General features: G+C 37.7%; 2 protein-coding genes across 9 annotated transcripts in view; both read right to left on the bottom strand.

The window, feature by feature from the left end:
* CTSC (cathepsin C) overlaps positions 1–6,093 on the bottom strand; it is a 15,760-nt gene extending 9,667 nt beyond the window's left edge. Inside the window, exons 1-2 of the mRNA XM_072338213.1 lie at positions 5,821–6,093; positions 4,025–4,170 (exon numbers count right to left, since the gene is read on the bottom strand). Coding sequence (XP_072194314.1) covers positions 4,025–4,170; positions 5,821–5,983 — 309 coding nt within the window. The 5' untranslated portion in view covers positions 5,984–6,093. The remainder of the gene's footprint in view (positions 1–4,024; positions 4,171–5,820) is intronic.
* A 50,070-nt stretch (positions 6,094–56,163) lies between these two features.
* Positions 56,164–282,119, bottom strand: GRM5 (glutamate metabotropic receptor 5). 8 transcript variants are annotated; one of them, XM_072326845.1, is made up of 12 exons: positions 282,055–282,119; positions 281,034–281,250; positions 280,531–280,691; positions 272,031–272,905; positions 175,683–175,932; positions 113,344–113,579; positions 99,112–99,358; positions 93,328–93,496; positions 90,037–90,163; positions 80,953–81,892; positions 66,766–66,861; positions 56,164–58,272 (listed from the first exon to the last, which is right to left on the bottom strand). In XM_072326845.1, the coding sequence occupies exons 4-12, from the start codon at positions 272,707–272,709 to the stop codon at positions 57,450–57,452; spliced, it is 3,567 nt and encodes a 1,188-aa protein (XP_072182946.1). In that variant the 5' UTR covers positions 272,710–272,905; positions 280,531–280,691; positions 281,034–281,250; positions 282,055–282,119; the 3' UTR covers positions 56,164–57,449. The 8 variants fall into 8 exon arrangements, with proteins under 8 accessions (XP_072182946.1, XP_072182947.1, XP_072182945.1 ...); XM_072326841.1 differs by lacking the exon at positions 282,055–282,119 and adding an exon at positions 65,048–65,209 and having other exon boundaries at positions 56,170–58,272; XM_072326843.1 differs by lacking the exons at positions 280,531–280,691; positions 282,055–282,119 and adding an exon at positions 65,048–65,209 and having other exon boundaries at positions 56,170–58,272; positions 281,034–281,217.
* Between the last annotated feature and the right edge of the window lie 6,239 nt (positions 282,120–288,358).

The following is a 288,358-nucleotide window of genomic DNA, read 5'->3' as shown; positions in this document are numbered from 1 at the left end:
ATTTCAGGGAGAAATAAGCAATTTCATGAAGTAGTAAAAGCAACAGGCAATTACAGAACTAATGTTTTAATACAGAGTATCCTCTTGCTACAAAGCAAGTGTGTCAGCAAGCACAATACTTCTTCCTTTCCCTGAATTCCAAAGGCACTTTACCTATTATCATTTACCACTTCCTAAACAGCCATCAAAACCAAGCAATACCGCAAGAGATTGCCTTCCACAATTTCCTCTTGCTCCATTTCCAGGCAGTCCTTTCCCATTAACACTCTACTTCAGCCCATTTTACTAGATTATGACCAATTCTAAGCAAATGAATTCCTCTATGATTAAATAACTTTCAGATGCAAATGGTATGAGTATTTTAAACAATAAGCAGCCATTCCTCAAACAAACTCTCAAGTGTGCACTGCACCAAGTATATTATTTTCCCCTTGAAGCTTTACAGTAAAATCATAGAATTACCCAGGTTGGAAAAGACCTTGAAGATCATCTTCAGCTGCCTAACCAGTACCCTAACTCTAAAAACCCTCCACTAAATCACATCCCTGAGTACCACATCCAAACGGATCTTATATACATCCAGGGATGGCAATTCAATCACCTCCCTGGGGAGCCCATTCCAGTACCTAACTACCCTTTCTGTAAAGAAATTCTTCCTAATATCCAACCTGAACTTGCCCTGGCGCAACTTGAGGCCATTTCCCCTTGTCCTGTCACTTGTCACCAGTGAGAACAGACCTGCCCCACTCTCACTGTAAGAACCTTTCAGGTACTGGAAGACGGCGATAAGGTCTCCCCTCAGCCTCCTTTTCCCCAGACTAAACAGCCCCAGCTTCCTTAGCCTCTCCTCATAGGGCTGATTCTCCAAGTCCTTCACGAGGCTCATTGCCCTTCTCTGGACCTGCTCCAGTACCTCCATGTCTTTCCTGTGCTGAGGTGTCCAAAACTGGACACAGTACTTGAGGTGAGGCCTTGAGTAGATAGCAATGGAATTGGTTGTAGAAGAATGCAAACTGCATTTGATGGTAACAAACACATTTTCAGTTTCTATCTGGACTAAATATTTTTTATTCCTTAGGTACTCGAATAATTAATGGATTAAAACAGACATACACCACAGGAGTTAAAGTTCTTCCTTAAAAAAAACAGCCTGACCAAGTTTCCACAGACAATTGTGAAATAATAGTTTCACGATGGACAGCATTTCAAATTCTTGCCCAACAAAGTCAATGAGTTGTTAGCAAAAAAAAAAAAAAAAACAATCCAAGAGAAAAAGTTATTTACTAAGCACTGCAATACTTCCTCATGCTTCTCAGTAATATGCGGGTTTTTTTTACAGCAACAACATGATTGAAATATTATACAGAAGGTAACCAACTTGGATTCTTATTCTAATTTTTAAGGAAATAAGACTTTAATTTAAGCACATCTTGTTGATGGAATCCTTACTACTACACAACGGTCCAAACTAGCTCACTATGAATACCAAAAGCAACTACAAAACTATTAATGAATCCATTTATTTACAAATGGATTTCATGGTTGTGAAATACAAGCTACTGCTGCCTTGCTACTGCTCAGGCACACTTGAGTCACACTGTTTTTGAGCAGCATATTGAATCAGATGACCTCCTCAAGTTCCCCATAAGCAAGTTTTTTCAATAACATCTTTATCATACAATATCCCGAGCTGACAAGGACCCACAGAAATGACTGAGTCCAACTCCTGGCTCCCACGTGGTGATCTGAAAGATGGATCATATCAAGGAGTGCTGTTCAAACACTTGTTGAACAATGAGAGACCTGGGACCATGACCACGCTCCTCATAAGCCTGTGCCAGGACTCAACCACCACCTCAGTAAAGAACTTTTTCTAATATCCAGCCTGAATATTGCCTGACACACAGGTTCATACCATTCCCTACAGCATTCTATGACTGGCCGCCAGAAATAAAACATCAGCATCTCCCTGCTTCCTCTCATAAGGAACTCACTGACAGCAGTGAGGTCACCTAGCAGTTTGTTCTAAGCTCAACAAACCAATCAGCCACTCCTAAGTCATGATTTCTAGCATTTTCAGGACCTTTGTTGTTCTCCTTTGGGCACATTCTAGTATTTTTGTTATAACGTTTAACAATACTCCTGCATATCAAAGCACTTACACTTCCATAAGCAGAGAGAAAAATACCAGATCTGTACTTAGCTTTTACTTGATGTGTCTCTCATCTTCCAGAAGAATATTTCACAACTGAAAGCCTTCACAGACTTAAGGCTGCCTTCAAGTTGGTGGCAGACAGCTCTATATTCTGGATCAGATTGTTGTTTCTGTGATTAAGTTCCTCAAATTATTTTGCTAATCAATATCTGACTCAACTTCTCACTATAGTGACTTGTTAAACATGTCTGCATTTCAATGTTAAGTATGAAACTAAGGATTCCCAGCCTGTTAGCTCAAATATCCTTCTATGATGTCCATGGTGTACTTTCTATGTCTGCTGAATTCCACCTGCTAGAGATGACACAAAGCCTTAGTTCAGTTACAATACTACAACATACAGCATTCCACTACCCTCACAGAAGCAGTAATCCCATTTTTTGAGGTGAGCACTCCCACTGCAGTGAATCTTGCAGTAATATCCCTACCCAAGATATTTCAGAGGGCTTTTTGCCCCCTTCTACTCTTCACAGTCAGCAGTTTTTATTGCATCACCTACCAAACCTGTAAGACATATGCACTGTGGTAATTTAGTGCCCCTGTTTTGAGATGATGAGAGCATGTCAATAAGCTATTTCTCTCAAATTTTGCTCTTGCTCATGTATAAAATCCTGATTTAGGCAGAAACATTCCTATCGTAAAAAGTTCATTTAAAAAAAAAACAAACAAACAAAAAACATGTTAACAATATCACTGTCAATCTTTTAAAACCTCCTTTTAACTTAAGTGGACTCCTGTAGACATGGAGGATGTTACAGCTCAGCCAGAGCCTCATGTATCACTTCAGTTTGGACTAGGGTCCTCCAGGAAGAGGAGATTGCTCACTTTCTTTAATAGGTAACACCACCAGCTTCAGAATAGCTGCTCCCAGGAAGCTGATTTGAAACAAAAGTCATTTAATTATCATCCTTACTGGCATCCCACGTTCAGAGGTTCTATGCTAGGACAAGGCCTGAGCATTTATTATTGACTCATCTGCATTCACACCTCCTGCTGAGGACTGCACTCAGTGTCTGAGCAGTCCTGCTGCACAGAACCTCCATCTCCCAGACAAGTCATTCCACAGACTGTTTCAAGCCACCCTTCAGATTCATAATGCCACTCATCAGCTAAGCAGCAGAGTGCCCCTCAGCAACTGGGTCTTCTGCCTGCCCTTAATGACAATACTGTTTTTAACTTGATCTGAAGCCATTAAGAGGGACTGGAGAATTAAAAACAAACAAACAAACAACAACAACAACAAAAAACCCAACAGAAATCAAACAAACAAAGAAAAAGAACCCAGGGAACCCAAGAAGGTTCTTTACAGATTTAAGATTTGCTTTTGTATTAAAGCTCCTAAAAGTTTTTCAGCTGGGAGAACAGATGACCTTTCTAAAGTGAACTGGCTATATTTCACACATCTGAGAAGATCTTTAAAGAAAGATAAAAGCAATTACATCTGATATTTCATTTGAGTGCAAGATGTCAGAAAGAGAACTGAAACAACTCTTTCCCCAAGCTGCTGGAAGAGTCAGTTTTATGAAGGTTTTTAACTGCTGTAAGTACACCCAGAAGCAAAAGCAGCAGCACTGTTAAGAGAATTTTCAAACAATATTACTTTTGCTCTCTTCTCCCCATCCAGCTAATAACAACCATTTTCTGTTTTGCTTTTAATGCAAGTACTCAGCCATTTGCCTGGTTACCCAGGCAAAAGTTAGAGGTGAAGAAAGCCAAGTGCTCCCTACTGTGGCACTCAACAAGTGAGGAGAAGCTCAAGTACAGGCCATTTCAACAACACCCAGTGATGCAGAACACAAGTTAACTCACCTTAAAAAATGCAAACCACTTGTAGTTGTTTAGTACAATTTCAAAGCCTTGATTGTAAATCAAAGTGAAGAAACCAAAATTGCCCAGGCTGTCCTGGGCCATGTCTAATTTCTGAAGATTCACAAGCACTGTTTTTTCCACAGGCCCTGCAAGAACAATTGTAAAGAAGACACTGAAGTTTAAAAATGAGTAGAAAGCATATCGTTTATTTTACTACAAAAGAACGTTCACTGAATGAAGCCTCCTGCAAATGAAGACATTGAACAAATACACCGCAGGGACCTTACTTACCTGACTGTGCATCTACGTGCTCATTTTTCCAACATTAGACATATTAGCACTTTTAATTAACCACAACAGCATTACCAAAAATCTGCTGCAGGAAAACACCAGCTTATTTAAACACAACTTGTTACACAACTCAGACACTGTGTTTAGTGACAAATCTTCCCCTTTAGCACCTCATTTCAGGTGATGGCCACCACTCCACCTCACAGCAATTACAGGATCATGAAGGTTGGAAAAGACCACTAACATCAGCTAGTCCAACCTCAACCCATCCCCACCATGCCTACACACCATGTCCCTCAGTGCCACATCTCCATGTTTCTTGAATGCCTCCAAAGACAGTGACTCTACCACCTCCTTGGGCAGCCTGTGCCAATGCCTCACCAGTCTTTCTGAGAATAATTTTTTCCTAATATCCAACCTGAACCTCCCTGGCAGAACTTAAGACTTTTATCTCTCATCCTATCATTGTTATCTAGGAGAAGAGGCCTACCCTCACCTTGCCGTAGTCTCCTTTCAGGGAGTTGTAGAGACTGATATCTCCCCTGACTGATAAGATTTCCTCCACACTAAACAATCCCAGCTCCCTCAGCTACTCCTCATAGGACTTGTACTCCAGACTCCTCACCAGTTCCACTGCCCTTCTCCAGACATGTTCCAGGGCCTCAATGTCTTTCTTGTACTGAGGGGCCCAAAACTGAACACAACACTCAAGGTGTAGCCATACTAGTGCCAAGTACAGGAGGTTGATCATATCCCTGCTCCTGCTGGCTGCACTATTTCTGACACAAGCCAGGATGCCAATGGCCATCTTGACCACACTGCTAGTTCACATTCAGCCAGCCAAATATGAACACCTCCAATGCTCTGAACCCCACCAGTACCAACTTCACCTCCCATGCTCCTACCTGCCTGATCTTATCAATCAAACACAGACTGCTTAAATGCTATGAATTAACTATTCCTCAAATAACAGTCAAGCAATAATCAAGTAATAACTTGTAATAGCAAGCTATTACCAACCCCTCCAGAAAAATGCCTCCCAAGGTTACCAGGCAAACTCCCAGCTCTCAGCCAGGTACAACCCCATAGAGCAACACCACATTTTGCTGCTGCAAAGAGCTGCTTTCAGGACAGGCTGAGCTCAGAAGGGCAACTGAAACTACAAAGGAAGAAGCAAGCTGGCATGAGACACTGGTTCTAACAAAAAGCCCCAGCTGAACCCAAATCAAAACTACACTAACGAAGAGAAAGCACCTGACGAGCAGTAACAGGGCTGCCCACTACGGTCACCAAGAGAGCTGTAACACACAAAAAGCCAATAGGCCGGCTGCTAAACAAGCATAGTACACAGCCACATGCTTCCTGCCCACTGGTTTCAGTTCCCCAGCCCCCAGCAGCTGCACCCTGCACCCTCCAACCTTCTCCCTGCAGCTCACAGGGTCCCCCCGCACCACCCCGAGGCCGGACCGCCCGGGGAAGGGGAGCAGGACGGGATCGGCTCTCACCCGCCTGCGAGCAGTTGCCGTGGCGGCCGCCAGCCCGCCAGACTCGGAACTCCCATGCGCCCAGGAGATCGGTGTAGGAGCAGTTTGCCGGCGTGTCGGCCCGCAGCCCCCCGGGCAGCACGGCCAGCACCGCCACCACGACCCACAGCACAGAACCTGCCATAGCACCAACCACCCCCCGCTAATGCCGCCCTTGAAATAAGCCCTCCGGCCCCGCCGCTTCCACGCCCCCGGGCCTAGGCCTGGACCCGCCCCGGAGCGACGGCGCTGTGCCGGGAGGGGCCGGGTTTCTGCGCCTGCCCTCCTGTCGGGTTCTGGGCCACGCTGGGTTGTGGGTGCGGTTTGCCCTGCAAAGCGTTTCCTTATCTGAAAGCATCTCCCGCCCTAAAAGCCGGCATTCTCTCTAGAGGGAGTTCTCCTTCACAAAGAGCGACCTTCCTAAAGGACAGGCTGCCCTGCAAGTGGCACCTCCCTCACCAAAGGGTATCACTCAACCAGATATTACAGAATCATAAAGGTTTGGAAAAGACCACTGAGATCATCCTATTCAACTATCAGCCCACCACCACTAAGCCGCGTCCCTCAGTGCTGCATCTCCACAGTTCTTGAGCACTTCCACGTTCTATTATCCAGCCTGAACCTCCTCTGAGCACCTGAAGTTCCTAATGTTCTCTTCAGAAAGGAGTTCACCTACCCAAAAGGGCAGCCAATTTCAAGGTGGATATTAGGAAAAAAAATATATTCTCAGAAAGAGTGGTGAGGCATTAGCACAGGCTGTCCTAGGGAGATGGTGCAGTCAACATCCCTGGAGGTGTTCAGGAACTGTGGAGATGTGGCACTGAGGGATGTGGTTAGTGGGCATGGTGGGGATGGGTTGAGGTTGGACCAGATGATCTTGGTGGTCTTTTCCAACCGTAATGCTTGGAAAATGGTTGGATTGGTTGGAATTCTATGAATTCCCCAAAGTGACTCCTGTTCCCCAACATCCATCTAGCTCCCCAGGCAGTATCCTTCTTCCAGAGGGCATCCTCCTCTGTAAGGGGCAGTGTTGTTTCCCAGCCCCCTGCCTCAAAACTCAAGCCAAGATCTCTGCATTCAGAGAAGTCCCCTGCCAAGAAGGTCTGGTTCCTGGTTTACTTAACCAAGTGCCATTTAGCTGTGGAGGACGAGGTTTGTCCAGCATATGTTTTAGCTGCACAAAGTGACTCAGATTTTCCACAACAGCTGCACCCCACTTCCAGGAAACCACATGTTGCCAGTGCTACACGGGGCGTGGAACCCAAAAAACCTGTGACAGTAAACCTCAGCCCATAGCCTGCAAAAGTGTAGGAAATTCCCCCAGAAAGTGGAAGCCTTACTGAGGTACAGGTTCTGCAACCAGACTGTTTGCACAGGATGAGTGCTGTTGAGATGTTTCCCTGAGCTGTGAGCGTAGCGGAGTACAGCACAGTGCATGACTAAGTGTGCATTGGAAAGGGTGCTTGTTTTGCTGTCTCTCCAGATTCAAAAAGTGCATGCTTTTACATCCTGGAAGTTATGTATGTAGTTAAAAAAGGCTAAAATACTCACTGATGGGTAAATATACCTTTGTTATATTCAGTTTCCCTTTGAGGGGAAAAATAAATGCCTAAATTTGCTGTGAAAATGCTGTACTAGCTTAAATGCGGATATAAATTTGAAATAGTTTTATTAAATTGATGTAGCTGGTATAAATCTTTATGTGGATCCTCTTATTACTGATTTTGACAATTTAATTTTATCTAAATTCCAAGCTAAACTATGTTTAAAATATATCATCTTTAAGACTTTTGACACAGTACCCCATAACATCGTTCTCTCCAAATTGGAAAGACATGGATTTGATGGGTGGACTGTCTGGTGGACGAGAAACTGGTTGAGAGACTGTATCCAGTAAGTGGAGATCAATATTGCATTGACTTAGTAGGAAAAGAAGAATTTCTTCTATGTTGCAGGCAAGAAAACAGATGTTGTTTCACTTCATTTACACTTCACTGGCTAATGATGTTGTTACAGATCTTAAAAAAGTAGCTCTCTTGAATTTGCTTTTTAAATTATTCTGCACTTGCTGTATGAACACGTGCCATGCCATTCCTAATAAAGTCTAAATAAGGAGAGGTGACTGTACAGTGTCTTTCTTGTCTTCACCAAAAGGATTTTTTTTAGCTCTATATACTTTATGAGAAAACCAGTAGTCCCCAGTAACCTTAGGAAAACTCCTGTGCTACTGTTCTTCACATTTCCTATGCAGGAGCAGAAAATGTGCACGGTATTCTCACATTATCACTGCAATGCTAACTGAATGATCCTGCCCCTTTGCATTCGTACTGTGCTTTGGGCCTGAGTTTTCAGTTTCAATTTGTAACAACTGCGGGTTTCCATTGTGCAAATGCTAGTTTCACTTTAAGTGCTTTGTAGTCCAAATAGATTGTTGCATGAATAAGTATATTTTATATAATGTCACTGAAACCAGGCAAAAGTGGTTTATGTTCAGCCTGGCCCATTGAGTTCAACCTGATTCTGCTCTTCAGCTGTAGTTTATTTTTCCTTTTTGGACAAGATAGAAACTCAATGTGCTTTGCCTCTGCTGGTAATTGAGAGTTAATTATTTCAGTGGAAAAACCCCTGCTCACAAGAACAGACGTACCTCTGGTTTTGACAGTGAAATACAGCCCTGAAATAGTACCATTGCAAATACTGGACACACAAGATGTTTTCTGTGTTTGGTAACAGGCTTGTTCTTTTTATTACCCTCCAGTAAGCTGTTACCTGCTCTCTTGAAAGAGAAATGTTATCAAGTATATTGGAAGGTGCTTCTATTCTAGCAATGTTATAAAACTGAGTTTGAGGACAAAGTCAAGAAAGGCCAGGCCGATGGAGGAAGGAAAAAGGGAAAAAGTAAAATTAAAAAATAAAATTAAACTAACAAACGATCAAAATCCTGCAGAAAAATAAATAAATAAATAAATAAATAGTCGGTATCTCTCTGCTTGCTAGTGAACTGAATCAGCTCATCTAAGGATCAGCACTCACCAGAGCTAGCCCAGGAGAGCTGCACTGCCAGCAGCAATTGTATGGGAAAAAAGGGCGATTTTCGTTCAGTGACAACAAATGTGAAGTTTAACTCGCTGCATATTGAACGCTTGTAGTCAGAATTTTGGCAATAATGCCAATAAAAGATTTATTTCTAGCCAGTCCCAGTGCTGGCCACTCTGACCTGTCACTGACTGTACAAGTGGAAGATTTGTGTGATCATATGGTAAAGTGATGCAAGGAAGCCATCTTTCTGACAATAATCTTGGAAGCACAAGCCCCAGGTGTGGTTGTTATTCAGTCAGGTCAGTTCCCCAGTCTGGGTGCTAACCATGACCTGAGTGGTAATGAGCCATCCACAACTTTAAAGGAGAGAACACAAAGATTATGTGCGTGGAGTGCTTCACAAAAAGCTGCTGTTAGGCAAAACTGAACTGAAAAGGGATCTATGTTCAACAAAAGCCTATCCACTTATTTCAACTGTACCTATCTAATTAAAAGATGATATCTTCTTGCCAGCCCTGCTGCACTTTTCTTAGTGTATCATCACCTCCACTGCTGCTGAAGATGGTAGCACAGCATAATAGAACTAGTTGTAAAAAATACAAAACCAAAGCATAACACAAGAATGGGAGATGCCTGTTCTTCCAGTTTTGGAAAGATGTAAGAATTAAAGCATTTCTGTGGTCTTGTACAGGCTTTGATATTAACTCCTTACCAAGTCAGGTGTTGCTGTATGCTTTTATGCATGATTAAACTCATCCTGTTTACAGTGATACTACAAAGTCTTGCTTCTGGAAATTTTTTTCGATGGGGTAGCTAATGGATAATCATTTGTTGCACCTTCAAACCTGCTTTGTTTGGAGGGCAGATATGTACTAACTGGAGAAACTCAGTTGCTAGCAATTATGGAAATTAGATTTATGAACAGAGTTAACAGAGCTGTGTATGTGAGGGTCATAGAGAAGACTCAGCACGTTCTGTGTGCGCTAGCAATGTTTGCAGACTGCAAACTCCACTTTGTTGTGCTAGCTACTTAACTTACATGCTCTATGTAATTATCTAAATGATGCACACTTAGAAGCTATCTGTCTTCCATCTTGATGGACAGCACTGTACCTAGGAGGTCTAAAGTCATGGCTGAAACTTGTAGCTGGTAGGGAGAGAAAAGCATTTTTTTCATAAATTTTGCTTCTTCTTTGAGATCATGACTTGTTTTGATATAGGAATTAATACTAAAACAAAAACAGCGTGGAAGGAATCTATTTAAATAATTCCTGTTAGAGACATCCACTATGCTTCCTCCAACCCATTTTACTTTCTTTATTAGCTCTGCTGGAAAAAAAGGTAGCTTACTAATGTGTCACTGCTATAAATAAATAATACTAATCATGTAAATAGTAATGTTAGGGTAGGAACATAACAGTATGTGGGTCTGCGGTTTTGTGTTTGGGTGGGTTATCTTGGTACATCATTCCTTCCTCCACACTGTAGCGCGCCATCTTCACAAGTACAGCAATGTATCTGGTTGCAGTGCAGAGGAAAATGATACAGCTAATTAAAAACTAAACTAAACTAAAATAAAATAAAATAAAATTAACCTGTAAAAAGGAGGGGAGGAGAAGGGGAACAGGAAAATATCTCTTGGATTGGTTCACTGAGTTGATCCTTAAGGTAACAGCAGAGTGACTGTGTTTGGTCCACCTGAAAGGCCATCTTGCTGAAGCTGAATGACAGGAGCTGAGGGAAAGGAACTGTTTACCAGGATTGCTACTGAAACATTTGAAGGATGTCAGTGCATGACTTTTTTTCCTACAGTACACTGCAAGGGTGGAAATCATAGTGGAATCTGATCCCATAAGTCATATATAAGTATCACCTCTCCGTTTGTTTGGCTTTCGTCCACTCTTGGCTTCTTTTTTTTTTCTGCCAGTTTTTTTTTCTGAAAGATGATACACAGAATACTTGACTGTGTAGCCTGTGTGTGTGCGTGCACACATGCATGTGTGTGTATAAATAAATATCTCATATTCCTGGGAAATCATGTCCTGATTTAAGAGTTGTTGGATTAGCTCTACCATTTAGGAAGTTCGGAATGTACAAGCTTACCCGGATTGTATTGCTTTGGTTATTGCAATGATTAATAAAATAACAGCTCAAATTCTGTGTTGAGTAAAACACCATTAAAATATCCAACTTATATTCCAATTAAGGCAGAATAGCAGGAAATATTACTATAATTAAAAGTGATGTGAAAATCTCATTATCTTCAAAACTGCCGGGAGCTCAGTAAGTTTTAATGTAAAGAACCCCGTGTTAAAAGACTTCTTTCTTTTAGGTATTTAAATCTGTAGACTATTACAGCATATCAAAACATCAAGGAGGTGTCAGATGGGTGATTGAGTCCAGATTGGGGCTGCCACTCCCAACACATAAAGCCAAGTAGCTGTGAGCCCTGAAACATCTCCTCAAGGTATGGCAAGCAAACAGTGGAAGGTGTAATCTGGTACTGAGTGGATGATGGCTGGAAAGCCCTTCAGACCTGTGAATCAATGAAAAAAAAAGGTGAAAATATCATAAAATTAAAGTGACCTTCTCAGAGTTGCCCTCTCTGAAGAGAAATGACATTTTTCAGAACCATCACTTATCAGATTTAAACAGCTTTTCTGCCAGAATGCCAGATGCATATGAACTCATCAATCTTCAAAGGATTTAACAAACATGAAATAATTAATTATCTACGCATCTCTGTAGGTGAACGGTATTATTTTCAATGTGTAGAACTGGAGAAAGAGAGAGAAATTAAATTAATCTAGAGTGTCCTGCATTGTTATTCTAGATGTCATATTGTATGGGTCGGGTGGGAAGATGGATGGCCATGAAATGTAGAGATCCTGACAGCAATGTGGCTGTGTCATCTTGTGTTGGAATAAGGCAATAATAAACCTCAAAGGAAATCCGTGATATTTAGGCTTGCCAGTCAGCTTTCGAACCAGTAAACACTTAAAATGCTCACACATTTCACTTTCCCAATGTTTGCTTGCAGTTTGATGTTTTAAGCTTTAGCTGGTGTAAATGCAGGCTGCCGATGCAATGCACAGCTGCGGCTGTGGCTTTCCAGGAATCAGAGACTGAGAAGCCACAGGTGGGCAAGGTGATCAGACAGTAAAAAACTTAACACGTTTTCCCCTAAAGGAGTATTTTTTTTTCCATTACATCAATTCAATAGATTGCGCTAACCTGTGGCCTGATGGATGGTTGCCGGTTCTGGTAGGAGTCAGGAACTGGAAGAGAGGAATGGCAGCATGTTAGCACTGCAGTCAAAGCAGTGCATTTGTTGCAGTTCTCAACTGTACTCCGCAATAGTACTAATTAATTTGTGACCTAGCTCACTTCTCTCAGGCTTCTTTTCTTATCCTCAGATGTGAGTCAGCAGTTTGCTAGAAGTACCGGTTTGAGCCAAGCTCTCTCTACTTCAGACAAAAAAGAAAACTCATTAATTCACTGCTGTCTTGAGTTTATACCCTGGCTGTGAAGGGAAAAGTTCAGTTGTTCAGTAAGTAAATAAATAAATCCAATTCTCTATCAAGTGTGTACCTATCTGAGAAAGAATGAAAAACAAAAAGACTTTTGCAATTAAAAGTGCAAAGCAGATATCCTTTCTATTACTACTGCCTGCATCCTGACCAACCCTGCTGAGTTTTAAAAGTAGGTTCCATAGTGTGAATACACATTTAAAACTGCGTGGTGTGGCCTCAAAGCCAAATGTCAGTTAAACACAGTGTGTACCAAAGAGCCATGTGCATATGCCAAATATCCATTATTGCTTTTCTACCCTGAGTTTTGAAAACAAATTCTGGGTATAAATATATATATATTCCTCTATTCTTCCTTCCCCTTTTTTACTCCTATCTGCCTTGTACATTCCACAACTGATGCATTTTAAATGTGTCAGCAGCTCGTCAGTTGATAGCACTTTTCCTGAAATGCTGCCAGCCCTAAACATTCCATTTTTCCATCAAACCTGAAGGGTGATCGGAAAAAAAAAGTATGTCTTCTCCAAAAGAACTCTTTAATTGCCTTCCTGTTTATCGCCGACTTCAGCCTCTAATTGGTTTTCACTCTTTTGACATCACAGCCATGAAAAAGCGATCTGTCCTGAACTCTTTCTCTTTCACCTTGTTTTATGTATGGAATTAAAAAGCTTTTTATCTGAGGCTGTTTCTCGGCTCATTTGAGACACAGATGCAATCAGACTTCAATCTAAATTGCAGGTTTTGCAAATGGGGGTTGGTTGTCTCCCTTTGAAGAAGATAAAGAAGTTTGTTATCAAATCTGACATTTAGCCTTGCATTGAGGCTATTGCGAAATAGAGGGCATGCCACTGCTTGTATTAATGCATGGGGCAGAGGACAGGAGGAATGAAGAAGCGGTAACCTGAAGCCAAATGGCTGCAGGCAGGGCAGGAGATGGGCACATACTGGCCAGATGAACAGTTACTTTGGACATCCAAAAGAGGATCTATCCTGGCCTGGAAGCAGCTGGGTTATCCCAAAGAAGCAGGGTAGTTCTAGAGTAAAGCATAGTAACGGATTACATGATACTGTGTTCACATGGCCCATACTGAGCTCTGGCCCAAGGGAACATCTTCAGTGCTATAGTTCTTAATATGAAATGTTAAGAGTAAGGAGTGTAATTTAGGCTCCTGTTTTCAACTGCCTTTGAAGGAGCCTCTTTTTTTCTCTTGCCACTGTTTCCAACAGTGGGAGCCTAAGGAAAGCATCATAGTCTGGCATGCTTTAAATTACTTATTTTCTGAGTGATGTTAAACTAGGAAAATAACAGCACTGGGCTATTTTCTTTCATGAAATACTCTGATCTTTCTTTAAAGAGCCCAAAGCTTCTCTTCAGGGAAAATCTTCACTGTTAGTGTTGGCTTTAATAAATGAATGAAGTGTCAGAAGCTGCTGTTCCTCTTATATTCTATAAAGCCATTGAGTTTTCTGTTTTGAGTCTATCTCATCTTTATACATTAGTTTTCTAGGTGTGAATGTATTTGAGAAACTTGTAGCCAGACACAGCCACTCAGTTCTTATTCATTCAAGAGAAGAAAAATAAATAAATAAATAAATAAATCAAACATAATTTCTAAAATACAGCTAATGAAAGCATTATATTCAAAATGCTAAAAGGAATCTGCACCTATTTTGAGATGCTCCAAACCACGCTGGTTCTCTGAGACTGTGTCACAGATGCCTTCGAAGCATCAGTGCAGGAATACGTAAATTTTCTGTCCATCATCCACATGCTTCAACATCTTCCAAAAGCAAAATTACCAGAATGAGCTGTCTTGTGATGCTATAAGTTGGAACACCGGCGTTGTGCAGTGTGAGATAACTAACAGGAAAAGAAGGTGTTCCACTCTGGGTGATGTTGTCGTAAATACAAAATATAGCAGCAAAGCACAAAAAGCCTGTTTTTTTTTGGAGGGGTGTGATGGGCAGAGGGGAGGCTCAGGGGCTGCAGATCTGAGGTTTTTTTGCAACTCACATCAAGTAAGTGACTAGTTCATGCAGGTGGATATTCAATGCCTGTTGCAAGATTGGTGCGATAAAACACTGTGTATATATTTATATATCTATATATATATCACAGCATTTATGTCTTAATCACCACAAAGCAGATGTACTGCCCACACTGAACTAGACCTCTCCATTTCTTTTTACATTTGCTTTTTTTAAGAAACAGAGGCAAAAAAATTATGTAGTTTTTTAAAAGTAATTTTGTCAGTAGTTGAAGTCACATGTCACAGCACCATCTGGGCTTTCAGCTACCATATCCATTTCTTCTTCCTCTTCTGTACAGTACATTTTGATTTCTGGTTGATTAGTTTTTTACTTCTCTCTCTCTCTTATTTTTTTTTTTTTTTTCACTTGCTGTTCTCAGTTTTTCCCTTTTCATTTCCGCTTTGACTCTCCTTTGCTTGTTCCCTCTTGCAAGCAATTTTTACTTTATTGAAAACAACATCAGACCTATTACAGAGCTGCAGGGCTCTCTTGCATTAACCTTAGGGTTGCCTCACACCACTTTGGGTAACAATCTGGGGGCTGGTTCCTCATTATATTTCTTTGCAATCTCTTATTGCCTCTAGTAATTGTCTTGTCTGGTGCCAGGATAACAAGATGGGGACTTGATGCAAGGTGGTTGAAACTATTTATTTCATTTCATTTTTGTATTCAGCTTACCCTAGTAAGTGTCCTAAAACTCGTAGGTATTGTTCTAATATAAACAATCCATTATTTTTAAAAAGGGGGAAAAAGAAAAAGTCTCGAGTTTGTTGCTTAACTTCATGAAAGACTGCAAATGGCAAAGCAGGAAAAAGAAGATTCTCTAATGCTGAAAAAAACACATTTTCTTGACCTTTTATCCCTTCAGACCGAATTATGTTTGTAGTGACAATGCTCCTGTGCTGATCCACAATCATTTATAGGATCATAGAATGGCTTTGGTTGGAAGGGATCACAAGGATCATCAAGTTCCAACCCCATTGCCACAGGCAGGTTGCCAGCCACTAGATCAAGTTGCCCTGGGTCTCATCCAACCTGGCCTTAAACACCTCCAGGGAAAGGGCATCCACAGCCTCTTCAGGAAGCTTGTGTATTCCAGCACATGATCATTTTCTCAGTAAAAACTTCCCTGGACATCCAATCTAAATCTCCCTTTCTTTAGTTTAAAACCATTCCCTCCTGTCCCATAACTATCTACCCATGTAAAAAGTTGATTTATTTCATGTTTATAAACTCCCTTTAAATGCTGGAAGGCTGCGCTGGGGTCTCCCCACAGTGTTCTCTTTCACAGACTGAATAAGGCCAGTTCCTTCAGCCTATCTTCATATGAGAGGTGTTGTAGCCCTTGGATTGTCTTTGTGGCCCTCCTCTGGACCCTTTCAAAAAGCTCCATGTCTTTCCTGTGCTGGGGATCCCATACTTGGACAAAGTACTACAGCTGGGACCTAACAACGCAGAATAGAGGGTACAATCACCGCCTTCGCCCTGCTGGCCATCCCTTTTCTGATAAACGTTCAATAGAGAAAGACTGCATGGCATCACGTAGTAGAAACTGTTTAGTGTCATAAAGTGATTGAATGGCTTAGGTTGGAAGGGACCTTAAAGATGAGCCAGTTCCAAGCCCTTGCCAATGGGCTGGTTGCTTCCCAACAGATCAAGCTGCTCAGGGCCCCGTCCAACATGGCTTTGATGACCTCCAGGGATGGGGCACCTGCAACTTCTCTGAGCAGCCTCTGCCAGGGAGTATTTTAGAATCTGTCTTTTGAAGCTTTATTTGGGTTTTCCTCACGTTTGCCTATAAGGCTGCGCTGATTTGACACCACACTTCATGGACCAGATAATTTAAAGAACATTCAGTCTCTGCTCACAAATTGTGTATGTGCAAGGAAGCACCAGTTTGTTCAACATATTGTTCACTACCTCAGAACATTATTATAAGGATACGTGTACTTTTTTTCAGCAGTGGTCTTAAGACCCTGCCATTTGTGGGAAATCTCTAGGGACACACAAGAAAACAAGGAGAGTTTATGCTCCTATTATGCTGGATGGGGACCCAGGCAGCCTGATCTAGTGCTGATTTAGTGCTTGGCAACCCTGCTTGTGGCTGTGAGGTTGGAACTAGATGATTTTTGAAGTCTTTTCCAACCCAAGACATTCTATGATTCTATAATTGTTCAGATGGAAAGGCAAATCTCTGACAGCAGGTCCCTGCAGGAGCTCATCTTCCTAAGCAAGGACGCATTGGGTTTTACTGAATAGCACTTGGGGATTTCTAACCCTGGCAAAAGAAATCCAAAGACTGTAGGATCATGGCATGATTCAGATTGGGAAGCAGTTCAGACATTTCTACTCCAACCTTCTAGCCAAAGCAGACCAGCTATGAATGAGGTCAGGTTGCTCTGAAGTTCATGTAGCTGGATCTTGAAAACATATAAGGACACCCAATCCCACTCATGGTGAGCTAAACTTTCCTTATATGCGTTTCTGGTTTAACCCAACAGATAGGTCAGCAGGACACAATCACAGGGAAAGAGTGAGTGCCAGATGAAACCATAAGATTTAGCTACAAACAAGCACATGGAGCAAATAATGCTTGCTTCATTTAGAACTGCAGTTACCTCTTCAGCCTATAACCATGGTACAGGCACAGGATGGTTGCAAAAACAGACTGTGAGAGTTCTTGTGAGCTTTAAACTGTCCCAAAGTGGTCTAAGGACACGGAAAGGCAATCAGCCCTCCTTCCACAGAGCACTGCAAGCATGTACATCCTGCATGCAGATCTCAATGTGATGTAGGAATAGTTGTGAGGACACTTCACATCCCTGCCATACCCCTGCCAGCTGGTGCTTTCTGAGCAATGCTGACTCCTGCTCTCAAGGTTTGTCTGAAATATTGTGGATGTCAAGAGAGCAGATACTTGCATGGTTGATACAAAACCTCTCACTTCTTGGTATCTGGTGTCAGCCTGGTGGGATTGGTGTATGTGTGATGCCTTGCTCCATGGGTGGAGGGAGCGTTGCAGGGTCCACACTCCCATCATTTTCTGCATGACAGTGAGTGCTGTCACCTTTGTGTGTTGGAGAAAGGAAAGGCCAAACCTTCATGTAACACAGCCACAAGAGGAACCTTGGCTGGGAGGTTTGGGCAGAGATTATCAGCCGCAGGGAATGTGCAACAGTTTTGCAAGCAGCAGTTTTGCAAGCAGCAGTTTTGCAAGCAAGACCCAGCTCTCCTTCAGGTCTGGAGCACGTCTTTTCTTTCTGTGAGGCTTCTGTATGGGGGAAGAAACAAAGTTGCAGAATCACAGAATCGCATGGGTTGGTAGGGACCTCAAGAGATCATCAAGTTCAAACTCCAAGCCAAAGCAGTTCCCAACAATAGGCTGCAAAAATAGGTGTCCAGATGAGTCTTGAATATCTCCATAGAAGGGGAATCCACAACCTCTCTGGGCAATCTGTTCTAGTACTCCATCACCCCTATTGTAGGAAAGTTCTTCTGCATGTTAGTGTGGAACTTCTTACATTCAAGTTTTAGCCCATTACTCCTTGTCCTATTGCTATCCATTACCAAGAAGAACCTGGATTATCCATTTGCCACTCACCTTTCACTTGATATTAAGGTGTTCTTAAGTCCCTGCCCTGTTCTCTCCAAAAGCTTATCGACGTGAGTAGAAGTACTCACATACTGCTGTGTGCTCCATTTTACAAAAACGTACGACACTCTGTCCAAAGAGATGTCAAGTAAATGTCAAGTGATCATAACATTTCTTTACTAACCTTCAGAAGGAGCCAGGAGAGTTTACCCTCTGCTTTCCCATTGTGAAGTACCCATTCATTCATTTCCTTGCTAAACTTCACAAGGAGCCAGAGGAATTTACTTTCTGCATTCTCAGTGTGAAGTACCTATCCATTCATTGCTCTTCAGGCTATTTCTTTGCTATTTGTTTCTCTGCCTCCTGAGTTTGCAACCTCTCCCACTTACATCCTGTCCTCTTCAGGGCAATTACCTCCCTGCCCATGGAAGAACTCAGTGCAGCTGGAACACTGCAGCAATGAGTGTCTGTTTCAGTGTGTAAGGATCAAATCATCTTTTAAACTGGAGGATAACTGAGATTCCCACAAATCCAGTATGTATGAAATATTAGAAGATTTAAGCAGCCACGATTGCTTTACAACTCTGTTTGCTTCTTACCTCGTAGGAAGGATTTGTTAATCACTAGCATTAAAAGCTAAAATCCATGAAAAATGGCTACCCCAGCACTTGCCTTCAATTTCATTTTGATCTACTGAACACAAGAGAACAAGTAATTTGTTAACCAGCTGGACATATGTTGGTTAAGCAAGAGCCTGCCTGGAAAAACAAAGAGCTTCCTAAGAAGAAGTTTTGCAATATATTCAATGTATGTTATCAAGGAGGACGATAAATTTAGTTTTCACTTGTCAGTTTCCCAGCTAATGGCTTTGTTCTGAGTTTTGTTTCCAAGGAAGGATGAAAAAGTGCAACCAGAAGAAGCAGAAATTTATTGTGAATTAACTCCTTTACTGATCATCTGTAATTCTGCTGACTGATAGCTTATTGTGGGGTTGCACATCCTGCTTAACTTGCAGGAGCTCAGTATATTTCTCCAGAGGAGAGCTAAGAGTCAAGGTCTGTGTGATTTTGCAAGGCACCAATTGAGGAAAAACAGGAAATTCCATAAAAGTAAAGCAAGAAAGACCAATACTTTGCTCTTAAAATTAATCTTCAAAGAAATCTGAAGCCTATTTGTATCTTGACAGAATCTAGAGGTTGCAGGCAAACTTGTGTCTGGATGCCTTCTCACCTAAAAGAGAAGGCATATAGGTCATGGTTCTGACAAGTGTCACTGGCTTTGGTGTGTTTGTACTGTAGCTAAATGAATGGGGCAGAGAGTGCATTATACATATTATGGATGGCAAGGTGGGCATAAGCCAGCAGTGTGCCCTCACAGCCCAGAAAGACAACTGTATCCTGGGCTGCATCAAAAGCAGTGTGGCCATCAGGACAAGAGAGGTGATCCTTCTCCTCTGCTCTGTGCTGTGAGATGTCATCTGGAGTACTGTGTCCAGATGTGGAGTCCACAGTACAGGAGAGACATGGAGCTGTTGGAGAGCATCCAGAGGAGGGCCATAAAACTGATTCAAGGGATAGAACACTTCTTTTATGAAGGGAGGTTGAGAGAGCTGGGGCTGTTCAGCCTGGAGAAGAAAAGGCTGCAGGAAGATCTGAGAGTGGCCTTTCAGTATCTAAAGGGGAGCAACAAGAAAGAAGGAATCAAACTCTGTAGCAAGTCTGTTGTGATAGGACAAGGGGAAATGGTTTCATACTAGAACAGGGGAGATTTGTACTGGCTTCAAGGAAGAAGTTTTTTATGGCAGGGAAGGTGAGGCACTGGAGTAGTTTGCCCAGAGAGATTGTGGATGTCCCATCCCTGGAGACATTCAAGGTGAAACTGGATAGGGCTCTGAGCTGTGGATGCCTCTGTTCATTGCAGTGAGGTTGGACTAGATGGCCTTTAAGGGTCCCTTCCAATTCAAATGAGTCTCTGAGTTCATGAACACAAATCATGTTGATCAAGACAATCCAACTGCACAATAAATGTGCAGCTCGTCAGCCTTAAATCTTCCAGATATATGGGAACCCAAGCATGTTTCTGTGGATTTAATGTTTAACACATCACTCTTCAAATAAGGAGTGTCTATAAGAGCTGTGTTCTGTCCTGAGGCAGTCAATAACAATTCTGGGCATTTTTCTCTTAATTAAAAGTTGTTTTCCAATAACGGAAATGTTTAACTAATGCAGGATGATACTTGAATCCTGAACTCCTGAGTGTTTTAAATAAACTGCAGAGCAGCCCTTTGAATAGCACAGTATATTATCCATGAAGGACCTTCCATCTGAATTATTCTAGCTTAGTCTAGTCTGGTCTATCCTATGCTATTCTATGAACTGAGAGTTCCCAATGGTTTTTGGTTCTTGAGGAAGTGATGTTCCCCTGTCTGACATCAGCTGTCCTGTTGCTCTCCACTTCACAAGAAAAGCCTGGCACGTGCAGCTGAAACAGAGTGCAGTGCTAAGCACTGTTCAAAGGACTCAGGCAAATCAGAGTTCATGGGGTTTAAAACACCATCTTCTGAGTGTGGAGAGAGCTGCTGATTAAAGGGACTAAGCAACAATTCATGCCATAACACCCACTTGCTTTGTGTTCTCAGCTTGTGCAAAGCAGCTCTCATTACCCAGCAGCTAGGCTGGACAAAGTCTGTAGGTTAACATTAAGTTAACATTTGTGAGGTGTGTGGGTTGGAAGCACAGGAGCTTGGAATTGCTTATTACCACAGAGTAAAAGGTCTCACTGGGAAGACTCATTCTGAAAGCCTTTTCTGTTTCTTTTAAAACACACAAAAAATAATAGTAATTCCAAAACAATATTAATTTTGTGAATTTCTGAAGTTATTTCGTGCAATTTTGACAGAAGGTTTTATGCTCAGATTGAATTTTGACAGGATGTTTTATCAAAAAGGAACATAGAGAAAAGGCACACAAGGAAAAGAATCATGGCTATTTATAGTAGACCATCTCAACTCTTTCTAGTGGTACATGAAAGCATGTAATTAACCTCTTCATTGGATTTTTATTTCTCTTTTGAGTGATTCCTCTGACATGAAGGTTAACAGTGGTTGTTTGTTTTGGTAGACTGTTATTTTATTTTAAAGGGAAAATTAGAGAATGCTTTTTGGTCTGGTTGCTCTGAGATTTTACAGCTCTCAGATATATGATCTCATTTTTGGGTGGTCCTGTATAGAGACAGGAGATGGAACCAATGATCCTAATGGGTCCCTTCCAACTCAGGATGTTCTATGATTCTGATTCTAATGCTCAAAAACAGAGGCAAAAGATGACAAAGGTTTGGGGTACGATGTGCAAGGGATTATTTGTGAAATTTCCTGTTTCTGTCCTGATGTTTTACGTCCATTCCACATGTGTGGCTGTATCATGCAGTTAAGTTGTGCCAGGGGAGGTTCAAGTTGGATATTTGGAAAAATTTCTTCTCAGAGAGAGTGGTAATGCTTTGGAACAGCTGCCCAGGGAACTGCTAGAGTCACCATCTCTGGAAATCATCAAGAAAAGCATTGATGTCACACTGAGTGACACGGTTCTGTAATGGTATTATGAGTGGTTGATGGTTGGGCTAGATCGCCTCAGTGAACTTTCCAACCTTAATGATTCTATGATTCTATGACTTTGCTGAGAAGGTCTCAGTGCTCTATTTGCTGCTTAATCTTTGTCTTATGGAGCTTGGGGAGGTAACCAGTTCTGGGTCTTGATACTCTCAGAGATGCTTAAAACGTGTACCAGTTGCTGGTTCCACAGTACAGAAGCAAAGGTTGCTATATTTTTAAATATCTCTCACTAATTTTATTTCCAGGAAAGAAAATGTGCATGTATTTTTCTAAAGAATGAGTTGCCAGCCAAGACTTCAATGGCAATGATCCGGTTTTCAGATTAAACATGCCATAATCAAAAAAAGAGACAATCACTTGGATTTTGGAAAATAAGTTGGAGATAAAACCTCAGTGTATTTCTTTCTTCTTTGAAGCATTCATGCAGTTCCCATTCACAAGTGAAAGCTACACAAATCTGGCAAAGAGATGCAGACTCGGCAGAGCACAGCTTCCATGGCAACTTCATATGCTGAATCTGAGTGCTCCCCTTCTGGTGACATGCTGGTAACAGTGTTATGCAGGTGACAAAGCTCCTTGAACACAATATTTTCTGTCAGGGCTGTGGTTCTCCTTCTACAGCAGTACCCACAGCTCAGCAGAGGAGTCCTGGGTGTTCTCTGCATCTCAGAGCCCCTGCTATGACCCCAAATTGATTATTACTAGGGATTTGCATGTAGCAAAATAAAGTATTTTCATGTTTAGAGTGATATTATATCCTTATTCAAACCATGGGTGCCTGTGGAAGTACTATTTTTTAATGGAGTCACTCAATCTGGACAAATGGGGAAGTGATTAGTGGAAGAAAGAAGTATGAGCTGGTGGCTAAGTCACAGATTTCTCATATGACTACAGACAACTTGCACATAAACAGCCAAGTTTGCCATCTGTGGAGCTGGGTGGTACTTAATCATTTTGATTCACCAGGGGAGCAATGAGAGTACAGATCAAGTGACATTGGAGAGGTTCGTACAGGTGATCTCTAAAAGAGAAACGAGGGAATGTGATCTCTTCGGGTTGTTTGAAAGTCAAAAATTTCACAAAAAAATTAACTTATCCAGAGCATAATCACCCCACTCTAGTCCAGCCTATATGTCCCAGAGACAAAGCCCAGCATTTAGACTGAAAGCTGAAGAGCCAAGCTGCAAACAGCCATGGCACCTCCAGTTGTCAGCTCTGTTTAAATACTGTGCTTACATTTTCTTGAGCTGTTACCTATTTATTTTCCAAGTAACATTCAAATGTTTTCTAACTGTTGTAACGTAAAAGATAATGAAATCTACTCATTCGCCAGTGCTTTGTGTATATACAAGAGGCTAATTGCATGTAAAATATTTCTTGGATCCTGACAACAGCCTTCCTACAATATGATGAGCATTATGATGTAATAATAGAGACTGGAAAAAGGAGCAAGGAGCAAGTCTTAAGCAAGAGGTAAAGAGCAGAGGCTGATTAAAGTAGCTTTGCAAAGTCAGTGTTCAGTAATGATTTGAGAAGCAGGGTAATTACAAACATAGAGCAAATATAATAAATAGGTTAGTGTTTCTTTTTCAGATAAATCTGACAGGTTTTGTTCAAAAAGGAAAAAAAAAGAAAAAGTTACATATGCATCCTACAAACTCGTCATTTAAGATCAGTAAATTTAATTACACCAAATATTACTCCTCAAGTCAAGTGACTTTGAAATAGGAAAAGCGGTTATCTAGCCAGCAGACAGGATTCAGAAGAGATCTCTGAGCTGAGGCACTCAAACCACATGCCTTGTGACTTCAGGAGGGTGATTAACTCTTTACTCACTGTTCTGAGAACAGCAGGCAGCAACCACTTCCTCTTGAAGGGTGCTGATATTGCAGAGCATTGCCTTCAGGCGAAAAGGCATGTATTTTAGATGCTTTCTCAGGGATTTTGTGAGTGTTCTATACTGTATCTTGCATCAGCTCTGCTCATATACTGGTACTTACAAACAGTTTTCTTAACTTTATCATCAGATGCAGAACTTGAAATACTGTATGTCCACTCTAGGGAATGTGCTGCCTGAGATTTTGATGAGGAGGAACCGTTAATGAAATAGGGAAATAAACACCTTTCTTTGCCAGTGTATTACTAACCACATGGTGAATGCCACATTGTACAAAGCTTCAAGTCTGTGGGCTTAAATGAGATACACAGTTTTGTAAAGTCCGTGGAGAGGAAACCATCAGACTCAGATCCTAGAGTTTGGAGGCTCTTGTTGACTATAGATAACCTAACAGTTGGCCATGTACCTATCTTCAGTACATAAATTGAGTACTGCTAAATCAGTCGTGAGCTGTTCTCTCATGTTCACTCTGGGCATGCTTCATAGGCCTTCTCTATAGGGGTCTGTTTTGGGGACAGTCTTTTTCTGTTGGAGTGATTCAGGACTCTTTACAGGGGTAGGTAATAGCAGGACGGGGAAATAGTTCTAAGTTGAAGGAGGGAAGATTTAGGTTGGATGTCACGGGGAAGTTCTTTACTATGAGAGTGGTGAGGTGCTGGAACAGCTGCCCAGAGAGGTTGTGGATGCTCCATCCTTGGAGGTGTTCAAGGCCAGATTGGATGGAGCCCCGAGTAGTCAGGTCTAGTATTAAATATGCAGATTGGTGACCCTGCCTGTGGTGGGGAGGTTGGAGCTTTGTGATCCTTGAGGTCCCTTCCAACCTGGGTCATTCTGTGATTTTGTGATTCTGTGAGAACAGATAACAGGGACAGAGGAAAACAGCAGTGGAAAGTGCTTCAGCTTGAATTGGGGATGTACTCGCATGGGGTTAGTTCCTTTATCTAAGTGTAACATTTGCAAATAGCTCCTTTGGGGCACTTTTTGTTTTCATCAACTCTACAAATGGTGCTAATAAATACAGGATGGTTCCACCCATCAAAGCTACTCCAGGGGTTATTCTAAGAGGATTTCAAGGACATTCTCTTTTAGCTCCTGAGAATAGTACCAGTTATTCAAGATAAAGTAACAACTGCATGGGACAAAAGGGTCTTAAACAATGAGTGTCCTGTGTTGGGAAATGGTACCTTCCATTGTGTTGTCAAACCATGAATAGCACAGGTCACCCACAATGATTTGATTATTTGATTTCGTGACTTTGATTCTACTGAACCAGGCAGCAGAACATGCTGCACACAGTCATACTTGTGCTGAATCAGCCTGAATGCCTTTGATGGCTTCGTTTTTCCCGTACTCAAGACTTCTGCTACAAAATTAGCCCATCGAGATGTGATGAAAAAAAAAATGAATCAATAAAAAAGTTTCCACTCTTTGAAGCCTAAGACTGTGCGGGCTGTCTGATAATGGGAGTCTCATTGCTGTTTTCACATGACCTGCAACCACAGCTCAAAGAAAGAAAGAACAAAGTTGTAGCTGTAGCTCCCGTGTCAAAGATGTGATGGAAAGTGAAAGAACACCACCGTGAAGAATGAGACAAATCCTAATTGGTGGTTTAACTGTCAGTTTTTAGGTGATCTCATTGTTTGCTCACGTTGCCTTTGTAGCAGTTTCCATCATGTGTTTTTGTCAGTTCCTAATCTTGCCACCAAAAAGGTCAAAGTGCAGCTAGAATCTTATCTTGTGATGCCAGGCATCTTCATGACTTTGTATTAGACTCTATCTCATTTCTAAAGGTTAACTTATCTTTTACACTTCTGAGAGGTCCAATTCACTCCCTTCTTGTTGACTTAAAAAGTTTTCCCCACTTGGTTCATGATGAGTCTAGTGCCTGTAAGGTGCTACTTGTTACTAGGCACACTTCAAGTCTTGCACATTCAAGGCCAAAACCAAAATAAACACAAAAACCCACAAAACATTAAAATGCATTCTGAATGCAATTCTGAAGAATGGTTCCCAGTTACTTAACATTTTCATTGCTTTGTATAAGCAAGTGCAAAACATATATGCAAAACCTAGTTGTAAAGTGTATTGGTTTATTGAGGTATTATTTTCAACACTACAGCTCCAGGTGATTGAATTGAAATGAAAGGAGTTTGCAGTGCTTGCCAGTTTTCTAGATCACTCTGCTCACTCTGATCCTACTGATCAGATAGCCAGTATTTGCAGCAGTGGATACCAAGTGAGAACAGAATAGAGTGGGGATGGGGATGGCGTCAGCAGAACCTTGCCCTGGAGAAGTCACATCTTTCTGTACCTTTTAGAACTGCTTAAAGACCAGATCAAGTAATCAACACAGTGAAATGCTAGAGTTTTGTGGCTCTGTTCCTATCTCCCTTTCAAGTCTTACTTGCTGTTGCTCCACACTCCCAGATGTAAGATAAGGGAATAATCAGGGATTAATTAGGCTGTTGTGAGGGCTCTCAAATCAATTAATTTACAATTAATATACTTAGCTCACAAGTTCTTTTGCCTGAGGTGTGATTTTTTTGCCCTTTCAACTAGAAACCTTTACAAAGAACTGAAAAAGAACCGGTAGATGGGCACATAGGTCTAGAATTCATCCACAGATACTGAATAAGAATTTGTCATGTTTTGCAAGAAGTGCAGATTTACCTTCCAGGTCTAGAGATTTGTATTAATATAATGTGCTTCAGCGATAAATGTTCTTCTTTGTCCAGATAACCTATCGATGATGTGCAGACACTATAGAAAAGAAAAAAACCACACACACAAGTAAACAGACAACATCATCTCTGTCCCCATGGCTTTATGTTTCTCTACCCTGAAAAATAAGCAGAACATGAAATTTTCTGTTGCAGGTTCTTTTAAACAGATGTGATTCATAACTGCTTTCATTCATATATCCTACAGTGTTTCACCTCTAATTATCCTCAATTTGCAGGTTGAAAAAGTTTATTTATCTGAGAGACCTTGCCATGCTATAGAAAGCAGGAACCTTGGCTAGAAAATGAAGACCCAATAATCTTTTAAATATTAATCATGTTTCAGGCAGAGTTTGCCAGTTCTTTCTAGGGAGGCCAACTGACTTGAGAGTTCATTTGGGAACTCTTCCAGGATACTAGGCTGAAAAAGAAAATATTCTGTGGGGTTTTTGGGTGAGAAACTTGGTAGGAAGCATGTTCTGGCTCTATATAATTTCCCCTTCTTCTGGTATTTATGAGCTACTTTTGTCACTCAGGCCAGTTGGAGAGAGTTTATAATAGGAATGGACAATAAACAAAATGTTTGTAGTTTGAATCCTAATTGTGGAAGGCTGAAGGCTGAACGGTAGGAAATCAGTTCTGCAACAAATTCTGATACTTTGATCTTTTTAAAAGCTCAGAATGGTTAAAAAAATTGTTTCTATAATAGTTTCCTAATTAAGACATTTGCTGAATAACTGAAATAAACAATATGAACAAATTACTACCTTTAATGTATTTTATAAGCATTCAGAAAAATAATCCTTTAGAATACATCAGTCATCAAATTACGTGATCTAAATATGAAAACAACAAAAACAACAACACATAATGAATAACTTCATCCTTTTGTTGTTTGATAACTTCATCAAGATGAACAACATTGTTTCTACATTTTGATTTCAAATGAAATGCACTTTTGTATGGAAAGTTATTTTGCAAAATATCACCCACAAAGACTGTGTGTCTAGGAGACAGCTATCTTTCTACGTGGGTTCTCCTTAAACCCTGGTGAAGCAAGTGAGAAAGGCCTGGGTGGCTGGACAAGTCCCTGGAAGAAGAGACAAGTTCAAAACATGAAGTGATAATGACAACCCCATGGCAACCAAAATGACCCCTTGGTGTTCCTTTCTGTCTCTGTTTTGTATCATTTGAAGATAAACAGTCAAGTACGTGTTTAAATCTGGGAAAATCTATCCTGCTAGTTACTTTCATGTGACATGATTATAGCAAGAGTTTGTTCAGGTACAGTCATCCAAATACTGCTGAAGTCTTAATCAAGAGGCATTTGCTAAATGTCAAGACAGAAAGTGCAATAAGAGGTTTGGTGGCCAAATTCCTAGCTGGATGAATATATAATTTTGATCACAGAGAGTAATGAAAAGTGCTCACGTGTAGCTATTTGATCTTACATCTTTCCCAAATAGCCCTCTAATGTCTGTATTCTCTAGTTACTTTCATTACAACCTGCCTATTTCAGAGGATTACATTTTGCTTGGGAAGAAGTGAATTCACCAACTAGAAGTTTTCCCTAGAGGCAGATCTGCTTTTTTTTTTTTTTTTATTTTTTCATGAATTCAGATCAGATTATTCACATTCACCTTTTATATTAACTACAAACTCCACATTAAGCATTTTCTATCAAACATGGTTAACATATTGTTACTTTGACTAATGGATTCATCTCACTGATCTCATTTTAATCTTACAGTTTAATTCTTTCATTTAAACCAAGTATTAATTAAAAGTTCCATTGTGTAAGCAGCATGAGTATTCAACTTTTGTACCAAATCATGAGTGCAAAGATAAGAATATAGGGAAGATTATGGGAGGGTGTTTCAAACCTGAGACAGCAATCAAATCTAAATGACAAATTATTTAACTTGAAAAAATGATGAAGAGAAGATGACTGAGAGAGTTTGAAGATGACTTTAGAGTTGAATCCTTTGAACCTGAGATCACTAATCTGTCTAAATTCCCTTCAAAACAAACTAGCCAATGCCTCTCAAGTTATCGAGGCTGGGATGGGGAGTGGATTAAATCAAATCAAGAGTTGTCCATTTTTCCTTTTTGCCTATGAAGCATTTACTGGAGTTACCTGCATTTAGCCTATTTAGAGGACCTATTTCTGGGTACTTAAATTTTAAGTGAAATGAATATCACCTTTACTACACTCATTCAGTCTGTACAAGTGAAGGATATACAGTGGTGCTGTAGACAGAAGGCTAACTCCAGAGCACCCTTTGCTTCAGGAAAGTGAATCTTATTAGAAAAATCAATGCTCAAGGATAACTCTTCATGAGTAAAAATGTTCCTGGCATGGTGAGCAGGCTGAGGCTTTGTTAGGTGAACAGACCACAATAAACTACTGGATATAGCAGCGAACAGAATGAGAAACTGACAAAAGCTAGCAGCGTGAGGGATGGACAGATTTCAAAGGAGTTCGAGGCAGAGTTGTGTGAGCAGCAGTCAGACCTCACTAACATCTGGAAGGGAACACTGGGGATTTATGGAGAACTGCAGTGACATTGCTTAGGGAACCACTTCAGTAATGCCTGTTTCAGCTGCAGTGACCAAGGTAACAGGATACAAAGTGCATAGTTTGTTTAGTTTGTGTTTAGTTTGTTTGTTTGCTTTGTTTGTTTGTTTGTTAGGAAACAAGGGAAGAGAAAGGAAGATCAAGACAAACTAGGAAAGAACAAGCTTAGAAAAATTGGGAGAAAGGAAATAAAAGGAGCTCATGTTTAAGCAAGTGGCTGTTCAGTACCTTTGTCTGGCCAAACACTACTCAAATACTGCAGTCTACCTCATTTTCTCATAAAAATATGTTCCAGTTTTCCACACTAGTACACTGTGGTTCTCTGAATGAGACATTAGCCAACTTCTTTAGATGGTGAACAGGGTAAAGTGTTGAGAAATGGAATAAATGAGTCTAAAAAAAGAGAAGGGGTGATATAGGCAATGTAGGGATTCATAGGCTGCTGTCAAGTGGTAGCATAAATTCTGTAGGCTAAATATGACTTGCTACAACTTGAGTCAACTAAGAATTCAACTTTTGACTCTTCAAAGCCCAGAGGTATTTTTGAGAAAAACCTCTTTTGTCAGGAAGGTCTGCAGTTTCTCATACTTGGGCCAATCCTGATCCAACAAATAACTTCTGTAGATCACTGGGATTTAAGAGAGTGACTGGTGTGCAAAATGGATGAGCATGGAAGAAAATAAGAACTGGAAGAAAGCAAAATATTTTAAAGAGTGAAAGGATATGGATCTGAGAAGAAATGCTTTATCAGAGAAATTCAACAGTCTTTCTCAATGTGCAGCACTTATATTCTTCTTTCTGGAATATTCACTTTAAAGCCTGACCTTGACAGAACTGGAGGAAAGAACAGAGGAAAACATGCAAGACCAGAGAAACAAGACAGTGTTTCTATTCTAAGCCATTTGTTTTCTGAAACAGAATCTCACCCTTTGCTTCCTTAAGCAAAAAAACTTACTGCTGAAGCAGATTACATCAATTATATCAATGGAAAGATTATTATATTCAGAAGTGGTTTTGTATGTCATCGCTTTTTCCTAACAGGTGATGCCTTGCTGATTTATATTGAAGGGCCTTTAGGTTTGTTCCATCATCATCTTCATGGAGAGAGATGGAACAGATTTTGCACTATTTCTTGTGTGCAAGGAAATAATGTTTTTTGGGGGGCTCCGTGTGCAATTGGGCTCTTTGGAGAAAGTGTAGGACTTGTGGATTTGTCATTGTCTTGGGAAATTTACTTCTTTCTTCTGAGGAGGTAACTCCCTTTGACTGAACTCTGTGTATTGACTCTCAGTATCAGGTCCAGTTTTGACAAATAAAGCACATTGCACTTTCAGTGCACTGCATTACTAGCGGGTTGCACAGGCCAGATCTCCTTCACTGCAAAACTGGCTTCAGAGACTTGAGATAAAGCCTTGTAAAGATGCTCCTAGTACACATCAATAACTATAGCACTGGCCTGGGATGCAGGCGTTCAGAATGCTCCGATGACTTTTGACAGATATTTTTGTTGGAGCATAAAGTTAATACAATGTTGAGCAAAACAAACATCAACAGCAATCACTTCCATTCGTCCGAATTTATAAAAGCAAGATGTTTTCTTACGTGTCAAGTCCTCTGCCCATATGATGGTGATATGTTCCAAAGGGAGGAAGAAATACAGGACACCTTTCTAACAGTGCTTCCTGATTCAGCAAAGACAAATCTTTTTAAATCATTTTCTTCCCTAAAAAAATGACAGATGATGCTTCTAGCTACAGTCATTAGAAAGGAAACCTCAGAAGTGAAATACAGTGCTCCCAGGTCATGCTGGGGAGTAAATATGTTGTCATGAAACTTTGGCCTATGCTTTTCCAACACAGATATTTTAACTTAAGCACACCTCTTTAAGCACTGAAAAATGTAGATGATCTGATACTCAAAGATTACTTAGAGCTCTCACCAACATAAATGCGAGACCAAGCAGAGCATTTGCCTATTAGTGATAGGTTCTACCATCCTTACTCATTAGAGACCTTAGTTTTCACATGTCCCAGTGTCCAGTTGTATGACACAACTACTTACTCACTTTAGTTGAAAGTGTTGAATACAGTCAATAATTGGAGACTAATTGGAGGCTTTGAAGTGACCGCCTCATACAACATAGCAAAAATTTGTGAATTCTACCTAAGGTGCCCAAGGCTGCTAGAATCACTGACACTTTGATGGTGTCCACAGATGACGACAAGATGAAAAGTATTTTGACACAACAAATGGGTAGAATGCAACGTGCCAATAAGATCAGTGTATTACCTGCCAAGTTAGGTACAAAATGTTTCTTATATAGAGGTGGCTTTTAGCAGTAGATTTCTCACACTTCTGCTGCTTCATGGGCAATTGGTAATAACACTTAATTAGGCATCCTAAATTCACTGCTATGTATGTTAGCTTTAGAAACCAGTCTTGTAATAATCATTCAGTGAATGCATCTGTTCACTATCAATTTTTTACTGTAATATTCTGATTTCTTAATTAGTGGGATTAAACAGTAGAATAGACAATATATTTATAGTGTTTTCCCTGAGGGCTACTTATAATCCCTTGATGACCCTGTCAAACTCCCATTCATTTTTGCAATAGCTTTTTCCTATCCAAGGGTGTAATTTAGCCCAGGGAATTTATCAGCTACAAAATAAACAGTAGCTGCATGGAAGAAGCAATAATACCATATTTTAAATCATCCCATAGTAATTATGCTTGATGAAGCTATTTCTAAGTCTGTCACTGAGGGAAATATCATTAAAACTAGGAGGCTCCAGATGTTTGGAGCTACTCTAGTACTCTATTGTATGCTAGAGTACCTCTAGTGAACCCAAAGGCATTTCATCAGATGTCTTGGAATTCACATTGAACCAAGGGCAAAGTGTAGGAGGTTTCTGGGCTGGACTGCTGGGAGAGAAAAGGCTCTTCATGACATTTCTGACTGTTTGATGAAAAATTTCTTTGATCTTACAAAGAATGTAATATTAAAATAAAATAAAACAACTCTCATGGTTTCTGTATTTCTAATAGAGAAAACAGTGCAACTCCAGTGATGTGAATGCGTATCCAAGTGCGTATGTAGTAATGACCTTGCATGCAACATGTTTCTGTGTGGTTTGTCTGTTGCAAGTTTTTAATCAGTGAAACTTTTGGACTCAGATCTTCTTTCGTGAATTTGTAATAATTTGTAACTTAAATTCAAGCTGTCTGTAGGACTGTGATGTAGTACAGACCAGGGCTGTGAGGTTCTGTCGTCCTTTGCTCAGTGTTGTTTACATTGTACTCTGCACCTAAAATCAAGGAGCTGTTGAGGTGGAAAGACATCTCAGGAGGCTGCCTCATCCAAAACTCTGTTCAAAGCAGGGTCAGTTAAAGTTGGTTTCCTGGCTCCTTGTCTTGTCTAGTTGTATTATGAATATGTTTTTGAATGGAGGCTCTACAGCATCTCTGGGCAACTTGTTCCCATTATTTGATCACACTCACTATGTGATATTTTCTGTGTTTCGACTTGTTTTTGTTAATTCTTGTCCCATCAGTAGATATTACCATGAAGAGTTAGGCTCCATCTTTATTCCTCTTTCTTATACATATTGATAATAGTGCTCTGAGTTTTATCTTCTCCAGGCTGATCAGTCATGGCTCTGTCAGCCTCTCTTCATGTGTAAGACCCTCAAAGCTCTCAGATATTTTCATGGCCATTTGTTGGACTCACTCCAGCAGGTCCATAGGGAGCCCACCAGGGGACACAGCACTGCATTTGTGCATCAGTGCTGCACAGAGGGAAAGTAACACTACTCTTGACCTGCTGGCTACACTGCCTAATACAACCCAGGAGGCTGTTGGTCTCTCCTGCAAAGATCTCCCCTGATGGATCTTGTTCAACTTTCCCGCCAGGACTCTCAAGTCTCTTTGCAGAAATGCTTTCCACATGTGAGTTCTAGCTTGTCCTGGTGCCTGGGATTATTTGTTACAGTTCCACTTCCTGTGAAGTTCATCTTCAGGCTGTACTCACAGTGAGAGCAGGTGGTGGAAAGCGAGAGACTATTGGGCTGTGGAGATTTAATGCCAACCATTGGCATGGACTTCTAATTTTCATTTTTCATTCAAGAATGACAACATGGGGAATAATCTCTCCATTCATAGCTCTGCCCACCCCTCTGCAGTGCATGGGAACAGAGCAGCAGCAGCAAAACCTCTCCTTGTAGGGCCAACTAACTGCTTCTACAGCAGGGACATTGTCAATAGAAGTAGCAGCCTATTGATGCTTCTTTGTTGACAGAGAGGCATTGGGCAGCCCCTCTTGTCAACAGAGATGCTCTCTGTGCTTGAATCCTTACATGCATATTTTACTGCTTGTTGCCCATTTTCTAGTGTGACAATGGTCTTGCTAAAGTAAGTCAGGGCAATCTGATCACAGTCTTTCCCTGTGCTACTCACAGTGCAACACAATTGCATCGATTGCAGCCTAAAAAAAAATCAGCTCTGGTAAAGGAATAAGAAACCTCACTGCAGTTAGATAAATTAATCTGCAAATAAATGTTCTGAAAATGCTCTTACTCTGTGGACTGGGAGTGGAATACATTAGCACAAAAGAGTCTATAAGTTCTTGTCGCTATAACATTTAGTAGTTTATTACTGGGAGGAACTAAAGGAAAGTTTTGAGCAATTTGAATAAATTCATTTAAATGTTACATAAATGCATGAGATAGCATCTACTTTCTTTATAATGGGTCAGCATTATGGAAAATTTCTCCATTACAAGAAGCGTATGTCAGCTCTGGAATATATTATTCTAGAACAGCCAGGACTAGAATACATTAATTCATAATGATGAAAGAAGCTGTAATACATAATGTATTTCCATCTGATGCAGAAATCTGTCTTCTATATGAAAACTAACGAATCATCTTTCCAGTACATCAGACTTTAACTGCCCTACAATAGATACCTCTCAAAAGAGTGTTACATGAGTAATAGTATATACAGTGCACAGCTCTTTGCATCAGGAATGATTTCTAATCCTAGCACTGTAATTATAGACATTTTTTCCCCCTTTCTTTTTCAATTTAGTTATCCAAGGAGGACTCCTTCCTCATACTTACTTCTGAGGGCATATACTTACAGAGTTCTGCTGTACCGGGCTACAGACATTGATTTTGCATATTTCACATTTACGCTAGACATTTTATAGACATCCCATTTGTAAAACAGTACTTCAGAAGGCTTAGTAACCCTCCCTTTTATTTTTTTACCTTAGTCTCAAGGCACTGTTAGAATCACAACAAATTTTGTGAACTTTTGTGTTATCTCGCATTCAGATGCTTACTTTCTTGCAGATGATACAGTGAGATACGCTGTCTCTATTACTGGCGACAACAGTGGTTTCAGACTATTTGTTTGAACCACAGTGAGGCAATTACCACTGAAGGGTGGGATTGCTTAGCCATTCACAGCACTGAAGCTTCCATGTGGATTTAGTTTTCTTATTTCATTATTTACCTTGAAGAATATCGTGGTGAAATCGTTACCAATTCAATGCAATAACATTTCTTAGTCAGACCCTTTAAAAAAACACTTCTTCTGATATGAATACTTATAGTGATCATCTTCTATATCTTCCATAGTATGAGAGAGTGTTTTCCTCTTTCCTTGAAATGGCCATTACTTCAAATCTTCATTAGGTTATAGTAATGAATAACTGATTCAGTGGAGCTCATTACCTTGATCATAAACTCCAGAAGTGACACTTGGCAGCTTTATGTAATGAAGACATACTGCATTCATCTAATACATGTCCAGCATACATCCTTCATACTTTCATCACTCTAGTAATGAAAACATTTGTTGGCACAGCACAGTGGCTTTAAAAATCTTCAGAGAGAAGGTCAGAACATCTGATTAATTCTTAGTTCAAGAATCCTCAGTAATTGCTTTAGTGTTTATTTAGGCATTGATTACTTGGAACAACATGCTAGTCTGTGAAATATATTTTATCCAAAGTCTCATCCTTTTCCACAGGAATAAAAGATCTTGGAAGAGTGCAGAGAAAAACAAGAAGAAATGCCATCAAATTCTCCATAATATCTCCCTAGAAAGAAGAGAATTATACAAGTGGGTACAAGTCTACGCTGGCAGCATAAAGACCTTTAAATTACTTAGATCAAAGAAAGATCATGATGAATATTGACTCGACTTGTGCCTGACCTGTTTAATACTAACTCCTCAACAGGGAAAACTAGTCTAGTTTGCCTGTGACTTCATAGCCACCATTTGACAGTTCAGAGGGAATCATGAAGGAGAGGAACCAAGGGAGATAGTATTGTTAAGAACGAGAGTACAGGCACTCTTTGCTCTGAGACTGAGGAATTCCACCAGCATTCAACCACATGAAAAGACCTCATTTTTCCAGACATAGTAAAAATCATGCTATTAAAATAAATAAAGAAAGAAATAAAAGCTCTATGCTCTTATCAAGTCTAAAATAGGGGGTCATAAAAGAAGGTCCAGCTATATCAACTCATAAATGCTATGTCTACACTTTGTGTCTGCGCTGTGCTAAGTGAATTACCTGTATAATATTTTGTTATATGTTTGATAAATGCTACAGTCACAGAATCCTCACTCATACATACACTACAAGGTCAAGTTTTCCTTTGATCCTCAATCAGAAATTTTTCCAGGATATTATTTTCTTCTCTGCACACTATTGTCTATCTGTGTAATTTACTGCCAGCTTACTTTGCTTTTAATTAGTGAATATCCCAGAGTATGGCTGGCTATGCATTTTAAATAGAAGAGAAAAAGACAAAAAATCCATCATCAACACTGTTTTTGGTACCAAAGGATCCATAAGTTCCATTTGGACTGAACATTTTGGCAGTCATTTTCTTTGTGAGGTTGGAAATAGTCTTATTTTTGACAGAGCAACAAAAGTAAACAGTCACATAAACAAAAACCAAGACATTTTAAAGTAAGTGCAAGTCCAACCAAAGAGCATAGTGCTTTACCTTTCCTAGAAACACTTCTATGCAGGAATTGATTGTAGTTTAAAACTCTGAAAGCTTGTAACAGAAGGAAAAGAACTTTCTTAACAAGAACATAATGTGTGGCCCTATGACTTTGGCTTTTGGTGGTGCTCAAAAGAGTCAGACTTTGTGAATCTTGCTCAGTTTCAAGCACCAAAGTCAGCTGAGATTAAACTCCAGTTATCTAAGCATCCAAGCCCAAATTTCATCCTCTGTATTCAAATGGTCTTCTGACATCTGGCTTCAGAACTGTGCAAAAAATTATTAGAAGAGTAATTGGAACCACTTTACCAAAGTCTGATAGTTAAAGGATCACATCATCTTTTGATCAGCATCTTGGGTTGAATGTGAAGAGAATCTCTAGCAGCAAGCTGTATCAGTAAGTTGTATGTTATTGACAATCCCACTGATAATCCTTTGGGTCATCTTGCTTCTGTTAACAGCACTGGAGAATCATTATAATAATGATTTGCTACTTCATACTGATGCAAAAGAAAAACAGATGTATGAATAAGAACAACCTTGAATTTACTGCTAACCTCCTCATATCATCCCTGATTTCAATAAATCTGAACTTTTTTCCTCATATTTCATTAGGAATTAATAACAACTGTAACTGCTGTAGTTTTATATAGAATATATTGAAAAGAAATATAATGTCAGAATAAACAATGTAATTGGTAAGACTGTATTGGGAATTTGGTCACTATTACATAATCTTGACACCTTTTTTTAAAGGTCCAGTGAAACTCTTCAGCATTTATTACTTTACTTTTCATCAGTCAATCCTAAAAATGGGATTTAATTTCAATATAATCCAAGAATTGAGCATTCTTTGTAATCCAGTTCAAATTCTTTCTGAAGGAGAAAAACAGACATTTCCAAAGTATGATCCAACTCCTCACTCTGAGGCACTGATATCTGATGTCTGTCAGATTAATTTGCCCGGCCATCATAAAGACATCAAATCCCAGTCCAAATTATATAAAGGTGAACTGAGTTGAGATGATTATAATATATGTAAATATATATATATATTCCCATTCGACAAAGAATGCATTGTGGCATAGAAAACTGAAGTTGCTTATTCAGAATTACCTCAAAGCACTGAAGGGTCCACTGAAGCATCGAACATAGTATTTCCTTGTTCTACAGTGAGTTAACAACTATATTTAAACCACTTACAGACACTCTAGGTTCTTGTTTGCTTGTTTTGGTTTTTCTTTTTTTCTTTTTTTTTTTTCTTTTTTCTTTTTTTTTTTCTTCCCATTTCCAACTCAATTAAGGATCATTTAAACCAGATTAAGCCTAATTTTAACATATTTGAAGACCTACGCTTGTTGTGGAGTCTGACAGACTAGGACTGTAAGACACTTTCCTACTAGAGAACAAAGACACAATAGGTCTCAGTTTCAGAATGAGAAAAGGTCTTACTCCTTATTAAGAATTTGTGAGAAGTGTTGAACAGTTCCACAGTGATAGATTCTATGTAAAGTTAGCTAAAACAGTGGCAAAATAGTAAAATAGCAGCTTTTACCCAGTGATTACACTCTTAGTGATTATATACAATGATTCTATTCAGGCTGCCCAGGGAGGTGGTGGAGTCACCATCCCTGGAGTTATTCCAAGAAACGTGGAGATGTGGCACTGAGGGTCATGGTTAGTGGGCATGGTGGGGGTGGGTTGACAGTTGGACTGGATGACTTTAGTGGTCTTTTCCAACCTTAATGATTCTGTGATTCTATGATTCTGTTGTCTTTTATGTACATGAGGTAACAAACATATGAGCTTTTTCTTGGCATGAATGAATATATTGCTTATAAAAACACTTCTAGCTTCTGAGTATTGCTAAACATCTTTCTTAAGTTGTGTGGGGCATGTAGATACATGATCATCCCTTATTCAGAAAGACAGAAAAGAAAAAATTAGGATATTGAAATTTTCCTGAGGTTAATATATTTGTGCAGTGGATTTGTCATAACATGGACTGTTGATTTTATCATCAGAATTAAGTTTATGAAATCAGCAACTTATGCAGCTAAACAGTGCTTCTTTAGCTGGCCCTCCAAAATCGAGGTACTTGCATAACTTTCAAGAAATAAAAGTCTCCAAAAATCAATGCTTAGGAAAAATCTATCTTCTGTAGCATCAAGCTGGAGTGCTTTCCAAGCTGCTTCTTTTTTGTTACTCTTCTCTGGCTCCCAAGAATCTGTTGCAGGTGTTTCTTGCTATTGATTATGATTGATTTATGGTCTCAGTGAAACATATTTAACTGAGAACAAGCTCTCCATCTCTCTTCCTTGCATTCATATCCTTTAGCAGTTACATTCCTGATTCTCTTAAGACCTATGAATTACTTTAAGACAGCGTGCAATATGCAATGGATGACTATGAGTTTTCAGTTTTTCAGTTACACTATATTTCTTCATTTGCAAGACATTAAATAAACAACACTTACCTGACATCTCCCTTTAGTAGGTCTCCACCACTCTGAATAATTCCAATGACTGTTGTGAAAACTGTCATTTACCTCATAGATGAAGTGAAGAATTTTATTGTTTAATGGTATGCCAAGAAGAAAATAACAACAACAAAACCAAACTTGAACCAGAAATCTGCCAGAAATATTTTCCTGTTTAATGGACATAAACAGCTCTCAGTATTTGTGTCATGACATAAGAAAACACTTCTCAGATGGAAAGCATTAAATTCAAAGAAACAGAAAAAAGATGCATGAATCAAGACTTCAGTATCATCTCCTTTTTTATTAATACAAATGGAATTTTGTGTAGTACACATAATAGTAGCATAAAAATATACTGTAGGTCAATATTTTATCCTAATAGAAACAATATTTGAACACTAACGGAAACAAATTTCCTGGTGGCAGTACAAGGCAAAAACAATATTCTAAGAAAGGTCACTAGTTTAAATCATTTTCATTATGTCAGCACATGGAGTGGCTTTAGAGCAAGCAAACATCTTATTTACCACATCATTATTCAAATACATGGCTAAAATAATTGATCATTGTTACTCCGTTGCTTGATTGGTCATTTAGTTGCTAACTTATATAACAGAAAATAGGACAATATTATTTTGCCTTCACCCTTTTTCTCAGTTATATGGATATAATGTGATTTTTATGGCAATTTTCTCTTTCCTTGATGTTATATTTGCCAGGGTAAAAATAGCATGATCTTTCACAGCCTTCAAAGCTAGTAGTAGCTAGCAATGACAGGATTCAGTGATGTCAGGACTTAAATTTGCAGTGATGAAGCCACGGAATTATTTTGCTATGAAATACTGGCAAACATTTTCTGATGTAAGATGCTTAGTTCTTCCTGTACACAGAATAAACTGAAGGGGAGATGTCACCAACATACAACACCATGAGTGTAGACTTCCAAATTAGTAAGAACATTCTTGGCTTGTGTGCTTCCAACTGCTTAACTGTAAAATATGCTAGAACTGCAGAAGCCAATGAGAACATTTGTCTTTTTATATGTTTTGATTTCTATTTTATTGTAGCTCATAAGAAATAGTCAATATTGTCTTTGGAGCAAAAGACTCTATTGATGAAATCTCTGTTTGCTTTTGGATGCTATATTACCTTAATGGGTTGTAAATGCCTCCATTTGTGCCAGCCATTCTTAGTCGCTGTTAGAGTTAATGGAGATAAATTGGCTTTTTAAGAAATATCCAATTTTGGTATTGTTTGTATGCCTATCAGGATATAATATCAGGGCAGTAATCAATATTAGATGAGATGCATCAATGAAAAACATGTCATGAATCATATCTAATTCTTTGCTAATGTCACAGATAGATCTTGTGGCACCTCTGCCACACTGTTATTCATCCTCAGACAGAATGGTTTTAAAGTTTTCTCAAATATAGCCACTCCTTAATGGCACCAGCAGAGTGGGAACTTAGTGCTAAATGCAGCCCTACTTTGTGACACTGAACACATCACTTCCCTGGTGTGAGGTTTGTTTCTCCTCCTGATTTTTCTGTTTAGGTTTCATAGTCTTTCAGACTTAGTTGGCTTTAAAAAAAAAAAAAGACTGAAAGTCAATCTGGCTTTCACTAGGGTTGTTAGCAAAATGGAGCTTGCTTCCTCCTCCATTACCCAGCTGGTGCAAATCAATACCGTTCTGGTGCATTCAGTAGAACTTAATGCCAGTCACCCTAGTTACAAACTCGTCTGGTTTCTCCTGTAGCTGTCATGGGTGAGAACAAAGAATATCAATGAAACAGCATTGTATCCTGAATTGCTCTGCTGGAGAAGATCTCCTGAGCATCATCATCACAACTCGGCAGTCTTTTTCCTTTTTCTCTCCCCTCTCCACCCCCCCAGTTATTATCTCCACTCTATTGCACTGAATCAGTCAGAGACATGGTGTAATCTTTTGTTACTCTGTCCTTACTGCAGTTATCCCTTGTGAACAAAGGTGTTAGCTAATAAGGTTTCTATGGCACTTGCTACTCAATAACTACAGAGGCTTAAGTAATAGTCTTAGACAAGGAGGAAAGAAAAGGCTCCCTGAATGCTAAATAGTTCTACGTGGTTCACCACCCACCCACTCTGCTAAAACGTGGTCCATTAACTCAGTATGGCTGATGTAATTTGAAAAGGGGCACTAGTTCATAAAGTAGTCTGCATCTGCCAACAGTAATTTTACAGATGCCAGGGGAAAAAGAAATAAGAAGCACAACATGATGTTATGCAGGAGCATTTCTAATTCACTCTGAAAACCATCTGATACTTAGCAGTGACTTTGAGGAGCAGATGTCTTCTGAGGTGTATAATTTTGAGTATGATACAAATGAAGGCCAATGCTCAATGTCTGCTAAAGTTTGATTTCTTCTCTTCGGCTTTGTGGGCCATTATGTGAGGCACAATGAAAGGAATAAATGAATAAAGTTATGGTTAAACAGTACATCTGCCAGGATGAAACTATCCATATATATGTTCTCATTAAGACAAATGCATTTGTTCAATTGTGAAACATTCATAGCAATAATATTTCCAGTACATTTGCAAAAAATATAAAGACAAAACATATTCCCTCCTTACCAAACTTTAAAATTTCTGCTACATGAATAAAAATTTGTTATAATCAATGAATCACAGAATCATTAAGTTTGGAAATGACCACTGAAATCATTTAGCGCAACCCCAACACATCCTCACCACGCCCACTAATCCATGTCCCTCTGTGCCAAATGTACGTGGTTGTTAAAAACCTCCATGACAGTGACTCCACCACTGCCCTGGGCAGCCTGTGCCAGTGCCTCACCATTATTTCCTGAGAAGAAGATTTTCTCAATACCCAACATGAACTTCCCTTGGTGCAACTTGAGGCCACTACATCTCATCCTATTGCTGTCTTCTGGAAGAAGATGTCAACCCCTACCTCACTACAACCTAATTTCAGGGAGTTTTAGGGAGTGATAAGATCCTCCTAGAGCTTCTTCTTCTCCAGGCTAAACAAAAAAAAAAAAACAACAAACTGACATGACAGGTATTTGTGGGAAGGAGTGGGGAACAGGAGATGCAAGAAGGATATAGCAGCTGCTAATCACAAGTCAGACCTCTTTGAAGGACAACGGCTGTACTCATTTGCCAGGTTTGCCCAGCTCCAGAAATGTATAATGGGAAAAAAAAAACCAAACAGGACATTCACTGACAACATTCATCTGTCTCCAAGTAATCAAGGGGAGCCAAAATGTTATTGGTTTATTCAGGTGAGTGGAGTTAAGGATGTGGCAATAGATTTGGGATGAATACATCCAAGTATTTGTTCCATATAGATAGAACTGGGAGGATTTGGGAGGAATCGTGGCTGTAGTAGCTCATTAGAGGTTTGATTCAAATACTGAGAGGAGTAGCTGAAACTGAGGATAAACTGAACCAGTAATGAGACATAAGAAGGAATTGGACAGGTTGAAATGAGGAGTATCACCTCAAAATATCTTGATATTTGCAGCTTTCTCTACTCTGTAAGATTCTGTGGATTATATTTCATTTTTCTGTCTCTTGGTTTATAGCTTTTCATTTTCTTCATCCTTATGAAGCAAGTTCATGGAATGAATAATAGGATTATCTCTGATGTGACAAGGCAGTAAAAACCACAGAGCTGACAGCCAGCATCATTCTCACACCACCAAAGGGATTTCTGACATTAAAAAGTAGGATTGTTCTGGATAGAAGAAAAACAGTGCTTAAATAACCCTATCTGTAAATAAAACCCTCAGGAAGAGCTTTGTGAAGATACTTTTTGCCTTGCATGTCTTTCCGTGAATACTTTAAGCCTGTGGCAGTTGAGATGGAAAGAGTAGAAATGGCAAAGCTAATGTTCAAGCTGCATGATCTATTGCACCAGATCAGAATATACACCTGCAGAACCCAGGCTCAATGAAGCTATGCTGAAGAGTAGGATGGATGAGAGGGTCTTAGACCTTTTAAGCTGACCATTAAATCCTTTTCGTAACTGAACCAACGTTGGTCTTTTTACAAGTCACAGAGATAATTAGCTAAATCCTACTGGGTACAGAGTGGTTCACTGGGTGTCTTCAGGGTCAGTCTTAAATTATCCACCATGGACTGACCTCAGGTTTTACTACACTGCTTAAAAATCTATCACTGCCTCGTCTTCATTGCAATTTGCAATACTAACTATCAGTGCAAAATAAATTTTAATAACATTTTAAAAGAAAAAAACACAGCTAATGGAACAAAGAAAGGGAGAAGTTACTTGCTTTTTCCTTAGCCCTCCTATTGATCGGTTTTACACTGGACTAAAACTGTCTTCTTATTTTACCCAGTTAATTAATTTGGAGACTGTTTCCTTTGTATCCACTTACTTTTTCACCTTCAGTAAAACTGATTTATTTATTTATTTGGTTAAAGGGAATACTAGAAAGGAAGAGTAGCTTTGTTTTGCTTTGGAGTTGTTGATTACTGCTTGGCTTACTGAGTTACTGTACGTTGAGCGAAGCATAACTCACCATGTCTGTGCTTGAACCTTGTGGCAAAAGTGAGGCAAGATTTTTATAGCTCTGAGTTCAGTGAGGAATATTTGAGTGAGTGCATTTTACACATTCTTGCATTACCCCATCAAGATGATATAATCAAGGAATCATAGAACGATTTGAGTTGGAAGGGCCCCACAAAGGCCATCTAGTCCAGCTCCCCTGTAATGAGCAGAGGCACCTACAGCTCCATCAAGTGCTCAGAGTCTAGCCTGATTTTGAGTCTCTCCAGGGATAAGGCATCTATCATCTCTTTGGGCAACCTGTTCCAATGCCTCACTATCACATTCTAAAAATGTTTTTCCTGACATCCAATCTAAATCTCCCTTCTTTTATTTTGGAGCCATTTCCTCATGTATGTATTCAGGTGACCATGGCCAACTGTCTCACGGTAACTCCATGTATGGAGGCCAATAAGCAACAAATCTCTCAGACAAGTTAACTAAACCCCATCATCTTCTCTGTCTCCCTGAGATAAATCTTGTCAGTATCTCAAAATACTAAAATAATATTAAAATAATTAAATATTTTTTTTTCTTTATAACTCTGCAGCACTCCTGTGATGCGCTACTTCTTATGCAAAGATGTTTATTATGAAAAATCATTCAGCTACAGCAGGGATGCAATTAGTCCCAGAAAATACCAAACACAGTTATTAAAGCTGGCATCACCACGGTTTTGAGTGTCAGAAAAACTCTTATTGTCAGTTAAGTCTAAGCTGATAAACAACAAAAATAAATGTTCAAAAAATCAAACCATGTAAGTCGAACCCAAATGACATCCAACCTATTCTGTGACTTCTGTTTTGAAGCGTGGGTGGGGGGAAAAAATATTCTTATTTTCTTGTGCAGGAAACATGCTTCACCTGCCAAGTGCTGTGCAATGTGAGATGACATGCTGCAGAAATGCAATGTCAGAGGCACTCATCTGCTCTAGAAGGAGGCTGTAGAGAGAAACAGGAAAACAAAGGTGATGAGAAATTTGAATATTTTTACTGCTGTCAGTTTTACTGTGTGCAGAAGAGGCATGTTTAGAAAACAGGAAGTGCTGTGGGAAAGAGGAGCTCTTGTTACTTGCTGACAGCTGCATAAAATCACCACCCTGACCACTCATATACCAAACTGCTTATTGTAAAATTGTGCAAAATGTTTGTAAAGTGCATGTTTGTCACCTAGTCGATGGCTATCAGGGTAGTTATATGATGAGTATTTAACCTGTGAAATGCCCTTTTCACGACCATTTTCAGTCTCCATTGTGGAGAATGCGATTTAACTCATTTATTGGACTAATCACTTCATTGGGCTGAACACTGATTTTGAGCTCTTCCCTGTAGGACAGAAGAGGAGTTGAGATTTGCAGTATGTCAAATTTGTAAAGATTTTAACTACAGAAAAGTCATTCCTTTCAGCTTTGATGATTTTTCTAGACTTCCTACCCTACCTTTTTTTTTTTTTTTAACATTTCAAATGTAAGAAAATCCTAAAGCAAAACATATGACTTTATACCTAGTCTATGCTAGTAAATTTAAGATGTCTGGGAACAATTTCTGCCACTAACACTGATCAACATGATATAGGGACATGATTTAGTGGAGGGCTGTTAGTTAGGGCAGTATGGTTAGGTTGTGGTTGGATTCAATGATCTTTAAGGTCTTTTCCAACCTGAGTGATTCCAAGATTCTACTATAGCTCTTGACCATCCCAGTGAGTGGGTCTGTACAAAAGGTAATTTGTACAGATTAGAACAGAGTATTATCAGGAGGAAATCCAATTCGAGTCATGTTCTGGTCTTATACTGGAGGACCTCATACTGATTCATCACAGCCCTTTGAAATATTGCATTTTCTGCATATTTTCCATATGTGTTATCACAACTTCGTAGGTAAACTTGCTAAAATTATATTCAGAAGAAGATGTTGCTAGCAAAAATAATTCTCAATAAATGTAAATCTGAACAGTGCTGGATTAACTTCAGTCTTTATACAAAGGAAGGAAAAAGTTGTATTTCTGTGTGCAGGCAGACGCCAGGAAATGACCCGCCTCCAGCTCTTACCCAAAGCACCGTCTCTGTTGATGCCTCCATGGGCTAATATCAGCTCCAACAAAAATGGTGCTAACAATAAATTTTGGACTTACTTATGGGGAAAGTAACTCCATGGCTGAATTCCCACTGGTTTAATTGGTACTGGGATCCGTTTTTCTGTGTTTCGTTTAGGTAAAAATAACCAGCACTTGCAGTACTAATGGAAAAATTCCAAGGACCAATTAAAAACAAATTTTGGAGGTTTTCAATGGAATTCATATATACTGTTTTTGTGGGTTTTTTTGTTTTTTTGGTTTTTTTTTTTTGTTTGTTTTTTGTTGTTTTTTTTTTTGTTGTTGATAGGTTTATGAGGAAATTGAAAGGCAAAAAATGTTCAAAAGATGAATGTTGACAATGGTAGAGTCTGAGAAAACAAATATGAATTAACGAAAGTTGCACATACTCTGGCAAACTTCTTCCATGAAAATATTTTATAAATACAGCAAATATTATACTGCCAATCACTCTAAAGTCACCCTCAACCTCTGCTCTGTTACATACACATATGCCTAAGTCATACTCATCACTAGTATTTTAAGTGAGATTATTTAGAATTGTTGCTTCTGTAATCTGATTGTGCTTTTTTCCCTTGTTTGGTAAAATACATGGCAATTTGTTTCTTTCAGTTGACTGCATATTCCCTCTCACCCTGTGTTGACTCGTTGTTCATATCTCCCAATCCATTTTGGAAACAACTGCTATTAATGTAGTATCAGACTGATTATCTCCTGTTCCATTATCATGTTGTGAATTTTTTGTTTTCTTGGGGTAGTGAAGGGATAGTGAAGGAATTAGAACATCAATATGGCATGGGCTGTCATCAGCAGACGACTGAGAAATAATAGAGCAAAAGTCCTATCCTTTCATGTAATCCATTTTAGAGGACTTGGCCTTTTCTATCCAATCCTACATATTTTCTGTCCTTTCCATTGGCATAGGGCAGAGTGGCTGGATGATTGTGAAGAGGAAAGGGACCTGGGGGTATTGGTCGATGCTCAGCTGAACATGAGCCAACAGTGTGCCCAGGTGGCCAAGTAGACCAATGGCATCCTGGCCTGCATTAGAAACAGTGTGGCCAGCAGGAACAGAGAGGTAATCATCCCTCTGTACTCAGCTCTGGTGAAGCTGCATCTTGAGTGTTGTGTCCAGTTTTGGGCTCCTCACTACAAGAAAGACATTGAAGCCCTGGAACATGTCCAGAGAAGGGCAATGAAACTGGTGAGCACACGTCTTATAAGGAGTGGCTGAGGGAGCTGGGAATGTTCAGCCTGGAGAAGAGGAGGCTCAGGGACCTCATTGCACTCTACAACATCCTGAAGGGAGGTTGTGATGAGGGCTACAGATGAATATTTTGCTGCATGGTACAAGAGATGCACAGCTTTTTGGACTGATTTCACGTTGTCCTTGACAGATGAATATATCCTTTTTTTCTGCAGACATTTGCTGCAAATGGGACTTCTCTGTAGGTTTGATCAGTCGTGAGTTTTCATCTACAATTTGGATTTTTTTTAATTAATTGGAGACACATTACTCTTGTTAAAACTGGACTATCACTGTGCTTTCTCCTAACCTCAACAGATGCTACTTGCTGTTGGAATATCAGTGCAACCAAAAAGCTTGGTGCTTTGTAATCAAATGAAGTTGTAGTTCCAAGCCTCCCAGGGCCATTTGGAGGGCAACTGGGATAAACTAAGTGTAGACAAGCCAAGGCACTCTATTATTTTACTTTAAGATGAAACTTGGTGGAATCTCCTGTTGGACCGAGTGCTTTCTAACATTTGGTATTCACTCATGGGCAAAGCTTGCCAACCTCATCTGCCCAAAAAATATGGCATGTATTTGTGTTTTCAACTTTGCAGCACTAACTTAATGCCAGAAATACCTATGGCAATTACCTAACAATTCAAAATCCTTTTGATCAGGAGACAGGAATGAAAAAGACTCAGAAGAGGAAATGGAGCAAGGTAATGTGGGAGGAAATATTGGTATCTTATTCAGTTTATAGCTCTTGGCAGGATTTGAGAATGACAATGACATGGAAATCCAAGTGACTTTGTTTGAGGTCATTATGGGATTTCTATCCTGCTCTCCCAATCACAATGTGTTTCATGTCAGTGTAGTATTTAGCACTTTGACCAACTTTTGGGTGGGTCTCTAGTGTTGTTTTGGCTTCTTTAGTTGATTGCTGAATTCATAATCTCATGACTACACTCCTAGTAATATATCAGAAAGCACTTTTAATCCTTTATATTTACAATTCTAATAGTAAATTTTTGCTCTTGGTGCCCTATCCTTTTGTTATTGTTATTTTGTCAGTTTATCTCGGTATTCTGTATGCTACTTTGAGTCTTTTACGTGGATATAGAACACCATTTTTCATGTTTTGCCTGGCTGGCACTTTATTTGTAACCTTTCTGATTGCACAATACTTTCATAGTATCATAGTATCGTGCAAGTTGGAAGGGACCTTAGAGATCATCGAGTCCAGCTCCCGGGATTCGAGCCCTTCTGTGTAGCAGAGCAGCATTTCTGCCACTTGCGCCACAGAGGGGATTCGAACCCCGGGCCTCTGGTGTTGCAAGCAGCAATTCTACCACTGCGCCACCGGAGGCACACACTTTGTGAACTTTGTGATGATTTTTGCCCTCAGAAGTCAATCTAGTCCTTTCAATTCTAGACAGATTCATAGAAGTGAACCTCCTCTTTCCATTTTCCTCTACAGATTCACCAGTGATGTTTCTATATCGTTAAATGTAATTCTAAACTTTTCTTAAAATGTGATTCAACTGATATCTTCACTCCTTATACACATTTTAAGAATGTTTTTAGCTGGAATTCTAGGCCATACTGAATAGTGCCTCAGCCGGAGGGTGTTCAATAAAGGAGGTTCAGATTCTGGGAACTGCTCTCATTTATTCTGAAGTGTGTATAAAACCCTAGATATATTTCTTGACAAGTACTCCAGCACTCCTTAGCAAACAGACACAACTCTGAAGTCTCATTCCTTTTGGATACATTTAAATGTATGCCATAGATATATGAGGACTGCTGGAAAGTAATGCCTTCTGTTACATTATGCCGGACCACAACATTAGAGTTAGAGGTTGGTGTTATGGCAGTAGATGTTGAAATTTTCTGCCAGTATTCTGTTACAGATCTGTTGTAGTTTACATGCAAATAAAGAGGAGGCATTATTTTCTGAGAGACCTATGTAAAAGTTATTTGATTACTTGTCATAGGAGATTTCAGTTTTCCAGTCTTTGGGAAAGAATGAAATATGATATGTTATGGGAAGGGAAGTTTCCAGTCTTCTGTTGCAAAACAGAGCAAGCATGTTGGCTGCTTTGTATTTGCTAAAAAAGTGAATAATTTGTAAGCCATAGCTTACAAATAAAAGCAGATGGTTGTTTAAAAAATAAAAATAAAAATGCAAATACATCACAGGCTTCTTCATATATGTAAAAACAACCTACTTACTTTTCTATAACAAATATGTGACACACTCCAGTGTGGCTTGTTCTTAAATTCTTACAGCAGGAAAACAAGTTATTAAACATCCCTGAACAGACACAAAGACAGATTGCAGTTGTTAAAACTCCAGCCTGGGTCCCTCAGTTCATTCATGGCTGTGAGTAGAAGGAGGATGGGAGAAGAAAAAGAGTTATGTGCTAATTAATATGTCAGTTCAGCTTAGATTAACTAGGGCAGCCATGAATTTACCTGTCTACTCTTGTCGTATTCTACCTCTCATAAGGATACTTTCTGCTTATTGATGCTTAAAGACATATCTAGGCAGGTGAAATAGGGCACATATATTCAGGAGGGGCATTTTAGAAAACACTGATAATAGAGATAATTTTGTGTAGCAGCATAACAGCACTGGCTCCTGGTATAAGGTGGCATTTATGGACTAAATATGAAAGATCATAATCCAGACAGAGAAATTAAACATTTTCAAGAAGGTGGGCATTTGTTTTCCTGATCACAAAGTGCTCTGGTATTTCTGAAGGCGTTAATTGTGATCTTCATAAAATCACGGAATGATTGGGTTGGAAGGGACCTAAAAGACCACCCAGTTCCAACTCCTGCTGTGGGCTGGTTGTCACACACAAGCTCAGGCTGCCCAGGGCCCCATCCAACCTGGCCTTGAGCACCTGCAGGCATGGGACTCCCACAGGTTGTTTGCGGAGCAGTACCAGGGCCTCCACCACTCCACACATACATCTTAACCCTCTCATCTTACATAAATGCTCATTTGTGATTAAACCTGGGATGAGATTTTTTAACTTATTCATTTCTAAAGGTCATCCTGTAGTGATAATAGAAACACATAAGAAACAAATTTGAGAGAAAGTGATAGAGCATGACAGAAATTATCACTTTTTTGAAACAAAAATAACTTGATGCTGTGTTCCAGAAAATGTTTAAAAGGAAAAGAAAATTCCACAATGTCATATTTCAGTAAGGCAACCAAGTATACGTTGTTTTCAAAATCAGTGTCTCCAAAGTGCAGTATAATAGCTCTGTTTCTTTTGCTAAAACATTATTAATCTAAAGCAGTGTGTTTCACTGCAGTGAGAGTATTTTGGGATTTGAACTTTTATGTGATTCAAGGAAACAATGTGAATTTGTATTGTTTTTAGCTGCAGCTGTTTACTTCCATTTATTTTCCATTGTATCATAGAATCATAGAATCTTTTGGGTTGGAAGGGACCCTTAAGATCATCAAGTTGTGACACCCTGCTATAGGCAGGGACACCTCCCTCTAGAGCAGGTTGCTCACAGCCCCATCCAGCCTGGCCTTGAATGCTTCCAGGGAGGGGCATCCACTACCTCACTGGGCAACCTGTTCCATTGTGTCACTGCCCTCAAAGTAAAGAATTTCTTCCTAATATCTAGTTTACATCTACCCTTTTCCAGTTTAAAGCCATTTCCCCTTGTCCTGTTGCTACTTGCCTTTGTAAAAAGGATCACCTCAGCTTTGCTGTAGGCCCCCTTCAGATACTGGAAGGCCACTACAAGGTCCCTCAGGAGCCTTCTGCAGGCTGAAAAGCCCCAGCCCTCTCAGCCTGTCCTCACAGGGGAGCTGCAGATTACATTCTGCTGATTTAATGTATGTAATGCAGTTATTCCAGATTCATGATAGTCTAAGTAAGACCAGATTGTGGAATGGGATGGAGACGATTCCTGATTAGAAGTAGTTTTGCCTGTCTTTTTGTCTGTTTGTTTTTCCTTTAGCAGAGAAAGCCAAACAAAACCCATTCTGGAATCAGAAGGCAGAAAGACTTGAGGTAAGTCACTGATTTCCAGTAGCAACAACAGAGCTCTAGAAAACACTGTAATAAAGGACATACATAGAAAATTTATCTGGTGTTCTATCTGTAATTCAGGATTGAATGTGTCTCTGCAACTGTAGAAGTAATGTGATTTCTTACAACAACTAAAAAAGTTACTCTTGAGGTAGGAATTCTTGACAGAGCAACTTTTTGTGTGTTTGTGTGTTACTCTAGACTAAACTATTTTACTATTTCCTCCTGATTTGAAAATCCATGTATGTCTCATCAACGAGATTACATTTATTTTGAAAGAGAAAAGACCCAGCTATGCTAGAACGTTACACATCTGTTATTTGTGGATGTAAAGCTAACTCTTTAAATCTATGGAGTGAGAGACATTATTATTTGAGAGTTTGTGTTTAAGCACACCTGGTTTGCAGAAGAAATGCATTGAAGACAGAGATGCAAGCATTTCAGAGGAAAAAAAAAAGTCAAGACTTATGTCATATCACAGGATTTTTTTAATACTGTTCAAAAAGTACCTGACTATACATATAAACACCAACTATAACATGATGTAGACAATTGAGAAACAGGCAAATGTATTTTTTTCAATGCTAAAATAAATTACATTTGTACAGGTAGAAAGCAAAACCAAAGCTGATAAAAATGTTATATTTTATGAAAAATCATTTTCAGTTCACATCAAAATAATAACTTTACATTCTCTATTTTTTTTAATAGTATAAGCAGCAACAACATAAAAAAAAAAAGAAAAACGCTCACAGAATGTTTGAAAACAGTTGTTCATAAGTTATTAGCAAATTAAAAAATAATAATAATTACAAGCACTTGTAGCCCACACAAATCTTTTAGAATTGGCACCGTCTCTCTAAAACATCTATATTCTATATAGATTTCTAATTACAAATACCACCAGCAGCTGCCATATAATCCTATTAGTACATGTAATATACATAGTATATTTGTTCCCATTTGGCAGATCAGAGTGACTTAATGTTTATTGTTTGTTTGTACTGTCGTTACTGAGATAAGACAAAACCAACCATACACAGCAATTCATCACCTTGATGAATTTTTTACTTACCTTTATGCTTCACCGGGCTGTTTCTTTTTTTTTCTTTTTTTTTCTTTTTTTTCTATTCACAGAATAAATTTGTAAGTGGCAATTGCAGAGATTTGAACAGAGGTTGTAATAACAAACAATAGCAAAGAATGGGAATTCAGATTATTCAGCTGAACTATTTAATAACTGCAGTGCACACTGAAATGGGTAGCAGACAAATGATTTTCTGGATCATGGAGAGTACTGACTTACTTAGTTGATGAGATTCATGGAGCCTTAGGAAAACCACGATCTGTTTCTTTTTTATTTTTCTATTTTCTTTATTTTTATTGGCGGGGGAGGAGGAGGAGGGAGAGAACATGTTATCTCACATCCCTCAACAGATTTAGTCAAAGAGCAATTTTCCCTCTGGGATACCTGCCACAGTAGTACTGATAAAGAAGAACAGTGGTAAGGTACTATTCACCCAGCCATAGCAAGCTGCTACAGGAATGAACCTAACAAAATACATCTGCTGCTTAACTCAAATAGAAATGGGAAGAAAAATCTGTCTTTATCATTCTATGCTGAACCAAATAGCCAAGACATGATTGGCCACTGTCAAGCTTAGATTTTCTGGTATAAATCTGGGGTGATTCCATTGACCTCAACAGGTTAAGGGCAAGTGCCAGCAAATAACTTCTGCTCTTAAACAGTATAATACCTGATTTTTTGTATAGTATCTGACTCTGGCTCTTTGTTCAAGTGAAAGCTTGTTGTGAAGTTGGTAAGAAGACCTTGGTGCTCAGGAAAGCAGTGTGAGAAGGAAATGGATGTCTGAAATTAGTATATTCAAGCCAGTAGGGAAATGCATTTCTGCAGAAGGGTATGTTTTTTGTTTCGAAGGGTTGCCCTTGTAAACGGTGGCTGGAGGAAAACCAAATGAGTTCCTTTTATTTTTATCTTATTTTATTTTTATATATATATTCAGCAGTCTCAGAGAAGAAGCAGTAACACCAGGTTTAATTCCTTCACTTGTTGAGGAAGATTCAGAATTTCCCTTTGCATGGAGGAGCTCAGAACTTCAGGTGGAAGACAAGATGGTTGCAGACACAGAGGTAAGGAAGGGCATATCCTCCCCTCCTATCATTAAAGCACTTTCCAGTGAAGTATTTGAGGATTTTTTGAGCCAATATGTAGCTCAGAAGAAATGTTGGCTCCACTTCTTTGTAGCTGAAATATTTACCCAATCTCTGCTTGCAGGATATTAAAAGTATTTAATTTTAAGTTGTCATCACAACTATAAGAAACATCCCATGAAGGTGCAGAGTAATGCTTCCTTTTGTACCCTGAGACTCCTGAATGTTCTTCTCTAACCTGAAGTTACCATAGTGAGATGATTACAATCATTATAGCACTTTCCTGACAGGAGGGAGAGTTCAGTCCCACATGGCAGTGGTACGGTCTGAAGTTTGGTGTCTCACCTTCTGCTCAAGTGCTCTAACCACAAGGCTACTGTAAAAACAGCAGCATAACAGTGCTGACAGTCTCAAAACAAAGGATCATTTCTTGTTTGTGCAGTTACTTATTTCGTAAACAGGGATTCAAATTTAGGAACAACGGTTCTGGATTTCCATTTGAGTTGTATGCTAAGATATTTTGATGTGTCAAGATGAGGGCAACTCTGATCATCAACTCTGATCATCTGCAGAGACACAGTGTTGGTTGCCTGAGTGAACTGAGTTTTGACAGGAGGTGTTAAATTCTGCTGAAATCCTAACTTTAGACACCAAAGTGCTGTTCTGGGTCAGCTCTGACTTTGAACCCAACATTTTCTTCTACTGTCTATTTCTTTCATGTTTTCTTTCTCTCAACTCAGAAATGATTTATTAAACAGAACAGCAAAGCTGCACACTTTCCTCTACAGAATTTACACCCACAGTTATGCTGTTTTTCTGGCCTTGATCTCTCTAAATAATAAATTTCCAAGTGAACTCCACTACCATCCAGAGTCTCAATTGCGGACTGTCCTTCCTATTTGGTCTTTCTGAAAATTCTCCTACTTTTTTTTTTTTTTTTTCTTTTTAATCATAAATCTTTCCTTTTCCAAACACAGCAACTGAATAAAATCCAAACAAGCTATTTTTTTTTCTTTTAAAAGTTTTAACAGTTATTTTTTTTTTAATTATCATTTAACTTTTAATTTAGTTTCGTATCTGAGAACCGAAAGAAGAAAACAGCACTTTGTGACCAACCAAACTCCCATGGAACATCAGCAAGTGCTTTGTAGACCAATATCTAAGAATCTCTGATCTAAAGTATTTGTATGAGTCTAGGCACCAAATGTTCAGACAGAAGTAGAAGGAAGCACATCTCCAAATTAATGCAATTATTCTTCAGAGCTAATTGAAAAATACTGTTCTTTTTCAGTATTGCTAACACTTCTTCACAACGAGCCTGCTAGAGTGATTCACTTTATTTCAAAAGCATAGCTTCCAAAGATGCTTACACCTTTATTCTTCAGGGTTAGCCTCTGGCACAAAAGAAACAAGATCTCCTGAGGTCCTTGTGGTCAAGAATGACAATAGATGCAACCTCTTGATTTTCCTTTCTGGCAGCAGAAGTAAACCAGAATATAATTTCAAGATGCTTGGTACTGGAAGATGTTAATGATGGTAACGTTTTCTGTTATGGCTGAAAAACTCTGCAGTTATATTTTAATGTCCCTAAAGGAAAGTACTATATAAACAGCTTAATGAAATTATAATATCCCATAACATTCTTCTTTCTCGTATCAAACCCCTCTGGATTCTTTCACAGGACTTTCTGGTCTGGCGAATCTCCCACCTTACAACTGTGGTCATTACAGAAGAGTTATTTCCGTCACCCAAAAACCTTGTAAGGTAACATTGCCACATTCCAGCTTGTATAATTAAAATGTGGTCTGCCTTCATTATATCCTGCTAATGCTGACCTAACTGAGAGGTACTATTGCAGCAGGACTCATCCTGGGTACCTTTTGCCATTAAAAGTTTTGTTCTGGTTGATGCACACAAAAGTGAAAATAAGCTAGTGTTTGATAGTTTAACACTGGAGTTTTAGCCCCCGAACACAGATGTTAAATTAAGTGTTTTGTGTATGTGTGTGTTTGCATGCACAAGTGCAGGAATATATCATCTTGGCAATATAGACAAAAAGTCTTCAAGAATCTCTGAGCAATAGCTATGGTCAGCATTGTGCAGAACTGCAACTTGGGAGTAGATGAGGTATGTTTTTCTGAGTCATGCTTTGACAGTTTCTATTTCTCACTCCTTTTTACTCATTGTATTTTAAGATATTTCTACTGTTCATTATTTCACAGTGCAATGAAGCTCACAGATTTTAGCAGGTATATATTAATACGCATCAACCAACATGAGTACAGAAATGAGGACCTAGAATGATCAAGAAAGTTCATGTTAGAGGAGGAGCTAATAACAATGTTGGTCAATAGCTTAAAGTATAAGAGAATGTATAGTAATAGAATCCCTTTGAAATTCACATTTATCTCATCACACTCCACATATATCAAAACAATATTGCACCTATGGGAAACATACATTATTATATAAATCATCCAAGAACAATATTTGAGTGGTCTAAACTCCCTAAGTAAGAGTGTTTGTGCCGTAGGCTGATTGGACATGCCCTTTCCTGAAGTGTGGGTTATAACCTGTGAAAGAAGATGCTTTCTCCTAAAGACATGTGCAGCTAGTGAAGGATGAGACATGCTAGTACTACAAACCAGGAAGGTTACAGCAAGCTCCTGTCTGGAAACCATACCGCTTCATAGAACTGAGTCTCTGCTAACCAGTTGTGAGAGTAGGCAAGAACTACATGTAAGGAAGAAGGACCTACAATCATAGCTTGGTGTAGCTCCTGGAATAGAGATGAGAACCTGCCTGTTCATGCTACAGGCATAGCTAATATGTGACTGCTCCTGGCAAAATAAACATGCCCATACACTGGATATTGGATAACACTGACTTGCACAGGATGTACAGAGTACTTAGGGCATCTCTGTGAGGTGTGAGCCTGGTTTTGCTCATCTATTACTCTTTAAAGTTGCTGAAAAACAAATTGCAGTGCAGCGCGTAATGGTGAAATTAACCTCAAAGGGTATAAAAAATGCTCTTTGCTAAAGTATGTGAATCATACAATGTGCTTTCTTTTTTAAAATCAAACGTTTGTTATTTGAGGCATGGAGGAGAGAAAGGGGGTATGGATTTTGATTACAAAATATTAATTATTTTTGAAGAAATAAAATCGAAATGTTTTGAAAATTAAGCACAGAAGCTTAATTCAAGACTCTTTTTTCAAGAAGCTGATTTCAAGACTCTTTTCCATGAAGCTGTCTTCTGTATAAGGCTGTATCAACTCAACTTTGATCTGAAGTACATCACTCATCACTTCATACTATCCTCAAATAAAATAAAACTAACTCATAGAAGTTTGGCACCCAAGGACAGCTGTCATAAAGGAGAGAGACAATACAGTGTGCGCTTAGGCCCTGACTTACACATTCTACGTAACTCACCTATTAAACATTATTTAACTTCTATTCAAATTGTGAATCCCTTCCTTGCCTTTATTCAAAAGTGCCATGACAGTATGAAGTGCACTAAACTGCATTAACTTGATATTGGAAAAAATACCAGTAATCCCCTTGCCTCTTCTGTGAGTTGCTAAGAAACAGAGACTGTTCACTCATATCTCATTAGGCCTTCTCTGCTTTAACCTTTACTCTGTATTGCTTTGAAAGTCTTTTTTTTTTTTTTTTTTTTTTTCCTTTGTCACAGTTCATAGCTGCAAGGCATCAGCAGCTAAATAAAGTTGCTGTTTATTAAAGAGTAGCTAAACCAACTCTAAGCAGATTTTGACACAGTTTTGTTTTTTTTTCTCTACATATGAATTATGATTATTACAACCTTTCCATTGACAGTTAGCATTCGTAGTAATACAGATTGATCTCTTAGAACACTGTCATTCAAACACGTGGAGAAAATTCTTAGAGTGTTTACCTGTTCCTTGCAAGCAAAGACTAAGGGAGCCCAGATAAGTGTTATAACTGGCAACGTTAGCATGAGAACATCCATAAAAATGTGTTAATTTCAGTAGGGAATGCAGCTATGATATAGCTTGATAGTGCTGCTAGAAAGAGAATATTCACCTCAACAACTTGCCCTGATAAGGGAATTACAAAACAGTACTCCAGAAAATATTTTTTGCTACTTCGTTATTAGTTGGCATCACGGTGAAATAGTCAGGAAATCTTCCTTGGGTTTTGTTGCTGTGAAGGTGAATCCAATGTTAACAAATTGATTTTTTTTTTCTTTTTTTTTTTTTTTTTTTTTTTTTTACACTGGTAGAAGAGAATTTCATAAACAAATATGTAGGTTGAGAAGTCACTTGTAAAGCCCTCCATATTGCAGTCACTCACTGCAAAGCCTCAGCTTAGTGTTTTCCATGTGTAACGTATCACAGACACAATACGCTTCAGCAAAAAGTTTGATAGTTATTCAACGTACATTACTGCTTTCTGAGATCTTCATAGAAAAAAAAAAAAGAAAACTTGATAGGTTGGTCCCAGATTTGAGTCTGTTAGAAAATGTACATTCAATGTTTGGTCTTCTATTCTTGATAAAAGATCAAGGTTCACTTCCGGGTAAGGAATCAGAGTAAACAAACAAACTATTGTACAGTTGTTTACAATCTTGTTTCCCCCCCTTCACATATTGTACACACAGTTCATTGTAATACTAAAGCAAAGCACTTGGTATGTAACTGATTTAACAGACTCCTTATAAGCCCTCAAAAATAGATTCAGCGTTTTTGAAAAGCCCATGTTTTTTTAAGGCCACGATAATCTGCCAAGAGTCATCATTTTGTCTTTAGAACAGCATCATTAATCTGATGTTTCCACTTATCAAACAGCTCCACTTCTTCCTGTTTCTCACAAGATGACCCAATGCCTCTCACCCTATCTGCGTAAACACTGGAGATCTTGAAGGCTTGGCTGTCCCCTCACTACTTGCTTGTAGTTGCTGAGATCCAAAGTTGTCTTGAACTACATTCACAGCGAAGAAGAACTTTGAGTGTAATCTCTGATGAGCAGTGTGTCATACTTTGGGGAAGATGGGATACAGAGAGCTGATTCGGAAACCGGAGAGCTGGGAGATGCACTTCCAGAATCGATGGAGTCTCTAAAAGGAGAAGGAGGAGTTAAAGCTACCAGCTCCTCTAGGTCTTGCTTTGCTGATGGGGTCTCTGCAGTGCCTTCTTTGATGCTGCCATTTGATTGTTTTCTAGCTGACTGGGAAGCGCCATTGACTTCAATGGAAGGAAGTGGCTGAATCTCTGCAAAAGTGGTCATTGTTGTGGGGAGCTGGATTTCTCGTGGGATCAGGTATGAAGAGCAGAGAGGAGTGGCCACCATTGTCCCTGGAGTGGCTGTTGAAAGCATCATATTGTTCAGCTCACTGATGTTGGCTGTAAAGCGAGTAACCACGCTACTGATCTGCTCCATGAGGGAGCCTTGCGAGGAGCTACTTCGCTGCGGAGGCTCAGACTGGAAAGTGGGGGCATCGTCTTCTGTTCGGCTAACAGAGGCAGTTCTGTGGCTCACGGTGCTGATAGGTGAGGGAGTCTGTGGTCGGTACTGAGCTGGATATTGCTCTTCTGCTTCTGAAACATCATAAAGCGTTTTGGCACTGGTCTCAGGAAACGTAGCACTGCTACTATGTCGGCTACTATCTGTGCTTTTAGAAAAAGGCTTGATCACCGCTGTTTGGTTGGGGTTCTCTTTTTTGTTGATGTGGACTGACAACCGCTGCCAAAGGTGTGCTCCTCTGCTGCTTTTCTCATTCTGAGCCCAGGAAACTGATTTCCCATTAGAGCTGTAAACAGAAATGAGATAAGATGGTAACTTGCATCAAAGTTAAAAATATAATCACTGAACCTATATTGTGGATGTGTGTTATCTTAGATCTTATGTTCATTATATAGCTGAGTGTAATTTAATCATCCTATATCTGTATCTAATTTATACGTATGTATGTTTAGCCATGCAGTGTATCTACATCTAAGATTTATACCTAGACATTATAGGAAAACAAGCAGAGTGGATGTGCTGATTGCACAGGCCATTTGTGCATCAAACTGTGACTACTCTGTGATAGCTGAAGGCCACTGCTGCCCACTCTGTTGCTGCTCTTGGGTGTTGTATGTCCTGGGGGTGTGAGGCATAAGTGGTGTAGGGGAGTGAACAACTTGACAGTTTCCCTTCTGTTGGGTTGGTGACATCAAGGGGACTGTGGGACTGAGGAATGAGTGGAAGAGTGAGAAAGAAGTAAGTGCTTGAAGAGACTAGGTGTGAGGCCTGGACTTGGAGACAACAATAACCATTTTGGCTCACGCTCCTCTAAATTAATCCTCTTGGGGTCATTTCTCTTCAGATCATTGTGCCTTGAGTTTCATCAAAGTTGCTTATTTTTCCACTGTTACTGATTAAGGAAAGTTCTTGTAGAACAAAGCCAGCTGCAGCACTTATAAAAGCACAGTGTGCAACATCCCCTTTCTTTTTACATGTTACTTAGGCTGATGAGCTGTTGATTGGGCATACATTAACCAGTTCTTGGGATTAAGAAAACCATTAACAATATTTCTTAGCTGAAACAGACAATGACTCCGACATGATGTCTACAAGAAAAACATAACCTCCACATACAGATAAACATGCTTTATATATAGAACACAACAGAACTTTAAACACTTCACTTCGATTTCTAAAATATTTGCAACAGCCATTTCAGATTTTTTTTGGAAATACGAACACATTGGAGATATTCGTGAGTGTCACAAATTTGTTCGTTTGCTTTTTCAGCCTGAAAGAGATACACTCATACATGTTAGCCTGCAGGGAAACGGTTTGCAAGACACACAGATTACTCAACACAGATGACTTTATATCAGCCTTCACGAGGATGCTTGCCACATTCTATCAGTTTAATAGTTCTTCCAGGCATCTAAAAAAGGTGTGCACTGATAGTAAACAAAATATTTTTGTATTACACTACATGGAATTACAATGGGTCATGTAACACAGCACACTCTTTACCCTTCAAAAGCAGCATGACAAAGTCCAGCAGATGAAGACAATGCAAACCAGGGATATTTTAAGACAGGCTAGTCTGAAAGATGAGCTACCCCCAAAATGCCAGACAGAGCAGCTGATGGCTCATATATTGTTGTTGAGACGCCCCTCTTGCTGTACCTCAATCAGAGTGAGGTGGAAAAGCAAAATCTTACTTGTAACACTGAGCACTTCATCTCTTTGCGTCTCTGTGGATGTGATTCTGAGCTGAATGGGAGCTGGGATACATGTCTTACAGAAGAAAGCTGATACCTCTGAGGACTGTGTGCTTCTCTTACTAGCAGGTACTCAGTAAGTGCCAAAAGCCATTTGAGAGCCTCAGCATCTTGGCTATGTTGAGACCTGAACTTCCTCTGGGAAATGAGATCTTGCCTCTATTTCTGGTATGACGATGATGGAACTTCCCCTCAGATGCTGCAGAGAGTGAGCTGGACCAGGAGACTGGGTCATCTGGCCCTCTTACCTTGACCTAGCAGAAGAAGAGAGCCTAGTTCCAGTCCTGGGTGTTCTACTTGGTGGGGCCTCTTCTCCAGCTGAGCTCAGAGCTCAGAGGGGTTTATGACAGACCTGTCTGCCACAGGGACAAAGTAAATTCTATTAACATGGAGAAGGTGGTGATAGAAACACTTGCTCAAAGAAAGCTGTGCTTGGCTGTGCACCACTTCTCACAAGCAGAATATTCTAGCATTTCAAAGTTCAGAGAGTGGCTCAGTAGGGAAGTTCAAACCTTGTGGCTCTAGGTGTGCTCACGAGCACTAAAGGCATATAGGCATATTCAGTTACCTAAAAGTCAGACTGTAAGAGGTTGTGAAAGGAACACATTCCTTCCTCCCTTATCTGGAGAAATGTGGAGAAAGTATGATATGAGTCTGAGGAGCCTGGGGAAGGGAAAAGGATGACACTTAGGGATGTTTGCAGATAACACTTACATATTCAGTGGAAAAGTTGTTACCAATCCCCTTAATCCCAGTTTGATTTGGGACAATCTTGACTGATGTGCACATTTACTGGCTTTGTGCTGTGCCCAAATGTAATCAAGCTGTATGTGTGGCTTTAAAAGAGAGTCTGGGGCCCTAAAGGAGACCCAGAGGCTTTTTGTTGTAAATTTTGGACAAAAGCCTGAAAGATTTGACCATTACTCACTGCAAATTCCTTGATATAATAATAATAATAATAATAATAATAATAATAATAATAATAATAATAATAATAATAATAATAATAATAATAGAAGAAACCTGAACAGGAAGCAAGCAGCAGTTTGTCAATAAAAATTAAAAAACTGAACCAGTGGTTCAAATTCCATCACTTTGCCCAACAATAATTGGGATTATAAATGCATCATCCCATTCATCATGCTAAACTATTTATTACAAAATCAGCACCCAAGTAAGGTATGTGATCATTTATCAGCTGTGTGAAAGGAGCATCATTTGTCTTCACATACTGGCTGGGTTAGAGGTAAATTTCAGGGGCAGTACTCTAAGATCCTGCTCTATCTGCATGCTGTTACTCTGCCAACTGAAAAGCACTGCAACGCACACGAGTTAAAAACAGAGATTTAAAGGCACATTAGGGACATAGGCTACAATGCCTACTAATGGAATATACAACCAATTGTTTACATTTATTATGACCAGCTGTTCCATGTCCCTTTGAGAGATGGGAAATTATGTATCAGTAAATATTTAGAGTTTTCTTGTAAATAGATTTTATCTCCCTCAGCTGAAAACAGCAGAATTACACTCTCATGCTCACAAAAGAATTCCACTGCTAAGTCTGGCCGAATACAGGCTATATTTCTCTGCTCTGTCCTTCCTTTTGGCACAGTCCTGGAGCAGAGCAGAGGACAAATCAAATCTGGGGATAAGCATACTCCAATCAGTGATACAATTTCCAAAACAAAACACTGGCACTATCTATATGTATTGTAATATCTTTTGTGTGGCATATTCTTTCATTGCCTTTATGATAGGTTAATTAGGCTGTTTTATGTAGAAGAGGGATTTCCTCATAACTAGACATAATTTTTCCTGTCTCTTTACTAAAAGCTGCTTTGATTTTGGTAGCTAAGCTTTTTGTCCAGCCTGCCAGACCTACCACAGTATAGCATAGTATAGAAGAAAGGAAAGTGGTATAAATGAGAGCTTTCAAATATTCCAGATATTTCCTCTGTAGTTGTACACTGCTGACAGAATAACAATTAGTACTCTTTCTCATTTTCTCCCTTCCTTTTATAGTCATTTAACTTTTAGGGCTCTGTTCTGTATTCATAAGGGATATTAACTGCTTCTTATCCCCTGAGGTGGTAAGAAAATGTTCCTCTCTTATATTTGTTTATTTTCTTTTTTTCTTCTTCTTATTTTCCCATCAATCTGGATTAGATCACTTTTTCCTTTGTTTTTAAATTTTGTTTCAGATTTATTGCCCTGTGATTTGATTGTTAGACTGTGCATAGCTCTGCCACCAGGGTTTCTTAGCCAGCTGCCATTACAGCAACTGCATTTTTCAACCCCTTCAAAATGCAGAAGAAAGGAATCATAGAATCACAGAGCCATAGAATGGCCTGGGTTGAAAGGGACCACAGTGATCATCCACTTTCAACCCTCCTGCTATGTGCAGGGTCACCAACCAGCAGACCAGGCTGCCCAGAGCCACATTGAGCTTGGCCTTGAATGCCTCCAGGGACGAGAAGCGGAAAGAGGAACTGACAGTCACAGCAGCTGAAAACCCTGATATTCTAAGAAGTCTGCCATTCTTATTTATTACCTGAAGCTGCTAAGATCGATTCTGATGAAGAGTTTCTAGTGACTGGCATTTGGATAGCTCCTGAAACCGCATGTAATTTGAAAATAAGTTGCTTATTCTCTTGTAAATTATTTTAAATGAAATAGCCAAATCAGTTATGGAATTTAGTATTGTCTGAGTGAGCTTAGAAAGCATATGTACAGATTTTTCACCTGTGGAAACTGTAATACAAAGGGGATCAACGGAGTTTAAAACACTAGTATAAGGGAATTTTTATTTTCTGCTGTATAAGAAATGTTATTATCTGATTCCAGATTTGATTAGATATAGCTGGTCAAAAGATAGCGGTTAAAAACTTGGTGGAGACCTGTACGACCAGAATGGAACTTATGCTGGTATGAATATGATAAGTAATTAGTTAAATTGTTTACCTTATCAGTCCAAAGGTTCATGTTTCAGAACATTAATTGGTCTAATTTTTTGAGCTACATTTGCTAGCAAAGTTATGCCTAGATATTTCAACGCCTTAAGTAGGGTGTTGCGTTCCATCATAAAGCAATGTTTTGTTTTTTATGAAGGTGAGGTAGAAAAGGTGTAACTTCAACATGGTGCAGAGCAAGATGGTTTACTAATGACAATGTTATTCTCTGCCTTTTCTGCAGAAGCAGCTGGCAGAGATAAGGAGGATACACTTCCATACTTAGTCCATGCAGCTTTCTAGCAAGGAGAAGTCTTGTTATTGGAAATATATACTTGTAGTAAGGAGCCATAGTCCTCTTTGAGTTCTCTGATGAAACCTTTTTAAGAACTCAGTGATACAGTTACTCTGCCTAAGAAGAATTTAATGGAATCTTAGAATGGTTTGGATTAGAAGGGAATTTAAAGCCCATCCAGTTCCAAACCCCTGCTGTGGGCTGGTTGCTGCCCACCAGCTCAGGCTGCCCAGGGCCCATCTAACCTTGTTGTGAGCCAGAATGGTTTGAGTTGGAAGGACCTTTAACGGGCATCTAGCCTAACTCCCAAAGAAAGGAGGATAAATGGCTGAAACTAAGTGTAGAAATGTAAGGTGGCTAAACTAGTTCTGTTCTAACACTATAGCGATTCCTAGTGTTTCATTTCTTCTTATTTTAAATAGCTTTAGAGAAATCTCTACATGCCTATACAATTGTTTCCCTGGGTGTAAGCCAGTTCTGCCAGGCAGAAATATCACTCAGGTCATTTAGCTTAAGTTATTCCCATACTGTTTGTTCTCTGGAGATAAATAACAGTGAAACATAAAGGAGGAATGATTCAGGTAAAAACTCATTTTGTCTTGATCTGAGTTTCATAAGTAAACCTCTTTTGCAATTACATTGCAAACAAAAGCAATTGCTTTTCTATTAACAACAACAAAGTCATTTACTAATATTACTCTCTGGACTGTAATCAGTCATCATCTCCTTACCCTATAGAAATCACAGTTGGCATTTGCAAGAATATCTTTAACCTATGAGGATGAGAGGGACTGCTGACATGTAGAAACTTTGCTAACAGCCTCCTAGAACAGCCACCAGTGACACAAACACTGACAGCTTTCAGCAGTGCCTGGTTAGAATGAGGGGAAATGAAGTGTTGGTACCTTTAGGAAATACTTATGGGATTCTGTGGTAATTTCCTAAAGGTACAAAACTGAAATGGGGGAAAAACAGGAAATGTCAGCTTACTACTAACCCCCAAATCAGAAGCATAAGTAGTTCAAAAGAGAAGCAAATTTAAAAAAAAAATAAAAATAAAAAAATAAAAGAGGAAAAGGAAGAAAAGTAAAGAAAGATTTAATTCTCCCAATTATAGATCCAGAGACAAGGAGGCAAGGATGAATTTGAATTCTGTCTTCTGGAAAGCAGGTTAGAGAAACTTCAGGTGTTTGGCACACCCAATAAACAATTATAGGTATATTTAAGCATATGAGACTTGTAAGCAGAAAACTTACTTGTGAATTAAGCTGTTTATTACTTGTTGAATTTAATTAAACAAAAATAGAAGTTAATAATGTGATGTCTGTTTTGAGAAAGCCTCATAAAACATCCTGTTCTGTAATAGATCTTATCTTATATACCTGAACAATGCTCACCAGTGATGTAGGATGCAGTAACTTCTGTTACTCAGAAACTGCCTTTCAAAGCATCACACCGTGTACCCATTTACTGTGTTCTGTCATTTTTTGTCTTGAAAAAATTCCTAGCTATTTGTAAGACATCTATATAATTAGACTGTAGCATGAAAAATATCCACACTAAGGTTGGAACACAAAAATAATATAGCATTAGGGATTGAGAACATGAGCTGAAAAATCCTGTCCAGTTGAAGTTGTGCAGCCCTCTTTGGGCTAACAGGATGTAATTGGGATTCTCTCATTGTCATGAGACTTCTTTGTTGGCTTTACCATACAAGTGAGAAAAGAGCATGATCTTTTCATTTTCCAAATCATGGAATAGGTTGGGTTGGAAGGGACTTCAAATATGTGGTCAGATGGGTACATCTGTCTTTTCCCATCTGCACTTCATCACAGTGATGCCCAGCACTGGCCTGGCACTTACAGACACAGACAGAAGAATGGCACCTACTTCCTGCAACATCTCTGCTCCCTGGGAGGTTCCAGGGCTATGCAGTGACAATTCTGCTTAGCTCACAAAATAGGACAGGACCACTAGCCAGGACACTGTGGCTGGAGACAACAAAACACAGCCATCAAATGCAATTGCACTCTCTGTGAAGCAGCAGGTGTTCTTAACTGTTTGAGTAGGTCTTGCAGCTGACAGTCTTGCTGTGGCACTATTAGACTGACACAGTTTCCAGTCTTTTTGCCTGTTAGGGCATCCTCTTTAACAGGAACCTCTTTCTCATCTCTACTTGACTCAGATCGATTACATTCTGGAATGCAAACAGATTCTTCACTGTGAAGATACAAAATATAAAAAAAGAAGTTTTTCAAGTGTATATATATGGCTGGGCAAAACAGAGCTGAATACTGTACAACGACATACAGCTGTTTGACATTTACATGTACTTCTCTGCTCTTCAAAATTCTTTTACATAGCAAATCCAGATAGCTTGAAAAGGAAGAATAATTATCACCAAAGGCAATGGAAGGCAGGAAAAAGATAAAAATGTGGACATCACACAGACAAGAAACAAAATCCTGGCTGACAAAAAAAGAAACAGGTGTGTGTACATTTGGTGCACCACTCGGCAACAAGCATTCCTGATGTCTCCTATGTGGCAAAGTCCCCCAGGTGTGTGCTCAGCAGTGTTATAGCTGAGAGCCTCATGTACATGAGTGGATTTCAGTACCCACAGGGGACACAAAACACTGAGAATGTTTCACTGAGTGCCCTCCTGCAGTGATAAAATCCACCTGTGATGCAACACTCAGGGGAAGTAAAGGTATAGTTTGGTCGTGTTGTGCTCTACGGCTGCATTTACAAGATCCTTAAAGGCAACGATAAAGATCTTTTAATAAACAGTTAAGAAAATGTTCCTAACTTGCAGTAGAGTGCAACATGGTTGTAAAATGCTTATTAAGAGTAATTACACTCAGATTTTAAACCAACTGCGGTGCGTGTGGCTTATTCATGGATAAATAGATTCTCTGTCCTATGGGAGAATCCAGCATTTGGAAATATGATTGGATTCAAAATGAGATGAACAATTGAAATATTCAAATATTTAACAGAATTAAAGTGAGTTGTTTGAAATATTTAATTCTGAAAACCTAAAAAAAAAAGTCCTTATTAAGGCAGTTAATCCCAGGAACACTTAAAAATGTAGTACTACTACATTAATTAAAACCATAACATTGATACATAATGTTATGCAATATATAATGTCTGAAACAAAAAGAAATATCTAAATTGGACACAATGGAGAAAGTTCTAAAAGGTGTTCGGAGCTCTATTTAAAGTGATTTTGAAACCTTTCCTTAAAGATGCTGTGAAACTTAACACTTTCCCACAAGACATTTTGACTGAGAGGAACCACCTTTTTCATATTAGAATGTTTTCATTTATCTTTTTTTCCCCTATTTTTATACAGTCTTTTGATTAGACATGTAATGTAGCCTCCATTCCCAAGGAGCTGTGGAGCTGCTTACTCAGTGTCTGAGTGCTGTGCTGTCTCTCCTTCCCTGCCTTACTGGGTTAATGTCAGGTGTAAAGTTTCTCTTCCCCAAAGCACCACATTATGACAACATCACACAGGACATGTGGTTTCCATCACTCAAATGAACACAGTGCAGGTTTTCTGTTTGTTTGTTTGTTTGTTGTTCAGTTAGATGAAACACAGAAATCAGCAGTGGCCGCGTGCTTTATTTTAGAGATATATCTTTTTTCTAGACAAACTATATGGGATGCACAGGAATTACAGAGAGGATCTGGGCTGGCATTGTCCCAGGGCTGCTCCTCTTGTTCACAGACATATCACACTAACCTAAGGCCACTTGCTGTTGGCTTACCTGGTCATTGTAGCTCTCCCACCATTCCCCATACTCCCTTTTGGGGTGAAACACTCTATTTCCGACTTGTGCGGGGCCAGTCTCCTGCCTTTGTACCTAATAAATCACGACAACAACAGGAGCAAACAGAAAGAAGTGATTGTGTGCTCAGCTTTCTCTGACCGCTGCTGTGCAAAGGGCCATGCACATGACAGTTACTGTGGCAGCAGTGGGGTACAGTGCAAAGCAGCTGTGGGAGCAGTGGAATAGCGGCATAAAACCGCAGGACTATGCTCAAGCAAACAGTGCTATGCAGGAGAGGTGCTCACCATTTATTCATATATATACATGTAGGATGAGCTAAAAAAAAATTCTATAGAATAAGTAACACAGTAACCTTTAATGATTTTGGGAGTAAGACCAAAATGTGAAGGCCAAACAGTTTAAGGCAAACAACACTATAATTAAGGAGCAGTGAGAAACAAGCTGGTGGCCATCTTCTGAATCCTTCATCTCTTTCTCTGATACTCCACATCTGTAACACTTAACTTGTTCCTCAGCTTGCCAAAGCAAGCACCAACATTGTTGGCCACTTGGGTAAAATTTGGTTGGGCTCACTGTTCATGTCTTGAAAGGGCCCTTTTTTTTTCCATTTGCAATACAAATGACTTGCAGGGATGTAGACATGAAGTCAAGTGAAAGCAATTCCAATATTAGAGCCCAGTGCAGTACTGTGAATGTCTTAAATACCATACCTGGAACATGGATCAAAAATTACTTGGATAAACAGATTATTACTTGAGGATTTAACTAATCCCCTGACAGGATACTTGGGTAAGACCTGGTCAGCTCTGAACACTTATATGGGATGTGAGCTTTGAAGAGATCTTATGCTGGCTCTCTTCCCAGTGATGACTTATGCCCTAATTGTACAAATTCCTGTGCTGTGTGTTGAAATATCAATTCAAAAGCCTGAATAAAATTTTCACAAAATGCAGCAGATCTCTTCTCAAATGCTTGCTTGTGATATTTCATTCCTGTGTACTCTAAGCTGCATCACGGGTATTTAACAAAATTCTGTAGGAGAAATATGTTTATTTTAACACTGTATGACAGACTAAATGGATTGTTTATTGCTTGTCCTTTAACCTGAACTAGATAGAAAAATATACCTCGAAGACAACAACCCTGTAAAAGAGAAATAATTTGAGTGAACACAAAGTGAGCGAGGTGTAACTTTGGATGCAGTTATAGTAGGTCCTCAGAGGTAGTGCAGATTGCATAAATAACTGAGGAGGAAGCTTAGTGAACCTGAGAGTGAACCAGAGACAGTAAAATGAGATGTGCTCAGTGCAGAGGAGTCTTTTCATTTACAAATTATAGTCTTACTGAAAGAAGGAACAACTGGAGCTTTGCAGACTGGCTACCAAAGGTTTTAAGTCAATCCACGGGGCGTTATGTGCCATGTTCCCAAACAGGCATGAAACTCACACAGGACAAATATATTAAGTAGAAGTCGATTCCTAGGGCAGAGGAGAAAGCAGAGGGACTTACAGAGTAGATAAATTTTCTGAAAACTACAAAGGAAATCAATTTGGATCGTACAAATTTAATTGGGGTAGCAAGAGAGAAGGAGAAAGAATGCGTGGAATTCTTGAAAGAAAGAAAATGAGATAAAGTTGGTATGAAGGTGTTAGATGTCAAAGAATGTAGAGTTTAGAGAGAAGGCAGTTACTTTTAGACCTGATAACCAGAAGAGAAACTTTTTACCCATGAAGACAGAAGGAGAAAAAGACTAAGAGAAGGAATTTGGGTATTCTAAATGCTCACAATAAGTTGAAATCCAAAAAGCAGCCATCAGAAGAAAAGAAAGAGGTAAAGTTGCCCTGGCAACTTTGTCCTGAAGAACTCTTGGTTGGGATGCGTGTGACACAGATAAAGAAAATGCCCCACTCCCTAGTCATTACTATACATTTCACTACCCTGCAAGTCAGCAGAATGGACCTCAGAGGGATTGCTATGAGCCTTCCAACTTTTGCCATCAGAGAAAGCATGCTGCCCCTAGACTGCCCTAGTAGTAACTACTCCATGTAACTACTCCAAAGTAACTACTCCATGGCCATTCAATGAGTGCTAAAAATCCCTGTAGTTATGACAGTAGTGACCAAACTTTAATAAACCCTCCTACTGTGGAACATAGATCTAATCTGTGCAGGGTTCTTAGTTTAACTAGACTGGAAAGGCAAAGGGTTCAGCATAAAAAAGGTTTTCAGGATTCAGAATATGTAAAGGTTATGATTTACCACAGAATGTCTTATATTTCAAAACAGTCAAGATATGTTTACCTCTCTTTGCTCTTAAGGTGATAGCTATAAATTATTTGAGAAGAAAATATTAAAAACAAGCTAACAACGACAACAATAACAAACCAACCCTTAAACATTTATTTTCAGTTATCATAAAAAATGTTAAGATAAAAATAATTTTGCATTTCACCTAACAAATAGAGGAGACATAAAACAAACAGATTTATTTCCTTAGAGTCAGGTCCGTGACTGTGAATTCTTTGGAAATCAGAGAAAACTATGCATCAGGTTACAGTGTGACTATAGAGAATATGTAACATAAGAGCCAGTGTAACTAAATTCTGTTGAAAGCTTTGAAAAGTTCTGAGTTTTTTTTTTTTTCAGGATTTGTTTTGTATTCATTTACTATTTTTGCATCTGTGGGTAAGGAGTTGTAGGCTGATTCATTCCAGGGCTGGGAAAAACCATGTCTGTATTGGGCTCTCCCTGTACTAACAGAAAACACCAACACGACTGCTTAGCTTTCAGGGATTAGTACATCTTTTTCTTCCTGCCTTCAGATTCTATGAAGGCACTTTGTATAGACCAAAATTAACAGATTCTATCAAGGAATAAGGACAGAATCACTCTTAACGTCACCAATAATAATCTTTTACAATACTTTAGACATCAGTTCTAGAGCTCTTCATTTGCAAATCCCTGCTTTTCATTTCCACTCCGCTGATGGCTCCTCTACAAAGAAGGGCTGATACTCTTCAGATCTGGAACTTTTTAAGCTATATGTCTTTACTGTAGAGTGTGGTGCTGGGATCCTAGTGGTTCTGAAGTGACATTAGGCTGAAAACTTGATGTGGTCATGTGGCATCCACACCTGATCTCCTCTCATACCTTTGAAAGGGTCTTGGATCCATTTCATAAGGCGGTACATAACCTATCTAGAGGATGTTGGTGGACCAGACCTGAAAGAAGTTCCACATCTTAAATTTCTGTGTAGTTTGGTCAAAGACTTAACCAAATCATTGAAAAAGTAGTTTAGTCTATGTAGAATGTGAGTGGTAGTAAAATATCTACATTACACTAATTGAGAATTTTTTTTTTTATCTCTCTCTCTCTTTGTTTTTTTGTTTTCCAGTAAAAACTAAGATGTTTAAATAAAATATATCTTTGGATGTCTTTGATTTTTGAATGCAAAGCCAAGGAAATTGTAGTTTGTTGTGTAAGAGGTGGAGATGTGTCACCAGTTCAGTACTCAGTACTTGCAACCTCAAACTGATATGCAGAAATTTAATTATTTATCATGTACCAGATGTTACTTGGTACTGGTCAGATCTGACAGAAGTAGCTTTGATGAACAGGCTTTTCCTACTGCAAGGTAGGAGTAGTATATTCACAAAACTGTGCCTTGGTACCTTGCAGGAGCAGTGCAAAAGACATTTCCATGAGAACACATAACAGGACAGAGAATATTGAGAAAAACCTGACTGTAGGACGAGGGCTAATCCTGGGGACGTAAATTCAGCATTGTACTGACTAATTTCTAAGAGCCTTCTGAGTTAATGAGATTCCAGATTTTGGTTTGAGATAGTGAATGCAGTATTAAATATCTGAGATTATTTCTGAATCATGCATTTCCCTGTGAGTTAACAGTAATCAAAGCAGGAAACATCTATTAATTCAGTTTCAAAGTTCTAATTTTCTCCATTTTGAAATAAAAATAAATAAATCTCTGAAAAGAGAATTTAATGGAGGAGAGGAGAGGAAAGAAGAGGAAAGGAGAAGAGGGGGGATTCAGAAAGCTTTATAGTACATTGATGAAATATCATCTGATTGCTCTCCTTTGCTTTTACTCAGTGTGCTTGTCTTGGAACTTGTCTTTTCAATGTTCTTGTGTTTGGAACTTGTACACTTGTAACACTCAAACTGCTGAGTGTTTCAAAACTGACTACTATTCCAGACCCAGTTCTGTCAGATTTTATGTGCAAGTAGAATTTTTCACCTGCACAATTACTTGGTCTTGATATTAAGAAATGATGAATATCTTGCATTTCATAGGAGCAGAGTTGGGGCTGACCTTTAGACTAAATAAGGCAGTATGTGTATTAAGATTTCTGTGTGAATAGATAAAGAATGGACTATGAGGAATATTTAGCATTGTTACTGCAGAGATGTTTTTTCAACTGCAAATACATTGTGTTTTGAAAATCAGTAAGTTATACAAGGCTGGTCATTCTATTCTGATATAGCATTCCATTGCCCTGAATACTTTTAAAGAGGTCTTAGCTAGTTATGGACATTTTTCCAAATATATAATCATTAAATTATATATCATTCAGTATGGAAATTTAAAATTGTTTCTTTTTTTAAAAAACAGCATAAAAACCTTGTTTGCTTTTAGCAAAATTCCATCAAGCAAATCCTGGTAAAGACAAATGCATAATTAATTTATGCAGTCTATTTTTTTTATTTTTATTTTTCTTCTCTTTGAGGTTTTTTTAAACAACTCATTCTAATTAAACAATCCCATGTAACTGCAACTGGTGGGTTTAAATTGCGTTTTTCATGGTATGACATACAAAGCATTATACTGTATGAAAGGAAGAAGAATTAGACCCATTAGACCCACAATACCGCCAGTATGTTTATGTACCTTCTTCCAAAAAGGGACATAATGTTGGGCAAAGACTGCAGTAAGATTTTTGTACATTAGTATCTTAGTTACACAAGATGTGGTTCTGCCCAGCTTATTCACTATTTTGAATTTCTGTACTTTCTTCTGCAGGTTTATGTAACTACAGATGCCATGGGGAGGTCTCACTACTTTATTCATTACTTCATTCATTATGTTTGAAAGGGAAGTTACAATTCATTTGATCTGAAGCATTATTAATGTTAGAAACTTCTTTAGGTTTGTCTTGACTTGGCTTTGATTTCAACATGACAGTTTTCAAATTTGTTGACTTATAATAAAGAGGTTTCTCTTTTCTGATGCTATCCGGTGTATTTCATATGTCATCTGTAGTGATTTTCCTAATGCTTTGCACCTTTACTGGATATTAATTAGGTTTTGAACTGATCCTTCTCTGATACCTCATTATTGAATTTGGACTCTAAAATGTTTTAATTTCTTGGCAATGTATAATTGTGCTCTAAGTCCTATACTGGCAGCATTTTGGATAATCACTGTATCATATATTGCTATGACCAAAACCTACAGCAAAGTAAAAGCATTGTTGATTTTATATGTTTTAGCAGACCCCAGCTACAATTCATACAGATATTTACATACGAGTAGACCTGCTCACGTCTTGCCTAGACCTTGGAAGGAGACTAGATATCCTAGTCATCTTGTCATAGAATAGTTTGGGTTGGAATGGACCTCAAGGATCATCAAACTCTAACTCCCTCCCTCCCCCACCGCAGGCAGGGCTGCCAACCTCCACATTTAATACTAGACTTGTCATATTAAATATAATGCCAGTTCATATCAAAGTATGCTTTGGAAAGAAGCAGAAGTTGATTTGGTAGAAAAATCTCTGCTCTGACCAGATTGTAGTCTGCAACAGGTTTTACATCCTGTTGTGTATAGACAGCAGAACACACGTGTATAAGTATACAAAATGGACATAAGAACATTTGAATGGCTTGTCTGGACACTATGATGGGCAAAAGAAATACTGATACAGTGTGTGGTGTCATTTATTTTTCACAAGAATTTCAGGAGACAGCTTGGAAGATGAAAAGGTAAAAAAGAATAGACACTACTGTTAAAAAATAAGTAAAATCTAACACCAAACTGCTTGGCCCATCATAATTATTCCTTCCTCCACTTTTTTTTTTTTTTTTTTTTTCCTTCTTTTTATTTTTTTGTATTACAGTAACAAGGTTGCATTTTTCCATCTAAAGCATATTTGAGCAAGAGTAGTCAGGGAACTGTTTACAGTGTAGATTTGTTTGAACAGTTATAAGATTTGATTCAAAATGATGGAGACGCTGTCTTACTTATATAAATAAATCAAAAAATTAAGCTTGAATACAGGAGCTCAGTCAATGCAGCCAAACAATTTATATCAATCAATCAGTATTTTAATTAAATTTGAGGGGAAAAATTCAAAACAGCAACACTAACACTACACACATTAAAATTCATTGTGATCAGGGCAGTCAAGAATATAAATTCATTGTACAGAGGGAATGTTTTAGCAACAATTCATCAAGTTCTTTCATACCTAATAACTTTCACTGAGTTACATTGAATATTCTTCAGTCATTTCACAAGATTTGAAGTTTAATTAATCACAGCATCAAGCTTGTCTGAAAAAACACCAGGAGCAGATTATCTAGAGAAAAATGAAGGGCTTAAACAATTCAGCAATCTCACAATCTACATTTTGTATCATATTAGGTTAAAATAGCTCAGAATGTTTCCCTTGGGAACTGGTTAGTTAATAAATGTGAACTAATCAGTCAAAAGGATAATGACTTCCTCTGAAGAATCTAAGACCTTTTCCTGCATGCATCAAAATTCTTTTTTAGCAAGGCCATGGAGCAAACAACTTATATCTTGTATCACTTTGGTCATGTTTCTGAATGAGAAAAATTCTCTTTAAGCCAGATATTCAGCTCTAATGGCATTACAGCATGTAAGAGATTTACTCCTTCACTTTTTTTTCCCCCCAACATTTTATAGTACAGTCATCCAAACAGTTCTGTGCAATTTGTATTTCACAGTCCCTTTGAAACAACATCTGTAGAAGTTAATTGTTAACAACAGGGGAATTTTTTTTGGCACATGATAATCTCTCAGTGATTTATTTTGCCTTATGGTAATCTTTGCTTCCTTCTTTGTGCAGGACTTTTACTTTCCACTTTATACTGGGATTTATGGTGTTGAAATGAGCAATGGCTAAAGTCTGGTCACTGTTAATGTTCAGAGATGGTGCACACCATATCTATAAAGTAACTTCTTAAGCATGAGTTCTAAATCACACAGTCTAACAATCTCCTATTTAGATGCACCCTCCCCACCCACCCCCTCCCCCAAGAGCTAATATAAATAATTAAGTATTCAAGAGATTACTTGCCTGTTCTATAAACTTCAAGATTTTAAATATCATTGCCTCTCTCCACTTTATATATATATATATATGTATATATTATATAATATATATAATACATATAATATATTATATATATTATATATACACATATATATGTATATTATATATATATATTATATATATATATATGTTCGTTTGTTTCAGTGAGATAGAATGAGAACTGCAAAAATCTTTTACTGTAAACTTAGTATAAAAATGTTTAACAGGTTTAACAAAAGCAAGTGTAGAGTCTTGCATCTAGGTAGAAATAATTGCATGCACCAGTACAGGCTGGGGGAAGACCTGCTGGAGAGGAGCTCTGCTGAGAGGGACCTGGGCGTCCTGGTGGACGACAGGTTGGCCATGAGCCAGCAGTGTGCCCTTGTAGCCAAAAAGGCCAATGGCATACTGGGGTGCATTAAAAAGAGCGTAGCCAGCAGGTCGAGGGAGGTGATCCTCCCCCTCTACTCTGCCCTGGTGAGGCCTCATCTGGAATACTGTGTCCAGTTCTGGGCTCCCCAGTACAAAAAAGACAGGGATCTCTTGGAAAGAGTCCAGCGGAGGGCCACAAAGATGGTGAAGGGCCTGGAGCATCTCCCCTATGAGGAGAGACTTAGGGAACTGGGTCTGTTTAGCCTTGAGAAAAGAAGGCTGAGAGGGGACTTGATCCAGGTTTATAAATACCTGAAGTGTGGGAGCCATAGTGGCGAGGCTGGTCTCTTTTCAGTAGTGCGTGGGGACAGGACTAGGGGCAATGGGCTGAAACTTCAGCATAGGAAGTTCCGCACGAATGTGCGCAAGAACTTCTTTACGGTGAGGGTGACGGAGCACTGGAACAGGCTGCCCAGGGGGGTGGTGGAGTCTCCTTCTCTGGAGATATTCAAGACACGCCTGGACGCCTACCTGTGCAACGTGTTGTAGGGAGCCTGCTTTGGCAGGGGGGTTGGACTCAATGATCTCTAGAGGTCCCTTCCAACCCCTACAATTCTGTGATTCTGTGATCCTGCGATGTGATGGATGTTACATTTATAAGACAAAAGAGACACGGGCTGGTCATTTTCTGACACAGATAATCATTGTTCTTTCCACCAGGATGGAAAATAAACTTTATGCCCTTTCTGATCAGTTGTTTTATACAAGCCAGAATGACTACACTGGGCTTCAAGAGGAAAGCAATCCATCCTGGCTCAACTGACAGACTGCTAATACAGCTTGTTTTTAGCAGTGGTATACCTGTCATGAATTTAACATCATGAGGTTATCACCTCTGCTGCACTCTAAAGTTGCAGAGTTAACCAGTGCAACCACTTGCACTGCTTACATCAAGAACTATCCAGCAATTTGGCTGTGAATATTGTTGAGCATGAGACCACAAACCCCACCCTGCTGAAGGATGGTAAGCAAAAAGTTTCTCATATGAGTCTGGAGGAAAACTGTGGCATTCTTTCTGTCATTATTCAAAATGTGTAAAAGAAATGGCTTGTGCTGCATATAAATGAAGACAAAATTGGGGCTTGCACTGTAAGAAATGTGTCTGTGTAGAATACGCAGTGGCAGGAACTCGCAATCAGTATCTTTCTCAATGACAGAATATTTAAATGCCAGCCAGCTCCAGCTTCCAGCAAACTCCCCACATCTTTCTTCTAAACCACTGACTCAGGCTGGTAGGCCTCCTGGTACAACCCTGCCTTCCTTACAACACTATTTGCTCTGTGTCAAATAACCACTTTGTTTCATTTCTTAAATTGCTTATCTCCTTGAAGAATAATCTTTAATATTTATGCTGGAATTCCTCATTCTGTTACACATATGCATACTATGAAAGCATTTGATGTCCATGACTTCAGGCTGTCCATTTATGGTTGGACCATGTGATCTTAGTGGTCTTTTCCAACCTTGGCAGCCATAAGAGGTAAAAAAAAGAGAGAAGAGGTAAGGAGGAAAAAGACAGTCACTCCTCGCAGAAAACAAAGTGCACAGCATGATGGCAAACACTTGTTTCCAGAATGCTTCATTATGGCACAGTTTGGGACATTCTGATGTAAATACCAATTATAACAACTGGTGGTCCGAGGCTGAACCCAGTCCAGTGGAAAAGTCTGCCTTGTTCATCGCTCTTCCCCATGGGAGACAGGCAACTCATAGGTACAACTGTCAACTGGCAATTAAAAAAATCCAGCAGCTGCTTAGTTTCTTTCTTTGGCCTCTCAGTCTCGCTGCAAACAAATAAATGGGGATGCACACAAATTACAGCTCTAATTCAGGTTGTATATCAGCAAAAGGTTCTGCATCAGAGGGCGGTGGGCATGAAACAGACTCACCAAGGCAATGGGCACAGCCCCAAGATGCTGGAGTTCAATGATCATCTGGACAATGCTCCCAGACATATGGTCTGATTTTCGAGTGTGGATCCAGGAGTTGGACTTGATGATCTTTATGGGTCCCTTCTAACTTGGAATATTTTGTGATTCTATGATAATCTGCAAGCAGATAGCTGTACCTCAGGTTTAAAGTGGTGTTTTCTCTTATTCCAGAGTTTCTCACCTCACTGTTTGAACGGCTCTGCTCCCTACATTCAGGTCATGGCTTGATCTACAGAAGAACATCATGTTTCTACTAGCTTTCATGTCTGTTGCAGGATAGAACAGTTCAGATTTTAATGCTCAAGTGACAGAGAAGTCCCTTAAAGTGGGTTGGAAACCCACAAGAAGCAGAAGCCAAGGTCAGGGAACACTGTCATTCATAACCAGCAGAGGGAGAACTGGAGACCAGGAGCATGGGCTACCTGCACTATGAAGACTTTGGGACAAGCTGAAGAATAGGGCAAAGAACACTGGTAAGATTTGAAAGACTACCATGCAGGCAAGTGAGAGACATAGTGTTTGGGGGTTTTAATCAATAATAAAAGGCAAACTTGCCTTTTTGGAGGTTGAGAGAGATGTATTTGTTTAAAGGGACATTATAAGATTGGAAAATGAAGTGTCCCTGGCTTGAACCATTTAAAGACTTGTTCCAAAAGAGATAAACACCTACAATGGTTAAATTATTGTGTGCCATTTAGGAGTAAGGTATTGGAAATGTAAAAGAAGCACTGGAATATCTTTTCTATCCCAGCCCAAATTAGTAAAACTGAGACCTTTTAGTGGGCAGCCCTGGCTAGAAATAGCACAGTAGCTACTCTCATAGCAGAAATGCACCATCTTTATCTTACAGAGTAGTTAAAGAGGAGGACAGACAAAGTCTGTATTTCAGACTTTTCCAAAAGACTTCTGCTTCATATGTGATAACAGACCCTGTGACCTTAAGGTAAAACAGAGTTTTGCTCAAATTATTTATGGCCTTCCTAGTCCCTGTGAAATTACCAGGTAAAACAGCTAGAAGGAGAATGTGCAGATGCCTCTCTACAGAGGTCACATGGCTTTCACAGAATCAGACAATCATCGAATGGCTTTCGCTGGAAGGGAACTCAAAGGTCACCCACTTTCAACTTCATGTCATGGGCTAATTGCCATCCACCAGCTCTGGCGGCATCCGACCTGGCCTTGAGCACTTCCAGGGATGGGGCATTCAAAACCTATCTGAACTTTTCCAGTACCTTCCCGCCCCCTCTGTGAAAATCTTTCCCCTGCCAATGAATTTAAATATTATCTCTAAATTTTAAAACTCTACCCCTTGTGCAGTCATTACGTACCCTTTCACTACAGCTATGTGGTTTTCAGTGTGCTTCTTTGTTGTGCCACTTCTAATGATGTCCAATTTGAAACAATGCCTTACTTTGAAACAGTGGTAGGATATATTTTATAGGCTAGGGCTGATTCACAATAGCCTACATGAAATGTTTTTTATTTCACTGGATAATTAATAGCTTTACTTTGCCCCTTAATATATTTTGGTGAAGATACATTCCAACTCTGAGCCACAGCTTGTCTGAGCTTTTTATTTTATTTTATTTTATTTGTAATTGAAGGGCACCCCATGCAAAAAGTCATTTAGGACTATAACAGATGTATTGCTTTATTTAGGCAAAAACAGTGTTGTTATCTGTCAACTTGCAGCTGATGTGAAAGCTCTGAATGGAGCCTTGGCATTATCTGTCTGACAATGATTTGATGCAGTGCTACACTGTTATAAATTAGTGTCAAGAAGCAAAATGCTAATGATAGGGGCTCCTCTCTGCACTGTTGATTTAAATAGCATGTTCCTTTAAAACTCAACAGTGACTCATTCTCTCTTAAATAAAACCCCACTGTGCTATTTAAATAATAACATGCATATTTCCTTTGATTCTGAGTACTTCAGTGTTTACTTGAAAAAGCTATCCAAACAGGACTGTGAACAGTGTACTGAATAATACCATGAAACATATTACTTTGTGCCAACATTTTTTTTTAATATTCTGCTTTTTAATGTCCTATTTTGACATGCTCTAAAGTAAGCAGCAATGAAGGCTTAAGGTGGTTTTCTGTGGTTTCTTTTTTTGTTTTTTTTCCTTGTAGATGGCATCAGATACAGGTAAAGTCCTGAGCAGCATTTTAAATTCATTCAGTACATTCCAGGACTCTGTTTCGTTTATTTCATGTAACTAAAGAGACATTGATTAGAGAATTTCTCATAATTGATGGAATCAATTTGATGTTGGATTCCCAAATCCTCCAGGCACATACTGGCTAAGTGCTGTTAAGTTCATTGGCACCATCACAGTTTAACTAGCTTAAGCATTTTATTGCAGTTTTAAGTGTTGATGAGTAATGCTGGTGGCAATAAAGCTTTTCTCCAAGTGTCAGATAAATTGCTCTACTTTTTTACATCTAGGTAAACATGCCAATACATCAGCTCTGTGCTGCTTTCTTCATTCTTACACAAATGCATCTGATGCTCTCAATGAAATTTTCAGTGCTACTGAAAAAGAAGTTACAATCAACAGCTTATTGTGTTTTACTAATATATCTATACTGCAGGCGTATTCTACACATTGAGATGTAAAGAAATGGAAACAGTCCTCACAAAGAAGAAAATATATTTTGTTTTTAAGACACTCAATACTCTACAGAATACAAAAAAATTTCAGTTTCGTAAAACTGAGCCATAACACATGACAAATAAACCCTTCCCAAGCCCAAGATCCTCCTATTATCTGTAATTTCTTCCTGCCAGGAAAAAAATGTTGTGAGATGGCACATGAGTTCTGAAACAAAAATGAGGATAGATAAGAATGATCTCAAAGAGGAAGAATATCATCTTGTTGAGGACACTATGAAGAATACCTCTTTTACCAGCCCAGAAGTGGTTTCGGGGCTCCTAGCTTCAACATCTCAGGTCACACAAGCATACAGAGTCTGTACAGAGGTACATTTCAGGTAACCATCACATAAGCTGATACAGGATCTATCATTTTGAAACAGCATCCTACCTTTCATCTGGAAATGAACTGAAAGATAATGCTGTTTATAGATAGTAAGTATAAGATATCTTGTAAAAACCCATCATTTTCTGTGTCAATTAAAAATCACTGAAAGAGAATCATGAGTAATAATCTGGCAGAACTAAATAATCATTTTGACAAAAGCTGTCCTCTGGGTAATAATACTAAAATTCTCCCTTGAATCAAAATGGTGGGTCACAGAGAAAGTGAACTACAAATTGCCCTTGTTCCATGCAAACTTCACTGTGAACAATGACGTGTCAAGAAGTACTCATGTTATCAACCATAAAACCCATGTGTTTCAGCAAGGAGGAAAATACAGCTATCTGTCACTTCTGGGTGAGGCGCATAGAGCTGAGTAATAATAAGATTTCTTTTCTCCAATATCTCTGCATTCATATAGGCAGAATTTCATGTTTATGCTAACAATTAAATAACCCCAAATCACCCTCATCACCCCTATATAAAAAGTGTAAGATCAAAAGAAACACTGAGTTGGATGCATCCCTGCACAGTCTATGAGTCTGGACTGTATTTCCACTTTAGAGTTCTCTTTTCCCCCTGGTGTTCACTGACTGCAATTTTTATATAATGAACATACAAGCTGTCATCATGATCACTGAATTCAGGTGTTTTTGTGGGAAGAAACAAAGAAATAGCTGATAAGAGGGTATCTGGTTGATGGCAGGAAGAGTAAGTAGCAAAAGTGGGGCCAGTGAGCAATTGACTTTGATGGAGTTAGGAAGATGAATATAGAAAAAGATATCAAGATAGGTAAAGAAGAAAAGATAGGTAAGGACAAAGAGAAAGAAGTCAGGGAGAGATAACAGAAGAAAGGAAAATCAAGTAATAGAAGAGAAAAGGCATAACAGAAGAGTCACATGAGACAAATCATCAGATGCCTGAGGGGCCACTCATGATGCCACTTGTGTTGGCTACTCCACCTTGATTGTGTAGCATTAGCAGCCACTCTGTTGTCTTCCTGCTGTGGCTAGAGAAAAAATACAGCGACTGTGCAATTCATTCAAGTAAAAGAGCTTGCAAATGAGTGCATTAAGGACAAGGCAATTAGTAATATTTCTTGTTCTTTTTTTCTCCCTCCTAAGATCTTGGTTCCCTTCCTGCAAGAAGTGTACAGTTGACACAGTCAATGCTTCCATCTCTGTGATTGTTTGTCCATTGCTCTGTGTCCTGCTTTTGCACAACATTTTGACTAAATCAGACCTGTAGCCGTTATAGATGTGGGAAAGTGGACTTTTCCTCTCCCAGTGGAGAGGCAAAGGGAATTCATATATATCCCTCTGTTCTTTCATTATTAGCATTATTACTTAACCCTCAGAAAAACATAATAACTTCCCCACACTCACACATTAGCAGACTTTACCTAAGTGTTTCACCAGATGATCCCCTTCTTTTCCACAGGTTCACGAGGCTGCTTGAGCGGCTTGCAGCCGAAGATGACTTTCCATCCCCTACATGCATGCGGACCACAGTCGATGTGGTGAATGCACTGCGTACGTTCCTTTCAGGCTTAGCAAGGATGATGTAGACCTTGGGCACAAACATACAACCAAGGGCCACCGTGGCACTCAGACTCACTGAGAAACACATGGTGATTATCTTGTAGTTGCTTCCAAAATATATTGGCACAAAAGCCAGCCATATGATGCAGGTGGTATACATTGTAAAGGCAATATACTTTGCTTCATTGAAATTAGCTGGGACATTTCTTGTCTTAAATGCATAAAAGGTGCAACTCAAAATTAATAATCCATTGTATCCAAGGGGGGTTACAACACCCAAGTTGGTGGTGTTACAAATCAAGTAGACCTCTCGGATGCTTGGGTAATCATGCATTATATCAGGTGGCTCCATTATAAAGAGGGCAACAATTATGCCTAATTGTATACATATCAAGATAAATGCAATAACAAGTTGGGCACAGGCACTCATGAATCTGGGTTTCTTTGTACAAATTTTCTTCTTGCTGCCAGCCAGGATTCTTGCAATGCGGTTGGTTTTAGTTACTAGAGCAGAATAACTCATAGCTGGGGAGAGACCAATGCCAATTCGTTGAAGATAGCAGTAAATCTGTTGAGGTTTTGCGATGAGACAGAAAGTGCACAAGTAACCCAAGCAGATGCCAGCTAGAATGATGTAGCAAAGTTCTCGGCTGGAAGATTTGACCACTGGAGTATCACGGTACATTATGAATATAGCTGTAACAAACAAGGTTGCCAGAAGACCCAGGCACGCAAAAACAACCGCTGCGATTGGTTCAGGATCACCCCATCTGAGATACTGGACTGGGATGAGGTCACAACCTACAGGGAACAACAACAAAAAAAAGTAAATTGAAGTATGTAGGAGTTAAATTCTTTAATGATAATGTTATAGATTGTCCTGATTTTTCTCCTGTTTTCTCTTTCAAGAAGTTGCTGTTATCATCAGTGTAAGCTAGTATTACGTTGATATAATGGCATACTAAATATTTTTCAGTGACTGCTTAATTCAGTAATACACTTTATCTGTTTGGAATCTAACAATCTAACACTATGACTGAAAACGTGTCTAAACAAATTTCATTATCAAGCTGCATTGCTTTGATGTGAAATGCTCAAAATCTTTCTGTATAGCACATGCCCTTTAAGGAGCAGATATCAATGATATAGTAACATACACTAATTATATTGGTACTTATTTAATGATTATGGAGATATTCTAGCCATCAAGAAAAAGAGTACTTCTTTCTCATACAGAATACATTTTTTTCCAGAAAGATTTTTCTGGGATTAGAGATGCAGATATACGTAGTTTGGGATGCCCCACAGCGCTGATTTCCTTATCTGTCATTCATGCTTTTAAGACGTTTGAGGAATTAATCCCTCATATAGTTCACCAAATCAAACTGATAACAATAAATTAGAATCAAAGCTGAATTAAAAATGTTCAGCCCCTTCTAAGGATATTTGTTTTTTTCAGTTTCTGTATAGGTTAACAAGTCATTCTTTGTACCCGTCTATCAATGATTTATGGGCTGGTTAGGCCCAGTTCCGTGATTAGTGAGGCAGTGGGACCCAGGGACCCACACCCCCAGGAAGGGATAAGGGGAAAAAAAGGAAAGAGAGATGGGCCTGACCAGCAGAAACAATTTGAGGAGAAACAAACTAACTTACTAAATAAGATGTCGAAATGCAAGATAACACACCATAATACAAAATAATACAATATAATTAGAGTTGAAGCTAATAAATCAAATAAATGAGAGTGTCTGAAAACCAAAGGCTTTTCATTCCACAGTGTTCTTGACTAGCTAGTTACCTTGACTAACCTTTATTACAAATTAAAATTGACCTCAAAATTTAGGACTGTTGGATAGAAAAATGTGAGCCTGTTTCGGGGTAGAGGGTAAACAAATTTTACTCCTTTGGGATGGAGTGCTGAGCATTCACATCTGTATTTTTAGTAGTGATGCAGATAATTCTATATTCCTGCAGAAAAATTAGCAGAATTAGGGTAACCAAATCTTTGACATAACTGCAGGCAGAAGACACCTATCTGTATCACTTCAGTGTAACAGAATTTTGCCCTTGATAAGTAAACAAAGATTAATTGGCCATTTGTATTTTAACTGCTTTGGTGTGATAAGCTTTCTGTTGCAATAATAAAATTATTGCCTTCTCTTAATGTAATAAAGACATTTAGATTTTCATGAAACACTCTTTTGAGCATTCATTCTTTTGGTTTTAAAAGGTTTTCTTATTCAGACTGAGGGAGACAAGGTATTTCATTCTAACTTCATCAAGATTAATGTAGCATGCAAATGACATCATTAAAATCATTCTATACAACTAAGAGAAGAAGGGTGAACAGCAGAAAGCACTCTCTGGGGTAAGTAGATATCCCTCCTCTTGGAGTTCTTTCCAAAGAAGTTTTTTGGGCTTGTTTAGCTTAGAAAAGAGAAGGATCTGAGAGGACCTCATTGCATCATTCCAATACTTGAGGGAGCTTACAATCAGGAGGGGTTACCGACTTTTTATACAGTCTGGTAGCAATAGTACTAGGGGGAATGGCTTTAAACTAAAAAAGGAGAGATTAAGATTCGGTGTTAGGAATAAATTGTTTACTCAGAGTGTGGTGAGGCCCTGGCACTGTTTCCCAGAGAAGCTGTGGATGCTCCATCTCTGAGGTGCTCAAGTCCAGGTTGGATGGCAGGGGGGTTGGATCTGGGGAAGTTGGAACTGGGTAATCTTTAAGGTCCCCTCCAAACTATGTAATTCTATGATTCTATGATTTTATCAGATATAATGAATATTTCAGAGAATCCATTTGTTACCAGCCTCTGATTCTTATGCATCTTGGACTGGAATTTTCTAATGTACTTGTCTGACAGCCAGCCTTTATCTGCAGACAATGATGCAGAGGCTGACCTGTGCACAGTTTCTAACACTACAACAGAGGTAAATCATAGCCAAACATTTCTTGCTGGTTTAAAACTATTTCACGCCTTTCTTGCTTTATTACCCTTTTACATTCTCTTAATAAAATACCTGAGAAAAGAGTTGAAACTTGTGCCATTTTTATTCTCCATCACCGAGTATACTTTGCAAGGAGAATGCTAAGATGTGCAATTATTTATTCTTCAATTAAGATTTGAAGACTGGAGATTCTTCATAAAGCAAATGATTGGTGAGGTTTTCATTTAACAGCTTTGCAGCTAATGGTTTCTGACAATGACACTTTGCAGAAAGAGATGATCAAATGAAGTAAAAAAAATATGGGAGAATGGTGTAGTCACTGTACAGTCAGTTTGATGGCCATTATTATACCAAGGCAAATGCTGAAAATGATAATAAAAGAACTCATTCCCATCCCATAAATAACTGTGTGCTCAGTGGTGATTTGGACAAGATCACATCCCACAGCTCACCTCTACTCTTGATCAATATCTCCAAGCACCTGGAAAGTCTTCTTTCCATGCTGGCTCAGAAACTCCAACTAGAACAGAGCCAGCAGGCCCAGTCCTGTATTCCCTGCAGTGGGCTGAGGCAATCTTTGGCTGGTGGAAAAGCTTTTAGGAGCAAATCCAATTTGGAGCAGTATAGAGTCATTGTACTCTGTGCTCGAAAATTCACTGCTTCTGGGACCAGAGCATCAGTAAAATTGACATAAAACAATATCTATGTTTCTCTGGCCAGAGACACAGACTGTGAGAGCTAAGTACTAGATATACATGTAAATAGCAAGACAAATAGATATAAAATATCAGAGTTCCGTTCAACATGCTCGGGAAGACATTTGTGCAAGGAGCATTAAAAAAGAAAAAAAAAATCACCAACAAATTACAGATGAGAATATCTGAGGATTTCCTGGGATGGAAAGAAATAACAATCTGATATTCTGGAAGAATATCTGCCTCTCTAAGGATGGGCTAAATGGTGCTATAAATGAGATGAGAGCTCTTGAAGGTTTGACCCTTGCCGTCGTCTATGAGTAGCATCTGTTCTCACTGTTGAGCTAAACTTGCCACTTCTGATATTTCATATTGCTTTAAAATTAGTTCATCTGGTTAAGAGTTCACAGATATGAAGCATTCTGTTATCATTCCTATTTTCAGGGGATTTAATCATGACACTGTCTTAATTTGTTATTATAGCCTTGATGCCTAAGAGAGCTTACTGTACCTTCACCATCCATAAAAATGACAATTTCTTTCATGGCAGGCAATATGAAACACATAATTAAACTAGTTCCAAAGGTAAACATGACAGATTAAGGCTTGTAAATAGGATGCAGTCTGAAAAGTGAAGGGAATTCAGGGAAATCCCATAAGTCAACATCATGAGCAAAAGTTAATTAACACTCCATACGGAGAGTAAAACTGACAGAAAGTTACTTCTGTTTTTTGTAAATTCTAAATATTTTTGTGGCATTAGACACCCCTTAACAAAAGATGTACTTTTCTTCTATTTATTTATTTATTTATCTAATTTTTGTCATAGATAGCAGGAGTTCAATTGCCAAGCCTAAACAACCATCATGTGTCTTAAAATAGTTCATTAAAGTTACTGTACGACCAAATGGAGAATGGTTCCTAAATTAAACAAATATGCAGACTAATCAGAACAACTCATGAACTGTAGGAGTTCAGTCAGTTTATATGCTAACTCTAATGTTTTGACTTGAGTTTCACAAAAAAGAATACTAGCTCCATGTTTTAAATGTAGTGTTTTTAATGCAGAAATCCTGGTCATAATATTGTCACCTGGGCAATTAATTCACTCTTATCTGCTTTTCCCAAAAGGCAGATGTGAGAATGACTTATGGAAATGGCTACCTTTGGCATAAAAAGGAAAGGAAAAGGAAAAACACTTTTCCTGTGAAATTAGGGTGAAAATCAGAATTCATCTTAGTTGATGTGCATCTATAATGATGGAAACAACCTGACAAAAATTGTGACCTTCTTTTGACATCTGTCTGAATTACAGCCTTGGGAATTATGATCAAAAGTAGGTTCTTAATAATATTTCAGCAGCAAAATCAATGTCAGCATAGGCTATTCTGCCTCATGTTCACAACTGTCTGGCAGTTACCGAAATTATGAATGATTTCAACTTTATTATGAATTGTGGTAGAAGAAAGGCATTTGATGGCAACAAGCAGTTACTGTTAGATAATATTTCAAGCACAGATATGAATAACGTTTTTTTTTTTTTGTTGTTGTTGTTGTTTTTGTTTTTGTTTTTTATTTCACTAAGGATCCAGATGAATGAGATATTCAATTTTCAGAGCCCTACATCACAGCAAGGATGGGTAGCAAACAGGAAGAACCAGCATCATCCCTATGCTGAGTCCCAACTGGGCAGCACCAGACATGCTCAGGGCTCCTGGCACCACTTGTTTCCTGCTGATCTTGTTGGCAGTGTGAGCAATGTCCTCAGGATGAGGGAGGCATTCATTTTCATTTCTCAGTGAGAAATCCTGATCAAGCAGAGCACGTTGAAGGTGAAGCCTTTTTCCTCCAGCTACAGAAGCCATTACAATCACATGCTCTCATCTTGCTTCAACCACCCTGACAAGCTATGGAAAAGTATCATGTTGAGCTGTGAGTGACTCAGGAGGCTCCTGGAATGCACCTAGGACAACTTCCTGAGCCAGGCAATAGATGGCCCCACCAAGGGAGATGCAGTGCTGGATCAGTTGCTGACCAGTGCCAGTGAACTGACTGATGACATCAGCACTGGAGCCTGCCTATGCTGAAGTGACCATGCAGTGGTGGAATTTACACCCCTGAGGGATACTGGACAGACAAATTGTAAAATCAGGGTGTTAAATCTTAGGAAAGCCAAATTCCAGTTTTTCAGGGAGTTAGTCAACAACACCCCCCTGGGAAATCATTCTCAAAGGCAAGAGAGCAGAGCAGGGATGGCAGATCTCAAAGGAAGCTTTTCTTGGAGCACAAGAGCTCTCTATCCTCAGGTATAGGAAGTCAGGAAAGGAAAACAAGAAACTCCTATGGTTCTATGATTCCATGAATCCATATAAGTACAAGCTTGGGCTCAGGAAAGCGCAGGCTGCTAAAAGGACAAAGCGTCAGTAAGGTCAGATCATGATTAAGTGTTTTGACACGTAGAGGTGGAGTGCACTTTTTTAGTTCTTGCCATTCAGGTGTTGTTTGGATACTCCAGTTCCTACCTACCATTTTCAAACATGAAGACAAGACCATAAAGCTGCTATACTGGATAGACTGTATACTGAACTTTGTTAGATGAATGAATTTTTGTATCTATAGCAGAAATGTATATTTCTGATGTTTAACCTTATCCATGAATGACAAAGAAAACTTTTCAGTAATGGCTACTATGTTCATCTGAATCTAATCAAGAAAATCAAATAGCCAGCATAGTTGGAGTACACAGAGAGTGAGGAAAATGTCAAAACCACCTGAAGATAATCCGAATGTCACTTAATTAATATCATCTGCTTTCTTTGATGTCCCTGAGGTTACTAGAGAAAACCGTTCCTGTTGATGGTTTCTACTGTCCCCAAATCACAGAAAAAAAGGAATGATTGTCTCTTTCCCTTCAAAAATTCCCTCAGAAAAACCCTAGAGATAACAAGACCAAGATATTCCTACAGCCACTCACAAACTTGTTCAGTTTTCCCAAGGCATCCCTTCCAAATGCAGGTGATCATGTTCTCAAAGTCAGTGGGTTCCTGGAGAACCAAAAAGCCATTCTCATAAGTCTACTGAAAAAACTGATTGCATCAATATTTGGACCAAAGAAAATAAGAAAGTTTCTTCCTCCCACTCATCTTTCCCTTTGGACTTACTAAGCCTTACTGTACTTGAGATCTCACAGCTCTTTTTCTTTTATGAGAATAATGTTTTCCTACACACATTTGCATCCCTTCTGTCTGCTTTCCTCCTGCATCTGAACTTTGGTATTCCACAGGTGTCTGAAAAACAAGTCTGAACTTCTTTTTCAAGCAGCATCCCAACCATTATATCCATTATAATATATATATAACCATTATATATATATTATATATCGAAGTCTGTGACCCAAATTGATGCCTGTCACTGAGTATAAGAAAACTGAAGTAATGTTTTGTTGTATGAGCCAAGAAAGGATTCAAAAACTGTTTTTATCTAAGTTCAGATCTCTGGCAGACAGTGAGGTTCAGCTTTGCATTGAAGCCTTTTCTGTCACGTGGCTGGTAAATTTACTGACCGTGCAAGGAAGACTTATTCCAATGAGCTTTCTGTGTGTGGCCTTGAGGAGATGACATTAGCTAAGATATGACTTTATCTTTCAGCAAAGAGACACAGACTGCTGCAGTATCACATGTAGGGACATTTCAAGCAGATTGGTGTGTGCTTTGAAAAGTTAATGGGAAGTTTCCTTGCCAGAAATCAAAATACACTTCCCTCTCCTTATATTTACTTGACATTTATTACTAAACTTATGCTGTAAACAAAGTTAGATTGAAAGATAATTTTACAAGCTGCAAAAGTTGGGTCTATAAATATGGTCATAAAAATATACAGCTTGATATATCATATAGATAAGTTGGAAATAGACTTTTTTTATACAAGGATAAATAAGACCAGATCCAACCATCATGTGAATAATTAAGTTAAGATGGGAACTGTAGGGCCATGCAGCTATGATGGTAGGGGTCCTGTTACCATGAATATATGCTGTTTCAGCAAGGAATAAAGTGTATTCTACTCTATTCCCGCATTACAAGAATGCTATTCCTGATATGAGAAGGGTTTTCTGACTGGTTGCTGTGTGTTCAGGAAGGCACTGGACTGGGGGACTGGAACCGAAGAAGAGTTTACAAATGTAATTTACTACTGTTTCAGTTTTATCAGTTAAAAGTTTTCTTGGGATTGTCATTTCTGTGACAATTTCTGATAAATCCTCTGTCAATTTCATAGCTAAATGATTTTTTAATTATTATTTGCAGTAATTAGTATCCTTAGCTCATCTATTACCACAGTATAACATCCCTTACCAGGGAATGATTTTGATTAACTTTATTTATAGAAATCTATGTAAAGGCCAAACACTATCTATCCGACACTCTTCCAATTACACAAATTCACCCAACAAATTATTTTTCATTGTCTTCCTTCTCTTTAATCTCATTCATTTCTTACTTCATCCACAGAAATTATGTGTGAACTGAGTCCATGAGCTCTTCAAGAAAAAGCCTGTCTCTTCTCCCCTTATGCAAAGTCTGCCATAATGAGAACCTGATCCCTGAACAGTATTTGAAGTGCCTGTGTGCTCTCAGCATCTGAACACTCAAATCCTGCCTATTAGTCATAAAGAAGAGAGGCTGTGGGATACAAGTGTTGGAGCAATTTTGCCTCAGAAGGAGGCAAATTGGCATTCTGCAAGAGTATGGAGATCTACACCATGGCCAGGAGAACACGAAACCTACGTTTTAGCAAACCATCTGGTGAACAAGGGACTGCTACAAAGATAAATCTGTTTGGAATACTGATGCTTTCAGCAGCAATAATTGCCACAACTAGTTCAAATTAAAAAGGAAGTTTCCCACAGCTCTTCTGTAACTGCTTGGGAGGTAAATAAAGCTGTATAAAGTTTGACCTTCTTTAGTAATTTCTCTAATAATGATTCATTTTTTGATGTGTTTGAGAAAGGGCATGAGCTACATAACCTGTTTTGAATTCAATGCTGGGACTAGATTTTTTATTTCTAGATCTTGCAGTTCATGTCTTTAGAGAGCAGCTGAATTAAACCAAGGACTTCTGGATCAACTTGAGGAAAGATCACAAATACCAGTTTGAGTTCAGATTTCAGTTATATCCCTAGGTTTGATCTGACTAAAACAAAGAGTCCTCATACTCACTTGTATCTGCCATTTGCTTCTTCAGCTTAGCCGATGAACATATTAATTGACAACGTAAGCACACTCATAACTTGTTTACCTGTAAGCTCATCGTTGGGCCAGGAGCCAAGTTGGCAGGCTTTGCACGTGTATTCATCAAAGACGTACTCATTCTCCTTACAAGGAGTGCATGTCCAACAGCAACTCACTTCTCCTTTACGAATCACCTGAGTCAAAAATTGATATTTGATTTAGCAATATAAATGTACATTTGTGATGCCCCAATTGCTATTTTTATTTTTTCCTTTATTTTTTTTTTCTAAGATGGTTTTTGTTTTGTTTTGTTTTGCTAAAGAGAACTCCTTTTCATGATGTTTTTCATCCAAAAAGTGACCCAAATTCCCCATTCCCACACCACGTATATTCCAGAAGAAGCCAGCAACCCAGTAGAAATATAGGTGGAGGTACAGAAACACAAAAAGAGTTTTTTCTTGTCTGAAGAAAATAAGCAAGATTAAAAGTATCATAGATGTCAACGTGCAAACAGAAGCCAGTGCATGATACCCAAGACACAAAATTTACTCCATTGTGTTCCATACTGGTAATTGTGTGGTGTTATGACAGAGAATCACAGTATGGCAGATGTTGGAATAGACCTCTGGGTCCATGTGGCTCAACCCCAGCTCCAGCAGGGACACCCAGAGCAGGGTGCCCAGAACCATGTCCAGATAGCTTTTGGAGATCTCCTAGAGGGATACTCTGTGACTTCTCTGGGCATCCTGTGCCAGTGCTCCATCACCCGCACAGCACAGCAGTGCTTCCTGGTGCTCACAGAGAACCTTCTGCATTACAGTTTGTGCCCACTACCTCTTGACGTGGCACTGGGCACAAACTGAAAAGAGGTTGAGTGTTTATTATCCAAAGATTTTTTTCAATGCTTATTTTTCATCCAATTGTAAGTAATTTGTTAAAATTGACTTTTTTCCAAATATCAAATTGAACATCCTTTCCGGAACCATTTAGATTACTGCATTTCTAATTAATGCCTAGAAATGAGAATGTTATATTAGTCCATTTTAACATCTGACCTGATTTCTCATGTTATAATTTGCTGCCAAATGTCATTACATACTCATGATTGAGATGTAGATTTTTCAAGACCCTTACTTATCATTTCTGGCATTGAAAACATCTGTGCTGTTTGTATGTTTCTGTTTGCTTGCTTGCTTTTGTTTTATAGGTTTTTTGTTTTATATGTTTTTTGTTTCTGTTTTTGTTTTTTAATAAAGCTTCCTGATCTCTTTGTTATTTCTGAACAATTTCAAAACAAATACTTTTAATTATATCACGAGGAGTAAGTTGACTTGTTAAAATTTGTTATTTTTATGAAATGAATTTAGAAGAGGGCTTCAAAACCAGATGTTTTTACTGAAATTTCAATAAATGAAATGTAACAGTGTAATAAAAAGAATACCTTGCTCATATTGCTCTTTATAAAGCTGTAGCGAATAAAAAGTGCAATTTGTATCTTTTTCATCATCAATAGGGCTATTTGAAAATTGGATTTTACCCACTATTTCAGATGGATCCACAAAACACTGCTGAGTAACAGAATCTCATTACATAGAAAGTTTCAAATTCCTTTGTGATAACTCATTCCAACATAATCCTGTAGGAAAACCACCAAGAAGTTAGGCAGGATTCAGCTTTCCCCACCATCTGTGATTGCAGTGAAGATAAAGGACTGTACAGTAAACTTTGAGATTCACAGTTGGTAGCCTAATGTAGAGCATAAGGAACTTCTCAAACAATCGGCTTGAAGTATGTGTGTGTGTGATAAACTGGCTTGACAGCGAAGAACTGACAGTTGGAAGAGATGGTTTTACATGTCTTTTCCAATCTTAACGATCCTGTGATAATCATCTTGGGAGAATCCTTGAAAGCATAGGCAGAAATTGGAAGGAGACTTACTGAAGGTTACTGAAGGTTACTGAAGATGCTTCCTGTCCCCTGAGTTGTGGACACAGGTTACAAAGGATCTCAGAGTAACCCAGTTCTGAATTAGTATGTGTTTGTCTGTCTCTTTCCTCTTGAATATATGTCCTTGTAGCCGTACCAAGCTAACATACTGTAACTATGATTAGTTACTGGGGGTGCAAATCATTCACCCTTCCTTCATGTGTCTGCAGAAAGTTTGTTTCCATCTGAACCAAATGTCCTGGCTGAACAGTGAAAATAAATGTGCTTCAGAATCAAGATTACTCTCAAATGTTTTATAATCCTAACTGAGGATAAACAACTCCAGATTTGAAATAATCTATGTATTTCCACTGCCTATGAAGTTTGGAAACCTGATTTAACTGTGTGTACCTGCTACACTGAAGACAAGTGTATTTGATCTGATGGAACCTGATGATGCTGCAAAAGACCAGCCAGTGAATAAATCAACATAACTGTCCTAAAACTGTGCAAGACTTGGACAGAACTGTTTCACTCTTGGTATTGCAGAACATGGTCAGCCTCCCATCAGCCTCTGCCACTTCCCAGATTTGCAAGTGTGCCACATTAACACAGGAGAAAAGTTGTTTCTTTTTCAGTTCACGCCATTCCATCATCCATGACAATCCTCTCAATGCACAAACTTTTAAGGAAATGACTGCAAGGCAAGTTAGGGACCTGTTGATTTTTTAGTCGCTTTGTTTCATGGAATGCTTCAGAACAACACACTACAGTTAATATATGATTGATAGAATCATTTATCTTTCTTCCTAACACCACCAACAGCAGAGAGGTAGGAAAACAAACAAACAAACAAACAAAAACCTAAGAAAGAAATAAAATGATAAAATAGGTATCAAAAAAAAAAAAAAAAAGTTACTTACTTCTCTTGCTGTTCTAAGCAGCAGTAGTTACCGATGTTCAGTGAAGATACCATAGATGTGAGATGTGAGTAATAATGTCCCAGTTTAGGTGTCTATGTCTAGCCCTGAATTAGTGGCAATTATTATTTATGAATTACCTGCAGTTGTACTGACAAGTCCCAGGCAAGGATTTACACACCGCTGAATCAGATGCTATTAACATATGCAGCAAACAAACAAACAAACAAAAAACAACAAAACCCACACACAAAAACAAACAAAAAACCCAATTCCAAACAATATATGCCCTAAAGCATTTGGATTATAAGTATAAAAAAGGCAACAGTTCACAGATGTAGAAGTACAAGAGAATAATAGCTTATGAAAATTGTGAGATGACTATGATACAGACAGAAACTAAATATATTTGTGTGTACACTTTAATTAAGGTGTGAGATAGTGCCTCTATGAAAGAGATAGGAAATTTCAAGCCTATTCATACAACTGAAATAAGTAGAAAATATATTTACCTTTATCTGTCCTTTTTCACAGGGTTCACTGCACACAGATCTGATGATATTATTTTTCTCTGACCATATTTCATCATCATCCATTTTCAGCTCACCGTTGTCCCAGCTGCCAACATTGATATAGTCAAAGTAGTCCTTCCCCATTTTCTTAAAATTCATGATTTCGTATCTTGAGAAAAAAAAAAAAAAAAAGGAGATACAAATGAGCTTAGAAGAGCATCACCTGATCTAGTGAAAAAAGCCTCTGTCTTTAAAGAGCCCATCACGCTCAAAACAGACTGTGATTCTATGGTTCTATATTCTGTGTTTCACATTACATTAAAAAGTCAAAATCAAGATTATTAAAAATAAATGAGTAATTTCCAGAGTTGTGTTTTGCCCTTGATTCTCTTCAAAGTCTTTTCTTTTTTATTTGTACCTTTTCCCACTCTAAAAGTTTCTTGAACACGCTGTGGGCTAAGTGACCGAGCTCCTGAGAATGTTTATTTGTTTAAGGAAAATAATGAAAAAAGATAAGATTCATCTACTCTAACTTCAGGCACTTAAAGGAGCTAAGTAGGGAACCTCAGCTGTTCTGGGTCCCTTCTACAGAAGACACAGAGAAATCTAAACACAGTACTCATTGCCAATATCAAGTGCTTTTTACTCTCTGCATGTGCTTATTTCCCTGCTGAGAGAGGATAGATAAAGACAGGTAAGGTGAAAGCAAGACCTGCAGGATGAAAGGACTCTTTTCCCAGGTAACAGCAATAGGATGAGATGTAGTTGAAGTTTCATCAAGGGAGGTTCAGGCTGGAGATTAGGAAACATTTTAAAAGTGGAGAGGCATTGAGGTAATGGAGTCACCATTCCCAGAGATGTTCAAGAACTGTGCAGATGTGGCACTGAGGGACGTGGTTAGTGGGCATGGTGGCAGTGGGTTGAGGTTGAACTACATGATCTTAGAGGTCTTTTCCAATTGTAATGAATCTATGATTCTATGACTTCAGCTGCTGTAAGACTGCGTGATGCATGTTGGGTGTGACACCAGAAGAGGTAGCAAGAATCATTCATCTTTCACAGACTCCAGAAATCTGGGACTGGCTTCCAAAATATCTGAGCAAGTGAAAGTGCTCATGCCTTTTAATCCAGGCATTAGGTCTTAGTTTAAGAACAGATCTGAGACTTGCACCTATATTTTTCTTTTACAGCACTGCAGCATCAAATGCTATTCTGTACCATACACAGGACCCTCTTCCCTTTTTATATAATTCCTGAGTGATCAGAATATATTAAATTCTTCATAGGCTCCATTATGAAGGGAAAGGGTACCTAGGTCTCAGTTGTAGGCAGGTTCTGGGTAGGAGTCCTTTGACATCTGGGAACAGAAGTGTTAAGAGTAGATCAGAGCTTATCAGAGCTTTCAGGTTCACGTTTATCCTTCCTATGCTTTCTTCTTAGCTTCCATAGAGTCCTAAAGAAAGTTTGTGGGGCAGCCTACAATTGATTTATCAGCCTCGTTCTAGCATGCTTAACACCATGCCACCTTCCTGCCTTATAGGACAGTCTGGAAAGTTGGGCAACTCCTGAAGTGATCATCTTTTCTTTATCTTCTCTTTAGTGGATTCTGCAGTAGCTTGAGTAAACAATGTGAAAATCACTAAGCAAACACTATAGACTGAGAACGGAAAAGCAATCCTAGGTTAAAAAAACTGCCTGGTTCATCAACCAGAGGCCAACTTTTTCCTAGCAGCAGACTAAAAATTTATTCCCAAGAAAAGCATATTGACAGAGATGGATTAAGTCTGATATTGTTAGAGTGCACATTATGAAATCCATTATGAAGACGCAGATAAGTAAAAGAACCAGCTAATTAAATCGAACTGTCTCTTAAATAAGATTCTTGAATCTTGATTTAAACATCACTGTGGAGAGGCAAAAACCAAAATGTCCATGTATGTAGGGCACTCCAATAACAACTTTTGAGACTAAAAAGCGGTAATTAGACTACATCGGTCATTTTTCTAGACTGATACAAAAAAAAAAAAAAAAAGTTACAATAAAACTCTCCTTTAATACACTTCTTCATGAATCTCTGAATGTTTTAAACCAGGGGATAAAATCTAACTGTCTCAGAGAAGAAAGTAAAGTAGTTTGGCAGGGAGTCAGTGCCAAAATCAAACACAGGTCAGGACCAAGAATGCAAGCAGCCAGTGAAATAAAATGGAAATGAAGCCTGACTGGCCATCCAGTATGACATTATGACATTATGAGACATATGAGAGACCTGTTTCAATGGGCATGGTGGTGGTGGGTTTGGACAAGATGATTCTAGTGGTCTTTTCTAACCTTTAAGATTCTACAATTCAGTGAGAGTCTTACTCTTTCCAGAACAAAAATAAATGAGCAATGACACAGCTAGAGAGGAAAAATTATTATTCTCCTGAATTTTATAATATTTTAATTTTTGTCCCATATAAAGGAGGAAATGTCCACACCTTTGAGACTCAGATACTCTGTCAAAATTAAAAGTGTGAATATCAGACTGACACATATAAACTTTATCCAGATATTACATACATAAATCCAATTAAACAGGATGATCTTACATGTGACATAATAATAATAACAACAATATTTTAAAAAAGATTGCAAGGATTTTCTTTTTTGTTTGGGTGTTTTGTTTTTTTGTATGTTTTGTTTTGTTTTTTATTGCTTTTGCTGAGGTTTACAAATATGATAACATAATAATAGTCCATTCCAGCATTAAACAGACCAACCAAAATGTTAGCCCAGAAGCCCTTGCAGTCTTTATTTCATATTGTCAGGACATTGTAATGCTCCTCTGAGGGTTACTTTGTTAAAGCTGTCAATTCAGAGTTTCATGCGCAGGGAAACAAAAGTACTGTCAATGCTCATCAGGTCACTGGAACTAAAATAATTATCCCTCCAGTAGCTGCAGACTAGTTTCATGCTTGTATCCCAGGGGGGATACTGGAAAGGAACTTGACATATTAAATAAACCTATTGCCTCAGTATGTAGCCTCTCACAAGACCTCTGCAGAGAACAGCATTGGTAGACTGATAGTAATACCCAGACTCAAGAAGTTCATTTCTATAGCAGAAGTTCATGAATCACTGGTTCCCTGGAGCCTGCTGGAGACACCACAGGGACAGTTTGTCACTTTAGGATAGGAGAGACCAGATGGTGCAATAACACATATCCAGCAGTGCCCTAATCACAGTGCAAAACACTTGTTTCAAAACAGAAGTGCCATGAGTTTGCTAAGAATCCATATTCTGTTGGTGGCAAGTAGACAAGACATCACCAACTTATTTTTCTTGTCTTTTCTTGACTTTACAATTTCTTTTTTGGAGTTTCCTTAGTATTTGCAAGTAGTTGTTATCACACTGAGAGATCATGGATGCTGCCTCCCATGTCTCCATCTCACCTAAGCTCTCCACTTGACTACCTACTTACTTAAAGCTCAGCTTATACATGAAGAACTTTGGGATAGGGCCAGGATTTGAAGCATCTTATGAGATTAATGATCTGTTTTATAATGTCAAAACCCTTTTGCTATACATCAAAATCTGGAGCTATCTAGGTCAGGAAGGCTTTTTACATTCTGTTTTTCTGCTTAGCACAACTATCACAGTACAGCTGTGAGGATTTACATTTCTGTTTCACGAAGTGGAGATGCAGCTAGCAACAAAAGTGAACGGGAAAGATGAGATATTCCATTACAAATGCACCATCTCCCAGCTGTAGCAAACAGTATTTGACAGTGCTCAAAAGACAAGAAAATACTCAGATCTGGGACTTTGAAATGTAGTTTCCTATAAAATCTTACTAAAAAGTACATTTTGACTCAATATTGGCTACTTTAAGCACAGAGTATGGATTTAATGATGTGACAGTTTTAGGACAGGAGGGAACAAAGACCTGTGCTTCTATAGTAACCAAGCACTGAAAAACATTTTATCCCCACTCACATTTCTCTATTCTGAGTAGGCAGTCTGCTGTATCTCATACAAATCCAGTGAGGCAGGACTTTCCAAAAGCCACATTACACTGAGGTGCACTGTGTGGAGGCTCCATTCTCTCCAGTGAAACTCTGGTGCTTTACTGTGACTTGAGCAAATTAATGCACACAAGATAATACCTTCCTCATCTTTACTAGAATTGAATGTTGAATATAAAGAGACCAAGGTATTTGTTAAGTTCCTTGAGGCAAATTGAATTGAAAAATTATTGTTAAGAATGCCAACATGAAGAAAAGTTAAATATAAGGTTCCCCTTACAAAATTTAGCTGTTGTCATTGGTGTGTTGTGTCCTACATGATTCACTCTTTCTATAAGAAACAAGTGGAAATGAGGTAGGAATAATGCGGGATGCAAGTAATTGTAACCAAATATCACTAAAATCAAACAGAAATCTTTTAAGAGAAGTCTGTGACAAATCTTATGCAGATTTTGTCAGGGAAGAAAAAAATAAAAAAATCCAGACTGTGTACTTTTCTTCCAAATTCAGCAATTTGTAAAAGTTGAAATAATGGAAGACAGCCTTGCTCACCAAAACAATTCTGACAATAAAGTTCCACCCTCTTTTTTTTTATTTCCTGGATTCCTGTCTTTGAGTTTTCCTGACAGCTCATGATGCACTTTATTACAGTATGAGTCTGAGGATTTTTGAAATATGTGTTTCCGAAGGACTGCTTAAAGCAGACTATTTTTCATGTGGCTGACCTGCTGTCTTTGAATGAAAATGTTGACATTGCAGGTTTTCAAATAAAATGAGAAAAAAATAATTTCTGAAATTGTAGAAAACTTTTGAAATACCAGAATATTCTGACCAGTGGGATTTTATTTTCTTGTCCCATTCTGTTCTGTAGTTAATTCTTCTGTTTCAGTTCACATTAGAGGGAGAGGACAAAATGTAAATAATGAGTGCATAGGATGACCAGTTTTCCCTCTAGTCATCCATTCACAGATTGTCATCATACAGAAATTTAAAACCTTCCCAATAATGCTGACAGAAAGGTCTGCCTCGATCAAACTGGAGTAAACACAGTGAAATGAGGTAAGAATTCACTTGCTGAACTAGAAGGAAAAAATAAATAGACTTTGAATGCTATCACTCATGCTCATCTTCAGACAGTTCAGTAGGCAGAAAACTAGAAAAAGTCACATTACTGTTCTGAGCATGTGCTTCCATATGGACACCGCATGTATGCTGTAGCAAATCATGTTTAGCTTTATTTAATGTGTTTACAGCAGTACACTACGAATTTCTAGTATAGTGTGTTATGCACATGATACTGTTTCATTTGGAAAGCAATGAGGTAGACTTTTAATTATTCAAATCAGAAAAAAAAAATCACCCAGACTAATCAACACATCTTTTGTATTTTAGCTTCCTTAGTGAAGGAGCTATGTCTGGTTAATTATTCCAGTCATGACTTTTTCACTTTAAAACACATAATTCGGAAATACCAAAGAGAGAAAGGGCAACACTGTGATGGACATTATGGTCTGCAAACACAATGTTGAGGGTCTCATGGTTTACCACCCACAGAGGAAGACGGAGTATGTGAAAAACTCATCTCTTTTCTCCAATTAGATTATTAGATATAATTAAAAACTCACAGTAATAAAATGAGTTATTCTGGAAAAATAAGCTCAGAAAGTCTGAAAATATGAAAAATAAGGAATGAGATCTTAGTTCTAATGTTGTGTGAACGATCTACAACATACAGTTAGCATGTCTGCTCTTTAAATAATCTGACAAATGTTAACGTTACCTTCCTGGCGAGTCACCATTCTCATCAAACAAGATCATGTCCCCAGAGACCCCAGTAAAGTTGGTCTTCATGAGGGACTCCAGCAGCTTCCGTCCATCTATGGGCTTCATGGCATCACAAAGGCCCACATAGCCTGGACACAGTGACAGCTGCATGTTGTGGAGTCCGTAAGCCATTGAGTATATTGCGTTGATTACAAAGCCCATCTTGGAGTCCTGAACGTGCTGTGTCCGCAGCGTCATCTGGCCTGCCAGGGAACATCACAAAGCAGGTATTTAGTGTTCATGGATGAAACACAACCAGCTCCTTAGACATCTGCTAATGGATTGGTTATTCATAGTGGAAAATGTCCCCTTGAGCTGCTCTTAGTTCTTACCAGTATGCAGATTGACTATGTTAAAAATAATAAATATCAATAATAACTTTAAAAAAATAAGAATTTAACTACCCAGTTGATTTTACTACTGCAATTTTACTATCCAACTGTTGCTGTTCCCTTTGCAACTCTACACCTTATACATTTTTCTCTCTCTATATATATGTATATACACATACAAAGCATTTGTCATAAATGTTATAATATAAAGCTTTTGTGATTCCAGGAACTTCTCCCAGATTGTAGAAATCTCATCAAAGCCTCAGAAACCTTCTTAGGGAATACTGGAGGTGGAGATACTAACGTGGGTTGTATCCAGTGGTTTCCTTGCAGGTGATACTTCTATTTCAGAGACACAGGAATCAATACTGTTTAAACAGACTGACCTAGGAACAGGTTTGTTGTTGTTGTTTTTTTTTTCCTATACAAAAAGTTTACAATGCTAATAACTCTCCAGTCTCTATGTCTTTTGCTCCTCCCCATTTGAAAAGTGATATTAATGATGCAGTGCAGATGAATGCATTAAAATGTCCACAAAGAGTTTGACGGTGTTGACTGGGTGATAATTCTTGTCCTCTTAAGCCAGATTTGATTAACCATTTATATTTTCTTCTGAAGCTCCTGAGAAAATTACAAGAAAAATTCCTCCAGCATCATCCTATGATGCAGTGTTATTAACTGCAGAATTACAGATTAATAGAATCATTAAGTCTGTAGACCACTCAGAACATCTAGCCCAATCATACACCCACCACCAATATTTCCCACTGAACCATATCCCTAAGGATATCTGTATGGGGGCAGCCAGGAATGAAAGAAACCAAAACAGCCTTCTCTGTCCATGCTGTTGGAGCCTCTCTTGCAAAGAAAAGCAGGGATGGAGTACACACGTACCCACCTTGGCTGCTGGAGCAGCACAATGTGAGAAAACAAAATGTGCTATGAAAATAGTAAGGTAAAGGCATTTTTCCCTTGAAAGAAATGAGAGCTAATACATGACTCTGAGTGTGTCTTTCATCCAGTGTGATGGATTTTGTCAGTATACATCCAGAAGACATGCATCCAATCTGATGTCTAGGCTACTTCTTCAGAGATGAATAAGGCTTTCCAGCAGAGAGTTGATAGCATCATAAAGTAGATCCATCTATAAGATCACCTTTTTAATGGTGAACAATAACATTACCATGCAATATTAGCTACTGAAAAATTCTGAAGAACTGAAAATGTCAGGAGGAGTAATAAAGACGCATAGTTTGTATTGAAGAAACATTGTGTAGAGGTCAGTAAGTGAAGAACTGGGAGTTTTCTTAGAATCATAAAATCATTTGAATTGAAAGGGACCTTTAAAGACCATCTAGTTCAATACCCCTACAATGAACAGGGACACCTACAGCTCTATCAGGGTGCTCAGAGCCCCGTACAGCCTGACATTGAGTGTCTCCAGGGGTGGGGCATCACCACCTCTTTAGGCACCTCTCCCTTCTTGGTTTCTACTTCACACTGGAACTTTCCAGTCAGCCTCAAGAACAATGTTTAACATTGTGCATAGTTAAGGGATATGAGCTTGAAATATCTGCAATGGCATAAGCTTGGGAGAATATAGAGTGTTGTTCATCTCTTCTACCAAGGTACCGCTTCTTCCTAATTAAAAATAATAGGCATAAAAACTGAAACAGTGGAATACATGTAGAACCCATATTAATTGAAATTAAGTGGAAAATTGAACAAGGATATTACATTGCAATACACAAAACTTGTTTTAACCAATTATTCATCCTCAAAATTAACAGCTCACAAACCATGCAGTTAATTATAGTAGCCACTAGAATGAATCAGATTTGCATCAGCAATAGTATTTATTATGAAACAATATTTCATCTGCATTATTGCATGTGATTGCTTAAAATTTAATAACTTAATTCTTATAGGAACACTCTCCACTGGGCTTTGTGCTTCAATTTCGCTGAATTATTATTCTGACTTTTGTTAAACATTGAATTTCATTCAGTTCACCTGATAATTTGAGTCTGCTTAGTTCTTCACAGAAGCTGCTAGCAATTGTCAATGGATTTGTGAGGGAATTAGTTGCTGCAAGAATTTTAATATACTTTCTGCTGCTGGAGAAGATTTTACTGAAAGGTTATCTGGCTTACTTTACAATACAGGGGCAATCCAACCTGCCATGTCTGACCATCAGTTTACATGACCTCATTCTTCTGTGGTTTCTGTAGCTTCTAATGAAGCACTGGCACAGGTTGCCCAGAGAGGTGGTGGATGCTCCATCCCTGGAGACATTCAAGGTCAGGCTGAACGGGTCTCTGTACCCCAATGGAGCTGTAGGTGCATATGTACTATGCAGGGTGGTTGGGCTAGATGACCTTTAAAGGTCTGTTCCAATTGAAACGATTTTATGATTCTATGAGTCTGTGGTTCTAGCTAAGGCGAACATCTCAGAAAATGAGACTTCATTTTTTTTTTTATTGTGTCATAGCACAGTGTTCAAAACAACAATGGCACCAACAATTGTTAAGTCTGACAGTGTTTTTCTGCTCCTGTTTCAGAAAGTATGTAGGTATGCCAAACTTGAAGCATAAAAGTAACCTGATTGACTTCAGTGATCCTGATGTGGCTTTAAGGGGAGTCTGAAAACATAAATTTGGAGCTGGCCTCTTAGCCAAAAAAAGAAAGTAAAGTTATCTTAAATCTATCTCTACAGTGAATCTGATTTAGGCATTGTTTGCTTATGTGTTATTTCCCTCTATCTTAGCTGGAATTCAAACTCATTTTATTGACAAGCACTATCTTCAGTCAAAAGCCTCTCCTGAGGCAGGATCATCAAAAGACTGAGATGAGATTGATGAATTTTATGATGATGACGTCAGTGATGTTCAAGGGAATCAACTGCACATTTAATCAAGAAGAATATAAAATTCTAACAGAAGATGAAGAATTCTTACAGAATTACTAGGCAGAGCATACATACTTACACACTGGAGACCACATGCTTGCTTATAATACCCATAGTAGAATTTGTCTATTATAGTCAAAATAAAACCAAACCCTATGTGTTTTACTCAATCTTGTACATTCCCATGCAAGACAAATTTGCAAAGAAGGAAATAAAAATATTTTACTGAGGGTGTGGGAAAATCTGACATGATGCCATGGCCTGGAGGGGTAATCAGGACATGTCCACATGAATGTATTAGTACACTTCTGGAATTCTGGGCTTTCAAAGTCTAACTCCAAACCATCCCTACACACTGTACTTTAATTTCCATTGAGTGTAACTTTGTCAGAGAAGTGTAATGAAATTTTTTCAAATAAAACTAAATTAGTTGCAGTGTAGAGAATGAGGCTACTGCCAGTTTGGAGCCAAACTCCCCCAAGCTGTGATTCAGGCTGGATATGAAGAAACATTTTTCTCTGAAAGAATGGTGAGGTGTTGGCACAGGCTGCCCAGGAAAAGTGGTGCAGCCACTGTCCCTGGAGGTGTTCAAGAACTGTGGAGATGTGTCACTGAGGGACATGGTCAGCGGGCATGGTGTGGGTGGGCTCAGGTTGTAGTAGGTGATCCTAGATGTTTTTTCCAACCTTAATGATTCAACAATTCTATGAATCCCATTTGGCTCAGAAACTCAGAACAGATTCAGTACAACTTCCAGGAGCAGGATGTACAGAGCTACACTTCACGGGTCTCCAGTGGATGCCTATTGCAATTTTGACAGGATTAAGTGCATATTCTGCAGTTAAATTGGGTGATTTTTTAGAGATGCAACTTATTTTCCCATAAATATAGTTTGCAATAATATCAAACTATTTGTAAGTATGTGCTGAACTTGGTGATTACATTCAAATGGCTATAGGAAGAAATCTGTATTGCAGTACGTCAGAACTAATAAACATTAACTCCGTGTCATGCTAATGACAGCAGAAATATAAAATTCTGCCTCCTGCAATTACAGTGTACAAGACAAAGGAACAAAGCAAAGTGAATCAAATCATACTGAATCTTAACGAGGAAACTGGGATGTTTATAATACTTATAATACAAAATGATCAAATATTGCAGAATTATCTGAGAAATCAGGAAACCTCTGTGGTTAAAGCATGTGAGCAGATCTCTGGATTCTATTCTGTTTACTTCCTAGTCTTGTCCAAGATATTTTTGGCAAGTACATAAGGGCTAACTCTATTAATTTCCAAGCTGTGAAATCACAAGGCTTAGGATTATGGTTCTGAAGCTACACAGACATTTCTGTCTACAAAATATGATAGAAACAAATCGTGTGCCTTGTCAGCAAATCAGATAACCCACCTGTCCTTCATCTTCCTTTCCAGTATTTCTTTTCTACTACATGTTATTGACCATTTTTTCTTTAAACTGAATATTTGTCAGGAAGAGGATTTATTCTCATTATCTCCAACTTTTCATGTGCCTAAAGCAATAGGCTTGTTACTAGCTGGGTACTAAAATTATCCTGGATTTAGGAACCTCTTGTTACATAATCAAATCACATACAGTATTCAGGTGAGGCTTTGCCATGTGGTTAAATGCATTAAACTCCAACTGAAGAATTTACTGCCATTGGAATAGGTGTTTAATATGCATGTTTCTTCCTGTGAAAACATATATTATGTATGTCTTGTTCATCTGCATGTTCCCAGATTTATCACAGGACTGTAACTTCACCAAGGGTGAAGAATAGCTCTGTGAGTGGTGACATAAACCTACAGCATCACAGCTCATGTATTTTCTGCCCATCTTGGGAGAGACCCATCTTAGAATGCTCCAGCAATATCACAGCAGAGGATAAATGCTGCAGAACCTCATGAGAAAGACTTGAGGCTGTGTATACACACGGAGTGATGGGGTTTGAGCTGGGGCACCATGTTAGCATGAACCTTGGGAGTGGGTTCAGGGAGATGGGGAGGGCTGGCTCTGCAAGCAGCCACCAAACCCTGTTTAATTGTGCAGAGTGTTCAGCATTACACTCCTTGTCCAAATTCAGTCTTTCCTGTTGTCACGTCTCCGAAACACAAACACACAGATGATGGAAAAGAAACACATTCTTTCATCAAGAAAGTGAGTCCAGCTGGCAATGGCTCATGTCTTGGATCTATTTAAAAACAATTAGCATACTAGTGGGCACAGAGCCACAAGAGCACTCAGGGGCACTCTCATATCCGCACAAGGCAGCAGCTTGAAGTGCTTCCGCCCCGAAGCTGCCATAGTGCTCCTGGGTTTGGGATGTGGGATATGCTGCTGCTCCACTGAGCAGGCACAGCTGGTGGGCGGTCAACAGTCAAAGAAAAGGAAAAGGGAAAGAAGAGAAAGAAAAGAGAAAAGGGGAAAGGTGAAAAAGGAGAGGAAGATGAAGAGAAGGAGAAGGAGAAGGAGAAGGAGAAGGAGAAGGAGAAGGAGAAGGAGAAGGAGAAGGAGAAGGAGAAGGAGAAGGAGAAGGAGAAGGAGAAGGAGAAGGAGAAGGAGAAGGAGAAGGAAGTGGGGGAGAAGAGGAGGAGAGGAGAGAAGAGGAGAGGAGAGGCACTTAAATACTGAAGTGAAATGAAATTAAAATAAATAAATTGAATAAAATAAAATAATAAAGTAAATCAACAACAGAAACCAAAATAAAACAAAATGAGATAAAATAAGCAGGAAATTTCAAGTTTCACAGTGATTTCTTGCACCTGTAAGGCATGTTGTTGAAAAACATTCTTCAATCAAATTCACTATTGTTCAACTATATATATAATATTTATATTTATATTATTTATAAATGTCATATTAAAAAAAAAAAGAAAGAAAGGAAGAAAAAGAAAAAGAAAAAGAAAAAGAAAGAGAAAAAGAAAAAGAAAAAGAAAAAGAAAGAGAAAAAGAAAAAGAAAAAGAAAGAGAAAAAGAAAAAGAAAAAGAAAGAGAAAAAGAAAAAGAAAAAGAAAAAGAAAAAGAAAAAGAAAAAGAAAAAGAAAAAGAAAAAGAAAAAGAAAAAGAAAAAGAAAAAGAAAAAGAAAAAAACAGAAGAAGAAGAATGGGTAAAGGAAAGAGAAAAAAATTTTGAACTCCTAGTCAGCCTCCTCTATTACATTATCATTAAGCAAGAAGTAGCAGATGAAAGAAATGTGGGATGGAATACAGGAGAATATTTTTTCCAACATGCAGAGTAGGTTGCAGCAGTGGAAGCTGAAGTCAAATTGAGTGCCTTTTTTCTTTTTATTACCCCTTTTCCTTAGTGAATATCTCCAATCAGAATCACTAGAGGCTGCTTTTTGTCACCAAGATATTGCAGGATAGTCTGCTGCACATTATTGTGCAGGGCTTTTTGTGTCTGAAGTGTACTCAATGTCCTCCTCTGGAGCTGCAAGTTGTGGACAGAATGGCACCAGGTTTGCCACACCGTAAATATGCATCACTTCAGTAAAGAAGTGACAAGTCTATGGAATGGAGAGCAGGCTGGTCCAAAGTTAAGCACAGTGTTCATGGCTATACTTATTTCACTAATTTAATTTCTTACAAGCCTTTGGCTTGATGAACAAAGAAATTTTCTATGCAAATTTTCGTCTAGTCCAAATGTCCTTTTTCCATTCAAAATGAGTATGAAAACTCAACACTAGTTTTTATGTCTCTGAAAAGAAAATTCTGGAGGGGAGGAAAAAAAAAAAAAAAAAAAAAAAAAAAAAAAGGATATTTGGCTACACTGGAAATGTCATTTTGTCATTTTGATGCTGAGGCAAAAACAGACACCTCAACACATGAACAATGCAAAAGCAAATTATAAACTTGAAACAAAACACTTCAGTGATATTGAGGTGAGAAAACAATAATAATAATAATAATAACAAGTGATTCAATTCAGTGCCTTTCTTTCAAAGCATGTGTCATTGAGTCAACATGCTGCTATGGCATTTTTCACATTTGACAAGTAAATATCTTTCAGTGCCATCCACTCACCAAACGTTTTCAACCAGTTCTAATTTTCATTCTTTTGCAACTTTGAGTTGCAAAACTGAAAAGTTGCCGGTGCTGGTGCCATTACTCTTAATGTGAGCATTATTAGCAAAATGTTAGATTCAGACACGGCTGAGGGACTGAATCCACTGTCCAAAATGCGGTCCTTGGTCAACTTTGTTGTCTAATTCTGTTCAATTTTACAAGAGCAAGGCATGCTGAGGGCTCTCACAACTGTAACTGGTGACCAGGCTGACCTGAATCCTCGGGAGCCTAGAAAAGTCTGGCTTTTATTACTAAGTTCAGAAAAATCTTTGAAAACAGTAATAGTGACTATAAGCCTTAGGGTAGGTAAATAAATAGATTTCCATTTCCTCACATGTGCTTTCTTAGTAACAATATTATTTTTCCAACTTTTATAGATTTCAATATAATTGATTATAGATTACAATCAAATACAACAACTACAGATGCAAAAGCCAAACTTTCTGTACTTGCAGATGTGCTTGTTTAAAATCACAAAAATCATAGAGGTTATTATCATTAATTTTGGAAAAGACCTCTAAGATCACGTGGTCCGATTGTCAGCCCATCCCTACCATGCCCACTAACCACGTCCCTCAGTGCCACATCTCCATACCTCTTGAGCACCTCCAGGGTGACTCCACCACCTTCCTGGGCAGCCCATTCTACCACAAGACAAGTCTTTTTGAGAACAATTATTTTGTAATGCTTAACCTGAACCTCCTCTGGCACACCTTAATGCTCTAAATATTTGTATCCACAAAAGAAGTTGAATTCCTGAGATAAAAGGATAATGAGAATTACTCCAATTCACCTACCTAATAAGAAAGATCCAAAATCTGTATATATTTAATTACAATTTACATTAATTACCTATAAAATTGCATTAATTTTTTTTTTTATGTAGCTTTCAAGGTTCAGAAAATCAGTGAGAGTAGTAATACAAGTGATGCAATCACAGTAGAACAGTGTATCATCAAAGGATCATAAGTATGGAAGAAAGAAAAAAGGGAGCACGGAGTGAAATAAAATAGGTATAGGTTTGTATTCAGGTTTTGGAAGAGTTACTGAGGAATTCAGTAATAGCAGTGGAAATACTGAAGTTATTCCAGGGTTTGTGTAACAGAGATTTTAAAATCATGATGAGTGCATATAGAAAAAGTCTTTCAAATAGGAATAACAGACCATGTAACATTTATCAGTGCCACACTGCTCTGTGAGTCAGAAAAGCAGGGACATGTCTATGTAAGGCTCTTAGCTCAGATTTTATCAGGCTTCTGGAAAACTCTGAGCTGGACCTTACAGCTGATCTTCTTTTGGAAATTTTTGGACCTGAACCAATATTATGGCAAAAGTAAGTGAAAAACTGTGTTAGAGTTCCAGATCTTAGATGTGAACCATTCAAAATGAGGTCTTGGCTGTCCCTCAGCTATGCAATGCCCAAACATGACACATCATATATCAAACTGAGAGACAGACAGGATTTACTCAGGAGAATTAAACTGTCCTTTGATTTACTTTTTAAAAAATATAAATGAATTTTAAATTCATTTGTTTTGATTTGTTTTCATTTGCAGTCTAAAGATAAAAGTGTGGGACTGTCACACGTTTAGGTAATATGGGGTTTAAATAGGACTCATTCCTTGAAATACGGAAAATAAGCCATCCACTTTGACAAGGGATTGCCTTTTTATCTGCTGGGTTTTGACTAAACCAATTTTGGCACTTGAGCTTGAATTTAACCAGTAGATTATTAATTAGCATCTTGCAGAGCAGAGGTTGTGCAGGTAGGTGAGATTTCTAAATTCCATCAGGGTACATAGAAAGGCCATTTGTTAAAAAAAATTCCTGTTGAACTGAAATTCTAGGATTTTCTCTATGGGTTGTTTTGACCTCATTAATAGTATCTGTAGCTGGATGGATTTCAGCAAAGAGGTTGATAATTTCTATACTTACCCTTTATGTGCCTTTCTGTACAATTAGATGCAAAAGTTTTCTCACATTTATCCCAGATCTCCCATCTCCCTTTCTGCAAACAAACTCTTTCACTCTTAACCCTGTTCTTAATTGCTGTGAATTTTTCCACACCTGAGCAAAGTGTTTTCATCTCAGAGAAGCCACATGATTAAACCAGGACAGGAAACACATGCCTGCTAAGATCCATTCACAATGTTACTACAAGTCTCATTTTCCCTGTTCATCACATTAAGTATATTCTTCTTCCTTATAACCCTACACTGACTCCCTGCCCCCCCGTATGTCAGACACAAGAAGCTTTCTTCACTTCTAGTGCTCTCTGTGTCCTATCTGAGGTTGATCTCTGACTGTGCTTAATTCAGCTTTCATCACTTCCCTTTGAGTTTTCTCCCTTGCCACTTCAAACCATCGTATTTAATGTCAGAACCCTGCTGTAAGTAAATACCTGCAAAAAGGATCCAGAACCTTCCTTCAGATTCTTCTTTCTGTTGTACCTTTAAATGAAGCTATCAGTACGTTCTGAAGGCTTAACTTCTGTGAGTCAAACTTAGATGTTACAATGTTCCATCAGCGCTCGCCTCCTATTTCTTTTCTCTTCATTGATCCTTAGATCACAGATGTTTGGGTGGTATATTCCGGTTTTGATCTGTTTTTAAGTAGTACTTTAAAAAAAGCTGTTCCATCTATGCCTCTGGATTTTATATACCGTGGGAAAAATAAAGTAATTTAGAAGCAGAGGCAGAAGGATTAATTTAACAGACAGATAGATGAAATAACTCTGTTTTTCTCCAGCTGACTTTGAAGATTTGGCTTTTTCCACTAATGTCAGAATTTCACAACATACTTCCTTTGCACTGGGTTTTCTTTGCAATGTGCACTGCAAACACCCTTAACAGAAGCAAAAGGAATTTGATTTCTGATGAACGGACTGTGAGCAAGCAAGCACATACACACCTAATCTTTAAAGGCGCAAGTGCAATTGATAGCAAGGCACTGGATTAACCTTCTTTGACCCGAAGATGATCATTGAGTAGTGTTACTCATCTGGTTCGAGTTGCACACCTATTCATGACCTTCACTGAATTGTGGTATGAGATAATAAGAAAAAAATCTGACTGATGTCAGAGGGGAAGCCAAATTCAATTCTTGTAAAATGCCTGGTGTTCAGAGGCCACTGCATGTCTCTTGTTCAAAATGCATTTCACATTCTTTGCTCTGACTCTTGCGGTCTGCATGTGGCTTGTTGCATCTCTCCTGTGACATGGAAGCAATTACATGGAAACTCGAATCAGATAAACCTGCAAATGTCTCACTTTCTGCAGTATTGCCAGGAGGCAGAAAATCAATGTACTTAGCAACAGGAGTGACACCCATTTGTATTAAGGATGTTCAAATTTGCAAATGAAAAGCATGCTTGACGCTAAAATTTTCTCCTCAGTGTGAACTAAGTGCCTGTGAAGGGATGGAGATCTTTTAGAACTTGAGAAAAATGAGTGAACAACAAATGACTTTAGATTGTGGTTTGTTTGTTGTTGTTGTTGTTGTTTTCATATTTTGTTATTTGTCTAATTTCGCAGTCTTGTTTTTCATACCTTACTAAACTGTCTATTTATTTCACAATAATACATGTACTTATTTTCTTACTGTTTAACTAAGTTGCTTATATTGTTAACACTTATTTGCTTATTTTTCATGACATTAGAGCCAGGTAATGGAGAATAATTTATTTTTTTCCCACCAAAGTAAGGATTTTTGCTTTCAGCACTCACAGACTCAGAGTCATAGAATCGTCTGAGTTGGAAGAGTTGTTTAAAGATCATCTAGTCCTACACTGCTGCAGTGAGCTGGGACATCTACAGCTAGATCAGGGGCTCAGAGTCCAATCCAGCCTGACCTTGAATGCCCCCAGTGACAGGCAGACAGCAGATGTCTGAGCAAGCTGTTCTAGTGCTTCATCAACCTTATTCTAATAAACTTGTTTCTTGTATCCAATTTAAATCTCCCCTCTTCCAGTCTGAAACCCTTTCCCCTTTTCCTGTCACAATAGACTTCATTTGATAATGGCCTCACCTATCAACACCAATCAGCCCTACATTTTTCTTTTTATCATTATCCCAAGTAGTTGCTAACATTTCTCAATGAGGTCAGTATCTTCAGTTTGGATCTTAGGAAACTCCTTTACGTTGTTTTTGTTTTGTTTTGTGTGTATGTCTGGATTTTCTACGCAACTGTTGGAGGAGATAATTATTTACCTAAGTAAAATAAAGGGCACGGTCCTGTTTTCTTATCAGGATAAATTTAAAGCAATGTACATACACACTGTCACTCAGAAGCTCTCAGGACAGTCTACAAAATGCCTGTGACCGTGGAGGCCAAGTATCATTACACTTATGGATCCTGAAGTGAAGGAATTCCAGACTCAAAATTTGGTGTGATTAAAGTTAGGCTCCCTGCAGTCCCAGAAGCATTGCAGGAGGAGGGCAGGAGGTGCTCCAGGCATGGAGAGGCCCACAGAGGAGCAAGCTGTAACTTTGTAGTCCATGGGCACTGCACGGAGTGGATCTCCATGCACAGCTATGGATGAGGCCTGCACAGTCCATGGATAACCCCACAGGAGCAACCCTGGGCCAGAGCTGAAGCCCCAAGAGAGGAGGCAGCCCCTGTTGCTCATAACCTTGTGCCATCTGGGATGATAACTGATAAGTGATCTCCCTGTCCTTGTCTCAAGCCACATGAGTTTTTTACACTTTTACATCACATTTGTGTGATAAGAGTGCCGTTCCAAATGTAGTAATTAAGGTTTGAACTGAGATGTCTCATACCCACAGCTGGAAGACTTAATGTTTGAAATAACATCTTTCTGTATCCCTGAGTTTGTTTGTTTGTTTATTTATTTATTTTGCAGATGTGAACTGTATTTTTCTCTGAGATAAATTCTTTTCAGTAATTAATTGTATTTTAGTCCCTATAAAAGACTTTGTAGGCACTTACCAACCTTTCATATAAATCAGAAATTAGATTCTCCCAGTGCTTGTAGGATACTCAGAAAAATCTAGTTGAAATGTCACTCCTGAAGCAGCACACTGATAGAAAACAGGTTTTTATGAATTCATATCTGGTCTATCTACTGTACTGACATCTCAGGAAAGAGATCGAGATTATTGTGGGGAAATCAATGAAAGTTATTGCTCGATATGCAGTACCTGTTAATAGAGCAGATGCAATCTGTGTCGGGCTGTGTTGGAAGGTTAGCAGACAAAAATACAGGAGGAAGGTCAATTGAATGTTAAAGGTATACAGTGAGATTTTGAGATTTCTAGATTCAGTTTTCACCTCAGCTGCAAACTTCCTCTGCAATCTTATACATCTCGAAAGGTTTATAAACATTCAAGGAGATTTAGGTGGGATTTTTAGATGGGATCTCCTGTAAATCTGGGACTTTAATACCTAAAAGCCATTTCTTGGTCTCACAGGTGTGTGGAAATTTTACATTTTTAGGAGGGAATGTCTGCTGGGGCTTAGAGCTGGGGTTGCACTGGTGTCCAGCATGGGACCATCCCAGGATACCCACTGAGGGGTCCTATTCTCTTTATCAAAGTCATACAATCCCAAGGCCATTTTCCAGTGAGAGAAAATCTGTTGTTGATCTGAAGAAAAGCCTCACATCTGTCCTTCATATATAACTTGGCGAAAGGGTGAGATTCTGTTTAATGCCTTACTGTGACTGAAGAGCTCCAGTGCTACATCTCCTAATCACCATCAGGACAGCTGACCATTAGGTCTCCTCTTTCACTTCCTTCTTTTTCAAATTGTTTGAAGCCATTTCAAAAATTCAAATAATGAGGAAGTGAGCGCAGACTATGACATGGCTTTCCTGCCAGAGTCTTGTTGGTTAGCAGTGAATGCCATCATCTTAAGGTATGGGAAATGCATGGAAGTATTTGTGTATCTGAACATGCATGGAGAAATTTGATGTTACTTATACACTGATATTCACTATGGGCAAAATAGAGTCACAGTGTCTACTTTTAAGGCTTGCACCTATTTTCTCTGTGCTGTGGGACAACAAAATACCTCAAGCTGGTGTCAGCCCTGCAAAGGGTATCTTAAACTTCAATTGTAGCTTATGGACTTCATGCAAATAAAGGATGAAAGATGTTTCAACCAAAATTAAAATGTTTATGGCCCTCAAGAAAAAAAAAAAAAATGCAATGGAGCGTTGTCTTAGTACTGCAAGGAATATAATGGGATAAAGAATAATTAACAGAAGAAAAACAAAAGTCTTTAAATAAGCATCACATCTTTCTGGAAGAAAAAATAGTTGCTGCTGTTTTGCAAAAATGACAAAATGTTGTGGCAGTTTTTGCTAAAATCAGTACAATTTCATGAAAAATATCAGCTTTGTCAAAATGGCATTTCCTAAAATGACTCAGATCTGAATGAAATCCAAACAAAATTTTTCAAACCAGTTAGTCTTCTGTCTGAAATAATGAAATAATCTTCATCATTATCATCTGGACTTCAGATAATTTTTTAGTACTTAAGCTCTCTGATTGCGAGATAAGGAAGTATGATTAATTCTCTTTCATCAGAGAAGCACTGAATATTGGAAGACAAGGTTTTTGAAGGCAGTTAGATGCCTAGAAGAATAGAGCAGCACCAAATTTTTCAAATACTGAGAGCAGTTATGTTCTGTGGTCCTACCCATTTGTTTCCTTAGAGATCTGAGTACTTTCAAAATTGCAGTTGTTGTCACTCAGGAAAGAGCAAGGGTTGAAATTTCAGCCTCTTTTCTTCCAGCTGCACTTACTATTACACTAGACCAGGCTGTATCAGCTCAACGTGAGCTAATCAGCATACCTTCAGTCACACTGGTATACGCGGCAACAGCAATAACTTCACTTACTTGTACAAGTCTTGTTGTATTTAGGATTCTCTTGAGGAAACCCTTCCAGACGGCACTGGAACCTGTGCTGCCAAAATTCCTGAAACCACGGATTTCGGTGATTGGTTTCTGGCCGAAGCTCCAAGTAGTAATCATCAAACCATTTAACATCAGGAGACTGGAGCTTGATCGTTATTCCACCGACAGCCTCACGCTGATACCCATCTGTCACATCGTACCTGTCTGCCCAACCATCACTGCAAGGACAAATGAAAGAGAGATAGCAATGACCATTCAGTGGAGTAAGAGGCTTTCTCAGAAACAAAATTAGGATCCTAAGAGCAGATACCCACACCTGTGACTTTGCCTGCAGTTTATTAATGCACCTGCAGTGGAATCAAATCATTTGAGGAAAGGACTTTTAAAGGATACCTAGTCCAAATCCCCTGTAATGAACAGTGATACCTACAACTCTATCAGGTGCTCAGAGCCCTATCTAACCTGACCTTGATTGTCTCCAAGGATGAGGCATCCACCACTTCTCTGGGCAACATGTGCCTGTGCCTGAACACCCTTGTTGTAAAAAACTTTTTCCTATTATTCAGTTTAAATCTCCTGTCTTTTAGTTGGAAGCCATTTCCCCTTGTTCTATCACAACAGGCCCTGCTTAAGAGTCTTTCTCCTTCTTTCTTTTAGCCCCCTTTAGATACTGAAAGGAGCAACATTTCTACTATGATACAGCTTTTCCTTTCCTTATCTTCTAACTGTCACTTTCTACTGAGAAAAAATATTCATCCTTCAGGTAATTCAAACAACATTACAAATCACGTGTCCCAAAATCTTCTGTGTATAGTCACAGCTCTGCACCCCAAAATTCATGTGAGCTCTGAGGAGAAAATCTTGGATTTGGTGTTTTACTGACACTGGGATGGTGCTTCTCCTACCTGGAAGGAGACCCTCTGGAGGGTGAGATCGCTGACAGTGCTGGGAAGCAGTGAAAGGCAGCACTGTGTTGCACACCGTGCCTCTAATGTGCAGTAGGGCACGACACAAAGAGATAGAAGCAAGTTTTGAATGAGTTAACACTGCTCAAGCAGAAAGACCAGCTCATAGCTCAGCTGCTACGATAGCATGGCATTGCATCTGAAGCAATAAATCCTCTCTGTAGACATGACTAATGAAGTTGGGCAGAGCACTAAGCAGATGTCGTGTGTTGCTTCTATTTCTTGGTTGATGGTGGCTGGAATATTATAGAATTGCACAGCACACAGAATTTTAATCCCATTTGGTTAACCTCTCAGAGTTTGCAACATACTGAGCACAAGTAGGTAGCAGAAGTGATTGAAGACACAAATCAAACAAAATCTCACAGACTTTTCAGGGTAATTCCTCTCTCTCTGGTTTCGTAATGGATTTCCCTGGAAGTATTGATATTTATGAAGTTTCACTCAACTCTGATAAAAATATGCACATCTCATCAGAGCATTCCAAATTCCTGATCTTTTATCATGAACATGATATTTCAGTTTTTCAAAAGCCCCAGGTCTTACAGAATTACAGAGTATTCTCAGAGTCTTTGTTTTTCCTCTAGAAAGTCACTGATGTTAATGACTGTAGAGAGCACCTTTAAATCCTAAAGGTCAAATAACTGGAGGAAAAAACCATCTTAATTTATCTTACTTTAAAACTTTATGAGTTGTTCAAAGCTAGCTCTCACTATTTTAAGCTAGTCATACAGTAACTGATGTAGATGACCTTTAGCTGTATCGTTCTGTTGTTCTATTTCTATCATCTGCTTTCTGGTTTAAACTTTGTTCCTGTATTCAAGACCATGCAAGAAATCCGCTGCAGTCACCTGGTCCCCAGTGCATCCCCTGTTCTCAACACAGGGACTGAGCTGTCACTGCACATTGCAGAAGTCATGGCCTCACACAATGACTCTTTCTGCACAAGGCATTGTTACCATGAAGCCTGGACCCTTGACAACATCTTACAAGCACAGCTGCAATGTCAATAAATAGCACTTTCACCAGTAGCAAAAATAATATCCAATGTCTGAGAGGAAAATGAAGAGACTGCTAAATATGCTCCAGATTTCAAATACACTGATTTCTTCAGCACAAAGGAGTACTCATTCATGAAAGGAGAAAGTTGAACGCTAATTTTGAGTCTGAATACAGCATCTGGAAAATCTACCTTTAAGCTTAGATCCAATTAGAAATGAACATGGGAGGTAATGATGCCAAATGAATTCAAGAAGCTCACTATGGGCAAATACTCCCCTCCTGCCTTCAGAACCCTGTATCATCAAAGATTTACTGCCATATATGGATAATTTTGTGATGGTTTTTTACATTTATGAATTATTTTACCTTTGCTTTGAAACATTCTTCTTAATCTTTGGCAAAGTGATCGATTTTCTGAAGGTTTACAAAATTATAGTAATACTGAATAGAATTTAACAGACATAGACTTGTGCTGTCAGTATATGAACTTTATGAGTTGCCTCATAAAAAGCTTCAAAAGAAACTGTTTTCCTGTAATTAATTTCTCTACCATTTTTCAGATGGATAGCTTTGTAGACCTAATCCAACAGAGTGCTACAAAATTTATAGTCTTACTTTATGAATACTTATCTCCTCTAAGAAGATTTATAGCAGAGATATAATTCTAAAACTTTAAGTTACTAAAATCATAGAAATAACAGCTTCAAATTGCATAACTCTTTTAAAATTTCACAGAAAGGCTTAAATCAGAAGAACTGCTTTTCATTCAAATAAACATTTTAGCTTAGCTTCTTGCGCAAAAGGTTCTTTGGAGGTTTATATAAAAGTTGTACTCAAAGTGTATATTGTAGAGACATCAATGCCTTAGATCAACAACGTGGCAAAGCAAATGCTAAGCTAGTGCCTACAAAGACAGTGAAAGCAAAGCTGGAAAACAGGTTTGCATGGAAATGCAAAAACTCCAGAAATGTGATATTTTGATTCTGCATCCATATTAGAGTAGCAAAACTTATGGGATGTTGAAGACAGGATGATATAGCTGTACCTGTGAGATCAGACCCATGCCATCCTCTAAACTTAGCAACTGTTGTGAATGTGAGGGAGAAGGGGGCAGGAAGGTGCCTGCTTACTTTCACACAGACTTCTAAGTCCATCTTTAAACCTTTCTTCTCCTAATGACTTAATTTTACTGTAGTAGCCAAAGATATTGTACTCCACTGTTTTCTGTGTCACAGAACTTTCAAACTAGTATAACTTATCACTAAAATCTGCTGGTTCAGTAGAAGAAAGGTTCTCTGGCCCCCAAAACTGGCCGAAAGGATGAGCTCCAACAGATACCTGGAATAATCTCCACCCTCACCATCAGAAGTGACATGATGCATAGGCAGGACTCTGCTGATAAAGGAGATGGTTCATTCTGTTAGAAATTGTGATATTTATGTAAAAAATGTAGTTAAGAACAGCTTCCTCACAGGTAATTAAAAAAGCTCAGATGAACGGTACTCCAGTTATGATTATGAAAGGGTACGATTAGATTAAACAGGACGTGTATGTCCTGAACAGATTGTTACATGTGTTTGTTTGTGGGTTTTTTTGTTTGTTTGTTTCTTTTTCCCTTGCTTGGGCACACTGCTTTTCAGTCCTCTTCTGGTTTACTGAGCCCTGATGCCTTTCACTTATGCCCTTTTACAGAATGAGCATGTGCTTGCAGTTTGAAATGGAGCATTTGACTGTAATTTCTCTTTTCTCTTCAAATGACCACATATTAACTCTCCTCAAAGGCATTTAATAGTTTAACCTTTGCTTTTGCCACAGAAGAAAATTCAGTAGCTGTTTCTGAACCCAATTTATATCCTTGCCATCACCGTAAACCAGCATCCATATTTAAGAGTTAAAAAGCACTTTGTGCAAACAGAATGCAATTAGTGCAATGAAGTGAAAGGATAGTAAATACAGTAAGACATGCGAGTGACCATCTCAGAGATGGAAATACATGCAAAGCAGGAGCAAGCTCAGATAATCAAGGACCAGCATGAATGAAAAACATGAGTAGGACAGTGATAAAATGAAAAAAGGTCATGACACAACAAATGAAGGACATTAGGGGTAACAGTGACTGGTTCTCTAAGCATTTTATTGTTAGAGGAATGAATAAAGAAAGTGTCAAGTCTGCAGGGAGAAAACTACCAAAGACTGAGATAGGACAGCTTTTGGTATCAAACTGCACAATTGGGAAAATAACTGGTTAGCTTAATTGACAGAAGCAATAGAGGTAAGGTGTCAGCCAGGAAGTGTGAAGGTGGTGTAGTGAGAAGGACTGATTCAATTAGCTGTAGGTTCATAGACTAAAGAACTAAACACAACACCAGGAGAGAGACATCAAAACTACTTCCAGTATATAAAAAGCTGCAGCAGAAAGATCAAAATTTGTTGGTCATCTTGATGAAAGCATTCATTACTTGGAAGGAGAGACTCACTTAAACACCAGAATAATGTTCCTCATGGAGTGTAAGGAACTGGAAAAGACTGGAGACTTGAGGGGATGTTAGAGAACAAGTGAGGCAGATATCCATCTGATGTCAACAGCCTTTCCTTGACAAAGGGAGGACAGTGAATCCTGACTATATCTGTTCTCTCCTGTATTTATTTTACTGTTTGTTAAGATTTGACACATCTGTGAATGCTGCTTGCATAAAATCCCAATGGATAAGAAGAATGGATGCAAAGAAAATTAAAATACCGCTCCTCCCTCCCAGTTTCCTCAGATGTTCATGTCATTTTGCCTTAACTCTTTTCTCATCATTGTTTTTTCCCCTCTGTGCTAGAAATGTTTATTCATCCTTTTCTTTTTTCTTTTTTTAATTCCATGTCCTTTCAAAGTTACTCTAAATAAAAACGGCACTGCTTTCTTTTATTTATTTCATTGTGAAAAGAAGGATTTTAGATATATTCCTCAAATAATATTATATGGGGAAAGGTTTAGAGTAAGATTCCTTGGTGTGTGTTATCAAGAATGTATTTGAATAAGAAAATATCATGCATAATAAAGTGAAAACATGGATATTTAAGCTGATCTTTTGCAAAGTGCTCACAAATTTCTTCACAACATCATGCATTAATTTCAGAGCCAGATGACCTAAATGGATTGAATTCTGTGCTTTATATATGTTATTTGAAAGTTATTGGAAGACTTTCCTTGTCATTCTTCACTGGAATGGCTCAGAGGTTTTGTGTGTGTGTGTGTGCAATAGAATAAAAAGGTACATATTCTCTCTGGCATGCCTAAAACTCAGTGAAATTGATAAGTTTTTGTATGTATATCACAGTTCATTAGAGCAAAGGCTCCTTTTGATACCATTCAGATTCCATCATCTAGGATAGTAGAGTGGTCTCTGCTTCTGCCAAGGCTGCCTAAAGGTGAACAGTCAGAGGACAAGTCCTGAGCCATCTGCAACCGGACCTGAACAGGTGGGCATCCAGGCTACCATCTGAAGAGCTCTTCCTGCAGTAGCTCCTCTCAGTGTCACACATCACTTCTTCACGTTGCTCTTTTTTACACCAGTGGGGTATGGCATAGAATGGTGTAGACACAACTCCTGTTTTCTTCTATTAAATAAGTCACTGTACCAAAACCAACTTTCAGGTTATTGGCTCTAGACGAGTTGTGATCACCAAAACTGTGTGAGTCAATTACAGCAAGCTGGGAAATATAGCTTTAGGATCTTCAGGATCTGCATGAAGCTGCCTGGAATATTAAGCATGCATTTCTTAAGCATTGCTTCTGAGATTTGGCAAAATGCTAAAAGAAACATGTATACAACAAAAATAGATTCCCCACCCTCTCTTTTGTAAACATTTCCATTTATTTTCTAAGTTGAAAGTGAAGCAGTATCTGGGGATGAGCTGATCTGATTTTTTCTTTTCTAAGGTCCCTCTCCCCCTCAATCTATAGCTAAAGCCATTAGAGTTAATGAGTGCATTCATTAGACTGTAGTCTCGTCTTTTTTGTTATGCAAAAAATCTGTTTGCAGGCCACATAATGATGATGGAGACTGCAGTTCTGCCCACGTGTAATCGTTCCACTGCCAAAAATTCTGACCTAAAGCATTTCAGAATATATCTGATTTTTTTTTTTTTTTTTTTTTCTCCAAATATGTAGGAGTTTGTTGACTGGGTGGCTGTCTTTAATTTCACTTTCATTGTGTTTCTCTATTCGTTCAGGGTTGGTGGGGTTCTGTTGCTTTCTTTTCTTTTCTTTTCTTTTCTTTTCTTTTCTTTTCTTTTCTTTTCTTTTCTTTTCTTTTCTTTTCTTTTCTTTTCTTTCCTATATCTTAAAAGTTCTAAAAGCATTAAAGAGTCTTCATGCTATTCTACAAAATGCTGCCAGTCTTGCAAAGGTAAATTTGTTTGGTTAAATACTGCTGCTGGTGGGGAGAAATTGCTTTTGGTAAGCAGCTGTAAATTGCTGCATTTAGATGAGTTCATTTTATAATATCTGTTCGTGCAATGAATGGTGATTCTTGTTGCCTGACTTTTTTTAGATTGCAGTTCCTAGTTTTTGTCTTCTTTTCCATGCATATCATAAAGATAAATGAACTTAAGGGTAATTCTAAGGAAATAAATGTAGTGATTATTTTTAGGCAGAGTGATACAATATTTTCTATAAGATTATATCTTAAAGAAATTACTATGCAGTGAATTTGGCAGATATCTTGCACAGGAGAATATGGGTACTAATTACTTGCAGAGCATCCAAGCTTCCTGGAGCTGAAAAAGGTTTTGATGGCAACTTGCAAGACTGGTAGTATATAACAACATCTAATTTGCATGAAAACAGAGAGTTTTGCAGCTGTCCACATCTGTAGTTTAAAGCTGCACAGTAATTCATCCTGACTGTAGTCCAGTCTGGAAAAAAAGTATGTAGTTTCCAGTGTTCAGTGACACTTTTTCATGCTTGTGATCTTTTATAGCTAGTCAGGATAAAGGGAGGACATTACATCCATATCCATAAATTGTATGGGCCATTCCTTGAAACTGAAGTCTAACTGAGTGTTACCCTATAAAACACTAAGGATATGTTGTGATATGTTCAGTTAACTCCTGATTAATTCTTTAGTAAGCAGACAAAAATGTTTGACACATTACCCTGAAGAAAGGATTCTGAATACTTAGACAACTTTACTATTATCTTTCCAGGCTTCACATTAGATAACCACTGCCAAATGAGGGAGTAAAAACAAAAGAGTGTATGCTAAAAGAAAACTCAAAATTATATTTGGGAATTGGCTGTAGTTTTACTGTAAAGTTTCATCAAGCTGGGCATCAGAATTCTTCCATCACTCTGCTTTGTCATAGGGTAGAAGGATTGCTTAACATCCTTGAAGTGCATTTGCCAAGCATGGCTGCAGCTTCTCTTTGCAACATTAATTCTATTGACTCATATTTATAATTCACTCTAAGCTTCTCAAGCTGCAAACTTCACATAATGACAGCCTAAAAACCCAGCAGTTATATAATGTCAGCAGCAGCAAAGAAAAACAGGAAAGAAAAAATGGTTCATCTATAAAACATTTCAATCAAACAAGTATTTGTTCTGCGAACATAATGATTTCCATCTTCCCCAGAATGCCTTACTTTGGTATAGCTTCTCCAACACTAAAATGTCTTCAATGCAATGTGCCTATTAAGCCCATATAAACAAATGCCAAAAAAGTAATGTTCAGAAATGAGATCTTGATGGAAAGTAAATAAAAACTGACTATCTTGAAACACTATCTCTGCAACCCATCCCCCTGAATTTGAAACAGCGTTAGGATGACCTTGCATGTAGGAGGGCCTTCAGTTTGTTCTACAGCTGCACAACATGACCTATTGACTTTGCCTGCAATTTATTGAGACAATTTTTCATTACTTCAAGTCTACCAGGAGATATATGTATTCAGAAATAGAATGATCTTTTAGGATACATTTGGTGGGACTGTTATTAATGGAATAGTTCTCCATTTGACAACGAGTATCACTGTTACGGATATGCAACAACAATCTTTGTGGTAAATTCAATAGTAATTTGTAAGTATGAGCAGGTAACTGAGATATCCTTACTACTTAACAGATTCTTCAGAAGATTTCAGAAGAAAAAACTGATTTAACTAAAACTGTGCACTAAATGCAGACATTGTATATACTCATATGTATACACATATATGTGTATATACATATATGTACACATATACATATTGGAGTATATATTCACAGTATTTTTGCCCTTAAAATCATAGTATCACAGTATCATAGTATCGTGTGAGTTGGAAGGGACCTTAGAGATCATCGAGTCCAACTCCCCGGTTTCGAGCCCCCTGTGTAGCGAAGCGGCACTTCTACCCCTGCGCCACAGGGGGGATTCGAACCCAGGCCCTCCAGTGCCGCAAGCAGCAGCTTATACCACTGCGCCACTGGGGGCACACAAAAAATGTTATATGTAGCAGAGTATCTAGCACTTTTGTACATTAGTTGTTATGTACTTTTTCTTAAATATTTGTGAAATTATTAAACCCATCATAATATCATGAAATATAATTCAAGAGAACACTTGAGTTGTATCTTAATGGCCCTATAGAATAATACTTTAAGTCATAACTACTGCACTTAATCTTTAGATATGTATAAAAGGAAAGAGTATAATTAAATCAGTGCATATGCATTTACATACATATTTTAAAGTGGCGCAAACATTAAAGTGAATTAAAAGTCAAACAAACAAACAACAAAAAAAGGTAAATTTAAAGAAACAAATATTTTTCACATATTTAATAAGCTATTTTTAATAATATATATTCAAACCATATCTTCTCATTACATTGGAAGTAATTTATTTTTTATTACAAAACAGAATTTTTGTGTGTGAATCGTCATGAAGAATCTTATCATGTCTTGGGTTGGAAGGAACCCTAAAGATCATCCACTTCCAACGTCCTGGGCAGGGTTGTCACTCACCAGTTTGGGCTGCTGGGGACCCCATCCAACCTGGCCTTGAGCACCTCCAGGGGACAAGCACCCACAAAAACTCCAGTCAGCCTGAACTTTTCTCTTTTAATCATTTTCCCTGCTATGTATAAACTTCCTCCAAATACTGGAAGGATGCAGTGAGGTCTCCCTGGAGCCTTCTCTTCTCCAAACAAACCCAACTCCCCAACCTTTCTTCATAGGAGAGATGCTGCAGCCCCTCTGATCATTTAGTTGCCTCCTCTGGACCCTCTCCAATAGCTCTGCATCCTTCTTGCATGGGGGACCCCACATCTGGACATACTACTCCAGATGGGGCTTCACAAAAGCCGAATAGAGGGGGAGGGGGACAGTCTGTTCCCTTTCCCTGCTTTCACCCCTCTTTTGATGCAGCCCAGGATACTGTCGGTCTTCTGGGCTGAAAGACAGCACTGCTGTTCCATGATCTTCCCAGGCACAGAGAGGATGCTCATTAACCTGTCGGTTCCCAAATATTCCTTGCTTGCTTTCTTGAAAATGGGATTAATGTTTCCCTTTTTCCATTCATCGGGGATTTCACCCGACAGCAACAATGTTTTTGAAAATGATAAAAGGTGGATTAGCAACTATATGAAACAGTTCCTCTGGGACCCTAGGATGCATGTTCCCAGACCCCACGGATCTGTAGGTATTCAGTCTCATCAAGTGGTCTTGAACCTGCTCTTAATCTTGTGCTCATATGCAAACAAATCAGACATAGAACAAAAAGGTGAAGACGATACATTAACAATTTTAACAATATTATTAGCATTTTTAATATCTATACTCTGATATAACTACTCACACTGGTATTACCTGTAGATATCCACAGAACTAAATTGATAGAACGGCGTTATAGACCATCTTTTAAAACTCATTTCAGAGTAACACAGGTGTCATAAGTGATAAACTCAAAATTCTTTCAGTCAACTGTATGCTTTAAAGTTAATAAGAGGAGGATCATCACAGGAAAGGTGTTCTTTTGTCTGAAGATAGAAACTGTGTCAAAGACCTTGAAGCCCAAGCATTTCATTACTTGCTGTACAGTAATCAAATACAGCTTCTCCACTAAAGTCGTGTTTCATAATAAATGTGGTGAAATGACATATCTAATCTGTAATATATACATGGTCAGGTTTGTGAATTTTGGACAGAAAGACTGCTGAAGCGAAATGCAGATTTCTTTCAAGATTTAAAGAATAGAAGAAGCCATTAGATCAGGATTGTTAGGTTTTGCATGATATCTCTGCTCTGGTGAACCTGAATCATGCTGAGTAGCATTTTTATGGCTCATATGTTGTACAGAGCTAGCAGAAACTGGTCTTAACAAAAAAAAGAATGAGCCTCAGTGGTTACAGGCACTTTAGATTTGCAATTTTCTCTTACATTAGAAGTTTCCTTTAAAATGTCGGTCATCAGTGTATAAAATAGAATCCAAATGCAGTCCAGAATATATTTGAGACAAAAAGCATAGAAATGTCATGAGATAGTCACAGTTCTAGAGAAATTGTGTCATTTAAGTCAATATCTGCATCTAACACTAAGTCTGCAAAGAAAAAAGTATTAGAATAAAACTGATTATAATAATATTTGACTGAAACTAGAGAAAAAAATTTTTGCACTTATTTTTGCAAAGACCTTAAGACATCATAATCAGGCTTTAGGTTTTGGAACAGTGGCTATAGTTGCTACCAATAAATAGGACATATGAAACTTATCAGTATCTCTATATCTTTGACTCTTCAAACACCAATTTACCATGAAACTACATCTGCAAATACTGAGACATTGTTTCATGCTTTTGAGGTACCACAAATGAGATAGAAAAGACATAGGAAAAATGAGTGTTCTTGGTTTACAGAAAAACTAGGCATTTAGAAGATATTTAGAATGCTTAAATATCTGTTCTATAGTACAATAACATTTTTTTCTTGGACAAGAGCTTTCTAAAATTGTATTGTAAAATATATTCCAGAATTGAGTTATATACAGATGCACATGGATGATATAAATTTTAGGAAATGGTGATGCAAAGCTAAAACCTTGTTCTTTGTATTAAAATTAATTATAACGTCATGAAAAACACACTCTTCTATAATGCAATCGTATTTCACAGAGAATGTTTGAGAAATGACATCTGAGATGTACTGTGTTAACATTTCAAAGTGATATGCACAGCAGTATGATTCCATTTGGAGATTTTTTCTTGCTTTTCTTGCCGTATTCAGGCCTTTGATGTCTTAAATCCATCATAACTTATGATAATATAATGATTTATCAGTTAATGCACAGCAAAACCTTACTCTGTGACAGCTGAATAACCGAAAGATTTCCAATAAAAGCAGTAAATTATGTGGTTCAATTATATGAATATTTTCTGACTGCTGTTCTGTAAATAGGACAGTAATTGTAAGGATACATCTCTTGCGTAAAATATGTTGCTATATACATTTCTATTTAGCACTTTTTCATTCAGCATTCATACTGAATTTACAGGTGAGATGATTTGGGTCACCATCCCTGAATGTGTTTAAAAACCATTTGAATGTGGTGATCAGGGTCATGGTTTAGCAGAGCATTGTTAGAGTTAGGGTAGTTTTTTTAGGTTGCAGTTGGACTTGATGATCTTTAAAGTCTTTTCCAACCTGAGCAATTCTATAATTCTGTAATTCTATGACTTCAGCTATTTATCACTGACTTAATGGGAAACAAACATTGCTTCTGAGAGTGTACTTGAACCAAACATTACAGTGAATGTTCCAGGTACTGGAAAACCATTTCCACATTTTAAGGTCTAATAGTATGTTTCAGAAATCAGTTGGCATCAGTTAGTATGAACTAACTACAACAGAGGCTCTATATGCATGTTTTGTTTTTCTATATCTTCATTTTATGGTTCAGTGTCTACACTGAAAAGATTAGGGAATCATGATCATGAAAGATCACGTGGAACATTTTTGTAACATTACAAATAACTGAGATCAAATCTGTTTGTCAAAAGGAGAGGTAATCTTTCAAAGCTAGTCACAATATAATGAGCTGAATCCATATTCATGTTGCCCAGCTACAGTTTACAACTAAGAAGATGTAAATAAGGAAAAAAAAAAGGAAATGATGAGATCTCTTCCATGGCAGATGACTAAAACATGCTGAACATTAAATGTATTTTCCTGAGTGAGTCTCAAGATATTTTTATGTTTAACTAACATAAATATATATATATATATATATGAATTAAGAACATGTATTTTCTTTATTAGCTCCAAGAAACATGAGAAAAGGTGAATGAAATTGAAAAGTGGCTATGAACAAGGGTAAAATTAGTAAAGTTTGAGTGTCTCAGGAGGAGTCAGATCGAGGAGATGGCTTGGGTGGATGAGGGAAGGGTGATAGATGTCATCTACCTGGACTTCTGCAAAGCATTTGACATGGTCCTTCACAACATCTTTCTCTCTAAATTGGAGAGGCAAGGATGGACAGTACGATAGATTAGGAATTGGTTGGCTGGTCTCAGCCAAAGGGTTGTGATTATTGGTTCTGTGTCAGGGTGGAGGCCTGTCATGAGCGATGTCCCTCAAGGGTCAGTCTTGGGACCGGTGCTCTTCAACATCTTCATCAGTGACATAGACATAGACAATGGCACTGAGTGCACCATCAGCAAGTTTGCAGATGACACCAAGCTGAGCAGTGCAGTTGATACATTAGAAGGATGGGAAGCCATCCAGAGGGACCTGGACAGGCTGGAGAAGTGGGCCCATGAAAGCCTAATGAGATTCAATAAGGAAAAGGACTTGGTTCAATATGGATAAGAACTTGGTTGTCCTGCTAAACAAGAAGCTGGATACGAGCAAGCAGTGTGCCAATCATATCCTGGGCTGTACTGAAATAGGGGTGGCCAGCAGGGAGATGGAGGTGATTGTCCCCCTTCTACTCAGCTCTTATGAGGCCCCCATTCAGGCCTGGATCCCACAGTACAAGAAAGACACAGAGGTCTTGAAACAAGTCCAGAGGAGAGCCACTAAGATGATCGGAGGGCTGGAGCACCTCTCCTATGAAGAAAGATTGGGGGAACTGGGCTTGTTTAGTTTGCAGAAGATAAGGCTCCAGGGAGATCTCATTGCGGCCTTCCAATATTTGAAGGGAGCACATAAACAGGAGGGGAAATGACTGTTCATGGGGGTAGACAGTGATAGGACAAGGGGGATGGTTTTAAACTAAGACAGGAGAAGTGTAGGTTAGATACTAGGAGGAATTTTTTCACTCAGAGGGCGATGATGCACTGAAACAGGTTGCCCAAGGTGACTGTGGATGCCCCAGTCCTCGAGGCGTTCAAGGACAGGCTGGATGTGGGTCTGGACAGCCTGGTCTGGTGGTTGGCAGCCCTGCACATAGCAGGGGGGTTGAAATTGGATGATCATTGTAGTCCTTTTCAACTCAGGCCATTCTGTGATTCTATTATTCTCAGTGACAAACTCAAATAAGCTGCATGGAAACTTTTGCCCAAGAACATTGACAGCAACACCATAAAACCATGACAACCGTAAATTTCAGTAGGTACGTTTCTCCATGGAATTGTGGCATTTAAAATTGTTGTAAAGGCTTGAAGAAGCCCTGTTTTGAATTGAATTATACTAAGAAAAAGAAAGAACTTTATAAAATGGTTTATTTTACATATTCAGCTAATATATCTTTTCTGCCATAAACTAATGCTAAACCGCTTAGACTCTATAGAAGTACCTAACAATAATAAGTCCGTAGAGTTACTTGATAGTCTCAAGGAAGGTGCACAATAACTTTCCTAAAATTTTCAGATAGACCGATTCTGCTCACCTACTAACTGCTAACTAAAGTAATAACTACTAAGTTTTTCACTGTTAGTTCAATGCTAACATTAGCAGTGACTTCAGAAGGAGCAGTGGAAAGGAAGTAACATGACTTAAAATGAAATAAAACAACACACACTCACACAAACACACACACACACACAAAACAAGCCAACAAACAACCAAAAACCCAAAAACAAAAAACAAAGAACCAAACAAGAAATGTCCACCTTGAGAGACATTTGAAATTTTGGTAGAAGGAACCTGCTTGCCAATTCTAATTCACTTGCATTTCCAGATCTATTGGAATATGTTTTCTGGACCATTTAATCCCAATCAATTTGCAATAAAAGCAATTGTGATTTTTTTTACCATCTAACCCTGCTGCTCTGGCTCATAGCAGCAAACCTGCTGGTTTAAATAGATATTTAAAATGCCTTTATTGATCTTTGGAATGCAACTCTATCATAATTAAATAAAAATTGATTAATTCAACTGAGCATTTCATCTGATTGTTTTTAAGTGCATGATGTTTAAAATAATATTTATTGTAAGGCCACAGTCCTTTTACTGTGCTCCTTTTAATTTTGCATTAAAATTGTTCTGCTCATTCTTTACAAAACAGAATACGTTCAGTTATTTTCCTTTGTCTCTCTTAAATAGAAATCTGAACATTTTTAAAAAAAGGAATCTAAATTTAAACTTTATTCATCATCCCAGTATGAAATGCATTTTGATACTTAAAGAAATTAAACAAATTTTAATCATATGTGTATATATTTTCATTCCCTTTCAAGTAACATGATGGCGTACTTTATGATTGTTATTATTTTGAATAAAAATGTGTCTTAAGCAATTTATGATCTGGATTGGTAAAGGTGATAGAGCTGAGACTGTTTAAACTGGAGAAGAATATGCTGAGGGGGATCTCATCAATGTCCGTAAATACCTGAAGGGAGGGTGCAAATTAGCTCTTGTCATTGGTGTTCAGTACCAGGAGAAGAAGCAATGGGTAAAGACAGGAGTATAGAAGGTTCCCTCTGTAAACCAAGAAGCACTTCTGTGTCATGTGGCTGATAGATCACTGGTGCATGTTGCCCTGAGAGGCTGTGGGGTCTCCTCCTTGGAGATCTCTAAAAGCTGCCTGGACATGGCCCTGGGCACCCTGCTCTGGGTGCCTCTGCTGGAGTAGGGGTTGGAGTAGATGGAGCCAGAGGTTCATTCCAACCCCCAACCATTCGGCAGTTCTGTGCTTTGCTTTGAAAATACCGGCATTATTTCTGGACAAACAATGAAATACTACTGCTAATGATCTATGTAGTTTGTGGGAGGGTAGCTGCCCAGAGAAATCTGTGCTGCTCGCTGACTGTCACCCAGCCAGGATCATATCTCAAACTGTTCATGGCACATGAGGAAAACTAGGTCTATGTGGCAAACATGGCCAATGAAGGGAGGACGTTGATGTAAGAAACACCAATAACTTTGGATCTAAATATACCAGATGATTACCCCTTTTCTTAAACGAATAGGATTCTGTGGCAGTTCTCCCTTTTGTACCTCTCCCAAAAGGTGAAACTGCAAATAAGTAGAATAGCTTTTCTAAAACAGAAACACCGCCTTATCTAAGAGAGCTGTACTAGTCACAAATAATTTAGATTGAGAAAATACTTTTTGTAATAGCTTTGTGCTATTCTTAAATCAGGATATACATCTGATAGGGGAGAATAGGTGGGAAAAATTAATAAATAAAAGAAAATGTTACAAGAGAAATGATAATAGGTTCTAAAAATAAAAATATAATTCTAATTCACAGAAAATAAATAGCATTATCTAAAAAAAAAAAAAAAAAGGTCCAAGAGTTATAAGCATATTACATATTACATGGACACAGCCCAAAATAATAAGTCCTCATGATATACACACTCTCAGTGGATCTGTGGTAGCTGGTATGAAATCTGGCTTATAAAAATGGAGAATTATTGATCCAGAAATTTGCATGTACATCACTTCCATGTTCCTTAGAAAGCTGTACTTAATTGTGTTGTAACACACAAATTTTATGGGAAAATAAAATTAAAAAAAAGTAAATTCAAAATTACTAAGAAATTACTGACAATAAAACAAATAAAATAAAAATAAAACATAAAACTTTGATCACAGTTCATGTAGCAGGAGAAAAGATAGAGGGCAGATGCAGTGTAGAGGTTTTATTTTGTTTGGTTTCTGTTCATGGATTTCTTGCTCTTTTCCAGCAAATTGCTGTTGACTGCCTTGGGACACATTCATGGGGCTGTGTTTGGCAGCAAAGACTTGGATTTCTCCCTATACAAAATTAACATTGTAGAATATAGTTTTTATTCAGTCAACCAAAGTAATACAACCAAAAACATTTTATGCTCCTGGGTTTCTGCTTTGGCTCTAACCACAGCACTACTAAGTGGCTTAAGTAAAGACAGTGGAGAAGTTTCTTCATTTTAATTTAGGTTTCGCTGATTGTCAAAGTATTTCTGAAGGGAAAGAGGCATTGGCTGTAAAAGCACACACATAGAAGTGAATTTAATATTAGAACAAGATTATATCTGCAGTGTTAGACTCAAAAAAAAAAAAAAAAAAAAGAATAACTCAGGCATTAGGTTAAATTCTTAACAACTTGATATTTAGCAGGATGTGTGGCAAATGTGAAGATAGGATGGAAAAAAATGACTGAAGGCTCAACCACAGGAAAAAAAAAAAAAAATAGAAATCAAAGAGTGTTTGCAGTGAAAGTATAAGAAAATTGCTGTAGACAGTTCTACAACAGGTGAGATAAGGTAAATAATTTTCCTTTCACATTCTGTAGGATGATTCTAACTGACAAATGACAGCAGGAAAACATTCTGGAACAAAAAGACAGCAAGTAATGCCAACATCAGATCTAAAAGGCAGCATTTCGGAAGTTATATTAATACATAGTGATTCAAGAAATAGAGGGCTTAGATTGCTAACCATAGTCACTGAACAACCTTCAAGTGCCAGCCTCTGCTATTTCACCTTCCTTTAATTTGACCTCTTCCATAACATTTCTTGCTTTAACAGCATGCTGAAATGCATGGATGCAATACATTAGCTGTAATGATGCAATTCCTTTAGTCCAGTGCAGAAAATATCAGATTTATATGAAGATGCATTTCATTTGCACTATTTTTTGATCTAATAGTATGTAAAGTTATTCAAATGGAGCTCCAGGTAGTGATGACCATTCACCAAGTTCAAGCTCTCATTAGACTTGAGAATATTTAATGAGCAGCTGATCTTTTCAAAGATTCATTCCTCTTGAAACACTAAAATTTCTTCTTTTAGACAGGTGTGCTGTGTAAGATGCTGATTCTTTAGAACCAGCTGCAGAAGTACTGTGGGTTGGATTTAGATATGTTCTATATAACAGTTGTAATTTCATTCATCTGTTTTAAATTGAAGGGTAATTAGAATTGCCTACTTGATTATAACTTAATTTAGTGTTCACATTAAAATTATTGTTCCAGCATTTTATGATGAATAAAATGCTAATGTTATTCTATCCTCTGAAATGTTTACTATAAGTGCTTAGAATAATGGACAGTGCAAAGCATGAGGTGAATATGAGCACTATATCTCATCATACTATATCCATACAGCAATGCACTTTGAGATTTTAAATGAAAAATCTGGCAAAGGTGCAAGTACTTTTGCTTCAGTCTAATAAAAAGGAAGAAAAGGATGTAATAGAACAGAATATATAGACTGCACTTCCACTACAACAGTTGTTAGGTAGTAAATCTCTGTTTCATTTTATCAAAAACCTTGAGATTCATTATATCCACGACAGATATTATTTTCTCTCCTGCTTCTTAAAAAACAGACTGTCCTGTTGATTTCCATTTTGTTGTAGGGCACAGTGAAGTGTCAGCTCATGACTGTGGCCTCTAAGGCGTGAAATAAGTAATAGCCACCTTCAGGGGGACTACAACATTATGTGGTACAAATTCATAAATACGTTTTATTTCTGCATTTATGTCTGAGTTATTGTTCCCATTGTCTTATTTTATGTGACTAAACGCCAGGAAATAAACTCATGAAGACTCATTTACCATAAAGAAACAAGATGTATGGTCTGTACATAGTCAGTCCTGTCACTAGAGCCAAGAAAGTTTCTGCCCCAGAGAGCAGTGGGCATGGAACAGGCTGCCCAGGGCAGTAGGCACAGCCTTGAGCTGTCAGAGCTCAGGGGGCATTTGGATACTGTAAGACATGGCATTTGTTTTTTGGGTAGTCCTGTGTGGTGGAATCAGGAGTTGGACTCAGCGATCCTTATGGGTCACTTCCAAATTGGGATATTCTATGATTCTGTGCCCTACTAGCATGGAGAGTGGCCTCACTGAACTCTTGGTCCAGCGATCATGCAGTGTGTGGAGGACAGCAAGGAGAGCAGTAAAGCACTAAGTACCTGCCACGGCTTGGAACCCCCTGAGACTCAAAGGTTTTGGTTTGAAGTCTAAGGAACCACTGTGCAATAAGAAAAGACCAGAATAGAGATAACAAAGAGAATATTGCATCAGACCTACTTCCTGTCTGTATGTAGATAAGAAAAATGACTATATAAGGCTCTGATTTACTCTTATACTAGGTTTCTCTGTGCTATTCTGTTGGCTCTTCATACACAGATTAATTAACTGACTTAATCAACTCTGGTAGGATTCCTCCTGTGAAAAGCAGCCTGTAATCAACTTAAAACCATCATACCAGCTCTGTGTTGTCCACTGTCATGGCCATATGGAAGAACACAGTGTGCAATAAAGAGTAAAGAATAAGGTCACTGACTGCAGAAAAAAAAACCCAATGCACTATTAAGTAAGAAGTAGTGCCTGAGGAACAAGAATAGAGCTAAACCCTCTGCTAAGACAAGATGTGTGTGCCTGGAAAATTTAAACAGCTAGTGTAATCTGAAGTCCTTGAAGTCAGCTCAACTTCACTCAGCACTTCTGAAAGCTGTAATATGAAGCATACTCATCATTAATAGGGTTTAATTTAACTAATTTTTCTTATGAAATGTGAGGAAACCTTGTTATCCCCATAGCTGATACAAGGGGAAAAAAAAAAAAAAAAAAAGAGAGAAAAGATTTATTGGAAAGAGAAAAACACAATTCAGTGTAGAAGCAGACTGCATTTTGGAACCAGGTAGAGAGATGTATAGCAAATACCAGTGTATACAACTCCACAACACAGCAAGAATCTCATTAATCTTGGAGATTTGATCAGAATGAGACTGACATTCATCAGACCTGTGGCAGGTGAACACCTGTTGTAGAACAAGCAAAATAGCGTAAATAAACTCTGTGATCTGTGGTCTGTGCTGGGATTCATTTAGTCTTCTGTGACCATTGATATGTTGCAGCAACTGAAGTTCCTACACTGATTTGATTATTGGACCTGCTGTCTCTGCATGGAAGCAAGATGTAAGGACTATAACATAACGTCTGGTTTCAAGGAATGCCCCGTTTACTTTGAATGCTGTTGACAGTAACTGGCTAGACACTAAAAAATAAATGGTGACAGTATGCATTGTGGAGCACGAGGATATAGATGGTGTCACAAGTTGATGCCAAAAGAGAATCGGTGTGAAAGAAGAGTAAACTTGATTCCAGTCACCGTATCATGCTCCCAGAATAGCCCCTTCCAAATCCTTCCCAAGGAGAACTCACTGATGAGAAATATATTGAGCTGCATATGCATACTGATGTATTTGGTTAAATTTTGGGAAGGTAAAAAAAAGTTCCTACTCAAGAAAAAGGAAATAAAAGATATTTCATCTCAAAGAAAGTAATGAAGTAATGCTTAGTTGTCTGACTCAGCAGGTTGACAAGCAACAGTTTCAGTCACAGAACAATTCTGATGCGACCCCAAATCCCCATTACCTGCTTTGTGGGTATGCATGAGAATCACAGTAATGGACCAGTGCTGTGTTGTTCTAGGCAATATACAAATGGTAAAACAAAATCCCTGTCTCAAACCACCTGCGCTAGCAAGAGAGATGACTTGAGAAGATGAGAAGTTGGTCACGGAGACTCTTTGACGTTCTAGGTCAAAATGTGTAGGAATACAGGATTGCCACTGTGAATGAAATCCCTTTCCAGATACTGGTGTTCCAGATATTCAACTTAGTCATAATTTCGAAGAGGCTGCCAAATGTGTGTTGAAAGAACAGTAAGTCTGAGCAAAGAAGTAGAAATTATAAAGATGGATGAGTGCAGCTGGATTTGGAAAATGTCCTTTCTGTAATTCAGCTACACACCAGTGGTCATCCTGGTGCACTGCAGACAATTGAAGGATGAAAATCAGGCACTGCTCTTTGCAAAATCACTTACTTACACCTTGGAGCTGTAATTCTGGTTTCATTCAGACTCACAACGTCAGTCAGATTGACTTCTTTAGTTCTACAGGGAATAAACTGGTTTATTTGCACTATGGATTGGTTAAGGTAATATTAAGTTAATTAGAAGGATAAGGGAGTAATTAGAGCTGTAGTAGGTGTAATAAATTATTAAGTACACAATTTTCTAATTTTTAGCACAGAAAAAGGTAAGGACTAAATTTGTTTTCGGTCTCCTAATGCAACATACCAACTTTCCCTCAAGAAATTTTGAACTCAAACATTTTATTTAAACAAAACATTCTGATAAATTCTTTGTCAAATCATAAACATATATAAAAGATATCCCCATCTTAAGCATTTACATGACAGTTTGACTGACTGCTAATTAATTTATTCTCTGAATACTATTTGCATGTAAATCAACTTGATTCCTGTTATAGTTACCGGTTTATTGATGAAATAGTTTAAAACTATTCTAGACTATGAGAAAGAAGAATTTTAATCTTAATGAGACAGGGGACACTGCAAACCATGCAGTCTTAGATGTTATCAACAAACTTATTATCTTCCAGTGTAATAGTTCATCGGCCAAAAGTTTTTCTCTGTAAAGGAAAACCGAAACTAAAACTAATTACATGAAAAGACTGATTTGCCCATGAAAGGTAAATAGACACCACACTTGTAATATGGATAACTGGAATTACATGGCTGTAGACTTTTCAGTCTATTATATGGATTGAAGGCCATCTGGAGAGGTTGTGTATATAAATTTAAAGCTAACAAGAGTTGTCGTGAAGAAAATATTTATAGATTTATTTAAATGGAGCCTGAAACAGTATTAAAATGCTTATAATTTGTGTTAGATAATCTACATCTTTGAATCAGAGGACTATGAACAAAGCAAACTTTGACTCTCTGGTAGATCCCTGTGAATAAGGTAATGACTGATTTAGGAATTTAGGGATTTTGTAAGAAAAACAAACAAACAAACAAAAATAAAACACAACACCACTATTATAAATAATTATAAAATATTACTATGCAGATTATCTTAGCACTATAGTCTGAAAACAGCTTTTAGCCACAGCTGCTGTAGGGTTGGAAATCCTTATGCAGTACTATGATGTCTGCATCCAGCCTCCAAAGTCCAGTCCCTTGCTTGAAAATCTGCAGCCTAAACACATTGCCTTGTTAAGTTACAAGGAATATAAAACTAAAATTTCTATCTCTGAAACACTATGGGGCTGCTATCTGACACTGCTGACAAATAGCTCTATGAAATTTGCCTATGACTAAACATTTTCATTCTTCCCTCCCACCTTAGCAACATGGTCACATCCATACTATCCACTTCAAACAACTCCTATCATGTTATCTTCTATATTAATTCTTGCCCAGGAAAATGCTGTTAGATTCAGATAAAAATCATGCATGAGAATGTGCTAATCTGGTCACTGATGGATTAATGTTAGTGTATGAACTGGTTTCTTAGAGCAAGCATTAAAAATTGTCTTTTTCCGCAGTTAACACAAGGGCACAAGCTCCATCATAGGATATCGGGTAATTGTTCTTTGTAAGGTTGTTCCAGAAACTTAGTGTTTTCATCATTAGAAATATTCTAACTCTGCTTAACCCGCAGGTTCATCCACAGCTAACTGATAGTAATCTTTTTCTTTTTCTTAGTATTTCTTTTCCTTTTCCGTTTCTTTATTTATTTTCCTTATTTTCTGTTTCTCCCACACAACCCTGGACTCCAGTCTTTTGAGGGAACAATTCAGCTCATTGTCTGTCACAGTGATTTCAACTGGCCTTCTCTTAGTACATGGTCTTCGTTGTTTACTTAATAAACTTCCCCCACTCCAATTTGAATAAATCTTTGTGAAACCAGGTGAATAGCAGTCTATGAATTATTCCTACCCAGAGCATTGTAGATCAACCTTTTCCTCTCTCTGCTCGAATACTACACTTAATTGGAGGAAAATAATGGATTTTAGATGACTGGCCTCTTCTTCAAAGCACATATAATTCAACTGAAGTCCATATAGAGAATGTAATACCTCAAGAAATACCTACTATGTATTTTTCTGTAAATTTATGGCCTTTTCAGGAAGTTTGTTATAAAACTGATGTCACTTTATGTTGCTTTATTTCACAACATAATTAATCGAGGAATGAATTGTACTAAAATTCCATCATGGGATAGTGGATAGCACTGTTCATGCTTGTGTGATGATTTATGATGTTTAAGACGGGCTATGTGAGTGATTGTTGTGGCAGTGCAAACAGTGTATACTGCTCAGTATTAGCAAGCATGGGCTGTACTTAAATGTGGACGATATATGGTAAAGGAACTTCTTTCATAGGAAAACTTATGTTACTCAGCACCATTCCATGCCATACTTTTACATTTCTATGCATGAGTTTTAAAGGTATGAGATGCATGTTCAGCCAAGAATGCTGCCACAAAATTCTCTGGATAAGAGACAAAAAGTCTTGTTCACACACTCCTTTTCAATGTATGGTCCCACAAGTATGACTCATTCCCTGTGTCAACAAGCCTTCATGGATTTGGAGCTAATGCTGACTGCTTTTATTCTGTTGTATAATGTTACTCCTTGTAATTGGGTTTCCTCTGGCTTGGACAAAAGGATTCAGAAATTCCATTTTGAATGGATTCAAAGTGAGTTGCACTCTGATGCTATTCTGCTACATCAAATGAGAGGCAGCTGAGTCACACACTCAGAATTCATATATCACTTTCGTTTCCTATTAAGCCAGCAAGTTCATTGAAAAGTAAACATGAAACCTAGCCTTAAAATAGCAAGTTTATTTACATTGCTATATGCCAGTAGCACATATGCTTAAAGACTTGAATTGTTATTGAATGGTGAAATCATACTTAAAATATACAAATAAAAAAGTATTTATTGTCTAAATGAAGTGACATTAAAAAAGAAAATAAAACAAACAAACAACATAGAGAAAATGAAGTTTTGAAATAGCCTCCCATTGTTTACTCAATTTCTTGATAATTTTACCTGGAGAAAGGTAAAATTCAGTTGTCTGAGACAATTGCTGACCTTAGAGATCTTTTCTAACTGTGGTGATTCCATGATTCTATGAAATGTAGTCAAATATGTTAAAATGTATGTGGTTCCTTTTCATGGCATTTTATGAAGAATAATGACTGAGTCTGAGGTAAGAATATGAACACAGAAACCATCAGAAAACAGCACCTATGTTTAATCTCAACTCATGCTCTTAATTTGCCTCTGCTGTAGAAACAGGAGCTGAAGCAAGAAACAGGATACTGAGACAGATCTGAAGCTTCATGAAATATGCACAGAAGGCTTATGCTCTGAATGGCTTTAAGTCTTGTCCCTGTGAAGTGTATGATGAGATGAAATAATTATATGTAGAAGTGAGAAAAGCTTATTTTATTAGGATTGAGTTGGACAGAAATAAACACAAGTGTGTTTATTTAATATATTATTATTTAATTATTTAATTATTTAATTATTATAATATATAATATTAAATAAATTAATTATTTAATTATTTAATAATATTAATTATTTAATTATTTAATTATTTAATAAACACAAGTGTAAAAAGCCAATATATTCATTTATCCTATGTGTTAGCTGTCAAACTGACATTGAATCTCTATGCAAAGATGAAAAGAACCTCAGCCAAAGACTGAGATGTAAATCATCCGTGTCCTTCAGTGATTTCCCTTAAGCCTCTAGAACTACTTCTGTCTTCTCAGCTGTGGGCTTCCCTGGCTGACTGCTGCCCTCATCCTAACCTTGCCACAATACCAAATTTTTGGGCTTCGAGATGAATTCTGTCAATCAGATGAGACAGTGACAAAAAGCTGGGAGATGTGAACCAGCCAAAAACATTTCAATCTTCTTCCTCCATCCCCCTTTTATAAGTCTTGAAGCAGCCTCACAAATGCTGAGCAACAGTGGCAAAACAGATCAGTTAGACATTGGATGTGATAGAAACTTTGGGACTTATGTTTTAGGTGAGAATATAAAGTCCTGAACACAACCCTATCAATTCTCATCAGTTGCTGTAAGCCCATCAGCATCTCTACATGTCTGTATGTACTTGTGTGTTCATCCAGTATGCATTAACTGTGCCACACATCAAATAAAAGAGAGAAATGAACAGGTTTCATTACCTTATAAAGAGCAATAAAATCTCTCTTGTCTTTTACTATTTTGGCTTAGCAGACAGAAGCAAAGAAGTCCAAGGACACAGTAGTAAGTGCATCCTGTACTTTGTGTTTATTCCCAGTACATAGGCCCTGGAGCAGCAATAAAATTGTTCAAAAGTTGGAAAAGCATTATGGCTGTTGGCAAGCAATGAGCACAGCAAATATCTTACCTTGACTTTTAAGTTCCCGCATCTTTCATAGTGCCTGTTTGCATGCCAATAAGTAGACAGGTGTTCTAACTTCTAAGAAAACTTAGAATATGCTTTAAAATAAAAATAAAAATAAGGAGAATGTATAAAAACTTGACAACTAGTACAGTGGGTCTATGGTTATTTTATACATATATTTTATACACTATACATATATATTATACATATATTTTATACACTATACATATATATTATACATATATTTTATACAGTGAATGTATGGTTATTTTTCTACTGGTAGTTTTTTTGCCTGTTTTCTGCTACTGGCAATTTAACAGCTCTATAAAACAGAGTACCCATTTGGACCTACTGCATTTAATATTCACTGATGGAACTGCCAATCTTTAACTTGTCTGTTCTTTTTTAGTGCCAGTTTACATACAAATTTCTTAACCAACACTCAGTTCTCCAGCATAGTGACTGCACAGGCAGCAAATTTCTTTCACTGCCCCATAGCTCCATCACTGGACTTTTTGTTTTGGCAACCAGTATGTTATACTTATGTGCTGTGCTTATTTTTGAAAGAATAATAGAGAAGGTTAATATCTTGTTGCTCCTTTTATCTCACTTTGCTAATTTATTTATTTATTTATTTATTTATTTATATGAAAAAGATGCCAAGGATTATATCATTACCAACCAGGTAAGAAAGATTTAGAACAAGAGTTCTGGTTCAGAGGGAGTAGCCCAAAACAGATGCTGTTCCATTCATATCTCCCCACAATTAAGAAATTTCTGATAATTGTATCTGCCTTCAATTGTTTCAGAATATAAGTAAGTGTTCCCATACTCCTTTCCAAAACACCGACACTACAATTAAATGTAGACTAATCAGAGTCAATTTTAATATGTAATACTTTTTAAGATTATTATTTGATTTTACATGAGTGATAAAATATTTTTTAAAATATTTAGTGCTTTTTTGTTTGTTTGTTTGTTTTCTACAGCTTTCCTAAGAACTGAGCAATGATCTGAATGCATTGAATTAAAAGACCTACTTCACTGTTTGTTTGTTTAGGGACAGGAGTGAGTTGAAACAATGTAACAATCAGTTAATTGCTTCTTTGTTCCATGGTGCTGCTTATCATAAATACATCTTTGTTCCTCCAAGACTGTCTCAAAGAACACAAACTTTATTCAGTATTGTATCAGAGACAAAGAAAATGTAGGAAGTTGGCTGTCTGAAGAGTTCTGCACCAAAGACAACAGCTTGCTTGTCATTAGCGTCTGTCGAAAGCTAATTATCAGAAAACTGGATTGTTTGGGAATAATTATTTTTTCTAACCTCAATACAATTGGTACAATGCAACAAAATAATATCAAAGATGTACTGTGAGGTTCATATAAAGCTAGTTAACGGCAGTAAGAAAAGCATGGCTTATAATTTTCTATAATTTAGCTGGAAAATGCTGTACACACTACAAATGGACAAAAATAACCTTCACTTTCAGCAGCCTTCTTTTCAGAAAGCAATTACTACTTGTTAGCCTTTGAATTTTGCTTCTCCTTAACAGCATTAAAAAGAACATAATTTTTAGCTTCAGAAGTCCAAAATGTTTTATAGGAGCTTTGTTATAAGGTTGTTTCATGTGCCAAATGTCCGCTATCCAAATTTTAGAAAAAAATTAAGCTTGGTGGTGCATTTTTTGATCTTTCATTTCCAGCAGAGACATTCTTCAAATCTTCTCTATTCTTCTGTATTGCATAAACTAATATGGTGTATAATCACATCTCAATTTTGCACTTGAATCTGTTATCAGAGACCTTTATACTGACACAGTCCCATCGACTTAAAACTCTGTAGGCGGGGGAAGACTGCTGTGTAGAAAAACAGATGCTAAATTTTAAAGAGTAAGAATAGCTTTCTCCGTACAATGTGTTGAAATTAAGAAGAGTTTGCAACGTGCAGTGACAAGTGAGATTTTCCAGACAATGGAAACAACAAGCCAACAATGAACAAAACAATCAGAAGGCCCCAGTGTGAAAACAGATCACCTGAGACACTTAGGGAACTTCAGTAGTTTCTTTTTGCATAGTCAGATTGCATCAGAAATTCATGTTCACTGCACCTCTCAGTGCTTAGGAAGAATCTTAAACTAACTGATTGTGCTGCTCTTAATTTCTCCTGTTATGGTGGCTACAACCCTGAGTGGGATGTAACCCTTTGTTGTGTGGTGTACTGCAGTCTTAGATAGTCACAAATTTAGACAAGTGTTTACAAGGACCTTTTCTGAAGAACATTCTCTTCAACATGTTCATTTATTTCCCCTCTGTACCGTGGTCCATATAGCTCTTTCCTTTATGGTCTAACAGAGCTGGACACTAACTTCAGCAATAGAAAACGGAGGTTATTTACGAGAATCAAGTAGTATGAAATCCGAATTGTGTTGTTTCTTTTTTCTTGGATTAATGTCATCTCCTGCTGCTAGCTGTTCACAATCTGTCCTAGAAATAAGAGCAACTCAGTGCTTACTGTTGCTCCATTGTTCATTTATCAACAAATTGGACACAAAGCCCAGACTGCAGAACAGTGGGCAGGAGGAAGATCAGGGCTTGATTCAGCAAGCTGTGTAATTCTGAAATACAATTCACTTTTATGATGACATGCCTCATTACTTTTTCATTCCTTTTGAGAAAAAACACATTGGGGTTGTGCTGTACATCTTGCCAACAATTGATACCTAGTTATCACTGACAGAGAGGACCATCTACAGAGAGTGTACGGTCAATGGGCATTTCTGAAATCAGAAATGCTCTGAGCAAAATGGAAATGTAATGTCTCTAATGTAATGGAAATGGAAATGTCTGCAAGTATGCTCAGTTGCCCTTGTATAATGCAAACAAGAGAAAGAATAATGTCAGAAAAGTGGTAGAATTCTGGTATTGTTTTCCCAAGTATAATTATATTCCTATCTCATCTAATGGAAATATATTATAGACCTAAGCTGGTAAAGGGCTGGATGTTTGACAACCACCATCTATTGAAGTGCTGGGAATAAAATACATCTGCCAGGAATACTGTGCCGAATTTAACACACACTCTATCAACCAGAAAACATAAAGACAAAGCAAAACAGAAATTTGATTTGACAGATAAAGCCAGCACACTCAAACAGATAGTTAAGAAAATGAGAAGCATATTTATATGCAGACATGCTTCAAAAAATATTATTATTATTATTATTATTAAGATTTTTCATTTAGTTTAATGTTCCTGTAGAGGTAAGAATTTTGTTGCCCGATTCCTTCATGAGTCAATGTGACTTTTGTTACAGGTATTCACCAACTATGAAAGTAAATCATCAACCAAACACAGAAGATGTGTTAAACTTTCTACTTAATTCTAAATTTCCAGCATTCTTTATTTTTTTCTGTGTGTGTCTTTGTATATATTCTAAGATATAGTATATACTATAATTATACAGTATATACTAAGTATATACTAAGTATATTCTAAGATATAGTATATACTACTATTGTTGGATTGCCTGGAAATATCAACAATCCATGGAACTGGAGCAGTAACTCTTTAACTCCCAGTGCACTGCATGATGTCATGATGCAGAATACTAATTAAAAAAATCATAAAACAATGACAGAATACAAAAAGAAAACTAAACAATGACAACAACAACAACAACAACAAAACATAAATAAAAAAGAGGCATGGGATTAAAATAGCTTGAAGCTTCATTAATTAAAACAAAGATAACAGCTCCCTTCAGTCTCTCCTAGCTGAAGATAAAGATGTTTATTTTCATGTTTGTAGTTCTTAGCAGTATACAAGCTGATTGCAAAGGTGACTGGGGACAGTTACCTCTTTGCAGAAATTGCTGGGAATGAACAAGTCTATTTTAAAGCCTCCCTGTGTCTTAGGAACATATATTTCAGTTATCCAACTACAAATTCCCTCTCTAGTACAGTAATCTTAGAATTTAGAACATCATGTGCTAGGAACTATTTGTCAGACCAAAATTCATGTACTGGTGCCATCAGGCATGAGAGATTAACCCAAATCAGAGATCTTCATTGCTTCTGCAGCTGCTGTGCACAGCACTCTGAGGGAGACAACCTCCTCACAGAACAAAGCAGAGAGGACTGAAGCTGTTTGCCAACCTGTGAAGAACTGATAGTCCTGATTCCTACACTATGGATGGAAAAACTCCAGCAGTGCCAAGGGAGTTAAAGAGCTTGCATCTGGTATTGCCACCTGTGCCTGAATTATTGCAGCCAAAGTGAGCTGAACAGGGTTTTCATTCATGAGAAAAAGTACGATGTTCACTTCCATGTTGGTGTAATGAGCAAAAGCTGCTGGAAGTGGCATTTGTGCTTTCACTGGGGAAATGAGAGATTTTTGTTTAAGCCACGGGCACTGTGGTAACATCTCTCTCTCTGTCCCTCCAAACATCTCTTTTTCCCCAACCTCATGTGCACAGTTCTAGTTAGAAGCTCCTCAGTGCTAAAATCATTACAGCATCAAAATTTAAATTTTTATAATTCAAATATTGAGGGGCTTGCAGTTGCTGTTTAACTAACAGAATTAGTACTGGAAATAAAGAGAGAAACCACAGAATCTGCATAATTTTGCAGTAGATGTTGTTAATCCTCGTTTACTTTATGACTGTACTGATTTGAGTGGATTATAAGGACAGCTCACTCAGAAAAAGCTTAGCCCAGCTGGATGTCATATCAAAACAGAGCAGGCACAGGAATCCGTGCTTTCATGCTTTGAGCTGCAATGTTGAAAGGAGATGATCAATTTTAAATTACATTTCTGTCTTGGTTTGTTTTACTGGCTGCTATTATGAAAACACCTGTGTTTATCAGAGCTGTTAACCATTATTTCTCCTCATTTTCTATTTGGGTATCACATTTGACATCCTTTGTAACTAATCTGTGCTATTTCTCCTGCAAAATCAATATATTTAAAGTAAATGATTTTACTCTTACATATCCTTAGATTTTATATCTGATATCTATGAATATAACTGACCAGGATATCACTGAAGATGACAATTTGGAAATATTGTTCTGACATGTTGCTAGCAAAGCAAAAGAGAAAGCCAACCAGCGTTTATATAAGATATAAAAATATGACTATAAAATTATTAGTCAAGGCAACTAACTAAAGCTGGTTTCTAACCGAAATACAACTTTAAAATTGCAGAGGTTTCCTGTATCTTCTCTTTCTATTCCTGTCCATTGTCTTCAGAGATTTATATAACATATTTTCTAATAAACCGTTGACTTCTATTTGTTAGTCTTTCAGGGTTTTCCATCTCAATATTGGCTGTTTTAAAAATGCTAGCTTAAGAATGCTGATTGCAAAGGGTGTTGTATTATAGTAGGAGCATGTAACCTCGTAAGAATAAATATAATTTTATGATCATTTTTCATATGTTGACAGGAAAGAACAAGATGCATGTCTTCATCTGAAAGACTGAAACACAATTTTCAAGCAAATCTTACCAGTGACAGTCTGACTTTTACCTAATTTTTCCCTGGGAAACTGTCATTGCTTCCAGGAGAAAATATCAATACAGTAAACAAGGAGACCTGCCAAGGTAAGCATCTCATTTGATACACAAGGTGATTCATCAGAATCATTAATTCTTTGGGAAATCTTTCAGTCTCTCAGTTTCAACAGGAAAGTTGGTTAGCTTCCAGTGCTCAGGTGAAAAAGAGCTAAGAGAGCTTCTTTGTTCCCCTAAGGTCATCAGTGCTGACTGCACTCTCTTTGGACATGAGAAACTGTGTTTCAAGTCTTTATTCTTGTTTTAGATTAGAAACTCAAACTTTTTCTTTTTCTTTTTTCTTTTTTCTTTTTTTTTTTTTCATGCCAAATATAAATGCCCTAGCACCTATCTTAGAAACATAGCATCATTAAGGTTGAAAAAGACAACTAATATCATCAAGTTCAGCAGTTGACCCATCACTGTCACACCCAGCAACCATGTACCTCAGTGACACATCTACATTTTTCTTTAAAATATCCAGGCATCTTGACTCTACCACTTTCATGCAGAAAGAAAGCCCTGTTACTTATTCAGTGCACCAAAAGCGGAAATTGAGTCATACTGATTTTATAGTCAAGTGTTTGTAGTACTCATGTGGGATGATAGTATTATGCATAATCAATATTTAGTACTTTGTTAACAGAAATAAGTCTTGCCAGTGAAATTAGTTATCCTGTGTACCTATTCCATGGTATTCAGTAGACATATGATTCAGGCACACTTGCCTAGGGCTGTTGTTGCAGTATTTGCCACTCAGAGAAAAATGTGCTTCTCTTTTTTTTCATTTTGAAAGGAAGCAGAAAGTTGAATGCAATCTCAACACTTTTCACAATGGAAGAAAATACGTTCCTGACCAGATTTAAGTAAAATTTGAGAATTTAGACCCTTGTCTGTCCAGGAAAAGAACAGTAAGTGAGGACATGGCATAAGTATCTGGAGCCATTCTAAATGCTCTACAATCTGTCTGCTTTGGAGAGGCACATACAGTACAGAGATGGTGGGAAATCTCCAACAGAGAAGACTGGATGCCAAGGACCAGACGAGATAACCATAAGCATCTAAAACAGATATCGACTTTCTGCATATCCATTAATAATAGAAAAGGCTTAGAGCCTCATACCAGTGGTCAAGTTGGAGTAAGGGTTCCTAAAAACTCTTACATTTCTCTGTCATATTTTCCTGTTACACATTCACAGGGCAGTATTCATTTGCCTAATTATAAGAATCTGGTTCCATTTGGATGAAACTATTCCCCCCTTCTTCCAACTGCTGCCTTATCAGAAATGATAAATCCTGTGTTTCACATTCCAGTTCTTTGAGATCATCCTGGTGATCATCAAAACAGGCATGCACTCACACACACCTTATTGACTGTGATCTGGGTGACTTACTGTGTAGCTGAAGTCATAATCAGCCCATGAATTGCAAAACCCTAATTGACAGCTGTGGTCAAAGTTATTAAGTGACAGCTATTTGTGAGCTTACATTATGTAATGTGCATTTGTGGCCTAATTCCATCTACAAGTGGACAAATATTCATTCCATAAAATTGTCGACTTAATTTGAAATCTGCTTTAATAGACACAGGAGAGAGAGATTTATTTTTTTTTTTTCCTAATCTTTCCTGTGATTTATTTAATATTTGCCGCACTTCCTGAATAAATGTTACTGCAGTTTTGAGATACAATATTTTCCCATCAATGTCATTGAGATAGTAGTGATTTATACTTTTATAGAGTATTATCTCTAGTGTATAATTTTTTGTCTATTAGACCGTGCTCATGTAAGTAGTACTCCCAAGAAAATCAGTGTAGGCATGCTGAAGAAATAGTGAGTTATGATCAGTATGGCAAGAAGAAAACACAAAATAGACATCAGTGTCTGATTTATGGCTCAGTATTGCACAGAAAACAGAAAAAAAATAAAAAAATAAAATATTTCACCCCTAACAACCTTGAAAACATCTTCTGAGGACAATTGCACTGAAATAGAAAATCATACCCTACACGTGATCCTAAGGGATCCAACATAAGACCATCTCATTTCTGAGGCAAAGGATATGAATCTATTCATGCCCCCTACTTAGAGAATTTTTACAGCTGTGATTCATTTTGGAAGATCTGTCAGTTACAGTAATGTTTTAAAAAGATCTCACTGTCTGAGTTTCTCTTGAATTTCCTACACATATGATCACCTTTATCCAGTCTTCCAGAAACACAAAAAACACTGTTTATGCTAAAACCTTTGGGAACACTTCCAGAGTTTTAACATTTCCTTATTTAAGAAGGGGGTCAACCATGAATGTCAGATAAGAAATACTTGCTCTTATTGCCCTTGCAGCTGGAGCTCATGACTCCACCAGCTGCATGCCTGCTCCATTCCCTTCTAGTTCAGTTGCTGAGAGAAGTGTTCTGAGAATGGTTAGGAGAGGAATAACAGTACAGGCACATCATCTCAGTCCCTCGATCACAACAGTTTTCTTGATGATAACTAGCTAAAGGTCATCAGCAATGCAGAGAATAATGCAGAGAAAAGTATGGTGGTTTATTATTTGTGCTGCAAAACTCATCTGAATAAGATGCCACTTTGTGTTACTGCAGTGTGTAATGTAGCCTACATGTACCATGTCCCCTGCACTTCAGCAGCTTAAAAAACAAGAGAGAAAAGCATTTCAAATCTATTTGCACCCATGTGTGGAGAAAATCTTCTCTATTTAATGATTCTTGGAGCCAAATCCACTCCTTTCTGCCCCAAACCCAGGGTCACAAGAAAAAGGTCACTATTACATATTTTTTTCCTATAACAAACAATCTACAGTGCTATTTTTTATGCAGCTCATGAGGTAACATTTCCCTCTAAATTACCCTTAGTCATTCTAACAACTATGACTTGCTGTACAGTGGCGATTTTCATGTGCATTTTAATGATCTACAGATTACAGTACTCAAAAAGATTTCAAAGCTAGGTTCTTATGACTTTTGACTTTCAAGTATTTCTCATTTCCAGAATTTATTTGTTTATTTATTTATTTTCCGAGATTAATCAAAGGCAAGAGACCCTGTGATGACCCTCTTATTTTTCAGCTCATTTAGAGAATTACTTCTATAAATTCTAATCGTCTTCTTCCAGGGTCATTTGGCTATCATCAGAGACAGAATAATGATAATAAATGATTAGGTCTTTTTTCAAAGGAGGGAGCAAATATGTTACTCTACTTCAGCAGTGCAGCATGTGCTTCCATTTTTTTTCTGCAAACACTCCTACAAGCTTATCTGTACAAAGTAAGACATTTAAAACAGCTGCATTATAAAGCAATGCAGTCCTTGGCCAAAGAATACTGATGAATCTTCTGCACTATTCCCACTTTTTCTCCATGTTAACTGAGTGTCTGTCATTCAGACACTTGTCCCCATCATCATTTTGAAAAGGTATGTCGCTGCAGCATAGGGACATCCTGCAACTGCAAGAAATCACTCTGACCACTCACTTAAAAAACTGAAAATTCTGATGGCATCAGTAGAATCCTTAAGCATGAGTCTAGAGAGCCTGGTGACAGAACTTTGTTCTGTGCTCATCTGTTAGCTTATTCATTTCACAGCTTCATTGGAGATAATGATATATATATAATTCCTTCTATGTGTGCCAAAGCAGTAGTATCTTTATGGAGTCCTTGTGTAAGCTTGAATCACTGAGTTCTCTTGTTTGTACTGATACGTGCTCCTTTCCTGTCAAGAAACCTGACGGTGAGCAAAGGATAAATGATAACATTATGGCTTGGAAGCATAAAAAATAATGAAAGAAAATGTGCTGCTTTAGTAAGCCAAGCAATCTCTACTCAGGGTTCTTATAGGTTAAAATCTGTGCAGGGCAGGTTGCTTAAAACCAAACTGTTTGGTGGGCAAAAAACAACAACACAGTTCTGCTTAAAGCTGCTGAGGATGCTAATACAGGTCCTCATATGGGAGCATTTGCAGTATTAAGGGAGCATTTTGCTACTGGATTTTTATTCCTCCCCCATCTCACAGGCAGTACAATGCCATTTCTGTCATGTGCAGTAGAGGACCAGGGAGAAGTGGTTTACTGCATGATATTTCTGTTCAGTACTCAAAGCTCCTGCTGAGCCATGTGCAGACAGGTTGTTGGAAATACTACCCATTTACTTTCCATTCACTAATATAGAAGGAGAACCAAGCATTTTTTATTTTTTTTTTAATGTTCTTTAGTTCTTTCTACAGAACAAATGCAGATTTCATATGTAATTCTGAAGTAGAATACATAGTCCTTTAAACTAGGAGGCATGGTATCTCCAATAGCTTATAGTTCAGATATGAAGACTAATAAGGTGAAAAAAACTATAGAGAGAAACCTTCAGGAACTGATCTACTAATGTTTATTGGAGGGGATACTTCTGGGTTTGAGTATATGAGGGAGCAAGAAATAAATTAGGAAGAGCTGTTTTTTAAACTGAATATTGCAAAGAAGATGGGTAGGTGACCAGAGTAAAATAAATAAATAAGAAAATAAATGTGCATGGAATATGAAAGTCTGGAAAGAACAACTAGTCTCTTCATGAGAAGTAAAGCTGAGCAGAACCACATACAGCACCACCCTGCTGAGAGCACAGGATGGGAAGGACAACCCACCACCTTCTGCTTTTCTTGTTCCCTTGGGATGAAACCACAGAAGCATGGAATCATATGGGTTGGAAGGGATTTCTGGAGATCATGGAGTCAAACCCCCTGACAAAGCTGGCTCCCTATAATAGGCTGCAAAGGTAAGTGTCCAGATGGGTTTTGAAGGTCAAAGAAAGAGACAGGACTGACACAATACAGAATCTTGTAGCAGCATACGGATAAGGAAAAATGTACTTACAGTGACAGTGACAGTGACAGAGATGTACTAACTGTAGCATAACTGTGAATGGGATCGGAGACTCACATGCTGGCAGAAGGCCAGTTTGCCTTTTTACACATTGAACTAAACTGTCTGCCTGGAACAGAATCAGGGCAAATCAGGTCATATTGTGTTGTGTGTACATAAAACAGAGAAACAGCAACGAAAGAGTCTCTGTTGTTCCTTACCAGTGGCAAATACATGATGAAAAATGACAAACCACATGAGCAATTTTTAAATCCAAAATTCTACCAAGTTCAGGCTGACATTCCTGCTTCTGTCTTTCTCAATATGGTATTTAAAAATTGTTCCTTGGTTTGTATCTTTGTGCGAATTTCTTAGGAAATCTAGCTTGCAAGTATAGGTCTTCTGCATTAAAATATTTTGATGGGCTATTCAGTTACCCAGGAAAGCTATGTGTTATATGTTATTATTCTGTCATCCTGAGGTAATCATTCAGAAATCAGAGTAATCATCTCTAACCTTCCCTTAGATCTTGTGCAGTTATGTCTAGATGTGAAATTTAGTAATTTTCTTTGACTGTTCAAAAAGAGAGAGAATTTGTGTTTGGAAAAGCAAAAGGCTTCGAAACCATGAGTACTGAAGGTACATGGAAATTACAGTAATTTGCCTTTCAGGTGAAGAAAGAATAGTTATTGCTGGTCATTAAGGTAATAAACCTCGTGATGGGTCAGTTTAAGATAGTTTTGCTTTAGGAATATTTATCAATTGCTTTTACTTTAAAATTCTGATAAAAGATTGATTACAAATAACATTACAATTTAATTTTTTTTTGGAAGAGGAAGTGAAAATAATTTAAACAAGTAGCATTTGATACCTGTAGTTTGCTGTGGGTTCATAAATTCTATGTATAGCTCTTTCTTAAGTATAGAAATAGCCTGGTCCATACATAAGAGGATTATTAAAGAATGCATTTTCAGACTGGAAACTGCATGGGGTCTATTAGCAATGACAACAGCAAGAGCTCCATCAAAATTCCACAAAATAAACAACCTTCAGGACAAATAAAATGCAACCACTCTCAAGAGCAACTTTTACACACCAGGCACTGCCCTCCACAGATTTTCTTATTTCATTTTATTTTATTAATTCAAAAAGCTTATTTTTCTACTCTATGAAGAAAACAAAGGAATAAATCAGGATCTATGCTTTCCATTTCTTACGTACCTAAATATACCAGTCAACTACTATGTCAATAGGAGGAAAGACTGCTGCAATAGTTTTTTCAAATCGATGAAGTTCTTGAAATGCATCCTACATTAAAAATGCATCCTTCATTAACAGACAATTTTGAAACAGTAATTTTTGTAGATATCTACTGTTATTCAAAGAGGTTTTATCTTCTGCCTTGCAAATTCAGAGAAGGGGCCTCCTGCTGGCAGACTTACTCTTTGATAATTGCCACAACTACTTCCAGAGCAATTTACTCTGTAAGTAAATTTACGATGTAAGTAACAGCCCTAGAATTTATCCCAGATTACTAGCTCAAATTACAAAGCATCTGTCTTCCAAAAATGGACCTTCAAATACCTAGGAAGTCAGCTACTACTGTTAGCAGAGAGAATATAATTAAAATAATTGGTAGTTCCTTGGTGCCTGAAGTGCCAGTGTAGGCAGTGATAAAGGAGAAGGTGCCTTCTGTCAATGAATTCCTTCGTTATGGTTTCATCACTCCTTGAAAGAATTAATGTAGGTTCTATCCTACAGATCTGCACATGCTGAACACTTTATGGCACTGGGACTTCAGATATGTTTCATGCCTCAGCTGAAAGTGATATCTGTGCAACCAATCTAGCACTTAGTGAGAGTTTCTAATTGCTAAGCAATTACCAGTGTATGTCCAGATTAATGTATCTTAAATGCGTTATGAATCTAGCTTTACAGCTCTGCTAATTACAGGAGATAATTCCAGGCATGGACACATACTTTCTGTGAGGAAGCAAAGTTGTCTCTATGTTTCAGGTGCAGATCGATAACAACTACATGACCATCACTACTAAACAACAGAAAGCAAGTCAATAAAATCACGATCTCACAAGCCACTTAGAGGCAAACTTAAATGCACCGACAAGTCATAGCACTGACACACATTCTATTTTCACAAGAAAGTACATTTAACTTGGTGATAATCACAGTGTGAAAAGATAAGAAAGAATCTGAAACTGAAAAACTTCCTATATGGAGAGGAGCATTAGCTTTTAGTCAGTCTGCCTCTTTTTTATCCAGCAGTAAAGATGGATGCAGAGCAGAAACAAAAAAAAGTGATGCAATTTGAAAGAAAATGATGTTTTCTTCTATCAACCCTAAAGAACCTATGATTCCACACCCAAAAAGCCACATTTACTACATACTTTTCCAACTCCAGGCTGAGAGCCCAGATGTGGAAATTCTGTCAGCTGTATAATAATATTTTGCAACAGGTTTTCAGAGAGTCAGTGAGAAGAGCTGAAGTGGTTGGAGTTTGGATAGGATGGGATGTGTGGAAAATGTTCTGACTCAGAATGATTCACAAAGACACTTGAATAACACAAGATGAGGCTTTAATGCCTGTCTGGATGCAACTAGGGTTGCCTTCACTAAGATTCAATGATTCAATGATTTTAGCAGGAAGTTGGCTCATGTGATACTAATGTGGTTATCAAATTGCTGTCTTTTAGAAGCACTTGGTATGCTCGTGCCATTCAGTCTTTGGGGAAGACTGCTCTGCTAGCTGTGTAATGTAAGTCACTGATTAATGTGCTGTTGCAAAAGGCAAATGTTTGCTATCTGCTATTAACTCTTCAGAGCAGGTACAAAACACATGTTTTGAGATGTATTTTCTTTGTAAGCATTTCAAACAGTCTCTTTGATTCTTAAATAAATATTTTTTTCTTTCCTGTATTTCCACATCGCCTTTCCATCAAAGCCAAAAGGAGTTTTCATTCCTTGTGAAGAGGAGTAAAGGTAAAATTGCTTTTCATAGTACTTGTGCAATGCTGGAATGGAAGCATCTGTGCTTGGATTGGAAGCATAATTTGGGCTATGATTTGCCATGTGTTTTGAAAAATAAAGCAACTATACAAATGTAAATACAAGTATGGCAACAACTATGAGCAACAAAGTAGTCTATATTTTCAACCTGTTTTCTAGTGACCTACATAACTTTTTATTCTAGATCATGGTTATTTCCACTGTGCCTGTAATTTTGCATGATTTTTTAACAAAGTAACTCTACATTCGGATGGAGATTATCATATTATTTATTTTAAAATGATGTCTTTGAACAGATCCTGCCTTTGTATTTATTTATTTGTTTTTTCCTTCTCGTACAAAGATAGAATAAAAAGCAGTATGTTTTCTCTTCAAAAACAAAATACGGTTGATTCTGTAGGGCAGTGGTTCCTGAACCGGTGGTTCAAATAGTCAGATTCTCATTCTTGAGGTACATTCCTTTTTTTCTTTTTCTTTCTTTATGTGTTTATAGTCATATATTCTTTAAATAAAAGGCCTACAGAAAGCCAAAATTAACAAGGAGAAACCTAAACTATGCTATATACTGGTTAAATGATTTTTAATGATGGAAGTAGTCAAATCCCTGTTAAGAATAGCTAGTCTATGCCATTTCAGTGTTGAAGGAACTGATAAGTAATCCATGAAACACTACTTAAAACAGAAGCAAAGACTGCATCATTGCATATCAGAGGTGATTTTAAAGATTCAGTGATTACTTTGGTAGCAGTAAAAAGAAGCATAACAGTGATTTATTTTTTTTTAATAGAAATATCATGAAAAGCTACTTTTTAAAGAAATGTGTGTATTTTGTTTTGAAAATTGTCAAGAGCTCAGTTCATACTCAAATTTTCACATGCAGTTCATACCTCTTGAATCTGGCTCTGACAGAAAGCAGGAAGTTTCTTGCTTGGAAGGCACAACCCATGATAGATCATCAAAAGGTAAATCACATAAAGCCTTCCTTTTGAAATACTCTTTGACCTTTGGTGGACTTTCCTACATTAAGAGAGATTAATGAGTTAAGATTTCCCTAAGTCTTTTCCCTGCTCTTCTTCACTCTACAGTTCAAGTGCTGACAAATAAAAAAATCCATATTTTCTTGAGGGAGGACTTCTCTGTGAAGACTTTTTTCTCAATTTTAGCTAAGGGAGAAATTTATGCTATGGTAGGTTTACTATGTTCTTATAACCTGTGGTGTTATATAACAGTTCTGTGATGGAGAGTCATACATGAGGAAGGAATGGGACTCAGTGAGAAAAATATCCCAAAGATTCTCCATGAGTTGAGTTTCTACAGATGATTGTATCTGCAGTTCAACCTAATGGAAGACTGAATGAAAAGCAGACAATCAAAAGTATACCATAGAAGCATAATCCGCCAGCAGGAAAGACACCTATTTTACTTCCAAAGTCTTTAATTAGCAGAAAAACAGCACAAACAGGGCAAGAAATTTCAGATGGCTGAAGTCAAGCTGAGTTAAATCCTATCCTCAGCATTAATCTCCTCTTAGGTGAACGTGACATGGAAACAACACACAGATATCACACTTGAATGGAGACAAAGATGTGTTCTGGAAGCCATTTATCAGTAGAGATGTAATTCTCTGCCCTGCAGTGAAAGGTGCTACATCAGTAAACAAGACCAAAAGTATTTTGTTTATTTTTTGTGGATTATCTGCAGCAGTTGGTTTTAACACCAAGTCAGACAAGATCTGGAGCTATGTTGTTATAGTATCTCAGTGCACAAGGAAACTAAAACTGTTCCTGTTTGCACTGATGGCAGGTACATTTGATACTCAGAGACTGTGTCCTGGCTTCCCACATTTGTGCCTGTTTATGAGTCTGGTTCACTGTTTCTAATCACTTGGCTTTTTTCTTTCATGAGCATTATAAAAGGTGCCAAATAAACATGATTTGAGATGGGCAGATCTGCTGCAAATGAAACCTTTACTGCAAGGCAGCAGTTGGAATGTTATTCTGTGTCTGTGATGATGATACCTGTTGATATCTATGAAAACAGATACGGTTTCTGGATTTGTAAAGGAGGAGAATTACTGGGTGCATACAGTGATCATCAGTGGACATCCTGAGTCCCCATAATGGCATCTTTCTTAGAAGATGAGTGCTTAATATTTCCTGAATATCAAGAGAGACGGCTTCTTTGGAATGTCATTCTATTAAGTTCTAAAATCTTATTTATACTGAAAAACAAAGAAAATTCTGTCCCATTTTTGAAAGTTATTTAGAACAACGACTTACAGAATCATGGAATTTCAAGGGTTAGAATAATAGAATCATAGAATTTTTAGAGTTGGAAGGGCCCTTTAAAGGTCATTTTGTCCAGCTCCCCTGCAATCTCCAGGGGTGGAGCATCCAAGACATCTCTGGGCAACCAATTCCAGTGCCTCACCACTCTCACTGTAAGAGACTTTTTCCGTACATCTAAACTAAATCTACCTTCTTTGAACCTGAAGCCATTGCTCATCTTTCTATCACTACAGATCCTGTAAAAGAGTCTGTCTGCTTTTTTCCTGTAGCTCCACTTTAGGTATTGGAAGGCCACTATCAGGTTATCTCAGAGACTTCTCCAGGCTGAACAACTTTAGCTCCTTCAGTCTCTCCTCATAGGAGAGGTGTTCCATGTCCTGGATCATTTTATTTTCGGTTAGAAGGGACCTCATGAAATCGATGAGTCCAATCCCCCTGATAAAGCAGGTTCCCTATAATAGGCAGTGCATGTAGGTTTCCAGACAGGTCTTGAATACCTCCATAGAAAGAGACTCCACAGCCTCTCTGGGCAACATGTTCCAGTGTTCTGTAAAGAAGCTCTTCTGCGTGCTTGTATGGAATGTCCTCTGTTCAAGTTTCAGGCAATTGCTCCTTGTCAAATCACTATGCACCAGCAAGAAGAAACTGGCCTCTTCCATTTGCCTCCCACCTCCCTAAAGATATTTATATTTATAAATATTTATCAAATTCCCTCTCAATCTTCATTTCCCCTGACTGAAAAGACCCACATTACTCAGTCTTTCCTCACATTAGAGATGCTCCAGGACCTTTATCACTTTTGTGATTTTCCACTGGACTCTTTCTAGATCTCTCTCTTTTAAAATGGGGAGTCCACAACTGGACACAGTACTCTAAATGTGGCTTCGTCAGAGCAGAGTACAGGACTATCACCTGCCTCAACCTGCTGGTTATGGTCTTTCTAATATACCCCAGGACATATTGGCCTTGTTGGTCGCAAGGGCACACTGCTGGTTCATGGTCAACCTGTTGTCCACCGGGGCTAGCAGGTCCTTCTTGGCATATTTCATATCCAGCAGGTCATCCCCTAACCAGTACTGGTGCACATGGATATTCCTCCCCGAGTGCAAGACTCTACACTTCCTGTTGTTAAACCTCATTAGGTTCCTTCCTGCCCAATATTCCAGTTTGTCCAGATGTTGACTGGTAGCACAGGCTTTTGCTGTGTCAGCCCCTCCTCCCAGCTTTGTATCATCAGCAAAGTTGTTGAGAGTGCACTCTGCCCCTTCACTGAACAAGAATGGACTCAGTGCTGATTCACGAGGAACACTGCTAGTTACAGACCTCCAACTCCCATTGCTAAAATGCGTCCTACTACATCTTTTTTGTGTTTCCTGTTGGATTCATCTTTGTGACTAGAAGTCTTTGCTGTACGTTGCTTTATTCATTTAGCAACTGCAAGTTGTTGCAATTTGAGAAAGGACTGTGTGCACAACATACATCTTAAAAATTCAGCTAGATTGTAAAGTCTTATAAGACTAGAAAAGTTAGACTTACTTGCAATTCTGATAGGAATTGTAGTCTAACAGATGTAGTCACAAGACAGACAAATCATCTGCCTACAATAACTGTAAAAAGTGACTAAATGATCATATTATATGAGATGGACAACATAGGTAAATTGTAATAAGTAGAGCAGATAAACTGGAGGCTTTAGGCTTTACTAATCTACAGAGATCACAGACATGTCACCCAGATTACAGAGTAGAATCTAGATGAAAATAATCTAGTGTTTTATAAAGTGTCCTTTTAGAAAACTCAAACCCTCTGAATAAAAGCAATGTGGATTCCTCATTTAGGAGGGGAAAATTTAATTATCGAGGGGAAGATTTATCTCTTAAGAAAATTGTTTAAAGAGAATATTCACACTGATTACTCCGATGACATATAATAAATGCAGCAGGGGAAGTAGTCAAGTCAGTGTGGACAGTGAAGCAACATGACACTGGGGAAAACACGTGAATTATTTTGGTTACAAGGTGATAAACAGGATAGAATTTAGAATAGTAAGCCCCCTACAGCAACTGAAATCATTACTAACCTTTTACTTTATGTCTGTTTTTTGAATGGTATGACAGAATGTTTGAGCTTGAAAGAGAAGACAAAAAAGAACCTCATCAGTTTTTTGGCTTTGAAAATATTGTCAGTGAAGGCGATTAAGAGATTTATTCTAATTATAACTTTTACATGTAAAACAAATCCTTTTATTTGTACTTCTTAATTCCCTTATGGATAATTTAACAATTTGAATGACTAGATTTGGCTGGATGATTTCAAGGGAGAATCTTGAACAGTTTTGAAAAATGCTGGAGCTTCTAAATTTAACATTCTGGGATTTCATTACTGGTCTGACTGGCCAAGATGAATGCTTTTAGTTTTCAGCCTTACATACTGTATAGGTTGGTGTCTAAAAATAGCCGAATGGTTATCATTTAATGGGTTAAATACGATATTTTATTTTTTACCTTCATTGTATCTACATTCTTTCTCTTTTGTTGTTGATGTGAAATTATATTTATGGGACTCTATATCAAGAGAAAAAGAAAACAAATATTTTCTGAACAATAATATGCAGGTTGCTCTGAAGATAATGCCTTCTATTTATTTCCATGGAAACTACATCATATACAAGAATGAGAATAACATTATTTGATACAGAAAATTCTTAGTAAATTCCACATTTGACAGTATTTTGTCAGACTGCCCCTCTGCTGCCATCTGTCACATGTCAACAAAATTTAACAGAACACTGGTATGAAGATTCAGTCTCTCTTGACACCCCACCAACATCTACCTATGAGAGCACTGACCAACATGATAAAATAGGAGGTATTAGTTTTGGAATATCCCTCATACAAGCATATACCTATCCAGACAAGTTTTACTTTTTAAGTTTAAGGATGACTGAAATAATAGTTCTTTGCATTATCCCATAATCCAGAAAAAAATATATATTCTTTTTAGTTCTTTTCAAGCCTTCTTCCTTTACTGGTATCAGTCCATAAGACCTCAGTTCAAAAAACAACTTTTGCATCTGAAAAACTTAATGATTTTAAAGTTTCACCAAATATTTTTTTCCAAGAATCTTTCTCAGTTCTTTTCTAATTTTCAATTGTTTTTGTATTTTTGCTTAGGAATTAAATGGTAATTTAATTAGATATCTAATTTAACTTTCAGGACAGAGGATTTTCTGAGTACGATGTCACACCAATATAACAATGAACCTGAGTATGGTGGTTTTGGGTTTGTGACAAGATAGCCTTTCATAAGGAAGGACAGACATATCGAGACATATACAGCAGCAATGCTAAACATGGCTCAATGGGAATATTATGATCCGCAGTCATATCTTGAGAACTGGCAGGAGAGAAACTTTGAAAGATCCAAATGTTAATTAGATAGTTCTGTGGCAATGACTTTCAATGCTTGCAGGGGGTCCACTAGCTGAAGTCAAGCTTGTCAACATCAAAAGAATACTGTAAAATGGTGTTGTCAACATTAAAACGATATTGTAAAATAATGATGTTACTATTATGGATCTAGTCAATGAAATTTACACTGTGAGTCATGTTACCTTTATCCACTGTGAAGCCTACCCACTTTTGCTTGAAACCTTTTCTTCTCTAAAAGATCCTTTACCTCTTTGAAAGCTTTAATCTCTTACTCTGTTGGATCTCGTGAGCCATTTAGACAGCTGCCCCTATCTGTGTACATCTTGACAGAATGCTGTTAGTCCCTCACAGAATCACAGAATCACAGAATTATAGGGGTTGGAAGGGACCTCTAGAGATCATCGAGTCCAACCCCCCTGCCAAAGCAGGCTCCCTACACCACGTCGCACAGGTAGGCGTCCAGGCGGGTCTTGAATATCTCCAGAGAAGGAGACTCCACCACCTCCCTGGGCAGCCTGTTCCAGTGCTCCGTCACCCTCACTGTAAAGAAGTTCTTGCGCACATTCGTGCGGAACTTCCTATGCTGGAGTTTCAGCCTGTTGCCCCTAGTCCCTCATGTCAAGCAAATATAATAGAAACAGCATAATAAGGGTTAAAGGATTTATAAACATTAATTATCGGTCCTCAGGAAAGGCATGAGTTCACTTAGCTGCCTCTCATGGGATACATAAGATGAATGTAAAACAATGATCATCCCCCAGTTCTGATGAAATCAAAGCCTCTGGAAACTGCTTGAAATGTACCTTTGTAAGCTTCTACAGTTGTCTCCCCTACTGAGCTGGAAATAAGCAATTTAGAAGACTTAGAAACACAAGTGCTCATGGCAAGCCTGTGACTCATTGACTGTTCAGCGGCCTCACTAAAAAACCTGTTTTCTCTTTTTTTCTTTCTTCTTTTCAACTACTATGTTATGTAATTCATTTCATAGACTCCTCTTGCTTTGCTGAAAGATAATCAGGTGTTTGAAGTTTGATTTTTGCCACCTCTACGTTGTTATACAAGACAATTTGTAAGAAAATTCTCAGTTCTCTGCACTGGATGTGGCATTCCAATTGTCTGTCACCAGTGCTGAGAAAAGAAAAATCACCTCCCTTAACCTGCTGGCAGTGTTTTTCCAAGTGCCACTCAGGATTCTGTTGGTCATCTTTGCTCTATGGCCCACTGTTGGATTATGGTCAGCTTGCTATCACCTTCCAACATCCGTAGGCCCTTCTTTTTCATTCAGTTGGATCCCAGTGTGTACTGATGCACGGTTCATTGATGCTTTGCATATTTTTCTTAGTAAAGAAAGGTTTTCCCTCTTAAATTTCCACTGGCATGCTGAATTTACTGGGAAGAAATATAACAACTTTCATCCCTCCCTGCACCACAATGGGTATCTAAGTGGGTATCTGTTGTTTTGTTTGTTTGTTTGTTTTTTCTTTTATTTTTTTATTTTTTCTTTTCATTGTCTCCATATTAACATATCAATAACTTTCATCATTTTTTTTGTTCTGTTTTGTTTTTTAATGCCATGTGCCTTTGTGAAAATAATACACTTGACCCCAAGACACATCTTCACCTTTCCTCTTTGCAATATTTTCTCTTTCAGCAAAATTACATAGGTCACTCTGAAAGTGATGCTTCATATTTATTTCCATGGAAACTAGAACAGATACAACAACACTATTCGATTGAGCAAATTCTCAGCTACAAAACGCTAGTTTTCAACACAGTCACCACCACGAGCAATTTACACCAGCAATGAACAAGAGCCTGCATGATGTGCTTGTAAAAATCTGCACTAGTGGACGTGTCCACTGTTGCTGTCACCACTGCTGAAACATATCACCCAGTATCTCTCTGCTAACTGGAAACTGCAAAGAAAATAATGCACTGCTATCTCTAGGAACTCCAGTGTGTTCCTCATGAATCTTGTATTAGGCTACATATCTTCTCAGTTTTCCTTTCTGGTAAGCATTCATCCTCACTCCTGCACCAATTTCCATAGGAGTCTTCTCTTGCTTCAAATGCATTCCACTTCCAGGAATGATCCATGGTATGTGGGGAAAATTAGTTTCATACCCTGTGTCATTTCCCAAAATGCCGAGAATAGTGTGAGAAACAGTATCAAGTACCTGAAATGTTTATTAAGTATGTATGAATTCATATGTAAAGATAAAGTATTATAAAAAAAAATCTGAATCTTCTAAGTATTTCCATTAAATAAACTGAGGCTTCATATTCTCCCTCAGAATTAATTATAAAGCCAGAGAACTCACTCCTTGATTGTGAGATAAAGGTCACTCCTTAATGTAAGTTAATTTTTTGCCATGTTTTTAAATGTCTAAGTAATTGCTTCTCCTATTTATATTCTCTAGGTAAATTTATGGCTTACTGTATTTCAGCTGGTGAAGGTGGAGATTAATCATTATTTAAATTTAAATGATATAACAGCAACTTCTGTTACTTGGTAACACAAATGTATGATTATAGTCTGTTTCCATAATCTTTTTTGAGCAAATTGCATAGTTCATTAGAATCAGAGTCACCTGCACCCTACATATGCTGTGAGCCAGTGCAAATTACCTTCACAAATTGCCTTGAGGGCATGTTTGCCCTAAGCTATGTCTTCTGGGGCTGATGCAACTGGAAGAGGTCTATTACCCTCGTGAACTGCTGAGTCACAACACATTACAGCTGGATTCAGGGCGCATCTGTATCTTGCAGTCTAAGGTGCTACATCTGTTGTTGCTAGAGGTCCAGACAGGACTGTCTCAGACATTCAGCCTTACAATTAAAAGAGAACAAGACTTCTGGGCTGAGAGGAAACTCGCCAGATAATAAGGAGACAGTGAAACAGTAGAAGTCTGCATGATGGATTTGAGAAGTGTGAATATACATTTACCCATTGAGATGAAGTGATCAAAATAAAAAGGGTCAAGAAATTTGGAAGGGTCTCTGGAGGAATATGAGCCAGGGGTTTGTGAAAAGATGAGACAAATAAGATGAATTACAGATTAAACAAGACATTGGGCCAGACTACTTTTTTTCTGTAAGAACACTTGCCTTTGCTGGAGCATGTAGCACTGATCATGGATGGCATCCCTACAGCATTTCATGCTGAGTCATACAGCTCTTCTTTCTTTCCCTTTCCTGCTGATGAGAATTACAGCACTTTCTGTGTGAGCCTAAAGTGTGTCCTGAAAAAAGTGTGTCACATGCTCCAAGAATACTGCATAGCTGATATCTGCATTCTGCCTTGCAGAAAGTTGTGTGAAGAGAGGAAGACAGCACCTCCAGTGAGGCGTGAAGGAAGCAGATTGTACCATTACACTCAAGAGTTGGATCTCACCTTCTGAAAGAAGATTTAAGGAGAAAGAGAACTACCATTTTGAGCCTTCATGGTTTACATATGTTCTACACATTTTTATAACTTTATGTTCTTTCCTGTGTGCATGTGTCACCCACAGACTGCCTTAGCTGGCAGCAGCACTTGGATGCAGAACCAATACTGAATGCGGAAGCATTATAGAGTACGTACACAAAACCAATATCGTTATTCAGTTTCTGCTACTGTACTTGTTTCTGATGCTGTTGTTCTCTGTATGCTAGTGAAAAATTATAAAAATACATTTCTAAAAGTCCCATGATTAGGGTAAAGGATAATTCCACTGTAAGATCCTCCTCCCGCCTTCTTTTTCTATTTTATGTTATACTTTGAGCTTCCCCATGTACTTGGGACCACGCAGACTTAATTTTAGTATATGACTTACATAATGTTCAAGAAATAGAAATTTTTGAACTTCTCTCTGATCATGAAGCAAACACTGCTTCTACCAAACCATACTATGTCAAGTTAAGTAATACTACAGAAATCAGTGTGCCCTTTGAGGACAGAAAAGGGGCAGGTAAAGGGAAGTGGTCAAAACAGTAGAAATTAGTTTAATTATTGACATCACCTGCTATTCTGTAGTAGCAGCAGCTAAAGGCCAAGTAGAGTGTGACACAACTTGTAAAGTCAATCTCTTAGATTCCTTCTGTAGCTGATGGAGATACAGAATATGTCTATCTTAAAGAGGGGTAAACTCTAGAAATGTCTATTCTATTCACAATAAAGTAAAACTTACTAATCAACTTGGGTCAGATACCAAGCCTTTAGCAGGCTAAAATAGAGCCATAGAATCATAGGAACACCAAACAAAAGACACCCAAGATCATCCTGTCCAACCGTCTACCTACCACCAATATTTTACACTAAATCATGTCACTCTACAACATCTGAACATTTCAGTAAAGCAAAATAAGTATAGTTCCAAGCATTCTCAGTGCCCTTACAGGATCAACAGTCTGGAAGATTTTAAATCTGAACACTTGTGAACTTGCTTCAAGTCTTGAGGTTGGTTTTCTACTCAGATTTCTACAGAATTCATGTGACAAAAGATCTCTGAGAACTGTTAATTTCAGCAGCACCTCATTAACACTCTTATGCTTGCACCTTACATCTCCGTTTGTTTTTAAGTTAAAATGTTTCTCTTGGAATAGGAATTACCACTCGCAACCAATTAAGATTTTTGGATGCATTAATTATTTATATCCTTGAAATTATAGTGAAAAAAATGACTGATAGAAATTGAAGTGGGGTCATCTTATTTTCAGATGTGCTTTGATGGTGAATTTTTTAAAATCTTTAACTGGTTAGATGGTCATAACTCATAGTGAAAATGAACTGAGTTTGTCAGATTCTTGACAAGCAGAAGGCACTTAAAGCCATCATTTTAATTTTAGTAACAATTCTGAGGCTATTGTAGTAACAGAGGAACAAAAAACCTTTTTTTATTTTTATTTTTTTATTTTTTTATTGTGAATTCCCAACATATTTCCTTAATTAAACTGAAATTGTTGGAATAGCTCAGGGGAATTAAGGGAAGCTTTTATTTTCCACTAAGGCAACCTAGTAGAAGCTCATGATAATGTGATGATCTGGTCTATTTTTGCAGTAGTTATTTTGTTTCTTAACATCTTCTCTACTGTGCCTTCTCTGCTTCATTTTTCCTTAGAATCACCTTATTATTACTTGCATTCTTCTCACTGTACGAATTCTTATCTGTCTTCCAATTCAATATACAGTACCTTCCTTCATCTTTAGATGCTGTCTTTTTCTAGCTTTTCTCCATTAAGTCTGTTTTTCTTCATAGCACATTTTATCCTTAAATATCAGACATTACTACCTATCATTATTCAGAGAATGAATAGCATCAATTTAATCTGCCTGTATGCTGGAATGTAACATCTGATCCCCCCATTACATTTACCACTGATTTCTCTTCATGACTTTTGAGAAGAGAAAGAAAATTGATCTGCTATTTCAATAAATTTTTACACATCCTGTTAGCTTTTTTTCTGCTTAGCTGAATTCACATTTTCAGGTTTGCACATCATCCAGATAAAGTAATAGAAATATTCTCTTCCTTCTGGCTACTCTGAACAAGGTTTTACAAGTGATTTTAACTCTATTGATTGCCATAATTATTTCTAGCATGAGACCTGACCAGACCTGACATTTCTTTCAAATTGAAGACAGCCAAAACTGGTTGACTGGACATTTTCAAGGGGACAAAGAAAGGAGAATGAGGCCTTTAAGTTCGTTTATAGTTCAAGAAAATGTCACATACGTAACAAATCTTTATGTTATTTTATTCATTATTGATTACAAACACCAACATGTCTTTTGAGAAATACATAGGCATGAAGGACAGCTCCTTTACATGTAGAAATTGGACACTGAATAGTCATTTAGCATGAAGAAAGTGTTGGGCATCACTATAGACCTTCCATGTGAGTTGGAAAAAATGGTTTGGGTAACTGTCACGTAGATGAATGTAAACTTCTCTCTTTGCATTTGAAGTTAAGTACAGCCCAGATACAGACCATTAGGGCAACACTGAACCTGAATGAATATAACCTTAGATTCCATCTTAAGTTAACTGGAGTTGGGTAGTTTAACTGTATGGTATGTATGACCAACGGCTTTATTTAAAATAACACAGTTGGTAATTTGGCAATAGAATTTCCAGATACTAAGGAATTAAAGTTCAGTAATGCATTTGGATTAATGCATGAAAATACATTTTCTCTTTATTAAAGGTGTTTGCAAATTTGAAGGTTATTCAGAACATTCAGTTTTGGAGACTACTGTTAGGTGATTAAGCTAATTGACTGTTTTCCTTATACAGACAATGGAGGAAATGATTTATAGCCAGAGCCATATATCTCCATTCCAAATGTTAAATAAACAGCAGGAGCTTGTTCTATCATCTATACTTTCTGGTTCATACTCATCTTGAAAGTTCACTCAGGGATCACTTTTTTTGTTGTTTTTTTCCTTCTCCCTGAAGAGGACCAGATCATAGAAGCATGGAATTACAGAATCATAGAATGGTTTGGGTTGGAAGAGTCCTTTAAGATCACCTAGTTCCAACTCCCTGTTGTCGGCTGGAACACCTCTCACTGTAGCATAGAATCATAGAATCACCAAGGTTGGAAAAGACCTAAAAGGTGATCCAGTCCAACCATTATCATGTTTCTCACAGCCCCATCCAGCTCAGCCTGAAATGCTTCCAGGGAGGGGGCATTCACAATCTCTCTGGGCAAGCTGTTCCAGTGTCCCACTACTTTCAAAGTAAAAAATTTCTTCATAATATCTAGTCTACATCTACCCTCTTCCAGTTTAAAGCCATTTCCCCTTGTCCTGTTGCTACCTGCCTTTGTAAAAAGTCTCTCCTCAGCTTTGCTGTAGGCCCCCCTAAGGTACTGGAAGGCTGATATAAGGTCTCCTTGGAACCTTCTCTTTGTGGGGGAAATTGTAACTGTGAGCAGGTCACCAAAGAGCTTATCAGACTCTTTGATAGACCTTATCACTGTGAAACCCTGTTTGTGTCTAAGGGTAGACAGGAGTTTCTTTTAATATGCATTGTTAATCCTGTTACTTTTAAGAAACCTTTCATCCTTTATCACTGTTGTCTGGGAGAGGCTAGGACCAGTTAACTGATTAGAAGAACTGTTAGAGGAACAGGAACTTGTAAGTGAATGATATAAGGTGTATGCTGAACACAATTAAGATAACTATTTTGATGCTACAAGAAACTAAGAGAGCTCTCTAACTCGACTGAGCTCCGACACTCTTCTCTAGGCTGAAGAGCCCCAGTTCTCAGCCTGCCCTCATAAGGGAAGGGCTACAGACCTCTGATCATTTTCATGGCCCTCCTCTAGACCCTCTTCATCAACTCACTGTCCTTGTGTTGGAATTGAAATGAAAATCTCGGTTTTATCTTGACTAAAAACATACACATATTCATTTCAGTGCTGATGAACTTGTGCGTCAAGCACAGAGGATGAGATGGCACTATCCTACCTGAAGCCCAATTCCGAAGTCTCTCTCCTGTCCCAACATATCCAATATGGCCTTCAAAATGAAAAGGTAATACCTTGAATGTGAGAAAATGCTTGTTTGATTCAAGGAATGGGATAGCAGGGCACATAAAAATCCTACGTACTTAGCATCCAGCAACTTTTCCTTCTCAATTAACTTCTCAGTACATCTGCTAAATAAACAGCCCAAGTGTTCAGAACAAACATGCTTCATTTTCTTCACAATGATACATCATGCTTGAATGAAGCAGCCTGGTATTTTTAACCCAGTGACTCTTATTTATTGGGTTTTTGAGCCTACTTGAAGCTTCTGTTTTGTTAGCTCCTTGGCGTGTCAGCAATTCAGCTGCAATAACAAAATGCACAATTTTAAAGGGCTTGTTTTTAAATTAGTGTCATCATGAGATATTCATTCATAAATTGCTTATTTATCATCTGACATAGATTTCTATGAAAATTCTCAATTACTTTGCTTATTGTTTGCACAGGACAGTAGAGTCATCAGGAAGATGATGCACATAATTGAGGGAAAAGTGTCAAAAGTGAGAAAAAAAGATATATGACACGTATATGCCTCAAGTACCCAAGAATAAAACAGTTATGAAGATTATAAAATGAAAAAAAAAAGATTTGATTATTCTAATAAAACTGTTCCCTGAAATTCACAGTCCGGGGCCTTTCTGAATGTGGAATTTCTCTTCTTTCATCAGATGTTTAAAATGTCACCACTTCCCAACCAGAAGACAAATTCAGTATATACACCACAGTTTCTGAAACATCCGCATTTGTTCTGCAGTGTGAAAAGCTTAATTTTACATTTTCTGATTTCATTCAAGTTATATTGGAGAGATATTTCAACCAAAAGTTTCTGCCTGCAAATGTAACCATGGAGCTCTACTTCTTAAATAGCATTCAACGTTTTGCAAAGAGATCAGAACAGAAGCAGTTCTTATAGTCACATTTTACTTTCATCATATCAGGTTTTGTGTGTGCTAATTTTTTTCTTTCTAAAAGGTCTTAATCTGTTACTGAAAGTAACTTTCCCTGGTCAGTACATAGAAATCACTAAAGATAGTTAAAGAACTCCATAAATGGAGATTCAGACATTTACTTTGAACTTCAACTCAGAAGTACTGCCTCAATTCCTGACAGTATCTTACTAAATCCCATGGGTCTTTTAACAATGATTTTAATGAGTGAAATGGAAGACTCACACACACACAGAGTAAGTGAATTTCCTATGAAAGAGTTAGAGTAATATTTAGATAAATGCATTATTTTTTTTCATAGAAACATCAATCTTTGCATAATAAATGTTAGCTTATTGATTTTCGTGCCCTTCTGTGGTCTTCTTGAAATAGCATGTCAATCTTTTAGGTTTACAAACCACAGGTTGAAAACTGTTCATAATGGTTACTCTACAATCCCACAGCTCGGACTAAAGGTGTGGAATCAACATCAACAGACAACGATTTAATAACTCACTTGCACTAATGAATTTATTATATTGTAATATACAATGATTTCATTCTTTCTTTTCCCACTTCAGCTTACATTTGTTCCAGATCCTCAGACTCATCAAACTGCACAGCTTAAACTGAGTGATAAGTCTGTTCACTATGGAAAAAGAGATTAAAGAAATATCCAGCTTTTTTATTACCTCTATGAAATGTTTGAGACAGGTGGTTCAGGTTAAATTTTCACTCTATAAATAGAGGGATTGGCATCCATTCTTCATACCTTTTCCCTTACTGAGAATATGCAGTAATCCCTGGGTTAATATTTCTGAGCAGAATGCTGGCTGGAGACGAAACAACAGAAACCCACAGCCCAGCTGTTCAGGAAAATCTGGCATCAAACAATATGAATAGTTAGTATGTTCAAAAATAGTAACTTAGATTTTATTGAACACTCACAGGGCTATCAAAGTTCACCACTTTTTTGTAATACTGAAATTGAAATGTGAATTAATGTATGACAGATTCCTCCTACGTAGTCAGTAATAATCTGCCACAGGATTTTAATGCACAGCACATGGTTTATCTCTCAGGCATGTCATGTAACAAAAGACAAGCTGAATGTTGTAAAATCTGTGACTATGACATAAACAGGAAATTATCATTTCAGAAAACTAGTTTTAAATAGCAAGGCAAATAGGGGGGAGGGGGATGTGTTGCTGTTAGTTTGCAAAACATTTAGTTCCAGATGAAAATCATTCAAGGATCCAGAGAAATTTTTATATTCAGTGCTAACCAAAGTACATAACTTGCTTTAAATGCAGAAGAAAAGATTTTATTAAGATACTTATTTCAATTCAATTGATTTATTCAAAACCATATCCATTAGGATACAAAATTCAATTTAGAAAACCATTTACTGTATCTTAGTTAAATACTAAGGAATGTTGGGCAATCTTCTCTGAGATCCAAAAAGAAGATAGCCAATGAAGAAATTCTGAAATAGCAGACAAATTGTTCTGTGTGATTTCCACAGTGGCTCTGAGTTTTGCAGTTATTTATGTGATGAGTAGCTGACAAGGGTCTCTCATTTAATTGACTGATTCATCATTTCTTCCTGAATGCTCAAATTTTCCATGCTTTCTAAGCATGTGAAAGAGCATTCACCTGCAAAAGGCTAAGACAGATTCAATGGAAACAGAGTGCAGTATCAATTATTAATATAACTTTCAGACTTAGGATTCCCAGACACAAACTGAGAGTCTGGGGTGATACAAGCACAGGCCACGTAAACTCCTCAGACATAAACTCAGACACTAAAGAAAATAATCATAAAAAGCTACTAAAAGGTAGGAGAATCCAAATAAATACTATGGTGAGGAAGCATGATAGTTGATGCTCTTGTGTCTCCGGCTATGGAGATATTCAAGACCTGTCTGGATGACTTCATGTTCAACCTATTTTACATACCAGCTTTAGCAGGGGGGTTGGATTTGATGATGTCAGGAGAACTTCATAAGTTTCAACATATCCAAGTGGGCCAACATAATGAAATAGGAAGAATTATTTTTGCACCATCCATTATGTTAAAAATGTAAATAATAATAATACATTAAAAAAAAAAATCATAGGTAAAAATTATAATGACTTTTAAGTAGATGATGACAACTTCAGCATCATCTTAGTTGTCTTTTATTTCTATTTTTCCCAAAATAAAAATTTCAGTATTTTCATTATTATCTATTTACATACATTTAAAATAATTAGCTACTGATAAAACCAGATGAACTTCCTGCAGTTAGTCTTTTTGCTACTGGACATTCATACAGGACTTTCTAGATGTTTGTATAAATATCTGTGTCACACCAAGTCACTAAGTAACAAATTATAGTATCTTTCTTCCGGGTAACCCCTTCTCAAATATGTATTATCTCTATGGCTAACATCAAGCCTTGCATTTTGTGGTAGACATCTTTCTCTAGATACTGATCTGAGAATATATTAAAATGTAATTTTCATCATGAAAGAAATGGTCAGTTAAAATCAGGTTCTGGGTGGTAACATACACTTTTATTACTCAGACAGCTTCCTAGTGAAGCACACATTTGGCTGTGAAAAGCAAATCACTTTAGTCAAAACCTGAACCCTTTGAACCCACGAGACTTTAGAAAGTTCTTAGAATGAAAAAGAAAAAAATAATAAAAAAAATAATAAATAATAATTTTGGTTTAGAGTACAAGAAATACAAGGAATGGTTTTCCTTTTGGTGGCCACTGGTAGGAAATTATTAAAAATCAGCTCAAGGAATCATGTTTAAAAAGTGCCAGCATCCAAGATTGACCTTGATTTGTGTATATCAAAGACAAAGAATGTTTAATAGCACACTGGTTAAAATGCATGAGATCACAGTTTTACCATCATGCATTTTCTAAGAGAAAGATAATCTTCTTGTAGCAATTCAACTAGTCTCCATGTCCTTCATTGATACAAGTCAACATGAATAGAAGTTGAACTATTTGATCCCATAGTAAATACAGATTTTATTATACTTGACTTCTTAATTAAAATACTGTTATTGTTTGTAATTAAAATAAAAGGATCAACATAGTATGGGTTGAGTCTTTTTTCTCGAAAAGCAGTATCTTCTTGCCAAGTTTTACAGTATCTTTTCAAGGCTGCAGTGAACTGAATTCTACCAGAATGATGCTTAGGGAATTTTCGTATTTCATCCATGTTATCAGTAGCCTTCAGCCTTAACCTCTGGAGGCACAACGGCTCCACTAAAAACTATCAGTTCCACCCTGGTGAGGAGGAAATGCATTGCTTTGTGTGCCACTTCGTCATTTTATGTAATGGAGTGATAGAAAAGTGAATTACACCACCAGTTCACAAATCAGACGCTTTCATTACTTCTAGTAAAATTCTTCCATAATCACTCAGTAGTATTATCAAGATGAGTTCCCCTGCATAAATCTCTGCCACATGGGTAGTATTTTTGTATACAGGTCTTTGGAGTACTTTAAGTACTCCTAAATTGTTTCACATGTAGACTTACAGAAATCCTCTCTCTGCCTTTGTGACTCTTGCTTTACCCTTGTAACTGAAATATGTAATATATACAATGATAACTGTAAAGATGGAACAACTGTAAAGATGAATACCCTTCTGGTGACATCCTTTCCTTTATCTGCCACAGACTCTTCTTTTTATCTACACAATTTCTGAGAGATACAGAAATTAAGACTTTAATAGAAATAATGGCAGATTTGCTGGGAGAAGCGAATGTTTCTGGACCACATGATTTGGACAGATAATGAGGGGATAACATGTAGCTACCAAACACTGAGTTTTCCCCTCTCACAAACACCTTTGGGTACCAGATCATGGTCTTTAGGTATACAACAAGCAGCTGCTCCTGGGTGCAGATTCTGGGATGATGCAGATAAATTGGGGGGAAAATAAAGAAAGGAAAAAGGAAAACAAACAAAAAAACAAAGCAAAAAGCATCACCGATACCCACAACAACAACAAACAGAAGCCATATCTACAGAATATAAAAAAGAGAGATTATAAAGTAATTAAATTTTAAACCCTAATCAGTGCCTCTCAACAAAAACATTTTTTGTTGTTTGAACGAACATGTACCAAGCATTTAACGGAGATCATTTTAGGCTCACTTAACCTCATTATTAAAAAATCTATAGCTCTTCTACAGATCAGAAAATCTGAATGACAGTAATAGCTTTCATCTTGTTCAGAATATCTTTAAATCTTTCTAGGAATATATCCTGGAACAGAGTTTCAGCTGTGGATTTAATGTTTTAAATGGTTAGTTTTATCACGTAACCTATGCCAAATGGTGGAATAAAGACTCTGGAATTTAAGCTCTGAATTTACTTTCATCCCTTGATTTCCTATTTTTGAGAAGAAAGCTTCTAATCTTTTCTCAAGCTTTGTTTCCATTGTTCCAAGATTATTTTTAGTTTCTTTTCTTAGAACTGAAAGAGGATCTTTCATCCTCAAAATGGGCTCACTTCAGAAAACTCAGGGAGCATTTCCTATCATTCTTAGAAGATATATTTGAAACGAAATATTCTCAGTGAGCCACTCTCAGATTTTCACCTTAAAGAATATTAATGTTTGTAGATAGAGCAGGACTTTAAGATCAAACTTAAAACCAGAAGCATGCAGTTGTGAACAGAAGTGCACCCATGAATGGGTACAATTTCCCAACAATGCCAATGAATAGATTTAACACAAGACTGCATATAAAGGTCTACCGTCAATGCAAAACTGCCTTTGAGATCATCTCACCATCTTTTTTTGACTCAGGAAGTCACCTCATTAATTTATCCTTTTGCCCATGAGAATAGAACCCTTCAAAATGCTTCAGAGTTCTTTGTCTTCTCTTTACCTCTGTTTTTCCCCCATATCTGATTTCTACTGCAAGAGTAGAAGTCTCATCCCATACTGTGAAATGTATTTCCCTTTCATAAGGAAACTTTTCAAAGCAGATTAAGAATAAGCATAAGTCTTTGTATATATGAATAGTAGTCTTAGAAAGGCAGGGAAATAACTGATTCTTTTGTTCACATAGATAGGATAAGAAGTAATTGGCTTTAAAAAAAAAAAAAAAAAGTTTAAAAATTTATTTACTTCTTCTCAGAAAGTGTTGTGAGGTGTTAGAACAGATTGCCTAGGGAAGTGGTAGAGTCATAATCCCTGGAGTGACATGATCTAGAACGGTCACAAGCATGGGTTGATGGTCTGATGGTCAGACTAGATGATCTTTGTGGTCTTTTCAACCTTAATGTTTCCATGCTTCCACGATTCCATGAAAACAATATGTCAGAGATTGATAAAAATTTAAGGAGTACTTAACCACAGGAAACAGTTGCCTGAGGAGTCTATGGGATTTTTGTCTCTGAAAGACTGTCATTAGATCCATCCAAAAATGAAGGAATCATGAATTAGGTAGAATGATCCTGCTTTGTGGAATGGCATTCTGAGATTCCAGCCAGTGCCATTTTCTATGGCACAACTCTGTACAAGCGTTTTGGCTGTAAATACTACCTTTTCTAGATTGTTAATGTTAGTTTTAGATCAGATTCTTCCAGTAGTAAATAATTTAACTGGACAGATGCTTGCAATGCAGTAAGTAATTAGGTATGTCATGAGAAGAAGGACATATCCATTACCAATGCGAACCAGTAATTTTTGTTTCCTATTGAGCAAGACTGCCTACTGAGCCACACTGAAGTAGTGTCTCTTTATGGCACATACAAATGACTAAAAGAAATTGGGTCACTGGAGTGTGAACGGCAATATAGGAGTGTAGTAAAATAGAGACTATATCCTCAGATGCTCACTGTTTCAAGCAGCCATAAAAACAAAGTCACAGAGGAAATCCAAAGACATAGAAATGTGATGACATATGGAACTAGATGATCTTTGAAGTCCTTTTCAACCCAGGCCATTCTGTGGTTCTATGATTCTATGACTAAAATTTATATCTGAACTTCTGTTTTACTCACAGCACTCCATTGCATGCACAAGGACTTTCATTACATTTAGGAGATTTTTGACCTGCAGATTTGATGAAGATGTACGTATTCACTGGATTCCACTTCACTCCATCCTGGCTTGTTGTCATTTTTTGCCAGTCACTTGCGATTCGCCACTTACATAAAGAATACATTGGTTTGGTGGACCTTTGATCTGATCTCATACAGCTATATTTATTTTCTGATGTTAGATTTTCAGATATATAGGAACTGCATTTTCTCTCTGAGACATATGTATCTCTTACTGACATAAGTAGATGTACTCACTTGCCCATGGATTCATTAGAAAATACTCTAGTTACTGCCTGACAACAACACATACATATTGAACACATATGCAAACAAATCATCTCGGGGAATATACAGCATTCCTGTAAGGGCAAAATGAAGACCTTTCTCCAAATATTCTTGGAGTTTGCCCCTCTCCAAATTAAAGCTTGCTTACATCTGTATTTGTAACTGTGAAACTGGAATATAAGATGTAGTATTTATTGGAACTAGTCAGATACAATAATAAAAACAAATGTGAATTTAGAACAATGAGAAGAAAATAAGGAAAAGAAGGAAGACTAACTTGTTTTCAGTGCAAATATTTGCATCCTGTCTACAGTCCTCAAGCACTAACTTACAGAGTTCTTACTTTAGCCTTCTGTTGTTCATATTAGAGAAAGAAAAGGATTCTCTAAATATTTTCAAACAGCAACTATACTGCTTCAATTTACTGCAGGACATAGCTGGAGACTGCTATTGCTCAATCTGGAGGCCAGTGAGATACAAGGATGCCAGGTAAAGGGAGTCCACAGAGCTTCTTTTCCAAAACAAGTCATTTGCTAGTCTTCAATAGCTCTGGCTTTGGATATAGAAGATAAAACAGCTTTTCAATTCCTCAGTCTTTTATTGCTGCTCTAGAAAACAAACTTTTATTGCTAATTACAGGGCATTTAATTAATAGCTATCATATGATTCTTTCTTGGGCTACAATGTGATGCCTGAAGAAGCGAATTCAGATAAATGAGTGGGCAGCATGCACTTGCATCAGAGACAACAGCATTCAGGTGAGACTATTGCAGGCTCCTCAAAAAGCCTTGCATGATTGTAGTCCCCTCAAAAGGGGGTGCATGATTGTACATGGAAAACATTTTCTCACCTGCTTGTTTTATCCTCATGGAAGAGATCTGCACACTTATACTACATTTAGCTTCTACATTTTTGTCAAAGACACGGTTCAAGATATTCTAGATGAAAGAATTCTGTCAGATTTATTTTTCCCTGAAGCACTGGAAATAGCCAAAAATGAATTTAGAGCATAAAGTCTGCAAAATTTCATTTCCACATTTATTTTACAATGTCTTCTCAATTTCTCAAGTTTAGATTTGTACAAATACAAAAAAAAGTCATGTTAACTACAGCGTTCATTCACACCACCATTCTAGTCTAAATCTATCCTTTCTCATTTTAAAGCCATTTCCCCTTGTCCTGTTGCTATCTACCTTATATAACATCCTATCTACAACAAGAAGTTTTCTTGCAAGTTGACAGCTTTCGTTTTTCTTTTGTTTTCTCTTCTTTTTTTTTTTTTTTTTTCTCTCCTCTTTTGAAAAACCTAGAGATCATCCAGTAGTGGAAGGGAAATGGTTTTGTGAGAATGAACATTTTTGTGGAACAAAAGTAATCATTCTAGAACACCTCATACTTTGCACTTCAGTCTTGCAGCTCTACAGGCGCATAAAACATTCTGCTCTCCTACGGCTGGTTTCAATTAAAACAAACATCTTCAGTAAGCAAAACTGGATGTTTTATTTCTGGCTGATATCTGGTTGTAATACCAAATCTGAACAGTCGATGTGGAAATGAGAAGTGAGGTTCCTGGATCCTTGGAATTTCCCAAGGGCAGAGTCTTATGTAGAGAGAATGCTGAAGCAAGCTGCCTGATGCAGCCAGAGAAACGCAGTAGTTGGGTCTGGGTAAATGCTTGGTTTATGTTTGTCTCTCAGCAATTACAGGTTTAACCTACATATGAGTATCTACTTCTCAACCATTACTTTGGATTGGCTGTAAATAGATGATAGAATAGAAAAAAAACATCCCTACACCTCAATTTTTCTTTCTTTACAAACCTCTACATTTCTTTCTTCGTAAACACTTATCACTACATATTTTTCACAAAAAAAAATCAAAACAAAAAACAACAACAACAAAAAAAACAAAACAACAAACAAACCACCCCAGAAAACAATGAAAAGCACATATATCTTTGCCAGGGGCACAGATGTATATAAGTTGTTCAAGTAGAATTTAAAGTATTTGTTTTAACTTCAAACAATGTACAGTTTAAGTTTCTGAGAGAAATTTAATTTTCAGTATGCTGAATGAAAGTCATATGCTGAATAACAGCTTTCTGAAAATTAAGCATGAAAGCTCCCATTGCATCTAGAAACAGACATTTTTCACTAAGGGCTAAGGGCTTTTGAAAACAATGCTTACATGATGCTCCTAAGTTTGTGTGATGTTCCATTAAAATGATGACTTTTGTGTTTATGGTAAAAAAAAGACAGCAAATGCCAGGTGACACCAGTTCCAGAAAAAGATGGAGATGATCCTTTTCAAGGATGTGGTCCTTGGTTCTTCTCAACCCAGGCCATTCTATGATTCTATGATTCTATGATTCTATGATTCTATGATTCTATGATTTTATGAGCTGACATTTGGTCATCATTAAGGTACTAGCTATTAGGCTTTTCCACCTATGTTAGTCTTCAACACAGTCATTGTAGAAGCCTTTTTGTTTGGTTGGCTTTTTAATTATATGATTCCTCAGAGCTACCTTAAATGTCCACATTACAAATAATGGAATTAAGAGGGTCCTATTTTTCTTCATTAGCCACAGATGTGATTAGTCAACATAAATATATCTAAACTATAGACATAAAAACATACTTAGGTGAATCTCACCCTGAGAACAGTTGTTTCTTTGGATGTCAGGCCAAAAAGGGAAGAAAAGGGAACAAGATAATCCATGGAAGAGAGAGACTTCAGGGAAAGTGCATTTGAAAGGGAAAGCAGCCACAGTGCCATAAGACAGAGAAATAAGTAAGCAGTGCATCTCAATTTGGCAAAAAAATCAATAGTCCAAAGCTTGTGCCAAGGAGAAAATATATAGGTAGTAGGCTTAGCACTCCAGCTTTCAAGCCTGTTGAGAAAAGCTGCACTCCTTACATGCTGCCCTGAGGAACTCATCAGGATATCTCATTTCACAGATACTGTTTTATTCCTGTTCCTGTTCTGTTCATACTTGGAACAGCATCAGACCATCCTCATAATAACGCACCTGAAGAGCAGCAGGCAACTTTAGCTAGCACCTGGTGTGCTTCAAAATACCATTTTTCTTATCTCATTTGGGGTCCAATTATTGATTCAGAATATGTGGTAATTCTGTGGTAAGGTCCCAGTAGGTAGACATTAATATATTATACTTCTCTGCCTATTATATGGGCTTTTCCTACTGGGTGAACACATCTGAGCATTTTCCTTTCTCCCCATAAACATCAGAGAAAGAACTACTGGTACCAATGAATCCCATGTAAGAAGTTTCACCTATTTGTTGCCTTTAGCTCAGCAGAGACAGATCAGTACATTGACTGAAGAAAAGGAAAAAAAAAGTGATGGATATTAACCTCTTCTTTTTGGAGACACCCATTTCAGATCTATCCAGAAACCACATTAGCAGTTTTTAACAATATTTGAATGAGTTTTAGGTTCAGTTTGTACACATACATCATACACTTTAAACTGCTGTAATTGAAAGGAATGATACAAACCAAATCATTCTGCATCTGCTTTCCCTCTCATAATGATCATATTAGAACTGGCCAGATTTATGTTTGCATGGCATATCATGACAATAAAACTTTTCTTTCTACAATATGTACCACTACAACACAGCTGACGTTACTTTCTGCTTTTAGACTGTGCGTATCTAGAAGAGATCATGAGTGCAGGCTTTACATATGCATCACTAGACTGTCTTTTATTTTGCCCTTCTCTGATGAAATGGTTTATAAATGTGTAGCATTACTCACCTGCCCAGCAGCAAAAATTCTCCAGCAAGTCCCAGGCGCCTCATAGCCATTAAGAGCCCTCTCACAGTCATGCCTTCACAGAAACAGGCAACCACTCTTGCCTTGGGCAGGTGGCTCCGGAGCTTCCGCAGTAACTTGTCAAAGCTCTGCTCACCAGCATTGCTATAGATCTTGTAGGAATGTGCAATGCAGATTCCTTCCTTGGCCGCCATATCTTTGAAAGCTTCCATCCCGCTTTCACCGTAGTTTCCTACATGCAAACGGAAATGTTCATGAATATTTTAAAATTTGCAGTAGCTTTTATTTCTTTGGGAACAGCAAATATTTTAAAGAGTCCATAATGTATCTGCACAGAGATCAGTGTATCCATCTTAAAAAAAAATAATAATAAACACACACAAAAAAAACCATAAATAATCTTAAAAAAAATTAACACTACAATTTATTCATCTATTTTTCAAGCCAAGATCAACAAATTTTCCTAAGAAACTTGAATTTTATTCACAATCTTCTCTGTTGAATAAAAGCTGATAGTTATCACAATACCTCCGAGTATCTGTTCAAAATGTCTACAGCAAAGTATACATAAATTAGGCATTGTCTTTGTTCACAAGTATGAACACAACTTTGTTCATACTGAAATCTGAACAGCAACAACATTTGAATTACACTGAAAGTAAAGGTTTTCCTGCCATGAAATAATTTCTTTCGGTGACTCAGGACAGTGAATGACAAAACAGGGCAAATAAACATTTACAGAGACTGCAAAATCACAGATGAATCAAACGTACATCTGTATTTTTTTAATTAAATGTCAAGAAACTCAACAGGAACTTGTTATTTCCTTTCAAGCTATTCTTCTGTGGGACAAGCTGGTAACAAATACTTGTAGATAGATATGCCTATTCATTATTCTATCTCACCATAGAAAATTTCTTCATTACCAGGCCTGTAGGAAAACCACAGAGCTTAAACAGGAGGTGTACTGATCCCACTTACTATCAGACTGACCAGGACTGTCTTTCTGGTTTCGTGCACTCCTCCATCTGGCTTCCTAAATCTGTTTCTTGTCTTGCTTAGAAAGAATTAGAGACAGGAACTCTTGTCTTCTCTGAAGTATTGTCTTAACTTCTGAGTACTGTTCCACACAAACACAGTCAATATGTTAATGAGACTGAATGAGCATGTTAGAGTAATGCCTTTGCAATGAACTGCTGATCTTTTGCTTCTGTTTGTGTGCAGGTGAAAGACTCTGTGAGGAAAAATATTTTTCTAGCATAGATAATAGTACATAAGACAATAGTGAAAATACATGCAAAGTACTGAGAATCATACAATGGGATTTGAAATGTCACTGTCTTCATCTGGTTTTGTGACTTTGGACATTGGAACCACCAAACACTGAGCCTGCCCATATAAGAAATTGCTTCTGTTGGTAGATGGTTGGACTGGATTATCTTAGAGGATTTTTCTGATCTTGGTGATTCTATGATTCAATTATTCTACTGCTTTTAGAATTTAGAGTCTGTATTAGGTCCCAGACTGTATATGAACATGAAAGAATCTTTATCTCCACTTTGAAGATGATCTGAATAACCAAAAGAGTCAAAGCATGGAAGAAAGGAAATCGTGTAAAAAATTTCATGTCACATCAGAAATGAATTACTGAGATCTTGAGGCTGGCAACTCAAATGCTGGTCTCCCCAAGTGATAAGCACTAATTTTTATTTTCCTCCAAGCTATGACTGGGTCTGATGGAAAATCCATTCATTACTTTGCAAATTGTGCATGGATTTTTAAGCTCTTATAGCTTTGCTTCTTGGGAGTAGTAAATCAGATGCTCAGGGCTTTCTCATGTGCCATGCTCATAGGGCAAACATTTCCTGTGGTGTATCAGCATCAAGTGATTCCCATGAGATGCTGAAGGAGTTCAGCTGGAGTTCAAAAATGTGGTGTCTCATGAAAGACTTATTACAGACTCAAAAGTCAGTCTAGAGGAAAAATAGGGGTCAGTCACAAAGAACTTCCACCAGGCCCTGAGGCCCCCTAAAGTACAACTTGACAGTTTGACAAGAAATAGACTTTCGAGACAAACAAACAAAACCAATTCATAATGTATTTCAAAGAAATATAAATTTTGAAAACTTCATTTTCTATGAAGAAATTGTCAGTGAAAAAATCCTTAATTACAGAGCTTTATCTCTACACTGTTCCAAACACTGAACTCTTTGAAAGTCTTATAAACATCCAAAACTATTACCCCAAAGCTTGCTTTATAACCTAAGAACAGGAATAATTGCAGTATTGGAAGAGTAGTAGGTCTTGCGATGAGCATAGAATCAATTGAGCAGGAAGGAACAGTTAAAGGCCATCTAGTCCAATCTCCCTGCAATGAACTGGGATACCTACAGTTCAGTCAGAGCCCTATCCCATCTGAGCTTGAATTTCTCCATGGATGGGACATCCACCACTTAATTAATTTTTTTCATGTCTTTTCCATTACATAAATGCTATAATCTCATCATTTATCAGGACAGGGAGGTTTTCTGAAACCATACAAAAAGCAGTGCCTCACCAAAAATGAGAGGAAACAAGCTAAACTACAAAGGCCAGTTAAAAAAGTGACTTTCTTAACATTTGGGACAAGTGCATCCCAGCACTCTGTATCTGCGAGTGGGTTCTCCAACTGGGAAAACTGTAGCTGCCTGAACTCTAGGGAGATTTGACGGAAACAGCCATATTTCTTCTTCAAGATATTCATACAAATACACCAGTGGAGATCTTGTCATGATCATTACTGATTAAACACTACTTCTTTAATTATTCATAGTGAATTCCCCTGTTTTGCTAGAGGTTTGATGAGTTATGTATGTTTAATTTGAGTAACGCTTTGGGGATAATGAACACTTCTTGGTGGATAAAGGAATAAATTTCTATTAAATTCCTTTGCATTGCACATTGTGGTTAATTTCCTTCAGTGGATGTGTACGTGTACAAAGATGCACATATAGCACAGGGAGTAGAAAACTAGGGAACGTATATTATATCATTTCCTTGAGGATGAGGTGAGGTTCACAGTGGGAGAGTATCTCCATGTTTTCTGTGTGGAACTGGGTTTCCCATAGATATTTGATTCTTGGAATGTAATCTTTTTTTTTTTTTTTTTTTTTTTTTTTTTTGTTCCTTAATAGATAATTGCCCACACTGGCACAGGAAGAACAAGTTTCCACCAGTGGAGTAGTTCCCTGTCTTCAGCAAGTTCTAGGAGTCAAGGAGAAAGATTTCTGGGCTTGCACACATGCCTGGCCAATACATGGATTCATGCTGAGAAGAGCAATTTTTTAGTTTCATTTCTAAGTGAAAATTAATTCAGGAGCCCTACAGTGAAGCCAGTGCAACATCTTCTGGGAGTTCCCTGTGTCAGAAGTTGCCTACAACCAGGCAATCTAGCCATGAAGCTATTCTGTTTCTACTTACAAACAATGAAAATTCCTAAGAAAAAAAATTGAACAGGAGGGAAGGATTGACTGACTGCTATTTGTCTAATTTCAATTCAGCAGAAAAAGTTTCCACAAACAACAAAAGCTAGAACTGATGTATGGTCAGTTCATATTCCTCCACCACCAAATTCAACCCCTATTTCAGTGTTAGGAAAGTGGAGCCCCTATGTTGTGATTGTTCTGCTGGGGGTGGTAACACAGTTTTTTACTGGTGTCCGTCTAATCTTGAAAGTTTGTGGCATAATCAGAGCTGCTAGATATTGGTGACTTTTTGGAAATATGTTCTGTACTCATGGCAACAATAGGCAGCTGAGCTCTTATATGAGCCTGAATCCTTCATGTTGCCTACCTGAATATCTGGTCTCTTAGTCCTAGTTCAAAAACTGCTCTCACATGTTTCTGCATGTTTTAAATAAACAAACAAAAAAATAAATAAAATAAAAAACATTGATTACATCATCATCAGCAATGCTTATCCCCACTTCCGAGTTGTAAATTCATTCTGAACTCAGGCACATCTCCCAGTCTATAGTCTAACTATAGCAATCTGTTAGTTCCACTTCCAATGATTCAGTACTAGAAAGAAGCTATTAAGAAGCTTAACAAGGACAGATTGTGCTTTTTTCCAGATGAGGGTTAATACAGTACAGTATATAATAATACTCCAATCCGATAGAACAGGGTCGGGAAAACTGCTGGTTGCTCGTACTACTCCTCCTGCCCAGCATTTGAGCCAACTGAACCATGGGAACATAAACTGTTCAGATCTTAACTGCATTACGCAGCAAAAATGCAAGGTTTTTAACCTAAAATAATATTTAAAAGTACACTGTATTCTTTATGGAATACAGGATGTCTTTTTTTTTTCCTTGTTCACTTATCTATAATAGTTTGCTGTATGTGCATATTGTTATCAGATGATTTTTGGGCTTATAAGAGACTTTCATTGAACCAGCCTTAATGGAAGATTTAGGATGTAAAATTGCTTCAGGCCATGAAGTTCACAGTAAAAATTCAGAAAGTCTAAGAATAGTGGTCTCAAGAAATTGAAGGCATGAGTGATATTATTCATTAGCTAGCAATGAGCCTCCCAATCACAGAGAAATACTCCCAAAATTTTAATAGTGGAAAGCACTATTTTATTCTGGATCTGAAGCACAGAAAAAGTGAAGTTGTCAACTTAAAATTCTCATTAGGTATTTTGCAATCAATACAGAGGATAGAGAATATTCAGGGTTTTTTATTCTCTTATTGTCATCAACAGGATGAACTTTGCCAGAAATACCTTAAATAAATCTAAGTAGGTGTAAGTTTGAAAATACATGTGGGAGGTATTGAAGATATTTATGAAAGGCAACATGTTCACTGATTATCAAGATAATTTTCCTAAGAGGTAAGGAATGTGTAGCATTGTCTCCCAGATGGTGATGTTAGAAATCTCTCTGACTTCTACACCTGAAATTAATCACAGTAAAACACAAATAGTATCTACCTGCTACCCCCTCTTAATGAAAATCTCTCCTGTTAAATGCAATTAGCTTTTACATGTAAGCGTTTTTTTTCTTCACTCCTTTGGCAGATGGGGCTTTGAGCAACACGGTGTACACAGAGGTGTCTATGCCAACAGCAGGGTCGCTGGAACTACATGATCTTAAGGTCCCTTCCAACTCAAACCGTCCTATGATTCTATAACACTGGTTTGTTGCATCCCATGCAGAACAAAGTCAGTGGAAAAATTCTGTAAATAAATGACTGCACAAGCAAAGCAACCAGCTAATGTTGACTGGACTTGAGGGGTTATCAGAGAGCTGAAAAAGAACAAAAGCAAGGCATGTGGCAAAAATTCTCAGTTATTCATTTAAGAAAAATACCTACTCTTTCCTTAATTTTGCCGTAACTGTCTTCTTTAAGCATAGACTACTGCAAAGTGATATGGAGTGTATGACCTAACAGCTAAAGCTTTACAAGGGACATGAAAAACAGATGACTATATGTATGACTCTGTTCTTATCTATCCATATGATCAAGGAGAATCATCAATTTATTTGGGTGGTCATATTTTCTATTCAAATTGTAAACCCCTCAGACTGGATTTATGAACACTGGTATTCAGTATTCATAAAACTCAGACACAGACGGATTCACAGTCTATCCGGTGTCTTTATAGATGAAGGCAGTACCGAAAAATGTTATCAATATAATGGAATATTACTTACCATGACATCATACTGGATAGATATGAAATTATTTAACTTTTAAGTGAACAGTTTTGAGATTTTTATTTTTCTCCATTTAAGGACAAGAAATGTTTCAATAATCTCAAAAGTATTTGCCAAACAAAAAAACTCTGCTTCTAATCTTCTTAAGAATCAATTCAGCATGATTGAAGTAATTTGTTGAAATGATATTTAATTCCAGTATTGACTATTTTATCATTTTTGTATAAGCCTCCTGTCACTTTTTATGATATAAAATAAAAATATGCATTCTGAATCAGAAAGTTTGTTTTTATTTCAAAACCAGAAAATGAAATACACTGATGCTTAAAAATTCTATATATTTTAAGTAAGTAATGGTGCTCCTCCCTGTGAGTTTTGTGAGGTGTTTTCTGACAGGAAGTTCTCATTGAAATCTTTATAGGCTATTTTAGTAAAGAATACATTTTCTGGTTTTAGTTGGAATTGAGACAATTTTATTTATTGTGACAGTGCTTTGGATTTAGGATGAGAATAATGTTGATAGTACACTGATATTTTCATTGTTACTGTGCAATGTTTGCATTAAGGCAAGAACTTTTCAGCTTCTCACACTGCTCTGCAAATGAGGAAGTTGTAGGCGCACAAGAAGATGGGAGATGACAGAACAAGGACAACTACTGGCCAAAAAGTTATCCCATACCACATGACGTCACCACGAACAACAAAACTGGGGAGGAGCTGGCCTTAACAAGGCAGCTGATGATTGAGAACTAATTTGAGATTGGTCAGTGAATGGTAAGAAATTACATTGTGCATCACTCATGAAGAAACAGGACCTTCATGAAAGCTCACATTTGTTTAATTGTGCCAATAACCACAGCATGCTTATTATAGAAATAGCTACTCTGTATGCCTAACACCTGTTTTAGTAATCATACCTAGTATTTCCTGCAGTAATTGTATATGACAACAAGACTTCCTTAGAGAACACCTTAATTTCATTTTAAATGTTCGTGCATATTCATATTCATCATGTTCTTTTGGGATAAGAATGGGTTTCCTGACTGTCCTAATTTGAACCCTCAGAGAGTCCACGTCTATCAGGAATCCATGCATATGTAGAGTGGTAACTGGAAGGCAGATCTGTGACTGTTTGCATTTAATGGTGCTTTTCAGAAGATTTAATGCCTTTCAGAAGATTTTGATGAGGATGATGTGAAGGGGACATACCAGACTTTCCTAAAGCACAATATGTCTTCAAACACAACAAAATCATCCCTGACTAACTTGGTGTCGTTTACTACAGAGAGACAGAATTGGTGAAAAAGTGAAGAGCAGTTGATGTTATCTACCCTGACATGGGTAAAGTCATCAATACAGTCCCACAAAATGTTCTTGTCTCTAAATTGGAAAGACATTAATATGATAGATGGACTATTCGATGGGTGAGGAATTGGCTGAATGTCTGCATCCAAACAGTGACAGTCGGTGTCTCAGATCCAGTGGCAAGTTAAGTCCTTCAGAATCCCGTACTGGGATTCATACTGTATGAAACTACCATGTGGGCAGTGGGACTGAATGCATCTTCAGCAAGTCTGTTGGGGGCACCAAGTGATGTGGTTGGTGCACTAGACGGAAAGGACTTCATCCAGATGGATCTTGACATGCTTTAGATGGGGATCAGTGAAAATCTTATTCAGTAAAGCTCAGGAAAAGGACTTAGAGATGTGGGTTGATGAAAGAGTTCAGTGTGAGCTGGCAATATGTGCTTGCAACTCAGAAGACCAATGATATACCGGGATGCAACAGAAGAATTGCAGCCAGAAGATCAAGGATTGTCAAGATCCCACCTGGAATACTTCATTCAGTTCTGGCTCCCGCAGCATAAGAAAGATGTGAAAATATTGGTGTGAATCCAGATGAGGGTCACAAGAGCGATCAGAGGGTTGGAGTAGGTTGAGACACCTAAGCTTGTTCAACATGGAGAAGGCTCCAAGGAGACCTTACAGCAGTGTTCCAGTACCTAAGGGGAACCTACAAGAAAGCTGGGAAGGGACATTTTGAAAAGACTTGTAGTGACAGGGCAAAGGATAATGGTTTAAAACTAAAGGAGTGTTGATTCCGAATAGATATTTGAAATAAATTCTTCAGTGTGAGGGTGGTGAGACAGCAGCATATGTTGCCCAGAGGTGTGGATGCCCTCATCACCTGAAAGTGTTCAGTGCCAGACTGGGAGGGTCTTTCAGCAACCTGACCTACTGGAAGGTGTACTTGTTTGTGGCAAGGGGGTTGACCAATCCAACATCAGAGTAGCAAAACTTTCCTACAGTACACTCAGCTACAGAAAAGAAAAAAATAGAGAAGAACTTTTTCTTCAGGAAATGAAATGAAGAAATTTATTCATCCTGACATGGACTGAAAGAACTATTTTGTTTCTTTGGGGCATCAAATGGCTAAGAAGACATTCCTGTTCTCCATCTCATTAATATGTACTACATCATTATATTAGTAAGAACACTCAAGCATTAGACTTGCCTTCACTTTCTTCTGGAATAGTATGTGCTAAGAATGTATGAGATATTTTTCACGAGCGAGTGTATTTTCTTCAGAAAGCCTCTAATGTCATAGAATCACAGAATCATAAAATCACTGAAAGGGATGTTTAAATGCCATCTAGTCCAATTCTCTTGCAGTGAGCAGAGACAGCTAGATCAGATTGCTCAGGACCCCATCCAGCCCAACCTTGAGTATATCTTCAGTGATGAGACATTCACCACCTGTCTGGGCAAGCTGTGCCAGTGTTTCACCACCCTTTCTGTAAAAAGCTGTTTCCTTTTCTCCAATCTAAATCTCCCATTTAGTTTGAAACCATTTCCCCTCATCCTATCACAACAGACTCCACTAAAGTGTCTGACCCCTTCAATGTGAACCCACATGAACAATATGCAAACCATAGTGCAAGATGTTACACCTGCACTGAGGTGTATCAGTATGGACTGGATGAGAAATGGACAAGTGTGCAGCCATAAGGGAAAGGACTTAGGTTGCTGATCAAGTCTGATTGATGAAAAGCTTGACATGAGTTGTTAATGTATACTTGCATCCCAGAAATCCAGAGATATCCTGAGATACATCTAAATAAATTTTGTCAGCAAAAATGGAGATGATTATTTTCCTCTGCTCTGATGATGCCCTGCTTGTAGTGCTGTATCCAGGTTTACCTATGATTCTCTTTAACATGAATGCCTATATTGGAATAGATGCAGCAAAGGGAACTGTTTTTACCATCTGTTTGAAGTTACATTGCAAGTTTTAGAAACTGAAGAATCAATACTGTCACTTGTCATACCAGAATAATGAATATTCAGAGCATTCAGGAAAACTGTGCTCATTTGCCTAGATCTCCCCCATCTTATACCCTTTATTTGGCATGATTTCTAGGATAACATTGACACTAAAGGAGATGTGCTTTGGAAAATACTGTTAGGTACCCCCACAGTCTGCTTAAGTGCTGGAAGGATCAGCAAAATATTTCTAGAATTTTATCTAAGGGAAATTTATATATATATATATCTAAATTCATATATATTTATATATGAATACAGGTATTCTGGAATTCTGGACTTTTTTATAAGGATGCTGAATAGAAATCTTTGGGCCAAAGAGCAGACGGTGGAATGATCAGAGGATCTGAAACTTTTTGACTGTGAGATGCTCAAGAGCAAAGATAATTATGGTCTCAACTGATGTGCTAAACACTGGCATCTATTATATTTGATGTTTTTGTTAATGATCTGAAAAGGAAGTAGGCAGTGTTGATGGAAGTTGTAAATGACATTGATCTGGACAACACTGAGGATAGCAGTCAGGATACAGAAATGTTGCAAATGTTTCTAGAGATGTTATTTACTTGACTAGATATCTGGGAAAAGAAACAAGCTCATCTTGGCATCCTTCAGCTAAAAAAAATCTGCACTGAGTGGAAGATAGTAATAAAGGCAAAACACAGAAAGAAAACAAGATGATTTTTAAATGAGATTTGAATTAGTAAGCTTATAAAACAAGATTGATTTTTTTGTTGTTGTTTTTTATTAACAGCTAGTGTATATTTTTCAGGGAAATATAAGTGATTTCTAGGCATTTTGCAATGAATTTTATTCCTCTGAATGTTTTTACTGTGGGTTGAGGATGGAGAGCAAGGTAATTTTTTTTATTGGAACTCCTTTCCTCAAACAGCCATTAATATTCCCTTGTTAGGACTATTAAAAAGGATGGTGGAAATAATAGAGTCTCATTTATCTCTGATGATGGAGTGTGAACCTGAATCTTCTACTGTTGATGGCCCCATGTCAGAATGTAATCTGGGAAGTTCTCCTAAATTTTTTTGTGGTGATTATCCATTTTTCTAAAATTATATTTAGTTTTGCTAATCAGGCTAGAACATTTTCTGAACTGATTATGTCAACAGAACTTTCATCTTTACATGTGTAGGCTCTTGTCAGCCATAGAATGTGAGACAGCAGGATGTTCACTAATAGCACATCAGAACTTGTCATGGGAACTGACATTCTAAATATAAGAATGAAAAATCCGGACATGGTTACCATCTGTTTCCTACAACAATAAGGTATAAATGCAAATACTTTAAATATACAGTTCACACAGAAAGTAATTAGGGTAACTAGTATCAAGAAAAAAAGAATATTATTCAAAGAAAAATAATTTCCCCTACCTGAAAAAAAATCCAAAAAACTATGTGGTAAGAAAAGATTCCAAAAGATCTGAATTAAGAACTAAGCTTTAGTTTAATGTTTTTGCAGTGTCAAGTATGTTAATACTTCACCACAGAAGTAGTCACCAGCACTGCTAAATGTGTCACTGGTAAGAGTACTTTCAGCAAGAAAATGGAGTAGAGGATAAATTCATTCACAGTACAAACAAGCATTTACAACTGCATTTTAAATGCCTGAATTAAAGTGCCTTCTTCCCTTCCCTTCCCTTCCCTTCCCTTCCCTTCCCTTCCCTTCCCTTCCCTTCCCTTCCCTTCCCTTCCCTTCCCTTCCCTTCCCTTCCCTTCCCTTCCCTTCCCTTCCCTTCCCTTCCCTTCCCTTCCCTTCCCTTCCCTTCCCTTCCCTTCCCTTCCCTTCCCTTCCCTTCCCTTCCCTTCCCTTCCCTTCCCTTCCCTTCCCTTCCCTTCCCTTCCCTTCCTTTTAAATGGATAGACTTTTAGCATGTACTGACTTCAACTTCATTTTTTTTTCAAGGGAAAAAATATCTCATCACAACAGAAATGTCAGCCTGTCTTTTTTTAGTTTATTTCCTTTAGAGCAAAATGATATGACATAGATTTTATTGTGCACTATAATGCATGATACATATCACAGGTAAATTTATTTTGTGTTGTAAAGTATGCATTACATTTCCATCAAACTGATGGAAGTAGAGATTATCCAAAACAATCACAGTGATGCCATAAAAATGAATCATTTCTGCAGTGTCTAAGTAAAATGCGTTAATGGTGTTCAGTCTCTTTCTTTAGAAAACAACTATTTGCTTAGGAATTTCTAAACATTTTTTGTTCCTCCTGAACTAGAATATTAAGAGCTTAGAATACCAGAATCTTGATTCCTCTGCTGCTTTCTCTGATGACATTTTTTATGTTAACTCCAGAATAGCCATACATATTTCATCCCTTTTAGGGATATAGACAAGTGTTACAATTAGGTCTAAACGACTGCAGCAAAAGATTTTTATTTTTTATGAATGTATCCGAAATCCAAACCTACCTGGACTCGGTTTGACTACAGCTATAGACTATATATTAACTCAAAATAAATTAATTCTAATAAATTAATTCTATCACAGCTGAAACAAAGAGGAAAAACAGGAAGAAAAGGCAGAGAGAAAACTGAGGTATCAAAAGGTTTATTTTCCTTATCCATAATTAAAACTTTCTCAGAAATTCAGCATTTCTACCCTTTTTAAACCACTGTCTCACAGGATTCTTGTGAACCTTATAGACTTGTTTAAAGAACTGACACTGAATTTTCTAAAGTGTTTGTCAGAAATGAAGTACTTCATTATAAAATGCCTTTTATGAAAATCCCTGGGATAAAGAGAGTAAAAGGAAGAAGGAAATGAATGAATAAAAGAGCAAAACAAAACAAAAACAGCCTTAATCTCTGGAATAGCTTATAAATATCAAGTACAAAGAAAATATTCATGATTCCAGCCCCAGGTTAGATGTCACCTGCACTCCCTTTCAGGCACCAGTCTCAGGGTTGACTGGGGATATCAGGGAAGTGAAATATTTTTATCCTTCACCCATGTACGTATTTTTTGCTACTTTCAGCAATAAAATACTCCTGATATTAAATAGTGCTTGGAATCCCTATCTTAATATTTCGACACCACTGTGTTAATCACCTCTGGGTCCATCCGGCCCAATCCCCATTCCAGCAGGGATACCCATAGCAGGGTGCACAGTACCATATCGAGGAGGCTTTGGAAGATCTCCAAGGAGGAGATCCCACAACCTCTTAGGACAACCTGTGCCAGTGTTCTGTCACTCTGTCATCAGCCCAATAAAGAAGCGCTTCTTAAAGCTTAGAGGAAACTTTCGCTTTGCATCCTCCCTTCAGATATTTCTAGACATTGATGAGATGCCCCTGAGTCTCTCAGTTTCATTTCTCTTGGGCTCTTGTTATAAGAAGATACTTTGATCCTCTTGGTGACCCTCTGTTGGACTCTTTCAAGTATGTTTTTTGTTCCTGCACCAGCTCTGAAGGTTTGCATTTATTATGAAGTAGTTGTGTCATTCACTATTGAAGTTACAATCAAAACTCATATTAATCAGATTTTAATAATTTATCAAATCTTCAAATTTAAAGTGATTTTGCAGTGACACATAGATAATGCTATAACATTTTTCAGTTAATTAACATCCTTTGCAAACAATTTCTGTTAGGCATACTGAGTTTTCTAATTACTTTTTTTTTTTCCACTTATATTTCAGTGTAACTAGAATTTATCAAAATTTATAACATAAATAGATTTTATTACCCCTGACTAACTTCACTGTTTTTATTCATTAACAGCAATGCATTTTTCTTTGAGGACATAATGATAAGTTGTTTAGATATAAAAATAAAAAGATTAAGTCAGTCATCATGTTCATAGAATCACAGAATCACCAAGGTCAGAAAAGACCTAAAAGATCATCCAGTCCAACCGTTCACCTATTACCAATAGCTCCCACTAAACCATGTCCCTCAGCACAACATCCAGTCTTTCCTTGAACACCCTCAGGGTCAGCGACTCCACCACCTCCCTGGGCAGTCCATTCCAGTGCCTGACCACCCTTCCTGAGAAGTAATACTTTCTCATGTCCAGCTTGAATCTCCCCTGCTGTAGCTTGAAACCATTCCCTCTGGTTCTATGTTGTCTGACTCAAAGTGCAAAGGTAGGACATCATTCAAGAAATCTGCATTATTTGATAAGTATATTGCTTATTTGTAATCAAGTTTGTCAGAGTGCATATCAGATCAGATTTTCGCCATATATGTAGTCTTTAGAAACTTCTATCATAAGGGAAAAGAAGGAGCACTTCCATATCCAAAATGCATAACAAAATTTCACCATTATCCTTATGTTGAGGCATTTACATCTAAAGCTCATTTTCCATTCCCATTTTAGGATATAAAGACTCCAGTGTTTTCCTTTTCATTCATCTTTGGTTTTAAACAGAATTTTCTGCAGTACCTTTTTTATTATTATTATTTTCACAGTAAATAGTTCTCCAGTCAAAATCAAAGAAATACAAATTCAAAAGGAGGTCAGTTTTTGTGACAAACTTCTCTGTATTTTTCAGACCTCTTTACTAATTGTATCATAAACTGTAGTGGTGCATTTGCTTAAAAAAGAACACAGTGGTGTTTAATGTTGATGTTATGAAATGTATTAGCATTTCAAAATGAGAAGACCAGGCTGCTGAACATGCCACATCTGACTGCTCAAATGGTACAAGGACTAATGGGCTGCAATGAGCAGGTATCACAGCATGTTAATCACAGAGTAAAAGAGATCTGAGTGTAAATAATGATGCTCCCACTTGGACCACATTACAAAATTTGTGCAGAGTGCAGGAAGCTTTCTGATCTGGTGCCAGGTCGTCAGGCACTGCATTGAACAGATGCTCCCAATGGAATTTATTGTATGAAAGAAGAAACGTCAGTTAATCTGATTTAGAAGGTTATGCATAATATTAGAAGGTTATGCAAAATATGATATTTTTGCACCACAGATTTCCAATTTGTTATAAGCAAACAGCTTTAATTCTCCAATAAATATGTTTGAGAAGATTTGCTCAGGGCATTTTTGGTACATATAGGAAGAGCTGCTTTGCATAGCTTCCTGTCCCCATAGCAAGTGAAATGATTTGTAATTCTGAAAAGTACCAGAAAAATGTCGGTAATTTTAACAGAATTCTGCAGCAAACTGTGTAATTTAGGTCCATAAGTAAAAATAACATTAAGACCTTCAGCAGGAAAACTTCTAAAATGATGGCATCAAACACTCATGTGTCCAAACGTGTGAATGAGTTTGAGCATGTTTGTCAGATTAACACTGCTGTATATTGCAGTATCAATACTACATTTTAAGTTTCAAGTATGTCTCTAGTACAGAGCTTAATGATGCTATGTTTATTTCCTCCCAGTATAAGAAGTTTAAGGCAATAAATCCAGACAGAAGCTCTGCACACAAAATAGAGCTGTGCTTGTTGGATTTTTTTGCAGTGTACAAGGGAGAAAAAAACAAACAAACAAACAAAAAAAAAAAAAACACAAAAAAACCCTAATTATATGTTTATTATTTCTTTTTCTTTTTGCAATATGTTTTACAATATTTCTCTAGCAATACTCTAAATATTTGTGTTTTTCCCACTGTGCCAGCAATAACGACAACATCCTATTCCAAAACTGAAGCCTGATTTCTTTCCACATTTTCTTTCTTTTTGGGTAGATTATATATTTAAACTTTCCCATGAAATTTATGAGATGATTTCTTGCACCTGACAGTTTAAAGAGAAAAGGATTTGTGATGAGCTAATGGTCATTTTTCACAATAATTTACTTTGCATTCCTACAGGATTTCCTGTATTTGGCTAAAGTAAATTATTCAGAATTCTCCCTGAGGACAACAGAAATATTTATTATTGATTCCTCTAATAATGTTGATTTAGTAGCAAGTTCTACACTTTAAAATTATTCCTCTAACCAGATGTTTATGTAATACCCAGGAGTATGTCGGCTATGATGTCTTCTTGGCCACATCAACAAGAGTGGATAATGCACTACTGCTTGAATATGTCACGAACTTCCTCTAAGCCACAGAATCTGGACTAATACTAGAGTGTAGATAATTAAGTACCTCCATCATTCTGAGCTACAGTAGAAAATAATAATGCAATACTTAGCAACTGAGTAGGAGGGGAATGACATGGGAACAATCTAGAATTTTAAAGTCTTGAACAAGATTTCTGTTTGTATCTGTGAAGAATGTAGTCAGTACAGTCTGTTGCCCTCTGTAACTAGATTAATGTTAAGAGAATCCAAAATCGCACTGTTGGCTCTTTACTGTCACCTGGTGCTTCACCGTTGTCTTTCATCATTATCTGCTCCACTTTAATATACAGAATGCACAGTCTGGATAAAGACTGATGTGCATAAATATCTGAATGGAAGCTGCAAAGAGGACAGCAGGGCTCTTCAGTGGTGCCCTGTGGCAGTGGGCTCAAGTAGGAACACAGGATGATCCCTCTAAAGACCAAGGCACTCCTGTGCTCTATGAGTAACTGAGTACTGGCACAGATTGTCCAGAAGGGTTGTGAAGTCTCCTCCTTGGATATATAACTGTCTGGGCATAGTCCTGGGCACCCTGCTCTGGGCTGGAGCAGATGGACCAAGATGTCCTTTTCAACCTCAACCGATTTATGATTTTATGATAGAGTAGTAGAGTATCTGGGAAAGGTGAAAAACAGTTGGAGACTGGAGGATCACAGTCACTTCTAACTTCTGATTGCTTCTTCTTTTGACATTACAAGGAAAGCAAACAAATCTGACTTTTTTTTTTTTTTTTTCCAGTTAACTGTGACTGTAACCTCAGTTGGAATGATTTCTTTTCCAATTTCTTTAGACCTTTTGTTCAATTAAAAGAGACAGAAAGGATCCTTGTTAGAAAGGTTTATTTTTAACCATCTTGACTTCTTTCACACTGTAAAAACTTGAAGAATCTTAGAAGTAGTACGTGTTTTAACTTCTATCCTGTTTTTCTTTCACACTTCGAACAAGAATGTTCTGATCCAATCAAGCTAAGTAAAATGATGACATTAGCTAAAGCAGCACACAGTACCTATCTTTAAAGGTCCTACTTTTGTTCTTGTTTCATATTTAACTCTTCCACAGTAAATATTTTCCAGAAAACCATTGCACTCAGACGGCTTATGTACAACCACAGAATCACAGAATGATTTGAGCTAGAAGGGACCCTACATATCATCTGCCATGGGCATGAACACCTCCAGCAAGACCAGGTTGCTTAACGCTTATCCAGCTTGGCCTTGAATACCTCCAGGGAGGGGGCATACACAGCTTCTCTGGGCAACCTGTTCCAGTGCCTCCCCACCCTCATAGTAAATGATCAGTATTTCAAGGAGCAGTAGTAGAAGGTCCTGGACAAGCAGAGATTTTGGGCCTCTGGCAGCCTTTGGACACTGACTTACATCTAATATTAGTGATTTGTGTTGGCAGATTCATTTTTCATAAGATCAGATAGTAAATAGAGCAAGAGGGAATTGATTAAAACCTGAAGTGGAAAGATTTAGGTTAGTAACAAGGAGAAAATTCTTTACTTAGATGGTGGTGAGGCTTTAACACAACCTGCCAAGAGAAGCTGTGGATGCCTCAACCCAGGAGGCTGGAGCTGGAAGGGCATTAACGTCCCCTCCAACCTGAGTCATTCCATGATTCTATGATTCCATGATAAACTTTACTTGGAGCACATCTGCTTCAATACCTTCTCTAGCAAAAGGTAAACCCAGAAGATCAAAGATCTCCCGCATCTATATAAAAGGCATCTGTGAGAATGAGAAGTCTTTCCTCTGTGAACAAGGAATAAAAGCTCTCCTGTTCTGTTTTTTTTTAAAAGAACTCTATCAAACTGTGAAGAAAGAAGTGCTTTATGTTGAAATTTAATGTTCAATCAAGATAGAAGCATCCAGAATACAAGAAGTAAAATGATGCACAACAATTCATAAAATAACCACCTCAAAACTAAGCACCTCAGATCATGTGATTTTAGTGTGGGTATAGACTGCTTTTGATTTTTGTTTAGTTCTCTGTACTGCTACAGTGACCTTGAGAGTATCGGGACAATCACTAAGCTTCATGTATTCTACATGAATTCTGCCTGCCAAGAATTTAAATACACATAAGAAAGGTAATAAAAACACAGCAGAAGCTGATTGTGGTTATTGTAGATTTTACTTGCTTCTGTGGTGTTGGGGGAATGCTCTTCTCAAAAGGAATAATATATTCAAAATATTTGTCTTGAGGCTATGTGGACAAGAAAAAAAAAATGCCTTCACACATCTAGGCTTCCCAGTGTCTTGCAGTTCCAGAAATCAACAAGTTTGTAACCTTTGAAGGCAGGATTCATCTGCTACAACTTTAGACTTATAGTGTACACTTTCATTACATGAATGCCATGTATTATATTATGCAGTGTCTTGCTTTTCCAATCTCCTAGATGGGAACGCATCTCCAACTAAACAGCACAGCTTCCAGAGTCTAACCCACATAGACAAATAGAATTGATGCAAATCACATTATCGCTTCTGTGAGCTATAGAAAAGTTAGTTTTAATTATGAGTAGACCACAAACACAATCAATCTCGTGAGAACTTGCAGCCTTATTCAGGTTGAAAAGATAACAGAGTTCTGATCCAATACCACTTAATGTTCCTTAATAAACTTTGGTCTTTACTGATGCTGCTATGAGCATCAAGAGACCTCTAAAAGGAAACCCAATGAAGCAGAGTAAAATTATTGGAGTTAAATTAGAATGGTCTTAAAATGAAACAAGCATAACACACAACAAAAGAGGAAAAAAATAGGATCCAGGACCAGGGGAACTGGACTAATTAAACCATGAAGAAAACAATACCATTTCCCCAAACTGATAATAACTAGTAGTAGTAACTTCCACTTATACTGCGTGTGTCAACCAGGGATCTCTAAGTGCTAGTTAAAAATGAAAGTTAATTCTTATGCTTACTATTTGGAACCTGAGACACAATATGATCGAGGAAATTATACAAACACATTCTCTAAGTTGTTGACAGAGTACAGAAACTATCACAGTCTATTGCTTCTCAGATCTGTTCAGATCACAATTCCAATGGCCACATGCAGAAGTTAAAGACACTTCTAGTAGTAAGATCGGAAGGCTTCAAGGCCCCTTGCAAAAAGGATTGTACCGAAGCATTTGGGCTAATTTATTTTGTTTTATTTCAAAAAGCACAATTGTTATTTCTCATCCTATATAAGGGAGAGACCCATTCGTCTCCAGTGATATAGACCTTTGGATTTGAATGGAAATAAAAGCCTGCTCATTAATACACATCAGCGAAGTTGGAGTTAGGCAAAAAGGGAGGGTTATGTGATTATTCTTGTCTTAAATCATCATGAAAGGTGAAGGACAATAGCGCGGTTTCAGAACACACAATTTATTATTCAAGTGAGACAAAACTGGCCCTCCCAAATAATCATTTATAACAAGCTTTATATAATTTGTCAATCAATCAACAATTTACTACATGTGAAAATAAGCAGTTTTGCAGCACAGCAAAGTGGGGGAAATGTCTAAAGAACTGCCTAAGGGCTCTAACAGAAAGCGCTGAGAACACACACTTCAGCATGTGCTGTCTAGCTCAGTATTTGTTTTAGGAGGAGAAAACTATTACCTGTCCAGCAAGAATATTTGAAAGTGGCCTTGTGGATAGAACTCTTGATGCTAAGTTTTATGTCCTGAGATTTGACCTCATTTACACACAAAACACATCTTATTGAAATACCTTCCTAATTATCAACAAAAGCAAGATATTGGCTTTGAAAAAGTTGAGCCTCAGTTGCATTGTGTTAATGGTAAAATTATTGCTAAGTACTTACGGGATCCTGAGTCATAGATGTGAAGTAGAACAACTGTCCTTAGCCGCTTTTAAATTTCCCCCTCAGAGCAAGTCTTAGGCAATTTGATTAAAGCCAAAATGTCATTTTTTTGGGAATAGACAAGGGTGAAGAAAAGCAGGGATACATGTGGAGGAAGGAAGAATCAACATGGGGGAAACTCAAGGAGAAGAGGATAAAAGGACCAGTCACGTTTAGGAGTATTTTGGACCTTCCAAAGGAATCACTCACTATGCAGAAATCCCTCATTACAAATTCATCATTAGGTCCTTCCAACTAAATTCTCAGTATCTGAGCCTTCTTCCCAAATACTACATAATTGTTTTAAGTTTTATGTTTGGCATAATTGGACTCAAGTTGTACCACTTATTTTGCAGATCATTCTGAATGCTGAATTCCTGTATAATAACCTTCACAACATTAGGCTTTACATAGAATCATAGAATTACCCAGGCTGGAAAAGACCTCAAAGATCATCAAGTCCAACCACAGCCTAACCATAGTACACTAACTCTAACAACCCTCTGCTAAATCATATCCCTGAGTACCACATCCAAACAGCTCTTAAACACATCCAGGGATAGTGATTCAACCCCCTCCCTGGGAAGGGATCAAACATCGCTATTGTGTTTGATATGAAAATGAAAGGTAAAATTTCTCTTGCAAAGTCAAAATACTGCTTTGGGTAAAAAGACATAAATGTACAAGTATAAAAACATGAGTATGTATAGGAAAACAGATAGCTTCACTGTACACCTGAATTTTTCATTCTGTCTGCATTCATCTGTTTAATTTCATGCATTATTTCATGCATTATTGAGTGATGACTACCAGGAATTTATGAGATCGTTGTATATTAATGTTGACAGGTCTACTGATTTTGCTCTGAGACCTCTTTACACCATGAGACAAACAGAGTATGTTCTGTTTCCCCTGCTTTCTCAAGACTGTGCAACCACATATTGATTTCCATTGATCCCTGGTTGCATACAGGGCCAGGTGGAATGGGGCTATGGGCATCCCAGTCTGGTGGGCGGCAAGGAGTCCATGGCAGGGTTGTTGGAGTCGGATGGTCTCTCAGGTCCCTTTCAACCTAAACCATTCTATGGTTCTGTGTTTCTCTGATTCTGCACTCAAGCTAAGGAATGACAAAATGTTTCTGGTCAGGCATAGCTACAATTCAATACAGTCTAAAAATGCTCAAATGTTTCCAACAGCATAGTACCATACAACTGTAAGAACAGGTATGATACCTTGCATTTAAAGTTCTGAAAGCATTTCAGATACTCATTATGACTTCAAAACTCTGTAATATGGATCTGGATTAGAGCTATTTTACAAATGTTCTGTGGAGAACAGGAAGAATGAATTTTTTCAAGGTCACATGAGGTTACTCAATGAAAAAGTAGCAGTATTAGAATATAACAATCTAGATCACCCATTACCCATAGACCTCTGTAATCTCTAGCCTTCTTAGCAGCTAAAGATTTAGAATAATAGATCACAAAGTAAATTTAGGATAACCTTTCAGCCTGCACACTGAATGAGCTATCCTGCATTAGTGGGTCAATCAAACCTCTCTGTTATTTGAGAGTTGCATATCCCTTTATTCTGCTATTTGTTAATACATACTGGCAGGCATCAACATCTCATATTCTGTGGGTTTCACTTCAGAACAGCTGCCAAGCTAATACATCTTAGTCTGAGGGCATTTCAGTGATGTGGACACAGCATCCTCAAGGGAGTCTTCTCAGCAGAGATGCTGGTTATTAATGCAGACATGCATCTATTGTATCTAAATGTACCTCTTCCTCTCTGGCATCACAGAGATTTAGAAGGGTTGACATTTTCCAGTAAAAGTCCTTTCCTGCACATTACATGGAGAAAGATTGTGGGAGGACAGCTGGCCTTTTAGAAATGCAAAAGAATACCTTCTGCGGGAGAATTTCAAAATAAATGTTCCAAACACTAGTGGTTGTTCAGTAACTAACAAATACGGGTGGATTTAAAAGTAATGAGAACTATCATGATGATTTCGCCCCAACAACTAAGGATATTCCCACTATCTACTTCCTGTAGCTCCAAATTAATGAGGTATTTATGGATATTCTTAATTACAGGTAACTCCAGTAAAGTCAGATGCACCATTAAATAGCTCTTCCCACTGGCTCCCTGCCAAACTGCTTTTCAACTCCAGCTGTTTTCCCTCCCAAGACTGTTAGCAGATTCTCTATGCCTACTCTTGTTTCTCACTTCATCCCAAAACACCTATTTCATTTCTGATCAGCCTATGATGTCAAATACCTTCACCTGCTTTTTACATTTTTGAACAAGTACTTTTGTGATCTCATTCACACCTGGGAGAGGTGCTTCATAGACACCTTCAACCATGCTACACTGTTCAACTTATATTGCTTTAATACTGTGACACATCTAAAGCTCAATAATCATTTGATTGCAGGAGCAATGAGAATACGGTTGCCTGTAATATTGACATTTTCCATGTATGTGCATGTTTTGTACTTAGAATGTAAAAATGAAACCAGTTATTTGAGGAGTAAACTCCATTTTTCCTTGCCTGGAAACTTCACTGCTTACCATGCAGCTTTTGTCCCACCCTTCTCTTCACATGGTCACTCAGAAGAGGGAGCAGGTCATTTTAGTACAAAGTAACCAATAATTTATGGCAACCATCAATGCTTACTAACTCACTTTCTATTCCTGGGCTACTTAGAAATATTAAATTAGGAAACAAGGTTTTGAAACTTATAAGCTCAGTATAAGTCATGTGGATTTGTATTTTCGAAAAATCACATAAATAAAATATAAAAATATGTTTCTGGAATTTGTTTGTTTGTTTGTTTGTTTGTTTTTAAAGGAGGGGATGAATATAATTTGGGGTATAATTGCTTCAGATTCTCAGAATTTGTGACAAGTTGTGCGAACTGACAGATGTCAAAGCACATCAAAGGAATGAATGATACGATACCACAGATAACAGACCTGAAATGGTCACATATTTACGAAGACATTTAATAAGGACTCTGCTATAAATGTACCACAATTCCTTTTTTAATATTCTCTACAGCAGGATAGCTATCCTCAGACAAACAAGAGAGTTCAGAATTTAAGATGGAATCCTAACAAGCTTGTAATTCATAAAGAAAAAAACAAAAGCAAGCAAACAAACAAACAACAACAACAAACAATAGAAAAAAAAAAACACAAAAAACACGATTTAATACAGTATTACTCCATTAGAAGTAATAATACATTTTCCAAATAATAAACATTTATCAAGCTAACTGGATCTCTTGATTGCTGGAAAAGTGCTTTCTCAGATGTATATTCAAGGTCAGTCATAGAAAAAGCTCAGGAGTTTGCATATCATTCCCTGATCTACTTTCCTTTTACACAACAATGTTTGTTAGAAATAAAAATAAAAATTGGGAGGTTTAGAGTTGAAAAGTTCCACAAAATGAAATTGTGCAGAAGTATTTGGCACAGCCTATTCTGATGTCTTCTTTGGGGTAGGAGATGTAAGAATTTTCACATCAGTACATATGTGGCATAGATGTTATGTGATTTATACACTTTTCAGAGTCAGAAGCAATTGGTCAAAAACTGAAACAGCAACAGTCAGAAGGAAATACAGATGGCTATGGGACTGATCAGAAATATAAGCCTTTGTAATAGGTTAGAATCTGCTGAAGGAAATGGTATGTGAAATAGGCTGGATGACATGTTAAAGGACTCAAGAGTTTCTCAGAAGTGCAAAGTTAAAAGAATTAGTAAAGCCTATCTGGAGATACACAGATAAGCATATGAAAAGGCATGTCAACATCAGAAAAACTAAAAGGTGACATCAAGCTGAGGCAGAACAACACATGTAAGAACCACCTACCACCTTTTTCTTGACAGATGAATATTTCTTCCTGCCACATACAGAGGACTTTGAACACAGGCTGTTACAACATTTGCATGACAGAAGTTGAGTATGGAGCATTACTCCTCTTTTTACCTGTGCTGGCAGAAAAGTGGGAACTGCTTTCAGAAATGGAAGTAGAGATATTTAGAGATATTAGAAACAGAAATAGAAATAGCCTCCATGAACATCCCAGTATTTTGTTCCTATGGCTGCCAAGAGTGGAAAATTTGGGAACATAAGCTATGATACGAACGGACATCAGCATCATCATATTTTCCTTTAAATGGAACTCATTCTTTTCACTTACTATGATTTTAAATCTTTTCAAAGTTTATTCAACTAATTCTTAAATTAAAGACTGAAATAAGTTTTTTCTGTATCACATCTACCATAATTTGAATAGAAATGACTACATAGAGTGAAATCAAACAGTGAGGATCTCAATCACAATTCTACCTGGGTCACAGATCCTTCAGATTAAACATAAAATGTCACTTGATTTCAATTGTGACATTTCAGACACTGACAATTAAATGACCGATTAATTTTTATTCAGCTTAAAAACAAACAAACAAAAACAACACACTGATTTTTCTTCCTCTATCTACATTTTCTTTTCTCTGTAGAGAGCCAATAAATTGAGTCAAAACACAATATTATCTTTCAGGAAACAACATAGATCTAGTCTCAATAAAGAACACAGATTTCAAAGTAGTGTTTTATGCCAGAAAGATTTTCTGGGAGAAATGTCACACCTAAAACGTTCCATGTTTCTCACATTTTCCATCCTTTTCTAGCACTCTGAACCAAAGCAACAGAGTTGGACAAAATCCTGCAATACTTGTAGCTGGAAAAGCAAAATTTAAATCTGTTCTTCCTTACTTTAATTTTTATACATATCTTGAAAGATTTTTATTTATTTATTTATTTATTTTTTCCCAGTAATGACCCCAAATCTCCTTGCAACACAGAAATTCAGATTTCCTAACAGCTCCAAAACATTGGTCTTGAGCATTACATGAGAAAAGACAATCTGGCATACTTTTAACATCAGGTAAAGAAATTAAATCAGGTGAATAAGATTTTGTTGTAATTTGATTTAAAATGGCCTATTTTTGGCTTTTCTACATGATAAAAAGCAAGTCCAAGGAAACAACACTCAGCTAGTAACATACTCTGTATATGAAAATTTCCCAGCATGCCCACACATCAATTAGGTGTAAAAACCCTGTTCCATTGATACAAGAAATGAAAACTAGTATGGTTGGATGGGGCCCTGGGCAGCCTGATCTAGTGGGTCTCAACCCTGCCCATGGTGGGCGCTTGGAGATAGATGATCTTTAAGGTCCCTTCCAGCCTAAGCCATTCTGTGATTCCATAATTCTGTGATACTGCTTTGTCCTGTGGTATCTTTTTCTCCAATTTTAACTTATTAAATAAAAAGTGCTTCAAAGTCACTGAAACAAGGAAAAAACATGGAGCCTATTAGTCTCCAATGTCTTTATTATTAGTCACGTATGGAGGTAACCTCAACTTCTGCAAGTAAAAATGCTGCAGCAGTGAGCAGCATAAATGGTTTTAAGTTGAGGCAGGGAAGATTTAGGTTGTAAATCAGGAGAGAAGCTCTTTATAATGAGAATGGTGAGGTGATGGAACAAGTTGCCCAGAGGGGTTGTGGATGCCCCATGCCTGGAGGTGTTCAAGGTCTGGTTGGATGAATCCCCTGGGCAGCCTGGTCTAGTATTAAATGTGGAGGTTGGCAGCCTTGCATGTGGCAGGAGGCTGGAACTTCATGATCCTTGAGGTCCCTTCCAACCCAAGCCAGTCTATGATTCTATGATTCTAAAATTCTATGATTCTATGATTCTATGATTCTATGATTCTATGATTCTATGATTTTTATGATAATACATTAACATTTGAAAATGTGATTATTAATTATTAACACCGCTTTCTGACTCTAGCTTTATAACTTTGGATTTTTTATACATAAAATATATAAAAATATAAATATATAAATTAATGGATGCTCCCAAAAGAGTTAAATGTAGCAAAATCATTAAGGCTTCTACTAAATGTTTGATATCAGTGCATAGAAAACTGAACAGAGATCCAACTCTGAACATAATGTACAATATCTAAGAAAAAGCTGGACTAACGTCATTTGACTTCAGACTTCAAATTTAGACTCAGAATTGGTAGAATAGTATTGGCTCTTCCATCAAGACCTTTGTGCCAATCTCTACTGACTGCTTGTACGTGAAATGAAGAGATACTCAATACAGCTGACATTCTTCTCTAGTATGAATAACGCTCCAAGTACCTTGCTTCTGAACTGTAGGGTCTGCACTTAAGGAAGCACGAGACTAAATGTCACTATCCTTAATTCCTCTGTGATTCCAGATTAAAAGAAGAGAGAGAGAGAAATAGATTAAATGTATTGGCAAGTCACTGATCTGTACACAATTTTCCAAAGAAAATTAACCACACTAATAGGCCAGAATTGTTGCTGGTGGCTACTGAATATGATCTATAACTCCAAAAGAATAACTTACGGTAAGTGTGCAGGAAGATATGCAAAGAAGAGTGCTCCTCAGCATTGGTCTGCAGTTCTAAAGAGCTTCTGAATCAGCACCAGAGTATCTGGTAACTATATTTATTGATAAATGAGTTTTCAAGCACCTCATGTACCATTCCATTATAATTCACATTCTTCAAGTGTACGCTATATTGATATAATGGAAAAGTTTCCCTAAGATTTCTTACAAGGACTTTGTTTGTATTAAATTAGAAAGGTATTTGGAGATTATCTTCATCAGAGACACCGTCCACTTGGATTAGAATGCATTTCTGAAAAAGGCTCTGAAGTATAGTAAAAAGGAGAGAAGGAAATGCTTTTATTATGTCATTCTACTGCAATACTGCTCCTGACAGTGTCAGTCACACTCTTCCCTCCCACCACTTCTAGTCACATTTTCTCACCTCCTTTTTTCCCCATTGTCATAAGGCTGATGAATTGGCAACAACAGCAACAAAATATTATTTAATTTAGTTTCTTAAGCTTTCAATGGAATCCGAGCAAAGAAGGGATGAGAAAAACCAGTTAGGGAAAAAGTAGGTGTAACAACTACCGACAGAACAATCTCAACATGAAAATTGAAGTTTACTGATGAGAAACAAACAAACAAAAACAAAAAACAACAACAGAAAACAAGAAAAACGCTACATAAACTAAACTGTCTTGGCATAATACAGTTGGCTTCCATAGTAAACTTTGTGTCTTGGCAACAAGCCACTGCATGAATTGGGAGCCAAGAGGTCTAGATGAAGAGTGCAATTTTCAGAATCTGTGAACTGCTCCATTGAGAACCCATCACTGTTTTGGGATTATTGAAAGAGAAATATAGTAGTAATACATAAAATGTCACATATAAAATGGAGTAAATGGACTTCATACACCTATCAGAACAACACAGGGTTTTTGTTGTTTTGTTTTTTGTCTGTGTCCTCTTTCATTCATGTTGAATAATGTATAATGAATTGAAAAATGTATTCTGATATTAAAATACTTCAAAGACGTTTTTTATAGATCATGTTTTCCTGTTACTGGATGCACATTATGCCCATCAAATGCATGATAGAAAAGAAGAATGAATAAGTAGTTTTTTATCATTGTTTCATTCAATCTTAGAAACTTTTCACCTTAAAATATTGAATATCCTTCTCTGAGATAAAATGAGGTTATTCTATGATTTAATATCAGTGCTGTTCTTCTCTAGGCTCATTAAACATCAACTCCAGTTTTGACAGGGTTAATTGGACATCCTTTCACTATTTGCATTTCCTGATAAGATCAGCTGCAAATCCAAAAGATTTTTGACTTTGTAGAATCACCTAGTCCAACCTTTAGCCCACCCCCACCATGCCCACTAACTACATCTCTCAACACCACATCTTCACATTTTTTGAACATCTACAGGGATGGAGATACCACCACCTCCCTGGGCAGCCTGTGTCAATACCTCACCACTCCTTCTAAGAACAAATTTGTCCCATCATCCAGTCTGAACCTCCCCAGATGTCAGGAACACATCAGGAAAAAGCTACATGATTGAGATCTGTTGTGCATTCACAGTGTTGAGCAACTAGCTGGATTTATTGGACTTGAAGAAAATGTCATATAAGAAAATAATGTTTTCAAAATTACATTTGGAAAATTTTCCATTTGGGATATTTTGAAGGCATCAGAACATTGATTCTGACATCTTTTAATGGAATTTCACATTCTATTTCAAAATGCAAAGGTGTAAAAAATACTACATTTTACTTCGTCATAGAATAGAAAATGTCAGTATGAACAAGCTTGATTCAAAATAAATTATTGTTAAAATTGTATATGTTAGAAAAATCAAAGGGCAACCTTTCATTCTCTTTTAGAGAATGTCAATAAAATAAAATAAAATAAACTTGGAATGAATATTTGGGTTTCATCTTTATCTAATGGTAGTTTCTTCAGTATCACTGAACTATCCAAGTGTTTAATCATTTTCTACAGTTGGCACTCTTTTGCTATGTCTTCAGTAAATCACCCCACTTTTAACCTCATCCTAAATAACATCGCAAGAGATCTAAAATCCGGAATCTCCTATATAGATAATGTTATGTTTTCACATCCTTCTACTCATCTTTCTTACCTCCTGTTTCTTAGATACTTGCTCCAAATTACTTCATAGAATATTTCTTCATGTGATCCATAGCACAGCAAACCCACATCTCTCTACAAGAGCTGGGTGGTATTGTTTTATAGCTCATAAACAATAATCACCAAGAAAACTCAGTTGACACAGACAAATAATCAAAGTTCATGAAGGTTACAAATAACCATCTTCAACATTTCAGTTGAATCATATCACTATTCAACTACTCATTTTATTTAGTTGTAGTCTTTCTTTGCCAAGATAGGAAAAGACCAGTTGCTGCATTCCAATATATACAATCTAAATGAATAGATCATTTGATGAAACTCAATTACTGGGAAAAAATTAAGATCTTACTTCTTACAAATAACAAGATTGAGCAAGCATACTATTAATTTGACTGACCACTCCAAAAGTAAATTTAGCCTACTTTGCAGTTTATAATTTGGAACTGAATTTTTTATTTCTAATAAAGCTGTATCAAGTAATATATCCAAGTCAACACAATAAAGTAACAAAGATATATTTGAGGGTTACTGCTAAAAAATAAATAAATAAAATAAATAGATGAAACAAACACAGAATGATCCCAAAATATTACCCAAAGCAAATGAACAATAGTAAATGGAGGATGTAGGAAAGTTTGCAACTAAACCTCACTATTTCTCCATTGAGCATGTCAACATTTGTAATGACAGTTGTGCCAAGTCTGAAAACAAATGGTGCAATTGCTAAATAGAACCCGGGGAAGTGGAAGAACCAACTACCTAATAATTACATCATTAGAATGTTCACCAAGTGTTCAGTCTTTTATTCATGTCAGTTTGTTTAAAATAAAATCTTCTACACAGTTCACTTTTCCTTTATGAATAGTGCATCTTTTGGACAGTTGGTTCATTGAAAAGGTGGCATCTTGAAGCACGGATTTGCTGATGAATTTGTAATTACTTCCTGACCCAAACATAAGTAAGTGATATGACCTTTGTATTTGGGAACTTTAAACTTTCATTGAGGAGCTTTCAGATTCAACATCGCAGAAAGGTCACCAATACATATTTAGCAGGTTCAGTTTCATCACTGTGTGCAGTGTTTGGATGTCACAGTGGTTGTGATAGTACAGGAGAATGCAACCGCATTCAAATAAGAGACTAAAACAAAACAAAGACTTCACATATAATTAACTCTTGAGTGAAACTATTACAGCATATATTTTGCCATCTAAAATTGGATTTAAATATGAAATATTATCATAAAAGATTTCAAGTCAAGAGTTTGGGTTTGTATCTTTATATAATATGCAATGTTACATTATACAAAGAGGCCACCTACTACATGTTTCTGGGGTACTCACAAGAAGGACATGGAGCTGATGGAGAGCGTCCAGAGGAGGCTCACAAAGATGATCAGAGGGCTGGAGAACCTCCCCTACAACGATAGGCTGAAGGAGCTGGAGCTCCTCAGGTAGGAGAAGCGAGACTCTGGAAGGACCTTGTAGTGGCCTGCCAGTAAAGGGGGGCTATAGTAAAGCTGTGGAGGGACATTTATAAGGGCAAGTAGCAATAGGATGAGGGGTAATGGTTTTAACTGGAAGAGGGTGAATTTAGACTAGATATTATGCATAAATTGTTTACTGTGAGGATAGTGAGACACTGGAACAGTGAGACTGTGAATGCCTCCTCCCTGGAAGTATTCAAGGCCAGACTGGATGAGGCTGTGAGAATCATAGTCTAGTGGGAGGTATCCCTGCCTATAGCAGGGAGTTGGAACTACATGATCTTGAAGGTCCCTTCCAACCCAAACCATTCTCTGATTCTATATTCGCTGTAGAGAGGTGTACTTTTTTTCTCTTTGACTCTTAACAGAATGTGCACTACCCAATCAGAACAATAGTTTATTATGATCATTTAATATCATAATAACACAAATCAGGAAAGTTTAGATTCCCAGTCCTCTTAAGACACCTTTAAAACATCCTTTTTTATTATTCTTGCCAGAAGTCTCAACACTTGGAAGTGCATTCAAGACAATAGACAGGAAGAAGAAAGTGGAAAAGGAACACTGACTATTTCAGTGAAACAAAATGGCTTAGGACAAGATTTATGTTTAGAAAATAAAAATAAAAATAAAAAAATGTAGTGAAAGAAATCTATAATCTCATCTTTTTTGGCACAGTTTTTTTTGAAACACCTTGATTTCAAACTATGTAACAATGAAGATCCCTCAAGAAATGTGTCATTTCAATAAGACATTTTGGGATCTAACATATCATTATCCCTCACTATTTCCTGGTAGGAGATCAGAAAGATGATGGATAATGACTGGAGCACATTCAGAAGGATCCATCTGTAGTTTGCAAGGATAATCCCTGAAATATTCTTTAAAATCTTAGTAGACTGACTATAATCTTAACTGGTCCCCATTCATACTCTATTGCTGACAGTTTTGTGATAATTTGGTCACGAGCCAGACTGGTAACTTTATGGCAGTGTACCATCGTGGAGTGCTTGCCAGTGAAAAAAATCAAAGAGAGGAGGAAATTATGCTGTCAGAAGCTTACAATGCAATTTAAACAGAGGTATAAAAAGGGATCATAATTCAAAAGTAGGGAAGTAAGAGTGTGGTAAATGGTAGTAGGAGCATAAAATATATTGGCCGCTAATATAAATGGATATATGAATTCAATAGAAGATCAAGAATCTTAATTTATATTTGATCTTCAGAAAAGAGGTCATCTTTAATTGCAACATATTATTGTCATTATCTATTATTATCACTAATGTTAGCTCTAGAGAATCAGTGATGGAAGGCACAGTAAACCCAGAAGGTATCTTAATAATTTAACCCATTTAACTATCTCTTAAAAATAATTACTTTTAAGCTATGATCAGTCTTCACACACTTACATTATGCTTGCCTTTAAAACCTCTAACTGAACAGTCTATATTTCTTGGCACCATAATCTTGGGAATATTAGTCACCTGAAGACTCAGAAACAGAAATGTGGCACTGAGAAGGAAATTCCATGAGAAATTAACAGTGATTAAATGCAGACCAGATGAAGTTTAAGAAAAGCAAGTGGAGAGTCTTGCATATAGGGAGGAATAATTGCATGCACCAGTACAGGTTGGGGGATGACCAGCTGGAGAAAAGCTCTGCAGAGAGGGACCTGGGTGTCCTGGTGAATGACAGGTTGGCCAGCAATGAGCCAGCAGTGTGCCCTGGTGGCCAAAAAGGCCAATGGCATTCTGGGGTGCATTAAAAAGAGTGTGGCCAGCAGGTTGATCCTCCCTGTCTACTCTGCCCTGGCAAGGCCTCATCTGGAGTACTGCATCCAGTTCTGGGCTCCCCAGTACAAAAAAGACAGGGATCTCTTGGAAAGAGTCCAGCGGAGGGCCACAAAGATGGTGAAGGGCCTGAAGCATCTCCCTTATGAAGAGAGGCTAAGTGAACTGGGTCTGTTTAGCCTTGAGAAAGTGAGACTGAGAGGGGACTTGATCCAGGTCTATAAATATCTGAGGTGTGTGGGGCAAAGTGGAGAAGCTAGACTCTTCAGGTGTGTGTAGAAACAGGACAAGGAGAAACAGCCAGAAACTGAAGCATAGGAAGTTCTGCACTAATGTGCGCAAGAACTTCTTTACGGTGAGGGTGAAAGAGCACTGGAACAGGCTGCCCAGGGGGGATGTTGAGTCTTCTTCTCTGGAGATATTCAAGACCTGCCCGGATGCCTACCTGTGCGACCTGGTGTAGGGAACCTGCTTTGGCAGGGGGGTTGGACTCGATTTCTGGAGGTCCCTTCCTACTCCTACGATTCTATGATTCTGGGTTATCCAGACTCTTCATGGCAGAGTGGAGCAAAATGGAACTTTGATGGGAAAATCTATGTATTTTTAAAGTATGCACGTGTTGGAGAAAATATTGAGCTTTGTGCTAACAGAAAATATATATATATATTTATGTCCTTTATACATATATATCTTGCAGTGAGTATACATAGACGTCCTGTTTTTCAAAAGTCTATCAAATAAAGAGTTGCAGTAGAAAGGAGCTGGATCAGTGAGATGAAATGTAGACAACAATTACTAATTCATCTGGCCAGCTGACAAATTGAAATAAACAAACTGCAGGTTAAGTTTAGCTTAAAAATAAATGTTTTATATTTGCCTGTTGATTTTGAAAATTCATTTATTTCAACTTTTTTTTTTTTCCTCCACATATGGCATAGAAATTGGAACGTTCACAGAAAAGAAGTGTTGGTGGCAGCAGCCCCCATTCTTTCTACATTTGTTTCTCACCTGAAATGCTTGTCTCCAAAGTGGGACACCTAGATTTAATTCCTACTTTGACAAAAGGATCTAAACATGCAGCTACAGCTTCTCAAGTACCTAGCTATCAAATAACACTACTACAGTTGGAAACATCCTCACCCTCTGTTAGTGAGACAGTTCAGTGGGTATGCAAAGGATCAAGTAAACTCAAGTGATTCTGAATCTCTTTTCCTTCCTCAAGAAAAGTACATCTAGAAGACAGTTCTAGGATGGTACTGTGACTATTTCTGGACAGTTTCCTGGTCAGTAGGTCTTCTACTTTATTCTCCATATGATAATTGTATGCTATGAGGACTGGAGAAATCCAGATACTTTCTGAAGCGTATTCAGTCATTCCTAGATACAGTATTACATACTGACAGATAGTTTCTTGACATGCATGCAATATCTCTGAATAGATCCTTAAAGACTCTCTATCCTTAAAGTCTCTCTGTCTAATGTAGTAGCACCGACTATGCAGAAAACTATTAATTCTGAGTGTAAGTTATCTGAGTTATTTCCTGGCAATAGCAGTCTAGAAGATAATTGCTTAAAGTAAATGATCCAACCCTTTCTTCATCATCTTGTTAGTGCTTGATAAGTTTTAGAAGATTCTCAATACCATATAAATGTTTTCTTGTTCCTGTTGTTTCCATGTTTTTTGTTTCTGATGCTGTGGAATTGTTTGTTTTGTTTGTTTGTTTGTTTGCTTTTATTTTTGTTTTTCACTAAGAATGTATGAAGGATTATTCCTCAAGGAATGGCCAATAGTTTTTGATAATGTCTGTTTCTGGTGATGTCAGGACACAGCTCTGGCCCTGCTTTCATGGCGGAGTAGTTAGTGGGATGAAAAAATGCATAATTGTGGTAGTTGATCATTTCTACTCAGCACGTTGCAGAAGAAAGAAAAGGATTCTTTATCATTTTTACATTGTCTTCTGAGAATTTTCTGATACACCTTCTTTCTATTTTGCAATGGAAGAATGTGAGAGAAGTGGCAGATGCTATCCTCATAAAAACAAAATAATGCAATATGTAAATTTCAGAATTTCAAAGGCTATTTTTAAGCACAGACTAGAACTAGCAAAAAGTCTGATGGAAGTTTTATCCCCTTTTACACATATCTCTACTATCTTTGGAAAGAATGGAAAAAAAACAAAACAAAACAAAAAAACACTGAATTGTTCAGAATATTGTTTTTGGACACAACAGAATTCTGCTCTTAGTTAAAAAGGTGCTTATCTAACTGTCTCCCACATGTAAATTCTTTTCCACTGTGTGAAATATTATTCACTTTAACTGAACAGTTCATGCTCTCCCCTGTGTCTTCTCTACAAAAATTCAAACCACCCACAATAGGTCCAGGTACCACTACTTACTTGTTTGCCTTTAACCACTGCATATTTTGTACAACTTCTTCCTAGATATCACTGTATATCTAGGAAATAGAATACGCCATATTTCCTCACCCACATACTCCAAAGTAAACATTTTATTACTTATAAGAATACTTCTCTGTAGATCCTCCTGTCAGCAGAAAGAAAACAGACAAAGAATGCTGTCAGATAAGAATTCTTTGTAGTCTCCTCTGCGATCTCATCTGTGTCTCCATTCTGAGGATGTAAATCTTCCCATACTGACAGTATAATTCAGAATAGAGAAAACAATGTAAAAAAGTGTTTTCTAGTTACTGTCTTTTTTATGTGTAGTTTCCATGGATGTAACTGACTAAAGTGAGGGCAAATAGCATTGACTCATGACTTAAATTATTGTGGTATTTGAATAGCTATGAGTAGCACAAAACTCTAGTCTGAGTATTCAGTAAAGGGAAGGGATATTTTATTACTTAAGTCTTTAAAAGTACAATTTATATATTTACAAGGATGAATTCCATAGTAAGGAGAGCACCAAACAATGCTCAAAATGACAAAAGCAATGGCATGGTTTTCCAAGCTCTACTTTTCAAACTAACCAATGACTTAATTCAGAAACTGCCTCTGCAAACTCCAAATTGGGATCAGAGTAATTTTTATCATTTTTTGATACTTATTCCTTTCCTAGGCCTCTGTCTATTTTGCATTACTTCACTTACTATTTTTGCCATTCTATTAAAAAGCTTAATTCTTATTGCTAGCAAACAGACTATTCAATTCTGCTTTCCTCAAAGTGTTCAAAATATCTCATGCCATATTTAATACAAATGAACTGGTTCACAGATTTTCATCACTTTAGCCACTGACTGAATTAGGTTGAGTTTCCTGCAGCTTCGCTCTACTTCTGCTATTTTTTCATGCCTATGGCCTACACAGTATATTTAGTTTCTGAGTCATTTCTTTAGAGGTCTGAATTCTTTTCTGACTCACTGGGAATCATCTATGCTGTTTTGGTTTCACCAGGACAGGTTTTCAGATTTCATCTCTCAGATGTCATCACTAATGTTTCAAAGTTTGCTTATAAATGACATTTTGTCTCACTTAGGCAAAGACTGTTGTCACATGCTGCTTCACCAATCAGATGTCTTAAGATATTCTCTCTCAATAAGCTTTTCACAACTTATTAATTTATGGAATTTTTGTTTGTTTGTTTGTTTTTTCCTCAAAGTGCACTGGTAGTTAGCTAGTTAGATCTTTCCTCTAAGGAATGAATTTAACCCTACATTTGTTGAATAAATGCAGTGTAGTCAACTATAAGTACAGAAATTACAGGAATATTGTGAATAATATCTACCAAAAGTAAAACACGAATGATGTAGGTGAGAAATGATATGAGTTATCGATGTTGAAAGTAAAGTTCTACTTATTTGCCTTCCTCAGAATCTAGGAGGCACTTGGCTGAAATTTCTATCTTGTTTACTGCTAGCATAAGGGTAGAATTTACATCCTGCTTTTGTAATACAATTTTTTCATTCATCTCAGCCCTGGAAGTATTTGCAAATTTTAAAAGAAAATTTGCTAATATTATCATTATCATTATGAACTGCGTAATGAAAATTATACATGTATTACAAAAAGAAACCAGTTTAAGAACTGATTACTGGCTCCAAATGCTTTATATATTCCCTAATGTTTCCAAGCCATCTGCAAAGGGTTGTCATGAATTACACAGGTTTTATAGGAAACCCATATCCTTCTGCTGCATCAGCTGAAGGCGAGATATCTGTCAACACATTAAATAACACTAAATATTTAGACTTAGGCAACTAAATCTACTCTAGACCACACGCACCCATGTCACAGTGGTATTTATTTCTGAAATTGTAGATGCTTGCATTTAGCCTGAGGAAGCGCAAGGTTATAACCCTGTCCTTCCTAACTTAAGGTCCATTCAGAGAGTGTTTGAAGGCTGCATAGGGTAGGGTAGAGGGAATTCCCTTTTACTTCTTTCCCTGCAGTTAATTGTCTCCAGCATCACAGACAACTGAAAAAGAGAAAACCAGTGACACGGTTCACATAACAGTGCACATGATCCAGGTCCTAGGATTCAACTCTGAATTCTGTCACATAATTATTTTACAGTGTAGATGCAACCTTAGTGACAACAAGAGTGATGGCCAGTTCAGAGAAAGTCAGTTCATAGGATCACTGAAATATACAATCACCAAGGTTGAAAAAGAACTCCAAGATCATCCAGTACAACCACTGGCCAATATTTCTCCACTAAACCATGTCTAAATTTTTCTTGAACACCTCTAGGGACAGTGTCTCAAACACCTCCCTGGGCAGCCCATTCCAGTGACAGAACATTCTTTCAGAGAATAATTTTTTCTTAACATCCAAACTGAATCTGCCCTGGCACAACTTGAGTCCATTCTTTTTTGTCCTGTCACTTCAGTGCTTCCAAGGATGGGCCTTCTGCCACTCTCTGGGCAAAATGTTTTAATACCTCACCACCCTTACTGTGACTGGATGTCTAAATCTTCCCTCTTTTAGTTTAAAACCAGTTCCACCTGTCCTATCACAACAGAGAAACAATATTGTATATTATACTCTCCATACATATACGAACAAAGAGCTGAGCAAAAGCAAACATTTCTGTCAAAGGTGATATTCCATTTCCATAATTTCCTTTTATTCTAGACAGTAACTGATCATTAGAATGTTAAACACAAAAATCTTAGGCCAAAGGTTTTTTGTTTTTGTTTTTGGTTTTTTTTTAATTTCAATTCTGAAAGGATCTGAAATATCAGTCTTCTTTTCTGAACTAAGAACAATGATGGTATTCCAATTTTTCCCTCATTTACACACAAAAAGGCCATTATAATCACCTTTTCTCAGGCATATAGGGGTCTAGCATGGAATTATTTGGATTTTGAAATTTTTTAAATAGGCCACCTTTTGTTAAATATTACATCCATAACATGAAAAATAGTAAGAAGTAGGGTGATTTGAGCAAGCATAGAACAATTCCTTTTAATACAAAAGTAACAAGAGTTTTAGAAGCCAAGATCCTAACATCCTCCAAAGGAGCATGGTTTATGTCAAAACTAGGTTGCCAAATGACAAATAGAATTCAGTTTAATGAATTTAGTGTATTAATTCCAAAAAAGTACACAATAAATGGAATCAAACTGAATGTAGCACACTTGAGATATTCAGTTTCTCATTAGAATCATTCTTTAAAGCTTTATGTATTGTGTGGAGGAAAATTGAAATAATCCCAAGATCAAAAACAATTGCAATAAAAAGTAGTTTATAGACCTTAATTTTCTTTTTAATAACAAAAGTTATTATTCCAAAGAAGTGGAAAGAACTGCCCATTCTGCCTATTGCAGCTGAAGAATATTTCAGTTTTTCCCGTTTTGTATGTTTTTGAACCAACAAATTTTGGAGGAGTCAAAATTAGGATGGCATCACAGGAATATCTATTTTATTTAAATCCTGACCAAAGTAAATAAAGAAATTAACCACCTAAAGAGAAATGATCTATAGAGTAACATTATTAAGGAAACAGTATATGAAGCAATGCTGCTATCATGACAATGTTATTTTAAAAATTAATTTAGAAATTTGTTTTAATAAGATTAATAGTGTTGATAATATTTATTTCATCCTGGTAACGCACAGCATTTTAATTAAGAAACCTGAAAGAGTATTTTACAGAAAGTAAAGGTTAAATAAAAACCAATCCTAAATCATTTGAAAGGGGAATTAATTAGTGTAATATAGCCAGACTCTGCAAAGAATTATCCTGGGCCTTCTGGCATTTAACGTGGTTATTGAAAGCCTGGAAGAAAATTAAGACATGTTAATCGATTTTGAAAACAGCATGGAGGCAGATGAACTGCAAAATATTAACAAAAATAGACAGAAGTTATGGAACATCTTGGATGATTCAGCTAGTTAGGCAGAAACTAGTTAAGTGTTTGAATATGGCCACAAGTTAAGTTATATGTCTAGGAAAAGAAGAGGAAAGCTATTTTTATGGAATAGAAATCTCTATTCAGAGAACCAGAGATTCCTGAAAATGATTTAAATCTTAAAATAATTCACTAATTGAACTGGGCAATTTTATGTTCAAAACAATATTTGTAAACAGAGATCAGTTGAAGAAGAACAAAGTCACTTTGTGTTTGGCTTTGATATTACTGATACTGTTATATTGATTTTATACTTTTTAAAAACTTATAAATTACTGATCACTCAGAAAAGAATTATCAAAATAATTAGAAGACATGCTTCATAACAAAATATATATATAGTATATCATATGGACATATACATAATTCATAACAAAATATAAAGTATAAAATGCAAAGTGAAAGAGATGATAAATCCGATTGGTTCTACTAAATAAAGAGTAATTTGTGTGGCTCATTTATGCATTACTTTACACAGAAATTCAAATGGACATGCAAAGTAGATTATCCCATTTGACTTCAGATGTCTACCATGTAGATACTCTTATCAGAGTTTTTCAGAAAAAGATCCTTGTATCCAAAAGAGGGGGCGAACACAAGAATTTCTAATTTTTACTGCAGTTTCACAGCAGGCCCTGTCTAGCATCAGCTAAGTCAGTATCTATAGTGGCTTCTGCTTAACAGGGGCGAATGGTGATTTCAAATATATTTATATACAGATTTTACAGATTCACAGTATCACAGGTGTTGGAAGGACCCTCAATCAAGTCCAACTACCAGCTAGAGCAGGTTCCCTACAATAGTTCATGTATCTAGGTGTCCTGATGAGTCTTGATTATCTGTCTTCATAGAAGGAGGATCCACAACCTACGTGGGCAACCAGTTCCACTGCTCTATCACCCTGACCATGAAGAAGTTCTTCCACATGTTTGTATGGAATTTCCTGTGTACAAGATCTAGGCCATTACTTCTTGTACTATCACTACACATCACCAAGAACAGCCTTATCCATCTGTCTCCTCCCTCCCTTTAGATATACATTTATCAAATCTCTAGCTTTCTTCCTAGGCTGAACAGACCCCAATTACTCAGTCTTTTCTCATATGGGAGATGATCTAGGCCCTTTATCCTCTTTGATGCCCACCACTTGACTCCTTCTAGGAGAAATCTGCTTTTCTTTAACTGGGGAGTCTAGAACTCTATGCAGTATTCTAAATGTGGTGTCACCAGGGCAGAGTAGAAGGGGAGGATCACTTCCCTTTCCCTGCTGTCCATGCTCTTTTTAATGCACCCCAGCATTCTTAGCTACAAGAGCACACTGTTGGCTCATGGCCAACCTGTTGTCCACTGGGACCTCCAGGTCTGTCTCCGCAAAGCTCATCTCAGGCAGGTTATCCCTTAATCTTTACTGATGCATTTAGGTGTTCCTCCCCTGGTGCAAGACGATATTGTCCTGTTAAACCTTCAGAGGTTCCTCTCTGTCCAGCTCTCCAATCTGTCCAGGTCTTGCTGAATGGCAGCGCAGCCATCCAGTGGGTTAGCCACTCATTCCAGCTTTGTATCATCAGTAAACTTGCTGAAGATGAACTCCATCCCTTAATTCAGGTTTTTGATGGAGATGTTGAACAAGACCAGAATCAGCACTGACCCCTGGGGAACCTTGGTAGTTGTAGGCCTCCGATCACATTCTGTGCCACTGATGACAACCCTCTGAACTCTACCAATCAGCCAGCTGTCAACCCACCTTACCGCCTATTCATCTATCTCAAACTTTCTAAGTTTCATAACAAATTCAAACCTCACAAAAAAAAAAGAAAAAAAAAAAAAAAAAGTTTATTTAACTATAATAACCGGTGGTGCACTGTGTTAGAACCACCGCTTGCAACACTGGAGGGCCAGGGTTCGAATCCCCGCTGTGGCGCAAGTGGTACAAGTGCTGCTCTGCTACACTAGAGGGCTCGTATCCCGGGAGTTGGACTCGATGATCTCTAAGGTCCCTTCCAACTCGCATGATACTATGATACTATGATACTGTGATGATAATAAACTGAACAATTGAATAATTGCACAGTTAATTTTTACAAAGGTTTATAGAACTAGTCTGATGAACATTATTAAGCATTTTTCATTCCACTGGAAATTTATGCATGATGTAATGTTGCTCTTCCAATATACATAAGATCAAAATACAGTCTAATAAAAATATAAACCCATTTTTTAATGAACTCATGTTTTAATAGGCCTCAAAACTAGATGAATCTTTAAAGAAGAGTTCTTAGAAAAATATTTTGTACACACATAGATCAAGATTGCCAGCTGATGCTGTAAAGGTATGCCTGGGGAAGTTTCTTAAGGCTGTATAAACCAAGTGACTGCAGCTGTTTCTCATATGTACTGCCCTTTGGAATTTTTACCGTCTTTGTGGCCTCTCCTTGGTTACTCTCTACTACTTTTATGCCTTTACATTGCAGAGCCTCAAACTGCACACAGTGCTTGAGGAGAGGCCACATCGGTGCTGAGCACAACGGCACGGTCACTTCCCTCGAATGGCTAGCAGTGTTGGGCTGATGTACCACAACTTTCTGTAGCATATTTGACTTGCAGAGAAAATGTTCTCAGTAGTTTATTTCATATGAGTCACCAGCAGACTTTGCCCTGCTCTAGTTGAGAGGATCAGTTTTCTTCTGTGTTAGAAGAATAGATGAAGACCCCCAGAGAACACTTGCTCAAAAGTTACAAATAAGAGTTGTGACAGACAGATACTCAGCCAGACCATAACTGTGGTACTTGTAGACTTAAGACCCAGCCCAAGAGAGAAAGAGAGAAATGACATTTTCAAGCTTGAAAGGAAAAGCTGCAGGACTTTACAACTAACAAAAAAGGAGACGTTTCAAAATGTTTAACATATTAAACATTGTTTTTGATCACCCCTTATCTGCACCAACACTATGTGCCTGTGGCAGATAATGAGGGACTCAAACTGAAATAAATGTTCGTACTGTGATCTGACTCAGGCACAGAGAAACAAGTAAATTAAGATTTATGGCTGATATGCTGTCTGCACCTAGTCTTATTATACATCAATACTGCAAATGTCTTCAGCACGGGAATAACCATTGTACTCATAACAATTTGTTGACACCATAATGATGATTTAAGGATGGAACTTAAGTTTTAATTTGGAAATTTCTTGACTTTGGAGGTTTAAAGGAGACTTGCAAGTGACTTGAATGAGAATTTAGCTTGCTGGAGACATACACAGTGTCATTTGCATTCACAGTGATTTTGGAAGTTTTGAGCCATGACTGACATAATTCTGCAGGTTCACAGTCAGTTATAGTGACCAACTTGAAGACAAATTTTCACAGCAGTTTAAAATTTATTTTCTAGCTACAAAGTTCCCCAGTATCCATAAGCGCCAAGATAAATGTGGTTACTTTTTCTGAGGTAATGAAGATTATAAGATAAAGATCGTTGCTAAGAAGTTACAAAATAAAGCTTTCTCCGAAGAGACACTGCAGGGAAAACTGGATAAAGCTGGATGGACCTAGTACCATAGAATTGTGGAATAGCTTGAATTGGAAAGAGCTTCTAAGAGCATTTAGTTCCAACTGCCTGCCATGGGAAAGGTTGCCAACCATCAGCTCAGGCTGCCCAGGGTCCACCCAGCCTGGCCTTGTGCACTCCAGGAATGGAGCACCACAATTTCTCTGGGCAGCCTGTGCTTGTGCCTCACCATCCTCCAAATAAATTAAAAAAACCTTCCTCCTAATATGTAAACTAATTCTCCTCTCTTTTAGTGTTAAGCCATTCTCCTTAGTTCTATCACTGTGATAAAAGCCAAGTCTTCCTCCTCTTTATGATCTCCCTTTAAGTACTGGTAAGCTGCAATGAGGTCTTCTTGAGCCTTCTCTTCTCCAGAATGAAGAAGCCCAGCTCCCTCAATATTTTTTCTTAGGTGAGGCGTTCCAGCCTCCTCTGGATCCACTCCAGCAGCTCCAAATTCTTCCTGTACTGGGGTCTCCAGGTCTGGACTAAGTGCTCTGAATGAAGCTTATAAAGGCAGAGTAGAGGGGTCACCTCTCTCTCCCTGCTGCCACCCCTCTTTTTATGCAGTCCAGGATACTGTTGGCCTCCCAGTTTGCAAGAGCATGCTTCTGGCTCAAGTCCAGTTGTTCATCCTCCAGAATCTCATTATGTCTACATGGACCCACTTTCCAAGCTCACCCAGGTCCCTCTGGATGGCATTCCTTTCTTCTGTTATAACAGCTAAACCACTCAGTGTTATCAGCAAACTCACTGAGGATGCACTCAATTCTATTATCCAGGTAATTGATGTTGAAGAGCTCAGGTCCCAGGATGGACTTCCAGAGTGATACCACTCCTCCTTAGACATAGACCTGTTTCAGACTGTCTCACATCATTTCCACATCTTGCATGTGCTAGTAGTGTATGTAATCAGCTTTAGGAAAGGATAACTTGATTAAGATGTGCAACCGAGTGGCTGATGGTATCATGATGCTGGGATGCCATGAAGATGTCTACACAAGCGCAGAGACTTTTATCTACAATGTGAGTCAATGTAATGGCAGATCACATAGGAGCAGATTCCCACCTTGATCCAACTCATGTACTGGCTGCTGGGCCATGCTGTGAAAACATCATGTGTTAAAAGTCTAAAGATTCTAGAAACTTGGAATGGGAAATAAGATTTTCTGTATGATTAGAGAGATCATCCTACAGAACAAGCTGCCAAGAAAAAAATAGTTAAACAACTACAAACATCTTCGAAGCATAAAACTAAATATAGCTGAGGCGATACATGAAGGAACATAGAGAAATTCACAGATCATGTTAAAAAGAGCAAGCTAGATGAGCTACTCTGAAGACTCTACTATTTCACAATGTAGTCTAGTAGTAGAGCTTAACACATCATTGGATATCAGATTTTGGGATGGCCAATATATCACTGCATGTCAGGTTTTGGGATGGCATTCGTATCATATACAAAGAAATAAATATCTTGAAAGTAAGAACTGTAGTTGTCAAGAACACGACAAGTGTTTTACCATATTGATCATATTTTACCATACTGATCACAGCACTTGAACTGTGGTCTTACCAGTGCCATGTACAAGGGACCATCACTTCCCCAGTATTGATGAACATGCTATTTGTTGTGCATTCCAAAGATGCCCTTGGAATTCTTGGCCATTTAGGCGCCCTGCTGGCTCATGTGCAGATAGCTGTTGACCAGAAGCTCCCCAGGTCCCTTCCCATCCAATCTTCCCCAAGCTTATTGTAGTTCTCAGCCATCAGGCAGTGTTAATCCACTGCATTCCTTTCTGCTGCTGCATTCCTTTCATTTACATGCATCTCTTGTGGAAGACATAGTCCCAGATTGAATGAGTGAAGAATCATTGATCACTTCTGGTATGTACTTCTGGAACACAAAACTGCAGCTCTCAATGGGAGAAACAAAAGAGTAAAGCTACCTTTTTTCAGCCTCCCAAGCAAAAGACAAGTAAGTGATTCGTCTTAAATTTTCAGTTGTGAGTGTTTATAGCAAATGGCTTTCAATCAGTCTGTGCAGTGGAAAAACAGAAAAGTCCTGGAAAATATACTGAGTAATAGAGCAAACTGAGATAGATAAAACTTCTTGAAGAAATTGCAATTTCTACTTGAATGCCCTATAAGAATAAGAAAGATCTGTTGGTGAATTACCCCTTTTAAACTGTTCTCAGAGATCTTGTCTGCTGGTGTGTACCATGTAACTAAAATTGCACAGAGAAAATCTTGAATGTAATGCTGATTTCTAACTACTTCTGTGTTGACAACTCAATAAATACTTTGACTAATCAGAATAGATCAGGCTAATCAGATTTCTTGAGATAGCTTTTTTGCAAGAAAGAAATGAAAGAAAAAAAATAGAAAAAAGAAAAAAAGGGGAAGAAAGAAGAAAGAGAAGAAAGGAAGAGAGAAAAAGATGGAAAAAAGGGAAGGGAGGGAGGGAGGAAGGGAGGGAGGAAGGGAGGGAGGGAGGGAGGGAGGGAGGGAGGGAGGGAAGGAAGGAGGGAGGGAGGGAGGGAGGGAGGGAGGGGGGAAGGAAGGAAGGAAGGAAGGAAGGAAGGAAGGAAGGAAGGAAGGAAGGAAGGAAGGAAGGAAGGAAGGAAGGAAGGAAGGAAGGAAGGAAGGAAGGAAGGAAGGAAGGAAGGAAGGAAGGAAGGAAGGAAGGAAGGAAGGAAGGAAGGAAGGAAGGAAGGAAGGAAGGAAGGAAGGAAGGAAGGAAGGAAGGAAGGAAGGAAGGAAGGAAGGAAGGAAGGAAGGAAGGAAGGAAGGAAGGAAGGAAGGAAGGAAGGAAGGAAGGAAGGAAGGAAGGAAGGAAGGAAGGAAGGAAGGAAGGAAGGAAGGAAGGAAGGAAGGAAGGAAGGAAGGATTATGTATAATCAAAAGAAATAGACTGGATAAAGCAAATCCATTTAGACATTTGATATAAAGAAATATTTTACCAAGCAGATATTGTTCTATTCAGAACATGTGCTTAAAATAATCAATCAGATCTGATTACTGCGGGTAAATGTGATCTTTGTTTGGGAGCATAATGATGTTTTATGTAACAGATCTGCATTATATGACCTCACAGCACTGCTTCTGATGGGACGGTAGGGAGGTTCAGATCACTTTCTCCTCAAGAGGCGGAACATTGCTAGCAGAAGCAGAAAAGTCTCCTCTGAATAAATGGGTTCTTGGAAATGCACCAAGTTTGCCACATAGTGCTGAATGTTAGCATTTCCGAGCTTAGATTCTGCCAAAAAGAAACATTTCTAATGGTAAAGGAAACACTGAAGAAGTAAATTTAAAATGATGTAAACAGATGTAGCCCATTTTTTTTGAAAACTGTGAAAGGTAAGAAAGATGGCAATGGGTGGATGGATAGATGGATGGATGGATGGATGGATGGATGGATGGATGGATGGATGGATGGATGGATGGATGGTGGAACAGGAGAGACTCAAGTCATGGTTTGCCTGTGATGACATCCTGTGGAATCTCTTAGACCATTATTTGCACAGCAGAGGATTCATTGCTGCCCCCAGACCAAGAAAAGTTGATACAAACTGGCAGATCTGTACATATAGGAGGAAATTGCCTTGTTATATTCTGATCAAAACATTTCATATTGAATATGATTCTCAATACACATATTTCACTGTGATAAATCTAAACAATAGTAGCATTATCCAAAAGCTAAATATGCAACTAAGCTTCTCAAAAATGTTTCCATAAAACATTATCAAATGTTTCACAAATGAGTGACCAGTGACCGCACTCACAATCATCTGTTTTACCAGCATGGTGTTTGTTTACTTTTACCATCGGTGCTGCTGACAGCTCGTAATCTGACATCAAATGTCTTATCGCTCACCCAACCTAAGCTATTTCCCTGGGATAAACTGCTGTTGTTGTCAGCTACAAGGTTACAACCACTATGCATCAGATGCAACATCATTACAAGCCAGTTTCAGAAATTCCAAAGCATCAGTAGCAATTAATGCAATCATTGTCAGAGTCTACAGAAAGTAGGACTATGGAGTTGAAAACAAGGCAATAGATCAGCAGTTTTGCTTTATGCATTTTAATTAAACAAAAACAAAGACAAAACAAACAAGCAAACAAAAAACACCAAATAAACAAACACAAAGCGAATGGTAATTTTTACATGGACACATGCCAAATCCAAGAACAAAGGACATGAACTTAAGCCGAAAGAGAGACATATATTGAATTGCTGTGGTCTGATGACTTTCCAAATAGAAGAACTACAATAAGGAATGAGCCATCAGTGCCAAATCTGGGTCAGCTGGCATACATGTTTCTTTAGAAATGGTTCAAAAAATATGAAATAAGTACGACAGTAAAATTAATGAAGTATAGCTGAGTGTGTTAATGTTTACTTTAGTTAACACTCCTGTTGCCTTTCAGTTAAATGTCAGTTTAATACATTTCTCAAGTAGTTTTTCTCTGGAATAGACATAAGTCTATTGGTGATAACAGTAAGTATTTAAGAAATGAAAAACAATGATATCTGTAATGTCTTTGTTTTATGAGAAAAATATCTGGTATTATGGAACACAAAGGAAAGGAAAAAATTCCATGTAATGCATCAACAACAAGGGTTAACGAATTTTTTAAATATTTTTAAAGTTGAGAAACCACCTCCCAGGGGTCCCTGCAGGCAAAAGGATGCTGAAAATTAAGTCATTAATGTAGTTTTTTACAATAATGGTAGTTAGGCACCGGCACAGGCTGCCCAGAGAAGTGGTGGAGGTCCTATCTATGGAGACACTGAAATTCAGGTTGGGTGGGGCTCTGAGCACCTGATCAAGCTGTAGGTGTTCCTGTTCACTGCACAGGGGATTGGATGAGACAGCCTTTAACGATCTCTTTCAACTCAAACAATTATATCATTCTATAATTTCCCCAATGAAAGAAGTGGCCACAAAATCTATCCCGTTGCCCTATAACTGGAGAAGGGATTCAGTAAGTTCCTGTAGGGGTCAACAATATGTAAACAAGGCAGTTGCAGAACCTACTGCTTGTGGTTGTGCTCTCCTGCCTGAATTGCCCAAGATTCTTAGCTCCAGGGATTATGTTTTTGAGACTGAAATCCAAGAGAAGACTATAGAGTGATTGACCTTAGGTTGCTACAGGTAGTCGATTTTGAGTACTTACTGGTTGAATCACCAGCTCTTCAAAGTTCATTGCAAGGTCACCCATTCATCAGACTGCCTGTTCAAAATTGTCCAAATATAAATGAATTTGTTTGCAGGCTAAATATTTTAATCCCAAAAGTAAAGGAAGAGACAGTTAAAGCTGTCTGCTATAACCTTACTTAGAAAGTGACACCTAACACTACTTTAAACTTCCCTGCATACGTTGTGCAGAAAAAAAAAGTGTAAAATTCTTACATGTGTTCCCAGAGATACACAAAAGAATCATCAATTTTAAATTTGGGATTATGTGATCAGAAAGGATCTCATGCATAAAAATAAGTTCTATTACTTCTCATCACATTATTCTTAAAAACAAACAAACAACAAAACAAAAACAAAAACAATGCATCTGAGTGCTTGGCTATGAGTATGAACAAACATTCAGAACACTGAAGGCATAAGGTTCAATGTTCCCTGTTTAGAAGAAAGACAACAACAACAAACAACCACTTCCAAATGATACATCTCATTGCCTAAAAGAACACAAAGATCATCCTGCAAAAGAAATATTACACTGGCATATGGACTAACTTTTGATTTTATTTCCTCTGCTTTATGGCCTCTGTTATAAAAAAAAAAAAGGCTTGGCTCTCACATAAACAATTTGCATTTGTGGAAAGTACAAATTAGACCTTCTTTGCAGATGTGACAAATGTTACTAAAGCCTTGAATATGAAGGGGAATTAGGTTATGTCTAAATAAAGTTGACTTACAGTCAAGCATATGACAGTTTGTACTGTCATTAAGATGGGTGGAAGAAAAGCAAGAAATAGGTAGTTTCTTCTGCCTACTGTTCAAAGTGCTTGCTGTTTGCAAGGAAATATACAGTGTCTATTGTAATGTTGGTGGAGAAAAGAGGGAAGTAGTTCTCTTTGTAGAGACTTGTGTGATGCACTTACCTTTCAGAATCTCTCCTTCATCCTACCCGGGGCTTTCTAATGGGCAGCTGCAAAACCCCTCAGTTTCTGTGAACACTGTATGAAGAAATAAAGCTAACTGCTCTCACTATTCTAACAGAGGCTTTTAAAAGAAAGACAGTGTTCAACACAGCCACATAAGCATGCATTTCTAGATTCTCCCAGAAGCATATTTGACTTCTAAGGCCATTTTATGTTCTACATCAGTATTTATAAGTCATAATGTTATTAGCTCTCTGACAAGTTCCCTTAAAAATCATTAAAATTAATTACATTTGTGCACAAGTTTAGCTTTGAAAGAATTAATTGAGACATGTTTGGCAACTCATTTTCACAAGGTCTTGGATTTGCCATTTACATTTAACCTTAAAGATCTGTGATCCAAATGTTCTTTCAACAAAGTCACAGAGAAGCATCTTACTAAATAAGGCATGCCCTCTACTTCAAACAGTAGGGGAGACTGTGGCAGCTGTTGAGGGGAATTGGATTATGTTTACTGGGGAAGTGAAGAAACAATTATATACGTTCATTTGAGATCTGTTGAAATAATGAGGAAAATACCTGATGTTTACCATTGTTTATCTGCTTACTTCCATTATATTTAAATAACGTTTCAATTATGTGTAAGAGCTGCCAATAAAGATTAAGAAATGTCACATTCATTGTAAAATCCATTGTTCAAAGTGACATTTTTCTCTGAGTACTTTCCCATAGCAATCAACAGAAAACAAAACAAAATGTAAATGGATGGAAGGAAACAAACAGTACAATGAATTATATGTAGTACTGTAGTGACATTCACAATTTAATTTCAAATACATCTAGAACTGTTTTCCTCAAGACAAGTCAAGGGACCTGTACATTATACAGTACCTACAACAAGGGTCAGTGAGTAGCTGGTAATTTTGGAACTAAATAAGCGGTATTGAATTATCTAATTAAACCTTTCTTAATTTTAAAATATCAAATTGTTGAAGATTAACTTTATTTTGAAAACTGTGATGTTCAGATAAATTTTATAAACACTGTGGAAAGAAAAAAAAAAAAAGCTAAATACAAGTCAAAATCAAATAAAAATAACATTCTGTTATAATGAGTGTTTTAATTAAATCAATATATTTTTATTTGGTTTGAGGGTGAGATTAAAAAAAAAACAACATTAAGGGGCAAAATTTTTGCAGCAGTTCTATGTTTCTTTTTCTTGATTCAAGACAAAACATTTTCTATTCAAAGGGAAGTCTTGGGTAATGTACAGCTAATGTTCTGATCCAGAGATGGTGTGCTCTAGGAAGTTTGTTGTAGTTTTCCTCTTTTTATACAAGAGAGGTTGTCTAAGCTGAATAGGTTACTTGCTTTCTTAGAATTTCCCTGAGAAATCTACCTTCTAGACCTAGAAAGTAATCTGTTACATTTGGAGAGGAAATTACATAACAGTAAAATTATACTAGGCTAATGGGCAAATAAGGATTTGCTGTAAGTTTGACAGAAGCTCTCATTTAGGTCATGAAGCCTCATGTCAGAACTGTACCTGAGGACTACTCATAAGGGAATAGTAGCAGCATTACTAGGTAGGAATTTCAGTCTATGGACATTTGTATCTGGATGGCCCAAGCTCCTGGGCTGCTGACTTAGACTTCACTGTCATTGATAACATGTATATACACAGTTTTGTTTGGTGGGAACCTTCCCAAACAGAGAGCTGATGGTACAGCTCACAGACTGTATATATGCTTTACATGCACTGATGAGATGAATGGCTTAGCTGGAGTTTATGAAGGATCGTAGAGCTAAGTGTGGTATAAGGCATATCTAATTTCTAAACCTTGTAGATAGGTCCTTCCCTTCCCTGTTCCCTATACTTTTCATTTTCTTGTTTTTGTTTTTCCTTTTTTTCCTATTTTCCCTTTTCATTCCTTTTTTCCTTTCCTCTTTTCTCTCCTTTCCTTTCCCCGAGCCAACTCCATGCCTAAGAAGCTCCAGATAGAAATAGTTTGAGAGAAAACCGTGGCTGTCACATAAAATTACAGATGAAGACAAGAAACGAAAAGAGTACTCTGGAGAACTTCACCCTTTATCCTGAAGTGGATTACTTGCTACAGGTAACAGCTTCAGCAGGACCAAGAGGGGATGCACAGCCACTTTGAAAGGTAGGCCTTACTTAATCAGTTTTTAACAGTTTGATTTTAATGTTTTCTTCCAAAAAGGGTAAAGGTTGTGCAGACATTGCAAATTATAGTTGGTGATCTAATCGGGTTTTATTTTAATGTTTCCTTTTTAAATGTCCATTGTTGTGACTGGAAATCATTACTAACGCATGTTATCTCTTTTGTGACACAGTTTGGTTCACAGATCTTAGGTACATCAGCAAAAAAAATGTTATGACCCAAGAATATAAACTGAACTTTAGTAGTTTCTTGACAATCAGCAATAAGCACTGAGAAAAAAATATTAATAATAATAAAAATCTATCTTTTGCTGAAGGAAAATATTAAATGTCAAGTAGTGTTCAATCCACACCAAGCAAGAGTTTTATTCTGGAGAAGGTCAATTAAGCTCAGGGACATGTTTTTTGTTTGTTTGTTTGTTTCCTAGTAACATCAACTTGTTATGCAAACAGCTGGTTTGTGAGCACACCCCCGAATTTCAGTTTGCCCACCTTAGTGTTCATCCAACCCCTCTGCCAAAGCAGGTTCCCTACACCAGGTCGCACAGGTAGGCATCCAGGTGGGTCTCAAATATCTCTAGAGAAGATATGAGGTGAATTTTCTTTTTCCTTTACAGTTTTATGATAACAGTGATCCTTCACTCCTCTCTGTAGCTACACAGTTTTTACAAAAATTTGCAAATCTGCACGTTTTTTCCTCTTTAAAATTTTAATTTATAATCAATGGTTAGTGAATTAATTAAATGGGAAGATTTTCTGTCAAGCACACAAAGGTTTTACATTAATAATTTCTGGGGCCATATAATGACATTACATCTGAATTTTGCTCAGAAAAGAGAAATCATAATGCTTCTCTATCTGCTGGATGGTTTCAGGAACACAAGATCTGCTCACCAATCTCTTGTCATTACTGTTCAGACTCCGTGGTTGCAAAAACATTACTAGATTAATACCCAAGCATAGTACAAATCCTAGGTTCTACCAAGTCCTAATCAACACAAAAGGAAATATTACAGTGACTTAAATTTCTCAACATCATCCAACCATGGTCACATAGGCCTCCAAGGACTTCAGACACAGTAGCCTGCCATCCTTACCAAAAGATATCATCCTACACATGTCAAAGCAGAAATGAGCATACATGATTTAATAGGGCACAAATCCCACAAATCTCAAGTCTGAGAAGTGGAGTCAGCTGCAAGTGAGGTTGAGTGGGATATGATTAATGCTTTTAAATATTCAGACTTCTGCAGAAAAATCAGACCTATTCTGCACATCATCTGATAGGCAATTATGTTTAAATAATTCAGTGCTATCACTTAAAGGTGAAATCAGCATTTTCTTGCATCTGAGTTTCTAAGTTGTTGTCAGCAATTTTATATTAGCAGGTAATATAGTCCAGAAGTCCTTGTTCATTGAATAGCTCTTATTAAAAGAGTTCCTATTGTTTTAATGTCATTTTTCCTTATGTGATCATTTTTCTGGATATTCAAGTTTCAAATTCCATTCATTTTTCATGTATTACCATGAGCAATCATAACAAAGTCATGAGATTTGTACTGTAATATAGGAAACCATGGATAATACTCATTTTGTATGGGACCAACAGCTTCAATATAGATACATCATATGTTTATCATAACCAAGTTCATTCTTTTTAATATACTTGGGAATGTTTCAAGGCATCAAAAGAAGATCAAAAAAACCTAAAAAAATAGACAAGCTTTTACTTTTAAAATACATTAAAGCTATTTAACAAACTATCTTTTGAATTGATTTTGATTTTTTTATAGGTATTTAAAAAATTATACACAATTAATTCCACATAATATGGTACATTTAAGCCAGGAAGTTTTAAGGTCTGTTGGTAATCAGCATTCTCCTCACTTCTTGATTTAGGTCAGACAGCAGGATGCTAATAATACAGATCATAGTCTGCATGGTAAATTTTCTTCTTTTAATCCTAAAATATTTATTAAGGTCTCAGATCTTTAGATCCAGCTATGGTAACTTCACTTGTAAGAAAGACATTTTCTAGCTGAAACAGTGTTCTCTGCTCATATTTTCATCTCTTTTCTTATGAGCAGGAGACATAAAGTAAATATTTTTTTTTCATTATTATTCTGGAAACTTACATAACGGAAAAAAAAAAAAAAAAAAGACTGTGCTTAAACACTCAGCTGAATCAGGACATCATCCTTTACAGCAATTATGTTTTTGGTCCCCATCTTCCAAGTACATCGTGACAGTCATTAATATCTGTTTAATGTTACCATAACAAGTTTATTTAAACCTTTAGTAAACAAATGGATCAAACTCTATTCCTGGGTAGTCTTCAAGGACTCCAGAAGACTGGCAACTTGTCCTCTCATGTTTTTGGAAAAGAAAATATGATTGTTTTTCAGCTGCCTTAGAAGATTTGTTCATAATTGGTGCTTTTCATTAGCCAGAATATAGCTAATATTTGTATTAAGAAAAGTTCATGTATTCAGTATGCAAACTGAATTGAATAACTGTATTTAAATTGCTATCATTACTTCACTTACTTTTTGAGGATGAGATTCTATGATGATGAACTCAAATGTTCACACATTCTGTCTAATGAGGCCCTGAGCTGACGCTGTGTCCCTACAGCTGTTGAACAAGGGGAACTTCAGGTTGGATATTAGGAAAAGTTTCTTCTCAAAAAGAGTAACACACTGGAACAAGTTGCCCTGGGGGGTGTTCAAGAAGCTTGGAAATGTGACACTGAGGGACATGGTTAGTGGGCATGGTGGGGATAGGTTAACAGTTGAACTAGATGAACTTAGAGGTCTTTTTCAACCTTTTCTGGTTCTATTACTCTCGGTTTTTAGATTTTTAATGAAAATTTCATTACTTTCTGAAATTAGCATATCATATGAGAGGTGGCAATCTCTATGAGAGACAAACTCAGCTTCAAAAGCAGCTTTGAGCACATCCTACACTGTGGAGCACAATTCAGTGAAGTAAAAGTCAAAAGACTTATTCTATTCAAGTACGCAAAGGACAGATGCAGTGGAGGGCAGAACAGAGCAGCACACATCAGCAGGATACAGAAAGCACAGGGACCTGATAAAAACAAAAAATTTAACATCCTGCACAGTCATGAAAATGCCTTCATCGTGTGACTCAGCTTTTAGAAGAGAAACTATACATATGCATTTTTCCACACTGATTTACTGCTGCTAACTGACAGCACTGCACAAAAAGGTGAGGCTGGAAGAGACCTCTAGAGCTCAAATGGTTGAATGCCCCAATCAGACCTGAATCTACAGGTCTTTGGTCAAGTTTTAAATATCTTAGAATCACAGAATCACAGAATAATTTGAGTTGAGAGGGACCCGTAAAGGCCACCCAGTCCAACACCCCTGCAATAAACAGGAACGCCTACAGCTCCATCAGATGATTAGAGTCCCATCCAGCCTGACCTTGAGTATCTCCAGGGATGGGGCATCCATCACCTCTCTGGGCAGCCTGTACAAGTGCCTCACTATCCGTATTGTAAAAAACTTCTTTATATCCAATTCAAATCTCCTCTAAGAGATTTCCCACACTCCACCTTCAAAGATGAAGATTTCACAGACATTCTGTACAACCTCTGCTAGTGTTTAATCACCATCACTGTGAAAAAGTTTTTCCAAACGCTTCATCAGAATTATTTCTTCTCTGTTTTTGGTTCTTAGAGGTCTTCAGTGGTCTCATTTTCACCCTTTCTCCCCATCCCATCATACTGAGAAGTGGAAGTGAGAGGGTAGATGTGTGCTACTACTCTGCCAACAGTTTTAAACCACAACAGGCATGGACTCAAAGCTAAGGCTGTTCCTGTGTATATCATTTTCCCTGACGTGGTTTTGTTAGATGTCAGATATGGTTCACAAGATGAGCAAGGAGACAAGTACTATGAGAGGAATGCGGATTTTTTTTTTACAATAAATCTGGCATTAAAGGGTGTTCTTCTGGTTGGAAATTTTGGATGCAAATAAGGAATTAGTGCTACGATTATACATAGTCTGAAGTTCAAAGAAAACTTAGTTATGCTTTTATTGCCCACAAGCTTGTCCATTGCACTGAAGCACAGTGTTCCACAAAGACAAAGAATTGTGGACTCACAGAATTATTGAGTCCTAGAATCATGGAATCACAGAATCATAGAGTGGCTTAGGTTGGAAGGGACTCAAAGATCATTTAGTTCCAAACCTCTACCATTAGCAGGAACATCTCCCAACAGCTCAGACTGCCCAGGGCCCCATCCAACCTGGCTTTGAGCACTTCAGGGATGGAGCACCCATAGCTTTTCTGAGCAGTGTGTGCCAGCACCCTTCCAACACAAAGGTTATGAAGAAAGCACTGAAAGTTGCAACACATTCCATTGGCACTGAATGACAATGCAAGCACATGAGTTCCACAGACAAGGACCCAAGAAGATCTTATAGACTATTTAAATACCCGAGAAAGCAACTGGACTCGATCTTTCACAAAGTAGGACATTTTGGTTAGGGATTTTATTTTCTACTGAAAGGTGTATTCAGGAGTTTGGTCCAAGAGAAGTAAGAAGACTCCAGCTTACCAAACACTGTAACTTTTGGTGATTCCAAATAAACTTCAATTGAAATATTCTTAGGGTACTTGAACATGCCTTTATTTTCTCTTCATTTACTTTCTGAATATTCTAGATAAAATCTCTATTAAGGAGTATATAGACTGAAGGAGGGCTAGTTAATATGTGCAAGAAAGGGAGGATTTATTAATAAATTAATTATGAAAAATTCTTTCTTAAAAATTAATCTGTTCAGATTATTAATGCAAATTATATTCACTACTCCTTAATGTGTATTCAGATTTGTTAGAGATTCTTAGGAAGATCAGTTGCTGGAACCATCTAAACACAGGGGTTGTGTTACAACCTTCAGGGAAAATCTTTTTAAACAATTCCAACTTCATCTAAGAAAGATGAAAATATACAAACATTGTTTGCATACCACATTTTATCTATAAGCCTCTGCTTTGCATGCATTTCGTTTAATGATACTAAGAATCTCCCTACTTTTGAAATAGTCCTTCAGAAGGAAATAGAATATGAAGGCCACTTGTTATTTTTTCTTTTCTACTTCATGTTTTGAAGGTGTTTTTCCATTTTAAACAGCTTATTATTTACTTCCAAGGAAAGCTGAAAGCTTGTCACTGAATTCTAGTCCTGTTTCTAAGTCACTTAATGCAGTAGCACTTCTAAATAAGTGTAAATAGATTTGGCAGCATAACTAACTTTTTTTCACACTACCCCTCTCTCATTAGCAGCTGATACTAATCACGTTTTTAATAAACTATGTCTTGACATAATGTCTTACATAAACCTATTTCTTTACACAGCGTTGAGACCAATATCAACAGTATGTTTCTTTTTAATTTTTCCTTTTAAGCAGCAGGTTAACTTAAGTGCACCATTCTGCTACTGTCACAGATGTGGAACTAACAGGGTGGAAATAAAAGTCTGCCTGAATCCCAGACCTAAAAAATCCACAGTTCAGTACAAATCATAACTGATTTTTTTTTTTCTTCTTACAGTCTCATATCCTCTGTGTTATTTATAGGGAGAAACATTTTCTTTTGGAACAGAAAAATTCTTTGTCTGGTAGATCATAGAATCACAGAATTATAGAATGGCCAGGGTTGGAAAGGACCCTAATGATCATCTAGTCTCAACCTCCTTGCTACATGCAGGGTTGCCATCCACTAGACCAGGCAGCCCAGAGCCATGTCCAGCCTGGCCCATCCCCAGGAATGCGGCATCCACAACCTCTCTGGGCAAGATGAGGAGAAAAACATGAAAACACAGCCAAAATGTACCTGAAAGATTAATAAGTTAACAAGAAAATAAATGAATATTTATAAGATCAGTATCATATCATTTGGAAGAGCCTACCAGGTTTGGAATGACTGGAAGATGCCATGTCCCCCCGTGACTGTGAGGGAAGAAAAGGGCACAAAGTCTATTACTACTGTGCATAGGTGTTTTATTCACATCTGTTATAATACCAAGGTATGCAGTAGGGTTGTATAAAGGGCTGATAAAAGCAATAATTCGTTTTCACTGTCATAAATATCAGAAGATTCTATGTTTATAGGTGATTGATTGAAGTAAGAAAAATGGCATACGGCGATCAAGAAAATTAGATATAACAATTTTTCAGCTGTCAGAAATTGAACTTCCAAAGACTGAGGGAGCAGAAGGAACAGACAAGTACTGAAGGATGCCCATCGGTAAGTAATTTCATTTCCACAGTGATGTAATAATCCAAGGAAAAAAGCTACACCCTAAACTGTTTGATATCTAAGGAAAGCTTCATCTGCAGAGTGACTAAGTGAAGTCTTCAGAATATCACCAATAAGTTGTTTATATAATCATACTTACTTATACATTTTACAGCAAACACTGACCAAACAACTGGTGAAGCACTGGATCTAAAAAAGGCATGGACTTGTGGCAGTGGGAAGTTTCAATAGCTGCATTCTCCTGAGTCAGACTCCTATGTATTGTGTTTCACTGAAGCAGCAGGAAATTGTTTTATGCCTGAAGAACAACACTGGTTGTTTTTAGGTGTTTTTAGGTGTTTTTTTTGTTTGTTTGTTTTGTTTTGTTTTTGTTTGGTTTTTTTAGCAGCATTTTGAGATCTTCAGATACAATGCATTTTTTTCTTAAGTTTAAACTTTTAACATTATCAGTAATATTTGAATGAGCTGCCTGTCAACTTTCTTGTATACTAAACCAAAACATTCTTCCAGACCTTGTTACCATAGAAATTTAAAAGTCAAGTACTCCATAAAATGCTATTCATTTCCATCATCGCCAGAAGACTTTTCATACTAATCAGGATGTAATTTGAAGGGTCTAAAGAAGTATTATATCACTTTGTGAATGCGAATATGGCAGAATTACTGAATACAACACTATTTTCCTAACCTTGCTTTCAGTTAAAGAAGAAAAATTGTGATAGTCTGAATATGGGAAGTTATGTTTCTGTAGTGCAAGAAGACACATAAGCCTGTTTCTTTATCTAATTCTGTGTTTTGTTTTGTTTTCATTTAGATCTTTTAGAACCATAGATACCCAACTTTAATAAGGATTTATTAAAAACAAGTATAAGCTAAATTAAATATGAATGTCTCTCAGACAAAGGGAGACAGGGTTTAATACATTTTCCTTCCATCCAGCTTCCTAGAACAGCACTCTTCCTTGTCTCAGCCATCAGCACTTTTGTGAAGATCAACCACCTCCTCAGCTATTTGTTTGAAAGGATGCTCTGTGTTCCTGCTGTTATTCTACCATTCATGCCTGATTTTGACAAGTTCTTTTAATCTATCTGCATGAATTCAAGCTGGATAATATCACACTGACAAACTGATGTGTGTGAGATTTTGGAAAATAACTCACTAATCCAAACATTTCTCTCTTCTCTCTACCATATTGTTGCATTCCCTATGAATGTCTGTAAACCAAAGCAGGATTGTCTGTCATGAGTGAGGCATATTCACAACCTTTCCATGATCACGTGTATGGGCTAATTTCCCAGTTAGATACAGAATCACCTGACTGAACACTGATGCTTTATCCTTCTTTTGTAGCTGTGAAGTTATAGCCCTTTACATATGAATTTGCTACTACAGGTCAAAAGCCGCCATATTCTTATTGAACCAACAGTCTTGCCTGCACTTGAGCTACCTTTAGTTTGCTGTGGCTGTGATGGCAGTACTGCAGCTGACAGTTGGCTAAAATTGTCTCAGTTTTAGCTTCTCTTTGTAAAATCGTGTGGTATAACCTCCAGTGTCAGTTAATAGCAGAAACAACCAGCTTTCCTGTGTAGAAGGGACTATGTCTGACCTAGAATAAAAATACAAACACAGAGGAAAGTTTTGGTTCCTCTCAAATGGATGAGAAAAGTGAATATAATGTAGAACTACAGTTCAATGAGGAAAAAGAGAGTAAGGAAACTGTTAAAAATATACTAAAATAATATGGATCAGATGGAACACTAGTGAGAAGCAGGGAAAGAAATCCATGCACTCACAGTCATACTCCTCCTGGTGCAGACTGGGCACTGGGGTAACGCATGGAAGAATGCTCCACATACACATGTACACACATACAGTGCAAGGAAGACTGGCCTGTAGGTGTTAGAAAGTAGAGGGTGGATGAGCACAGCACAAGAGAAATGGGGAGATACTAGGAACTTTATGTATAGCGATATCAACTGTGTTATTAATGAAAAGTTTCTGAAATTGTTGGATAATTTAGAATACAAGCACTGATATAAATAACAAGTCAGTGTTGTACATTAGTTAGACTAGTAATATTTTAATTAGACCAATATTAACTTTAGGCCTCAGCTTATCAGATATGTTCCCTCTTTTCCTATAACACAGTGTTAAGGAGAAGACAGAATTCAGCTTGGCTTGTCATGAGTCTACCAGGGCACTTGAAATGTTTGCGTGTGTGCTGTGAAGGTGTATTACATGCCCTTTGGTGCCTCAGTAGTAAGAAGAACCCTATCCTTGATATCTGTTTATTTTTCTCTTCTCTCTTCCAAGCCACCCTTTCAAGTCAAAAAGGGAAAACAGCATGGAAGTGTTTTTCAGTTACAAAAGCTGCACCTGCACAGGGCTGCTGCCAGCTACATCTGGCTTCAGTGAAAGGGAGCCATACACAAAAGCTCACCACAATGTGTTGCTTGTCGGTTTTCTTCCTGCTTTACCATGGAGCCAAACAGAGGAGACGAACAGGCCAAAAGGGTGGCCAGCAGGAAGTCAGACAGCTCACAGTTATCTAGTTGATGGGTATGTCTGTACCTCTAGATATTAAAAAATCTCACATACATAGAAAGGAAATCTGGGCAGGAGGCAGTGAGCTGTAAGTGCTATGGTAACAGGTTCAGTTTAACAGTGTCAACAACTCAAAATTTGGTATCAATAAAAAAAAATAAAAACTCTATTCATACATTATTCCCATAATGAAAAGGAATTGTACTGAAGCTGAGCAAAAGAGATTAGGTTTTGAACCCAAAATGACCCTTCTGCTTTTCTCCCTGTTCTTCAGGTTTCTAGCTTTCCATACAACATGGCTCATGTATAGTGCTTGGGGCTCAAATTGCAAAACCAAAGTCAAAAGGAGGATGACCACTGACATGAACAAAAAAAGGAATAAGCACTCATGGTCTCCAAGGAATGTCACAGGACTAGCTGACTGTAAATAGTGCGTTTGTGATGGCCCGGGGAAAAAAAATAAAAAAATAATAAAAAAAATATGTTCTTATCATATGATTGACGATGAGGAAAACAGGAATGTACAGATATGTCACTTGAAGCATGATTTCTATGCTATTTCATTCTTGTACACAAATGAACCCTCAGGGGATAAGAGAAAATTTGCCAAAGAGATTGATTTCTGTAATACATAATACAAGTTTGTCAGCAAGTCAGTACTCAGTTGAATTTCTCAGCTGCCAATTAGGAAAGTTACCATCAAATTCACCTGGAGTTTGACTTAAGAGTTTGCCCATATCACCAGTATATGATAGTTCTGCCTCTTCTATTAAAACAGTCTTTTATGGTAAAACACAATGGCAGTTTCTCCTTTTTGTTCCACACTAAGGCTTCTGTATAAATTTAATCAGTACACTGTGGACCACCCACAGGCTGTTACACAAAGGACTCTCATTTTAAGAGACGTGCTCACTGTACAGCTCCTCAGTTATCAACCAAAACCTCCTCATCTAAATTCAGTTCAGTCAAGTATTTATTGTGATAAGTTCATAAAGTCTATTTTCCCCTGTAGTCTACTTGGAGAAATGGAACACACATACCCATCTAAATATAAGTAGGTTGCTCTGATAGTAATGCCTCATATTTATCTCCATGGAAACTGCAGCAGATACAAAGAGTCCAATAACACTGTTTGAAAGAGCAAATTCTAATCTCCTAAACACTAGTCTTCAACAGAGACACAATTATGAGCTATATACTTTCATCAGTAATGTACAAGATCCTGTATAACGTGCTTGCAAAAGTCACATGAGGAGACCCATTGTCAAAGCCAGAACTGCTGAAATGCACAACCCACCGCCTTCCTGTGCTCACATCTACTGTTTGGTCTCCATAAATGTTCCTCAAGTGTCCACAAATGTCAATGGGTACAGTTTTTAATTCATGGTGGAATTCAGTGACATACCTTTGCTTCATATGCACTTGCATGTGAGACGCCATTCGCCAGACTGCCTTTCTGCTGCTATCTGTCATATAGCCACAAAATGTAGGAGAACACTGGTGGGAAGGTTTGACCTCTACTTCCATGCCACCAACATTTGCCTCCAACATCATGGGACAACATAATAAAATAGGAGTCATTATTTTTGGAGCAGCCCTTGTAGTATTCAGATCCTCAACTAATTTTGGCCTTTCTTTCAAGTGAAAAGACAAATATTAACAATCGAATTGATAATTCAGTGATGCATGCTTAAAGCTCTAAAAGAGATATCTTCAAGTGTCAAGGGGCTGTGCACTGGCTTTCCATTCTTAAATATTTTCTAATATTTTGAAATGTATAGTCATTCATGTATACTGATTCTGATCAAGTGTCCTTTCATTTTTTCTAGCCTTTCACCTTCAGTATCCAAAAATTATGTTCAGAAAAAACATTCTGAAAATGCAGCAGGCATATCTTAATGGTGGAAATCTCCCTGAGGCTTCAGCTGAACACAAAACAGTGTTTTAGCTCTAAAAATTTCCACTAATTCACTACTGTATATTTTCCAGTAGTCACAAACTGTGACCCAAGAAACCCATTTTTCTGTTTAATCAGTGAATTGCTCAGTGCATCTCTTTGAATACTGTGTAGGTGAGAAAATCAATTTACTTCATGTCTCAAAACAGAGAGCTGTAAAAGCATTTTTAAAGTGACATGTTTGCTATGCCACTTAATCAATGAAGTTTAAATTGTACATAGGCAGTAGTCATTATTTTTGTATTAGTTTCTACTGGGAGAAGATTCCATGTGCTTTCTTGAGAATGGGAAAAGCTAGCAAAAGTGACAGAAATGGTGCTGGGAGTTCTGTTTTGGAAGTGAAGAAGATGAAGAAAAGGTGGATATGTTCATTAGGTATGCTTGGGTTTGATTGCCCTAAGCTTGCAACTATTATGGAAAATACGAATGACTGGAGTGTTACTAGGGATGGTTGAAGCTTAGTGTACAGTTAAAGGAGGTAAGAAGTTGCCACGATGGTCACTGGCGGCTATGTGGAATAATGTTCAGATTAAGGGGGTCTTTAGAGAGCAGACTAGCTGGGCAGTGGAGACTACTGAATGAGTAAAGATGGTGGAATATTATGATATGAGGATATAAGGTGCTAAGGTAGAGTAGGATAGGACAAGGCGAGGAATTGGAGGCTGTGGAACATGGTAATTGGCACCATGCTTGAGTGAAATTGGTTGTTATGGAAATGAGAGAGCTGTGGTGGTACAAAGGCTAGAGGCTGGAGATACAGATGAAAGGCACAATTGGAATGTCTGCATGATGCTGACAATGGGAGACTCTGTAGGGATGAAGTTTGTATGAGAGTGGGGAGATCTGGCCTCATGCAACAGACAAAGAGTAGCAGCAGGGAAAAGATAGGCCCAGAGTCAAAAGGCTCTGACAAGGCACAGGAAGCACCACCACCTCCAAAACGGAAGCTCTCAGTGTCTCCCACTGAGTGAGGTTTGCAGAGACAGTCTAGTAAGAAGCCCATGTGAGCCCATGTAGGCCAACGGGCATTTGCTAAATGAATTTAGAACAGTATGAAATCTACACTTAAATATAAAAGGTTTAACTAGCCCTGAATGGATTTGTTTCTTACTCTAATGCTTTTCACTGCTGCAACTCCCTAATCACAGTGGACTTTTTACAACTTTGTCTTTTCAGCTGTCATTGCAACATATTGGGGATAATGAATATCAGGGAAGGCTTTGCACTTGGATAAGCATCCAAATGTTTCTTTGTGATAACAACTTGTCAGCAGAATAGCTTTCCAGGAGAAGTCGTTAAAGCTCTGTTCCTAGAGAAACTGAAGAACAAGTGAGATAAAGCTTATGAGAAAGCAACAGTACAGACTCAGGAAAACACAGAGGATTAGGCTTAGCCAGATGTGGATTTTTCTTATCTTATTTTGTAATATCTTACCTACTTTTCAGCATTTGTTTATTAAACACATTAAAAAAAAATGTTTATAAGCAGTGACACATCTTAACAACCAGAATAATAATCCTACTTTTGAACTGAGTATCTTATTTATAGAAAAACATACATAAAAGTAAGCACTGCATGATCTGCAAATATATGATTCCTTACAGTTTTGGACTAGGAGAGGGATAGGTCCTTAATAGGTGAGCCAGAGTTTGAACCCAACTGCAGCTCATGGTAAGTGTTCTTTATTTCCCATAGAAATGTAGAGACATGACATGGGGATGAAAGACATGGGGATGAAAGAAAGGCTCAGAACCCAAAATGCACTTGCCACTAGCATTCATAAGTCTTATATTCTTGGATGAATTTATTATCATATATTTATCCTTCAGCAAGTCTACAAGGAAATTAAAGCCTGTATGCCTACTTAGCAATTACTCTTCATTAACAAACTAAGCCTCCATGTACAAGCCAGATGTTTTAATATTATACAGTCATCTAGTACTGTCTTTATTCCTTTAACTCACCAATGGAAATTTCCTTGCATAAAAAGTTCCCAGTTTGATTGCATTTGAAGACAGAACTAGAAAGATCTGAACACCAAAAAAATTTTGTCAGTGTAGGAATTCTAGTTGGACCATCAAGGCTACATAGATTACACAAGGGTAAAATTTGTGTACTGAGACACAAAAGTGATCAGCGAGAGGCGACCAAGGTGAAACCCAGTACCAAGGGGAAACCATGATGTTAGCGGTTGTGTCCACTTAGCTGTCACATACCAGCCAATCTCTAGTGTCTCACAGTACTATTTTCCAGAATTTAATTTGGAAATAAAATGTATGCCTGTAACACTTAGGGCAACTTCAACAAATTTCCAAAGAAGCAACCAATCCATTACAGCTTGAAGTGTTCACAGAAGTCTGTTCTTATCTTGGTCACAAATTGAACTCACATAATAACTTCATTTCATCCTAGCAGAAAGTAATTCCCTCCTCAAGTTTGAGTTACTGTTATTTAAAGGTGCTATGCTACACAGGTCAGACATGATTCAAGTTTTCCTATCTAAAAATCTGGCTATTTAAAAAATAAAATCAGATTTTTTATTATTATTATTACTTTTTTGTCAGAGTCTATACTGCAACATTAAGGGAAAGCAAACCCACCAATGACTAGTGACTCGTTTACATCAGATAGAAACCTGTTTCAATGTATTTCCTATACTAAACATTTAATTTTTGAATGATTTTTATGTCCAAACATTTTTTGATTGGATAGAAATAAGATACTTTACTTTTCTTTTTTTCTTTCTTCTGTGTTCCCCATTTAGCTCATTATTTATCTGGCAGATCTTTAAGGAATTTTCCCCCATTGCTCAAGGGCTGTCTAACACCAGGTTCTACAAGTCAGGAAAGGAAGGGAAGAGATTGGCATAGCTTACCTGGGACATGTTGGTTAAATTTAAGACCAAGAAGAAAATGCATAAGCAGTGGAAACAGGGATGGGTACAATGGGAACATCATAAGAAAGCTTCTAAGCTGTGTTGGGATGGGATCAGTAAAACCAAGACCTAGCTTGAACTACACTTGCCAAGAAAAACAAGAAATTTTTACAGGTACCTCAAACAGAAGAGGAAAGTCCAGGAGGGCACACTCCTTATGGTGAGTGATACAGGCAACCTTACAACCAATATTCCATTACACTTTGTTGCCGTGTGACAGATGGCAGCAGAGGGGCAGTCTGACATAATGAATGACATGCAAGTGCATAAGAATCGAAGGTGTGGAATTACATTCCTCTATGAAGAAAAAAATTGCACCCAGTGACATTCATCAACATTTGCTGAATGTTTTTGTAGACTAAACGGTTGCATGTGAGCACAGTGAGGCAGTGGGTGGTGCATTTCAGCAGTGGCAGAAGTGTTATGAAAGACAAGCCACGTTCTGGATGGCCGTACAGGTATTTTTGAGTGCCGCATGCAGACATCTGTTCATCGCTGATGAAAATGTTCAGCTAATGATGGGACTATGCTGAAAAGAAGTGTTTTGCTGCTGAGAATTTGCTCTATCACACATTATTATTGTGCTCTTTGTATCTGTTGTAGCTGCCATGGAAACAAATAAGAGACATTCATTTCAGAGCAACCTACCTATATTTCATCATCCACATTTCAAGCAGGCATAAATCATTGACTAAGTCTGGTATTAGGAGTGGATTCATCCAAATCTAGGCTACTTAGCTGAGTGGCTCTTGGAGTTTAGGAAGAAAGGGGGTTCACACAGAACTCCAACAAGATAGCCTGATGGATGAATGTGTTTAACTCTACCCTCTATGCTGTAAATAACTGAGTGTCAGTAAGTGTAAATAGAAAACTTGCCATCTCAGGTCTTGTTAAATTGGTGTTTTATTAACGATCAAGTTTTTTTAAAATCACTGTATTCTATTGGTAAACACATTTCTACTTCTCTCTTATGTGTGAAGCATATAGTACAGCTGTATGCTTCCACAACACTATTTCAGAATCATTCAGTGCTTATTAAAGTAATAATAATAATCATCATCATCATAACAACAACAATAATAAATTAATCTTCTGATTTCAGCTTCTCAATCAAATTAAATTAATGGTTGAGTTTTCCATCAAAAAATATTGATCGTTATTTTTTATTATTAATAGCTTACCTTTGTTACTTTGGAAAGAACAGTATCAAATACTATGGTCAGGAGCAATTCCGTTTTCCAACAGTGAAATTGCTTTTTTCATGCTATTCTGTTAAGATCTATGTTTTGATGTTTCACTTCATCATGTACAAGGTAGGAATATCAGTACTAGAGCACACAAAAGAGAGATAAAGTAGGGCACCTTTTTCAAGAAGTATAAAATAATCAGAAAGATAGAAAAAGGTTATAAGGACCCACTGCTATAACAGTGTCTGAATTGTAACTCATTAGACACTGACTTTATATTTTTTCATCTGACTTGCTCAAGCTCTCTTTAAATTAGGTAGAGTTTGCAGAATAGGAGCTTAATAAAGAAGTCTGGATAGGCTTCACGGCATGACCTGTGGCCAAAGGATGGACATTCATTTTATTCACTGAATGCCCACTTGGTAAAACTATCAAAAGAAACCCCGGGATAATGTATTTTTGACATGACAAATGTGCAGCAAATATTCAGCCAGATGAGTGTGAAATACAAAGAAGTATTTGACTAATATCAAGTCATAGTATATTTGGAGAAGAAAGAAAATGACTTGCTGTAGTAATAAAGAGTAACTGTGAATGCTGTAGCATACATGCACTTTCCCTTTGGTGCACCACTAATCTTTGTGTAATATAACATGGCAACAGACACATAGATCTTTAATGTTAGACCTCGTCTGCCTGTCCCTGGGGATTCAAATGATCTCGAATGGTTTAATTGCGAGAGTTTTTCATTAATATAAAATTTATGTATTAAAACTGAAAGCAAACAGAATATGCAACAGAACTTAAAGCTGAATTTGTTGTCAGGCTCATAAATTGGCTCCATCATTTGATTTGGTATCATGCAGCAGAAGTGATTTGTTCTAATCAGAGCTCAGAATACCACCTCCTGCCTCAGACTATTTTTTGCTGAATAACTGCTGGCAGCCACGTTCTCTTACATCTCCACATCTGTCTAACAGTGCTAAACATCTGCTGAACTTTGGAGAAAAATGGAATTTTCAATTAGGAATGAGAGTAATCTGAGGATAAGGACAAGAAATTCAGATATTTAATCTATATTTTTATCAATTCTCTACATCCTGTCAAGCTGGTTTACCAAAGTCATCTGAATAGATATTTCAGTCAAGATCCACTTGATATCTTACAAAAGAAATCCAAGATCTTCATTTTCTTCTGTCTTAATAATAACAGTTATAAATATGTAAGAAGCTGGGTATAATTTTTCATTCCACAGCAGAATGATTTTTGACAAATAATGTATGCATCTTCATTTAGTTCAGGCAAAAAGTCCCTTTATTAAGTGAATTTCCTAATTTTCCCCATTTATTGTGATCTGTTTTATGTGATGATACACTCAAGGAATATGGCTGCTGGGTTCCTTTTGAATGAAGCTAAACTGGAACATGCATTTTGAAAGGACATCTATTGTACACCAACCAAATTGGCATTAAATCTTCAGGCGCAGAGGAAAGTTTAATCAAGTTAAAAATAACAATTATAGCAATTTTTAAAAAATTGCATTGACAGTGTTGACATCATGTTCTTTTTATCAGCTCTCTTGTTCTACACAGATACTGTGACTCAACTCTGTCAGTTTCACCACTAGAGTATATTTGTTGCTCCAAATGCCTGTTACTTAACTTCTTGGCCTGTGGCAGGATATTTCATAATATGATGTTCCATTTTGGGCGTAAACTGTCCCATATTTTAACACCAGACAAGCTCCACATGCCTGTTTTGTCTGCAGTAACAGCTACTGATTATGGAGAGTAATAAAACAAGCATCACTCCAACATTTCTGCCCATTAATAGGCAACTGAGGGAGAAGTTCAGAGCAGAGGACTAAAATTTTGTAGGGACAACTTTGTTTCCTCCAAGTATGGACATTGCTGATAAAAAAAGGAAAAAAACATAGGTCAGCCACGGTTGCAGCTCATCATGCCTTCAACATCCTTTTAGCTGCACTATAGATGTGTGAGGAAGTAATGCAGAATAATTCACAAGTTATCTACATAAACATCAGAGATTAATGTTAACAAAGCTACACTAGAAAAAGAATTTTGGAGCATCAGGCAGTAGCAGGTCTCCCTTGCTCACCTTATTCTTCCCACAAGTGGTATATATTTTGTTTGGCTTCTTTAAATACCAAAATGATTTTGCAAGAGCAACGACTAAACACCTCAAAAAGCAGCTTGATTGTGCTTATCAAAAATGAACTCACAGTTTTAGTGAGATTTTTCTTCTTCCTGTTCTTTAATCTAGAATAATGGAATGTCCTGCATGCTGTTAAATACACACACATTTTTAACCTGACAATGAGTAAATACAAGATATCACCATGGTGATTTGTGAGTTGTGATAAAATTTGTCACAAGCTCATGTGTAGTCCATGTTCACAAGTTTGCCACATGGTACCATGTTTCTTAAATGAATGAATAAGGACATACTACTCTGTATGGAAGGAGGAAAAGTGTACAGAAATTTATCCAGAAAATTGGAATATTAAGCCTCTTTGCAGAAAGTAAAACAGAACTTCTGAGTAATAATAAAAAATAACAATCAAATGGAAAATATGGATCTGGATAAAGAACACAAAAAGAACAGGATTACTCCAAACCCTTTACTCCCTAGAAAGTAACCTCATGAGTTTTGTGCTACTTTAAGGTTTGGCATTCGTGGGTTTTGAACAGTAACTTAAGAAACTGACTATCTACAGAATATATATAGTTTTTTAACTAGGAAACTTGAGTGGTTTATGACAATATGGTAATATGGTAAGAAATGGATTGGCACAAAAGGGAAAAGAATCACAGTTTTGCATTCTGAAACATCTGTGAAAAGCAATACTGAAAAAAGAAAAAATGGGAAAAATTTGGATTACGGCTAATATATTTTTTCTTTTTTCTTATTGAATGATGTTATGGAAATGTTGCTCAACACATCTTTGTGATCTGTACAAAGGATAAAGCAATTGTCATTTCATAATTTAAGTTTAGAAATAAAACCGTACCAGATAAAGCTTTATAGCAGTGTGAATTGAGTTGTTACAATGTTAAAAATCGTAAGTTATAAGATTCGGGAGACAAAAGGGATATGAGAATTAAAGATTAGCAATTCAATTCACTGAGATATGTAGCTTGATTCTTTTTCCCTCAAGCTTCTTAAACAACATAAAATGGGAAGAAGTAAACTGACTGTGACTGTATGTGATTTCTCTTTTGTGTACAATCTTTATCTATTTAAGTGGAGATAGACTAAGGTTAGAGAAATCTGACAAGATTCAGTTCATTCATATGGACTAGAAAATAAAATGTTGATATTTATTTCACACTAAAAAAACACATTATTTCCCAAAGAGAGAATGCTGCCTTCATGGAAAGTGAAAGACTAGTACACAGTAAGTGTTCCAGGGACATTCTCTGTCATTTGTCAAAGTCTCTGGTTTTTTAAATTTTGCTTTATTTGATTTTATTTTCAAATGACAGTTTCCTGCTGTTAAAGACTGAAAGAACATTTTTAGACTGCTTCTGAATCTGAAAAGAAACTAAAGAAATTGCTTTGATCATAGAATCATAGAATCACCAGGGCTGGAAAAGACTTCCAAGATCATCCAGCATCCATCCACCTATCACCAATATTTCCCACTAAATCATTTCCATCAGTACAACATCTAAACATTTCTTGAACACGTGCAGTCACCACAGTGACTTCACCACTTCTTTGAGCAGCCCATTCCAGTGTCTGAACACTCTCTCAGAGAATAACCATTTCCTAATTTCCAGCCTGAATCTCCATTGGTGCAACTTGAGCCCATCACTTCTTATCCCATCACTAGTTACATGGGAGAAGAGGCCAGACTCCACCTGGCCACAGCCTCCTTTCAGGCAGTTGTAGAGAGCAATAAGATCTCCCCCAGACCTCCTCTTCTCCAGACTAAATAATCCTTGCTCTCAAGGTAAGGCTTCACTAGTGCTGTGTACAGAGTGATGATCACTTCCCTGCTCTTGTTGGCAGCACTATTTCTATTACAAGCCAGGATGTCATTGTCATCAAAGATCTGTATCCTTTCTTTTCTTTTTCCTCTGAAGTGCATGCTCAGTTTGCTAAAGGTGGATGAAATGTACGTCCATTACACGAATGCTTTCACAGAAGTAAAAATACCAGGTATTTGACTTGAGCAATGAAAGGCATAAGGAGGCAGTAGCTGTGAATTGTAGCTGAACACATTCCAAGTGCACATTACACATGCATTCCTAAGAATAAGGGTAACTCGAACCACCAAGAGATTCTCAATCTGTTCATTTTTCAGCTCCATCTCTGATAGAAGCTCCTCTTTAGTGGTTAACAAGCTCCGAGGCCCAGTACAAAAAATATATATATATATATGGTCTCCTTATCCTTGAACCTTCTCAGTCCTTGAACCTATAAAAAGGAATTTGACAAACAAACCTTTCATAGGACAGCACAACCAGAATTCTGTCTGCTTCTACTATTTCCTGGCTACATCTTCACTGTTTGTTTTCCTCTCTCAGTGCGTCTCAACGTCAATCAGATTGCTGAGCCTTTGAGAGCCGGGCAGCAGTGCCTGGTATACTGACATGCATGCAGCAGAACTTCAGTCCTAACTGAGTGAAAGAAAAGTGTGTAAAACCAGATATTGCAAAGGGTATTCAAGAGATGGCAGTGTTGCATTCACCATCCATCTCTGCAGCTGGAGATTTCAGCTGAGCTGGTCCTGTGTCAGCAGAAGTTTCCTGGGTTTTCCAGACCCCCTTTCTATCCTCTATTCAGTTTCTCTTGTTATTTTAAATTCTAATTATGCAAGTGGACCATTAAAAAATATGCATACAGCTCGCATATAGCAGTCTCAGGATAAGGGATATGTTATAGGCTCTCCAATGCTCCTTAAATGGAGTAGAAGTTTCCCAAGCAACCCCACAAAAAGATATTTTCCTCTGCCTGGAAACATCCCTTAGTGCCCAGCACTGCACAGATTGACACATGTTCAGCAACAGATGTTGAGTGACTGATGAATAACAGGATGATTCACCAGAGAGCAAAGTGTGAGCATCCATAACCAGAAGCAGAATTAGCCACTAAACTTCAAGGAAAAAGAAACAAGGTCTGACTGACACAGTAAACAGTCACTGTTGAGATTACACTGGCTGGTGCCAGCAATCTGGAGCAAGACAGAGTAAGAATTATGTTAACACCGTTCTGACAATATTCAGCATCAATAATGCACAGCAACACGTAATGAGGAATATCTTATTGACAGTCTCTGGTTAGCTTGCAGCACTGCTAATTGATACCTGGCCTAGAGGCAAACATTCAGGCAATTTTTCAGCACATACAATGCAAGTCAGGTGCCAGTTCCTCCAGTACCCAGCTGGCAGCCAAAGGGGAGCCTGTGATAGGGGCTGGCAAAGACTTGAATAGAATGACAACTCAAAAGGGTACCCCAAAGAGGCTGCATCGCATCATCCAGGAAAGCTTTTTAAACAGAAATGATGCCAAAACCTCAGCTAAACTCTAAGCAGTGTTCAAATGTAAATGGGTACGTCATCTAGAATAAAGTACAAGCTTCATAGGGATGGCTCCAGTCATCAATACTTAATTCATACATGTGGAATCTTAATTTATAGGTTGTTCCAATACAACAACTTGGCATCCATTAGCAAGAACACCTGAGCTATACAGCTGAGACTGGCATCTGTGCTGACAGGAGTCTTGTATCCACAAGTAAAGCATTGGCACAGAGAACCTTTTTTTGACCTTATTTAAGGCAGAAGTCTGATGTAGAGCATCACAGCACAGTCAGAAGCAAACCTCCATGCTGATTTCAAGGCACAGAATTTCTTCAAACAGAATCATGAAGAAATAGAGTTTCCTGTGCTTGAGAAATAGATGGGTACATATAACCCATTCTGAGAAATAAAAATACTAGCTACTCTTATGTATATCTGCCCAACCCAAATTTCTGAAATCTCAGGGGAAAAAAAAAAAAAAAAAAAAAAAAAAGTGGTTTTTTTTTTTTTGTTTGTTTGTTTTTTTCTTTTTTTATGTCACTTCTTTGTAGACATCAGCTTTGTCTGCACAAAGAAGTCAATAGGTATATGCAGAAACTGTGGAGAAACCCTGCCTTGGGCATTGTCTTGGCCAACACTAAGCATTTCCTATAGAGAAGAGAGCTTTGCTTTCTTCATTCTTAGGGATTTAACAGGATGATGACAGCTCTCAGTGCCTTTTAGCACTTACCCATGGGGGCATATCTCATTCTAGAGCTCACAGAGTATTTTAAAAGGTCATCTTTAATCTTAGCGATTCTGTCATTGACATCATCCAAACATCATTAAATATCACTCCAACCATTCAGTAAATGACGGTGAACATATCAAAAGGAGTGTACTCCAGAGGCCAGAAGGAGAAATGATTGTTCCACACAGCACACAACCAGATCCTAGGACTACATAAAAACAGGACTTTCCAAAAAGGAAATTTTATTTTTATTTTATTTATTTTTATTTTATTTTTGTTTGAAGAGAAATTCCTAACATCCCCAGGAATGCTGTATGAGGTTTGTACTTACTTCAGCACAACATGACAATGACTGATTACATCACTGTCAGAGGCAGTGGGCAAACCCAAATCAACAAGATGTCTAAGGGTCCTGTCAGGGGTCTTTGGATAAGGTTTCCTATCTACTCTAATGCGTATATGTGTCCACTGTGACACATCAGCACCATTACTCTTGAACTCTCATAGCTATTGAGTCCTGGAATGTGGAAATTGGTGTTTAGAAGGATGTGGCATCCATCACCTTCACCCTGTCTGCAGAGATGCTGCCTATCACTCTGGAGGACTGTTCAGGCATGCAGCACAGAGGAAAGCAAAAACAAGAGAGATTCGGTTTAATCTTCTGTGCTTGGTAACACATTAAAACAAAAATGACATTACATTTTACCTTCTCAGTACAAGTCATTTCCTGACAGAGTTTTTTCTAGAGTGAACTAAAGGCTGAAAGCATCCCTTATACTTACTGAGCAGTGAATGGGACTAGAGAGTTCTGGCTCACAGACAGTTTACCAAGAATAATGTATTACACACTGTAATGCATACTGTATTGCACATGAGTAATGAAAGCCATTCAAACAAGTGTATTTTACTGATGGTCAGCTGAAGCCATGGCTTGGTACCAAATCATCCACTAATTCAGTAAACTATAAGGAATTTATCATGCACATGAGTGCAGACATTAATCTGCTCTTCATGTCTGTGTTGCTACAGAGTAAAAGCAGGAACAAAAACAGCAATTTGTTTTACTTCTGAAAAAAAGAAAAGAAAAACAAAGCCAAAATCAATCAATCAAACAAAAAACATAAGTATATTGAAAATCATTGAAGAAACTCAGGAGACTTGAAGTTGTGATTCCTAATTACAGAAAAGTAAGTGAACCCAAGAAACAGACATGCATGGGAAAAGTGACTGATGTCAATATTTAATGCTTACTGGAAAATGCTAAGTATAACGGAAAGGGTTCCTTTATCAGTTAAAAATGAAAGGAATTCAATAAGGCTTTGTTCTTCAAAAATAGTAGAGATTTTTCAGGGCCAAATGAATTTCAAAAAGGCACGGAGTCTAGTTTTGTTCACAACATCTTCTTTTACATCCTACTATATTTAGCAGTAATAACGCTTATAAACGGTGCCCTGGAATAGGCAAAACACGGTTCAAGAAAATAATTCATGCATGCATAAAACAGGAAGAATTTATTCAGCTGATTCCTCTGGGTTCCAATCTAGTAGTTACCAAACACTTGCAGCTCTCTGGAAAAACACTCCGCAGAAGATCAGGCTATCAAGATACCACTTCCTTCCCTAAAAGTATATTTGAGCTCTGAACAAACTTGAAAATACTTCAGACATAGATGCATTTACTCTAATCAAAAAATGGGATAGACACTAGTGCAATAAACCTCAAAACAAGTTAAATGGAAAATCATTTTTCTCAAACTTAAATTCCTTCAAAGGACAAATTAGAAGAAATGAAGTAAAATACATTCACCTCTAGGGCTGATTTTTAAGCTTTTTATAAATCTAGTCCACATGGAGTATCAAATGAAATGCAAATCGATACAGATCTCCAAATCCACAAGCAGAAAAAGAAAGGAAGGGAGGAAAGGGAGAAAAGGGAAGAATCAATCCTGTCCCTCTCTATATAAAATGTAGAATACATTTTTATTTTCAAAACTGGGGATGGTTCCAGAGACAGAAGAAAATTCATTGACAATACAAAGTTTTGGTTCACCCTAGTTTAAGAGAAACACTGAGAAATTGGATACTATGCTGCCGAGGGCCACCAAGTTGAATAGAATTTGGAAACTGCAAGCAAATAAAGGTAGAAAGATTTGTGTTTATTCAGACTAGAAGAGAGAAAGGTCAGAGGGATATGAACACTGTCTGCTGGCAGTGCTTTTACAAATTTTTTACTAAGATGACAGTGCTCTCCTCACAACAATCCACAGTGACCAGACAAGTGACAATGAGAGCAGATGCTACAGGGAAAATTCCATCCGGATATAGGAAGCATATTCTTCACCATGACACCAAAAAAGATTGAAATATGTAGTCCCATGGGTTGGTGGGATACTCTTCTCTGCAGTCTTGGTTTGAGAGATCCCAGAGAATCTAATCTAAGGTCTAGCTTTCAGTGACAGGTTGGATCAGAACGTGCACAGCGTTTCCTTCCAACAATTCTGTGGTTTCAAGAAATATTTAAGCTGACAAATACTTAATAAACTCAATACAGTAAAACTTATTTTGAAGATTCTGGAATGTGTCTTATGAAACATCATGAGTACTACTTTTACTCAAGCTTTATAGCTCTTAAATGTTAAAGTCTCTGATTTACTAGTATCTTCATGTGTGAATGAGGTTACACGTTATTATTATTTTTCTCCATTCTTGACGGGTGTTGTTTTAATTTTATGTGCCAGAATGTGACCTGACATCTCTGTGGGAGACATATAAATATGTATTTATTTAAATTTATTACTTACTTCAATCAACAAACCACAAATAAAAAGCAACCAAGACTATTTTTGTTTTGGTTTATTTTAAAAATCCTTTTAATGTTTGATGTATATTGTGGTTTCACCCCGTGGACACCTCCACCACAACTGCCCTGTCACTCCTTCTCCTCAAAGGAAGAGGGGGAGAAAAAAATATGGAAAAGATCTCATAAATTAAGGACAGGAAGATTGCTCACCAGTCCCAGTCAAAACAGACTCAGTGTAGGAAATGAATGTAATTTATTACCTATTGCTAATAGACATTACAAACACCTTCTCCCCACCCACCCTGTCCTACCCTCTCACAATGACTACTGCATGGGAATGGACAGTGGATCTATACTCAGTCTATAACGCTTTATCTCTGCCACTGCTCCATGGTCACTCTGTTCCATGTGGGCCCCTCCCATGCAATGCCGTCCTTCCTCAGATGATCCCACATGGGCTTCCCACAAGACAAAGCCCTCTAAGCACTGCACCAACATGTCTTTATCCTATGGGGCCACTCTTCAGATACTGCTACAGAACAGCTCCCAGCTCCTCTAGACCTCTTACTCATGTTAATAGCATTCTTTATTCAGAAGACATAATGCATGTCCCCGATTAATTTGCCTGTTTCAGCCACATCAGAAAATAAACAATTAAATAAAAATGATGAAAGTTAGTGATGTTCCCCCAGATTCCAAGGGAAAAAAAAAATATATGTATAAATAAAAATCAGTGTCAGGGTAGAGGAAAATTACCAAAATCATCAGAAAAAAAAAAACAAAACAAAAAAAAAACCAAAAAACAACCAAGTGTGCAGATTATTCAACCATGGACTTTCCCAGAAATATCAGTTGTCCCACCATCCTGGGACAAAAAGGCTTTCATTTGTGTTTATCTGTTTTTCTAGGCATCTCATTAGGAAATTTAGCCACTGTTTTTAAAAGCTGATCAATTTACAGACTGATTCATTCAGTCTTAACAAAGAGTAATATTTCACTCAAAGCTATTGAAATAATTAGTGAATTAAAACATTCTCTTGATCATGGGAGGTAGAAGTCAGCCAAGGCACTCCTTCATTTCCAGATTCTCAGGATATTGCATACATTAGTCAATATCAAATCCCTTGTGATTATGGAGAAAATGTATAAAACTAGGTGGGATGAAACTGAAGAGTATAATAAATGTAACTAGCTCCTTACATATTTCAGCACAGTATCCTAAAAACAAGGATTTGGTAGTAAGGTCGTCTGCTCCTTGGGGTGAGACCACATCAGGTCTGAGTAAGATTAAATGCAAAGTATAGTGGTACTGAACATCTGTCACTAAGTAGTGCTATTTGTCATATGCCAGGTTGGTAAAATGAGATTTTTAAGCACTGATCATCTTTTAAAGTATTCTGGTATTTTAAACAGGTTTTATCAAATAGAAAAAAATATATATATACTCAGTCAGAAATAATTGTTTTGGTCAAGCTTAGTTGTTGAAAGGTATATGTCTAAACTTTCAAATCCTGGATTGATTTCTACTTAAATAGAGTGTATGTGTGAGTGTAGGAGCTACAGACAATGAAAGAGAAGGCAAGACTGTGTCATGGACTGCCTTGAGTCATCTTTGTCTCTGAGTCCCAGTCTTCAAAAGCTTAAAAAAGAGATGCAATGAAATCAATCAGAGTAAATTATATATCTATATATATATATCTATCTCTCTCTATATATATATATATCTAAGATCCCTTCCAACTCGAACAATACTATGATACTATGAAACTATGATAATATGATAATATATATATTATATATACATACATTATATATATATATAAAATATATTATATATACATACATTATATGTATGTATATAAAATAATTAAGGGATCATTCTGTTTTCAGCAGGCTCCTCAAGCCATAAGTGTTGACCTCTGAGTAATTTCTCCTTGACATCACAATATAGTAAAATCAGGTCAATATCAGTAATATGCAAGCCTCTCCCTGAAGAAGATTAATTTCTTCTTTCAAGAATATTGTTTATGAAGGTGAAATCTATGAGACTGGAAAGAATACTTTCCTGAGGCTAATAGCCAAGTTGAATGGAAATCAAAACTGGAAGGTAAGTTGCTTGAGGAGAGGGCAAATTCAAGCACATTTACAAACAAGAATTTCTAATAGCTACAAAGAACAGTATGTGAACTGCAAGAGATGGATTTTGATATCCCACATAGTCATGTAAATTTATTTACACCAAGCTATCAGAGTGCATCTACCAGTCAGGACAATTGTAGCCTGATATTAGGAGAAACAATTTATAAAGAAAGACAATGAATAGAAATCTCTGTGAGCAGAGAGGTCGCAGCCCCTCATTCTTCCCATAGAAGAATGTCTCCATGGAGACAGACACATTCAGATTGGAAGCAAGACAACTTTTAACAGCAAGAGTAATTAACTGTTGCAACATAATTAAAGAATGTAGCTGATTAATCATCTCCTGGAGGCCCTACATTTAGACCAAATGTCTTTCAATAAGATATACACTGGTTTAGTCATAAGTTCTTGGTCTTGACAACACTTGAATTAAAGGAAAGAATGATTTCCTCCCCTACTTGATTTACGAGATAAAATTCTACAACATATGTTTTGCAGAAGGTCCCTTTGTCTGAACAGAGAGATGTCTCTTGGCATTTCAATCTATGAAGCAATGCAAAAAATAAAAATAAAAATCACATCACACAAGGCTGCTTTAGGACAAACAGATAAAGCAGCCTCATATTTTCAGCAATACACAGCTAACGGGCTTTAATGTATTTTCTACATTGCTCCAGTGATGAGAGGGTCTGCTCTCATGTGGGGTGAAAAATGGCCCTATTTTTCTATTCGTTTAAGTAATTTGTAATTAGGAAAGAGTAAATGTTGCCCCAGAACAACCTAAATATACAGTTAGAACATAAGAGGAAGAGGAAATATAGACAGAATTTACGTAGTTAACTCCTCAGTACTTCCTATTTCTTACATGCATTTATCCTCGTTTGCAGATTTACATTTGGGTAAAATAAGTAGATCCATGTAATTTCTTTGAGCTTTGGCACAAGCCCTAAATATTTCACATAGTAAACATTTGTTTATTTATGAATAAACAAATGTGAATATGTGGGGCCAATAATAAATATATCCCACCCTCCACATACATTCCTCCCCAATCCCTCACTTCTTAATTACTTAATTAATTCTTAATTACACAGTTCAATCACTTTGCGACTATCGGGTTATTTAAATTTAGTTACCATACAAGAATACAATATATTCACTTTTTTGTGACTAGCATTTATTCAAGCTAGAGTCCACTTTAGATCTCCTGATACACTGAAATATTGCTTGCTGTCTGACTGCATTTGTCAGGGGAAAAAAAAAAAATCAAATCAGGAGCACTGAATCATTGCAACATACAGGAAGATGGCAGAAATCTTTAGTGTAACAACTAGTACAACATTCTCTTACTTCTATGAACACGGACTTCAACAGATCATGCAGTCATCCTGCACAGAAATCCATTGTATACTAACATCCAAATGAACATCAGTTTTTATATAAAAATTTTTGTGGTTTTTTTGTTTTTTATTTTATTTTTATTTTGGTGCAGCAATGCTCTAGTTTGTATCCCCAAGTCAGTCAGGATGGAAAAATCCCACTCTGCACTGTTTTGATGTCATGAAGTCTAGGAACATGCTACAGAGGTGAGATTCTGATAATCCAAATCTATTTAAAATTAACAGTTTGATCAGAGATATTCGCATACTTCACATTTATTTCCAGAGCTACAGAAGAAAACCAAAGGTTAATTAAAAAATAAAAAATAAAAAAATTAGCAAGAAATTGGTACTAAGGATCATCCTACAGCCAATATGCCTACCTCCCATCTTGAAGCTCTTTTTAGCCTTTAAAACTTGCCTGATATCTAAGAAAGATATTGTAGGCCCACAAAACCCATCACTGCTTATTGTTTCATTGTCAGCTCTAAAGGAATCTGTTCTCTTTCTTGACAAGAAACAGGGAACATAGGCTTAATTTTCTTTCACACATGTCAAGTTTCCCAGAGTACATTTTGAGTAGAATTTTCTCAATCTGCTGCAAAACATTTATTATCTGCACAAATAAATTCAGGCACGCTTCTGTGGGAAACACAAGACTTGAATCTCTACTGCTCTTTGGTACTGTTAAGAATGGCATGACTGCTCAGCTGGTTGTAGCTATACCCTGCTGCCTGAAACAAGGACTGATCCAGATTTAGTCTGAGATTCAGAAGTTCTGCTCCACTATTAATGTTTAGAAACATCCAGTGACCACTGTCCAATACTACAGTGAGGGGCATCACAGTCTCTCTATCTCACAGGATTGTTGAGAGAGTAGTACAATACCTGAAATACTATATTAGGAGGAGAAAGGAATAAGAACAACATAGGGCAAAATTCACTGTGGTCCATCTACTTGATTTTCACCAATACCACAATGAAATCAGGGAACAGAATGGTAGTAGAGCGGTAGTAGATGGAAACAGCTTCTAGAGGTCATCCAGTCTAGTCTCTATTCCAGGGAGGGGCAACATAGAATGGGTGGCTCAAGGCCTTATCCAGTCATGTTTTGAATATCACCATGGATGAAAATTTCACAGTCTTTCTGGAGAACTAGCTCCAAAGCTTAACATTCTCATGGTAAAAATTAATAGTAATATGTTAGTGGAATTCCTCTTGAGTCTTATCCTTTCTGGACAAGATAACAAACCAAAAATACTTCAGGTATCTAGCGACCTCATTACCCCAGTACAGGATTATACATCTAAACTTCTAAAGTGCAAGGAAGAACATTGCCAGAGCACTCAAAATCAACATTCTGTTTGGACTGTCAGTGCCAACTAGATGCTGCAGATGACCTTTCCTGCATCTTGATGATGGTGCCTGATTTAGCTAGGCTATTCTCTCTGCTCGAGAGCCTCACCTTAAACATTTACCTGTGGTTGTTGACTTATGTCAACCCTTTCTCGTGTGATTTAGGTATAAGAATACCCATGTGTGAAGTGAGTTTCTACTTCCCTGTCTTGAGTTGAAACAGAGACTGCACATATCCTAGCAGTGAGAACTGTAAGGCATGATCATACAAGTTTCCTTCAGTCTCTCCAATCAAAAATTCTTCTTTTGTCCAAATTTCTCAAATGTACAGTGAGTCCAAGTAACAACAGAGATACACATTTGAGCAAAGTACTCTCCTTGGGGAACAAGCCACAGAATTTACCTCTATTTTAGCAACCTTATTTGAATAACAAGCCATTTTCTTGTCCCTTATCTAGGTTGAAGGTGGCATAACAATAGGTTTATTTGAATGATAGCATAGATTTTAACATCAGGCTTATACCCTCTATTCCATTTATCAAGCTGTACTTCATCTGGTATATAAATTGCCCTTTTCCCTCCAATTTGCAGTATCGTAGCTCAGCTTATTTCCAAGTTCATTAATGGCAAAGTTTTTTCCAGAGTGTGAAATTAAACTAACTTGAAAATGCATTATGTCTCACTGTCTTTATCAAGATTAACCACACCAATGTTCTCATAATCACATTGTTGTATTCTTGTTTGCTTGTTTGTTGAAGATACTGGGGATATGCTTTCAGATATGTCTCTGTTGTTTTGTTTATTCTCAAATACATACGCACATACTGCTGAAGGGCATGTATGCAGTCAAAATGCAGACTCAATGTCCTCCTCTAAAATGACTCCAGCATCCCACAGTACATATGAACAACCTTTCATAAACTTACTGAATTTCATCTCAAATTCAGATATGGTCAGGAAACAACTTTATCTATTGTGATGCTCTTCTAGAACCACATTCAGCCAAGACCTAGAAATCCTTCTAACATTCAGCCACACTTATTAACATTTTGTCTTTCAGCCATCATTACTAACCAGTGTGAGGTATTTAAAGACAGTAATATCAACTTAGACTTCTTTTTGCTCCACTGAACAAAGCCAACTCTTAGGCTCTTCAGGTTTGGGTTACACTAACAGCCCCTCTCCACAGCTGTCCCCACTTTCACTCTCTTTCCCAGACAGCAACAAATACAAGTTTGCAATAATCTGAACATGATAGACAGAATCCTGTCCAGCAAGACAAATACTCTTTTGTTTTTCCAGGAAATATCTATTCTAAGACCACCTTTGCCTTTTTCACATCACTGTCAAGTAAGTTGCTCTTTCCTACCACATCCTCTCTTCCAAAGTGCTGAAATCTCAGATAATTGTGGAACTGTACATTATTCAGCAAGGAAAAAGGAGAATTTGTGGCAGGTAAGACAAGAACCTCATCACTCTGAGATCCACACTTAGGCGATAGAAATCATTATGCACACCAGAAGAGCTCTGGAAGTCACTTAAAACTTGAGAGTCCTGTGGCAGGTGTCAGAATTTCTTACTGACTTGTAGAAGATTCCTTGAATGGCTGCTCTCAAAGATTGGACCATTTAGGTTAAACACTCAAAACCAGAAAATTTTAAGCACATAGTACAAGTAATATTAGTCTACTCTTCAGTCATGGATTTGATAGATGGACCACTTAGTGGATAAGGAATTACCTGTATGGTTACACTCAAAGAGCCACAGCCAAGAGCTTGATGTCCAGGTGGAGACTGGTGACACATTCAGGGTTGGTGAGACATTAAGAGTCTGTACTGGGACCAGTACCAGCACTACTGAACACATAATTTTGGCAACACAGACATGTGAACTGAGAACACACCCCCAGCAAGTTTGCCAGTGACAGAAAGCTGTATCAAAAAGATCATCAGGTGAAAGGGTCTGATACATTCTCTCATGAGGCCCTACCTGCATTACTGCATTCAGCTCTGGGGCTCCCAAGATAAGGAAGATGTGGAGCTGTTGGAGTGGGTCCATAGGAGGCCACAAGAGTGATGAAAGAGCTGAAGTACCTCTCTGATGAAGAAAGGCTGAGGGAGTTGGTGTTATTTAGCCTACAGAAGAGAAGGCTTTGAGAAGACTTCATTGCAGCCTTCTTGTATTTAAAGGGGGATGGAGACCAATTTATTTAAAGAGATGGAGACCAACTCTTTTTGCAGTATGGTGATAGGGCAAGGGGGAATGGTTTTAAACTAAAAGAGGGAAGATTTAGGTTAGATGTTAGGATGAAATTCTTTACTCAAAGGTCAGTGAGGCACCAGAACAGGTTGCCCAAGAGTTATGGATCCCTGGAGGTTCTTTAGGTCAGTTTGAACGGGGCCCTGGGCAGCCTGATCTGGTAAGTGGCAAATGACCCATAGCAAGGGAATTAAAACTGGATGATCTTTAAAGTCCCTTCCAACCCAAACCACTCTATGAATCATACTGTACAGTTTTCAGCATTATGAAGATTATTACGCAGCAAAGTTCATTTTTAATACTTATCTAAAGTACTGGAGTTAGGAAGGTAATCACTCAAGGTTAGTAATGGAGAAGTTAAATAAAATGAAGAGTTGAATCACCACTTGGAGATCTCACTCTCCATTCAGTGCACAGTATCTCTGCTTCAGCTTAGTTAGCAACTTGAAGAAAAAAATAAAACACCCAGTTTTGCCACCTATAGTCATTCTATGCCAAGAAACATTTGTTTTGGTTTGGTGAAAAGAATGAATTACTTTTAATGTTGACTCAATCTGTTCTTATTCTTCAGAGTTTTCCACACAGATAGATTTTATTTATTTAATTTTCCGAGATCTAACTAATCTTATTTACATTTTTCACTGTATTACTGTTTTGGACAACCATGTTACATTATCTGAATAGATTTTTTTGAAGGATATTAGAGCTCTACCCTCCATTCCCAATTGGGAAATCCATCCCCAAAACACCCCATTAGATGACATTAACTGGGATGCAAACTTTGAATGAGAAATATATCTTTGCTTTAAAAAGTGCCCATCCTAATTTATATTTGACTGTCTGATCCTGAGGAGCTTAATTTACAAGATATATTATCTTTCTTAATTTCTCAGATATCTGTTCTTTTAAAATTAACCTCTTCAATAAACTGTAATGTTTGTACAAAATATATTCACTTAATTAAAACTTAGTGAGTTCACAGCTAGCTCTTTTTAGAGTCTCATTATTCACTCCAGTAGAACAAGGCACATTTAATAATGCATTTTCAGCTATTAAATATCTCAACAAGCTGTAGAGGGTTGCAAATAAATAAAGATCCTTGAAACTTGAAAAGATCCAGGCAACTATGAGAACGTTCATGTGGATTGAACGCCTATGTGTTTATTATTTATAACTGCTTTATTTAATACCTGCTTGCAGGTTAAGAAAGGTATTTTTAGGAAACACATTTTTACTAATAAATTAATCAGTGAAGCACAATATTCCCCAGTACTGAAACATGATTCTCTATGGCATTAAATTGCTATGATAGTCCTTGGAATCTTTTCTGCCTGAACCAAATAGGACTGTCCCAAATAATTCCCAGGCACAGCTGGAGACAGTATGAATCACTATCTTTTCAAACTAGGCAGATCTGGCATGATCAGATTGCGTTAGCTTTTCAAGAACAAATTGGCTAACATTTTGTTCAGGTATAGCAACTGAAAACTCAGAAATGCATGATATTTGCTACTCTAAAGCTCACAAGAAGGGTACTGTCTCTTCATGTTCACACAACAGCTTCTACACAATGAAATACTGGACAAGGAGCAGGATAAGTACACAAAGCATAGATTAGTTCTCATCCACTGCTCAAATCCAATCCTTATTTTTGAAGATTTGCTTTATTAAGATTCACTGCAGTGTTCAAAAAGAGAAGCAGGGACAGAACTAACAGGAAATTTAGCAATGAAGATCAGCCCTTGGTCTTTTCAACTCAGAGGTGTACATTTGCTGAGTTCATTTCAGTTGGTTTATTACAATAACACTAGAATTATTGATAGAAATATTAAAAGTATAAATTAATGACATCAGAAGTGGAAAAAACATGTTTTGGAGTAGTGTCCAAAGCTCCATGTGGGTGCTTAAAATTTTCAGATAAATCTTTAAACTACCATATTACATTTTGCAAATTAACAACATAAATACTGTTAATGCAATAGTCAGTACAATTAGCAGCATTTTGGTAGCCATCACTGACCTCCAACAGAAAGTTTATTTTGAAGTTCTGGTTTTACAGAACTCACTGTATTATAGCTATTTTTATTTCAGTCAAGATTGAAGGGTCAGGGGCTTTGCTTAGAGAGAAGTATTCCAAGGAAAAAAATGAACAAATTGATGTCCACACAGTCAGTGACAGGGAGGAAAGATGTCATTAAGAGTCAGATACCTCATTGGCATTGCTCTTGTATTAGCAGTTAAAAAAAAAAAAAAAAAAAAAAAAAGATTAAAAAAAAACACACACACACACAAAAAAACCTTGTCCAATATGCCTTCAAAGTCTATTGACTATTAGTGAAGGGCAATTTTTGATTTGATGCTTCTTAGCCACTTGAACTGTACAGAGTAGAAAATATCAAAAGGGCTCAGAGCACTTGCTGAACCAGAACCCTGCAGAGCATGTGATAGATTGACACTGCCATCTCTTTTTGTCTAGTTCCGTTGCACTCACTGGGCTAAAGAAATAATACAGCTTACACCATGAAAGAAAAGGGCTTAGGCTGTAACAGTAAAGTAACTTCAAACGGTGTGTGGTACTATTTGGGAATAGAACAATGTTTTCATTAATCTTTCATAATGACATATGGGCACCAGTTGAGGTCAAGGTACCTTGATGCTGGGTGTATAGCAAGAAAGAAGATCTAGCAGGTCAAATAAGTAGAGGATGGAAACATAGTGATGCACAAAGGTATGAAGAGTGCTAGTAAAACAATAACAACATTAAAAAACAAACAACCAAAAAAAAAAACAAAACACAAAAAAACCAATACCACACTACATTAGTTCTTGGTTTGTGAGAGGAATCCTCATGCTCCTGTTCAACAAGCACACATACATTCAATGACACTTAACAAAAGCACATGACAGGATCTCATAGAAGCACAGCACTGAATATAAGGTCAGATTAAGCAGTGGTTTAAGTGGGGGTACAATTTCCACAATCAATTTTCCACAGATAGGTCAGGCATCTCTGCTTATTACTGAAATACTGATCTGCTCAGGAGATTATTCAGCTGCAGCAGTGGGTGCTTCAGTACTGAATTTTATTAGAAAGATCAGGCACCCAAATAATGTGTAGTTTGTAAATGATTGGTAGAAGACCTTTTATTAATCACATGTAAATGATTCTTAAACTTAAAAAAAAAATAAAATGTTTAATTGGAAATAAGGCAGTAATATCCTTTCTTACTAGAGAATCTTTTCTATGAGAAATTGTCTCTTGGTAAGTGCAGACTTTTCAATTGCAAAGATTATGCTGAGTCAAAACAAATCACAATGGACTTTAGAATAATACAGTATTTCGCAGATTAAAATATTTCAAGCAAAGTTTGTACAATATTAAAAATGTGGTCAACATCCTGAGATCTATATTTACTTGGTAATTGTTACTTCTTTTTTCCTTTTTAGAAAATATTTAAACTCAGTGCAATCAGCTTTATTATTATTTCCGTAGAATCATAGAATCCTTAGAGTAGGAAAGGACCTTTAAAGGTCTTTTTGTCCAGCTACCCTGCAATGCACAGGAACAATACAGATAGGTCAGGCTGCCCTACTAGCCTCACCTTGAAAGTCTCCAGGGATGGGGCAGCCACCACATCTCTGGACAACCTGTTTGAGAGCCTCACCACCCTCAATGTAAGACTTTTTCCTTATATCCAACCTAAATCTACCCTTTATAAGCTTAAAAGCATTTCCCCTTGTTTTATCAGAACAAATCTTGTTAAATAATGTGCCCTCCTTTCCTGTAGCTCCCCTTCAGATACTGAAAGGCCATTCCCAGGTCTCTCCAGAGCCTTCTCTTCTCTGGGCTGAACAGCTCCAGCTCTCTCAGCCTGTTCTCATAGGAGAGGTGTTCCATCCCTTGGATCATTTTTGTGGCCCTCCTCTGGACACGTTCCATGTCTCTGCTGTACTGAGGACTCCACCTCTGGACACAGTACTCCAGGTGAGGCCTTAACAGAACAGAGCAGAGAGGCAGAATCACCTCCCTTGACCTGCTGGCCATGCTTCTTTTGGTGCAGCCAAGTAAACTCTTTGTATCAGGAAAAATGCTGATCTTTGAAGTGGTAGCATCTTCTCATGCATTCTAAGCTCAAGGAGGGAAGGTTTAGATTGGATGTCATTGGGAAGTTCTTTACAAAGAGAGTGGTGAGGTGTTGGAACAGGCTGCCCAGAGAGTTTGTGGATGCCCAGTCCCTGGAGGTGTTCAAGACCAGCTTGGATGGGGCCCTGGGCAGCCTGGTCTAGGACCAGACCTGGAGACTGGAGGCCCTGCATGTGTCCGGGTGGTTGGAACTTGATGATCCTTGGAGTCCTTTCTGACCTGAGCTTTCCTATGATTCTATGATATATTAAATACTCAGACTATGATATATTAAATACTCAGATCCAGAAATTATATCAGTGAAACTGTTCATCTTGAGCACTACCTCTGTTTCTGCACTTAATTTCTCATTACTAAATTTTGTCCTCTTTTTTTCTCCACCTTTCTTCTTCACTTTCACATTCATAGAGTTCACTCACTCCTTTCTACAGCCCAACTAATAAAATAATCTGTGATAAAATCACTACAAATGAAATTATGTAGTACTCATGTCTTTGAGCTGACATCCCAGCAAGACAGACAGAGTGAGAAGAGCACTGCCAAATCTGTGCCACTTTGTTCCAGATTGCCTGTAGAAAGACTATAGCAATGTGGCACTGTTTTATGGACTCTGGCTACTTTTGTCATGTTTTCTTTATGGATGTGATTGGTCCACTGCAACACGCTTGTATGCTGTTTTCTGGGAATGAGTATTTATTCATTTATCTGTATAAATACATAGATACCAACACACTTTGCCCTCAAAACTTCTATCTCACTTTTTATTTCAGTTATGTGTTAAACTTATTCTCTACATATCTCAATTGAGACATGTTAGTTACAAATGCCAAATTAACTCCCTGGTATGTGCAGACAAAGATAATGTAGGGTTCTATAGGGACCATGCTCATACAACCAACATACCTTTGGGACCTGCACCTGTATTTTAGCTGGCAGCATAATTAGATCCCATATGGTTAATGAAATGTAAACGTGTCAGTATTTTGTAGGCTGAGATTTGTCACACGGAGGTGTTGGATGTAACACCCACTCTACCAACTGTTCAAGAGTGGGAAAAAACTAAATCAGTGAAAAGCTTGTATGAGAAAAAGAAATAGGAACCAGCTTTTAGGCTTTTGATTTTCTGGGCTTTTGGTGTCCACAGTCTGTCTGCCTTCCTAGGGTAGGTGGTATGTCAACCAATGTATTTTTCTCAATAACGTTTGAGAGTTAACATGTACTCTGTATCCTCTCCATGGGCATGAACACATGGATGTTTCTAGAACACGTACACAAAATGCATGTCCATGGGTTGCTCTGGTCTACATTATTAGTAGTATCTGAGTGTTCCTCACTTTGTAGACTACTGAACCTCAAAACACCTCCATCACACATTTGAAATGTGGGTGGTTAGAGCAAATGCTTCAAGGACATCTATGTCTGCCAATTCTCATCCTACAAAATACCAAACTATTATAAAGTCATTGAACAGGCCCACTTGCAGATGGCTGCAAGCATGTCCGCAACAAGTCACAGAAGGGGCTGTAGGCACACCCATTGTAGCTCAGATCTTGTCAGTTGTTCTCCAAAACTAGCAGATGTCATCATCTCCTCAGTGTCATGCCCCATACTTCACCTACCAGTGGATGGATCAACCTGAGCATGACAAATGGTGCAGCCCCATTCAACCCTGGAGTATTCAAACCAGTGTCTCTATCATGTGACATTGACAAAGTGTCTGCAGTTTCATCACATCCATATGTATACTCCAGGAGAACACAGATCTCACTTCCACATAAATCAGCTCAAACTCTGCTCCAGTAGCCACTGTATTGTCCTGCATTCAAAACCTAATACACACAGGTCAAATTTTATAGTGTTATACATCTTGGTGTTTTATTTTGATTCCCACTCCTGAATGGAATATTTGAATGGACCTGAAATAAATGACATAACTATGCTTCCAACCCTCTGAATCATGGAATAACCAATGAACAAAAGCAAATTCACAGCACAAAGCTGAGGAGTCAGTAGTCCGTCTTGTAACTGCTTGGCTTAGTGACACGCACACCACCTTATGTGAACAAAGAATTTTCAGTATTGGACTGACATGGTCATACATAGCCATGCATGACTGAGGTTTCTCAGCACATCACCTCCTGGGCCAGCACTGTTTACATATCACTCTTCCTGCAGAGGAGTTGTGCCTGAAGGCACCTTCTAGCCCTGCCTGAGCAGCCTGTGAACAGCTTACACAGCTGAAGTTGTCTGCATAAACCGTTCGTTGAATATACATGAATAATGCATAGAGTTGTAATAAAGTCAGCCTGGGAGCAGGGAAAGAAAAGGACAATGTCAGCCTGAGTGATTCAGACAGTTCTAGTTAACAGGCGAGAGGCCAAAGAGAGAGGGAGGGTAAGGAAGGTCACAAAACTGAAGAAACATCCAAGTGGGAAACAGAAGAGGAAAAGATAAATTGTTAAGACCATAGGTCTTGTAACCTTCAGTTTTTCAATAAAATTGCTTATCAGTAGGTTGCTATAACTATGAAGATTGCAATCTTTTGTTGAATCTTACATAGCTTAGAAAAAGACCTGCTTTTGTCATCAAATAAATCAGGCTTTTATACAAAATCCATTACGTTGAGATCATTGAATTAATGCTTTACCAGATACTTTCGTTTAAACTACTTAGGCATGCTAACATTTATGCTTTTGCATAACTACCTCTGGATTTGAGTATTTTAGATGCAAACACTAGTAGTCAAAATTAGTCCCTCCACAGAACTTGAGTGAACAAAGCCTTTAGCCTCATATCCAGTGAGACATGAAGCATCTGCATTCCTCTTTGATTTCAGTAAGTATGGAGGTGCTAAGAAAGGTGTTTCTAATCAGTGCTGTACAGTGGTCTTTCAAGGGAAAGATGTGAGAGGGAGGGAGAAACTGAAAACGAGAGAGAGAGAAGGTGAAAGCAAAAGAGGAAGAGAGAGAATCTGATCCAGGCATTTATTTAGACCCCTAAGCTTGAGCTATTTGCTATGCTTTCCCTGTATGGAAAGAAGTAGGTCAGACAAACTGCCTGCCTTTTGCATATCTATGGTAGTGAGCTTAGTTTCTTCACATCCCAGAGCAGTGTTGAAAATAAAATAAAATAAATAAAATATTTTTTATAAAGCTGGCACGAGAAATATGAGAGGTTGGTATTGGAAAGATGGTATACATTCTCATTTTGGGCACCCATTGTAAACTACTGGAGAGTTTCTGTTGATGTGAGGTTTTGGATCACATATATCTCTGTGGTAAAGAGAAATAAAAAGGGAGAACTGCTTACCTGACAAATACACCCTTGACATCTATTCTGTTCATAAAAGCAAGTGAGAAGCCTCTGCCTATTTTTACTGTTGTTTTTTTTTTTTTCCCTCTGGTCCTTTTTGGAGACCTCCCACAAAATTCTCACCAAGTACAAAGACTGAATGGAAGTGAGAATGGAACAGACCTTAACTGCTCCTCTTCTGTCAGCATAAGACCCCTTTTCAAGCTTTTTTCTTTTCCTTCATTTCTGTGCCTAAATATAATTTCAGTCACTACATGATGTCAGGATGCATCTATTCTGCTTGTTCAGTGCAGCTCCTAGATCACAACCATCTATAACTTTTTATGAGACAGAAAGCACCCTGAAGAATATGTCAGCATGCTCCTTGATTACTCGCCTCTCTTGCTTACAGAAGTCATCTCTGAGGCAACCTGGTAGAGAAAAGATGGATGGGACATGGTTTTGGGCTGTTCAAGTACAACAGATGTTTTGGCTAGAGTTCTGTGTCAATGTAATTTATAACTAAGTTGGGTATAAAGACTGTTGAAATCTATGAAGGTGATGCAGAAGAAGAATTTCAGCTTATATTTTCCATTAAAGCCTTCATCTGAAAATGAAAAAAAAAAAAAAAAAAAAAAGTGTCCTGTGTTCAACTAAATGAAAAAGCTACTAATCCAACAACTATGATACTCCATAAATGTAGAACTGCTGAAGAATGTATCTGTTTAGAATCCCATTTTTGAATGAGCACTTGGATTTTCAAAAGTGAATTTTAGAAGACACCTGGACTAAATCTGAATTCTCAAAATGAATTCACTTTAAAAAAATGTACACAACTTTGATGGCCTTTATTTTAACCGAGGTTCAATCAGCTTTTTTTCCACATCCGTGCATGGTATCCTATTCATACAATTATTGACATGAAACTGTGCACTGTATCCTATTCATACAATTATTGACATGGAAATGTTTGACAGTCGTATTTTGACTGAGGAGGGATAAGAAAGAAAAATGTTAAACAACACGAGCACAGAGAAAAGTAAGCAAAAAAGGGCAAACAAACAAAAATAACACTAAGGAAGGTAAACTAGTAATCCAGCTGGGCAGAAGCTGGGCTATGGTAAAATGCAGGAAGATAACTGTAAAAGGAAAATATACGTTGTATATAAATGTTCATAGGCCAAAACTGCACTGGTTTGCTGATAAGGTGTGCATAAACAGCTTCTGTGTGAATCTAAATTCGCTTTTGCAAGTTGTAGAAGCATAAGTAACAATTCCACTAATAAAAAAGAGAAAAATGGTTTTAGATACTCTTTAAAAAGGATCTTGACAAAGCTGGAAAGATATTTAAAACTATCTTTAAGAACCACTGTTCTTACAGAATCAAGAGGCTATTGGTTGGAGCAGCACAACTGTTTCTTTTGGACAGGAAGGATAATTCACACTCCAAACAGATCACCTAAGAGTGAAATGAATCACAGAATCACAAAATTGTAGGGGTTGGAAGGGACCTCTAGAGATCATCGAGTCCAACCCCCCTGCCAAAGAAGGTTCCCAAATGAGCACTGTTGTCAGATGAAGTCCTTAAGTAAATACTGTGTATGTCTTCATAAACAGTATGTTTTAGCTTAATCAATAACTACTAATGACTAGTTGTCATTTATTGACATTTTATATAGCAAAAATAATAGTCTCTGCTGTGCCAGACCAGCTGTAGTTATATGTACATATACATAAAGTTGCTTAAAGCTGCATGCACTCCAGAATATCAAAATTGGACAACTGATTCACCTGTTGTAACTATCTTGTTCATAAATATTTTAGCATGGACATGAAGTAATTTCATATATTCTAATCAAAATTCTTTTTCTAAAGTTTTACACTTTCCTTCTGACAATACCTCTAACTGTATTACTAAGGAAATTTTCCTCTTTGTGCCTCTAATATCACCCAGGCATTTAGTAGAAATCTACCTCAGGGAAAAAGATTTTTTTAAAAAATCAAATCTTAGGTGTTGGCAGATGAGAAACGTTTGACTAGATTAGAACAGACTGAAGAACGGATATTTTTCCATGTATTTCTACTCGTCTCAGCAGTTAAATTTTGACAGTAGGATTCACTAACTGAGCAAGTTCAGCAGGCACTCATATTATTACATTTGTAACTTGTCTAGTATACATACTATGACTTCTAGCAATAACCATCCGTAATACATAATTTGCCTACCTTTTAACAATATGTTTGATATTACATGGAGCTTCTGCAAATGTTGCCTGGATCAGGCCAGATACAAATGCTGCCAGACAAAAAGAAATAACTATTCATAAATAAATAAAAGCCATCCATTAGAGGGAATCTTTACTGTATTTTTACACAGTCAGCACATTTAGAATGATGTAACTTCTTTGTTAACAGTGTTCCCAATCACTATTTTAATGTACATACGCACAACATGTGTACTTATGTATATTCAGCCAGCATGGGTTCATGAAAGGCAGCTCATGCTTGACCAATCTCATTTCCTTCTATGACTGGGTGACCAGACTGGTAGATGAGGTAAAGGTTGTTGGTGTAGTCTACCTAGACTTCAGCAAAGCCTTTAACATGGTCTCTCACAGTATTCTCCTGGGGAAACTGGCTGCTTGTGGCCTGGACCCTCCTTTGGGAAGGGAACTGGCTAGAAGGTCATGCCCAGTGGATGCTGGTTAATGGAGTTAAGTCCAGCTAGCGACCTGTTACAAGTGGTGTCCTCCAGGGGTCAGTACTAGGGCCCATCTTGTTTGATATCTTCACTGATGACCTAGATGGGGGGGCTGAGTGTACCCTCAGTAAATTTGCAGATGACACCAAGTTGGGAGGTGGTGTCGTTCTGCCTGAGGGTAGGGAGGCCCTTCAGAGGGATCTGGATAGGCTTGATTGCTGGGATGAGGTGAATGGGATAAGGTTCAACAAGGCCAAGTGTGGGGTTTTGCATTTTGGCCACTATAACCCCTTGCAGCGCTACAGAGTTGGGGCTGAGTGACTGGATGACTGTGAAGAGAAAAGGGACCTGGGGGTGTTGGTTGATGCTTGGCTGAACACGAGCTGACGGTGTGCCCAGGTGGCCAAGAAGGCCAGCAGCATACTGGCCTGTATTAGAAAGCAGAAGCAGAGAGGTAATCATCCCTCTGTATTAAGCTCTGGTGAGGCCACATCTTGAGTATTGTTTGGGGCTCCTCACTACAAGAAATACATATTTGCATAAAATAAAACTAATTTCAAAATTTAAAATTAAAAAACAACACCAAGTAATTCATTTGCCCATGAGCAGAAATAAAACATTGACAAAGTAAAACATTCTCAAGTCTTTAGAGTTGAGTATTTAAGATTAGGTATTCAGAAATACATTTTCGTTGAATTTGAAAATATTTGCATGGAATAGCAATATTCTGTGTGTGTGCCTAGTTTCTGTGTGTCTTATGTAAATTTAACATGAGAAATAACACTCTTAAAAATTCAGTGAATCTAATTTTCAGATACACTATCCTGTGAAAAGGAAAGTTTCTGAGCACAATATTTTGTATCACAACATTGTATAAACAAAATTTACTCCAAGCAGCAAGTTTAAGGTACACTTATTGCAGTTCCTTCATTCATTTCATCTTATTCCCACAGACTATGACTAATTTTCATTTTGTTCTTTAACAGGTTGCAAAGAGCATAAGCAAAAATAGTCTTGTAAACAAGCACGTTTGAACAAACACAGAAGTAAATGTGTGAAATAACAAGTGCACAAAAAAAAGAGTTCTTTTTCCTGTTATATTTGCTAGAGTATGTCCTAAGAAGATGAAGGTGAATCACCTCTGCATAACCTTTTATGATAAATTTAAATAGAGGAAAGTGTTATTGAAAAGAAGGTACTTTGAGGATGAGTTTGAGCCAATGCTTGCCTATAGAGCTCTGTAAAGAGAATGTTAACAGACTGGTTTATTTCTTCAGGCTGTGTTCAGAAGTAAATCACGCCTTTTACAGAATGAATTGAAATTTATCTCTTGCCACCCTCAATAAATTTGTAATTTTGTGAGTTTGTTTTTTGCCAGCATATATGACCTCTTCATTCAGAGAGGCAAAACAAATGGATTCCAATAGCAATGAAAAGTGTCTTTCATATTATCAGTTCATTAGGCTCCTGGAAAATTTTATGCAGAGACTTACAGGGACTGACTTTGTTGCTGGCTAGGAAGGCCTGATCCCAGTGTCACTGTAGTCATTGTGAGAGTATTGGCTTCAAACAGAACTTTAACAAAGCCTCTCACCTCAGTGATGGTGAAGAAAATTATATACATTTTTCTCAGATTTTTTGGTGTTAGGGAAAGACCAGAGAATGCTTTCATATGTGAAATGAGGTAAAGAGTCCTTCATCTCTTGTGTCAGGCAGCCAGATTCTCCCCAGTTCCCTCAGTCCTTTCCACTATGCCTTGGTTTGAAATGGTAAAGCAAGAAAAGGCTGAGGCAAAATTCTTGGATGCTTGAGCTTCACATGTCATTTGCATATGAGAAATGGACAACCAAAATCCAGACTCTCCTGCCCAAGTATTAAGTTCCTCAGATGTAGACAGCAGATAAAGCTAAGAAGGATCCATCACATACTTTGAAAAACTGGGGGATAAAGCTGCAGGGCTTATCTCTGCTGAGCTGCTTTGCCTCAGATAGTCACATAAGAGAGGATGAGAGAATCTTGGCAGCATTATCAACTTGATGTCTACCAGCAAAGTTAGTTCAAGCAGTGCAAGTTGTTTTAAGAAAAGTTGTTCTAGACCCTCTTTCTCTTACAGTGGTATGAAAAAAACAGCGAACAATGAAGGCAGACGAGAGAATTAGATCAACATGGAAAAAACAAATAAAATGGTCTCTGTCACACCCTATGTGCTATAGCAATCTCTAAAGTAAAAGAAACTTGCATTCAGGGTTAAGGGATAGGTTGCAGCATAAAATGTTTCCAAGAGTTTCCCTCCTGGCCTGCTCACTCCTGCTTCACTGACCCACAGTGTTAATACATCAATCCACAACTTTAGTTGGATTCTATAAATGATGTGGCTTTTCAAAAAAAAAAAAAAAAAAAAAAAAAAAAAAAAAAAAAAAAAAAAAAAAAAAAAAAAAAAAAGGTAAAAAAAAAAGTGTCCTGATGATGAGTGAAGGAGATTTACTTCAAAGCCAGACTGGCTCAGAGTAGAGCTCCATAAATCATTAAAAGCAAGGAAGAGTTGGAAACTGGTTGATAGAACTAACGTTTCTGACTCATATCATTCCTGATAGAGCTAAGCATCAGGAGCTACAATCTGGAACTGTCTAAGACTTGTGAAGATTTCTGACTGGCTTATGTAAAATACACTGTTATATTTACACATGCAAGTGGAGATGACTGTTGTTTTATGACAAATATCTGTCATTTGTTACTCATATTTCTTATTAATTAGACTGGAGAAACTTCCTCCTTAAATTTATTAGTAATCCACTGAAAAGACTGTTTGCTGCCTTCCCATTAATAGGAAAAAACATAACTCTGAGTGGCTACTTGCACAACTGGAGGCACTATCTGATTAAACCATAAAGGTAAATTTCAGAGGAGCAAAGCCTGATACCACCTCTCAAAATATTTGCATATTTTAAGTGTGAAAACCTTGAATTAATATTTAACGTTTTCTGCTCAACCTCCCAACATTTTAATCCAACTCATTTAGTGTGATTGGAAAGTACAGAGCAAAACATGGAAATAGATAGATTTTTGTGATAAAATTATTCCCAGCCATTTCTTACACTAGATCAAAAAGAGACCTATACTTTTATCTGCCGACGGAACTACCAAAGCAATGTAACAACAAAAAATTTTCAACTTTTTCTTTTTTCCCCATCTAGCTTTGAATGTTAGGACCATCCTCATCCTTGGAAACCATAGAATCATAGAACAATTTCAGTCAATAAAGACCCTCAAGGCCATCCTGTCCAAATCCCTTGCAATGAACAGGAATACCTACAGATCCATCAGGTGCTCAGAGCCCCATCCATCCCAACCTTGCATATCTCAGGGATGGGGCATCCGTCTCAGAAACCAGAAATCTTATGTTGGAGTAATCTGGCTACAGCACAAAGATTACCTAAAGATATTGTGTGTAGACTACCAGTATTGCTGGAGGTACTGAATTAAATTCCAGTGTAAATGGGAGGGCAAGATCTAGGAAAAAAAAAAATTAACAGGATGCATTTTTTTTCTACTTTGAATTAGTGAAGGTGAACGTAGGGCACTAAGTATAGAGGCGCATTCACAATGTTTGTAAGTAAACAGTTACTCTACTGAAAGGAAATAAATTCAAAACTTAAGGGAATCCGTATTATTAATATAAATTTTTCTTGTCTTTTTTTTCCTTAATTCAGCATAGGATTTCTTTTTTTTATTGTGACTTTTTTTTTTTTTTTTAATAATCTTTCTGTCCCTGAAAGGGACAACATCTGCCATAACATTTAAAAAGTGCCCAAAACATCAACTTTCAGAGAAGTACCTTCATTAGCTTGTATTTGTCTATCCCATTATATAATACCATCTGTTCTATTGTTACAAAACATCTGTATGATGCTATTTGACTGCAGATCATACTCACCATCATGACCAGACCATGCAAATAGAGTATAAGATTTCTGTTACCCAAAGTTAACTCTCATTCACCAAAATCCAGAGTTATACTGGTGTAAATATGGCATGAATTGTATGAAGCCTCAGGTATTAACTGTACCATCTATCTTGTCCACTTAAAATGGGCACATCTTGCTGAAGCAAAGTCATTCATCAGCTCTTCTTCACACTCAACTCATCTTGCCCACAGCAGCCACCTCCAGCTTTAGTCCTTATGTATCTATTCCCTTCTTTCCAATGCACAGAGCAAAGTTACTCTGCCATGAGATTAACATGCCATATGTTACCATCTGCTCCAAGAAGAGTATCCACGGGAAGTGGCAAAAGTGAGTATTTTCACTGTATGCACTCAGACCTCAACAAAAGCTTGACAATTCCCCACTGAATATGTAAGCATCCCTCCTCAATAAGCAGAAGTGTAAAAATCATTCAAATCAAAAACTATGCAAGTTTTCATTAGTAGTCAGGATATACAATCACAAGCTAATGCAGTGCATCACTGGCATCATTTTTTACTGTGATATTATGCATACGCATTTGTAGAGGAAAGGCTGTACACCAAACCATGCCAAAGGCATCAGCAGACACAGAGTACTTTCGCTACATGATATGACATTGAGTGATTTATACATTATTATTTAAACTGCTAATATACTCATGCATCCCCAGAGAATAGAGACTGAAGTTATTTACCAATCTTCATTATCATGATGGAATCATGATTACAACAATCTTCATCTAAGTTCTAAATTGCATTTTTTTTAACACAGCAGAATGAGCTCCCTACGTATCTGTAGGAGTATAATAATTTCTACATACTTGCATTCAATCAGCATTTTACCAAAAAGGGCTTTGAATAGTATAAATTCTGCCAGAGAAGCATACTCTGTGTGTGGGAAGGACAATCTGCTTTCTATTGGTTGTAATAAAGCCAACAGCATCTGCTGCTGTTCAGCAATGCTGTCACCAGTACTCAATCTCTTAATAACGTGTTTTGTTTTTTTTTTTCCCCCAGAGCATATTCTGAACTTGTCTGAACAGAGGTGAGACCCTAAAATTCATCACAGAAGCTAATTCCAGGAAACATATTACACTGTGGTGCCATTAAACGGGGACTAGTGAAACCTTCTCTTTAGACAGTATGAAATTCTAGTCACACACAGCAGGATAAAACCACTCAACCACAAGGAATAAGGAATTAATGCAATCTTTTCCATAGCATTTCCTTTTAATCATACTCTTCTGAGGGCTAGGCAAAATAAATAAATAAATAAATAAATAAATAAAGCTCTAGCTGAAATTAATAAAGGGAGAAAAGCAATACAGCACATAGTTCTGATTTTCTGGACACCTGATGGTGTGTGAAGAAGGTGAAAGGAGAATTATTTTGCTCACTTCTAAAACCAGTGGCTAGACACAGAGTAAGGACTGACCACAATACTCTATGGAGTACTATAAAATGGACAGAAACTGTTGTGATCACAATAAGCTGGGACAAATTTCATTCATATACTAGCCAGAACCACAGGTCTTCTAATAGTAATGCCTTTGCAGCTCAAGAAGTAATCATTGGTTTAGCTACCGTTTCAAATGATGATTTAGCTCTCTTCAACACTAGAAAGACCAAGCAAGCACTTCCTCATTACCCGCTAATATCAATATAGTAAAAATTATTATTCCACATAAATATATTGAATGATTGAAGTAAAATAAATTAATTAATTAAATTAAGATTCAAAAACAAACAAACAAAAAGGATACTCAAGAGCAAGCACTTCTATTAACAATTTCCCCTGTAGCTCACACAATCCTGTATTTCAAAGAGTTTTCAGTGGTTATCAACACAATGCTATCTCAGCTTGGTACAGAATGTGAAACCAAAGTTACGTGAAGTAAAAGTCTATGCACTTGACAATTGACTGACAAAAAAATTAAAAAATTAAAAAAAAAAAACAAACATCAAATTGTCATCATCTAGCTCTCTGACCACAACAAAGCAGTTCATAGGCATCCTTATACAGAAAGAAATAGCCTCTTACCTTCAGTATGTACAGCAGAAACATAGGTCCAGTTATAGCGTTTGACAATGTCCACCATAGCCCGTGCTTGCTGTGCATCAGATGGTACAACTCTCATAAAATACTTGAACAGAGTTTTGTCACTTAGGTCCATGCTTGTGGCAGAATAAGCAATCTGAGGTATATTGAAAAGCTGCAACAAGTTCTGGACCTGGATAGCAACTGAGCTAGAGCCAGGGCCAATGACACCAACAATGGGTTTCTTGGAGTGGAAAGATGATGAAGATCCATCTACACATCGCACCATCCCTTCCTCTTCTTCTGATGAAATAAGTGAGTCCCTTATAAACTCAATGCTTTGCTCCAAAGCCACAGCAGAATGCCAGCAAGAGTCCCTTATTTCACATCCTAGTGTTATATTTGGTAACAGTGTTGGGTCCAAATTAATTCTGTCTAGGGTATGTAGCATTGCCTCCACTCTCTGAATGCCATACTGCTCTCTTACCTCTCCACATTTCCTCTCATGAACTTTGTCAACTGTTGGTTGGTGGTGGACAGAGAACAGAGCTCCAATGATAATATCACCAGGCATGTGTGCAACCACCCTTCTTTCATTGGCCTGTGCAGAAACCAAAAGCCCGAAGTTCCCACAGACATCTTCCTTCAATAACAGGATTGCAAGGAACAGCAAAAGGACCATTTTAAGAAATGGTTTAGGCTGGTAGAGACATGATTGAACAAAATGGAGAGCTGGTCGAAAGCAGTTATCAATTCTTTTGGATAAACAGAGTAGAATGCTGGTTAATTAGGAGTTTGCACGTATTCTCTAAGGTGTCACCATCATCTCCATGTGGACAGTGGTGCAGAGCTGTACATGTGATCATAATCGTCATAACCTTCAAAAACAAATAAATAAAAGAAACAGATTTAAAATGAGAAATAAAGTCAGCTTTGTAATCTTTACTGAAGTTGCTCTGCTGTCAGTGACTGTAATATCTTATCTCGACTACACACTTGTTTCTACCATTATTCAAGTTGGAAAGCTTAGTTCTAGTTCAGTGTTTTGCAGTCTTAGGCTTGTAATTTTGCTGGTATAAATCAGTGTCTTTCTCTTGGATGCTTTTAAAAACTCTTTGGGGAATTGTTTTCAAAAATGCCAAATATAGACAAGTATTAATTTCCAAAGAAAGATGTTGCCACTTCTAATACATCCTTGAAAACAACCCACTTTACTTACAGATGTTTCCCATATCACAAACGTGTGACACACTAATGTACCTCATTCAATACTGTGTTATCATGTACAGAACTAGCAATTTTTTTTTATAAATAAAGCCATTCCTGAAATATGATAAGAAATGAAGAATCTGACTTTTCCAGGCTGAAAATGCTTCTTCTTTGTAACCCACAACATGAAACAAATGATCTTTAAGTAAGCTAAGATTAAGAAAATTAATCTATTTAATAACATTTGTTTTTGTTTTGAGCATGAACATTTCAGCAGAAGAATAACAGATTCATTTCTATTCTAAAGCAGAAGAGTGAAATCTTTTCACCATTTAATATACTTGTATAAGAAATCACTAAGAAGAAATTCAACAAATTCAACAAAAGGGAGCTGTAAAGACTTCACTAGAAAGAAGCAAACATAGATTCCATGTAGGTGCACTGATGCCTGAAATATCTGATCTGCTACACTTTCAAACAGTCTGAAATGTGATTATTGTGTGATGATCATGTGCAATGATCTCCACTCAGTTTTACCAGTGGCAAAGTATCAAAAAAAAAAAAAAAAAAAAAAAAGAATAAGGATCAGAAAAGATTAATGTCTTAGGCTGTGGTCAATGAACTTGAGAAAGTAGTTGAAAATGTTTTGTACCTAGCAGTACATTTGCAATAGTCTGCTCCTGGTTTTAAACATAGGGCTTAAACTGTAGTTTTGTCCAGCCCTTTGCTTGCTAATGGATCCACTGATAACAAAGAAAGCTAAGTGCACTCTTACATCAAGGAAGATTCTAAGCTAATTAGTGAACCACATGCCCAGTCTCATTATTAGCAAAACAAAAGTGAAACTGTAGGACAGAGACTGATCTCAGTTTCACTTACATAAATCTTTTTATAAAATAAAAACGTTTACATAATAAATGTACATGATAAAAAAAGAATATAGGCATTTCCATACATTTCAGACCCATCAATAATTTCTAATCCATTGATATGACTCTGACAGCACTCAGATGTCACAAAGCGAAAGAAACCTTTTGCAATGGGGAGCCTACCTCTGCTTCTTCCAGGGTCAAAATTCAGCAGGAATTTACCACTCATCGCCAGAGCATTCAGTACCCAGTGTCACAGTGAACACCGTACTGATTCCAGACAAATCTAAAAGCATTTTTCTGCTTTAAGTTAGCCTTGTTTAATTATTATTTTACCTAGACATCTGTAAATCATAAAGTATTTATACAGAGGCAATCCTACAATAGTGTCAGTGAGTATTCCCAATGAAATCTGAATATTTAAAAAGATAAAACATTGAATAGAAATGGTCTTGTAATATGAATTGTGATATTAATAGGTTCATGTAAAATTAATTTCTAGTAATAGAAAGTGATGATAATGAAATAAGGTTTAGACAACTGTAGAACACTTCAACTTTTTTTTTTTTTTTTTTTTTTTTTTTTTTTTTTGATGAAGAGTTGGTTTATCAATACTGCAATCCCTTGCCACTAAGGAAGAACAGCAGTTCAGGTTAATTAGTCTCTAATTACAGAATATCACTACTGTTTATGCTTTCCAGTTGTTTGTTCTGTGACAATGAAGATGATACTGTCTAATTGGTAAACAGCCTGAAGGATGAATGACAGGGCATATCTTAGTACAATATCACAACGATTAAATTCCTATACCTCAATGTAACATTTTATCACTAAAAAAAAAAAACAACTTTTAATTATTTTTTAATGTGTTAATGTTTAAACAAAAATAGTAATCTGCTATTCAAAAGCATGGATGCTTTTTCTGAGTCCTACATACTAAGTCTACGTACACAGAGCCTGTCTATATCTAGACCAAATGCCAGCCCTGCCTCAGACTGTTAGAGCATATACAATTAGATGTCTTTTTATAACCTAGTTGCTTATGCAGCTGCATATGCACAAATAGAGTCTAGGGTTGGAATGAGCTCATAATACAAAAAGTATCTAGTCTTAACTCACTATTTTAATTCTACAGTATATATTGCCCAGGCTTCTGATCAGGTTTATTGACACTGTCCACAGCCTTAAGTCAGATTAAACTATTCCCATACAGGATATATAAGAAAGAGAAGGCAGCAGGGACATCTTCATCTTCTTCATTCTGAAGAACAGTTGTTTGTTCTTCTCTGACTACAGTCATATTTATCTACATAACTTGCAGGTTAAAGAATGAAGGAAAGAATGAGATAAAGCTGATGGTCTCCTTTAAACATTTAGTTCAAAAGTAATAGCAGATAATCACAACTAAGGACTCCCAGGGCCCAATAGCAAGTTATCAAACCAATCAAATCCTTCCACACCATGGTATCCAAGGGGAATAAGGGGCCAGATGCCAAGTGAAATTGCTCCAGAATGAATGATCGGTCTTCATATGTTCTGCTGTACTACAGTGGAAGTCAAGTTACTTGGGACTTTCAGTGGTGTTACTAATTGCACCAAAAAACCTCTTTCATTTACATACTATTAGATTTAGGGCTCCAGAGCATCTGAAATGAATGCCTTCTGTGGGCTTTCACAATGCAGTGAAACAACCTGTAATTTATACTGAAATGGTCAAGTGAATCTGCTAAATACTAAGGATTTGCATTTGCACAATAGAGATCTGTTTCAGTAGGCTTGCTCTTGCTCTCACAGTCCTAAAAATCACAGGCTAAGGTGGAAAGAAACCTCTGGAGGCTGTCTGACCCATCTACCCTAACCAAAGCAAGTTCAGCTGAAGCAGGTTCTTAGGGTTACATTCAGTCAGGTTTTGACTACCTCCAGGAATAGAGGCTCCACAGTCTTTCTGTACAACTAGTGTTTGACCACACTAACAGTGAGAAGGTTGTTTTCTTATGTTTAAATGGAATTTCTTACATTTCAGTTCATGTCCACTGCCTATCATCCTTCCATTCAAAGATGCCTTGAGGGTAGTTAGGCAGCAGATGACACTCTAGGCTAAAAGATGGCTGAGCAGAGAGCTGATAGACTAAGCACGCTAATTACATTTCCTGGAGAACTCCTCCATTCCTCCCTGAAAAGATGGCCAAGGGAACTGTTCAAATATACTGTTTTACTGCTATCATATCCCCAAAGAATCTCATACAAGTTTTTTTGGTTTTTATTCTTTCCTCATACAGGAAACTCATTATTATGAGCAATATGATTACCAAAATAAAACTAAGCAAAATTTTACAAGCTTAAATATAATTCTTGTATTAAATATTAGGGGTAACCCTAAAGGGAGTTTCACATGCTTTCAAACTGAGAACAGAGGTATCAGTAGCATCATAGACAGAAAGCACTTGAACATGTATGTAAAGTAGTAGAAATCATTTCCCAATTAATAATTTATCTGCATTTACTTGTTTTTGTTGATGGATGAGCAAATCAATATGCACAGCACTTAAGGGTCAAATTTACTTTCCACACTTCAATTTCTTTAGCATCAAGAGAGTTGCTACTAATTTACTGCAACATAGACAAAATGAAATCAGGCACTTAATTACTGGTGTATCAAAGTTCTTTGCTTATTCCAGCTATGGATCTAACAATAAATTAATTCTGATGTCCTCTGCAATAACAACAGATGACAGGCACTCAGGTTCCAGTCCTTTGCTGCACTCAGAACAATTGTAGAAGTAATAAGGTGAAAAGATGATTCTGCCTATCTGTTCTTCATTCAGCCTTGCTCTAGTCAAACCTTTATGGGCTACCCAGGTGAAGACACGATGAAGCACTCAACAATGTCCTGTAACCTTTGCTCTCTCTGATAGTAAAAACTTTACACCAGTCTCTGCTAGGAGAAAATCTCAGCTTTAGGGCAGAGTTCCAAGTACTTCATGTTGAGATTTAACTGAGTAGAAAATGAGCATCTGTAATATTCCATGAAACATCACACAACTCTTGAAATGATTTATTTTAACCTGAAATACAAGTTCATCTATAATTACTGTCTGTGCAGACCAAAACAAAGAGCCTTCATATCTAACTGAATTAATTAGATCACAGATCCCACAGCTGTTCACAGAGGGATGATTTTGCACTGTGTACGTGGCTGAGAGTTTACACATGAAGGACACCTGACTTTTCTTCTACCACAGCAGGTGTTAAATGTTGAAATCCATAGAGAGCCTCTCACCCTGCGACTTACATTATTATGACAGCGCCCACTAGCGACTCCAGAATGAAGGAGTCATTTCCACAACCTGAATTCTTCCGGCTGCGTAGCTTCTAAAGGTAAGATACAAAATCAGCAAAGGGAAGATTTTGATTTAATCGATTTTGTATCAGGAAAACAAAAACAAAATAAAAATTAAAACAAAAACAAATGAAGGATAAGTACTTTGTTCTTTTATTTATTTTTAACTGATTAGAGCTCTGCAAGATTACAGCCTCTTAGTTCATCGTTTGTGAGTCTACAAGCAGATGAAAATCATAAAAATAAAATGCCAGATTACTGGATCACAGTGCTCCGGTGTAGTGAGAACTCAGGGTCCAGTGGGGGAAAGCACTTAGAAATATACTCAGTGCTAAATACACGAAGAATGCTGTTATTCATCTGAATTTAACATCACTTTACAGGATTTTCCTAATTAGAGAAATCATAAAAAAAACTGTGCACCAAACTCATTGATTTGTAGGGACAAATTGTATTTATAGACTAGGAACATATAGCTTACAGCCATGTATCTGCCAAGGAAATGCTTTCCAGGTATTCATTTACAGAACATACAGCAACTAATTCTGTGCCTTCAGATGTCGGGTAATAAATGTCAGTGTAGATATAGAAATGAATCAAATCAACACATGCCAAGGAACTAACCCAGGTTTCATCATCAGAGAAAAAGAAGAAACAAAACAACAACAACAAAACAAAACAACTGAATTACTGGCCCCCATTTTTCTTCATACATGCAGTGAAGGTCTTTAAAAGGCAAGAAGATGGAACTGCCTCAGAAAAATCATTACATAAGAAGAGAGACTTCTCAGCTCTTCTCAACAGGGAGCAATATGAGCAAAAAGTGTACACTGAAGTTTCTAAGATGATAATTTGCTCAGCACTTCTTGCTATTGCCATTGCAAACACAAAACATTGGGTTCAGTCTGTTCTGGAAATCTTGTTCCCAATGCTATGGAGAGGCTCACATTGCAGGAGGTCCCACACACATACCTGGAGGTAGTTTATTTGGTCACACAAAATCCTGATGCATTTAAATGCTCTTTAGTCTCAAAACATGATCATGAACACATAGGTATGTTTTGAGATTTCTACTGACATTTAACTTTTCCATTCACTGATAATAATAAATAAATAAATAAATCTATTCTCTGAATTCTAGTGGGCACTGAATCAAGACTTTGACAAAGAAAACAATCTTTTAAAGAGGAGACACTGAAACAATTTCCTGCAGTTCTACTTAGATGTAAACTAAGCAGCACAGATGAATTCTAATCATTTGGTCTAAATAGCCACTGAAAACAACTGATTAGTGGGCTGATCTCATGCGTAACTTTGCAGATAATAAACACAGAATGCTAGAATTCTCAGCAAGTTCCCTAGCAATCCAGCAAGTTTTTCCCCATACTCTCATGATCCCCACACACTTTCAGGTTAATAAAACATTTTTTGTTTTGATGTGCAGGTGCTTAACATTACAGCAAAACTTGCAGTTATTCCTGAAATTCTGCTAGATGTACTACTTATTACTGCCATTACCAAAAACCTATTACACTACATGATGCAGAAACTAACAGCCCTGGTGTGATTTCAACTGTAATGCTGGACATTTGATTGGTTAGCAAAACTGTATGATTTGTAGGAAGTGATCAAACAAAAGCAATACCAATTCCAAAATATCATCTTCTAGTCAGTCACAACAAGAGTAGCTTTGAAGTGACATTCCTGTACTACCACTATATCAAAGAAAAAAAAAATCACAAATAAAATGAAAAAGAAGCTATATAGAGACCCAAGAAATATTTTCTGATCATCTGAAATAATGATTAGCACTGGCATCCCTAATTACATAAGTACTGGCAGGTAGTTAAAATCTTTGAGAATTCACAAAATATTAGTATATGATAGAAGTGTTTAGGGATACAGTGATAATAATGAAGTCATAAATAATAGAAAAAAAGAAAAAAAGAAAGAAAATAAAAAAACTAGCAATTAACTCCTTTATACACTTTCCCATTTGAGGACTGGTTGAAGCAATGTATTTTCAAGACAGCCCTCTGCCACTTTGCTATCGAGATGGTCCTATAGCTACGTCCTCAGGTCTAGAAGAAACAACCATCCATTCGCACATGCCCACCAGAAAGACCTTTTTGTGGAGGAGGAGGGATGGAAGTGGCACCACGGGAGGGACTGAGCGCCGGTGTGCAGGCACGGAGCTGCCGGCGCTGCCCATGGTGCTGAACACCACCTTCCACCGGCTCCCACCTCGCGGGCTGGTTTTAGAGGAGGAAAAATAATCTAAAAATCAACCAGTGGCTAAATGAGTGTGTATATATATATGCATGTATATGTATATATAAATGACACAGTGGTCACAGTTGTCTTAAGGACCTCTTTTCCTTACAGATAAATTAGATACATAGAGCTGGCTCATAGAGGGAACTATTGGACAAGGTTAACTCCCAGAATAGCTACCTGCGCTGCTACAACTATGTGGTTGTGCATGCACACGTATATGTGTGCATGCACACTTGTTCTTAGGTATCTGCCTCCCTAGAGGAATCACAGTCCCTTTCAATCCTTAATGAATCATTTTAACATGCAGAGACATTAGCCCCAGTTATTAAATAAGGAACAGAGGGGAGTTGCCGATTAGAGCCAAAGTGATTTGTCCCAAGGTCACACAGAAAAGTCTATGGCTGAGCTAAGCCTTGCTGTATCTGGAAAATAAATTCATTTCATTTCTATTCTCTCTTTCTGGCAAGGCAAATCGTTACCAATGAATAGAAGGTCTATAACACACACACCAACAAGCCCAGGTATTGCAGTACCTGAATTGCCTTCTGCCCTACACGTAGCCCATTCCTAGGGAGGGGTCAGTGCCCATTGCCATCCGATGCCCAACCCGCCGATGTCCCAGCAGCCCCGAGGTGTGCCCCACGGTCTTGCTTACCCCTGTGTAGCCGTGCTTGTCCTCCGGCAAGCAGGGCACAGATCGAGAGCAGATGGGGGGAGGGAAAGGAAAGAGTTCCTCCTGCATTCATTCACATGCTTTCTGTCCGTGGTCAGGGGCTCATAAATCCCCTCTCCCACTCCTCAGCATTACCTTGTCGGTGGCAGCAATCTCTTCTTCCTCCGGTGGCGGCAAAACAGTCCTTTCAGTGGCAGCAATCAAGACCGGTAAGGGTAGGCACCTCCTATTTTCAGCACGACAGAGATAGCATTCCTCACACAGACCTTCTGGAGCTGAATAATCCTCAAATGCCTCTGCAAAGATCACCAGCAGGTGAGCCTTGCTCGGCTCGCATTGTCACTCCTCCAGCTAAGGGCACATCCTGTTTTCTTCTGATCACAGGCAAACGCTGAGAACCGAGGATCTTACCCCCGCGCCTGCATGCACACACGCACACGCCATGCAACACGCTGTTCTCTCAGCATCGCCCAAGTCTCATTTGTAAGAGGCGTGAATGGTCCCTAAGATTTAAGGGGAAGGAGGGGGGAGCGAAAGCCGTGAGGAGGATGAATAAACAAACAAACAATGAGACGACAGATGGGTCTCTGCTCTCTGCCACCTTGGTGTTCCTAAATACTTGCTGCAGCCTGACCCACCTGCTTAAACACCTCAGCCCCTCCTCATGCTTACACGGCTCCAACGCCTCTGCCTTTCCCAGGGGTTAATTCTGCCTTTTGCTCTCTCTCCAGGTGCTCGGAAAGGTTGTGAAGTCGCCCTACGAAGGGGACACCTCCCGCCCGCACCGCAGTTTCCAGCAAGCAGGGAAACTGCTGAACTGCTGCGCTGGGCTCAGAACAGCATCACAGCATCAACCTAAAAAAAAAAAAAAAAAAAAAAAAAAAAAAGAAAGCGATGTCTTCTTGAGGAGGGTCTGTGTCTGTTTTAAACAAAGACGCGGGAAGGAGTTTACTCCTGCAGACCCGACGGGATTTTAGCGATTTCGCTAAGCTGAAGTTTAACATCCCCTTTCCCAAGGGCCGCGCTGTACGTGTGGGTCTGGGGGCCAGAGTGGGCAGGGGGCTTGCAGGGAGATCGCCGAGCTTCAGCGCAACTTTTTAGTGCCACCAAGTGGCACTCCCTCCTCTAGCAAACCAAGCAGTCTGTCAGCTCCGGGCTCTTCCTGGCAAGAGGAAAAAGAGGATTCCAGAGTCGCGACCCCTCCCCACACATACATGTATCGCTATTAAGCACTAACGAGACCGTTGTCCTCAGGAAGGGCAAATTGCCGTCTCGATCCCTCGCCCCTTGCCTTAGCTGCAGGGCACAAGGAGCAGTGCCCAGACAAAGGCAGCCAGGGCTGATAGCTCCGCCGCAGGATGTGCCCCTCTGTGCCACCTGCAGCCACTCCCTGGCCACTTCAGCATCCCCTGGACTCTCTGGTCCCACAGCGTTACCGTTCCCTGCCAGCATCCCCAGACCGTTTCAGCAGACCTACAGGCACGTTTCTTCCTTGCCTACCTTCTACCCCCAGGCACAGTTCTCTCTGTCCCTTTTGCTTCCCCACCTTCCCAATAGGAAAAAAAACACAGTAACGCTCTCCCCTGTTACTTATAAGTCCCACACACGTGCACCTTCCCTTGGTTAACCCTTCACTCCCAGAGCCAGCTGAGGATTTACCTTCTTTTCCAGCATCCCTGCATCCTCACAAAGCTTCCTCCCCCCCTCTCTCCTCCCTCACATCTGAGCCCAGCATATCTCAGCTCCTGCTCCCATTCACATTCAGATGTCCTGCATTGGATGGGCAGGGACCCCAGTCTCAAGATTTTGTGATGTGGGGGTGTGGGTACACATCTGAGAGGGAACCTGGGTAGCCTGAGCCCTAATGAACTTAACACCTCCCAACACCAGCACTTCATCAATAGCAAGAGCAAACAACAACAAACCATCACCAACACAATCCTGGACAGGGGTCACTGCTTAATTCAAAGCTATTCTTAGTAAATAAATAAATAAGGATAAATTAAATAAATAATCAAGCAAAATGCCATTTAAGTAAGAGCTGATCTGGCATTTAAGAGGCTGTTGGGTCCGACCATTTGCGAGGCTGTATTTGCAGGGGAGGATTAGCTCGTGCATCCATTTTCGGGAATTAACAGCCATTCTCTGTCACTGCACCACAGCTTGGCATTCCCTGCTGGTTCCCCCCTCTTTGGGTCACTGCTTAAAATATTATCTTTTTGAAAAATAAAAATAAAAAAATACCAAATGACCCAAATCCCAGCTGCTATTTGATGCAGTCCCCCAGGGCTCCTGCTCTGATATGTTGAAGCTGCAGTGTGTCCTCCGCTCTGCCTCTGCCCAGCCAGGGTAACTTTGATAAAGTTGCTGGGGAGTAGAGAAAGAGAGATAATCTTGATAATGTTCCATCCATAATCCTAATCCCCTGTGTTTCCTGTACTGCTGTCTCCCTGTCATCAGATTCCCAGGTTGACTGCTCCTTTCATCCCAAGGGGTGAGGGATAGGAATCCCACATGTGCTTACCAGGTGTGGAGCCTGGCCACTTTCTCCTTCACATCCTCCTTCAGTCCCAGCCTGGGACTGGCTGGGAGCCCATCATCCAGCACCTGCTTCATATCTTTCCCCAGCACTCCTGGCTACTGCAACCCCTGAAGCCCTGGCAGCAGCCAGTTGTTAAAGCAGAGGGTACTGTGAGTGTGCACATGTGGTTCTAGCTGCTCATCCACACTGCTCAGATCCAAGGAAATTCGCATTGCCTCTTAAAGGAATGGAGACATGTTAGATGACTGAGACCCCATTAGGTACCAGGGGTTTCCTACTCCTGCAACAATCATGGTGAGGTAACAGGGAAGAAGCATCCTTCTTTTTCATCCCATTTGCCCCTCAAGCCCTGTCTTCCTGCCAACGAGGGCATGGGCTGTGAAATTATATCAGGAGGCTGGAGACAGAAAGAAATAGAGGACAGGTGTGTGTTGAGAAGGCACAGATCAGAAAAAGGAGGGGAGAGATGTCTCTGTAGAAGGGGAAAGTGGGAACAAAGGTGAGATGATATGCCTGTGCATTATGCCCCTTGGAAGGATGCAGTATCAGAAGGATCTGAGGAGAGGGAAGATGCAGTTGCTTTGCTGTCACAGAAGTTCACTGTCTTCCCCAGGGTCTATGTATGTTATTCTGGGAGTCAGAAAGCAGGCACCGCACTGGCAATGGAAACACCCAGCTGGCTGGGATGATGGTGGGTGGCCACAGCAGGTGATCCCCACACAAGAAGAACACACAGATTTGTATGGATGCGGTGACACTGGATGCAAAGCAGCTCCCACACACATCCCCAAGGACTTCCTATGAATCAGAGGACAGAGTCAGAGTTCACTGTGCCAGATGTTTGAAGCAGCTGGATCGAAGATTAAAAGAGGCAAGCAAAATGGATGAGGGTGGCCATAGCACTTACATTCCTAATGTATTTCATTGACCTTTCAAACAGGTGCCCTATAAATACAGATATGAAAAAGGCTCTTCTCCTTTGCTCCCTTTTCTTTGTTACAAACCATCTTACAGAACCCATAAAAGTAGTCAATGATGTTTTTTCCACTGATGGTAGATTACATTTCCCCTACCAGAAAATATCCCTTCTTGTTTTGATACTATTTTATAACTGAATAAAATGAAAGCTTCTTGCACCAATTTGCATCATCAGTAATAAATAAATATCTCAATACCTGCATGAGAAGATACAATGAGTACATTTTCTAAGTGCACTATTAGTAACACTCATTATTCCTGCAGCAGTAGCATCTATAGACAGTAACACATCAGGCAAGGCTGAACATGCTTTGAATGTCTGCAATCTGAGGAGCCTGTGAATGCAGCAAATTGCAGGGGAAAAAGAGTACGAAGAAGTCTCCAGGTATAATCAGTACCTCCAAAGAACATAATAACCACTCTGCCACTCTTAGACTGAAAACAATGAGGTTAAAGGAATACTAATTTGGATTCTCTTCAGTTCCAGAATTAATAAACCTGTGGGATTCTGGTGGCGCGATCAAAGACACAGTGTGGACAAGATGGTATTATTGTATTGGCCAAGATGAGCTAGATTCCCGTTTTTTTTACAAAGCAGTCTGTAAAACTAGCTCAATAATAATAATAGTAACAACGATAATAATAATAATAATAATATGGAATAATTTGTTTATATATGTATATATATATTCTAATCAAGACATTCTAATATTCTAATTCTAATATTCTATTCATATTCTAATCAATACTTACTGTCTACTAGACAAGGTGGAAAAGATGCATCAAAGTGTGAACAATCTTGCTTACATTATTCAAATCAAGACAGTTATTCTTTCTTCTTAGGAAAGTATTTTAATGGCAAGACTCCTAGAAGAAAGTGCAAATTATGCTATACAACATATTGTAAAACTGAATAGTAATCTGCCAGTACGTAATAATGGTGCTACTCTCAGAATCCTCACTTGTTATTGCCCTTTGTACCTCGAAGAATGTAATGGTCTGGATTCATATGTCTATTTTGTAACTATTTACATGTAAATTTCCTGACGTCTGTAGATTAAATACAGGGAAACAGGCTTTTGTAATGTGCAGTTTCGTTAATCTACCTTAAATATTTATTTTAGGATGATGAAGAAAGAGGTATTAAGATGTGTCCAATTCTCTTAATAGATTCTGAAAGGTACCTGTTCCTCTTAGGATTATCTATGTTATACTGGTCTGCATTTAAGGAACCTATGAGTAATTTCTGGCTCTTGTCTGTGTGTAGGTGTAAATGAGGAGCTGAAACACCCAACACTGCCAAGACTGTTCTAGTGTAAGGAAGTATCCCAGCTCTTAGTAATTGGGAAGACCCATGTTTCCCAGACTGAGCCTGGCTGTGAAACTCCTTCAACATTACGCAGTCTCTGCGTAAATAGTCTTATGTTAGCTGATTTAGATTTAGAATCTGTAACTGGAAGAGTTTATACACCCTTGCTTGGCCTGTTGTTTTTGCCCATTACTAGAAAACAGGGCATGGGAGAGTAAGACCAAAACATAGACCTCTGAGGAGGATGTGTGCAAGAAGAGTATTAGAGAGAGTCAAAGACTTAAACATGACTACAGAGATTTAAATGAGTAATGGAGTGTGCCAGATGAAACTAAAAGATGCCCTCAGATTTACCCACAAATCATTATTTGTGAGAATGAAACCAGTTTGCAAGGCACCTGAATGGAAAAAAAAACAACCCAACAGAAACTGATGAGTTTACTATAGGGACTTGATCTTGGTATCTTCCTCTTAATTTTTATTTGCTCTTCCCAAAGAGTAAATTTCATGTCTAAAGTATAAGTTCTTGTCAAAATGAGTATTAAAACTTTTGCAGCAATACAAATTTCTGATTCATATTAATTGGAGTATTCAGGATCAGTAACTACCAACCAAGGCAATTCTCTTTCTAACTCTGTGAATAAAGGTGTTACTCCTATTATTCAAGGGCTCTATGAAGTCATTTCAATGTTTAAAAAAAAAAATAAATAAATAAATAAAAATTAAAAAAAATTATAAAACTATTTTTAAATGACACTTAAGCAATGTCTTCTTTTTTTCCTGTTATTTTCAATATCTAAAATATAAGCATCCATGTATTTCATGTTTATCTGCCTTCTCAGAGGGAAAACCATCACTGTTTTCCACCAAAGGGTTCCACTGTGCCTGAAAGGACTCTAAACTAATGTTTGAGGATCTTAGTTAAAGATAATCAATGAAAACAAAGGCAAATACTGAAAAAGGAGTTTGGAGCATAAATAGACTTTGTTACTGAAATCTGAAAAAATGCAGATGATTTTATATGAATAATAATTCAGCAACAATAAGCTTCTCAGGAAACTCCATATCTGCTTAAGATTGTTTATTCTGTGCTGGGGAAATTGGTTTACAGCTTCTTTGTCATTCAAAATCTGAAACTGGTGCTCCTATTTCTACTCAGCAAGTGGAGGAGTACTTCTAATATGGTTAAAAGAATGTGAAACCTCCAATTATGCTGCCATGTGATATACTATTTTTTGCTCTGTAGTCAGATTAGAGCATTGACTGGATGAAAATCAATTGGTAGGTTCCTTTTGGGTTTTGATCTCACTCCTGCTTACACTCGCACATTAGACTGGTACCTTCTGAGGAACAGCAGGGAGAGAATGGGGACAGATCTGTTCATCTTGTAAAGCCACAAAACCTACCCATTAATGGATCAGATCTTTGCCACTGTGACTGATTTGCATAAGTATAGAAGAAAGGAGATTTGGTGCTTGAAATTGGTTTTTCCTTTGGAATTCACATTATACAGAATTTGCTCAAATAAGAAATCTTAACATCAGAGATACATAATATATATATAATTGCACTCCATTTCTACTGTGGATAACTGCCCTTTGGTTTGGGAGACACCCTCAGGGCTACTCTGCATGGAAACAAACAGAATAGAATATGAACGTAATGAATTTCACCCAAACAAAACACTGTCCTCCAAATGAAAGTGGTAAAACGCCCCTGTAACACTACATACTAGTCACTATACTGGTGTATTTCAAATGAAACACTGTTGTTTCTATCTGTTCTTGGCCAGCTAATTCCTCCTGCTGACACTGTGATCTGATCCTCGTTCCCTCCATGAACAAAAGAGTTTGGCAAAAGACTAGGAAATACGTAGCACAGAACAGTCTTGCTCCAGCAGACACACAGACTAGAATCAGCACGTGGCTGCTTGGCAGTCCACCTGCCACAGAAGGTGACTGTGAGCCAGCTCTGTCTCCTTGCTTGTACTCCTTTCTGTGCAAAATATCAGCTGGGAAGGATAACCCATAAAAATGGCAGGAGGCACAGAAGCAGAATAATTTCAATCCTTCTCCTTCCATGTAGAACATTAAAAGAGAGAAAAAGAGAAGTAAAATCAACATTAAACAAAGGTCCAGTGTACAGTATGCAGCTTGAACCTATAAATCCCCAACATTGCTTTTCCAGATAAACAATAACTCTGGCTACAAAGGAAGACTGAGTGGACAAAAAGTCTTTTAATTTTGAACACTACTACTTCCCTGAGCAATGAGAATAGAGGTTGTTCACAAATTCACAGTTTCTGCTCAAATTAAGTTTTTCATGGCCCATTGAAGAAACAGGTGCACCTCAGTTTTTTTTTCATTGGCATGAATTCAAGCAGTGAGCAAGCTCTTGAGATTGTGAAGCGGGTTCACTCCAGAAATGGAAAAGGTTGATGAAGAAAATGAGTAATTAAACGACTTTGAACTATAGTTAAATACCAAATGTATTTCTGTTCACTTACATATTGCACTCTTTTTCCGTTTAGGTATACTTACCTACACAGATACTCTAAAATACTGCCAAACTGCATGGTCCTCAAAGTAGATATCCTTTCTCTATATAAGAGGACAGATTTTTTTTTTCCTTTGATTACCAATGCACACTAGAAGAAAATACAATTAATATAAGGCAGTTTGGATGTAGGGTGCTATATGATATTTTATGTCTAAGGCTTTCTTTTTAAAATAAATGAAAATAAAAAGATTTGAACAGTCATATTTCACTTATAATTAGTGCTTCCCCAGTATCTCATCTGGTTTTGAGTCGTATAAACACAGAATGGTTTGGGTTGGAAAGGACCATAAAGTCTACTGAGTTCCAACTTTCTGTCATGGGCTGGTTGTATCTCACCAGCTCAGCCTGCCTATCCAACCTGGCCTTGAGCACCTCCAGGAATGAGGCACACAGCATCTCTGGGCAGCAATGCCAGTGCCACACCTCTCTCTAAGTAAAAAGTTTTCCTTATACCTAAGGTAATTTTCCCATCTTTTAGTTTAATGCCATTCCCCCTGGCCCTGTCACTATCAGACAGTGTAAAACACTGGTCACCCTCCTGCTTGTAGGCACACTTTAAGCACTGAAAGGCCACA

The sequence above is a fragment of the Excalfactoria chinensis genome, chromosome 1 (assembly GCF_039878825.1).
Source record: "Excalfactoria chinensis isolate bCotChi1 chromosome 1, bCotChi1.hap2, whole genome shotgun sequence".
NCBI classification, from domain to species: domain Eukaryota; kingdom Metazoa; phylum Chordata; class Aves; order Galliformes; family Phasianidae; genus Excalfactoria; species Excalfactoria chinensis.
Note: the sequence above shows the minus strand (reverse complement) of the source record. Positions and strands in the feature narration are given on the sequence as shown.

What these genes read in the sequence shown, in the direction of transcription:
- GRM5 (XM_072326841.1), bottom strand. Translation starts at nt 272,709, where the DNA reads ATGGTCCTTTTGCTGTTCCTTGCAATCCTGTTATTGAAGGAAGATGTC. An exon ending in TCATCTGGTGAAACACTTAG is followed by an intron (nt 66,862 to 80,952) that starts GTAAAGTCTGCT and finishes GTGATTTATTAG; the next exon opens with GTACAAAGGCAGGAGACTGG. An exon ending in GGGAGAGCTACAATGACCAG is followed by an intron (nt 65,210 to 66,765) that starts GTAAGCCAACAG and finishes GTATCTTCACAG; the next exon opens with TGAAGAATCTGTTTGCATTC.